At 45.7% G+C, this 288,358-nt stretch overlaps 1 protein-coding gene across 2 annotated transcripts; it reads left to right on the top strand.

Moving 5' to 3' along the window:
- Window positions 1-57,270: 57,270 nt before the first annotated feature.
- Window positions 57,271-228,463, top strand: ELOVL5 (ELOVL fatty acid elongase 5). 2 transcript variants are annotated; one of them, XM_082251328.1, is made up of 8 exons: window positions 57,271-57,391; window positions 91,256-91,322; window positions 104,311-104,498; window positions 156,644-156,721; window positions 169,792-169,963; window positions 203,073-203,197; window positions 209,612-209,755; window positions 227,964-228,463. In XM_082251328.1, the coding sequence occupies exons 2-8, from the start codon at window positions 91,265-91,267 to the stop codon at window positions 227,979-227,981; spliced, it is 783 nt and encodes a 260-aa protein (XP_082107454.1). In that variant the 5' UTR covers window positions 57,271-57,391; window positions 91,256-91,264; the 3' UTR covers window positions 227,982-228,463. The 2 variants fall into 2 exon arrangements, with proteins under 2 accessions (XP_082107454.1, XP_082107455.1); XM_082251329.1 differs by having other exon boundaries at window positions 57,329-57,391; window positions 209,612-209,746; window positions 227,956-228,463.
- Window positions 228,464-288,358: the final 59,895 nt, after the last annotated feature.

The following is a 288,358-nucleotide window of genomic DNA, read 5'->3' as shown; positions in this document are numbered from 1 at the left end:
AGGCTGTCCACAAAGTTTAGGAATGTGTCTATGCGAATGTTTGACCATTTTTCCAGAAAAGCATTTGTGAGGTCAGGCACTGATGTGGATGAGAAGGCCTGGCTCGCAGTCTTCGCTTTAATTTACCCAAAGGTGTTCTATCGGGTTGAGGTCAGGACTCTGTACAGGCAAGTCAAGTTCCTCCAACCCAGACTCACTAATATATGTCTTTATGGACCTTGCTTTGTGCACTGGTGCGCAGTCATGTTGTAACAAGAAGGGGCCATCTCCAAACTGTTCCCACAAAGTTGGGAACATGAAATTGTCCAAAGTGTCTTGGTATGCTAATGCGTTAAATGTTGCCTACACTGCAACTAAGTGGCCAAGCCCAACCCCTGAAAAATAACTCCACACCATAATCCCCCCCTCCACCAAATGATTTGGACCCCTTTACAAAGCAAGGTCCATAAAGACATGGATGAACGAGTTTGGGGTGGAGGAACTTGACTGGCTTGCACAGAGTCCTGACCTCAACCTGATAGAACACCTTTGGAATGCATTAGAGTGGAGACTGTGAGCCGGGCCTTCTCGACCAACACCAGTGCCTGGCCTCACAAATGTGCTTCTGGAGGAATGGTCAAACATTCCCATAGACACTCCTAATCCTTGTGGACAGCCTTCCTAGAAGAGTTGAAGCTGTCATAGCTGCAAAGGGTGGGCCAACTCAATATTAAACCCTTACAGACTAAAAACGGGATGCCATTAATGTTCATGTGCCTGTAAAGGCGGGCATCCCAATATTTTTAGTATTGTGATGTATGTGTAGCCAGCATTTTTGTACAGAATAGGGAAGGGTAAAACCCCTTCCAATGTTTTTTTTTTTGTTGTTGTCTGTGTACTATCGAGGAAGTTTCCCTTCACTTACTGTCACAGAGACATAACTGGAGGATAGAAGACATCTTTAAAAGCAAGGCGCATTCCCCTTTTAGACAGTTGTCTCTGAAACAGATGAAGATCTTTCCTTATCTCCTGTTCTGGGGGGCAGCTCTTAAACTTTGGATTTCACCTCATTTTCTTTCTCTGTTACAATATGCTAGATCTGATTCCTCCTGTATTGAATTGTACTGTAACTGTATTGTCTTCCCCCACACTGTAAAGCGCTGTGCAAACTGTTGGCGCTATATAAATCCTGTATAATAATAATATACGCCGGTACAAATAAGAGAGGTGACTCTCCCCAGACAGCAATAAATATTTGACAGAGAGCCTAAAGTTACACTTTAAAATATTAATGGTAATGTTTACATTTAATGGAATATATCTTGATATCAAACTCTTGCGATCATCTGCACTGCAGAACTCACACTGAGAGAGGGCGCTCCCACTGGCTATAGCACTGAGTAATATTTTCAGCGAACAGGCTTACAGGAAGAATGAGCAGGAACAATTGCTGCTTCTTCTCATTTTCCAATTAGCTCAGCAGGCTGGAGTTAGCTACTGACCGCAAACTATTCTATAAATGCAACGGAAGGTAATAGATGTGTCTGAATCACAAGACTAGCTGAACAGATCTACAAGCGGCAAGCGACACAGTCCCTATATATGTATATACAGAGATGTATAGTAGCTAAGTAGAACTACTTCACTACTGTACTTAAGTAGCGAAAGGCGGTATCTGTACTTTCCTAGAGTAGAATTTTTTTCTCCTACTTCCACTTTTACTTCACTACATTTTTTCAATGATTTCAATACTTCTACTCCGATATGTTTTTTTTGTGCTGCATAGTTACTCGTTACAATTATAAAAATTACCACTGCCAGAATAGTAGATGGCAGGTTTCATGAAGCTCACAACATGTGTATTATCAGCGCATAGGAAAATAAAAGCTACTGTATGCATAAATAAAAGCTGCATTTGAAATAATAAAAAACAATATGATGTTCAAACGTTTGACTTCATTCTTTAATAACTACATAACACAGTACTTGTACTTTTACTTTCAGTACTTGAGTAGCAAAATTTTTAAAAAAAACTACTTGCAATACTTAAGTACAAAAAATGTTGAATACTTTAGTACTTCTACTCAAGTCACTTTTTGATCGAGCACTTCCACTTCTACTCAAGTCACTTTTTGATCGAGCACTTGTACTTTTACTCAAGTATGGGTTTCGAGTACTTTATACAACTCTGTGTATATATATATATATATATATATATATATATATATATATATATACACATATATATATATTTTTAGTATGCTGTCTAAAGCTTAGCTTTAGAGGAAACCTGTTATAAAATAAATGTGTATTCTGCCATTACTAATACTGACCTCTCCTTATAAAATTGCTGGTTGCGTGGCTGTAATACCAATGCTTTACTGTCAATACGTAAGAAGTTTAGGGAAAGTGTTTTAGCTTTCCTCTGACTTTTATTGTTGTGTTCATGTTCTATCTCTGTGAGTTGAATGACAGCAAAACACACAAACTGAAGCCTAACTCCAGCTAATACTTTATTATCAGTTACAGCAAACATTTTTTTTCCCTTTTGGGATAAAAGTTTTAAATAAATTAAAACTGAACAATGTAAGCACCCCTGCCAGTGTTAAATGGTTTGTCTCATCCTGTAACCGAAAGAACCACATCTAGGAACTGGTAAGCTGTAATGAAATAAAAATGTTTGCTTTTGGGTTTAATACCGCTTTAATAAGGGAAATAGAACTGTAACCCATAGTAAATAATCCAACTCCATCATCGGTGGTTATGAACTGTCAAAACTATAAATGGTGGCTGACTTGCTCTTTTGTTGCTATGAGATACTTCAATTGGCTCTGTGCATTTTCTAAAACATTGGGGTTTATTTATTCACTTTGCAAAAGAAATTTGCCAATGATCTTAGTGAATGAGCTGAAGTTTCCCTTTCACTCAGTCAAAAGCAAAAAATAAGAGCAGCATTGTTGCTTGCACATGATTGGATGATATTATTCAGCAAAGCTTCACCTTAAAGCGGTAGTGTACTCAAAAAAAAAAAAAAAACCCCTGCAAGACAAAGGCATAATGAGCTAGTATGCATATCGCATGCGCGTGGGGGATTAACTTTCCGGCAACTTCCCGGAAAGGAACTCTGAAGGTCCGCTGGGCCTTCAGAGCGCATGCGTCGCTAGCGTCAGCGGCTGCATGCAGTGCAAATATCTCCTAAACCCGTGCAGATATTAATTGTACCTACAGGTAAGCCTTATTATAGTGTATATGGTGAATAAGATCAGCGCTAATTCAAAGTGGAATAAATATACAAGTAAATCCGTGCTACAGTAAACACAAAATAAAATAAATAAGTCCAAATAATGATGCTATGAATAAATCCTAATGTGCAACAATAGCAACAAATATGCTCAATATCCGAAAGAACGTGAGCCAGTGAAAGTCCCAAATCAATACATGTAATATGCAAAAAAATATATTAAATGTCCAAAATGACTGTGCTGAAACATAAATCCTGTGTATGTGAGAAAGTCTTCAAAGAAATGCATATCAAAATCGATAATTAGTGAAGTGAAGGTACAATAACCAAATATCGGTCCAATCTCGGTACTAACAGTGTGCAGTGGCCGCTTACCTCAAACACACAATGAAAGCGCATATGTGTGATCCAGAATGCAGGCTCTGTGTTCCAAAACAGGCTCAGCAGACGATCCTCTCAGATGGATAAAAAGTGGGATCTCTGTAGTCAGCAAAGGGTAAACCTCCTGATGCAATGTGGGTCCTCCGCTGTGCAACTAAATATTCAAGGCGCCAATTCAGCCTCATGGGGATGTAAAAAATAAAACGCTCATGGTGCAGTACTTCAATAACAATTTAATGGAAAAAAAGAGATGCACTTACACTTAAAAGATAGATAGCAAGCAAAACTCAGCTGAAAGCGATATACAGTGGAACTTCCGGTTACGGCCGTAAACGCGGAAGTGACGTCACCTGGCTCCTCCCGATGCGTTGCGTCACTACGCACGTGACTTTATCAAGGGATCCACTTTGAATTAGCGCCGATTTTATTCACCATACATCGGGACACCGATTCAGATTGGCAGCTTTTTCTTTATTTTTTTTTTTTTATTATTATTTGCCTGCTTCCATCAAACCCCTCAGGTAGCGCATTGATCCTAGTTCTTATAAGCTTTATTGTAGGCTTACCTGTAGGTAAAAGTCACAAAAATCGGTATACTACCGCTTTAATCACCAAGCTCTGGGGCAAATTCCCATGCAAAGTGCAACCTTTCTTGCAAAGTGAAAAGCCTTTTGTAGATCAATCCCACTGTCTTCTATCTTGATTATGGCAGCAGCAGAGCTTCATCAATTTTTCTCTAGTCCACCATCTCCTAAATCATTATAAAAAACCTTGCAAGCAACCTAAACTACTGAATATTCTATTGTATTTTAGTGGCAGACACTTATATACCCATACTTTGTGCAAAAGCTAAACAATGCAATGATTGTGTTGCGCTCCTAATAATCTAAGTTGACCCTCTACAGGGGTTCTATTCAAAAAAGATAAAAAAAATAATAATAATACAAAAATATGAAAACTGTGTATCTCTCAAAAGACAACTCAAAGTGCACAATCAACAGTGGTAAATCATATTAATAGGTCCATGCAATAAGCTTCTAAAAAGATCAGAAAATAGGTATACTGTAAACAGGGCCGTCTTTAACACAGGGCCAAAGGGGCAGCTACGCTGGGCCCAGTCATTGTTGTAGGGCCCAAGGCAGCTTCCCCTTTGAGCCTGCACTGGCCAAATACAGTTGATAATTGGATTTGGGAGGGCCCAAGAAAATGTTTGCCCTGGGTCTAATTCATATTCAAGACGGCCCTGGGTATAAATCTACCACTGCTATAATTGACAATATAACCCTGCTTAGGGTCGATTTAGATTTGGCATAACACATTTAATTGCATTGACTTCTAAATCATACCTTCCTTACTTTTTATTACATTTCTTCCAGCCATATAGTGCTCAGAATTGGCCAATATATCTTTTTACATCTAAATGTGCTTTCTGAATTTTCTTTAGCATGCAAACTTCAATCATCTGCTGGATTAAGCTGCTGGAAATCACCCCAGTGTACTTTGTATTGTTGGAAAACAACAAGTTCTTGCTTATCTGAATTATTCATGTCCTGACAGCTCTCAGTCAGGGTCAAATATGGTATGACATTAGGGTGATAATTGCTTATGGGTTAATCAACAAAATGAACCATGGTCTACATTTATCTGTCTTGTTCCTGTCCTATACATTGGCTGGCTTACAGTAACACATACTGTATATACATTACATGATTGTCTTGTTAAACTAACTTGCATCCTTAACATATAGCTTTAAGAGGAACTTCAATCTGCCTCTCAATGGACTCCGCCCACCCCCACCCCCAGACGCCACAATTATTTTATTTATTTTATTTTTTTTTTAATTCTTTATTTAAACAGTTTTCGCACAGATAAGCATAGGAAAAACAATGTTCAGGCAATGGCCAAACAGATTCAACTCAAATGGTGCATCACTGCAGAAGAAAATGCTCAGTATCAAAAGACATATTACAATGTATTGACCACCAATAATGGATGACAATAAAGTGGTTGTGTATGCTGACTTTTTTTTAAATTCATGCATTCTATGCATGAAGGTAAAAAACCTTCTGTGTGCAGTGACACCCCCCCCCCCCCCAATCCTTACCCGCGCTTCCTCTGATCCAGGGATGTTCATGATAACCTTGCATTTGCCAGGACTCTCCCTCCTCATTGGCAATCCCACCCAGTGGGTCAATAAAGAGAGAGGAGAGGGGCAGGGATGAGCCGTGGCTCTATGTGTCGTACACATAGAGCAGAGGCTCGGAAACGAGCATGCAATTGTGCCCCCAGGGCAAGCGGCTTTCTCTGGGGGCACTGCTTGAGGGGGAGGAACCAAGAGCGCCACCAGGGAACCCAAAAAGAAGAGGATTGGAGCTACTCTGTGCAAAACCACTGCACAGAGCAGGTAAGTATAAAATGTTTGTTATTTATGTATTTATTTATTTTTTTATAAACAAAGCTTTAATACCACCATAATGTTCCCATACTTCAATTTTTAAACCCTTATTAACAATACCCACATATATGTGAACCATACAATACAACAAAAAATAAAAGGGGGGGGAGGGTTGTGTCCTTCATCCATCCTCTGATAGAGCAAATCTGTAATCTCTGGAACAAGTATATTGGTTAAAATTCTCCTCCTTACCATGTAAGACAGCAGTAATACTTTCCATGGCATAGATATCAGCAATCTTGGTAAGCCACAATGAAAATGTAGAGGGGGAGTCCACCAGTTATGGCGCATGTGTAGATGTGGCCATGGACTTCGTCTGCACATTTTTGCACAAGCCGCTGATTTCCAATGCATGTTCAAAAACAGACAGATTTTTGACTTTCCTGGTGGTAGTCTTTACATGTGCATGGGAAACTCCACGTGTGTGCAGATGGTCGTGGAACCTGGTGCACACGCAGATGTGCAGCAGGGCTCTCTCCGGACCCCAGCCCTGCAGCACATCTGTGCACACCAAAGGCAGAAGTCTCTGCAAGTCGCGCCGAAGTCACGGTGCACAGCGGTCGTGTCGCGCTAGTCTGAATGGGCTCTTAGAGAGGAAAGGGGGAGGGTGCAGGGCAGTACAACATGGGCTTTTATTGGTTCTCTTGAAGCAATATTTACGTCAAAACTGATTTTGGGTCACTTTTTTGATTTTTGAAATCAGTGAAATGCTTACCTCTCTTCTGGTGCAGGGTCCAGCAGGGTTCACATAGCCAAATCCTCACTTATACTTCCATCTGACAGCTGCAGCTGAAGGTGTGTTTTGCGTAAGGCCGTGGCTCTAATTGGCTGCTCAAAAAATTTTTTGTAATTTGTATATTAGCAACAACACTGGTTGGTCTGCATTGACTGCACATTTTGGAGAAAAGAGTAGGTTTGAAACCATTGATGGAGTAGATTGTGAAGGTACCGTTATGTTTGGGAAATTACAAAGTTTACTTTAGATTCACTGGACCTCCTTACAGCTGCCCTTGATGGGAATTGTTTACTTCAGTAAACCCTACTCCAGTAGAAAGATAAGTTGGGGAAGATGGTAGTGTAGCCCTCGTTTGGGGGTTATGAGAAATGGCCCTCCCCAAATAGGATATTGCGCTAAACCTGTTTTTAACAATTAACAGTACATACATTCAATATACAAACAGATATTATCAGCAAAGGGCCCCATAGGAGTCCCGGTGGAATTGTGCACATATACCCATGTATATATTAGGGATGCACCGAAATGAAAATTTTGGGCCGAAACTGAAACCGAAAATGCAGGATGCCTTTGGCCAAAAACCGAAACCGAAAATTACTGTTTCCCCCAAATAATTTTAAATAGATAGAACAGGGGCATACACCAAAAACAGGCAGCGACGTAAACCTGTCGCTGCCACCCTGTCACAGTATATGTACTGTGACGGGTTGGCAAGTGGTTAATTTAATTACCAATGGTATTTGTATTATGCAGCATGAGGGGGTTAATGTATTGTCATTGCTGGTCACTGATGCATTAGTGACCAACCAGTGGCAGTTAATGAACCCCTTTGTGCTGCATTAGTGCAACCAGTATCAGTGTTAATTAACACTGGTTGCACTGATACTGGTTACACTAATGCAGCACAAAGGGGTTAATTAACTGCCACTGGTTGGTCACTAATGCAGCAGTGACAATACATTAACCCCCTCCCTCATGCTGCATATTACTAATACCAATGGTAAACTCGCCTCAGCTAACCACCCCACACCCCCCCACCCCCCGCGCCTCAGCGTCCCTCTCCTACTCTCTCAGCTCCTCCGGTGTCCATTATTCCGGTGTCCTCTGGCCGGCCGCCCGCCTCCCGGGGATGTCACTACTACTACGATCTGTGCATGAATGAACTGACACACCGGGCAGGAGGGCGGGCGAGTGGCCGCTAATAGCTGTAACTATGTGAGCCTTCACTTTCCTGTCAGAGGAGATACCCGCGTGACAGGGAAGTGAAGCGCTCACATAGTTATAGTTATTAGCGGCCGCTCCCCCCGCCCTCCCGCCCGGTGTGTCAGTTCATTCATGTACATCGTGCCGCTGACAGGGAAGTGAAGTGAAGGCTCACATAGTTACAGCTATTAGCGGCCGCTCGCCCGCCCTCCCGTCCGGTCTGTTAGTTCATTAATGCACAGATCGCAGTAGTAGGGACATCATTGAGAGGCGGGCTGCCGGCCAGAGGTGGGACTTTTCAAACCTGCGCTGTGCCCTCCTCCTTCCTCACGGCGGCTATTAATTTCGGCATGTTAACCCATTTTTGGCCGAAATGGGATAGGCCCATTTTCGGCCGAAAATTTCGGTGCACCCCTAGTATATATCATTATTAATAGAGAAACTTCCAGATGAATATTGTGGCAAAGTGTCATTGAAGGTGCTCCGAGGATGAGGCAGCATCTGTCTTTGTGTCAGAGACCTGAAGACAAGATCTGCAGTGATGAGGAGACCCCCGCAATCCCCCCTGGCAGTAACCTAACCAGTTATTTGGCAATAGTCATCTCTTCTGATCTGGTATTAGTAGCATGGACAGGACATGTGGTTGAGTCCTTCTCTTTCTCCACTTCCTCTTTTTAGGATCTTTTCCCAACAACCCCATATCAGGAAGTGACATACAGTACATAATTTTACATTACAGTGTGAGACTAGCAGCTAACAGTAGTACTTTTTGACATAGTTTAGAAAAATACTCTTTCATTAGGGTTGTTAGGTATAGCCTCTGTGCCAAACAATTTTAGAGCACTGGTATCACCTCTATGAATGCCTAGTCTAGATTTCCTTCCTCAATTAGGTTCTATGTTCACAAATCTCATGGCTTTGACTGTCCTACTGTAGCAACATGCACTATATTACCAAAAGTATTGGGACACCTGCCTTTACACACACATATACTTCAAAGGCATCCCAGTCTTAGTCCGTAGGATTCAGTATTGAGTTGGCCCCACCTTTGCAACTATAACAGCTTCAACTCTTCTAGGAAGCCTGTCCACAAGATTTATGAGTGTGTACATGGGAATTTTGACCATTCTTCCCGAAGCACATTTGTGAGGTCAGGCACTGATGTTGGAGAGAAGGCCTGGCTCGCAGTCTCTGCTCTAATTCATCCGAAAGCTGTTCTACTAGGTGGAGGTCAGGACTCTGTACAGACCAGTCAGGTTCCTCCACCCCAAACTCGCTCATCCATGTCTTTGTGGACCTTGTTTTGTACACTGGTGTGCAGTCATGTTGGAGCAGAAAGGGGCCATCCCCAAACTGTTCCCACAAAGCTGGACCATGAAATTGTCTAAAATGTTTTAGTATGCTGAAACCTTAAGAGTTCCCATCACTGGAACTAAGAGGCCAAGCCCAACCCCTGAAAAATAACCCCACGCCATAATCCCTTCTCCACCAAATGATTTAAAAAAAGTGAGAACAGGAGAGCACCTCTAAGTGCATTATTTATTGGATATAAAGCAGAAAGCCAAATAAAAACTCACATAAGATATTAAATATAAAGCTCATCTGTGGTGAGGCTGCTCGAGCAGTGTTGAGATCCACACATTCAACCTGGGGGGATTGGGAGCAACAACCTAGCGTGTAGTCTCTAGCGAAGATAAGGTGGTCCTGGGTCCTCGCTGTGCGGGCCGCGGAGTGGAACGCAGCACCTGCTGGCATGTGACGTCACTGTAGAGCAGGGAAAACACAACGTTTTTCAGAGTGGAGCATGCGCTCCAACAGAAAATACACTGTTTCAAGTGTAACAGAAACAGGAAGGGGCGAAGTTTAAATAGATGGACAGATATGACGTAAAGCTTCCCATAGATGATAATAGAGAATGCATCATATATAATTTACAAACAAACCTAGTATTAGATAACGGCTAAAAACATAAAGCCAGTGTAGATACAATATTATATAAAATACAGGCCATCTTTATGTAGAGCAACAATTCTTTTTTCAGATCCTCAGAGAGTTCTTTGCCATGAGGTGCCATGTTGAACTTCCAGTGACCAGTATGAGAGAGTTAGAGCGATAACACCAAATCTAACACACCTTCTCCCCATTCACACCTGAGACCCTGTAACACTAATGAGTCACATCACTCTGGGAAGGGAAAATGGCTAATTGGGCCCAATTTGGACATTTTCACTTAGGGGTGTACTCACTTTTGTTGCCAGCGGCTTAGACAATAATGGCTGTGTGTGGAATTATTTTGAGGGGACAGTAAATTGACACTGTTATACAAGCTGTACACTCACTACTTTTCATTGTAGCAAAGTTCAGTGTTTTCACATGAAAAGATATAATAAAATATTAACCAAAAATGTAACGGGTGTACTCACTTTTGTGAGATACTGTAAAAGGATTGTATGAACAGATTATATAAATGAAAGACTTTATACCAGACTATTAAAGGAACTGTTCTGGAATTATTGTTATGATATTATTATGGAGAGCGAGATCTTAATGATTAATATAGTGTATGTAGCATGATTGCTTTATATTTAGTGGGGGCCCAATTATTTAATGCAGGGGTCTTCAAACTATGGCCCTCCAGTTGTTCAGGAACTACAATATCCATCATACCTAGTCATGTCTGTGAATGTCAGAGTTTTACAATACCTCATGGGATGTGTAGTTCCGCAACAGCTGGGGGCCGTAGTTTGAGGATCCCTGATTGAATGGATCCAGAAATAGATGTAGAAGAGGGGAAGGGGGAAGAAAGGGGGGGACTATAGAACTATATATTCTCAATGTTAACTGAATAGCTAGTACATACAGAAGGTTGTCTGGGAGCTATTGGAAATATATGATCTATAGTTATTGCAGATTAGGCAAAAGCTTCAAACTGGAACCTAAGGAAATATATAAAAATGTATGTTAGTGATGATACATAAATGCTTATAGAATGATTCATAAAAATGTATATTAGTTTATATGTATCTCTAAAGGATAATACTGATTTCCAATTCTTCATTTAGGCCATTAGGCTTGAGGGTATCTAAGGTAAAAATCCAGAACGTTTCACACTGACATAGTCTGGAGAAACGTTCTGCTTCAGAAAGATTCTTTGGGATGGCTTCAATAATCCAAGCTTGTAGGCCTGCTGTGGACTTGTTGTGTACCTCCAAAAAATGTCGAGGGACACTAGGTTTGTTGCAACTCTCTTTGATAAAGCGACAGTGTTTACCAAATTGCTGTCGCAGGGGGCAGATAGTACGTCCCACATATAAAAGCTTACATGGACAAGTAAGGCAATAAACCACATGATCAGTAGAACGGTTATAAAAATTCTCTAGGTGGAAAGTCTTGTCTTTGTGTACAAAACTTGTCTTTGTGTATGTGTGTGTGTGTGTGTGTGTGTGTGTGTGTGTGTGTGTATGTACACATGACCAGAAAAGTTTTGTACACAAAGACAAGACTTACCACCTAGAGAATTTTTGTAACTGTTCTACTGATCATGTGGTTTATTGCCTTACTTGTCCATGTAAGCTTTTATATATGGGACGTACTATCTGCCCCCTGTGACAGCGTTTTGTTAAACACTGTCGCTTTATCAAAGAGGGTCCCATAGTGTCCCTCGACATTTTTTGGAGGTACACACAAATCCACAGCAGGCCTACAAGTTTGGATTATTGAAGGCATCCCAAAGAATCTTTCTGAAGTAGAACGTTTCTCCAGACTATGTCAGCGTGAAACGTTTTGGATTTTTACCTTAGAGCCTCAAGCCTAATGGCCTAATTGAAGAATTGGAAATTGGTATTATCCTTTAGCGATACAAATAAACTAATATAAATTTTCAGGTATCATCCTGTAAGCATTAATGTATCATCACTAACATACATTTTTATATATTTTCTCAGGTTCCAGTTTGAAGCTTTTGCCTAATCTGCAATAACTATAGCTCATATATTTCCAATAGCTCCCAGACAACCTTCTGTAAGTACTAGCTATTCAGCTAACATTGAGAATATATAGCCCCTCCTCCTTTTCTTCCCCTCCCCCCTCTTCTACACCTATTTCCGGATCTATCAAATAATTAAGCCCCCACTAAATATATAGCAATCATGCTATATACAATACATTGATCAATAACAATAATTAAATATATTAAATTAAATTTAAATTAAATTAAATAAATTCCAAAACAGTTCCTTTTATAGTCCTATATAAAGTCTTTTGTTTATATAATCTGTTCATACAATCCTTTTACATATTTGCCTCTATTTTATATAATATTGTATCTACACTGGCATTACATTTTTAGCCATTATCTAATTCTAGGTTTGCTTGCAATTTAGATATAGTGCATTCTCTATTGTTTGTTAATATCATTTATGGGACGCTTTACGTCATATCTGTCCATCTATTTAAACTTCGCACCTTCCTGTTCCTGTTACATTTGACAAAGGAGCGTGCATGCTCTGCTCTCAAGCGCGTTGTGTTTTTCCTGCTCTATGGTGACTTCACACACCCCTTTGCGGACCCGGAACCACCTTATCTTCGCTAGAGACTACACGCTAGGTTGCGGCTTCGTATCCCCCGGATTGGATATGTGGATCTCCCTGCTGCTGGAGCAGCCTTACCATGGATGAGTTTTATAATTTATATCTTATGTGAGTTTTTATTTGGCTTTCTGCTTTATATCCAATAAATATTGCACTTAGAGGCGCTCTCCTGTTCTAATTTTTTTTCATTTATCTCAGAGTTTGCTTCACTCCAGAAGAGAAGCTCTGCCCTAGTGCTTAGCATTCATTGATATCCTACAGCCCACTTACCTCATCTAATATGGACTCTTAATAGACTTTCTTAGCCATTAAACTCAATATTTTCCTCATGCCTGAGCGTCAGCATTTATGTTAATGTTTATTTTCCACCAAATGATTTAGACCAGTGCACAAAGCAAGGTCCATTAAGACATGGATGAGCGAGTTTGGGGTGGAGGAAGTTGACTGGCCTGCACAGAGTCATGACCTCAACCCAATAGAACACTTTTGGGATGAATTAGAGCGGACACTGCGAACCCAGCCTTCTCGTCCACATCATTGCCTGACCTCACGAATGCGCTTCTGTAAGAATTGTCAAACATTCCCATAGACACACTCCTAAATCTTGTGGACAGCCTTCCCAGAAGAGTTAAAGCTGCTATAGCTGCAAAGGGTGGGCCAAATCAATATTGAACCCTACAGACTAAGACTGGATGCCATTAACCACTTTAGCCCCGGAGGATTTGGCTGCTCAATGACCAGGCCCTATTTTGCGATTCGGCACTGTGTTAATTTAATGGACAATTGCGCGTCGTGTGCTGCTGTACCCAAACAAAATTGACGTCCTTTTTTTCCCACAAACAGAGCTTTCTTTTGGTGGTATTTGATCACCTGTACGATTTTTATTTTTTGCGCTATAAACAAAAAAAGAGCGACAATTTTGAAACAATTACAATAATCTAAATTTTGTAATATTTTAGGTCAATTTGTTTTCTGCTACATATTTTTAGTAAAAAAAAAAATCGCAATAAGCATATTTTGATTGGTTTGCGCGAAAGTTATTGTGTTTACTAATTCGGGAAAGATTTATGTCATTTTTATTGTTTTTTTTTTTACTAGTAATGGCGGCGATCTGCGATTTTTTTTGCAGGACTGCGACATTGTGGCGGACAGATCAGACCCCTAAGGGCTCTTTCACACGGCCACTCCCTGTGAAAGCTCCGCTGCGGGACTTTTTTTTTTTTCTTTTCACGGAGCGGATGACATTTGTGTCATCCGCTCCGTATGCCCGCATATCATCCCATCCGTTTGCGGATGATATGCGGACATAATGTAAGTCTATGGGGATTGCGGATGTCAGCGGATGACACCGCTGACATCCGATTTTCCTTCCTTTCCGTTTTTTGAACGGAGGAAAAATAGGGTTCTGTTCCGTTCCGAAAAACGGAACAGAACTGAAAGGAGGAAAATCGGATATCAGCGGATGGTATTCCGCTGACATCCGCAATGCCATAGACTTACATTATGTCCGCAAATCATCCGCAAAAAAATAGGATGATTTGCGGACACACGGAGCGGCCATGTGAAAGAGCCCTAACTGACATTTTTGACACTTTTGGGAGTACCAGTGACATTACTACAGTAATCAGTGCTAAAAATATGCACTGTTACTGTAAAAATGACACTGGCAGGGAAGGGGTTAACAGTATTGGTGATCAAGGGGTTAAATGTGTCCTTAGGGACGTGATTATAACTGTCAGGGGGCGTGGCTTTTGAAGTAATCACAGAGACATGCGATCCTATATAGCAGGATCACATAGCCTCTGTGATCACTTCAGGGAGAATGACAGATGGCTGTGTTTACATCAGCCGTCTGTCCTTCTCTCTCAGCTGCGGGAGATCGCGAGTGGCCGGTGGCCATCAGAGTGGCTGGTCACACACACTGGCTCCCCGGCTAACTAATGGGGGCGGGAGCGCGCTGTCGGCGGAGCAGCCCCCCCCCCCCCTGGAAGCGCACGCTCCCCGCCAGCGGCGCACGCTCGCCCCCTAGAGTCTCCTGAGCGAGCGACGTAGTATAACGTTGCTTTGCCCAGGAGTGGCTGCCTGCCGCAGTAAAACTGCGGTGGGCGGTCGTTATGTGGTTAAAGTTCATGTGTGTGTAAAGGCAGGCATCCCAATACTTTTGGTAATATAGTGTATATTAAGCCACATGGGCAGCTTAGCCCATAGACTAAAAATTGTGTAGAACAGCTCATAAACTGTTTTCTATCATATGTTTTTCCACTGGCACCTTGGAATATCTTTTACTATGTGAGATAAATTGCGCACCCTACACTTTGCCTGCTTACACCAGTAGGTACCCTGGATATTAGGGAATGATTGCATATATCTAATCCTGTGTTTGGATTTTCTTAATTTGCTAGGGGTAATAATACTTTTGACATTTTTGGCCCTCCAAAAAAAGGTGATTCAAATAAGGATGAATAAGTATGGCAATCTGCACACTGGTTTTATAGTAATAATGCACATTGTACAAACAACAGGAAGATAAAAAGGGGAGGAAGGGCCAGAATCGAATATACTTTCAACTGACCCATCCCAAATTAATATATAATATAATATTGTCAATGAAACGACCCTAATAAATAAGATGTTCTGCAAATGGGTTGTTTGACCAAATGTACTAAGCTTCCTAAAAACCTATAGATAAGTTTGTATACCTGGGTGTAAAACTTACACCCATAGCTGTGCCAACTCGCTGGACAGAATAGTTTTCAAAGAACTGAAAATAATTATGTTTCAGTGCAAATGGAAATTAATTTAGACTGTAATGGGATTTTAAATAATGTCCTTTGGTGAAGGTGGTATGGTGCAATAGATATTGTGTAGGTGTGAAGTCATGAGCATAGCTGGACACTGGTAATTCAGTGTACATAGCCCTTACCTTTGCAAGCTTGGACCATAAATATATAAATGTGCCATCCTTGTTGTCATATCTCCAGCAGGGAGATATAGTGGATATCTTGTGAAGTCATATGTTCAACTTAGATACAAATTAGGACTTAAAGCGTAGTTCTGCCCCCCTTAAAAAAAATTAAAATCAGCAGCTACAAGTACTGTAGCTACTGACTTTTAAATAGTAGAACTTACCTGTCCAGGGAGCCCGCAATGTCGGCACCCAAAGTCGATTTTTATATATCGGCTCTCAGGTGCCGTCGTCGCCATCCAGGGTAAGGGATGGCGACGACGGCACCTCCCAAGAAGTGGGGAAGGGTACCTGTCAAAAACAGGTACCTGTTCCCCCCTCCCCCCTGAAAGGTGCCAAATGTGGTACTGGAGGGGGGGGGGGGGAAGCAGATCAGTGGAGTTCCGCTTTTGAGTGGAACTCCGCTTTAATGGAGTGGTTCCTGTCTCATTTAGAAAATGTATAAAAGTAACAACAAGAGAAAAGAACAGGCACCAAAAGGTTCCTCCATGTTCTGTTCAGTGCACCCGCAGAACCCTCTGATCCAAGACACTGGCAAAAGAGACCATTTTTTCTTCAAGCTAAGTCCCAAATAGGCAGCAATCCAGCACCAGAATTATGGTTGAATAGAGGCTTTGAAAATTGTCGGATAAGAAGTAGAAGAACATTTAAAAGAGCAAGATGGAAATTTTCTCAAACTAACACATTTTTAACAGTGAATGTGGTTTTTGTTCAGGAATTGACATTCATCCCAAAATTGACTGTTAAAAGCAAATGAAATTCTGAAGTATTTTCAAATGACATTAATTAAAGTGATTGTGAGCCGCAGACATGAAAAATAAACAAAGCATATTCCTCTATAGCAGGGGTCTTCAAACTATGGCCCTCCAGTTGTTCAGGAACTACATTTCCCATCATGCCTAGTCATGTCTGTGAATGTTTTACAATGCCTCATGGGACGTGTAGTTCCGCAAAAGCTGAAGGGCCACAGTTTGAGGATCCCTGCTCTATAGTGTGTGTCATTTCTGTCTGCCGCTTCATTCCTCTACTATACGCATGAGTCACTTCTGACAAGTTTTCCTGACACCAATAGAAAAAAGGTGACAGCGGAGTGACCTTCAGCTGATTGACAGCCTCATCTCTGTTCCTGCATGCTGTGTGAAGCGGAGTGTGTCAGTTCCCTCCAATAAGATCTCAAAGCTCTCCTTACTGATGTAACTTCAGCTCCTGCCCCCTGCTTTTCGGAGCTGAGAGATCCTGTGTAAATTTGAATGGGTGTAGGGGGAAAGATGGCTGTAGATAAACAGGTACAACTTATGTAGAAGCATTTGTTTCATCTCTGTGTATCATCTGAGGCCAGTCATTTCACTGAGTATATGTGAGGGTTTACAGCCACTTTAAGTTGTGGAATGTACTCAAAAGATTTGTGCATGAATGGTAATTTGAAAATCTACTAGCATATGACCAGCTTTACACTACAGATATAGGAGTACTTTTATACCCTTAGGCCCTTTTCACACTTGTGTGACCTTTCTTGTGACTGCAAAGTCACATGGCAAGTTGTACCCCATGATTTCCAATGAGTACCATTGATATCTGTGCAACTTTAAGTTGCAGCCACATTAAAGTCACTTTCTTACGACTTGTGGTCCGTAGATCTCAAGATTACACAGGCATTGCTTCAAGTCGCGACAAAGTCGCGCGACTTTCAGGTCGTACAAGTGTGAAAGGGGCCTTAGAGTGCACTGCTACTTTTCAGAAAGAATAACTAAGAAAAGTGACTTTTTCATGGTATTGCCTAGGCACAATAAACATTTTAGAAGTTCTCGACTAACACAGGAAATCTTCACTTTTTGAGATGAGGTCCACTTTAACAAGTATGAGAGGTTTACATTAAATGGATAAATGAACACCCAGGGCAAGAGTAGTAACCAAGCTCTTTTATTTTTAGCATATTAGAGAAAAATTGTATCCAGTAGTTTGGGGTTATTGAGAGTAAAAATGGATCTATCTTCTATCATATACACCCAACTTCATAAATGTTCCGGGGGGCATTGAAAGGAGTAACGTTCTACTGTTTGTCACCCAGTTAAACATCAAAACCAACCACGTAAGTTAAGCTACTTTTCTTATAGATCTCATGCACACGATTATTCATCCTGCCATAAGCAGATAGTTACGTATTTACATAGGTATTTGCTGCAGACAACAGGTTACAACATAACTCAAGGCAAATTAAAAAAAGGAAAAAACCCTCTTAGGTGTATGTGTTACCCAACTCACTAAAGAATACTAGAGCTCTATGCCTTATTTATTTTATGATTTTTGTTTCAGCATTTGTTGCATCTCACTGTTGCTGATCTCCTGCTGCCTCTTTGCAGCTATGTCTTGTCTACATGCATGCAGTAGCACATTTGGGAATCAAGAGCTGAGCTTTATCGCCCTATAACAGAAGTCCCTGTTCAAGTCCCTAAACAAGGACTTTCATAGCAGGATCACAAGGTATTTTCTTTATTGAAAACTGCAATTTATAAGTACCGTAATAATAATTTAAATTACAGTAACATATATGAGATTTTAGTGATTGCATTTACACATAATTCTATTTTTAAATGCCAAAATTTTCCCTGCCCACACAAATTCCCGCATTTGACAGATAAATCCAACAAGGTAGAGTATACCATCTACAAGAGGTAAGACTTAACCCCTTCCCACTGAAATCCCCTGGTTTTCTAAAAGAATCTAAATGCCAGGAGGCGGAGGAGGGCATTCTGGCCATGTGACTTCTGTGATTGGCTGTTACAGTGGTCACATGATTGGGATCTCTTGATCGCAAGAATGCATTGGGAGCTTTCTTTGACATTTTAGTTACTATGATGGGAGGACACAATGAGAGTGTTTTCAGCACAGAAAATATTTTATTTGGATTCATACATATGACCGCTCAGTGTCCACCCACAGACTACATACAGTATATGCATACAGCCGGTAGGGACAGGTTAAAGCAGTATCAATCCAAAACAGAAATGGATTATATTGCAGCTTACCAATACTGAGGTGCTTTGACTGTGTTCATTATTTTAGGCGTTTTTTTCCATGATTTTCCCCTGTTGATCCTGCTAGTAAGTCTTTTATTTTTCACCTTTAACAGAATTGTCCAGTAAAAGTGGCCGTTAAAGGTCTGAGACAAACCATTTAATACTGACAGGGGTGCTCACAATGATTAAATTTTTTTTTTCAATTATCTCAAAAAGGGAAAAAACTGTTTGGAACTGCTTAAATAGTATAATCTTTTGTTTGGCTTTAGAGCCGGTTTACACTATGGCGATCCGACTTAGGGGGCGACCTGTGAAGTCGCGTGCAGCGCGACTTGCACGGACTTCATAAAATGAATGTCTATGCAAGTCGCCTCCAGGTCCCCCGAAGTAGTACAGGAACCTTTTTCTAAGTCGGAGCGACTTGTGTCACTCCTATTAGAACCATTCCTGTATTACACAATGGACCGCAACGGTCCGCGACTTGTCGCCTGACAAGTCGTATTGGTGTGAACGGGCTCTTAAAGCGATTGTAAAGTCTTGCTTGTTTTCCTATAAAAATAACAAACAAGTTATTCTTACCTGCTCTGTGTAATGATTTTGCACAGAGTGGCCCGGATCCTCCTCTTCTCGGGTCCTTCCTCTGTGATCCTGGCCCCTCCCTCCTGTTCAGTGCCCCCACAGCAAGCAGCTTGCTATGGGGGCATCCGAGCCAAATCACAACTCCTTGTGTCCATTCAGACATGCAGCCCCGACCCCTCTATCTCCTGATTGGCTAGCCGAATTTGATTGCCAGCAGCGGCAGCCTGCTATGTCTCCGCCAATCAGGAAGGAGGATCTCGGTCAGCTGAGACACTCGTGGACATCGCTGGACAGAGAGGGATCTCAGGTAGGTGTTAGGAGGGCCGAGGGGGGCTGCTCCACACAGAAGGCTTTTCATCTTAATGAATAGAATACATTAAAAGGTAAAAAAAAAAAAACTTCTGACTTTACAACTCCTTTAAATTGTTACTTAAAGTGGTTAAGAACCTCAGACATTAAATATGAATAAAGCATATCCTTCTATAGTGTGTGCTTGTCTCAGTTAAGACCACTAAGTGTAATTTCTGTCTGCTGCTTCTTTCCTTTGCTATCAGCATGGGTCATTTATGACTAGTTTTCCTGACACCAAGAGAAAAAAGGTAACAGGGGAGGGATCTCCAGCAGATTGACAGCCTTAGCGCTCTTCCTGTGTGCTGTGTAAAAGGGGGTGTATCCCTTCCCTCCAATCAGCTCTCAGAGCTCTCCAAGATATATTTTCAGCTCTCTTTCCCTTTTTGCTGACAGCTCAGACAAGTTTTATAAATTCTGGACTTTGAACAGATGTAGAGAAAAGAAGACTGCAGATAAATGGGTACAGCTTATGTAGGAGGATTTGTTTCATATCTGGGTATCACCTGAGGCCAGTCACTTCACTGGGTATATGTATGGGTTTACAACCACTTTAAATCCATCTAGACCTGCTAGTGCATCCAACACTATGCTCTTCCTAGACTGTCCAAGGATGGATCTAGATAATCTTCTGTCCAGAGAGGAGACATTCTAAGACAGGAGGTGTGTTGCTGGTCAGATTTCCAGTTGAGAATAGAAACAATACTAAAAAAATAAAATAAAAATAAAAGAAAACTAACGCAGCCATCAAATTTAGGGGCTAGTAAATTGCAATATATTACATTTTTTGTTTTTCCATTTAATACTGCTTTAATCTTAGCTTTGACAATAGATATAAAGTCCCATGTACAGTCTGGACCTAGGAATCCCGAGTGTGAAGCTGAACGCAATTATGTGGTGCCTGGACTTTGGCACCCGTGTTAGCTTCAAAAGGTTTTAGGCCAGCTCAAGTTCTTTTATTTTTCTTAAAAGTTCCACTGTGCCAAGCTGAAATATTGTCACAAAGAAAAGTGAATAAAATGTTAGAAATAATAACAGTTCTGCCTACAAATTGCTTTGTTTGCTGAGAGGAAAGGTACATTTCAGACAAAGTGAAGTTGCTGAACAAGAGATTATATTTTAGGTTAACAGGTGCAAGGTCTGGAAAATGCTAATACATGAAATAGAATCATAGCACAGGTGGCTGGCACTAAAAACAATAAGTGGATTTAATAAACAGTACATAATGTAGCCTAAATATAAAAGGTCCTTCACCCAAAAATAACACTCAGCTTCAATCTCTTCATCCCCTGCCCCCCCAGCCTGTTACAAAATCAACCAGTAATAATCTCTGCACAATACAATATGTACTAAAACCACTTAAGGAATAAAACCTTAAATAACCCAATGTGTTAAAAGTTGCTGCTCACACTATTGTGTTCCCACATCAACCTTAAAAGTGATTCAAATAGAGTCTCCACTGTTGAGCAACTACATTATATTGTAAAAAGTATTGGGACAGCTGCCTTTACACACACATGACAGGCGTGGCTTAAATTGCGCTAAATATTGGGTTTGGCTTAAAGGGGGTGTGGTTTAACAGAGTCTGAGATGACCTACATAGTGTAGAATGCAGTAATGTTAAATAGAGATTGTACAGTGCGAAGTGCAGGGAGAGGAGTGCAGAGTATATGGCGGTGGGTAGCATGTGCAGGGAGAGGGGTGCAGAGTATATGGCAGTGGGTAGTATGTGCAGGGAGAAGGGTGCGGAGTGTATGGTGATGGGTAGTATGTGCAGGAGAGGGGTGTAGAGTGTATGGTGGTGGGTAGTATGTGCAGGGAGAGGAGTGCAGAGTATATTGCGGTGGGTAGTATGTGCAGGGAGAGGGGTGGGAGTATATGGCAGTGGGTAGTATGTGCAGGGAGAAGGGTGCGGAGTGTATGGTGGTGGGTAGTATGTGCAGGAGAGGGGTGTAGAGTGTATGGTGGTGGGTAGTATGTGCAGGAGAGGGGTGCAGAGTGTATGGTGGTAGGTAGTATGTGCAGGAGAGGCGTCAGGAGTGTATGGTGGTGGGTAGTATATGCAGGAGTTTGGGTGTGGAGTGTCTGGTGGTGGGTAGTATGTGCAGGAGAGGGGTGTGGAGTGTATGGTGGTGGGTAGTATGTGCAGAAGAGGAGTAGCGAGTGTATGGTGGTGGGTAGTATGGGCAGGAGAGGAGTATGGTGTGTATGGTGGTGAATAGTATGCGCAGAAGAGGAGTATGGAGTGTATGGTGGTGGGTATAATGTGCAGAAGAGAAGTTTGGAGTGTATAGTGGTGGGTAGCATGTGCAGGAGAGGGGTGTGGAGTGTATGGGGGTGGGTAGTATGTGCAGAAGAGGAGTATGGAGTGTATGGTGGTGGGTAGTATGTGCAGAAAAGGAGTATGGAGTGTATGGTGGTGGGTATTATCTGCAGGGAGAGGGGTGCGGAGTGTATGGCTGTGGGTAGTATGCGCAGGAGAGGAGTATGGCAGTGTGTAGTATGTGCAGGAGAGGAGTGTGTAGTGTATGGCAGTGGGTAGTATGTGCAGGAGAGGAGTGTGGAGCATATTGAGGAGGATAGTATGTGCAGGAGAGGAGTGCGGAGTGTATGTGGGTGGGTATAATGTCCAGGTGAGGAGTGCGGAGTGAACAGTGGTGGGTAGCATGTGCAGGGAGAGGGGTGTGGAGTTTATGGCAGTGGGTAGTATGTGCCGGCGTCAGTACAGCAGTGGACAGTGTCAGTAGTTCTTTATTTTTATTTAATTTTTTTAATATTTTTTTACAATTTAATTTTTTTGTATTTTTATTTTTCATGTTTTCAAAATGCTTTTTGGGGCCAGAGGAGGAGGACAGGGAAGCCAGAGGAGCACACGGGGGGCAGAGGAGGAGGACACTGAGGGGGGCTGGATAGGGAGGACAGGGGGCCGGAGAAGCACATGGGGGTGGAGGAGGAGGACACGGAGTGGGGGGGGGGGGGCGGAGGAGAAGGACACAGGGAACAGCTGGGGATGATCGATTGGACAGCACCCATCTCCCAGCTGACAGCCGCAGGAGGGAGAGGAGGAGAAGCACCTGTCAGCTGAAAAGCCATGCAAGGAGATTGGTGCTCACAGCTGTCCCTCCTGCCGCACTGATCATCCCTGGCTGTGAACCAGGGGACAATCCATGTGTGCAGTGTGGGTCACAGTGGACCCCCCCTTCCTCGGGGGCCGTATGCAGTGAACACCCTGCACACATGGATGATACACCACTGGTGCAGACTTCTGGGGAAATTAGTGAGCCAATCAAACAAGCAGGAAATTATGTTCCTGGGGGACGTACTGTACGCATTCTGTGTACAGAACACCTCCAGGAAGCCATATTGCATTGCATTTTACAGAAAATTACAGAGCTCCAGATTAAAAAGGAAAGGTCATTTTTTAATAACATTCAATTACAATATGACTTGTGTCGCAATTGTATACGCTATTTTATTTTTTCTTTATTTGCTATTTTTTCCCCAGGAAAGTGGAGCTACCCTTTAACCAATTCTGGTTAATTGAGGTCCTTTTTTTCCCACAAATAGAGCTTTCTTTTCATAAGATACATACACAGATTAGCACTGCAGCCATTGGCTGCAAGCTCTAATTTTCCAGCAGGACTGTTCGACAGAAGCTGGTCTGAGACCAATTTTTGCTTTGGAATTACAAAAACCCATCTCAGTTATTATTTTTTTTTTTTAATCTGTGCCCCATTAGGGAGATTTTTCTTCCTCTCCAAAATGAGGGACATGCACTTTTAGACAGTTGTCACCAGAACAAGTGTCCTCATTGGGAGATTTAAGCTCCATACACACAGGCCAAATATCAGCTGAAATCAGCTGATTCAGTAGATAGATACTGGCCGACATTCCGTCCATTTGACAGAAGCTGATCTCATGGCTGGCTGCTGTCGAACGAGCTTTCTAGAATCGGCATTCGATCAGCGCCCTAAGCCAATGGCTTTGAGAGCTGACCGGTGTAATTTGGCGGCGGGTACACAATAGTTCAGTGGAGAGATCGCTGTGCTAACATTGCATCATTAGTGCAGGACCTTCTTGTGAGATCCTCAGTTTGTTTTCTTACTGTGAACAAAAAAAAAATGACCATGTGTACCAGACTTTACTCTCACCTCTTGTTCTGGTGGCAAAACAAAATTTGGTTTCTCCCCCATTTTCAGTCCCAGTGACAGTGTTCACCAGGACAAGTCAAGAGTGTATCTCTGTAATTTTCAGTCCCAGTGACAATGTTCACCACTGTAATTAGGACATAGACAGTACTAAAAACCTGCCATGGTTTCTAACAACTGAATATTCTATCCAAAAATAAAATGATGGTGGAATTTTATCCATAACAACGTAATAAAAAAATATTTTCCTTAGCAAGGAACATATATTCCACATTAATAATTATGCTACCAAAGTTAGTGTATGCTGTAAATTGCCTCTAGCCTTGTTCTTGTTTCTTCTTACTGGAGGCTGCCATTTTGCTGGAGCCCAGAGTCCCTGAGCAGCAGGAAATCTTTAGGTTGTCAGCAGATCGGCTTCTACAGAGCAACTGAACATATGCAGAGCAGGGTGATACAGTGTATTACTGGATTTAAAACAGAATAAGCACTTGTCTTGTTTTGAATGTTTTACTTGTAATAGCTATGCCTGCACAAGGGTCCAGGCTGAAGCGATCTCACAGGACTTCCAAACTTTCACTTTAAGTTTTGGCTTTAGATCTACCTTAGGTAGATCAGGTATTCTCAACCAGAGTTCCATAGAACCCCTCAATTCCTCCAGAGGTGGCACTGGCTAGGGGTTCCTTTTGCTGTGGCAACCTGACCTTCCATCTGGTGGTGCCTGCAGAGTTTTATAGTTCAATAACACTTAGAGCCAGTGGCATGACTGTAAGAGGGGCAAGCTGACCACCACTGTAAGGGGGATGCATTCTTCCCTCTGACCACCACCAGTGTAAAGGCACATTTTCACAATGCCCCCCTGATGGACTAATCTTGGCAGGGGTTCTTGAGACCTGAAAATTATTTCAAAGGTTCCTCTGTGTTAAAAGGGTTGAGAAAGGCCAAAGTATATGGTGCAACAAATGTACATATTGAAAGGATATCTGAGATGAACAGATAGAAATCAGGGAGTGTTTGGATAAAAATGTTCTATGCAACAGGCTACTTACTACCGTGTGCTGTTGGTTTTAATTAATGTTAATTCATAGTAACAGGTTCATTTTACTGTCACATTAAATATCCTTTACAGAAAAGAGATATTATTTACCTATTGCAGAAATGTCACAGGTGCTTTATGCATGTTCTTGTTCTCAGTAAATATATGTAAAAACCAGACAGCTCAAACTTATTAAACCAGACAGAGTAGAAATGTCAGTGGATGTGTTTTGTCTGTAGATTTCTCATTTGACCTTGCTTTATTTATGACAGTGACCTGCTGTAACATTACTTTAGAATTATCATTTCTAGCTATGATTTGTCTCCTATACCGCTCCCTCAGATCTCATGTTCCAGACTTTTTTTTCTTTCCGAACAGTGACATAAGTACTTCTTCAAAGAGGAAATATGGTTGGCACCAATTATAATGTATGGCAAGCTGTGCCCCCCCCCCCCCAAAAAAAAAAATAAGACAAAAACAAAATAAACTTCCTTACTTACTCACAGGAAATATGCGGTAGTATGTAACCCAAAACCGCCAAGGCTCAGATAGAAGGCATTAAACCTCCACATTTGCTCCTTCTATTCAACTCCACCATGATAAATCATACTCGACTTTAGAGACATTGCATAAAATAACAGGAGGTAGGTAACCCAGGCCAGGGAAGCCAATATAGAAGAATCCAGTACCCAAACACAAGTTTACTAAGATTAACAAGTAGCGGTAGTGGCAAGAGACTTACATCGATCCACTGTGGTGGCATCTGATTCGAGCCAGAAGTCCCAAACTTTGTTGAATTTATTGGGGCAACTGCAAGAGTGATACGTCTCCTTGTATGACACAATTTACATGGTAAGAACAAACAAGAAAGCAGCTCCTACTGAGTGTAGCATACAAAGTTTAATAGGGGTTAAAATAAATGATGCCCTCACAAAGGTAAATGGTATGCCAGCATGGTGAATGTAATGGGTCATCTGCAGAGTCTCTGGTAATGGATGGATGCTGCTTGGACGAATAGGCTGATGGCTGTCAGCGTCTATCACTCGCCATAGCTGTTTCATTGCGCCCGGGTCTGTGTAGAGGCGCGGGATGACGTCACATCTGGCAGCTGAGAAGGCAGGAGAAGCGTGCGTTCGGAGCATACGTGCTCCTTCATCAGGCTCTGAAGGGGCCATGGTGGAGGAAGTATAAATAGCCAGCTGGATGTATCGTGGGTGGGATGGGACAAATGTAAAAGACAAATTGTAAAACACAAGGCAAGAGCCTACACAGAGGCCAGAGGTGGAATATAATGACAGCAAAAAACAAAAACAAATGGAGAGTTAAAACATACAAATGAGGATATCAATGACTAATAAAAATTAACATATGATAACGGAGAAGATGGTTAAAGGATAATGCTAAAGTGAGAAGTATTAGGAACAATGGATAAAAAACGGACTCAAAGTGAATGGAGGATCAAGATGCAATGTATAGAGCTACGTGCGAGCAAAAAGAAATATATTAAAAATTATTAAATATTATGAATTATATTGGAAATAAAAATACAAAGATATATACATAAAATATATTTTTTTTTTCCAAAAAAATATATTTTTTTCTTAGCTATAAATATAAACGAATAAAAAAAAAAAAACGAATATAAAAATGTAATAAAAAGTATATATGTGTATACAAGGCTCTATGGTATATGAGGTATGGTGAATTCACGGATATATATGTATCTGGTAGATGTATGTGTGTATGCAGTGCAACAATTGCCAGGGGGATACGTTTGAGCAGTAAATCGGTGAAAATATATATAAAAGGGGCCGTACATATTATCTTGAGTATACATTATATAATACATGTCATAAGTACATATATATACACCAAATGAATGGGCTGAAAGAGGAAGTGGAACAGCCGACATAGATATATATACCGACACATGCACACACACGCATATATATTATATATATATATATACACACACACACACACACACATACAAATTTGTATATAATAGAGATCGACCGATTATCGGCAAAGCCGATATATCGAGGGCCGATATGGACTTTCCCCGATATATCGGAATCGGCTTTTTATTTACCGATATTGCCGATATTTCAGGGAAAGTGCTTGTACTGGGGTGATGCCTGCAGCTAGAGGCATCACCCCGGTACTGTTGTCCATAGCCGACGGTCGGCTGTCTTGTAATGACAACTGATGCCGCTTGGCTGTCATTCCAAGGAGTGGGAGGGGATGTCCCCCCCCCTCCCGCCACCTTCCGCGGGTCGCTCGGGTCTCCCATGTCACCGGGAGACCCGGGAATCCTACCATCACTGCCGCCGTCTTTGAATTTGGCGCCGCCGTGTACCCGGAAGTGATGTCATGAAAAAACTTACAGCATTCAAAACAGCCAAACTTGGCGTTTTGAATGCTTAAGTGCAGAGGAGGGGTTTGGGGTCTTTTAGACCCCCAGATCCCTCCACCACAGTACCTGTAGACATTTAAAAAAAAAAATGTAATGTCCGAAAATATCGGCAGATATCGGCCGATACCGATACCCTTTGACCAAAATATCGGTATCGGCGGTAAAAAAACTAGTGTGTGTGTATATATATATATATATATATATATATATATATATATATATATATATACACACACATCGATACCAGGCCTGGTAGGATAAGCTATAGCGTGACAGGCTTGGAATGAGACATTGGGCTCAGGGTGGATGTATATGCTAGATTCTATTTGGACATCTGTGAAAGGAAGGGGGATAGAAATATCCAGATGAAGAATGGTGATAATTAGATTGAGACCGACCCAGTGGGTACTGGGATATTAATAGGGGGGAGCAGCAAGCGGCCATATTATAGAAAAGTATTAATTTCTAGATATTCATTTAAACCTCCTGGGGATAATATATTGAGAGTGAAAATCCAGTAATTTTCCCTGGTGCACAGTCGCTTGAAGCGTTTGACTATGGGGAGTTGCCTGGAGATGGCTTCTATAACCCAGCCAGGGAGGCCTTCAAAGCTTTGAAAGTGATATTCCAGGAAGTGTCTGGGTACACTATGTTTATCAGAACCTTTCTCCACTAGGCCCCCAATGTTCACCAAAGCGCTTACGCAAACTCCGTATGGTGCGACCCACATAGAGGAGGCCACACGGACAGTTAAGGCAATATACTACATACTCCAAAGAGCATGTATAGAAATCTGGTATAGTGTATACCTTGGCTTTAGAAGAGAATTATTTTTGGCCAGGTTTGACATGCTTGCAGGTGACACAAAGCTTTATGACACTGGTACATCCCTTTAATATTAAAAAAAAGTCAGGGAGGCATTCTAAGTGGGTTTGATAGAACATACTTTGCTAGGTGCTATGCGGAATTTTAGGTTCCTAGCATGCCTGTAGGTGAAAACAGGGCGGTCGGTGAGGAAAGTATGTAAATGAGGGTCTTGTTGCAAAATGGCTCAATGTTTGGAGAAAATATGTTCCATTTGTTTGAATTGTGTATGAAATTGGGTGATGAATCGAGTCGGGGGTGAAGAATTAGAGTTGTCATCAGTGTGCCCCAATCTGTTCTAGCTAACATCTTTATGTAGATAGAACTGAAAAGCGTCTTCAATGATGGTGTCTGGGTACCCTTTGTCGAGAAATTTCTGCTTGAGAAGTTGGCCATGGTGCTGGTAATCTTGGATCTGAGTGCAATTGTGTTTCAGGTAGAAAAACTGACTTTTGGGTATATTGTTGATCCACCGTGGGTGGTGGCAACTTTTGAAATGCAGGTATGAGTAGCCAGCTGTAGGTTTAGTGAAGTTTTGTGCACAGATGGTATTGTCGTGATGATAGAGTTCAAGATCAAGGAAGGCAAGTTTATGGGCATTGGACACAGACGTGAATGATAACCCCATACTATTGTTATTACAATGCTGCAGAAAATCAGGAATGGAGGAAGCAGGGCCGTCCAAGATGATGATCACATCATCAATGTAACGACCTTAAAAGACAAGATGGGAGGCAAAAGGGGTTGTTTTGCTGAGTACAGCCTTGTTCACTTGGACCACTCCCATCGTTGAGATTTGGAAACTTTCCAGGATTCCTCCACTATCCCCTTTATCCTCAACAGTTGTCTAATTATACATCACATATATATTGCAGTTCTATCCCCACTAGCAGAGCGCCATATTATTGTTGTTGTTTTGGATGACAGAATTCACCAATGATTTCCAGAAACCCAAAGTAGGGGCAGTAGCTGATTACCATTTCAGTATAATAGATTTCCTGGCATAAAAAAGTAGTACACCCAGCAAGGTCCTGACGGCTCTAGTAGGGGCCACAGCCTTAACCAACCTAAGGACATAGATGTCCGTCTGTTGTGGGATATGGATGGTGATCAAACAGGTGATAAACTGAAGGACCAGTCTCCAAAATGTTTGGGTGGGGGCAGGGTGGGAAGAAAAACTCAAGTAAACTGGAACTTTCTAAGTGTGCTCTTTTCTATTCAACTTACTGTAGATCTTGCTTTGGCATGTTATTGGATTTCTTCTTTAAAACCTAAAATATTCATTTTTCCTAGTATATGCTCCACAAAAGATTTATGCGGTTGTATTTTACTGCAACAATTTAATAAAAATCATAATGTGACCTTGATGAGTATGTCTTCCCAAACATTTCACTGGCAGTTAATATTTCTGTTTAATCTTCCAACACAATGCTGGCCTTGTCCTACATTTGCAGTCACCAGCAATAATGATTGCATTGTGTAAACACAATTTAAATCCATATTACTCACATAATGATGATTATTACATGAAATAATGTACTCCCTTCTGAAAGCTGTAAGGATTTTATGGTTTACTGAGGAGTTTACTGTCCACAGAAACGCCTAAAAAGGTATAAAGGTCACTAAAACCATAGCTTCCAACTGTCCCTGATTTAAAGGGACTGTCCCTCATTCAGAACCAAGTTCCTCTGCCCCTCTTTCTTCCTCATGTGTCTCTCATTTTGGTCTGATCTATATCGTTGTATATAAAATGCACTACTTATCTATCAAAAAGTGTTTCCCATCACAAAACCTTTCATCCAATTTCTAAATTGCTGCATTCGTAAATTTCAAAAGACAATTTTTTTTGTACAATTCTCCTTAAAGCGGAGTTCCGGCCACAAAAAAAAAAATTTCAATGAAAATACCCCCGGGACAGTCAGGGCTAGTACATTCCACAATGGATAGCCTCTGATCTGTCCCGGTTCAAACTTACCTGCAAGAAGAAATACTCACTTTTAAAATTTCTTCTCCAGCGTTGCCATCTCAGGTGTGGGCAGCTGAAGCAGGCGCGATCCTCTTCTGGGTCCTCTTCCGTCCTCTTCGGTCCCACGATGCACTGCGCCGGCCCCGCCATCACTTCCGGGTCTGCAGCGTCATCCCTGCACAGCTTTTGGGCATGCCCAGAAGCTGTTTAGCAAGGTATTGACGTCTGGGCCGGTGCAGGCGCATTGATTCCTGGGAGCGATGACGTTCAGCTCCCAGGAATCATTGCAAAGCGGAAGTGACGGCGCGGGCCGCGGCCGCCGAGGGAGGAAGTGGAAGAAGGGTGAGTATATTTTTCTGCAATTAAAAGTAAAAAAAAAAAGAAAATCGTAATTATCCATTTCTGTTTCAGGTGACCTATAGCAAGCGGATGGCCCAAAATCGACTATGTCGATTTTGGGGCCGGAGCTCCGCTTTAAAGGAGGCATGTCAGAAGGTGTGTCCTATGCCTACATACTTTATGTATCTATTAAGATAAAAAAAACCTGTGTGCAGCAGCCCACCTCAGCCCCCCTAATACTTACCTGAGCCCATCTCTATCCAGTGATGTTGCAGGAGATACTCGGCTGCCTGGGACTCTCCCTCCTCATTGGCTGAGACAGCTGTCTATCAAAGTCTGTGAGCCAATGAGGAAAGAGAGGGGGCAGAGCCTATCCGCAGCTCCATCTCTGAATGGATACACAGAGCTGCAGCTTGGCTCAGGTGCCCCCATAGAAAGCTGCTTGCTGTGGGAGAACTCGTCAGGAGGGAGGGGCCAGGAGCAGCGAAGAGGGACCCGAGAAGAGGAGGATCCCCGCTGCTCTGTGCAAAATCACAGCACTGAGGAGGTAAGTATAACAAGTATGTTATTTTTAAGCAAAAAAAAAACGAGACTTTAGGATCACTTTAGGTGATATGACACAAGAAGGTGCCTTACACAGGGTGGGTTCTATGAATGGAGGAGCTGGGTGGAAAGGGAGGATATAGTCTTGATGAGAGTCTGTAACAGCCCCTTAGTTCTATTAACCCCAGTCATACCGGAAGATTACTGTGGCGGGGTGGGTCGGGGGCGGGTATAGATGGGGGAGGAGGATTTCACCTAATAGAAGAGGCATCAGTACAAGAGACACAAGAAAGGAGAACAGGAAGCGCCACCTGAGTGTAGTATTAAAAAACAGTTATATTCACAAAGGTAAAATACATTTACAAGATTGAGAAGTAAAATGCACCATGAAAGGTGATGCACCTGATGGGCGCATTTTACTTCTCGAACTTGTGAGTGTATTTTACCTTTGTGAATATAACTGTCTTTTAATACTACACTCAGGTGGTGCTTCCTGTTCTCCTTCCTTGTGTTTATCCCACAGAGTTGGCTTTACTCTGAAGATAGCTGCCGCCATCCACCCATACTATGGACTTCTGAACTCTTTAAGGACTGAGTTATTTCATTTTGTTTATGTGTCCCTTTAAAGGGACTGCGATTCTCACGACTACTTTGTATTGCGCCAGCTACTGTTATTATTTTTTTTGTATTTGTGATCAGTACAAGAGACACATCCTACGGACTGTAAGTTAAGTCCCTAGTGCTGATTTTTGTGTCTTTTTTTATGTCTTCACTTAGGCTATAACATGGCATGTCAGGGCCATTCAAACCAATGGGGTCACGCCCCCAACCGTGAACCAAACGCTAGGCTCACAATTGCAAACCGCCATTCACCAAAAGGAACCGCTCATTCAGGTGGCAGCAAGATCACCTGCTGAATGCCTGACAGTGGCTGCTTAGCCACACTCTGAAAAGCTACCCACCACAGATCACATTTGTATGAACTAGTGTGAAAATAGCATAACTCTAGGATAAATCCCCTTTTGTGTAATGATTTAAGGGGGTACACTATTGTTATAAACTAGAAATCACACTTACACATGCTAACAGGCATAAGTGCAATTTTATTTTCACAGCAAGATTGTGCTGTTTATACAGGGAAAAAAATCCATAAAGTGTCAAGGGCAATGTGTACAAAGGAGTGTATAATACATTTATTATTATTAATAACACTAGCAATAATAACTATAATAAATAATGAATATACACAACTACAGTGATTTTAAAGGGGTAAATATTGTATTTAAAATACATATTCATTGGGCATTGCAATAGTATAAAAATAGAAGAGCTCTCTTTGGTTGGGTACCTTCAAAAAAATCACAAATTCTTAAGCTCCCGTTTACATTGACTGTAGCTTTGAAATCGTGCAACTTCACCTGAAATTGCACCATTGCAAAGCCGCATTTCAGTGCAAATTCAGGAGCGACTTTGAAGACATCTGTGCGGCTTCATGCACAGATGTCTATTCAAGTCGCACCTGAAATCACCCAAAGTAGTGCATGTACTACTTTTTCAAACCTGTGCAGCACTGCAAATGCGTCGTTGCACCATTTTGAACAGTGCTATTGCCGGCAATAGGATGTGACCTGTCATGCGATTTGACATGTCAAACCACATACAAAGTCACTCCAATCTGAACAGGGGTTTAAAAATGATTAATTTAGCTTTGTTTTTAAAAGGAAGTTAAAGTAGAACTATGGGCAAAACATTTTTTTATTTTGGATAGAGTAAGGAAGTGTTATAACCCTTGTAAGGTTTACTTTCACCATCTGTGTCCCACCTCTGAGATTTTCCTTCACTTCCTGTCCCATAGCCAAACAGGAAGTGAGAGGAAATCACTACAAATAAGGGGAATTTATAGGTCACCAGAACTAGTGTCCTCGTAAGATTTTCCCTCTCTTACTTTTCTGCGGACACCCCAAAATTTAGGATTCTAATTTACTATCACTTTCAAGGATTATGCTAAACAGGACCAATAAAGAGGGTGAATCTCTTTAACGAGGGCACAGACAGCAATAAAAACTGACAGGTGTCCTAATCTTGCTCAACTCTATTCAAAACAAAAAAAAAGTTTTGCCTTTAAATATACTTTAAGTCCCAATTCACACTGGGGCAACTTGTCAGGCGACTTAGCCGCCTGCAAGTCGTGCTCCATTCAGTGCAATAGAACCGTTCTAATCGGAGCAACTCAAGTCGCTCCGACTTAGAAAAAGGTTCTTGCACTACTTTGGGGGCGACTTGCATTGACTTCTATTAGAGAAGTAGTTTGCAAGCTCCGCTGAAGTTGCGCTGCATGGGGCGCCCCAGTGTGAACCCAGCCTAAATGGTTAACACAGCTCCAGCATCTGCAGGCAGGTGCTCTTAAAGTGATTGTAAATGATCATCTTGTAAAACATTTTTGTATAGATATAAAAAAAAACATTATAAACACCTTTTTCCCCTTTTTGATCACATTCCTCTGTTCTCAGCTGCATTAGACCTTGGGGGGGGGGGGGGAAGCAGCAGCACACTGAGCTTCCCAGTGAATGGCTGTGCAGCAGGGGAGGTGTCAGGATAAGTCTGCTCATTGGAGGAGTTCCCAGCATAGCTAGAGAAATTACCACAATGTGCTCTCCTGCCTGGTGTGGTCAGTTTTTAATAGGAAACCAAGGGGACCAGCAGGAACACCAGGGATTTCACATAAAGGAAGCAATACAAAGAGAACAGGATACTTTCTCATACATGGTACAGCAGCCACATATCAGGAATATGAAATGTTGGGGAAACAAACACTGTAATTCTTTTACGCAAACATCTACCTGTGTCTTGTGTCTCTACATTAATGTCTTAGTCTTGCTGCTACAACTGTCCTGCTGCTGACCATCATCACTCTCCTAATGCCTTGTACACACGCAACGATTATCGGCCGACCGATCGTCCGTCTTTTGTCCAGAGTTGTGTTTTGTTGGTTGGAATGTGCCTAGACTGCACACGAATTTTCTCGGCCAACAAAAATCTACTTCAGAAGTGATGTCATGTGCTGGTTTACTTTCCGTGTGTTTTTTCTTCTCTGAGCATGCCCAGTCTTGCTCATCAGATTTTTGTCTGCCGAAATCTGTACTGACTGACGGAAAATCAGCCGTTGTGTTGACGGCCAACCTGCACACCAGATTTTTTTCGGCCGAAAAGTCGGAGTTGGTTGTCCAAAGCATCATACTAACAAGCCGAAAATCGGCCGATCGGACCTTGGCCGAAAATTCACGGCCAACTATCGACGCGTGTGTATGAGGCATTAGTCTTTTAGAAAAACTTGTGCCTAGTGTTAAGGCTCATACACACTAAGAAAATCGGGCGAGTATTTTCATCCAAGGAACTTTCCTACGGTTTTCGTATAGTGTGTACACAACTTTCTACATCCGATTCCGACTTTTCGTATGAAAATTCGCAAAGGGACAGATTCTAAAATGTTTCTTGTATGGGAACAGAACGAACAACTTTTGTTTAATGTTTACCATTTTCATATGATTTTCATACAAGAAAAATCAGAAAAGAAAGACTGCGCACGATCAGAAACAAATAAATAAAAAAAAGCCTTTGTCGTACGAGAATTTTCGTTCATCAGTTCCGATTTGCTGTGAAACAATGAGGAAAATAAAATGATCATTCGCCCGATTTCCTTATGGTGTCTGTACCCCACTTTACTCAGTAAAAGACTCCTCACAGGCCGATATTCACTCTACTTTATCACTTGCAGTCTCTTGTAGGAATTCATCTCCCTGTGCTCTGTCTCAAACCTTGGGCAGGTTTCCTCATCACGATGTGAGAACAGCAGAAGACAGCAGGTAGGAGGAAAAGGGGGAAAAAAAGTGAAAAGTACAAAACAAAAACTTTGGTGGTGTTATCACAAAACACACTAGCTCTCCAACAGTATTATAAACAAAACAAAGTTTGAGTGGCGGTTCACACTATAGCGATGTCAGACATCGCATGTGATTGGCACCGTACTGCTATGCAAATGACATGCGATGTCTGTGCCATGCAAATTCAGCCATAATCACATCTCATTCGGACCAAAGTCGTGCAGGACCCTTTTTTTTTATCTGCACCAGAACCGTATTGTATTGACAGTTCTCACTGTGATATGCGGACCGATCTGGGGGTGTCATTTTGTATTGACACTCCCAGCAGTTTGCATATGGCAGTGGGAATTGCCTGTGAGTCGGGTGCGATGAGGGGACCTGCAGTGGATTTGCAGGGTTCCCGCATCGCACCAATGTGAACCGGCACTGAACCGAGACTTGGCAAGCATATTTTGCTGTGACTAAGGACATGCAAATCATGTGTGATAAGTTATATGAATGTACTTGAACAAATATATATTTAATAAAAATAATGCAGATTAGTTCCTGTTCAAAGCTGCTCAAAGCTGCAGACAAGCAAAAAGTTTATATAAGCACACAATGTAATCTTAGGGAGGTAGAAAGTTTACAGATAAAATATCCTCAAAATTTAAACTAAAGTTTCGTTTTTTTTTTTTGTTTTTTTTTGCATAGTTACCATGGCTCAGCTTGGAACAATGTAAGTATGCAAAACTCATACCTGATTGATCCATGTGAAAGCTGCAAATAAATCACTGTACTGTAGTAATCACTGCTAGCGGCTGATAGCAGCAGTCTTTCAGGGCCAATGCCCTGAACGTCTCTAATTGGACAACGTGAAGAGGCGGAACGGTAGTTTTACGATCTCATCCAATCAGAGAATACATTACTTTTTTATTTTTGTGTTTAATACTGCTTTAAGGATTGGTAATGCTGCAATATATGAAAGGATTCTTTTGATGCTTTTGGGTTTAGATACACTAAACCAGGGCTCAAAATTTAAAGTCCTGAGCTACTAGCCAGGCCTTAAGGGCTCTTTCACACAGGTGGACCGTTCAGATCCGCCTGTCCGTTTTTTTTGGCTGATCTGAACGGTCCCCCCATGCATTCCTATGGAGCATCGGATGTCAGCGGAGACATGTCCGCTGACATCCGAAACCGATCCGTCAAATCTGGACGGATGGAAACCCTATTTTCCATCTGTCCAGCGGATGAGATCAGCTGAGAACGGACCGACGGTCCATTCCCAATCAATTTCCCCCATAGAGATTCATGGGGAACTGACAGCTGTGTCTCCGCACACAGAGCGGAGACACAGCTGTCATCCTCCTGCTTAGCGGGGGATCGGCGGATCGATCCCCGCTGAGAAAAACGGACTCCGTCCGACAGACGGAATGTGTGAAAGGGGCCTAAGGGATACTCGCCACCAGTTGCCCCACCCGACTCCTACCCTGGCCTGCCCCTAATTCCACCCCTAAACACGCCCTCATAAATTATCTCATAAAATGTCACTGTTAAATGTTTTTGCATTAATGCAGAAGTTACAAAAATAAATATTAATAACAATGTTTTCAGTGCCCATCAGTGCAGCCTCATCAGTGCCCATCAATGCAACCTATCATTGACCATCAGTGCAGCATCATCAATAAAGCTTATCAGTGCGGCCTCAACAGTGCCTGTCAGTGAAACCTCAACAGTACCCATCAGTGCAGCCTTATCAGTGCCCATCAATGCAGCCTCCCCTGTGCCCATCAATGTAGCATCACCAGTGCCCATCAATGCAGTCTCACCCATGCCCATCAATGCAGCCTCGCCCGTGCACGTCAATGCAACCTCACCCGTGCACGTCAATACAACCTCACCTGTGCATGTCAATGCAACCTCACCCGTACCCCTCAGTGCAGTTTCACCCATGCCCGTTGATGCTGCTTCACCTGTGCCCGTCAATGCAGCTTTACCTGTGCCCATAAATGCAGCTTTATCTGTGCCCGACAATGCAGCTTCACCTGTGCCCATGAATGCAGCTTTATCTGTGCTCGACAATGCACTGACCAGTGCAGGGGAAGAGAGAGAGACGAAGAGGAAAGCTGGCCGGATAATGACAGAGCGCGGATCATCCCACTGTAATAGCTTTAATTGTAATTGCCGGGTGCTCGCCGACACACACAGTCCCGCCTCCTAGCCTGGCTTCTTTGATAGACGTCACATGTCCTGGTTGGCAAGGTGTTCTGTCTATCAAAGAAGCCATTACAGTGGGATGATCCGCGCTCTGTCATTATCCAGTTCGTCGGCAGGCCGGCTTTCTTCTTCCTCTCCTCTCTTCCCCTGAGCGGCTCCCGGAGCTCGCCCTAAATAATTTTCCACTCGCAAAATGTGAGCAGGTGAGTGGAAAATTTGAGGGCTGCACTAAACAACTAGGAGTGCCAGACCAAATTTATAAGAGTTCAAAACAGATTTAATGAATCACAAAACACCCAACACTCTTCAGGGGCAAACCATGCTCCCGCTTCATCAGGGCTACAAGACAAATAAAATCAAACATTTTTGTGACAAATATCCTCTAATACATAGTGCTTAATGCATAATATTCTTTAATGTTTTACACCCATATACAAGCATTTTAGAAGTGTATTTTAAACCTTTTACATGCGTATAAGCATTTTTGTTTCAGCCAACGAAAAGCACCAGGGATAGGAGACCAATTCTTACATGCTAAAAATGCCTAAAAACACAACTGAAAACTGTGCAAAAACATTTAACTGGCATGATAATGGTATGATAATGGCACACTCTATGGAATCAAAAAATGCCCAATTCTGTCTCAAAAACAGCTCATGGGTTTTGGAGCATCAGGACTCGAACTATATGAGCACTCATATGTGAACAGTCGCTACTTAAAAACATAGGATTTTGGATGCTACCCTCTTCAAGCCGGGCCTTGACTCTGAGCGGCTGCATATTTGCCTACCAAAATGTAGACAAACCTGTGCCAAGAGCACACGCTCTGCGTGCTTCAGCATAGTTACAGGCAACTAAACGAAAGCTCCCGATCGCTATATGTTTTCTGATCATGTGACTGCTGTAATCCTTTCACGGCAGTCACATGACCATAACCCCCCATTTCACTTCCTGACATCATAAACCCCTTAAAGGGCCAGAAGACGCCGTCGTTAAGGGGTTAAGGCTGGATTTTGGATGTTAAAGCTCCATTCACAGTAGCCTGTCTCCAAAGTCACATGATTTCCAATGCGACTTTTGATGTGACATTGATCTGACGTTACATTAACTGGACCAAAGTTGCATCAAAACCCAACCAAAGTAATGCAGGCACCTTTAAAAAAAATTGCTGCGACTTTAAGTCACACTGATCTGAACGGGTGCCATTGCAAACAATGGGCTGTGACTTGTCATGTCACATGTCATGCCACTTTGGACATAAGTCGTAAAAGTGTGAATGGGCCCTTTTAGAGCTATGAGCTAGAAAATGCTCAGGTGTGAATGGGGCCTAAGGGCTCCAGGTGTGCTCAATGAGAAGGGTAAATAGAGGTGTAGTCACTTGGAGGTGTTTGTTATTGCATAGAGATGTATCTACTTGAATCTGATTTCAGTATTGTAGTTCTATCATTATATACTGCAACCACTTCACACTAAACCTTCAGTTTTAATGTCTTCCTCATTCTCTGTAGGTCTGCAAATAGATAGAAACAAATAACACCTACGTGGGTGAGCAGTTCTCATTTTCCGGCTCACTAATTGGACAAGTGCCTGTTTTGTTTTTTTTAAGATAAACCTCATTTGTGTGCTCAAGCAAAATATGTTACTTTTTGTTTATGATACACAACATTAGTGCTGGCATATTGTCATATATATATATATATATATATAGTGAATATATATATAGTGAATAAAGCCATAAAGAATAAAGTTCTTGAGTTTTGGAGAAGAGCTATACCAATAGCTTTTTTATTTTTACTATTTACAAAGTGAACAGGCTATTTCTTCTTCCTCATTCCTTAGTGTTTGAGCCAAACACATTTCCCAGCAAGTAGTATTTACTGAAACATAAACATACAACTATCAAATGAAAGCGAGTTCCCAATCAGTGATATAACAGAAAAACAAAGTTAAGCTCGAAGACACTACACCAGTCGTGATTCCCAATCAAGGTATCGTGAAGTCTACATATACCCCCGTGTGCAGCTGACCACCAGAGACACCACCACCTTAAATGGAAAAGTGCCTGCTTACTAGCAGTTTTGGACCTCTTTTAACAAAAGGACAGTAAAGGTTTCTGGCTGATTACCCAGCCAGGGCCTTTAAATGGTGTTCCTGCAGCCCTGCTTGTTAATATGAAAAGATTCCCACTCTCTCTGCAGATCTCCAGCTCTGCCGATGGGATGACATTGTTGGTGGGGCAGGAGAGCCGGGAGAGGTGACACAGGCATGAGCTCATAGGTCTGTGTTAGCCCTGCCCAGACTGCGGTCGCCACTTACCTCCCAATGTGCGACCCCATCATAAACATGCCACAGAACAGTACCGGTCCACTACCAGGAGGTTGGGGATCCCTGCTTTAGCAAGCTCTTGTTAGGAGATGATGTGGCCTACCGGGCACATGCCTGGTGTGCCCTATGGCCAGTTCAGGCCTGTAACCCCTACATTAACATCCTATCTGGGAGGCCTAAAGAGAGAGACAGAGGTTCCCGTGCAGCAATTCGGGGGGGGGGGGGGTGAGCAGCTTATATATCAACAGGCCAAAGCGGTGGTTGGGGTGCAACATCAAGAGCCAGGGCACATGTGCCTTCCAGTGTGCGTGCAAGTGAATGTGCACCAATTCATTTCAACTGTGATTGAAGAGGAGAGCAGTGGAAGGATATGGGGAGGGGATAACAAACAGAGAGAATGAATTGGCACTAATGTTTCTGCAGCTGCGGCTTACTGCTAATTTTGCTCTAAAGATGAGGAGTAGGGGAAGATGATGAGGTTTTCAACTGTACCTGGGTAGAGGAGAAATGTGAGGGAGAGGCACAACATGAGCGAGGCAGGGTGTCAACCAGCAGCAGCTCACAGAGGGGTGGAGGAAGCATCCATCTTTTCCCACTGGATGGCAGACTTCCACATGCTCAGGTCACTTATTTTCCCCAGTCCACTCCCCAGAGCTGTATTAACCTTTTTTCGTTTTAATTATTTTATTGGTTTAAAGAAGTGTATACATACACCCACACAGGAGCAATAACATTAGAAACAGCATATGCAAAATTGCAGGGGTGAAAATAGCAAGCTTACAAGCAAGGAACCCTAATTTCGGCAAATCAAGGGTGAGGAAGGGAAAACAAAAAAGAGGAGAGGAGGAAGAATAAACAAGAGGGGGATAGGGGATAAACATGGGGTATGATTCCCACAGGCTCACGTCACAGATCAGATAGAAGATCTAAAGATTGGTCAGGCTTGAGCGATTCAAGGTTGGTAGGTAAAAATTAAGCCATGATGTTTCCCATGTTTGAAGAAATTTGGGTTGGGCATCCTGATCATCTTTTCATTCACCAGCATCATGTTCATACAATCCTTGACTATCTGGAAAGAAACAGAAGATTTCTTACAGGAACTAGCTATTATGTGGGACTATTTAACTCATGCTGCAGACAGCGTCATAGTCATTGGCAGTCTCTGTCACCAGCGTCTCAAGCGTAGCAATAAAATCAGTCTTTTGGGTACCACATGTATAAGGGGGACAACGGGTGCTCACAATGCAGCCTACAGCACCTGAAGGATAGTGATAGGCAACAAAATTCCTCCTCCATCCAGCACCATCCTTTCCACTCCCCCCCCCCCACTTAATTCCCTATCAGCAGCCCCCATGCAATAGGTATGAAAGTATTTTAACCACTTCCATACAGAGCAGTTAGACACCCTTCCTGCCCAGACCAATTTTCAGCTTTCAGCACTCTCACACTTTGAAAGACAATTGCTCAGTCATGCTACACTGTAACCAAACAAAATTATCATTTTTTTCACATAAATAGAGCTTTCTTTTAGTGGTATTTGATCACAACTGGGGTTTTTTTTTTTCGTGATATATGCAAAAAAAGAGCAAAAATTTTGAAAAAAAAACCACTTTTTTTTAGTTTCAATTATAAAATTTTGCAAAAAATTAATTTTTCTTCATACATTTGGGCCAAAATGTATACTGCTACATGTCTCTGGTAAAATTAACCCAAATTAGTGTATATTATTTAGTCTGTGTGAAAGTTATTGAGTCTAGAAGCTATGGTACCAATTACTGAAAATTGATCACACCAGAAGTACTGACTGCCTATCTCCTTTCTTGAGGCCCTGAAATGTCAGGACAGTACAAATACCGCCCAAACGACCCCTTTTTGTAAAGTAGACAGTCCAAGGTATTTAGTAAGAGGCATGGTGGGTTTTTTGAAGTTGTAATTTTTTCCCACAATTCTTGGGAAAATGAAGAAAAAATTTTTTTTTTCTTTTTTTCCCACAAAGTTGTCAATTTATAAGCCATTTCTAACACATAGCATGTACACAGCAAAAATTACACCCAAAAATACATTCTGCTACTCCTTCCGAGTATGGCGATACCACATGCATGAGACTTTTACACAGCCTGGCCACAAAAAGAGACTCCACGTCCAAGAAGCACCTTCAGGCGTTCTAGGAGCATAAATACACATAAAACTTTCTTACTACGTATCACACTTTTCAAGGCCCTAGAGCACCAATACAATGGAAAAGTCCACAAAATGACCCCATTTTGGAAAGCAAACACTCCAACGTATATTCTATGAGGCATTATGGGTTGTTTTAACATATCATTTTTTTCCACAGGTTTTTGGAAAATGTGGGAAAAAAATGAAAACTTTTTTTTTTTACACAAAGTTGTCAATTTATAGGATATTCCTAACACATAGCATGTACACAGCAAAAATGACACCCCAAAATACATTCTGCCACTCCTCCTGAGTATGGCAATACCACATGTGTGAGACTTTTTCACAGCCTAGCCATATAGAGGGGCCCAACATCCAAGGAGCATCATCATGCATCCTAGCCACTTGCCTAGGCCAATTTTTGACATTTGGTGTTTACAAGCTAAAATCAGTTGTTTTGCTAGAAAACTGCTTAGAACCCCCAAACATTATATATTTTTTTTTTAGCAGAGACCCTAGAGATTAAAATGGAGATTATTGCAATATTTTTTATCACACCGTATTTGCGCAGCGGTCTTCCAAACGCAATTTTTTTGGAAAAAATTCACTTTTTTTAATTAAAAAATAAGAAACCAGTAAAGTTAGCCCAATTTTTTCCATAATGTGAAAGATAATGTTACGCCGAGTAAATAGATACCCAACATGTCATGTTTCAAAATTGCACACGCTCACGGAATGGCGACAAACTTTGGTACTTAAAAATCCCCATAGGCGACAATTTAAAAATTTCTACAGGTTGCCATCTTTGAGTTACAGAGGAGGTCTAGGGCTCAAATTATTCCCCTTGCTGTAACGATCGCGGCGATACCTCACATGTGTGGTTTGAACACCGTTTACATATGTGGGCGGGGTTTCCGTATGCGTCGCTTCTGCGCGCGAGCTAACGGGGACAGGGTGCTTTAATTTTTTTTTTTTTTTTTTTTTTTACTATTTATTTTATTTATTATTTTTTATTTTTACACCGTTTAACAAAAAAAAAAAAAAAATGGATCATTTTTATTTTTATTACAAGAAATGTAAACATTACTTGTAATAGAAAAAGGCACGACAGGACCTCTTTTTTGTGAGATCTGGGGTCAAAAAAAAAAAATTATTATATAAAATGAAAAAAAAAAAAGGACCTTTAAACCGGTTGCTAGGCAACAACATTTTCCGTAGCTCCGGTCCTCCAAGACCATAGAGTCAAGTGAGGGCAAGCTTGCCCTCACTCGACATCCTGTCTGTGAGGATCCGGGACCGGATCGTTTTCCCTGCTGTCGGCGGGTCCGGTAAGCGGGGAAAAGGACCGGACGCGGCGGGAGGGGGGCACCTCTTCCGCCATACCGGAAGGGTGATCCCACGGCGAATCCGCCGCTGGGACCACCCTTATCGGAAAGCCAACCGTCCACCGTTTAAAAAAATACCAGGGTTATGGCAGCTATCTGCTGCCATAACACCGGTATTTAGGTTTAAACGGAGGACGTATATAAACCTTTTTGGACTTAGACATGGTGGCTGTATGAAGGGCGACAGGTACTCGGGTACTTTGTTGGGCAGGTGACAGGCAGGTGACAGGTACTCTGGTACTGATGAGCAGGTGGCAGGTACTCGGGTACTCCGATAGGCAGGTGACAGGTACTCGGGTACTCTGATGGGCAGGTGACAGGCAGGTGATAGGTGATACTGTACTGATGGGTACTGATGATCAGTACTGATAGGTGATAGGTACCTGTCATCAGAGTACCCGAGTACCTGTCATCAGAGTACCTGAGTATCCGTCATCAGAGTACCCGAGTATCCGTCATCAGAGTACCCGAGTACCTGTCATCAGAGTACCCGAGTACCTGTCATCAGAGTACCCGAGTACCTGTCATCAGAGTACCCGAGTAACCGTCATCAGAGTACCTGTCATCAGAGTACCCGAGTACCCGTCATCAGAGTACCTGCGTACCCGTCATCAGAGTACCCGAGTACCTGTCATCAGAGTACCTGCGTACCTGTCATCAGAGTACCCGAGTACCTGTCATCAGAGTACCTGAGTACCTGTCATCAGAGTACCCGAGTACCTGTCATCAGAGTACCTGAATACCTGTCACCAGCCCATCAGAGTACCCGAGTACCTGTCATCAGAGTACCTGATGGGCTGGTGACAGGTACTCGGGTACTTTGATGGGCTAGTGACAGGTGCTCTTTATTGGGGGGGGGGGGGGCAATCAGTGTGTTTGGGGTGCACTGTAATTGGTAACTAGCTGTTACCACACTCTCTTCCTCACACAGGATCAGTGTGTGAGGAGGAGAACGCGGTGACAGCTAGTTACCGTGTTCTCTGTTGACATTTGTGACCGGCTGTGATTGGACACAGCCGGTCACGTGGTAAAGAGCCAATTTCATTGGCTCTTTACCTAGATCGGGGATCGACTCTGTCCGAGGGACGAGCCTCGTCCCCGAGCTGGAGCCGCTCATGTGATCGGCTGTGATTGACACAGCCGATCACATGGTAAACAGCCAATTTCTATTGGCTGTTTACCTTGATCAGGGATGGGCTATGTCCAAGGGATGAGCCTCATCCTTGATCGCTGCACTGCGCGCCGCCGGGGGCGCGCAGTAGCAGCTAGAGCGGGCGGACGTCATATGACGCCCGCCCGTCTCCGTACAACCACCATGCCGACGTCATATTACTATGATTTGGTATGGAAGTGGTTAAGGAAAGGGCTGTCACAGGTTTACTTTATGGCACTTCTAGCGGGGAAGAAATCATCATTGCAACACACAAAGTAGGGGCAAGGGTAACCATGTGATGATTCTGTCAATCCTATCCTGCCACCTCTAGCTTTGAAAAGGCAGGTTTCTATGTTCCTGCTGCTGGAACAAAAAAAAAAAATATTCAAAAGTGGTGCCACGCTCTCAAATGCTAATGTGCTAGTATCCCTTTAAATCTGTTTGTATAGAAATTTTCAGAACCAGCATATCATATCAAACCATATATACCATAAACAAAACAATAAAACAAACAATGTATCAGTCCATAAAGTGTTCTTTGGTATAAATATGTTTGCATATGCTCAATCTTTCATAAAAAAAACAGGCTTGTGTTCACATATCTGCTTCCTTAATTAGTATTCACCACTATGTGCTCCAATCATCCACATACATTAGTAATAATCCCCTCATCCGATGTGCACTTACCTGGGGGATAAGTCCAATCAATGGTCTATATGCAAATATAAAACAGGAAAAAATCTGCGCTAGGTCAAGCAAAAAGAACGAAAAGGTAAGCAGCCACTTAACCAACTATGTTACCAGCTGTAAATGATTAATATAAGAAGCAGCGCTAAAGCCTAATAGTGAAATCATGAATAATCATATGGTAAATAATGTGACATGAAAACAACTAAACATGCAGTGAATAAATTATGAGCAAAATATATCATTGAAAAAAAAAACAGTCATATTAAAGTGATATAATGAAATAGGTGAAAATCTAGTGTTAGGTGAACATAAAAAGTCCTTTCAATAAAAAAGTCCTTTTCAATACTAAACAAGAGTGTCCTTAAAATTAAAAAAAGTGTATAAGTAACGCTGATTGATGAAATCCACCACCAAGCACAAATACTTAGCATACATCTAAATTATGCATCTAAATTATAATGGTCATAAAAGCACAAAGTAACCCAGCACCTGAGATAGGCGGTGGCTGCTCAGCATCAGCTCCAAATGGATTGGGAATAAAAAAAAATGAACAATCATAGTGAAAACTGCTAATATTTAAGTTCTTTTATTTAAAATATATAAGAAGCACCTTAGATGAGTTGTAAACAGGCACAAACAAGTCAGAAACCAGCAGACTGTCAGCTCATGAGAAAGGAATGCCATGGGTAACGGCTAAGCAATTGTGATGTCTTCAGTAACAGCCAATACAGATGCGTTTCGTCATCGATGACATCTTCCCAGGGCAGGCCGAATGTTCGAATGGTCTATATGCGCTTTTGTCCCTCTCTGGGGATTTCTCTGGGGATCTGTTTTATGCTGCTTCACTCCTTTGGTGGCAATCTAGAGTTTAGAATCCTCCTTCTCTTACACTTATCTCCATACACCCAAATCATAAAGGGAGAAAGCTGGCCATAGTGCTTTATCTTTTAAAACAACCAGTTTATTAAACACTAAATATAAAAACACTTACAGTTTCCTGGTGCTTACAGTGCACCAAATTGTAAAATGCATTTAGTCCTCACAGTATGGGTATATGACAATCAGATAGTATTACCACAGTATGCTTACAATGCGTGCCTCCGATTGGCCCCTCCACTATGCGTTACGCCACAGGGTCACGTGGCTTCCCGAGGGGGATATCATATGCTTTTTACAGTTTTGTGCACTCTAAGCACCAGGAAAATGTGATTGTTTTTATATTTACTGTTAAATAAACCGGTTGTTTTAAAAGATAAAGTATCTTGTCCAGCTTTCTCTATTTATGATTTGGGTGTATGGAGATAAGTGTAAGAGAAGGAGGATTCTAAACTCAAGATTGCCACCAAGGGAGTAAAACAGCATAAAACAGATCCCCAGAGAGAAACAAAAGCACATATAGACCATTGGTGGATCTTATCCCCCAGGTGAGGGCAAATCAGATGAGGGGATTATCACTAATGTATGTGGATGATTGGAGCACATAGTGGTGAACACTAATTAAAGCCCCGTGCACACGATCAGATTATCGAATGATCTGTCGTCCGTTTTTTGTGGCATGCTAGTCTGATGTGGAAAGTGAAGAGGTTATTTTCATACGAATTTTCCCGTACGACAGAATTCTACTTCAGAAGTGATGTCATGTGTTGGATTGCTTTCTATGTGTTCTTTCATCTCTGAGCATGCCTAGTATTGCTCTTAAGATTTTTTTCCGTCGGAATCTGTACTAATGAGACGAAAATCGGACGTTGTATTACAGAGGACAAAAATTTTATAGCCTGCACACATTTTTTCGGCCGAAAAGTCGGAGTCGGCTGTCGAAAGCACCATACTAACAATCCGAAAATCGGCAGGTCGGTCGTCGGACGAAAGTTCCCTTCCGAATTTCTTATCGTGTGTACGGGGCTTTAAGAAGCAGCCGTTTGGATATATGAACACAAGCTTGTTTTTTTATGAAGGATTGAGCATATGCAAGTGAATCCATAACAAAGGACACTTTATGGACTGATGCATTGCTTGATTTGTTTTGTTTTGTTAATGTTATATATGGTTTGATATGATATGCTGATTCTAAAAATTGCTATACAAACAGATTTAAAGGGATACTAGCACATTAGCATTTGGGAGCGTGGCACCACTTTTGAATACAATTTTGCACGTTGATGCACGTTTAGAGAGTGTGTATAGTCTTAATGCACTCAATAGCACAACATAGCAGCATGGAAGTACACCCATTTGTAGGGGGTCAGCCCCTTGAATGACTAACTCCATTACACTGTACTTCTATTGAGAAATTCCCACAGACTGTCATGCATCTTTCAGCCACAAGATGTCACTGTTGTTGTCAATGAGAATAAGCCACAGTTGTTGTTGCTTTAGGTAAGGGATGTTTCTGGAAAGGAGGAGGAAGCAGGAAGTTCCTGGAAGGGTGTGGTGTTCATCTCTCTATGGCTGTGCTGAGCTGAGAAAAGGGACTGCATGCTGTGGCCTTGAGGGGGCATATAGACTGTATAATCCTAGGACAGAGCAACAGGATCTTTCCAGAGGAGACAGAGCTGAACTGTGATACTACGGACAGCAGCTGAGAACCAGAGGAAGAGAGGAGAGAACATCCCAGAGCACCTTAAGCAAGTTACAGAGCAAGGGGCCAGACTGCAGTGACCTCCAAGTGACAGAACAAGATAAACTACTTGCAAAGAAACCCAGACAAGTGCATAAGAGACTGCAGCTACAGACAGCAAGGGACAGATCCAGAGACCTGACTACATCCACCATCACAGAGACTGAGATAAAGCAGCTGTACCTACAGAACTGTGAGTGTGCACCGGTGATAACCTGTGGCAGGGCATAGAGCAGGTTTCTGTAGACAGAGCGTTGCAGCAACATGTCCCGGTTAGTGGGAATCAGATAGGATCATATAGCAGAGTAGCCTGTATTTCTGTGTGTGCGTTGGCCGGAGCGCCATTTTATGTATCACATTGCAGTTAACTTTGCTGTAAACCTATGTAATCTGTTATTACTGTTAACATCATTCTCCGGCCATTATACTCTGTTGGTTAATAAAGCCGGTATCTGCTTCAGCCTCATTGTGTGCTGTACAGTACTTGAATTCTGCATTGCGGTCCCCTACTCCTCTGACCGCTACACATTTGTAAAAGAAAAAGTATGCCCTCAGCTACCCACATATCCAAGTCTCAATGCCGTCTTAGTAAACTTGCTGGCTTTACAGTGGCTTCTATTCCAGTGTACTTGTCTTTTTCTGTTTGAAATATGTCTACTTTCTGCTTCTGAAATTGCCTCCTAATAAAAAAAAAAAAAAAAAAGATTCTGCGCAGCAAAGCAGTACCAAAAAAGATGGGATTCTAAAAGGGGGGGGGGAGGGGAGTAGTACAAAAGTGATGACTGTGGGGCATGAGCTGATGGAGAAGGACACTTTTCAGGTGGAGGTGGGATAGTGTCACGTACCTGATCCGAGGCCAAGGTGCTGCGAGGGCTCCCCAGTGCCATACACCCCTGAAGATGGTACAGGAGGTATAGCGCCCAAAGAAGCACATGTTGCCAACTGGGTACTGAAGAGCTGGGCCAGTGATCACCTGGTGAATGCAGGAGATTGCAGGATACATGGCAAGACAGATTTCTCTCGGGGGAACTCCAGATGTACTTGGCAAACAGTGCACACAGGAAACAGGAGTAGAAGCCAGGCTGAGGGTCAAACACAGATGATCAATCAGGAGGAAAAGGCAGATAGTAGAAACAGGAACTTGGCTGAGGTCACAACAGGAAGGCAGGCAGGTAGTAGTAGCAGAGTCCTTAATGTAAGCTGGGGTCATACACAGAAAGGCAAGCAGGTAAGTAATAGCAAAAGTCCATAAAGCAAGCCATACACAGGTGATCAAACAGGAGCAAGGTTGGTAGAGCAGGCCAGGGGGTCAACGCCAGGAGAAGAGATCTGTCAGGTGTCAGGCTGAAGGCTGAGGTGACTAGAGGGCTCCCCTTGCGGCTGAGTGCAGAGTACCCCTGGAGAAAAGGTGCACAGGTTGCCTGCAAGTGAAGCTGCTTGAAGAATCAGATCTGCGGTGGAGAAGGTAGTCAGAACCAATGGATCTCTGAAAATGCAGGCGGGTTAAAGCAAAGCAAGGTCAGTAGCCAGGCCGAGGATCAAACACTGGAGGTCAATCAGGAACAGAGGCAGGTAGAGAAGTCGGGATCAAGCCAGGGTCAAACACAGGAAGGCAATCAGAAATAGGCAGGAGCAAGTCCGTAAATCAAGCCGGGTTCAGAGCCAGAACAGGTCAGGGGTAAGCCGGGTCGTTACTCCAAAAGAAAATTGCGATGCTTGGCACCTTGCTCCTGCGCTCAGAGCCTGGTTCTCAGACTACCTCTGTCACGGGACTCGCACTTGGCATCCCCAAATGGCTAGACCTTGCTGCCCTCTACGACTGTGGTGGTCGACATAACACTGTAAACATAAACACAAAAGAAGGGCGCACCAGCCTAGCACATTATCCTCAGTAGGCTTTTATTAATAAAATATTAAAAAGTGTCTAATCACAAACAAGTGATGTAAACCAGCATATTAGATCCGACTAACAAACATCCATAGTATTGGAGTCCACTGTCTTAGTCAAGAATATCGGCTGACGTGTTTCGAGGCTGAGCCTCTTCCTCAGAGCCTAAAGGACCATACCTGGACCCTTGGTATATATACCGAAAGTGATTCCAAGTAACCCCAAAAGGTGGGGGAGGAAGTTCTTCCCCTGTGGGTGTGGTCACACAGATGTCATTAGCTATAGTTTAATACACACTTATTTGTCAGTATACAAATACCAATACAATAATTCACTACATATATCAATATTGCACATAAAACCTTAGTAGCTGGTTACAAATTCATGACATACATAAATTTTACACAAGATATTACCAACTATGTTGCAAAACTGATTTGGGTTGCATGCATTCACATATCTGAACATAAAACGACTTGAACATAAAATGCATTTCAAAAGCAAGGAGGTAGGAGTTTTCTTAGAACCAAAAAGGTTGTCTATGACCTACCATTAATGCTCCAAGGACTTATGTCATGAGCTGTCATTAGTCTGAGAATGCATGTCAACAATGTGGTAATAGGACTCGATACAAATTCATCTAATATTAGGCATTGTCATTTATTAGAAACAAGGGAGTAACTGTTGTTCTTTCCTTGTTTTTTTTTTTGTTTTTTCTTTTTGTTTTGCCTGGCGCACACCGCTGCATATTACTTCCTTAAACACTAAGTTAGGTATGCCAGTCCCCGGAAGATAAGTTATGCAGCCGTGCGTATACAAATCTACTAGTCTAAGGATATACAATTTCTACCCGGCAACAGTGTGCGACATGTATTTTTCTATTGGATGTTCGTTACCTCCTTTTTGATTGGAGCACGCATTAAGTCCCGTTTACCATATTGTTATAAAGAGGCGGAGATGGCGTGATGACGCTACTCCTGAAGACGTCAACCCGACGAAACGTACGTAGAGCGTCATCGCGCCACATCCGCCTAAGTGGAACACACATCCGGACCGTGGAACGCACGGCGTCCCGGAAGTGCGCAACCATTACTGTTTTTATCTGCCGATTAATTTCCTTACGTTTGTAAGTACCCATTTCTTGATTTGAATAAATCATTTTAAAACGGTACTACTCTATGTGAGCCTTCTTCCCCCATATATACCCGTGGACCCCAATCCCAAGGACCCTGGCACGTAGGACTCGGGCAGGATACTGGACCACACTGGTACCATAGCAACCAGAAAAGGGGACCCAAAGATTACATATCCAAGGCCTGATACCCCTGCAGGGGTGATCAACTCTGGTGAGTGCGGTCCAGGGGGTGCGGGGAGCACTGAATGGTCACCGGCATCCGAACACCTCCAAAATCTCAGTTAGAGCACCTGCACCAAAGTCACTTTTTGCACCCCTAATTTAGGGAGTGTTTTACCATTGTGGGACTACCCTCCTTTCTAGGCCTTTTAGCCACTACGGACTAACCAGTACCTGGATTATTGCTGTTATATTTTAAAGTGGTTTTACAACTTTTTTATATACACCTGCGTTTTTTACAGTTTTATGTCAACATATGATGCTACTTATTGCATAGTTTACACTTTTTTAAGGATTTTCACGGTTCACCCATGTGTCATTATATGTTTTTAGGTGGATCCAACTGATTTTTATTAATTTTTATCTATTTGATATTATTCACCTTTATATACGTTTTTACTCACACAGTATCCTAATTTATATCTATTTATATTTGCAGTTTGGTTTCAGCACCATTGTGCACTCCTCACAGGGTTGGATCACCTATTATTGTTGCACTTATCATATACTTTTCACAGGATTATTTATATGATGCACTTGACACTTTATTAATTTCATATTCACATAGGAGACACACACCGATTTAATATACATCTAGCATCATTGAAAGATATACGGAATATCAGGTATATTCTGGCAGCGCCACACACCTTGTTTCTTATTCTCTACTCTTTCTATATTTCCAGGAATATAGTGTATAGGTGGGCTGCAGCCAGTATTAACAACCATATAAGAGGTTAAAAATTATCCTAAGCGCGGATTCTTTATATTTCATTTATGTCATCCTATGTCACAAAGGAATTATGTGATTCATCACTAGTCTTGTTAGATTGTGGGTAGGCATAGATGGAGGCACCGTTGGTGGTAGGAAGGCAATCAGAAATAGGCAGGAGCAAGTCCATAAATCAAGTTGGGTTCAGAGCCAGGAGAGAAGCCAGAACAGGTCAGGGGTAAGCCAGTCATTAACAGGTAATCAAGCTGAAGTTTAAGGCACAGGGAACACAGGATACTAGCTGAAGATAATTCAGCAATGAGTTATAGCCAGTGCTGACTTTATATAGGCCAGTGGATGCTGGTAATTGGGATGTACCGTGGCGCACGCCAATGTGCCATTTTGGGCATTAGCGTATCTGCCAGTTCTCTTGGAACCTCTTCCCTGACAAGATCAGACAGGTCTGGAACAAGCCGGGTCACAACAGGAAATCCAAGGAATATACACAGAGGCTCAGGAACACAGGAAGGCTGACGATAATCCAGCAATTTGGTGGAATCAGCAGCAGTGTTATAAAGGCCAGCAAGTGGCCACATCTGTCACGTTATGCGCGCAACATTGCGCATTCGCTGATTCGCGCACCTGTGTATGCCAATTCGCCATTCTTCTGCCAATGCGCATGCACACGGGAGTTTGCAGGATGCGCCCATCTCTAGTATTGGCAGTATTGCCAGTTCTTCCATGGCCATTTCCCTGAGAGATAGGCTTCCCTGAAGAATTTACATACCTCCAAACCGTCCCGGATATTGCAGGACTGTCCTGGGATTTTTCAAGTAAATCTCGGTGTCCCGCAGGTCAGGTTTGGAGTCCTGGAGCCAGTGTCAGAACAAGTTCCGGCACTGGGCTCCACTCAGTAGTGTATACTCGATGGGTGCAATGTGTGCTCTCACACACGGCACCTAGTGAGGATTATTGTTGGCCGGCCCTGCCTCAAGCTTCTCATGCCCCCCAGTCATCTCCCTGCTGCAGTCATTGGTTGCTAGGACCACCGACACCACAGCCACTAATGATGGAATTTGAAGCTCTGCACAATAGGAGAAAAATGATGTCTGCAGTGCTGCTCCGCCCCCAGCTCCACCCCCCCCCCCCAACTCAGGCTCCTGCTTCCTGGCTCCTAGGTGCTCCCGCCAGGTAAAGTGATCTTATGGCAGGAGGGGGGGGGGGGGGGGTTTGGGTTTTACTGTATTTGCTTGTCTGCTGCTGTCAGTGGATAGAATACCAGCAGGGTTTTGTGCACCAGCTGCCTCTATCTGCTGTATTCTGTAGACAGGATCTCACACAATTTTTCAGTTTGCATTTTCAAATAATTGTTGCAGTAATATATGCATTCCGTTTCCTCTGTTCCAGATGAATCATCTGCCCTTACTCAAGATGGCCACAACCAGAAATGTTAGGGGGTGTTTTCCAAAGGGATTTCTCAACAAAATAAAGCATGGAAACGTGGATGGATGGGGGAGTTTGCTTTGAATATTGAAAACAAATTAAATAGCGTTGCTGGTTTGTGGTGCTCAGATGCAGTGTCCAAGTACTTTCTCCTGTGCCCCCTGCGGCGCGATCTGCGATCCCTAGGACATAGCTGATCACAGATCGGGGTAAAGGGCCAATCACGATGTAAACACAAGCTTGTTATCGGCATTCCTTTTCTCAAGCTGGCAGCATGAGGAGAGCCGATAACCGGCTTGTGGAAAAGGACATCTACACTGATAGTCAGGGCCCTGTTTATCAGTGCAGTCCCATCAGTGCTGCCAATCAGTGCGCACCAGTGCCACCTATCATTTCTGCCTATCAGTGCCCTTTAGTGCCGCCTATTAGTACCGATCAGTGCCACCTATCAGGGTGGTAAAAGTGGCCAGTAGGTAAGTAGTGGGTGTGTCTGGATGACTTTTGGAGGGTTGTAGTGTGACTTCCTGTATCAGACTTTTGATGCTAGCCCTGGGGAAGAGGCTAAAAGTGGCAGTAGGTAAGTAGTGGGTGTGTCTGGATGACTTTTGGAGGGTTGTAGTGTGACTTCCTGTATGAGACTTTTGATGCTAGCCCTGGGGAAGAGGGTAAAAATGACCAGTATGTAAGTAGTGGGTGTGTCTGGATGAATTTTGGAGGGTTGTAGTGTGACTTCCTGTATCAGACTTTTGATACTAGCCCTGGGGAAGAGGGTAAAAGTGCCAGTAGGTAAGTAGTGGGTGTGTCTGGATGACTTTTGGAGGGTTGTAGTGCGACTTCCTGTATGAGACTTTTGATGCTAGCCCCGGGGAAGAGGGTAAAAATGACCAGTAGGTAAGTAGTGGGTGTGTCTGGATGACTTTTGGAGGGTTGTAGTGTGACTTCCTGTATCAGACTTTTGATACTAGCCCTGGGGAAGAGGGTAAAAGTGCCAGTAGGTAAGTAGTGGGTGTGTCTGGATGACTTTTGGAGGGTTGTAGTGCGACTTCCTGTATGAGACTTTTGATGCTAGCCCCGGGGAAGAGGGTAAAAATGACCAGTAGGTAAGTAGTGGGTGTGTCTGGATGACTTTTGGAGGGTTGTAGTGTGACTTCCTGTATCAGACTTTTGATACTAGCCCTGGGGAAGAGGGTAAAAGTGCCAGTAGGTAAGTAGTGGGTGTGTCTGGATGACTTTTGGAGGGCTGTACAGTAGTGTAACTTTCTGTATCAGACATTTGATGCTAGCCCTGGGGAAGAGGATAAAAGTGGCCAGTAGGTAAGTAGTGGGTGTGTCTGGATGACTTTTGGAGGGTTGTAGTGTGACTTCCTGTATGAGACTTTTGATGCTAGCCCTGGGGAAGAGGATAAAAGTGGCAGTAGGTAAGTAGTGGGTGTGTCTGGATGACTTTTGGAGGGTTGTAGTGTGACTTTCTGTATCAGACTTTTGATGCTAGCCCTGGGGAAGAGGGTAAAAGTGGCAGTAGGTAAGTAGTGGGTGTGTCTGGATGACTTTTGGAGGGCTGTACAGTAGTGTAACTTTCTGTATCAGACTTTTGATACTAGCCCTGGGGAAGAAGGTAAAAGTGGCAGTAGGTAAGTAGTGGGTGTGTCTGGATGAATTTTGGAGGGCTGTACAGTAGTGTAACTTTCTGTATCAGACTTTTGATACTAGCCCTGGGGAAGAGGGTAAAAGTGGCAGTAGGTAAGCAGTGGGTGTGTCTGGATGACTTTTGGAGGTTTGTAGTGTGACTTCCTGTATGAGACTTTTGATGCTAGCCCTGGGGAAGAGGATAAAAGTGGCAGTAGGTAAGTAGTGGGTGTGTCTGGATGACTTTTGGAGGGTTGTAGTGTGACTTTCTGTATCAGACTTTTGATGCTAGCCCTTGGAAGAGGATAAAAGTGCCAGTAGGTAAGTAGTGGGTGTGTCTGGATGACTTTTGGAGGGCTGTACAGTAGTGTAACTTTCTGTATCAGACTTTTGATGCTAGCCCTGGGGAAGAGGGTAAAAGTGGCAGTAGGTAAGTAGTGGGTGTGTCTGGATGACTTTTGGAGGGTTGTAGTGTGACTTTCTGTATCAGACTTTTGATGCTAGCCCTGGGGAAGAGGATAAAAGTGGCAGTAGGTAAGTAGTGGGTGTGTCTGGATGACTTTTGGAGGGTTGTAGTGTGACTTTCTGTATCAGACTTTTGATGCTAGCCCTGGGGAAGAGGGAAAAAGTGGCAGTAGGTAAGTAGTGGGTGTGTCTGGATGACTTTTGGAGGGTTGTAGTGTGACTTCCTGTATCAGACTTTTGATGCTAGCCCTGGGGAAGAGGATAAAAGTGGCAGTAGGTAAGTAGTGGGTGTGTCTGGATGACTTTTGGAGGGTTGTAGTGTGACTTTCTGTATCAGACTTTTGATGCTAGCCCTGGGGAAGAGGGTAAAAGTGGCAGTAGGTAAGTAGTGGGTGTGTCTGGATGACTTTTGGAGGGCTGTACAGTAGTGTAACTTCTGTATCAGACTTTTGATACTAGCCCTGGGGAAGAGGGTAAAAGTGGCAGTAGGTAAGTAGTGGGTGTGTCTGGATGAATTTTGGAGGGCTGTACAGTAGTGTAACTTTCTGTATCAGACTTTTGATACTAGCCCTGGGGAAGAGGGTAAAAGTGGCAGCAGGTAAGTAGTGGGTGTGTCTGGATGACTTTTGGAGGGTTGTAGTGTGACTTTCTGTATCAGACTTTTGATGCTAGCCCTGAGGAAGAGGATAAAAGTGGCAGTAGGTAAGTAGTGGGTGTGTCTGGATGACTTTTGGAGGGTTGTAGTGTGACTTTCTGTATCAGACTTTTGATGCTAGCCCTGGGGAAGAGGGTAAAAGTGGCAGTAGGTAAGTAGTGGGTGTGTCTGGATGACTTTTGGAGGGTTGTAGTGTGACTTCCTGTATCAGACTTTTGATGCTAGCCCTGGGGAAGAGGATAAAAGTGGCAGTAGGTAAGTAGTGGGTGTGTCTGGATGACTTTTGGAGGGTTGTAGTGTGACTTTCTGTATCAGACTTTTGATGCTAGCCCTGGGGAAGAGGGTAAAAGTGGCAGTAGGTAAGTAGTGGGTGTGTCTGGATGACTTTTGGAGGGTTGTAGTGTGACTTCCTGTATCAGACTTTTGATGCTAGCCCTGGGGAAGAGGATAAAAGTGGCAGTAGGTAAGTAGTGGGTGTGTCTGGATGACTTTTGGAGGGTTGTAGTGTGACTTTCTGTATCAGACTTTTGATGCTAGCCCTGGGGAAGAGGGTAAAAGTGGCAGTAGGTAAGTAGTGGGTGTGTCTGGATGACTTTTGGAGGGCTGTACAGTAGTGTAACTTTCTGTATCAGACTTTTGATACTAGCCCTGGGGAAGAGGGTAAAAGTGGCAGTAGGTAAGTAGTGGGTGTGTCTGGATGACTTTTGGAGGGCTGTACAGTAGTGTAACTTTCTGTATCAGACTTTTGATACTAGCCCTGGGGAAGAGGGTAAAAGTGCCAGTAGGTAAGTAGTGGGTGTGTCTGGATGACTTTTGGATGGCTGTAGTGTGACTTTCTGTATCAGACTTTTGATGCTAGCCCTGGGGAAGAGGGTAAAAGTGGCAGTAGGTAAGTAGTGGGTGTGTCTGGATGACTTTTGGAGGGCTGTACAGTAGTGTAACTTTCTGTATCAGACTTTTGATACTAGCCCTGGGGAAGAGGGTAAAAGTGGCAGTAGGTAAGTAGTGGGTGTGTCTGGATGACTTTTGGAGGGCTGTACAGTAGTGTAACTTTCTGTATCAGACTTTTGATGCTAGCCCTGGGGAAGAGGGTAAAAGTGGCAGTAGGTAAGTAGTGGGTGTGTCTGGATGACTTTTGGATGGCTGTAGTGTGACTTTCTGTATCAGACTTTTGATGCTAGCCCTGGGGAAGAGGGTAAAAGTGCCAGTAGGTAAGTAGTGGGTGTGTCTGGATGACTTTTGGATGGCTGTAGTGTGACTTTCTGTATCAGACTTTTGATACTAGCCCTGGGGAAGAGGGTAAAAGTGCCAGTAGGTAAGTAGTGGGTGTGTCTGGATGACTTTTGGATGGCTGTAGTGTGACTTTCTGTATCAGACTTTTGATGCTAGCCCTGGGGAAGAGGGTAAAAGTGGCAGTAGGTAAGTAGTGGGTGTGTCTGGATGACAGACTTTTGATGCTAGCCCTGGGGAAGAGGGTAAAAGTGGCAGTAGGTAAGTAGTGGGTGTGTCTGGATGACTTTTGGAGGGCTGTACAGTAGTGTAACTTTCTGTATCAGACTTTTGATACTAGCCCTTGGGAAGAGGGTAAACGGAGCAGGTGATTGGCCAGACTAGTTACCCCCCAGCAATCAGTATGGCTGCCCTAGAAATAGTCGGTGTGTGAGCAGCACTCCCCTCTCTCCATGGTAACAGGCAGTACACTGTGTGTCGGAGGAATCTCTAGCAGTAAAGGAAGCTGTATTAGAGATGCACGGTGTGACAAGTGACAGGAGAAATCCCAAGGTCGGTGTGTAAGTCCCGGGCGGTGCACTGATGATGATGGTCCCCCACCATCCTTGCATCCTCCTCCTCATCAGGCGAGCCTCCTCACGCGTCCCCTGTCCCCGGCTGTGTGTGGCTGGGAGAGGCCGGGCTCCACCCAGGGGCGGGGTTGGTGGGGGGGAACACACTGCCAGACTGGGCCGGGTAGGAGAAGAGGACGGAGCGGATCTGACACACAGACATCGTACAGGGGAGCCGACACCGGGCCACACATAACGGTACCCGTACTACTCTATGGGCCGGGGAAAGGGGACTGGAGGGCGGGGGGAGGAAGTTCTACAAAGTCACAGAGTAGGGGGGATGCCGGCAGTCACGTGGCGGAGGATGAAGACTATATATGGCCGGGGTGCTGAGCCTTTTCGGGGTCCTCCCTCCACCCACTCACCATTTCCTTCTTCCTCTTCTCCTCCGACTGGCTTCTAGAACATTCTACATGTGTCTGAGTGTAGACCCCCATTATTATTAATCATCACACCTAAAGGGGAACCCTGCTCTGCTTCTAGGGTGGGACTACAACCCCCATCAGATGACAATACTTATCACCCCAGCACTGACACATACTACTTCCCTAAATACTTCCATTCAAGGGATGCTCCCAATGACAACTGTCACAGTTGCTTCTGCTTTCAACCAAACCGTCATGTGGCTGGTGTCACAACTGAGCACATGTGCAGCACCATGGCAACTGCAGAACAAAACCATGACTATAAAGGGTAGGAGGGTTTGATCAGTGGTATATTTAGGTTTTCTGCTTCCCTAGACAAGACTAAAATTGGGCACCCCCCCCCCCCATCTGAATTTGCCCCACCCTTTCCTGTTTAAGATCCACCTCATCATCTGTAAACTATGCTATGCGGGGTTCTCTGGTGGCTATGCAGGGGTCTCTGGTGGCTATGCAGGGGTCTCTGGTGGCTATGCGGGGTTCTCTGGTGGCTATGCAGGGGTCTCTGGTGGCTATGCGGGGTTCTCTGGTGGCTATGCGGGGTTCTCTGGTGGCTATGCGGGGTCTCTGCTGGCTATGCGGGGTTCTCTGGTGGCTATGTGGGGTTCTCTGGTGGCTATGCGGGGTTCTCTGGTGGCTATGCAGGGTTTTCTGGTGGCTATGCGGGGTTTTCTGGTGGCTATGCGGGGTTTTCTGGTGGCTATGCGGGGTTTTCTGGTGGCTATGGGGGTTCTCTGGTGGCTATGCGGGGTTCTCTGGTGGCTATGCGGGGTTCTCTGGTGGCTATGCGGGGTTCTCTGGTGGCTATGCGGGGTTCTCTGGTGGCTATGGGGGTTCTCTGGTGGCTATGCGGGGTCTCTGGTGGCTATGCGGGTTCTTTGTTAGCTATGCGAGGTCTCTGGTGTCTATGGGGGTTCATTGTTAGCTATGCGGGGTCTCTGGTGTCTATGGGGGTTCTCTGTTAGCTATGCAGGGTCTCTGGTGTCTATGGGGGGGGGTCTCTGGTGTCTATGGGGGGTCCTCTGCTGGCCATGCGGGGTCCTCTGCTGGCTATGGGGGTTTTCTGGTGGCTATGGGGGTTCTCTGGTGACTATTCAGGTTCTCTGGTGGCTATGCGGGGTATCCCGATGGCTATGCAGTCCAAGCATGAATGAACCCCTGAGGTTTAAGAGGTCACATCCTTTAGATCTCGAGAGTTCATTTTTGGACTTTTAGTCCTTCACTAGTTGGGTCACATCCTCAGCCCTGAGGGGATCATGCTGGGACTTGCACTTTTGGGAGGGTCCCAGCATGTTCCTGAGTTCTAAGGATGTGACTCCCCCCCCCCCCCCAAAAGTGAAGTACTACAAGTCTCAGCATGAACCCCTGAGATGTAAGGATGTGACCCCCCCCCCCAAAAAAAGTGAAGGACTACAAGTCCCAGCACGAACCCCTTAGATCTAAGGATGTAACTCCCCCAAAAATTGAAGCTACAAGTCCCAGCATGAACCCCTGAGACTTAAGGATGTGACCCCCCATCCCCAAAAGTGAAGGAGTACAAGTCCCAGCATGAACCCCTGAGACTTAAGATGTGACCCCTCCCCCCCCAAAAAAAAAAAAAGGACTACAAGTCCAATCATGAACTCCTTAGATCTAATGATGTGACTTCATGCATAATTGAAGAACTACAAATCCCAGCATGAACCCCTGAGACCTAAGGATGTGACCCCCCCCCCCCAAATGTGAAGGACTACAGGTCCCAGCATGACCCCCTGAGATCTAAGGATGTGACACCCCTTAGATGTCACTGGTGCATGCTGGGACATGTAGTCCTTCACTAATTGGGGGGGGGGGGGCGTGAGCGTTACATCCTCAGCTCTGGGGAGCTCATGCTGGGACCTGTAGTCCTTTACTTTGGGGGATTCACATCCCCCCCCCCAAAGTGAAGGACTAGAAGTCCCAGCATGAACCCCTTCTCTTTGTATGGGTCTCTGCAGTGCCTGTGTATCCTCCTCCATCCCTGGCAGAACACAGTAATTATTGCTAGCAGCTATAGCCACAGGTAATGATCACATGAAAAATTGGACATGCTGGTTGTACCCAAGTCAATCGATGAATTAACTTAGGTCAGCCTGCCCATACATGGTTCAAATTTTGGCCTGTCCCTGCTGAACCAGCTGAGATTTCAACCCTTTATAGCCAGCTTTAGTTCTACTTTTTTAGTTTCTCAAAACAGTTATAGTAAAGGTATGCTTTGAATGATAACTGTCACAGCTGCTTGTGCTCTTTACGTGCCTTGCAAGCCATCAAGTGGCTGGTGTCATAACGGATCGCAAGTGCAGGTCAAACCGAGGCTAAGATGGCAACTTCCTTGGCTGTAATGAAAAGCAGAATTTAGTTTCACTTTAACCTCTTCAGTACTATCCTGTATACACCCTTTCATTACCAGACTACATTTTACTGCTGTGATAGTTTGATTGACAATTACTCTGTCATACAACACTGTGCCCAAATATTTATTTCTTTAAATAATTTTTTATTTTTTTATGTTATATGGGTTCATACAGGATCTGGTTGGTAGCAAGAACCTGCATAAAAAGTGCTCTTTACACTCTGCAATGTTTACATGTGTACAGCGTGAGTGGCCTTCTGTTGCTAGGACGCAGGCGACCCCAATAAAGTGCATGTACACCATACACCTGTACATGCTTGTGTGCAGCCTAAAATATCCACTTGACCTCTGGAAGATTTCATGACCAGGCCATTTTTTGTGATGTGGCACTGCGTTACTTAAACTGACAATTATGTGGTCATGCGACGCTGTACTCAAATAAAATTGATGTCCTTTTTTTTCCCACAAATATAGCTTTCTTTTGGTGGTATTTGATCACCTCTGCGTGTTTTTTTTTTTTTTTTTTGCACTATATATAAAAAAAACTGACAATTTTGGGGAAAAAAAAAAACAATATTTTTTACTTTCTGCTATAAAACGCATCCAATAAAAAAAAAAAATGGAAAAAAAATCAAATTTCTTCATAAATTTAGACCAATTTGTATTCTGCTACGTATTTTTGGTAAAAAAATCCCAATAAGCGTATATTGATTGGTTTACACAAATGTTATAGCGTCTACAAACTATAGAATATGTACTGGAATTTTTTTTCTTTCTTTTTTTTAATACCAGTAATGGTGGCAATCAGTGAGTTATAGTGGGATAAACATGATTAAGGCTTCGTTTCCACTATTGTGACTTGTTGTGCGACTTGACACATGTCAAGTCGCACAGCAAGTCAAAAGCCATTCATTTCAATTTGGCCCGTTTTCACTGCCGCGACTTGAGTTGCGGCGACTTCAAAAGTAGTTTGTGCACTACTTTTGGGTCAACTTCCTTCTATAATGAGGGACAAGTCGCACTGAAAGCCGCAAACAACTTTCACTACGAAGTCGCGCTAGAAGTAGCACGACTTCGTAGCCGCGATAGTGGAAACGGAGCCTAAAATATGCACTGGCAGATAAAGGGTTAGACATCTAGGGTGATCAAAGGATTTAGGCCCCTTTTACACTTGTGCGACCTAAAAGTTGCGCGATTTTGAGTGGCCTTGAAGCAATGCCTATGTCTATGGATCTCAGAACGCATTAAAATCAGCCCAAAGTAGTGCGGGGACTACTTTGGAGTCATTGCAACAGATATGAACGATACTCATTGGAAATCATGGAGTACGACTTGTCATGCTGTCACTTTGCAGTCCCAAATCGCAGGACAAGTTGCACAAGTGTGAAAGGGGCCTAAATGTGTACCTAACGAGTGTTTGTGTACTATGTGTGTTGCTTTTTTTGCTTTGCAGGGAAAGAAAATCATCACATCCCCGTAAAAGGACAGAGCTCTGCTTCGTTTACATATGCAGAGCTCTGTCCTGTGTCTCTCCTCAACGATCCGAAGGTGCCGGTGGGCATCCATTGGTTGGCACTCACTGATCGGCATCTGCTGTAAATAATCACAACAAAAGAGGCGTGGCAGGCGTGCGCGCCCCCTAGGCAGAAGTGCTAGAATTACGTATGTGTGTGTGTGTGTGTGTGTGTGTATAATATGTATATATATATATACATACACAGTGGGTACGGAAAGTATTCAGACCCCCTTAAATTTTTCACTCTTTGTTATATTGCAGCCATTTGCTAAAATCATTTAAAGTGGAGTTCCACCCAAAAGTGGAACTTCCGCTTTCGGTGTTCCTACCCCCCTGACATGCCACATTTGGCATGTCATTTTTTTGGGGGGGGAGCGGGTACCTAGTTTTGACAGGTACCCGCTCCCACTTCCGCTCGGAGCACCGCGGCGCCCTGAGCGGAAGTTCTCCTCTCCCCCTCCCTCCCTGCAATCTTCTGGGACACGTCAGAGGTCCCAGAAGATTGCCGGCCAATCACGGCGCACAGCGTGACTCGCGCATGCGCAGTGGGTACCCGGCTGTGAAGCCGCAAACTGGAACAGCCGGGTGCCCACAGCAGTGATGCCGGCGCCGAGGGAGAGGATCGAGGCTTCGGGCGGCCGCATCGCTGGACCGTTGGACAGGTGAGTCAAATGGCTGGAACTCCGCTTTAAGTTCATTCTTCTTCCTCATGAATGTATAGCACCCCATACTGACAGAAAAAAACAGAATTGTTGACATTGTTGCAGATTTATTAAAAAAGAAAAACTGAAATATCACATGGTCCTAAGTATTCAGATCCTTTTCTCAGTATTTAGTAGAAGCCCCCTTTTGATCTAATACAGCCAAGAGTCTTTTTGGGAAAGATGCAACAAGTCTTTCACACCTGGATTTGGGGATCCTCTGCCATTCCTCCTTGCAGATCCTCTCCAGTTCTGTCAGGTTGGATGGTAAACGTTGGTGGACAGCCATTTTTAGGTCTCTCCAGAGATGCTCAATTGGGTTTAAGTCAGGGCTCTGGCTGGGCCATTCAAGAACAGTCACGGAGTTGTTGTGAAGCCACTCCTTCGTTATTTTAGCTGTGTGCTTAGGGTCATTGTCTTGTTGGAAGGTAAACCTTCGGCCCAGTCTGAGGTCCAGAGCACTCTGGAGAAGGTTTTTGTCCAGGATATCCCTGTACTTGGCCGCATTCATCTTTGCCTCAATTGCAACCAGTCGTCCTGTCCCTGCAGCTGAAAAACACCCCCACAGCATGATGCTGCCACCACCATGCTTCACTGTTGGGACTGTATTGGACAGGTGATGAGCAGTGCCTGGTTTTCTCCACACATACCGCTTAGAATTAAGGCCAAAAAGTTTTATTGTGGTCTCATCAGACCAGAGAATCTTATTTCTCACCATCTTGGAGTCCTTCAGGTGTTTTTTTAGCAAACTCCATGCGGGCTTTCATGTGTCTTACACTGAGGAGAGGCTTCCGTCGGGCCACTCTGCCATAAAGCCCCAACTGGTGGAGGGCTGCAGTGATGGTTGACTTTCTACAACTTTCTCCCATCTCCTGACTGCATCTCTGGAGCTCAGCCACAGTGATCTTTGGGTTCTTCTTTACCTCTCTCACCAAGGCTCTTCTCCCCCTATAGCTCAGTTTGGCCGGACGGCCAGCTCTAGGAAGGGTTCTGGTCGTCCCAAACGTCTTCCATTTGAGGATTATGGAGGCCACTGTGCTCTTAGGAACCTTAAGTGCAGCAGAAATCTTTTTGTAACCTTGGCCAGATCTGTGCCTTGCCACAATTCTGTCTCTGAGCTCTTCAGGCAGTTCCTTTGACCTCATGATTCTCATTTGCTCTGACATGCATTGTGATCTGGAAGGTCTTATATAGACAGGTGTGTGGCTTTCCTAATCAAGTCCAATCAGTATAATCAAACACAGCTGGACTCAAATGAAGGTGTAGAACCATCTCAAGGATGATCAGAAGAAATGGAAAGCACCTGAGTTAAATATATGAGTGTAACAGCAAAGGGTCTGAATACTTAGGACCATGTGATATTTCAGTTTTTCTTTCTTAATAAATCTGCAACAATGTCAACAATTCTGTGTTTTTCTGTCACTATGGGGTGCTATGTGTACATTCATGAGGAAGAAGAATGAACCTAAATGATTTTAGCAAATGGCTGCAATATAACAAAGAGTGAAAAATTTAAGGGGGTCTGAATACTTTCCGTACCCACTGTATATGTATGTGTATATATATATATATATATATATATATATATATATAATATACTGTATATATGTGATTCTGCACAGAACGTCCACCTTGTAGCAGTAAATCTGCTATGGGGTGGTCAGGAAGTGGTTGTGGTCCTTATGCAGGACCAAAGACAATGAACTTTCAGGTTTTTTTTTTTTTTTTTTACATATACAGCTATTATTTATATACAGCTGTGTATTTGAGCACATAGAATACTAGACGGCTCCAACTATTTTGTGGCATGTATCTTCAAACTGGATCTAGAAGTCAATGGTGTGGTGTGATGTAGCTACTCAAATGACAGCACCTCACCTCCTATGGCTCAGGGCATTGAGTTGAATGAATATACATTCCTCCTCATGACATTTCATTTGCCTTTACAAGCTTACAGTATACAGTATACAGTAAATGTATTCTGGTTTAATGCAGTGTGACTCCATCCAGAGCTCCCAAGGTTTATGCTGTATGCCTTTGTCTAGTTTTCAATCAAATCTTATGGCGATGAAAACTATATAGCTGCCTTCAGATTCATAAAGAAAAAAGCCTAAACAAATAAATAAAAATGCAGCGTTTTTCATAGCCATATACAGTACATGGGAACTAAAAAGGAAAAAAGATTGAATGTTTTGAAAAAACAACCTGTTTTGCTTGCATTCTATGATAAATCATATCAAATAGAAATGGCAGGATAATGAAAACATTTTCTGTTTCCTTTTTTGGGCTCCACCACCTGAGCATATCAATGTTTGGGCGTTTTTTTTTTTTTTAAGCTTTTTTGCTGCCTTTTTATAAGCTTTTTTTTAAAGCATTTTAGAAGTGTATAACAAGCATTTTACAGCTTCAGGTGTTGTTTAGCCAATAGAAAGCACTAGGGGGAGGAGTGTGAGAGAAAATTAGGCTCCATTCACACCTGAGCGTATCGTTTTTCAGGCGTTTTTTTCTGGCGTTTCTTGCAGGTGTTTTAAAGGCAGGCATTGACCTCTGACCAAGAAATGCTTGTAATCTGCCATAAAAGAAGCTCATGTACTTTTCTGAGCTTCAGGCGTTTTGCTTCGGGTGACAAAATGCTCATATGTGAACAGGGGCCATTGAGATGAATGGGATTTTGCTTGTTGGGGGTTTGGAACTTCAGAGATGAGCGTTTTACGAGCTGAAGAACGCTCAGGTGTGAACAGGGCCTAAGGGGTAGAGAGCTGCTGTTTGAGCAAATAACTAGTGGCAAAACGCTTGTAAAACGATTCAGTCAGGTGTTTCTATTGAAGTCTATGGGGGCCAAACAAGCTTGTAATCTGTCAAAAAGAAGCTTATGTACTTTTTTTGAGCTTCAGGCGACAGAATGCTCCTATGTGAACAGGGGTCATTGAAGTGAATGGAACTTTGCTTGTTGGGTGTTTTGGAGCTTCAGAGCTGAACATTTTACAAGCTGAAAATCACTCCGGTATGAACAAGGTCTTTAGAAAGTAGATACCTAAAAGTGATCTCATCTTTTGCCAAACTTTTTTTGGAAATTAAGACACGTGTTGGTACTGAGGGGGTTAAAATATGAAGCGTAATTGTGCACTAAATACAGAACCTCATTAAAGCAGTGGTAAACTCCGCTTTTGAACTTGTACCTACATGTAAGCCAATAATAAGGCTTACCTTTAGGCATAGTGAATGTGCACTGGTTAGGAGATATTCAGATGTGTAGCAGCTGTCACCAGCACATGCACACTGTATTCTGAATGGACGGCATTCTTGAGTGTGCTGCCCATTGAGGGTGCTGTGCCATGACCGTGACTCCAGCGTGCATGTGTAGGAGTGACATCATCATGGTTCTGCCATTCAAATGGCCAAAGCCTGCAAACCTGGATGGAGGACTGGGTAATGATGGTATTCCTGTCAGCGGTGACAGCACGCCTCTGGAGAGATCTGTTTTATAAGCAAGTCTGCCGAAATGTCTTAGTATGCGGTGCATACTGTGTATGACCAGGTCATACACAGGGTGGGAGGAGGTGAAGGGGTTAAATGTCAGAATTAAGGCCGTGAGGGCATTTAAATACAGATCACACAGAGTGACATTAAAAGAGATTAAATGTACAGGAGGGGAGGGGGTGAGTGAAAAGGTTAAAAAAGAAACCCCAAAAACAATCTTAAACAGTAATTGAAGCCCTTCATGCATTACCTCTTCATTCATAAATACTCTTTCATTGTGAGAGGAATGTAAACAGATTACAATGGAATAATTGGAGAAGGAGGGGAATCTCAGCTATATATGTGTTGTGCCTGGGAGCACTATATGCCTACTTGATATATACCTCTGATGAGTGGGGATTTCAGGAGGGGAGCATGGAGTGGCACTCTGAAAGCACCAGATTTTACCAGCACAGACACTTTTGCACCTAGGGACTTAATATAGTATGCACTTTTATTTAACATCGTCCATTGATTGTTATATTGCGATTTTACACTGTGATTTTTGCGTATAATTTAATTTCATTGGTTTAGTATATAGAGGTTCAGCCCCTTACACTGTAGTAGCAGCTGCAATTTTTCACGTACCGTATTTGCCGGCGTATAAGACAACTTTTTAACCTTTAAAAACTTCCCCCAAAAATATGGGGGTCGTCTTATATGCAGAGTATAAAAACTTCCAAGGTAAATACAGGGTGTAATCTCTCAAAGCGCTGTCTGGATGTACGGGAATACTGTACCGGTAGGGATGCACCGAAATTATCGGCCGAAAATGAGCCTATATCATTTCAGCCGATAATGGGTTAACATTGCCGAAAATAAATATGGCCGCCGTGGGGAAGGAGGAGGGCGCAGCGCAGGGCAGGTTTTAAAAGTCCCGCCTCTGGCTGGACGTCCGCCTCTTAATGACGTCCCTACTACGATCTGTGCATTAATGAATGGACATACCGGGCGGGGGGGCGGGGCGAGCGGCCGCTATAGATAGAACTATGTGAATTATCCCTGTCAGCTCAGCACGACTATGTGTGAATGAGAACAGAACTGACCTGACACCGGGCGGGGGGTGGGCGGAGCGGCCGCTATTAGCTGTAACTATGTGAGAGCTTCACTTCACTGACAGGCATGCATCCCTGCTGACAGGGAAGTGAAGCTCTCACATAGTTACAGCTAATAGCGGCCGCTCCCCCCGCCCCCCCGCCCGGTGTCAGGTCAGTTCTGTTCTCATTCACACATAGTCGTGCTAAGCTGACAGGGAAGGATCACATTAGTTCTATCTATAGCGGCCGCTCGCCCCGCCCCCCCCCCCCCCCCCCCCCGCCTGGTATGTCCATTCATAATGCACAGATCGTAGTAGGGACGTCATTGAGAGGCGGTGCCACCGGCCAGAGGCGGGACTTTTGAATGAAGGACACTCGAGGAGGGGGACGCTGAGGCAGTGGGGGGGGGGGGGGGGAGCTGCAGGCAGCTTACCAATGGTATTTGTATTATGAAGCATGAGGGGTTAATGTATTGTCACTGATCTATTAGTGACCGACCAGTGGCAGGTAATTAACCCCTTTGTGCTGCATTAGTGCAACCAGTATCAGTGTTAATTAACACTGGTTGCACTGATACTGGTTGCACTAATACAGCACAAAGGGGTTAATTACCTGCCACTGGTCGATCACTAATAGATCAGTGACCAGCAATGACAATACATTAACCCCTCATGCTGCATAATGCAAATACCATTGGTAATTAAATTAACCTCTTGCCAACCCATCACAGTACATATACTGTGACAGGGTGGCAGCGACAGATGTACGTCACTACCCGTTTTTGGTGTATGCCCCTCTTCTATCCATTTTAAATTTTTTTGGGGGAAAAAGTCATTTTCGGTTTTCGGCCAAGGGCATCCTGCATTTTCGATTTCGGCCCAAAATTTTCATTTCGGTGCATCCCTATGTACCGGTATGTACCGTAGCTTCAGCTACATACAGTATACCGCTCTGAGCCAATCACAGTGAGCGATGTATTCTATTATTGAATACAAAGCCTATTCGGATTGGCAGAGTCCGAGAGAGTAACATCATCAGCCCGCCTCTCTGACTCTGCCAATTTGAGCAGGCTTTGTATTTAATAATAGAATACATCGCTCACTGTGATTGGCTCAGCGCGGTATACTGTATGTAGCTGAAGCTACGGTACATACCGGTACAGTGTTCCCGTACATCCAGCCAGCGATTTCAGAGATTACACCCTGTGTACTTACCTTGGAGATTAATAGGGATGTTTGTGTACTTACCCTGTTTGGAGATTAATAGGGACGTTTGTGTACTTACCCTGCTTGGAGATTAATAGGGACGTTTGTGTACTTACCCTGCTTGGAGATTAATAGGGACATTTGTGTACTTACCCTGCTTGGAGATTAATAGGGACGTTTGTGTATTTACCCAGCTTGGAGATTATTAGGGACGTTTGTGTACTTACCCCGCTTGGAGATTAATAGGGACGTTTGTGTATTTACCCCGCTTGGAGATTAATAGGGACGTTTGTGTACTTACCCCGCTTGGAGATTAATAGGGACGTTTGTGTATTTACCCAGCTTGGAGATTATTAGGGACGTTTGTGTACTTATCCCGCTTGGAGATTAATAGGGACGTTTGTGTACTTACCCCGCTTGGAGATTAATAGGGACGTTTGTGTACTTACCCCGCTTGGAGATTAATAGGGACGTTTGTGTACTTATCCCGCTTGGAGATTAATAGGGACGTTTGTGTACTTACCCCGCTTGGAGATTAATAGGGACGTTTGTGTACTTACCCCGCTTGGAGATTAATAGGGACGTTTGTGTACTTACCCCGCTTGGAGATTAATAGGGACGTTTGTGTACTTACCCCGCTTGGAGATTAATGGGGACGTTTGTGTACTTACCCCGCTTGGAGATTAATAGGGACGTTCGTGTACTTATCCCGCTTGGAGATTAATAGGGACGTTTGTGTACTTACCCTGCTTGGAGATTAATAGGGACGTTTGTGTACTTACCCTGCTTGGAGATTAATAGGGACGTTTGTGTACTTACCCCGCTTGGAGATTAATAGGGACGTTTGTGTACTTACCCTGCTTGGAGATTAATAGGGACGTTTGTTCTGAGCCATGTAAAGTAGTCACATTTTATACTCCACTATGGTACAGAAAGGGGATAGTCTTATACAGCGAGTATAGCCCAAAACCTATGTTTTAACTTGAAAATTAGGGGGTCGTCTTATACGAGGGCAAATAGGGTAGTTGATTCACAATATTTATTGAGCACTTCTAATTGAAACCATAGCGTGGGTATTTTCATAATAACTTTTAGATTACAATGGTGACATGTCAGCTGACATCTGCCGCCATCCGATCCAATATTGTCCGCCAAATCCAGACAGATGGTGGTCCTAGTTTCCTTCCGTCTATCGGATGGGATGAAAATGAACAGGTGGTCTGTTTACACCTGAGAGCGGAGACGGACCTGTCATCCACTTGCTCAGTAGGGATCAGTGGAGTCTGTCCAACGGAGGCGGCCGTGTCAAAGGGGCCTAATACTTATCCGCTAAAGTATGTATTTCTGTTGGAGAAGTCAAGCTTCCCAAGCAGGGACAGATGCTGTTCCCTTTCCCAGCTACAGCCAAATTAGAAAGTGAAAAGTTTGGAGTTGCACTTTAAGATTGATCTTTAAACAATGTATCCAGCAGGATCTGTAATTTTCTGTATGGCTATCTGTTTCTCAATGGCGCAGATTCACACAGCCTTGGGATGGCTGCAGAGCGAATTGCACAGGAGTCCTGTGTGTCTTCTGGTTTGTTTCAGGTCTGAATTCAGCCAAACATTTGGACTGAAATTGGACCTAAAATGGTGAATCGGAACGCACCAGACCCCTGCTGTGAGCCGCTCCACATGGAAGTGTGAACCCAGCCGCATGCCGATTGGTTTTTATGCAGAGCTGCACTAGATTTTGCACTCTCTAGTTTTAGTAAATCAACCCCATAGTGTCATATCAAATCTCCATCAGAAAGCATAGCAAGCAGCCATTCTCTAGAAGATGGGTCATGTGTCATCCCTGCAGGATGTGGACAAACAGGAGTGTAAAGCCTACATTTCCATTGCTCCATAGCTATGGGGGGGAATGACTGCTCTCCATACAAGTAGTGCTGGCGTGGAGCCCTCCTTCCATTTGCACACAAGCCTTGCATGGTGTGCATAGACATGGCAATTTTCAGGCAGCCCCCCAACAACCCAACACTTTTCACTAGAACATTAAGCCCTCATTCACATTGGAGTGACTTGGCACAGTCTCATCCAATTGCTGGCAATCGCATTGTTCAAATCGGTGCAATTCCGACTTTGTGGTGCTGTATCCATTTAAAAAAAGTCGCTCCTGCACTACCTTTGGCGATTTTGGGTGCGGCTTGCATAGACATCTGTGCATGAAACTGCACAGATGTCTTCCAAGTCACACCCAAAGTTGCACTGCTTTAAAATTGTGCGATTTCAGATGAAGTTGCATGATTTCAAAGCTGCAGTCAATGTGAATGAGGGCTAAAGCTGTTTGTGACAGGTTGAATCATTTTTGTGGCTGAAATTTCCTAACCATCAGTATGTGTATTGTTAGCATAGCCATAATTTACTGCCTGCTTGCTGAGGAGGGTTAGGTGTACTTCCTCTATTTAGTTCAGTGAAAGCAGTCTATTCTTTTCTTTTTTTCTTCAGTGTTTTTAGGATTACCTAAGAGGCCCATTCAGCCCTTGCTCACACTCAGGGCAGGTTCAGCTAAACTCACATGATTTCAAACTCCTCATTTCAGTGCGAGTTTAGGGGCGATTTCACAGACATCTATGTGTGTTCATGCACATATGTCTATTGAAATCGCCAAGTCACCAAAGTAGTGCAGGAACTACTTTTGGGATTCGGTGCTGCACCGCAAAGTCTGTGTCGCACCAGTTCGGTTGGTGCTGTGACTGACGATAGGCTCCTTTTCAGCATGTGATTTGACATGTCAAATTGGTGCAATGTGAACGGGGGCTCACACCAGAAGCACAAATTACCACTGGCTGTTGGCGTGCTCTTTGAAGGTGCCATGCGTTGGTTAGAGCGCATTGTACTGCTTATATTTTTTTAATGTAAGTTTTTTTGAACTGTCACCAAAATGGCATTTCCTTCATCTGTATGCTCTGCAGCATGTTGAGTGGAATTGCCTTGTGTATGTATACAGACTGTGTTGGGCAAGGCTGCCCAGTGCAGCCCAATCCATATGATGTGAATGGGCCCGGAGTTACCAGGATACCCATAACAGGAAACTTTGGCAGGTATTCAGTTGCATTCACACCTACACATTTCCTAAACACGTGACAGTACACAGAATGATGTGTGGAAATGCACTGCAATCAAGGTTTGTGCTTGCAGTGCCATTCATTTGTAACAACACCCCAAGCGTGGGTAGCAGACACACATTTTATGCACTGAAAAAACGCCCGGCGCTCCATTCCTGAAAAGGTTCTGGAACTAATTTAGGGAATGTGACACTCCTAGGACCGCACATTTTCTGCCCTAGGCATGACATGCAATAACGCATGAATGCACAAAAAAAAGCATACATGGAAACTCGTTTTCCTGTTACACTGGTGTGAATGGAGCCTTAAAGCTGAATTCCAGCCTTACCTTTATTCCCATAATTGTAACAAGCCCTCTCCATGCAAACTTGCATCTCCACAGTACACTTCTTTGAAGCTGCAGCAGCTATCATGAGCCTTCCTTCATTTCCCGTCCAAACTGCTAATTACTGTCACACCCTCTCCTCCTGATCCTCACCGTCATTGCCTATCTATCACAAATGTTCGCTTTCTCTGCCATCCCCTCACTATATGAAAGAACACATGCCAGACATCCCTTAAAGCAGTATTAAACCCAAAAGCAAACATTAATTATATTGCATCTTACCAATTCTTAGATGTGAGGGCTGCATTCATTTTCATCTGGTGATCCAGCCAATAAGTCTGTTTTTCAAAAGCTCTCCTACAAATGTAGCAGTTAGTGTAGAGACAAACCGTTTACCACTGACAGGAGTGCTTACAAAGACCAGCTTAGATAAATCAAAAACGAAAAAAAAACACGGTTTGCTGTAACCTTGCTAGTACATTTAACACTCCCCTCCCCTTAGACTAACATTGCTGCTGTCCAAATGTGCCCCCTGTGCTCCTTCATCCAGAGTGGGGGGGGGGAACTCTAATACAGGAGGTTTGTTCCTGGCCTGATTACTGTTTGAGAACCAAGGGAATAAGCCTAAGAAAATAAAAGTAGTGCAGCCACCACATCTAATGATTGGTAAACTGCAATATATTACATTTTTGGGTGTAATACCTCTTTAAGATCCGTTCACACTGCCGCACCCTAAACTGCAGAGGTTTAGTGTACCAAAGCTACCTGTTCCCTGTTTCGGCTGCAGTGAGTCGGTGATAGGGGGCGGTGTAATGTGCGTTTCAGCACATCACACTTTCCTTTTTTTTTTTTTTTACTACACTTTATTTGAAGTGTACAAAGTGACACTTTATTTACTATACAGTAGATTTATATACACTAGCAAACTGAAGCTTGTTTGAATGAGCTTCGGTTAATGCAGGAAAAGGTGCACCCCTTCACATTTTGGAAATCGCATGGTGCTCTTGTACTATGCAATTTCTCACACCTGAAAACGCACTGTGTTTATCAGTTGTGTGGGAGTGCCATTAAGAATGCACATCTGCTAAATAGCAGCGCAATTAGCCTTCAGGTGCAGGACTGCTAGTGATTTACACCCATTCCCAATAGCCTAACAATTTAGGCCCCTTTCACACAGCTTTCCGATCAGGTCCATCCTATGGGGCAGCGGTTGTCAGCTGATACCCGCTGCTATGTGATCGGATCCTGTCTGTGAAATCCAGGCGGATGGTAACCCTATTTTCCATCTGTCTGGAGGATAGGATCAGATAAAAACAGGCAGGCGGTCCATTTTCAGCTGATCTCCCATAGCTGGGCTCTGATAGGTCCCTCTCAGCACAGTGAGTGGAGACGGACCTGTCATCCGCCTGCTCAGCGGGGTTTGCAGATCAATCCCCCCACTGAACAAAATGGAGTCTGCCGGGCGGACCCTTATAGGCAGTTGCAGCAAACAGTTTTTATTTCATTTGGGATAAAGGTTTTACATGAATACCTTAAAGCTGATCATTGTAAGCAGTGGTAAATTGTTTGTCTCAGCCCTCTAACTACTATATCTGCCGGAGAGCTTGTTCTGTTAAACATCAAACCTATTGGCTGGATCCCCAGGGCAAAACAAGGGAAAGAAAGCCAAAGCAGCCATCACATCTAAGAATTGGTAAGCTGCAATATAATAAATGTTTGCTTTTGAGTTTAGGCTCCTTATCATACTTGCGCAGCTTGGGATCTAATGTGTGAGCCCCCAAGTCACATGACGTGAAATTCAATGTATTGCCATAAGCCGTTTCTACTGTCACTACAGAAATTGTTACTTCAGGAAAGGTTCCTGCACTACTTTGCTCCTACTTTTGATGCAACTTTGATCCAGAGAATGGAAAGTCTTATCAATCTTTATTGGCTCACAAGTGTGAAAGAAGCCTAATGCTGCTTTAATGATACTTTTGCACTTTGTGCATTCTTTGCCTGTGTCTTCCCTATACTTTGTTATAGAACTATATTTGAAGCTGAACTCTCAGCAAACAGGTAGAGTTTTAAATGCAGAAGAAAGGGTTAGGGTTTATCTTGTATTACTTTCTGTGAGACTTCCTGTTTGCATGACAGGGTGTCACCAAGACAGGATGTTATGGAACAACCTTCCATTGGAGACCAGTGTGTATTGAGGGACAAATGTGCACCTATGGCACTCACAGGGCGTTTGAAAAAACGAGCTGCAAAGCCAGTTCTGACGCCAGGAAAAAGCAGCTGTAAAAACGGGCTTTTAGAAGAGTTTTGTATTGGTGTTAATGCACATTTTAGCCACATTTAGCAGCGTTGGTATTTAGCAGCCTTTCTCTGCCCTCTTCTCTCTTCCAACCTCAAATCCAACTACTACTGCTTAAAAACGTCTGACGTGGCCTAACGCTGTATGCAGCCTTTAGCAGCGTCAGGCGTTTTTACAATTTAACTCTGCTGCTCCAAAATGCGCTGGCCCTGGGTTTTTTCTACAACTCGGCTCCTAAAAGCCTGTGTGTGCATGAGGCCATAGAATAACATGTGGGGCGTTTTTAAGCTGCAAAACAAAAACGCCTGACACTCCTAAAAGCAGCTTTAAAAAAGCCCTGTGTGCATGAGGCCTAAAACTTTAGCTGTTTGCCTTGCTAGGCAGTGAGATAGTGACAGTGGCGTGTGAATCTAAAGACTGGCTGAATAGAACTGCAAATCCTTTGGAAGGCAAGCAGCTCACATATACTGTATGTATTCAGCAGTGTATTTAGCACAAGAGTAACTAGAAGAATTTGGCAAATACAGTCATACATACCCCGCTTTACGTACACTTACTTTGCATACACTCGCCATTGCGGACACAGCTTGGTCAGCTTGGTATGGCACTACTCCCGGTTTTTAACATTGGCATCTATGGGAAATCTTGGTTTACTTGGCATGGCACTAATCCCGTTTTTTAAAGCGGGAGTATACCTAAAAAAAAAAAAAAAAAAAAAAAAAAACCCTGCAAGACAAAGGCATAATGAGCTAGTATGCATCACATACTAGCTCATTATGAAAAACTTACCTTAGAACGAAGCCCCGACACGGACCCCCGGACACAGCTGTGGGAGCTGACATGATCCCTCGGCGTCTCTTCCGGGTACGGCGGCTCCGGCACTATGATTGGCCAAAGCCGCAATGACGTCACTCCCGCGCATGCACGCGGGAGTCCTTTTTCGGCAGGTTCCCGGCAAGGAACACTGAAGGTCCGCCGGACCTTCAGAGCGCATGCGCCGCTCGCATGAGCGGCTGCATGCAGTGCAAATATCTCCTAAACCGTGCAGGTTTAGGAGATATTAATTGTACCTACAGGTAAGCCTTATTATAGTCGCAAAAAGCGGTATACTACCGCTTTAACATTGACGTGTATGGGAAATCTTGGTCAGCTTGGTAAGGCACTGCTCCCTGTCTAACATTGACATTTATGGGAAATCTTGGTTAGCTTGACTTGGCACTAGGGCAGTGCATCTTCACTTACCTCACGATTCAATGCGATTACGAATATTAGGGTCGCGATTCGATACGATTCGATTCCGCGATGCATCACGATTACTGCCCAATGCCCATGCCCAGCCCACTGCCCAATGGTTTTCAAAACTTTATCAAAAAAAAACAAACAATCAAGCAGTCACAAATAAAAGAATCCTTTTTATTTTCATTTGCTTCAAAGGACACTTTCCTGCACCCTGTCATGGCCTGCAAGCCCTGCATACTTTAGTGCACTTTCACTGCAAACATATAGGAAGGTCTGAAAATGCAAACAGCATAGCAGAGACAGACAACAACACTAGTATTTTACTAGAAGTAACAGTAAAATTAGTAAAAAACTGTAGTAGTGCAGTTTACTGCTTCATAAAAGAAAATATTAATATAAGCCAGGCCTACCACCATTTAAAGTACAACTAAAGGCCAAACTTTTTGGATTTTGGATAAAGTTTGGCCTATAGTTGTACTTAAAGGCAAGCCAAGATAGAAGAAGCCAGCCAGCCAGCCAAGCTAATATTCTTGTGAAAATGGTCATCATAAATTCCCACAAAACATTATATATAAATCCTTTTATGTGAATATGCATTGCAATAAATTCCAGGTGTGCCATAACCTGTCCTCTACAAAACAGAGCACTTCCTGACTAGTAGCAAACATCAAGGGTGAACCTGGCAATAGTGCACTGCTGCATAACTTCCATGTTCACCGTGATGTTTGTTTCCCTCTGCAACTGCCAGTCAACTCTAGTGAGTTGATGGATTGGCTGCTAGAGGGGAGTTACAAATATAAGCTTTAAGCTTATCAATTCACTTATGTCACTTTTATGTCACTTACTTTACAGAAAACGTTACCTGTCCTGCAGACAGTCTCTGTCTCTACCACGATTAAACCCAACTGAAGCCAAGCCAAAGCCACCATTAGAGGAAGGAAAACCCTTGACAGAGTAAAGGCCCGTACACACGTACCGATCGTCGGCATACAAACGTCGGTGGACGAAGGATCTGCCGATTGTACGCGTGTTAGTATGGTGCCTCCGACAGATGTCTGCGCACAATCCGCGGACAAAAGTCTTTCGTGCAAACATGAAAATATTTGTATGCCGACACCAGAACGGACGATTGTTCGCCTGTCAGTACACAATTCGGCCGACAGACCGCAGATTTGCAAGACTGGGCATGCTCAGAAAATAGAAAACACAGGGAAAGTTAACCATTACATGACATCACTTCTGCAGTCGGCGGACAAAATTCTTGTGCTGTCCTTGTGCTGTCTTTGCACTTTTCAGCAGACACCGACATCCCGGGGAGAAAAGAGGAACATTTGTAAGCCGACCATCGGTACGTGTGTACGGGGCTTAAATCATCAACTAAAGCTTAAACCTTGAGTAAATCTTCATGGGATCACAAAAAAACACACAACACGATTGTAAACTAAGCCGCAACAAATCAACCAAGCAACATCTTTCATAAAATATGACTGTCTGTCTGTCTGTCAGACTCCCTTCCTTGCATGCACTGAGCCAAAACCCCCGGGGGCCCCCCCCTTACCCCACAGCTGCCTGTGACAGTGACACTGACAGAGACCCCCCTCCCCCCACAGCTGAGCTGACTGCAGCCTGACACACTGACAGAGACCTGGGTGGATGTCCCACACCTTCCCCAATCCCCCACAGCACTGACAAACACTGAGAGTGAGTGAGTCCCCCCTCTTGCCCAGCCCAGACCCCCACACTGACAGAGACCTGGAAGTCCCACACCTTCACCAATCCCCCACAGCACTGACAAACACTTGAGTGAGAGTGAGTTCCCCCCCCCCCCCTTGCCCATACCCCCACACTGACAGAGACCTGGATGTCCCCCACACCTTCCCCAATCTCCCACAGCACTGACAAACACTGAGTGAGTCCCCCCCTTGCCCAGACCCCCATAGCTGACTGACACTGACAGAGACCCCCAGGCCCCCACTGACACTGACTGACCCCCCTGGCTGCCAGACTGCCACAGCAGAACAGTACCCCCGTGCCCCGACCGACCGTCCCCTGTCCCAGGCCCCCCCCCATCACAGACATCCCCCAGAGATACAGACGAGAGACCCCCATGAATGATTACACAATTATTTGTTCGGACATACCTGCTGTGTGACTGTGTGGGTTGTTGTGCACTGCATTGCAGAGGAGGACAGGTGCTGTGCTGCTCTCTGGGCTCTGTGGCGGGCGGCTGGCGTCACTGGCAGTGGCGTTGCGGCTGGGCGGTGAGGTGAGGCTGGCGGCGCTGGCTGGCTGCGATGGGGACGCACTTGGGGCTCCTCGCTCCTGTGTGTGGACTCACTGGACTGGCGGCTTCTGGCTTGGATGGCTGGCTGGCTGGCTTCTAGGCCGCAGGTGGGACGCCGATACACGCGGGGGATGTCTTGCTGCGCCTCGGCCCGGGTCAAAGAGGCGGAAGGGGAGGGGCGGAGCCTTTTTATTAAGCTCCCGCCACTAACCCACCAATCAGCTGCCGATCCTGCGATCTTGTGATTTTTTTTTTTTTTTTCCCTTGCGCGATAGGGCGTGGCCGCGGCTGATGACGTCATTTCGTATAATCGATTATGCCGGCAGCCCGCATCGATGCAGAATCGCGAAGGGTCGAATCGCGATGCATCGATCTTTCGATTATATTCCCCAGCCCTACTTGGCACTGCTCCCGAACCATAAATGACAGGAACACCAAACTTAGGAAGCACTGAGAGGGGACCCAGGACTACAACCTTTCAAATTTTGTGGCCGGCCAGATTGCCTAGGTAATCTACCATGTCATTGTCCTGGGTCCCCTTAATGTGGTTCCCAAGTTTAGTCTCCTTGTCACTTATGGTTTGGGAGCAGCAGTGCCATGTCAAGCTGACCAAGATTTCCCATAGAGCTAGTGTATTTACATGCATTGAGAAGTGAAAAATGGTATTGCTTCACTTTAGGTACATTTTTCCTTTTACATACATGCTCTGGTCCCATTGTGTACTTAAAAGTAGGGTATGCCTGTATGTCTATTTGTATATGTTGTTGTTAGTAATCAGCAGCCAACTAATATTGACTTAAGCTTTGGATAACAGATTATCTGTCTTTTGACTAGATCCAGAGAAAATATTGAATATTTTTAACATTCTTTGTGACCTAACATAACCTCAACATAGCTTTCTTTTGGGCTGGTATATAAAGCTATCAGTGAGGTCTTCTGAATCATTGTAATGAAGTGGGTAAGTGCTCTCCCTTTTGATTCCAGTTCTGAAAGCACTCTTTGAACTGCCCCCTTTCCAGCTCAAGTCACAGGAGAGTGATTTACACAGAAGGCTATGCTGGAGCTGGTATTTGCTTAATCAGCTTGACAAAGAAAATCTGTTCTGCAGGATTTCAATTAAAGTCCAACATCGGGCTAAGGGAAAAAGTTTTCCCTTGCAGTGCCGCTGTGCCTGCACTGTAAGTGTTAAGTGCTCCTTTTGTCTAGAACAGTGGTGTCCAAACTGTGGCCCGAGGGACGGATGCGGCCTCCCATCTGATTTTATCTTTCCCTTGGGGCATCGTTTCTAACAGCAACAATGGGGCACTTTTCCTCCCACTGAGGGGGCGCTATTCCTCCCACTTACACCAATGATGGGGCACTTTTCCTCCCACTTACACCAATGATGGGGCACTTTTCCTCCCACTTACACCAATGATGGGGCACTTTTCCTCCCATTGATACCAATGATGGGGCACTATTCCTCCCACTGATTCCTCCCACTGATGGGGCGCTATTCCTCCCACTGACACCAATGATGGGGCACTTTTCCTCCCACTGATGGGGCGCTATTCCTCCCACTGACACCAATGATGGGACACTTTTCCTCCCATTGATACCAATGATGGGGCACTATTCCTCCCACTGATTCCTCCCACTGATGGGGCGCTATTCCTCCCACTGACACCAATGATGGGGCACTTTTCCTCCCACTGACGCCGATGATGGGGCGCTATTCCGTCCACTGACGCCGATGATGGGGCGCTATTCCTTCCACTGACGCCGATGATGGGGCGCTATTCCTTCCACTGACGCCGATGATGGGGCACTGTATACTCCTGCTGGCTACAGTCTGGCCCCCCTAAAGTTTAAAGAACAGTAAACTGGCCCTTTGTTTGGAAAGCTTGAAGACCTCTGGTCTAGAGGGTAGAAAGTAGGAGTAAGCCTTATACTCACCTGATCCTCCATTCCACTGGTAAACGGCGCTCCCCACAATCCAGTGGTGGACTGTTCCAGTGACCTCTTATCCATAGCAGAACCTACTTTGGGCTTGATGATGTCAGGAGAGGTAAGTAAATGTCCCTTCTTCTCTCCCCTAGACAAAAACGAGCCCTTCACTGCAATGAAAAACTTTTGTTTGCCCAGGGTTCAGCTTTAAGAAAATCAGTGTACAGGAAATGCTTGTGCAACCCTTAGGACTTGTTCACATTTGCAGCAGCCCTTGCTGCCTCTCTGGAAAGGAATCTGTAGTGGATTATTTTCAGATGGCAGTTGACAGGCAGCTGGAAGAGGATATGTTTCCTTCTCAGCACCTGTTTTAACCATGAAAGGCCCGCACCACCACCCTGTGTGTGCAGTTTCAGGGTGGTAGCTCCATAGCCCGTTCACTCAAATGGGTCCTGTTCGGCAGCAGTACTGCCCTTTGTGTAAAGTTCTTTCATTGCTTTCACTGCCTGTGACGTGATGTGTGAATGGTGGACAGTCTTAATAGTCACAGAATTCTCTCCCACATTTACAGATTGTGTTAAAGCAATGAAAACTTCTGTCAGTGGGTGAGAAGGGAGGAGGTACTTCCTTTATCCACTAAATTCTTACCAGAGACTTGAAGCTATTAACCCCCTACACACCAGACATTCTGAGCCAAGAAGAGGACCAGAAGCACCTGCAGTGAAGATTTCTCCAGGAGACTGATATAAAGGCTCACTGAGGTACTATTCCAAAATACAGAAATCATTTTATTTTATTTTTTTTAACCTCTTGCCAACCAGCCACAGCACATACAGTATACTGTGGCGGGGCAGCGTGTGCAGGCAAAATCACGTACTTGTACGTGATCTTGTCTATACAAAAAATAATTTGATAATTTTTTTTGACCACCTGCTCACCAGCCACAGTACATGTACATGATTTTGCCTGCTCCAGTATAGGGGCACATCGGGCACTCCACGACCGATGTGTCTACCGGGAACAGCAGATTGCATATATCGGTATTTGCTATATCACAATGTCAACAAAGCTGTTATGAATTAATTCATAGGTTGTATTTTCTATTGTGTGATTGGCCCACAGTGATCACATTGTACCTGAGCCACTCACAGCACCCTGTACCATGTGCTTTTGCTGTAGCCAATCACAGATCACTAGTGATCACAGCTGCCATGAATGGAACCCATTCAGTGTCCCTGATCACTGCCATATCAGTTATATGATGATGCTGTACTGCATTGGTTACAGTATGTAGGAAAAAAAAAAAAAAACATTTTATCCAATTTATTTTCAAAAAAATTGTGACAAAAAATTACAACTTTAAAAAAATCGCCATAATTCTTACTAAATACCTCAGACTGTCTACTTTCCAAAAATGGGTAGCCTTGGGGATATTTGTACTATCCTTCCATTTTAGGGCCTCGAGAAATGAGATTCGCTGTCAGTACATCAGTATTGATCAATTTTCAAATGTATATACCATAGTTTGTAGACGCTATAACTTTCACACAGACTAAAACATAAATGTATTGGGTTTTTTTTTTTACCAAAGACATGTAGCAGAAAACATTTTGGCCTAAACTTATTAAGGAATTTGATTTTATTGGATATGTTTTATAATAAAGTAGAAAATATAATTTGTCTTTCATTCATTGACAGACACAGCTCCTGATCTTCTTAACCATTAAGTTTTACTGCCCCTACAGGAGTAGTAGGACACTTGGCAGAAAAAAAGTCTGGCTACGCCTATGGGCAGTCCCAGGGGGTATATTCCCTCTCTCTGCTATAGGTACTCGGTTTTTTTTTCTGCCTAGTCAGGAGTAAGGACCTAGTTCCTTGCTGGGATCTCTGGTCCTGGCAATTTTCTTTTTAGATAGAATTTTTTTTTTCCTGTGAGATCTACAATCAACTGCCAGACTGGGCAACTGGCAGAATAATCTAGATCCAGTGGTCACCCCAGTCTGGGCAGCGAGCGCGCGCAGACCTCAGCTCCGTTCTAGGTCGGCCACGACATAGCCCCATCAGAGGTGAGCTGGCCTGTGAGTTAAACACCTCGCGAGGTCGCATACGACCGGGTCTCAACCTGAGTCGCAGCGTTCCTTCTGGCCGACAGCCCCCCATTGTCATGGAGAGGAGGTTCTGTCTGAAGCGGTGCCCGCCTGGTTCCTGGTATAGTAAGTAACTATCCCCCTTCTTCCCCTGGAGGGTTTTGGGGTGGACGGGGGCCCCTCCATGGGACGGTTTGAATCCCTGGGTTCCCCTTCTTCCTGTTAGGCACCTCCCTCATTGGTCTGTTGGTCCCTATGGGCCATCTCACCCCCATCAGCTCCCACCCCTCCTTCACTGTTGCTGGGGCTGTGGGGTGGCCTGGTCCACCGCCTAGGGTCTGTGCTGGCGATGTGGGTGTGCCGCTGGCGACTATGTGATCGGCTGTGGGGGGGGGGGGCTGTACCTTGTAGGGGCTTCTGCCAGGCTCTCCCCTTCCTGCCTGTGCCAGTTTCTGAAGCCTAAGGATCCCTCCTGAGTCCCTGGGAGCCTCGTGGTGCTGCGCGGGTCTGCTATTTTCTGTGTGTGCTTAATGTACGGTGGCCATGTTTGTGTAGTCTGGTGGCCGTCTTTTATTTATTTATTTTTTTAAATCTTTTTTGAGTTTTAAACAAGAAAAAACAACAACAAACAAAGGTGCAAAGGTTCACAACTGAACTGAACTTCCCAGTATTTCAGACAGTAAGGCATGTTACCCCGCGCAGGGGCCCAAATAAGAAGCATGAGACAACATAATCAACAGTAAGGGCAGTTGCATATACCCTATGGGACATACTGTCCGCTGGGGGGGGGGGGCAATTAGAGAAACTCTTGCATCCCAAGGTACAGGGAAAAACCCAGTTGCAGGTTGATACGAGCGCCACCAGACGCCCGAGGGCGGGGGGTGAGACCCGCATCAGCCACTCGCAGCTGTGGAGGGATCAGAGAGCCATTTGGCCCACACTCTATCATACTTTTTTGGACAGCCTCTGTGTGCATACGTATCTTTATATAGAGGAAGGACTGAGTTCACCAATAGCTTCCACTGCAGTACCGTGGGTGGGGTCCGACGTCGCCAATGAAGTACAATGGTTTTCCTGGCATAAAAGGGCAAGAGACCCAGCAACATCCGATCCGCCACCCGAGGCACTAAATCATCTAGCAGTCCCAGTATACATATCCGTGGAGAAGGATCAAGTTTAATTAAAGAGACCTTTTCAATCAACTGGAGTACCTCAGACCAGAAGGCGGATAGATGAGGGCAAGTCCAAAAAATATGTAGGAAGTCACCCGGGTCCTTGCCGCATCGCCAACACTCCGGGGAATGGGAGACATGTATCTTGTGTAACCGGTACGGGGTGAGGTAGGCTCTATGGGCTATTTTGAACTGAATGAGTCTGTCCCTGAGGGAGACCAACATTTTGAAGGGGAGTTCCCACATATCAATCCAGTCCTCCGGGTCCAAGTCCGGAACATCCCGGGCCCAGCGAGCATGGAGGCCAGAGAGCTCCGGAGAGTGGATCCGGAGGAGATGTGCGTAGAGAATCGACACCGCCCAATCCGAGCAGTCATGTCGCAGAACTCGCTCCAGATCCGGCTGCACTACTTGTGAGCCACCGGGCAGGAACTGGGATTTGAAGGCATGAGAGAACTGGAGATATCGAAATACCTGGGATGACAGGACATTGAAGGTGTCAATAAAGTGAGTCAAGGTAAGAAAAGAGAGATCAGAGTATATGTCCGAGATCTTCTTGATGTTATATTTGGTCCACACCACCGCATCAGGGAGAGAGTAAAGGTGCGGCAGGGTGGGGTTGTGCCACAATGGTGCGTTGGGGGAGACAGCCGTGCCTGGGTATCCTTCGAGCTGTAAGCCGAAATTCCAAGCTCTCACTACCGTGGTCATGAAGGTAGTGAGCCCATGTGGGGCTTTGGATCCCCTAAAGAGCAAGTGGGAGCGAGCCTCCACGGAGCCGAGCACCGCTGCCTCCACCGCAACCGCCGAGTTGACAAGATCGGGTTCAGCCACCAAACAGCAGAAACCAATTGGGACGCAAGGAAGTATTTGTGGCAATCTGGGAAGGCTAGACCCCCTCGCAGAGGGGGCGCATTAGGGTAGAAAATTTATACCTAGGGGGGCGCAGCCCCCACAAAAAAGGAGTGAAACAATCTATTGAGGGTTATGAAGAATGATTTCAGTATCCATTGGGGGGAATGCCGGAAGAGATACATAAAGTTTATGCAACACCTTCATCTTAACAAGGCTAATGCGACCCAAGAGGGAAAGGGGCAGGTTCTCCCATGCCTTCAAGCGGGCCCTAACCGCCGCGACCACCAGATCTAAGTTTTAGAGCCGGTTCACACTGGGGCGACTTGTCAGGCGACCTGGTCGCCTGACAAGTCGCCGTGGGTCGCCTGCCATAGATTAGCACAGGACCCGTTCTAATAGGAGCGACACAAGTCGCTCCGACTTAGAAAAAGGGTCCTGTACTACTTTGGGGCGACCTGCATTGACTTCAATGATATGAAGTCTGTGCATGCCGCTCTGAGGTCGCGGTGCGCGCTGTGCACCGCGACTTCACAGGTCGCCCCGGCAAGTCGGGTCGCTCCTATGTGAACCGGCTCTAAGTGTTATAAAGTCTGTGGCATCCCTGGAGACGCGCACCCCCAGATAGACCATATCATCCACCCATTGTAACAAAACATCCGGCGGCACCAAGCATCTGGCCCTCGGGTCAATCGCCAGCAGCTGCGACTTGGACCAGTTGACCTTCAACCCAGTCATCTGCGAAAATGCTTCCACGATTTTCAGTGCACCCCTGAGTGAGGAGTCATTCAGAAACAACAGGAGGTCATCTGCATCAGGGCTACCCTCTCTTCCAGTCCGGCAATCCGCAGGCCCCTAATAAGCGGGGAGACGTGGAGGGCCTCCGCCACTGGCTCCAATGGCAAACAAGGCCGGGGAGAGAGGGCAGCCCTGTCTCGTTCCCCTGGTCAAGGTAAACCGAGACGACCTTCCACCCAAACGAATAGCAGCCACTGGCGAATGATATATGATTTGCAGCCACCTGATGAAAAGGAGGGGGAACTCCATTCTCCGGAGAGTCTCCCACAGGAAGGGCCACTCCACCGAGTCGAACTCCTTTTCGACCGGTGGCCGTCTTTTGGTGGTTTCCATTAAAATTTGCGGTGGCCGTGACAGTGGAGTCCTCTGGGCGGCAATTTCGGCGGTGGGAGCCCCTCCTCATCCCCTGGTGCTGACTCCTGGATCTTTTAATTTCCTGATCGCCATTCGTGCAGTGCAGATTCTCCTGGTAGCTGCAGTGCCTAGTTTCTGCAGGGTGGTGAGTCTGGTGGGGTCCTCTCCCTCTCTACCGAGGATCGATTGGTGCTCTGTGTCTGGCAACTGGGTGGGCTGCCAGAGCGATGGGGGTTGTCCCTTAGCAGTGTTTTACACTTTTTTGTGGGGTCCCCCTGGTGACTCATGGAGTTTTTGGAGCACATCTCCCCACCTGATCCCCTCTCTGAGGCTGCGGGCCCCTCTGGGTCCCATCCATCCACCCAACGATGCACGGATGGAGGTCCTGGAGTCCTTGGTGTCCTGGGTGGAGGTGGCTATTGGACGATGGGCTGGCAAAAAAGTGCCCAACGCCTTCCCCTGCCTCATCTGTCTTATCAGTACCTGAATCTGATTTGGCCACCGCAGACATGGGTCACCCTGCTGGGTCTGCGAACACGCGCCCTGAATCCTCAGATAGTGAGGAGGATTCCTCCACTTCTGCAACCGCGTACGAAAAGGTGGACACACTGATTGTAGCTGTTCGTGAGACCTTAAAGATGGAGGACGCAGCTGAAGCTGCAGCGGAGGCGCAGGTTTCCTTTGGCATTCACAAGCCCATCCAGAGTGGAAAAGGTGTTTTGACAGGAAGGCGGAGGCTGTGGTCCACAATATGTACACCCTGGCTGGTTCGGCACTGAGGCCGATAATTACCATTGCACTGGTGCCGCAGACTCTGACCGAATGGGCTAGGCTTTTGGGCCGTGACCTGGAGGGGGAGTAGCTCCCCCTGCCTTTGCTGAGCTGGTGGACCAGCTGGTCCAGGGGCTGAAGTTTCTGTGATGTCTCTTTGGATGCAGCTCCCCTAGTGGTTCGGCAGTGGTCCTTGGCGTGTTTTTAGGCTCAAATGCTGGTCTGGGGACCAGACTGATCTTCCCTTTCAAGGAGATCGCCTGTTTGCGCTACCCAGGATGACATCATTAAAGGTTGCTACCCAGGATGACATCATTAAAGGTCTCTCAGGGGGGAAGAGTACCTTTTCTTCCACAGGCTACTAAGGGCAAGGACCCTCTTCGTGAGCCCTCCTTCTCGGCTCATAAGAAGTTTTTTCGTCCCTCAGGGTTGACTGACAAGGGATCGGAGCCTTTTGGGGCCTCCTCTGGAGGATCCAAGCGAACTTGGTCTGGTAAGTCAAGAGCGGGCTTCTCCAGAACTGCGGACAAGGGCCCTTCAGCCATATATCTGTGGTGGGGGGACATCTTCGCTGGTTCCCAGACCAGTGGACTCTCCTAGTACAAGTCAGGTGGGTGCACGAGGTCACTCGGTCCGGCTACAAGATCGAGTTTCGTTCTTACCCTCCGGTAAGCTGCTTCTTTTCGACGTGCGGCGGTCCCCTTACAGGTTCTTTTTGGGGTGGTGCAAGACCTTTTACTTTAGAGGGTGATGGTCCCAGTTCTGACTTTTTTACGTTTTCAGGGGTTTTACTCAAACCTGTTTACAGTCCCCAGGTAGGAAGGCAAGGTGCGTCCAATTCTAGACCTCAAGGCGCTTAACTGCTGTGTGTGGGTGCAGAAGTTCAGAATGGAGTCCGTTCGTACGGTGGTGGCTTCCCTGCACTATGGGTATTTTTCTTGCCTCCATCGCCATCAAGGACGCTTACCTTCACATTCCAATATGTGTCGGTCTCCAGAGCTTCCTCCGCTTTGCCGTGGGAGAGGAGCATTATCAGTTTGTGGCATTACCCTTTGGTCTTGCTTCTGCTCCTCGGGTCTTCACGAAAGTGTTGGCCCCGGTACTAGCATTGTTACGCCAATGAGGGATCGGAGTACTGGGCTACTTGGACGCCCTACTTCTGAGAGCGGAGTCTCCTACTGCTCTAGTGGAAAACCTGGAAATCACCATACAATCTTGAGGGTGTTTGGCTGGATTCTGAATTTTCAGACGTCTGCTCTAGTTCCGTCCACAAAGCTGGACTATCTGGGTCGGACTCTGGACTCCGCCTTAGCCAGAGTGCTCCTTCCTCTGGACAAACTCCAGAAACTGCAGGCTGTAATTCGTCTCCTGCTGTACAGCAGATGGTAATGCCTCCAGACTTGCATGCGGGTGCTGGGCCTAATGGTGTCTACCTTTTTTCAGGTATTTCCATACGAGGTCCCTGCAAGGGAGATTCTGGCCAAATGGGACAAGAATCCCCAGTCTCTGAACAATCAGAGCCGAGGAACGAAAGAGTCCCTGATATGGTGACTTTGTGCTTCGGCTGGGCAAATCCTTCCTCCCCTTTTTATTGGACATTGGTCACCATGGATGCCAATTTCTGCTCAGTGGGTCTGGATGCTGGAAGAGTCCAGACTACCGATCAATGTCTTGGTACTCCGAGCGATCAGACTGTGCCCGGAACATTGGACGGATCGTCTTCAAGGATGTCCAGTGTGCATTTAATCAGACAATGCCCCGCCCATGGCTTATGTCAATCACCAGGGATGCACAAGAAGTGTCCTGGCGCCTCTGGAGGTAGCCGGCATTCTAAGGTGGGCAGAACAGTTTGTTCTAGCTCTCTCCGCCCTACACATTCCCAGGGTGGAAAACTGGCAGGCGGATTACCTCAGTCGGCAGGCGTGGTACCTAATGGGAGTGGTTTCTTCATCCGGAAGTGTTTCACCAGTTGGGTCTCCAGTGGTGCACCCCCGAGGTGGATCTGATGGTCTCTCGGCTCAACAGAAAGGTGCAGAGGTTTGTGGCTCGGTCACGGGATCCTATGGCGAATGCCACAGATGCGCTGGTGGCCCCGTGGAGTCAGTATCGTCTAATTTACGCCTTTCCTCCTCTCAAACTTCTGCCAACACTTCTACACAGGATTGAGGCAGAAGAGTCTGCGGTCATCTTAGTTGCCCCGGACTGGCCTTGCCGGGCTTGGTACGCCGATCTGGTGCGGCTGGTCCCTTACATTTCTTTGAAGCTTCCTCTCAGGGAGGATCTGCTGTTCCAAGGACCAATCTTCCATCCTGCTTTAGTCGCTGGCTTTAACTGCTTGGCTGTAGAATGCCAGGTGCTGATGGATAGAGGTTTGTCTGAGTTGGTGATTCCAACGCTGTTAAAAGCTAGGAAAACTGTTTCTAGGAAGATCTACCATCTTACGTGGAAAACATACATCGCTCTTTTTTCGGTGGCTCGGATCTTGATCTTCCTTCAATGGGGGGGTTGAGCAGAAACTGGCCTTGAGTACTATCAAGGGTCAGGTGTCAGCCTTTGCTGTCTTCGTTCAATGGCCCTTGGCCACATACTCCTTGGTGCGTACTTTTCTTCAGGGAGTTAGGCACTTGAACCCTCCAGAGTGGTCTCTGTTTCCGCCTTGGGACCTCAATTTGGTGTCCGCAGTCCTCCAGAAGCCTCCTTTTGAGAATCTTCAGGAGATTCCCCTGCTTGCGCTGTCCCAGAAGGTGTTCTTGTTTGGTGGCTTTCACCTCTGTGCGCAGTGTGTCGGAGTTGGTGGCATTACCCTGTTTACCTTACTTGGTGGTTCACAGTGATAAGGTGGTTCTTCGCCCCTGTCCGTCGTTCCTTCCTCTGTTTCTCTGATTTTCATTTGAATGAAGACATTGTGTTGCCTTCCCTGTGTCCCAGGCCAAAACATCCGAAGTAAATTGCTTTGCATGCCTTTGATGTGGCCCAGGCGATTAGGGTGTACCTGGCAGCTACAGAGTCTCTTAGGAAATCAGACTCCCTATTTATGCCTACAGATGGGCCTTGGAAAGGGTTGTCCACTTCCTCTGCAACCATTTAGAGATGGATTAGACAGACGGTGATTCAGGTTTATTCCATCAAGTGTCATGTTCCTCTTTTCCCTGTAAAGGCGCACTCTACTCGGGCACTCGGTGCCTCCTGGGCCTTCCGTTATTAAGGCATCAGTGACGCAGGTTTGCAAGGCAGCCATCTGGTTGTCGGTGCACACTTTCACAAAGTTCAATAAAGTGGATGTGTTGGCATCTGCGGATGCTTCATTTGGCCGCAAGGTTTTGCAGGCTGCTGTTTAGAAGACCTGGTCCTCTTTAAAGGTCCTCTTTTAGGGTGTATTGTTTTTTTTTTCAGGTGAGCTACAGTTGTTTTGGTTGAGCTCCTGTTTATCTGGTTGGCTATAGTTAGCCTTGGGAATTTCTTTTACCGCCCCTCATGTTAACCATTGGGACATCCCAAAGCAGTGTTACAGATAAGGACCTGTGGTTTTTTATCAATGAACGAAAGAGAAAATTGGATTTTTGACTTACCGTAAAACAGGGCTAGACAAACCCCAGGCCCCAGGTCGCATTGGCTACTAGAATTAGTGGCCTGGTGCCTGGGTTACATTGCGGCAGGTGTCATCTCACCATGCCAGACATCCCAAGTCTCCCTGAGAGGTGTGGGAGTCTCCCGTATGCGGGCTGCGGCTCCCTGACACCTGCAAGTGCCGTGCAATATCCCGGCTCCAAGCTGTCAGAGTGGAGCCGATGCTTCCTGTATAGTTACGGTTCGGTCCTGTCACAGGCGGAGTGATCTCAAATGCACTCCGGCTGTGAGAGGAGAGATGCAGAGAGCATCAGCTCTGCAGGCTTCCTCCAGCGCTGCTCCTCACACTCTGTTGATGTCTCTAAGAGGAGCTAGAATTTCCCACCAGCAGTACCCGCCAGCAGTAAGTCACATGTGCTAGGGGTGCAATTAGCCCCCAGCACAGAATTGTGAATATCCCAGCATGTGCAGTGTTTCTGACTCCTACCAACATGACCACTTCAAATCACTAAAGTGGTCATGGTGGTTAGTGTTCCTCTAACATCCCTCAGAACAAGAGATCCTCTGTATACTGATTGCATTTCATTTGATCATCCTCTAGTTGTGCTAAGTTGGTGGGGGGGGGGGGGGGGGGGGCGTATGGAATGCCACCTCCCTGAAATGAGTTTTGGCAGGTTGGGATGTCTGCCATGCGGCCCTAGATGCCAGACCGGTCGGTAATTGAGGCCGTGGCCTTGCGGCCAGCTGGAGCAAGCCGCTTACATTGGGGAACTGGCGCCCTCTTGTGGTGGCCAGGGATGCAACAAGTAGTCACTGGCGGCGCTGAGGGTTTCCCCTGCCTGCTATCACTGCCCACCCATCTCTTTCCAAAGAGAAGAGGTTAAAGGTGTTGCGGGCTTGATCTGGCACCCTGTCCTTAGGGAGTGTGGGGCAGCTGGTTGGAACGGCCTCAGTTCCATTTACAACGTCCCAAAGATGGAAACAGTTTATTTATTTTTTTAATGAAAAATTTATTTTTTATTATTTTTCATCCTCTCCCTGTCATGTCACACATGACATAGGCTGTCGGATCAGGTCCGCCTGTCAGTTTTTCAGGCGTATCTGATCGAACCCTTCAGTCTCCTTCTGGAGCGGCGGATGTCCGCTGACAACTGCCGCCATCTGATCCTGTCTGCCAAAAGCAGACGGAGGGTGGTCCTATTTTCCATCCATCCGGCGGATCGAATCAGATGGCATTGGATGGAAATGGACAGGCAGTCTATTTCCATCCAATTGCCCCATAAAGGAGAGCGGGACTGTGTTAGTGTTCGCTCTGCATAGTGGAGCAGACAGGACCTGTCATCTGCCTGCTCAGTTTGGATTAGCAGAGAAATCCCCGCTGAGCAAGCGGATTCCCCTTAGTGGAGGTGCCTGTATGAAAGGGGCCTAAGGTGACATGAGTTATTGGATCACTGGATATCCTATCGCCCCCACCTTGCGGCACTGTCCTTCCCAAGTGAGCCACTGCCCATCACACCATCAAGCCAAGTACACCTAGGCCGAATGCTAGGCAACATCAGCTGGTTCAATTAAAACTGGCCGCCATTCGGCCCACGTGTATGGCAGGTGGTCCAACAGATGCCGGCCATTTGGCATGCGTGAAAAAAAAACTGGCTCCTAACTTTTTTAGCTGGCTCCTAGATTCCAAGAAAATTTGTTAAGCACTGCCGTAAAATCCTTTTCTCTGAGTTCATTGACGGACACAGCACCTTCCCCTCTGTGGCGTTAAAATTCTGATGACACTGCTTGTAACAAAACTGAGTACCTATAGCAGAGAGATGGAGTATGCCCCCTGGGACTGCCCATAGGCATAGCCAGATTTTTTTTTCAGCCTAGTGTCTTTCTCCTGTAGGGGCAGTATAACACAATGGTTAAGAAGATCAGGAGCTGTGTCCACCAATGACCATCAGAGGAATGGATTTTACGGTAAGTCAGAAGTCCCTTTTTTTTTTTTTTTTTTTTTTTTATATATTCAATACCACCAAAAGAAAGCTCTATTTGTGTGAAAAAAGGCCGAGCAATTGCTAGTTAGATTAGCACAGTGTTGAATAGCAGAAATTGGCCTGGTCATCAAGAGGGTAAAACCTTCTGGATCTGCGGTGGTTAATGACTACATAACTAGGTGTAATGGGAGTATTTTAGATCTGTCTACACTTCTGCTTACAATAGACTCCTAGTCTTGTAAAGTTGTGCCATCGATTTCACAAGCTACTAAAGTGTACACTGGTATTAGCAAAGGTTTCAACTGACTTCATGTGTGGGCTGTCTTCCTCCAGCTATGCTATGTGAACAGAATTACTCAAAACAGCAACTTTCAGATTCTGTGTTTTCAGTACATCATTTATTGATAAATACCCCAAATTTAGTAAATAGAGTGATGAAATCAGCTAGTCAAGTATATCTTTATCTTTGGAATGGAGTCTGCAGGTATATTCATTTAATTGCACTGATTTAAACATTTCTTTTTTTTTTTAGATTGCAATCATGGAGACCTTGGACAAAGCCGTAAATGGATATATAGATAATTTACTGGGACCAAGAGGTGAGAAGTGTACAGTATTTAAATATTTAATGTGTAATTCCATTATATGCATGTTTTTCATCAAAAAAGAATGCAATTACCAGTCCTTGGGTGTGGTGCATAGGTGCTGCAGTAATTCAGATAGAGCCCATCTCATCTCCTAGCTGGAGGATGTCTAGCGCTTTCCTCTCCAGCCTTACTGTTCCTGACCCACCCCCTTAATGGTTTGACTGCCCACAGTAAATATATGTGATTACTTTGATGTTAAATGCCAGTGTTATGGCAGCAGCTAGCTGCCATAACCCCAGTACCATTGTTTGCTGTGGGCAATTCTGCATTTGATAAAAGTGGTCCAGTGGGCGCATGCGCCACAGGATAACTTCAATAGGCAGCGGGAGAGTTGCCAATCCCCCCTCCCGCTGCTTCCCGGTTGTTTCCGAGCTTTCCAGAGCCGTCGGTAAACCCGGAATCGATTGCTGGGCAGGAAGTCAAGTGAGGACAAGATGGTCCCCCACTCGGCTCTATGCCCTTGGAGGACCAGAGCGACCTCTGACGTCATTTCCAGTTCTCGGGCATCAACAAAGGATTTTTTATTTTTTGCTTTTAAAGGTAAAAGAGATCTGGGGTCTTTTTGACCCCAGATCTCTCAATAAAGAGTACCTGTCATGCTTTTTTCTTTTATAAGGGATGTTTTACATTCCCTGTAATAGGAATAAAAGTGATAAATAAAATGGACAGTCTAAAAAAAAAAAAAAAAAATTTTTAAAGCGCCCCATCCAAACATAAGAGTGTCACCTATGGAGATTTTTAAGTACCATAGTTTGTTGCCATTCCACGAACGTGCACAATTTTATAGCATGACATGTTGGGTATATATTTAGGCTGGGTTCACACTATTGTGATGTTTGTGTGATGCAAATTCAGCCATACAAATTGCATGGCTGAATTTGCATCGCATTCGGACAAAAATGTTGCAGGACCCTTGTTTTGGTCCACACTGAAATCGAATCACATTGGTGTTCACAGCCATGCGATCCTATTCCTGCACCATTTGACAGTTCCCACTGTGAACCGATCTGGGGGTGTCATTACCTTCGCATTGACACCTGCAGCGGTTTTCATAGAGCAGTGTAAACTGCCTGCCAGAGACATGCGATGTGGGAACCTGCCACAGGAATCGTGCTGGTTCCCGCATCGCAATAGTTTGAACCCACCCTTACTCGGCGTAATATAATTTTTGACATTACTAAAAAAATCAAAATAAATTATTTGTTATGTCATATTGAGACATGGTCTCTCTAATATTTTACATTGTATGTATAAATAAAATAGTTTTTTTTACAACCAAATATTTGGAAATCATTTAGATGTTTGGTCGCTCACACAATCCCACTCCCTAGGGGGTATTCCGGTATCTATTGATTCTGGGATGATGGCCACCCACATCTTGCATGATGTGGTAGTATTTTTCTAAAAAAAAAAAAATTGGGGTAACTATTGTGTTTTGTTTTTTAAAATTCATTAAAGTGTATTATTTCCAAACAAGACCGCTTCGCAAATACAGAAAATATAGTGTTACATAAAATATTTTAATGATCACCATTTTATTCTCTAGGGTCTCTGCAAGAAAAAAAAAAAAAAAAAAAAAAAAAAAAATATATATATATATATATATATATATATATATATATATATATATATATATATATATATATATATATATATATATATATATATATATATATATATATATATATTGTTTGGGGGTTCTAAGTAATTTTTTCTTTTTTTAAGTTCCATAAAAGGCCTGGTCAGCAAGTGGTTAAAGTTCTGTCAATCATGGAGGTTCAGCACCACATGTGGGTGTTAAATGGAGGGAGGGGTGGTCTACATGCAAATACCGCTTACCTAGGAACTTCATTCCTCCAGATTGACATCCACCCAACAAGGTATTTTATTAACTCCTCTTGAGAGCCAGCCCACTTCTTGCATTGGAGCTGAAGGCTCTTGAGAGGATTACTGAGGTAGGGCGCTGTTTTCAGATGCCCTGCTGACCCTTCTAGCCAGCCATGTTCTGCCTGCCTTGCATAGAGAATCACAAATAACCAGTGGTGTAAGCAAAGGTATTTATTGAAAATGTTTTTTTTTTTTTTTTAAATGTTGACTTATTGAAGGTGGGGGCAGGGAAGGCAAAACATGAGCAAATTAAACTTCAGCTGTAAGTCTGTGTGAATTTGGAGTTATCTTGACAGCTTCCATATACATATGCTGCTTTTTGCCATATTCTCTCACTGCTTGCACTACTGCTGCCTGTCAACATTGTGTCAGTCCCAGTGAAGGCAGTGGGGTTAAAGTAAAGGAGTTGTAAAGTCAGAAGGTTTTTTATCTTAATGCATTCTCTGCATTAAGATTAAAAAAAAAACCTTCTGTGTATAGCAGCCCCCCTAATACTTCCCTGAGCCCCATTTCTATACAGCTATTGACACTGCCACGGCTCCATTGGCTCACTTGGCTGTCGATCAAAGTCAGTTAGTCAGTCAGGAGAGAGAGGGGCAGGGCCGAACCACAGCACCATTTCTGAATGGACACACGAAAATGCAGCTCGGCTCGAGTGGCCCCAAAGCCAGCTGCTTGCTGTGGGGGCACCCGACAGTAGGGAGGGGCCAGGAGCAGCAAAGAGGGTTCCGAGAAGAGAAGCATCCAGGCTGCCCTGTGCAGAACCACTGCACAGAGGAGGTAGGTATGACATGTTTGGTATTTATTTTATTTTTTTTTCTAAAAACTAGACTTTACAATCACTTTAATGATGACAAATAGGCTGCTCACTTTGCAGGGGAAAGTTACCCTAGGGGGATTTGCCCCAGAACTTTGTGAATGAGGTAAAGCACCGCTAACTTCCATCAGCCAGTCATGTGCAAGTACAAATGCTGTTTTTACCTTGCACATGATTGGCTATTCTTTTTCAGTTCCCTTGCAAAGTGCAACTTCCCTAGGAAAGTGAACAACCTACAGTATGTGCCTTTTAGTAACTCAACCCCAGTGAGTAGTCTGATAATACCAAGGCTAGGCTAGAGCTTCATGTTGCTGGTGCAAAGGTAAGTATTACAGGACTCTTTTGACGTATTTCTTAGTATTTGTATGTTTTAGTACTGTTCTGCTGATTGCTGGGAAAATAAAGATCCATGTGAAAAAACAAGTATGAGTGGCTTAGCACCAGCAGTGCATAGTATGTAGGATGCTGTCCAACATTTGATCATTTTCTTTACTTTATAGGACAATCCTTTTTAATAAGTATTAGCGTTGAAAGCTTAGAGCGGCGTTTCTGAACCTTTTTCAGTCAAGGCACCCTATAGAATTGCGCACAATCCTGGGACACACAAGTCTGAAGGCTTGTTCACACCAGGAGGTGCATCTGAGCGCACGCGCTTTTTTGCGCATTCCAACAGGTTGCATTTTTTAATCAGCTGCTCCATGTATGTGAAACGCGCAAAAGGGTGCCACCATGATTTTTAATAATGCGCAGCACCAAAACACATGGTACTACAGTACCATACGTTTTAGCAGGTGCAGACGTATATATGTGCATTTGCTAGATGCGTGGGGTGTCATTAAATTTAAAGGCACCCATACATGTCTGCAAAAGGCAGGGCGGTACGGGACATGATTTCACACATGTTCCTGCACTGCACCTGGTGTAAACAAGCCCTAAAATGTACTCTGTGAGTTGAAAGGTCTGTAGGTTGTAAACCCTCCCAGAAAATCCCCCTCTTAGCACAAACTCCCCACCCAAATACCCCCTTTTTTCTAGCAAAAATCGCTCTCCATATCTCCCCCGCTCCTCTCCTTACTGTACATTCAGATCAGAGCAATCCTTTGTTAACCCCTGCAACAGGTGGGAGAGAGCACTCTTAACTCCTGCTTACAGAGGATGCAGAGCGCTCAGCTCGTACCTCCCCCGCTCTCTGCTCCTCTCTGTATTTTTGCCGGCAAGTCCGTAACAACCAATGATGTAATCGGTAGGTAGGACGCAGTCGGGCGGCCAGCTCAGCTTTCTGTTTTTCCAGCAAGAGTACAGAGGAGAGGTGCGGGCACAGCTCTTTGCCTCCTGTATACAGGAGTTAACAGTTTCCCTCCTGTAGCACTGGAGCTAAAAGAGGATCGCTCAGATCGGGCTATTGTTGTGGCTCCCCGGAGGACTCCTTACGGCAGCCCAGTTGAGAAACACTGGCTTAAAGTGTTTGGTTATGTTAGATACATCCAAATAAAACTCCTTCGGCTCCATTCACATTTGAGAGTTTTTCTAGCTTGAAGCTTAAAGCTCCAAAAGATTCAACAAACCAAATCCCTTGTAATTAAATAGTGGCTAATCACATATGAGCGTCCAGGCTCCTGTAACTTGATGCCTGACAATCGATAAGCTACAAGAACTACTTTTGCGGCAGATTTTAGCTTTTTTGGCCCCATAGACTTCATTGAGTCAACTTAAATCAAGCATTTTCTTCAGTCGTATTTCAGGCTGTTTTCAGACCTGTATAAAGTGGTCTTCTCCTAGTGCTTGAAATTTTAAATTGGCTAAAACAAAAATATCTTAAGCTTGGGTGAGGTTATAAGACAGCATTTGCCACATGCTCTTAGGGGGGTTTGTTGGAGTTGCTGCTGCCTGGGTTTTTCCTGGTGCACAACGGAGGGTTGAGCAGGGTTCCTCGCCACCCTGGGGGTCGGTGACTAGGGCAGGAATGTCCTCTGGGCTCCCTGCTGCAGTTTTTGGGCTGGGGGAGTGGATAGTTTACCGTCCGTGCCACACGCGGCCGGATCCAGCTAAAAATTTAGACAGCGGCTTACTGGTCGGGAGCTCCAGTGGGGTGGCCCCAGTGAGGGTGGCTGAAGCCACTACTCTCCGTTTGGGCATCCCCCCTCCCCTCCGCTACCCCTGGATGGTCGGCTTCGCTAGGGCAAGCGTCCAAGCAGCTGGGCATCCGCATAAATTGAGGCCGCGTCTTGTGGCCTACTCGGGCATGCGGCCTGAGTTGGGTGCCTCCGTGGGGGGGGGGGCGGCCCCAGTGCGGTTTGCTGAAGCCCCCTACCTGGCTGGGATCCATGCGCTTGTGGCTGGGCCGTAACAAAAATTTGGGCCACGGCTTACTAGGCCATGCGGCCAGCTTGGCGCTTCCCTTGGAAGGGTAGCACTGTTTATTTATTTTTTATTGTGTAGGGCACCTGCCCCTTTTTAGTGCTTAGTACTGCGGGCCCATCAACTGCGATACCCTGTCTGCGTGTCCGCATCACGGTGGACGACCCCCTTTAAAGGAGCTATTTCTTTAATGCGGGCCTCCTTGGAGGGGCTCGGAGGGAGGGGTCTAGTAGGTGGTCCATTCGTGGGCCCTTGGTCAGCGTCCCCTTTGCAGGAGCGCAGTTGGCGGCCCTCCCCTGATTGTTGTTTTCTAGCTGAGCTTAGTATATAGCGCCCCCTGCCTCACCTGTCTCATCAGGACCTGAATCTGTCTCGGTCGCTGTGGACGGGAGTCGCCTTACTGCTTCTGTGTCCACACACCCTGAGTGCTCAGATAGGGAGGATGATTCCTCTACTCTAGCCGCGCAAGACGCTGGTGGATGCACTGATTGTGTCAGTGCATGAAACTTTAATAATGGAGGATGCGCCTGATGCTGCGTCTGAGGCGCCGGTCCCTTTTTGCCTTTTTGGTGTTCCCCCTTTTCCGCCTACTTGGACAGCATTGTCACAAAACAGTGGGGTTGTCCAAAATGCACTCTTGTGGACCCTAAGCGTTTTGCGATGCGGTATCCTTGTGAGGATTCCCTGCTTAAAAAAAAAGTGGACGGTCCCATCTGTAGTGGACTTGCCGGTTTCCAGGTTATATAAAGCTACCTTTAATTCTGGATGAGGAGTCCCCGGCTTTTAGAGATCTGACTGATAGGAGGTCAGAGGCTCTGGCCCGCCATATGTCCACTGTGGCTGGTTTGGCACTGAGGCTGGTGTTTACTATTGCCCTGGTGTGGCAAACTCTGATCGAGTGGGCTAAACTTTTACGCCGGGACCTGCAGGGGAAACCACTTCCCCCTGCCTTTGCGGGGCTGGCAAATAAGTTGGTCCAGGGGCTACAGTTTATCTGTGATGCCTCCTTGGATGTGGCTCCTTTTAAATTCTAGGCTATCTGTATCAGGTCCTTCAGCGTATTATCTGGCTGAAATGCTGGTCTGCGGACCAGACTTCTATAAAGGCCTTATCTGATCTCACCCTTGTAGGGGATCATTTGTTTGGAATTTTCCTTGGATGACATCATTAGGGGTCGTTGACGTAGGCCATTCTTCTTGGCTCATAAGAGGCCTTTTCGTCCTTCAGGGTCTCAAAACAAGGGTTTAAAACCCTTCAGGGCCTCCACCGGAGGTTCCAAGAGGACCTGGTCTGGCAAGCCACTAGCAAGCTCTTCCAGACCTGCAGACAAGGCTTCCTCTGCATGGAGTGGCGCCCTTACACGTATCTGGGTGGGGGGATGTTTTCACTGGTTTCTGGATCTGTGGACCTCCTTGGTACAGGACAAGTGGGTCCACTAAGTTAATTCTGTACTGCTACAAGATCGAGTTTCGGTCTTATCCTCCAGGAAAGGTTTTTCCCATCCAACCTGCATTGGTCCCCAGATCGCTTACGGGGTCTCTTTGAGGCTGTGCAAGACTTGTTACTTCAAGGGGTGATTGTTCCCGTTCTTAATTTGGACGTTTTCAGGGGTTTTACTCAAACCTCTTTACAATTCCCAGGAAGGAAGGCAAGGTACATCCAATTCTGGAGCTCAAGGCGCTAAACTGTTTTGTGTGGGTACAGAAGTTCTTAATTGAGTCCATTCGCACAGTAGTGGCATCCCTACATCAGGGGGATTTCCTCCGCTTTGCCTTGGGTGAGGAGCATTATCAGTTTGTGGCGTTACTCCTTGGTCTCGCCTCCGCTCCTCGGGTCTTCACAAAAGTGTTGGCCCTGGTGCTAGCATTGTTGCATCAGCAGGGGATCGCCGTACAGGGGTACCTGGACGAACCTCTTGCGAGCGGTGACTCCGACTGCTCTGATGGACAACTTGGAGATTACTCTGCAAACTCTGAGGGAGTTCAGTTGGTTCCTGAACCTTCAGAATTCTGCTCTGGTTCTGTCCACGAAACTGGATTATCTGGGTCTGACTTTGGACTCGGTCTCAGCCAGTGTTTCTTCCTTTGGAAAAACTCCAGACTTTGCCGGGGGGGGGGAATTCAGCTTCTGTTGTCCAGCAGATGGTCATCCCTCTGGGCTTACATGCAGGTGCTGGGCCTGATGGTGTCTACCTTCGAGGTGGTTCCATTTGCACAGTACCACACAAGATTTCTGCAAAAAGATTCTGGTGAAATGGGGCAAGAATCCACGGTCTCCAGAGGTGGCTTCGTTTTCCGGCACTTCGACAAGGAAAATCCTTTCTCCCCCTGTACTGGATGGTTTTTACCATGGATGCCAGCCTGTCCGGGTGGGGAGGCGTCCTTAGCACAGATATGCCCATGGGGAGTCCAGACTGCCGATTTAATGTACTGGAACTCTAAGCGATCAGACTTTGTCTGGATCATTGGACAATTAGTCTTCAGGGGTTTCCGGTACAAATTCAATCAGACAATGCCACGGCCGTGGTCTATGTCAATCACTGAGGGGGCAAAAAAGGTGTCCTGGTGGCTCGGGAAGTAGCTGCCATTCTAAGGTGGGCAGACTGATTTGTTCCAGCCCTCTCTGCTGTACACATTTCAAGGAAGGTTCAGAGGTTTTTGGCACGGTGTCAGGATCCTCTGACCGATGCCACAGACGCATTCTGGTGGTTCCAGACTGGACTTGCCGGTCTTGGTATAATGATCTGGTATGGCTGGTCGCTGATTCTCCTTGGAGACTTCCTCTCAGGGAAGGTGTGCTTTCCCAAGAGCCAATCTTCCGTCCTGCTTTACAGTTGCTGTCTTTAAAGGCTTGGCTGTTGAACGCCAGGTGCTGAAGGATAGAGGTTCGTCTGAATCGATGATTCCTGCGCTGTTTAAGGCTAGAAAATCTACCTCTAGGAAGATCTACCATCGTACTTGGAAGGCTTTCATTGGTGTGAGTCTCTTGGGGTTCCCCCTTTTTCCTCCAACAAGGGGTTGAGCAGCGCCTGGCCTTGGGTACCATCAAGGGCCAGGTTTTGGTCTTGGTGGTTTTCTTTCAACATCCATTGGCCACACTTTCCTTGGTGCGTACCTTATCCAGGGAGTTGGACACTTGGCTCCTCCCAGTGCGGTCTCATTGCTGCTGTGGGACCTCAACTTGGTTGTCAGTTCTCCAGAAACCTCCCTTCGAAAATATTCGGGAGGTTCCCCTGCTTACGTTGTCCCAGAAGGTGGCCTTTTTGGTTTCTATTAGTGCTGCGCGCAGGGTGTCGAAGCTGCCAGGGTTGTCTTGTCCATCTTACCTGGTGGTTCACAGAGATAAGTTGGTTGTTCGTCCCTTCCAAAGGTCGTCTCTGATTTCCATTTGAATGAAAACATTGTGTTGCCTTTCCTCTGTCCCAGGCCTAAACATCCTAAGGAAATTGCCTTGCATTCTCTTGATGTAGTTCGGGCAATCAGGGTTTTCCTGTCAGCTACGGAGTCTTTTAGGAAGTCAGACTCACTATTTGTACTCACGGATGGACCTCGGAAAGGGGTGGGCTTCTGCTGCGACCATTTCCAGATGGATCAGACAGATGGTAATTCAGGCCTATTCCATTAGGGGTCAATTTCCTCCTTTCCCTGTTTAGGCGCACTCTACTCGGGCGCTTAGTGCCTCCTGGGTCTTCCGTCATCAGGTGTCAGTGCTACAGGTTTGCAAAGCGGCCACCTGGTCGTCTGTGCACAATTTCACAAAGTTTTATAAGGTGGATGTGTTGGCATCTGCGGATGCTTCTTTTGGCCACAAGGTTTTGTAGGCTGCTGTTTAGAGGACTTGCTCTTCTTTGAGGGTGTATTGTTTTTTCAGGTGAGCTCCAGTTTATGGTTGAGTTCCATGTTAATTGGTTGGCTATGTTTTAGCCTTGAACTTTTTCTTGCTGTTCCCACCCCTCATGTTTGACACTGTTTTGGGACATCCCAAAGATCAAGAAGCTAAGGAGCTGTGTTCATCAATGAACGAAAGAGAAAATGGTATTTTTGACTTACCGTAAAATTCATTCCTCTAATGTTCATTGACGGACACAGCACCCACCCCTCTGTGGAGTTGTAGTTCTTTTGACACTGCTTGTAACAAAACTGAGTACCCATAGCAGAGAGAGGGAGTATACCCCCCTGGGCCTGCCCATAGGCATAGCCAGACTTTTTTTATCTACCTAGTGTCCTACTCCTGTAGGGGGCAGTATAACCCAATAGTTAAAAAGATCAGGAGCTGTGTCCGTCAATGAACATCAGAGAAATGGATTTTAGAGTAAGTTAAAAATCCATTTTTTTTTTCTCCACTGATGTAAGCGGATGGGGAGGCACTGGTGGGCACTGTTAGAACTGCACTGATCATTAGGACACTGATGATCAGTGCCCTGATTGTCAGTGCAGACGTCCCCTGTGTGGATTTGCCAGGTTTTGGCTCTCCTCTCCTCACGCCCTGTCAGCGTGAGGGGAGGATTGACGATAATCGAAAATCCTGGTTACATTCGTGATTAACTGTGATTGGACATAGCTGATCACATGGTAAAGAGCTGTGGTAAATAGCCCTTTACCCTGATCTGTGATCAGCTACGTCCAAAGGACACAGCACTAACAGATTGCTGCCAATGCGGGCCGCAGGGGGCGTGCAGTCAGCGTGAGCATGGGAGGATGCAAAGTGCAGCTGCGTGTATCCGTCCATCAGTTGCAAAGGGGTTAAAGGAGAAATGGGATCAAAGCTCTTTTGGCCCCTGTACTCCTGTGGATTACAGTTGTGTGCTTCATTCTACACTCCTGTGAATCCTTTTCAGCTGACAGAGGGCTAAAGTCCACTGTCAGCTGACATGTTGGGATCCACCCACAGGCCTGGACTGTCAGCTGGCTCAGCCTCTCGGAAAGCCACTGGGAGACTGAGCCATCTGCTCCTGCCCCCTTCACAGCACTGTGCTCAAGTGAGCACTGGAGGGCAGAGCAGAGAGTCGGTGACTGACAGTCATGGCTCTCTGCTCACTGAAGACCAAGAACTGAGCGATCAGCGGTGTTTGATCACTCCGTTCTCTGTTTTAGAGATGATGGGGACAGATACAGCATTAGAATGAAGCTGCATCTACCTAGGTTGGTATGATTGTTTTTTGTTTTGTTTTTTCTCATTCCCGAACTTCTTTCAATTCAGTTTTGGCCTCCATTCATTGAACCAAAAGGTAACCCTGGCTTGAAAGCAAGTTTAGCATATTATGCTGCTATACCTATATGGGGCAGCTTCGTGTGCTTTTGGGAAAGATGAACTTACAATTTAAAGGAAACTTGTCTTGAAAGAAATACAGAGGCTGTCATTGATGACCTCCTTCCTGAAAATGCTAATTTCCTAGCGTACATGCTGATTTTTTACTCTTTCCAAGCATGGAGCAAGAACATGTTTGTTCTAGGTCAGTGACTTGGAAGTCATTGGATCAACATGATAGTCAGCAACTAGCCTTTTTGGAGCAATAGCCAGTATTGGTTTCCTGCCTATTTCTCTGTCCAGGTTTCTTTTCTAGGGTTATTGTGTTTGAATGTGTTCACAGAAAAGTGGGCTGGGATTGATAAATGGCAGAATCTTGTAAATGGGTTATAATAAATAGACAAACACATGGTGCATAGTCCAAATAGGTGTGTTTTATTATTTTATATTTTTTTTTTGTTTAACACCGACAACCCAAACAAAGATTTGCATGTATGCACTGCCAAGAGCTGAGCTAATGTCTGGACCGGGTGACATTAGGATGTTTTTTGAACTTTCTTCAAGTCATAAATTCATTAAGTTTATAAAAGATTAATAACCAAGGATGTGGGTAAAAGGTGCATCTCTTTTGTCACATATTTCCAGTTTGTGAATACATATATTTTGTCTAACAGACTTTTATACCTATTCCTAAGTGGACTATTTTGTTAAAATGTTTTTGTGCTGCTGTAGCACCTTTTAGCTTTGGGATTCTTGTATCGTGGACAGTCGGTCAGCAACCTGTATGTTTGGTTTTCACTGCCCAGGAAATGGGCTTGGAATCTGCTGTGAGATTTAATGTATACTACCATTGCTGGTCTTCTACAGCTAGTTGCCTGGCTATTGTGCTGATCCTCTGGACATCAGTTTGCCATGCAACTAGCATATTCAGGAGTGAGTCAGTAATGCCAGCCTATGTACTCCCAAGGCAATCTTCATCTCCATTTTGAGAATATTCTATAGAGATCTTAATTGGAGAGCTGGCTGTCCCTTTACCCAAGCTGTTAGCAAGCTTTGGTAGTTTTCATCGCTTCCCACAGCCAGTACCAGTTCAATCCAGTACAGTGCCAACAATAATAAAATCCACCCCCGCTACCATTCACCCCATTCCTCCATTTGTCAACCCCATCCTGTCTCAGATCTGACTTGTATATTAAAATGATTCTAAAGGTATTCATTAAAAAAACAAACATGTCATACTTACCTGCTCTATGCAATGGTTTTGCACAGAGCAGCCCGAACCTTCTTTTTTTTTTTTTTTCCTTTTCTGTGGGTCCCCCGCCAGCAGGCCTGGTTCCTCCCCATTGCTAGCCTCTTACTAATGAGGGCACTCAGGCAGGTTTGCTCCAGAGCAACGTTCCTGTGAATGGACATTGTCCATTCTCCTCCTCTTATTGTCTCACTGGCTTTGACAGCATCAGGAGCCAGTGGCTTCCTCAACTGTGTGAGCGCATGGGGAGAGAGAAACCCATGAGAGCCGCTGCTCTCATGTACATCGCTGGACTGAGATTGGGTTCAAGTAAGTATAAGGTGGGCTGGGGGAAAGCTGCGCCCAGAAGGTTTTTTTACCTTAATGCATAAAATGCAATCTCTCACAGGCAGATATTTCAAGAACTCGGGTGTTTTCTGATGTGCTGTCCAAGAACTCCTGCAGAAGCAAGAGAAACGGGCAACTTTGAGGCTAAAAAAAAGCAAAACAAAGAATACGGAGTCCTGAAAGGGAAAGTATAGACCCACAGAGCCCTGATCTCAGTACCACTGACTGGGATTGCCTAAAAAGATGGAAGTATCTGAGAGTGCCTAAGTTGACAGAAGAACTTTGGTTAGTCAACCTACTGCAGAGTTGGCTAAAAAATGGTATGCGTAGATACCTAGGAGAATTGATGCAGTTTTAAAGGCAAAAGGAAGCCACACCGAATATTGATTTTATTTAGGATTTTTTCTGTTTATGCATTTTTAGGGTTGTTAACTAACAAATATAAACTATTGCCCACTTTACAGCATCTTTCACATAGTACCATGAAAAAACACTGTTTGTAGCCATGTTGTTTTTTAGGTTTATTTTGTACAGATCAAACCACAAGTGCTTTATTTTCTTTGGGGCAATACACAGTGGTCAGTAATGCAGTGTCCAGAGCTTGTAAAAAAAAAAATAAAGAACATTTTATGCTTGAGTGCAGTAATTTTTTACACGTGTGTGTGTATACACAAGTATATACGAGCATATACACATAAATACATACACATAAATCGCAACACTAGCAGCTAGAGGAAAATGCTGAAGAATTTTACTTGTGTAAATGCATAAGCACTATTATGCGCCTGTACACACTTGGATCTTTCTGCCAGTAAGGTCCGGTGTATAAACATCAGTAAATTATTATATCTAAGGCCTATAGTCTATCAACTGACAAGTTCAGTTGTTGGGAATCAAAACGTTAACATTATTTTGTTTGTTGGCTAACTGGAACCTGGATAATTTTTCCATACTTGGTTTGTTTGATTTGGCATACTCATAGATCCTATGTTATCATGTTTGAAAATCCTATTTTATGGTGCTTTTCTAATTTGGTTTTTCTGATTATGTTTCAGACCCGCGAGTGAAAGGATGGTTCATGTTGAATAATTATGTTCCCACCTTTCTATGCACTGTCCTGTATTTATTTATTGTATGGATAGGACCAAAGTACATGCAAAACAGGCAGCCCATTTCATGTAGAGGAATTTTAGTGGTTTATAACCTTGGACTGACTCTGCTCTCCCTGTATATGTTTTATGAGGTAAGATTTTTAAACATTTATAACAACTGGACAGCCATTACTGTGAATTGTATGCTAAATAATGTTATTGAAGTGGACCTTTACGCAAATTTTAATCTTACAAAGATGGTATAAAGAGTAATTAAAGGACTGAAAAGGGGATCTTTTGTGCAAATATGCATTATCAAAACCAAAGCAAGTAGGCCCCTTTCACACGGCTGGACCGATCAGATTCTCCTGTCAGTTTTTTTTAGGTGGGATCCAATCGGATCATCTATTGCCCTCTATGGAGTGGTGGGAGTCAACGGACATGTGTCCGTTGACACCCGCCGACATCCAATCCTATCCATTAAAAACAAACAGATGGGGGATCTGTTCCCCATCCATCTGGCGGATAGGATGACCGTCAAATGGAAATGGACAGGCGGTCTGTTTCCATCCAATCACACATAGAGGACAGCGGCTGTATGTGTCTACTCTGCATAATCGGAATAGACCTGGACCTGTCATCCCCCTGCTCAGCGAGGATCAGCAGACAGATGCCCCGCTGAGCAGGTGAATACAATGGTAAATACAACTGGTTTAAAATCCAATTAGAGAGAGGCTATGATTTACTAACACTGGTGTAGCTCTGCATAGAAACCAATCTGCTTCCAGTTTTTTTTTTTTTTGTCATAGCTTAGTGTTACTAAACCTAGGACCCAACATTTACTATATCTGGTCTCCCACAGTACACAGAAAATAGTCATGCAATCGTTTTAGTAAATCTAAACTGCTAAATACCTTTTCTCATCAGCAGTATATAGTAGTCTTGTGACTTCTATCAGTTCCTGGTTAAGCTTGTAGGAGGAGTTTTCATACTGCACTGAGCTGTCCTATCAGGGTCCAGGACCCCTGACCCTCTGTCTGGAAAGTGCTTATTGGCCCTGTGCTGATCACATGCACTGTCCCTAGAAAAAAAAAACTCACTAGCAATACACACCAAACTAAGCATATGCAGCCTGACTCCAAAGGCCCTGTCTTATCCAGATATGTTCTGGAGTCAGTGGAAGAAAAGAAGGATCTGTGCATACAAAATCAAACAGCCTTTTTACACAATGCAGAGGATTAACCCATTTGGTTCCACAGTGAGTATAACAAACATGCTTTACTGCATAGACACAGATTTTACTGTTATGGGTTTAGTAACATTTAATTGAACAAGCTGATTGGCTACCATGCACAGCTGCACCAGATTTTGCACTCTTCAGTGTTAGTTAATCAACCCCAATGTGTAGTCTTTTTAGAAAATCTTTGATTAGATCACTCATAGAGATTTCTTCGGCAGTCAATTAAAGCTAACACAGTTTATAGACAGGAAGTTACAGGATATTCTTTCCAATGATTGCAACATTAACATGGACGTTGGTTTAGGTTAGATTTCTGCACAGATGGTCCTAGCTCAGGGGATCAGTACGATTGAGAAAAATGCATTTTGGACAGTCCATTTCATTAAGATGGAATGACCTGTGAGTTCTGCCAGGATTGCTTACTGCCCATCAACATACTACTGTTTCCAAATGCAACAGTAGGTATCCAGATTAGGCATCAGTCGGTTATCATGTTAATAGACCTTTATGTCCTCAGAGCCCTGTGGCTGTTCTTCCTCTATGGACAGTAGTTCTTTAATGTGTCCCACACCTCTGCTTAAAGGTATCCATTCTGTGGCTCGTGTTTAAAGTTGCATTCCATACTTTGGACCCCCCCCTTCCCTGGCATTCATTTATCCCTCATCATGTCGTCATTTAAAAGGGGGTGTAGCCTTAATATTGCCAGCTATTATATATATATAATATTATATATCTATATCACAATTGTCCTGTATGCTTAGCACACTATAACTACTGCAGTGTGGTCAATGGGACAGTGTTTTATATGTATATAAAAGGACAGTTGTGTGTGGATTTATTGATTGGGGTGGCTAAACCGTATGCGTGTGTGTTTTGTTGCAAGTGGGTTGACCAGTGAGTGAGTGAGCATAGGTTGAATTTTATTGCCCTAGCAAGTAGTTATCATACATTTTTTTTCCCCCTTTAGTAAAGCTTTTCATGTTATTTTACTTTATCATAATGGCACTTGTTGGAATGAAACCATTGTCCCCAAGTGCCTGTGGAATGTATGCACTCCAGACAAAGAAATATATGTGGAATTTGGGATTTAGAAACACAGTGTTCTTTGTTGCCAGAATACTGAGGACCACATTACTTAATCTCCTTAGCTGTACAGGCTGTGCTCTCTAATCTACGTCAAAAATATATCACACTGTTTTACATTTAGCTGGAGAAACAGCTCTGTGCTTGCAGAGTGCAACAGATCTGAAACATGCTTGTATGTCCTAGGCTGTCATTACATTTGTGTAGGAGTCCTTGTATTGTGATGAGCTAGTCTGGATTATGTCATTTTCTAGTGCCAGATAACTGACATAACACTAGTAGACTTGTTTACATTGAATCAATCAGGACCGAAATATATGGAAAGTGCTCTTGTGGTCTTTTAAACTGTGCATGAGCCATGGGTGTCATGTTTGTTCATTCTTTGCTGCTTAGTCACCTACCTGGGACAAGTGTTTGTATGTCTGATGTTTTAACACTTGACTTGCATGTGCTTGTTTCAATCAAGTAAGCTATCAAGTAGTTAAGGAATAAAAAGGATAACAGCCATGTAGCTTGAACCTTCAAAGATCTTTCTGCATTGGCAGCTCCTGACATACTACATTTGCTATCCTGACATACTGCTTTTACTAAAGCAGTACAAAAGAAAGGTGCTCATAAATTTTACTTTTACTATTGGTATGTTGTGAGATGATTTCTAGTGGCATACCAAAATTACAATTTTGGTGCCAAAACCAAAAAAATTAGGATGCACTTAGCCGAAACCGAAATTGGCGGTTTAAAAAAAAAAATAAAAAATTATAAATGTACCGTATTATATTCGACTCTTTTTAATATAATTGTAAATTAATATGAATTTATTGTAGGCCATTATTGGCACCTTTTTGAAGCGGTGTTAAAAATCCTGCTTGCTGCATTTTTGGTGCAAAACTGCACTAAAAATGCACTTCCCCATTGAAATACATTGAAAATGCAGCAAAAACACATAAAAAATGCACCCATGTTGTGTTTTCGATGCATTCTTTGACTCACGTGACCTATGAAAAACATTGCAGTAAAATCGTGACAAAATTGCGGGCGTTTTCAGCAGCCATTGTCTGCACTTTATTTTTCTTTTAACACAACGCTGAAAACCCTATTTTGAGGCGATAGTTTTTGGAGGACAAAATTTCTGTGCATCACTAATGATTTCTGGTTGGTAGTTGTAATTGCCCTGGGGATTGCACTGCTAGTTTCCAAACCTAGTATAACAATCAGATTTCACTAGTTGAATCCAATTTATATTGTCATATCTTCATATCCGATTTTATACAAGCATCGTTTTATTGGAATTCCTGAGGTTTTAACCTTAAAATGCAAGGACCACCTAACAACAACATCCCCCCATACAAAATATATCTAAAAAGGTTTTTTTAAAAAAAAAAAAAAAAAAAATTAAAATTAGTACTTTGGAGCTCACTTCCTAGTGGCACTGATGATAGTGTGGTGCCTCAGTACTCATAGGTGCTCAAGATCCCATGAGAATGCACTCCTGCAGATTGCTGTGATAAGTCACTGCTCTGACTAAATTTAATGTGTGAATGAATCTCCACTTTAGATATTGAGTCTTCTAAGTAAAAGATTTTACATCAAAGAAAAAATAAATAAAGAAAGAAGCATCCTGAAGGGCCACCTATTGGCTTACAAGAAGAATGCAAAATCTTAATTTTCTCGTATTTTCATGACCAAAAATAAATACAAATATTAGCTTAATAAATACATAATAGGGCCAGTTCACACCACATGCAGTCCAGTGCGTTTTTTTTTCCTGCATCGAAAACGCATGGAGAGTAGGTTATATGGTTTCCAGTGGCATAGTTCACACCAAATGCTTGCAGTTCCAGTGTTTCAGTTACAGAAAAAAAAGTAGAGCATGCTGCATTTTTCCTGCACTGGACTGTACTGGAACACTGTAAATTACATCAAAAACACACTGGAACACACATGTCCTTATTTAGGGTTAAGCAAAAAGAGGGGGATGCACTGGACTGCATCAAAAAGGCACAAAAAAAGGCACTGGAACGCATCAAAAATGCACATGCATAAAAGCACCTGGAATGCATCCGGACTGCATTTCTATGGTGTGAACTGACCCATATACAAGAGCACTACAACAGTCCTTTTACCTGACATTAACCTGTTTCATAATGTGTGTTCTCATTTACCAAATGAATACAACTGCAACCGAAATACCCTAGTGTTGGTTATTGTCAGGACCTAGTGAAAGCAATTATGCCACCCTCTCCATCATGTGACAGTGCTTGATCCTATTGTAACAAAAGAAAATGTGTGACCACACTGGGATACAAGCTGTGTTTATTATACAATATAATAAAATGAAACAAGCTGAAGTGGTGGAACACAGACGGCTCACATGTGTTGTGTTTACTAGGGCTGTAGAGCGTAGATGGATACCCCTGGAGCAGTGCGTCCTCTTCATCTGCTTGGTCCTAGTGATTGGTCAATACACCCACTGTTAGATGCTACCCTACGTACTTTGGGTATATTTTACAGTTAAAGAGGTTGTAAACCCTTTTTTTTTTCTTTTTGACCCTGCAAGAGAAACACATAATGAGCTAGTATGCATCGCATACTAGCTCATTATGAAATACTTACCTTAGAACGAGCCCCCGCCGTGCAGCCCGCTCACCTGTATGACGGGCGACATGTCCAGTCGCCCGTCTTCCGCACACGCGCGCGGGAGCCGACAGTCACGGCACGGGGCTCTGAAGAAACGGCACCAGCGGCCGTTCCTTCAGAGCGCATGCGCCAGTGACGTCACTTGATGCATCTAAGGTAAATATCTCCTAAACGGTACATGTTTAGTAGATATTTACAGTACCTATAGGTAAGCCTTATTATAGGCTTACCTATAGGTACAAGTGTCAGAGGAGGGTTTACTTCCTCTTTAAACTAGAGGCAAGAGCAGTGGGGATCACTGGAGAGGTGAATATGGGCTTCATGAGTGGAGATTATTTTCAATGACACCTTGCCCTGAATAGATGTGACAGTGTCTCTAACATGCATGCAGTGATGCACCACAATGCACTATACATATGTAAAGGGGCCTTACTGCTTCTTCTATTTAGCATTATAATAATGTTTAGACCCTTTACACTCCTGCCTTGCAGTATTGTGCAGTAAAACATGTGTGTTACCGCAGTGCACATACATCCCAATGCACTAATACAGTAGTTAGAAAAATATCTATACTTTAGTGCACCACAATGCACATAACATGTGGTTTATGGTGGAAAAACAAAACAGGGTAATTTCTCTATCGTTTGACAGACGCAGCTCCATATAATTCTTGACCATTGGGTTATGCTGCTCCCTACAGGAGTAGAACACTAGGCAGAAAAAAGCTTTACCACGCCTATGGGGACATCCCTGCAGGCATACACCCAAACACTCGGCAATAGGATTCCAGTCATTCTGGTGGCTCCAGACTGGCCTCGCCGGTCTTGGTACACAGATCTGGTGAGATTGGTCGCTGATACTCCTTGGAGACTTCCTCTCAGGGAAGATCTGCTGTCTCAAGGGTCGATCTTCCATCCTGCTTTAGTCACTGGCTTTAACGGCGGGGCTGTTGAAAGCCAGGTGTTGAAGGATAGGAGTCTTTCTAACTCTTCCAACACTGTTTGAAGGCCAGGAAGTCCACTTCCAGGAAGATCTATCATCGTACGTGGAAATTGTACATTTCATGGTGTGAATCCACGAATGTGCATCCTCGCCTTTTTTTTTTTTTTTTTTTGGTGGCTAGGATCTTGGCCTTCCTTCAAAGAGGTGTCAAACAGAAGTTGGCCTTGGCTACTATTAAAGGCCAAGTGTCAGACTTGGCTGTGTTTTTCCAATGCCCTTTGGCCTCGCATGCGTTGATTTGCACCTTTATCCAAGGGGTCCGTCATCTGGCTCCTCCGAGGCGATCCCCGTTATCTCAGTGGAATCGGAATTTGGTTTTGTCTGTTCTTCAAAAACCTCCCTTTGAGAACATTAGGGAAATTCCTCTGCTTACCTTGTCTCAGAAGGTTGCCTTTTTGGTGGCTATTACTTCTGCTTGCAGAGTATTGGAATTGGCGGCACTTTCCTGCCGTTCGTCTTGTTTGGTGGTCCACAGAGATAAAGTGGTACTTCGACCTAGTCAGTCGTTTCTTCCTAAGGTGGTTTCTGATCTCCATCTGAATGAAGACATTGTGCTGCCTTCCTTATGTCCTAAGCCTAAGCATCCTGAGGAAATTGCACTACATTCTTTGGATGTGGTTCGGGCAATTGGGGTTTACCTGGCGGCTACTTAATCTTTCAGAAAATAAGATTCTCTTTTTGTCCCTTTTTGTCCTTACGGAAGGACCCAGGAAGGGATTGGCTGCGTCTGCTGTGACCATCATTTCTAGGTGGATCAAGGCAGATGGTGGTTCATGCTTATTCACTGAAGAGTCAGGTTCCTCCTTTCCCTGTGAAGGCGCATTCTACTAGGGCGCTGAGTGCCTCTTGGGCTTTTCACCATCAGGTGTCAGTGATACAAGTTTGCAAGGCAGCAACTTGGTCGTCTGTGCACACGTGGTTCACAACATTTTAGGCATCCTCGGATGCTGCTTTTGGCTGCAAGGTTTTGCAGGCTGCTGTTTGAAAGAGACTTTAGTCTCTTTGAGGGTGTATGTTCCAGGTGAGCTCCAGTAGTTCCTGGTTGAGATCCATATTCACTGGTTGGCTAAAGTTTTAGGCTTGTTGTGAATTGTTATTTTTCTGCGTTGTTTTCCCACCCATCATGCAAATACTGCTTTGGGACATCCCAGTGGTCAAGAATTATATGGAGCTGTGTCTTGTCAATGAACGATAGAGAAAACTGGATTTCTCTATTCATTGACAGACGCAGTCCTCTGATGCATATTAGTAGGATTATACTGCCCCCCTACAAGAGTAGGACACTAGGCAGAAAAAAATTTCTGGCTACGCCTATGGGCAGTCCTGGAGGGTACACCCTCTCGGGTTCTGCAAAGGATGTCAGTTTTATTCTGCCTAGTCAGGAGTAAGGACCTAGTTCCTTGCTGGGATCTTTGGTCCTGGCATAAAAGTGTTGTTTTTTTATTAGCTAGCCTTTTTCTCCAGATTTTTTTCCTGTGAGATCTACAAGCAACTATGCCGGATCTGGGTGACGGGCGGGATAATCTAGATCCAGTGGTCACCCCAGTTGGCCAGCGAGCGCGCGCAGACCTTAGCTCCGTGCTGGGTCAGCCGCGACATAGTCCCACTGGACAGGGACTGGCCCCCTGAGTTAAACGTCTCGCACGGTCACACGCGACAGGGTCTAGGCCTATGTTGCAGCATTCCTATTTGGCCGACAGCCCCCCACTTCGGTGAACAGGGGTCCTGTCAGGAGATGGCGCCCGCCTGTGTTCCCAGTACGGGAACCCTCCTGGGTTTCCCCTCTGTCCTGTCCTGTTGTGCAACCCCCCCTCCTTCCCCCCCCTCCCACGTGGGGGACTGTTTGGGCCTACCTAAGGTTGGGACCTTGTTGCAGGCTGCATGGGGGCCGGGAGTGCGCCGTCCGCGATGCTCGGCCGATCGTGCGGTGGGGCCTCAGTCGGTTCCAGGGCCTTCCTGCTGCATGATTGTGTTAGGAGGGCTGGCGGGGGCCCCCTATGGGTCCTTGTTACCGCGCTCGCCGCCATTTTCTTGTCGCCTCGTCTGCTACTATGGCGTCGGCCATCTTGGTACACCCATTTTTGGCCATTTTACGGTGGATTCTTGCCGGGAATCTAGGTGGGAGTGTCTGGAGGCGTTCTCCGGGGGTGAAGCCCCTCCCCTCACCCTGGGCAGTTTTTCAATGCTCACTCCCTTTTGGGAGAGCTTTCTGCTACACGTGCAGACGACCTGGGAATGCAGACTGGGACAGTGGGTTCTGGGCGTCTCTCTCTCTGTTGGGGGTCTTCAGGGCGTGCCTGACCTTCGGGGGGGCACTGTGGCGCAGTGGGCCGTGTTGTGTTTTTTTTTTTTTGCAAAAAAAAAAGTAATTTTTGTAATTTGTTTTGCAAATTTTGCTGGCGTGTTCTTCTGGTTCAGTATGGACCCTGCAGACCATGTGTCCCCACCTGAACCCCTCAAGGAGGCCACAGGGCCTTCCGGATCTCCACTGTCCGCCAATGCATTTTTGGCGGTTCTGGAAGCATTTGGCTCTTGGGTGGAGGTGGCCTTGAGAGGACGAGGTGCGCAGAAACGTTCTCCACCTACTCCTGCCTCATCTAATGTCTCAGATTCTGAGTCTGACTCAGCCACCGCAGACATGGGTATCCCTGCTGGGTCTGTTGCCTCGCGCCCTGCCTCCTTGGATACTGAGCATGACATTTCTAACCCCCCTTCCCCCGCCGCCGCGCAAGATACAGTCGCTGGTGGATGCACTGGCTGTTTTGGTGTGTCACACCCGGCAATTTGGAGGACGCAGTGGCCACATGCCATCCGGAGCAGCTTAATTTGCTAGCATTCTCCTAAAGAATGGGACCGTCCGAGACGTTCCCCTGGGGTGTCTAAGCGGCTACTAGACGTTACCCTTTTGAGGAGTCTCTGGTAACGAAGTGGAGTGTGCCACCTAAGGTGGACCCACCGATCCCCAGGCTAAATACGACTACCGTTATTACAGTGAAGGAATCCCTGTCCTTTTAAAGACCTGGGGGATAGGATGGCGGAGGCTGTTGCCCACGATCTATACTCCCTGGCGGGGTCTGCACTGAGAACAGTGTTAGGATTGCCCTTGCCACGCAGACTCTGCCAGATGGGCGGAGTTCCAATGCCATGACTTGGTGAGGAGCAAGTCTCTCCGGCCTTGGGGGAGCTGTTGGACCAGCTGGTGCAGGGCTGCACTTTTTTTGCGATGCCGCGCGGGACACGGCTCCTTTATTGGGTCATCTGTCGGTTTCGGCAGTGGTTATCCGGCGTATAGTTGGCTGAAGTGTTGGTCTGTGGATCATACTTCTAGGAGGGCCTTAACGGATCTCCCTTTTCAGGGGGGTCGCCTGTCTAGCTCTGCCCCTGGATGACATTATAAAAGGGTCTCACGGGGGGAAGTGTACTTTTCTTCCACAGGCTAACAAGGGTAAGGACCCTCGTTGCAGACAGGCTCCCTCCTTTTTGCCTCACAAACAGTTTTCTTCGTCCCTCGACAGTCGATGAGGCTAAGTCCTTCAAAACTTCCGCGGGTGGCTCCAAGCGACCCTTCTCTGGCAAACAAAGATGTTTTTTTTCCAGACCTGCGGACAAGGCCTACTCGGCCTGAAGGTGCATCCTCACCTGTATATGGGGTGGGGGGACGTCTTTGCCGGTTCTCGGACCTGCGGCTGGCCCAGATCCCAGGCAGCTGGGTTCAGGAGGTCATGCGGTCCATTTGCAAGATCGAGTTTTGATCGATTGAGTTTCTCCAGTAAGGTTTTCCTCCACCGTATGGTCCCTGGATCGCTTGCTGCCGCTCTATGGGGCAGTTCTATCAAAAAGGCTGGACCTAATGGCCCTGGAATCGGTTCGCACGAGGGTGGTTTCCCTACATCAGGGTGATTCCTGGCCTCCATAGACATCAGAGATGCCTACCTTCACATCCTGTTATGTGCAGAACACCAACGGGTTCTCCGTTATTGCCGTGGGGGAGGATCACTATCGGTTTGTGATGTTACCCTTTGGTCTCGTCTCTGCTCCTCGGGTCTTACAACAGCGGGTGTATCGGTCCTGGGTTCCTGGCTTATCTGCTTCTCTGAGCGGAGTCCCCTATGGTGCTGACAATGAATTTGGAAGTCACCATGAGAACTCTGGAGGAGTTTGGGTGGGTTCTGAACCTTCAGAAGTCGTCCCTTGTCCCCTCCATGAGACTGGACTATCTGGGCCTGACTTTTGACTTGTCCTCAGCCAGGGTGTTTCTCCCTCCGGGAAAACTCTTGAAACTTCAGGCTGCGGTTCAGCTGTTGCTGTCCATCACATGGTCGTCCCTTCGAACCTGCATGCAAGTTCTGGGACGGATGGTGTCCTCTTTCGAGGGGGTCCCTTTCGCTCAATCCCTCTCGAGGATGCCCCAGGAGGCAACCCTTCTCAAATGGAACCAAACTCTCTGGACATTTGGATCCAGCTAAGCCAGGTGACCAGGGAGTCTTTGATCTAGTGGCTTCGGTCCCCGATGCCCAAGCAGGAAATCTTTCCTTCCCGTAACTGGACAATTGTACCACGGATACAAGCCTGTCTGGGTGGGGAGGAGTCCTCGGCAGGTTCTCTGCTCAGGGAGTATGGTCCCTGGAGGATCCAGGTTACCGATCAATGTCCTGGAGCTGAGAGCGCTCCGGCTTTGCCTAGTTCACTGGATCGGGCACCTGCTGCTGTCCAGTGCGCATTAAATCGGACTATGCCACAACCGTGGCCTAGGTCATTCACCAAGGGGGCACCAAGGGTGTCCTTGCGGCCTTGGAAGTGACAGGCATTCTTCTTTGGGCAGAGCGCCTTGTTTCAGCTCTCTCCGCTGCTCACATTCCAGGTGTGTAAAAATTGGCAGGCAGATTACCTCAGTTGACAGGCCTTTGATGCAGGGGAGTGGTCCCTATGTCCAGAGGTGTTCCAGCAGTTGTGCCTTTGTTGGGGCACTCCAGACATGGATCTGTTGGCATCGCATCTACAGGATAGTGCAGAGGATTGTGGCCCGATGCACTGGTAGCACCATGGGTTCTGTCGTAGGCAACAGGAACGACACTAAGAAGTTTAGTATGGTCACCTGCGCAAGGATGACGCACGCATAATTGTGAGGGTGCGATTACGGATGGCCCAAGGTCAGTATCTGCTGCTGTCTGCCCTTATTCCTCTCAAGTTGCTGCCAAGGCTTCTTCGTAGGTTCGAGGCGGAAGGGATTCCGGTCATTCTCGTGGCTCCGGACTGGCCTCACCGATACGCCGACCAGGTCAGGCTAGTCGCAGACGCTTCTTTGAGACTTCCTCTCAGGGAGGATCTATTGTCTCCAGGGCCAATCTTCCATCCTGCTTTACGGTCACTGGCTTTGTCGGCTTGGCTGTTGAAAGCCAGGTGCTGAAGGACAAGGGATGGTCTGCTTCAGTGATTCCCACTCTGCTTAAATTGAGGAAAGCGACTTCTAGGTTGATTTATCTTTGTACGAGAAAGTCGTATGTTGCGTGGTGTGAGTCTCTTTGGGCTCCCCCTTGCTCTTACTCGGTGGCCCGGATCTTGGCTTTCCTTCAACGGGGAGTTGATCAAAAGCTGGCCTTGAGTACAATCGGGGGTCAGGTTTTGGCTTTGGCAATTTTCTTCCCAAGGCCGTTGGCCACCTGTTCCCTGGCGCATAACTTCTTCCCTTGCCCACCTTTATCACTGAAGGTGGCTTTTTTTGTTGGGTATCATTTCTGCGCGCAGGGTGTCGGCACTGGCGACATTGTCCTGTCCTTCTCCTTATATGTTGGTTAATGGAGACAAGTGGTACTTCGTCCGGATCCATCCTTCCTTCCGAAGGTGGTTTTCTAGTTTTCACTTGAACAAGGACATTGTTTTACCATGTTTGTGTCCTAAGCCCAAACCTCTTAAGGAATGTGCACTGCATACTCTGGATATAGTTTGGGCAATCAAGGTGTACTTGGCGACTACTGAGTCCTTTTTGTAGGTCAGATTCGCTCTGTCCTCACGGATGGCCCAAGAAAAGGGCTGCCTGCGTCTGCTGCGACTATTTCCAGTTGGATTAGACAGATGGTGGAGCAGGCTTATTCAATTAAGGGTCAGGTTCTACCTCTCCCGGTTTCAGTGCGTTCTACTAGGGCGCTTAGTGCTTCCTGGGCTTTTCGCCATCAGGCATCTGTGCTGCAGGTTTGCAGGCGGCGACCTGGTCGTCTGTTAACATCTTTACCAAATTTTATAAGGTGGATGTGCTGACATCTGCTGATGCTTCCTTTTTGCTGCAATGTTTTGCAGGCTGCTGTTTAGGGGGCCCCTCTGTCTTCCTTGAGGGTGTTCCTGTTTGGTTTTCAGGTGAACCTCATCTTGTTGTTTGGATGAGTCCTGAGTTGCCTGGTTGGCTATGTTTGGCCTTGGGGACTGTTTTTGTTCTACTGTTCCCACCCCTCATTTGGGTACTGCTTTGGGACCTCCCTACTGATATGCATCAGAGGACTGCGTCCGCCAATGAACGAAAGAGAAAACTGAATTTTTGTAAAATCTTACCTGTAAAATTCCTTTCTCTGAGTGCTCAGACAGTCGCCGCCTCCTCTAAGTCATCACTTTTGGGTATTGACTTCCGCTCCGCAGGAGTAGCTAGGCATAAAGACTTAGTCAAAATAATATACACACCCATGGGGGCTGTCCCATCTGGTCAATACCCCCCTGCAGTGACCACTCTCAACTCAGTTTGGTAGCATAGCAGTAGGTAATAAGAACCCCAAAAGAGGGGCGGGGGCGGCGACTGTCGGAGCACTCAGAGAAAGGAATTTTACATGTAAGATTTTACAAAAATTCAGTTTTCTCTTACGTCCTCCGACAGTCGCCGCCTCCTCTAAGTCATCACTGTTGGGATGTCCCAAAGAAGTATAGACATGAAGGGTGGGAGACACAACCGTAGAAAAGGCAACGCAGTACCCACATCAGAGAAAGGAACCTTACGTGCACCGTAAGAAAACCTCTGGGCAACAGAAAAACAATGCTCAACAGGTGCAACAGCCCAGGAAAGCAAATAGCAACAGCCAGGGACCCATAAAAAAACAAGGGTCCTTCATGGCACTGCCGCACTGAGAACCTTGCGGCCAAAGGAGGCATCAGCTGACGCCAGAACATCTACCTTGTAGAATTTGGAAAAAGTGTGCACCGACGACCAAGTCGCAGCCTTGCACACCTGGGCCACCGAGGACCGATGCCAATAGGCCCAGGACGCACTCACAGATCTGGTAGAGTGCGCCTTAACAGGGAAGGGTGGAACCCGTTCCTTCAAAGCATAAGCCTGTTCAATGGTCTGTCTGATCCATTTGGCAATAGTCGCTACGGATGCAGCCATGCCCTTCCGAGGTCCCTCAGGAAGGACAAAGAGGGAATCCGTCTTCCGAAAAGATTCCGTAGACAACAGGTAAACCCTGATCGCCCTGACAACATCCAAGGAATGCAGAGCAACCTCCTTAGGATGCTTAGGCTTCGTACAAAGCGAAGGTAGGACAATGTCCTCATTAATGTGGAACTCAGAGACCACCTTAGGAAGAAAGGAGGGATGCTGACGCAAAACCACCTTATCCCGGTGAATCACCAAGTATGGAGAGCGGCAAGATAACGCTGCCAGTTCCGACACCCTGCGAGCCGAAGTGATCGCCACCAAAAAGGCAACCTTCTTAGACAGCAGAGGCAACGATATATCCCGAATGTTTTCAAAGGGAGCACGCTGTAAGACGGACAGAACCAAGTTCAAGTCCCATGGAGGTAAAGGCTCCCTCCGGGGAGGGGCCAAATGTCGCACACCTTGAATGAAGGTGCGAACCAGAGAATGGGACGCCACAGGGCGTTGTAAAAGAATAGCCAGTGCGGACACCTGGCCCTTGATCGTGACCAGCGCCAGGCGCTGGTCCACACCAGACTGGAGGAAAGCCAAAACTCTCGACACCGAGTACGAGCGAGGGGAGAACCCCCTGGACTCGCACCAGGCGAAATAAGCCTTCCAGGTACGGTAATATATTTTACCAGAGGAGGTTTTTATAGCCCTGACAAGGGTAGGAATGACCTCAGAGGAGAGACCCCTGTCCCTCAGGACCTGGGTCTCAAGAGCCAGGCCGTTAAAGCCAGGGACTAAAGCAGGATGGAAGATCGGCCCTTGAGACAGGAGATCTTCCCGCATTGGCAGCCGCCACGGAGGCGCCACTGCCAGGTGAACAACGTCGGCGTACCAGGACCGGCGTGGCCAGTCCGGCGCCACCAGAATCACCAGGTGCGGTTCCGAGGCTAACCTGCGGAGGAACCTGGATAGCAACTGAATCGGAGAAAAGGCATACATCAGACAATACTGATGCCAAGGGGCCACTAACGCATCCGAGGCGTCCGCCAGCGGATCGCGCGTTCTTGCCACGAACCTTTCCACCTTTCGGTTTAGCCGAGATGCGAACAGATCCATGTCCGGGGATCCCCAGTTCGCACACAGCATTTGGAAGACCTCCGGGTGTAGGGACCATTCCCCCTGGTCCAGGGTCTGGTGGCTCAGATAGTCGGCCTGCCAATTCTCCACACCCGGAATGTGGACTGCCGAAATTGCCGGGACATGAGTCTCGGCCCAAGATAGAATGTCGGTCACCTCCCGAGCCGCTCAAGCAATCCTGGTGCCCCCCTGGTGGTTGATGTAAGCCACCGCGGTAGCATTGTCCGTCTGTACTCGGACAGGACGGCCCCGAAGATGTTCCGACCACTGGAAGAGACAGAGTTTTATCGCTCGCAATTCCAGCACATTTATCGGGAGGGAGGACTCCTCCTCCGACCAAGTGCCCTGGGCAGACAGGTTGCCCAGGACTCCACCCCAGCCCGACAGGCTGGCATCCGTGGTAATCACCGTCCACACCAACGGACGGAAGGACTTGCCTTCCGCCACCGACGGGGACTGGAGCCACCACAGAAGAGCCAATCTGGTCTGACGACTCAAGGAGACACTCAGATCCAGGGACTGAGGTAGTCTGTCCCACCTGTCCAGGATCTCCGCTTGGAGAGCCCGCGTGTGAAACTGAGCAAAGGGTATCGCCTCGAAGGCCGAAACCATCAACCCCAGGCCCCGCATACAGGCCCTGAGCGACGAGGACGGGCTGTCCCTGAGGGACCTGATCTCGTCCCGCAAAGTCCGCTTGTCCTCCGGCAAGAACACCTTTGCCTGAGCAGCAGAGTCCAGAATCATTCCCAGGTAGGGAAGACGTAGCGATGGAGACAACGTCGATTTCTGAACGTTGATGGTCCACCCGAACTCCTGGAGCGTCTGTACCGTGGTGGACAGATCGCGCACTAGGTCCTGCCTGGCATGTGATCTCAGAAGTAGATCGTCCAGGTAACCCAAGACCACAATGCCCTGAGCCCTCAGCAGACCCAGAACCGGCGCCAACACTTTGGTAAAAACCCTTGGTGCCGAAGCGAGACCGAAAGGTAACGCCACAAACTGGTAGTGGTCCTCTGCGATAGCAAATTGAAGGTACCGCTGATGACCCTCGAAAATGGGGATGTGCAGGTACGCATCTTTCACATCTATCGAGGCCAGGAATTCTCCTGGACTCAAGAAGGCCACCACCGAACAGAGAGACTCCATACGGAACTTCTGAACACGCATGAAGCGGTTCAGCGCTTTCAGGTCCAGAATAGGACGCACTTTGCCCTCCTTTCTGGGCACAGTGAACAGATTTGAATAAAACCCCCAAAACCTGTCCTGAAGAGACACTGGGACAATCACCCCCTGAGCAAGAAGGTCCTGTACCGCTTGGTGCAGGTCCTGCAGACGCCCCGGAGGCAAATGAAGATTTGAGGGAAAGAATCTGTCCGCCGGCCGGGAAAGGAATTCGATCTTGTATCCCGATCGAACGATTCCCAGAACCCACCTGTCTGATATCCGGAGCAGCCAAGGTTGGAGGAAACTGCGCAAACGTCCCCCCCACCCCTGAAACGGGCGAGGGCGCCCCTTCAGGCAGAGGCGGACTGACCCGCCGAGCCGGCATTGCCTGACTTCTGCTTACCCACCCAGGGCTTCTTCTGACTGCCCTGGGCCTTGAAGGGCTTGCCCTTGGATTGGTTCCAAAAGGCACGAAAGGACCCCTGAGTGGATCTATGCGCAGAACCCCGCTTGCCTCGAAAGGACTTGTTCTTCGGGTTCTGGGGCAGCAAAGTGCTCTTGAGCCCCGTGACGCCTTTTACCAGGGTATCCAACGCCTTGCCAAAAAGGCGAGAGCCAGCATAGCGAAAATCAGCAACTGTTTTCCGCGAGGACTGGTCAGCGGACCAGCTCTTCAGCCATATCAGTCGCCGGTTAAGTACCAAGACACTAGAGAGGCGTGCTACTAAAGGGGCCTCATTCAAGGCCGCATCACACAGATACATGATTCCCTGGTGGATTTGATCCACCATTTCCAGCCGCGCAGGCGGAGCATCATCAGACACGAGGTTGCTCCTAAGCACCTTAGTCCAATCAGCCACCGCCTGAGCCACCAAAACGGATGCGAAAACGGGTCTGAGCAACGAGCCCGCCACCGTATAGGAATGGTGGGCTAGAGACTCCAACCGCCGGTCCGTGGGATCCCGGAAAACCGGGGTATCCTCCGAAGGAACCAAGGTAGCCTTGTTTAACACGGCCACAGTGTGATCCACCTGTGGAGGCACACACCATCGTGATTCGGTAGCCGGTGCAAAAGGATAAAGCAATTTGAACTGACTAGGCACCAGGAATGGACGTTTTAACGTGCGCCACATTTCATTAACAGTGTAATGAAACTCAGCGGGGCAGGGAAAAACCTTGCAGGTCCTGTGCGTCCCAAATGAGGACACAATGCCCGGAGGACTGGGCTCATCCTCCAAATGTAGTGTTTCCTTAATGGAAACAATTAATTCATCCATTGTCGCCCGCTCTTCAGGCGACCCCGGGGAAGAGGTATCAACCCCTTCCATCTCTGCCTCCCCCCTCAGACCCCAGCAGGCCCAAGGATGAGCGAGACCCTGAAAAGGGCACGCTCGCAGCAGCAGCAGCCATATTAACATCTGAATCAGAGGAGAGAGACAATCTGGGCCTCTTTTTAGCAGCACGTTCAGCCATCAGCATTTCCATATTTGACACCAAGGTCGCCACTACAGCGGCCAAATCAGGTCTCAGAGGGGCCACAGGAGAACTGGGGACCCCCACCAGAGCTGGGGGGAGTTTGCTGTCCTGAGAATCCATCGCTCAAGGTGACAAAAAACAGTGCAATAAAGTTAGTACTGTCCCTTTTAAGATCGCTGCCGAGTGCGCAGCCCACTGCCTCAGCTACAGTGACAAAGACCCCCAAACAGGAGAAGAACAAACTGAGCCAGAAATGACAATACAGAAAGATATGGAGAGCAATAACCTGCAGAGCCCCGCAGAGTGTTGCCACCAATGTTCTGCTGCAGAGGAAAAGGAAGTGCTGCTAGAGGAGGCTGAACTTATAGGCTGCATGACTCAGGGAAAATGGCTGCCCCATAGGATTGCATGGAAGGCTCCGCCAAAATGGCTGCCAGACATACGGTCGGAACGATCGTTCGGCTACAGCAAAATGGCGGCGGATGGCGCCAAAAACAGCATGTAGTTTGCCCATAGAGAAGCCAAACATGCCTGCCCATACCTAAAATGGAGGACCGCGCGGATCTTCCCCACTGCGGCCGCCACACACACAGTCCGCACCCCCAACAAGCACCGAAGTGACACAGGGAAGGGGACCCCCCAAAAACATACAGCACCGCAGCGCATGCACAAGCGATCCCCGCAGGGACCGCATCAGGGAGTCACACAGGTACAGACATGGGGGACACACAGCAACACAGGACTGCCACCCCAGACAGAGGCCCCACACAGAAGTACTTACCTGTACCAGATGGCGTGGGGTGCCTCTATGAACGGAAAGCCGCTGTCCTCATATGACAGGGAGTGCCGTTTGCCAGGGACATGACACTGCAGCATCGCAGATGTGTCCTGTGAGGTAGCCACCTCACGGCTGCATCCCTGCTGCGAACAGGGATGGGTCGTTCATAGTGCCAGGACGAACCACGGCTGAACGCTCGATGGCGGGCTGGGGGTCCATCTGACCCTCTGCCCTGGAGAACCAGGGCGGTCAGTCCGAAACCCAGCACCGCAGGAATCCATCTTCTTCCGAAGAATCGACTAAAACTAAAGCTGACAAAATAAACAGCTAGTAAAGTAAGAGAAAACTGACATTTTCAAAAGAAAATCAAATGAAAAAGATTAGATAGGCTGAGACTGTAGCCCCAGCACAGGGAAGCCTAACTACTCCTGACGCTAGGCAGAATGAAACTGAGTTGGGAGTGGTCACTGCAGGGGGGTATTGACCAGATGGGACAGCCCCCATGGGTGTGTATATGCAAATGCCTTTGTTCTTTTGACTAAGTCTTTATGCCTAGCTACTCCTGCGGAGCGGAAGTCAATACCCAACTGTGATGACTTGGAGGAGGCGGCAACTGTCGGAGGACGTAAGAGAAACTAGATTTTTGACTTACCGTAAAATCCTTTTCTCTTAAGTTCATTGACTGACGCAGTACCCACCCCTCTATTTTGAGTTGGGTTGGTGTTACTTCTCTGACAATGCTTTGATACAAAACTGACATCCTATGCAGGAAGAGAGAGTGTGTACCCTCCGGGACTGCCCATAGGCGTAGCCTGAACTTTTTTCTGCCTAGTATCCTACTCCTGTAGGGGGCAGTATAACCCTACTGATATGCATCAGTGGACTGCTTCGGTAAATGAGCTTAAGAGGATTTTACGGTAAGTCAAAAATCCCATTTTTTTGTCTTACTGTAAAATCCCTTTCTCTGAAGTTCATTGACAAATGTAGCACCCGCCCCTCTATCTTGAGTGGGTTGGGGTTTTTCCTCTAAACACTGCTTGCAACAAAACTGAATCCTATAGCAGAATGTGGGTGTATGGCTGAAGGGACAGCCCCATAGGCGTGGTATAAAGCTTTTTCCTGCCTAGTGTTCTACTCCTGTAGGGGGCAGTATAACCCAAGGGTCAACAATTATATGGAGGCGCATCTGTCAATTAACTTCAGAGAAAAGGATTTTACGGTAAGACAAAAATCCAGTTTTATGTCTTTTCCTGCATTGGGGTCCATTGACTGCATAATCAAATTAAACGCGTGTGCAGTAACAAATGACAACCCAGTGCAAAAGTGTTAATATAGCCTAAAATATTTAATGAACAGCTAACATGAGTAGTATGTAATGTATGAAAGAGACCAACGGTAAGCACATTTTTAATGTGTCACATTAATGTGTAGAGAAAGCCTGTGTGTTTTTTTATCTTAACGTTATTCCTTTTAAAGCGAACAAGAAATATGGAACGTGCCTTAAAGTGGAACTTTATCCATAACACCTTTGATAAAAATAATGTTCTTTAGCAAGGAGCATATAATAATTATGCTAGCAAATGATGCTGCAAATTGCCTCCAGCATTGTTACTGTTTCTTCTTGTTGGAGGCTGCCATTTTGTTGAAGCCCAGAGCTCCTGAACAGCAGTAAATCTTTAGGCTGTCAGCAGATCGGCCTCTACAAATTTGGCACAATGCTTAAAAATAGAGAGCAACTGAGCATGTGTAGTGCAGGGTGAGGCGGTGTATTACTGGGTTTTAAACAGTATAGACACTTATTTTTATTTATTTTTTTACATACCTATACCTGCAAAAGGGGCCAACATGAAGTGATCTAGCAGGACTTAGTTTTCTGACTAAAGTTCCTCTTTAAGAAGGGCAGAGGTTTGGGCTTTCTTCCTGATCCTGTCTGTCTCTCTGTCCTGGAACAAGACAAGAACAAAAAAAAAAAACAAGAACTGAGACCAGTGAAGCCTGACAATTTTTAACTGCCAGTTTTCACACTTATTTCAGGTCAGTGACTTGCTAGGTATTGATGACAGCATGCACCTGCACAGTTTAGCAATGATAGCTTTGTATTTCTTTCAGTACTGATTCCCTTTGTTAAACAGAGAGTGTGCTTTTAATAGTAGGGATGCTCCAATATATCATCCGCCGGAAAATATCGGCCAAAAATAGGGTTATTGGTTTTGTGCTGATATTGGCATGCTGCATTCCATTGACTTCAATGCAAAATCTCATCCAAATGACCTTCGTGCAAAATTGATTCCCATTGACTTCAATGCAAAAACAGTAGCAAAATTAATTTAAATTAAAATATATTTTTTTAAAAACTGTCAGTTTTGGTTTTTCGGCCAAGTGCATGCTGAATTTATGGTTTTGGTCCAGAATTTTCATTACGGTGAACCACTAGTTGCCACATTCATTGGCAAAGATAATCAAACAATACAATTGAATTAAGAGTTTTGTAATAATATCGCACTTTATGAAGCATTAATGATTGTATTGTCACACAGGAATGTCTTGGTCACACTTATTTAGGTTTGTTGGATTTTTTTTTTTTTTTTTTTGCCCAATCATCTGTCCTGCTTAAGCAGATGTGACCAGAGACAACCCAGGAAAGTAAGTAATGGCAAGAACACAGCTGGAAAGAAGACCCTTTAAGGGTCTGATCATTTATTTCCAAGTTGATTTTACCTGATTGTATGCAGCTTCGATTTTTGCATGTCCATACAGTAGATTATTTCACAATACCTGCACAATTCTGTGCAGCTTTAGTGATCAGTGCTGACATTTTGTATGATGCATGTTGGTGCCTAAATCCAAATGATTTTAAGCTTTGCAAAAGACCAAAGAAGCAGTTATATGATGGCCGCACAGCTATAGAGGTGGACAACCCTATGGCTTCTCCACCTCCTACATTAGTTCTAATATTTCACAATAACCAGTTGATTAGATACAGCTCCAAATTGGAGATAAATTATTACAAAACAGACAGATTGTCTTTGACCCATACAGGTATCCTTGGAGAATGCACTGTTGAAGTTGCCCTTTGCTGCTGTAATTCTGGAAGTGGGTCTCTGGATGAGGACAAAAGTGCACTTGGCTGAGCTATTATCATGGTGTGACTACTGGCTAAAGTACACTTGATCAGTCTGAGCAAATATGAAACAGGAGCAGTCTAAAAAATCCAGCTTTGTCAACAAATACACAAGGATATATCAAAAAGGATGTATTCTAACTGAGCTCAGTGTTTGCCAATTGCCACCTCTCTCTGCCAATTCCTCCACTGGCTTCTGCACACACAGTGAAATAGAATTCACAATTCTAAAAACATCATACAAAGCCATCCACCACTGCCCTAAGCTACATTACCAAGCTCATCTCGTGCCATTTTTTTCACTCCTTCCAGGCCTATTCCTTCCTCTGTTACTTCCTGTCCCAATCTCTCTGGCTGTCTCCCGCAGTTGTCTGCCTTTAGGCAATCCCTAAAAATGTATCTCTTCAGGGAGGCCTATCCCATCTCTGTCCAACAACTGAACTTTTACTTTTTCCATCAACTCATTCCCACACAGTTATTTCCTTCTTGCCCCTCCTTTTTCGAGCAGGGCCCTCCTAATCCTCTTGTCTTGAATTATAGTGTAATTGTACTGTCTCCCTTTTTTATATTGTAAGGAATTGCACAAACTGGCTCTGTATAAATCCTGTATAATAATCTAATAATAGTACGCTAAAATATTGCTCAAAATAGGAAATAGCAAAAGGATATTTTGATCACCACATTTCCAAACAGCCATGCAGGCATTACCGAAAGGAGACCTTGTGTTGTTTACAAAAGTACATGTCATGAGACTATATAACCTACATATATATGTATGTTTGTATAAAATATATATACATATATATCACATAACTTTTTCCTTTATTTAGTATGAAACCTATAGTAAATCAGTAATCCTTTTTATGAATAACCTGGGAGTCCTGCACTGGTAGTTTTCATCACCAGCTGTGATATAGCGGATGTTTAGCTCATGTAGTAGTTAGGTATGCCAATCCAAACTCTGGTTTAAGGGCATGCCCAATTTTATTGGACAAAGGTAAAGTAAAGTCCTTTAGGTTTTATCAGGCAGGGGTTTTAGTGTTACACTGGAAAACAGATTTTGCCAAACTACCTGGCTACCTCTTCAGCAGCACTGCTGCTCTTGCACTGGTCTCTCCAGCCATCTCACAAACTTGCTGAACTAATTTCTGGCTCACCCAGCCTTTAGTTACAGCTCACTGTTGTACATGCCCACCCCTGGCCTCTCAACAGGGTTTGAGAGAGTCCTCTGGACTCTCCTAGTTGCCTCAGCTTTCCCAATCTCTTAAGCCGGCCATAGACAGAGCAATTGTCATTCCTGCAACCATGGGTTGCAGGAAAAAAAAATTGCACGATTCTTCCATCAACACAGTCTGTGGTGATGGGGGAATTCCTCCCACCTAGCCATTGTATTCCTCCTCCCCCCCCCCCCCGGCAGCGGAAGCTGTCCCCACTGGGAGAACACAGTAATTATTGCTAGTGGCTATAACAGCCAGTAGCAGTAATCGCATCGTGCAAAATCAAACAGGTTGGTTGTACCCAAGTTGTCTTTAAATGGGCAGATACCTCCCCCTTGGCTGGAGCCCTAAACTATGCCCAAGCCTTCATTATAAAGGCTATGTGCACCTGGACAAACTCCATGCTGGTCTTCAAGAGACCTGGACACTAGGTTAGAGATTTTTTTCCTTCCAAAGCACTTTGAACTCTATATAAATATCTGAACCCAATTTAGGAATACCAACATTCAGAGAAAGCTGTAAAAACCCTTTTCGCCAATAATCAATGCTCTGGAGTCCCGCACGCTGCATCTGTGCAAACCTTGTGTCCTTTTTACAACCGTTTACACAGTGACAGGGCCCTGCACTGTCACACAGCCTACACCACGGAGAACTAGTGTGCCTATTGTAGCTTCCAAGTATGTAACTAGCTAGGAACTCTAAAGATATATCTCCCTCTCCGCGCTAAATCACAGACAAAACATAGGATAGGAAAAAAAATATAGAAATATATTTTGAAGCTACCTAAAAAGAAATAAATGACTATGAACGTAAACCACCCAGCAGCTGTAAAGTGAATTAAAGTGTTACTAAACCCACAACCATAAAATCAGTCTATATATGCAGTAAAGCACGCTTGTTCCACTCACTGTGGAACCTAAGGGGTTAATCCTCATTGTGTAAAAAGAATGTTTGATCCTGTCTTCTCTGATGCTCCCCTTCTTTCACATTCCCTAATCCATCTCCTAATAAGACTGAGCTTTTTGAGTCTCTCTGCACATTCTCAGTTTGGTGTGTATTGCTAGATAGTTTTTTTTTTTTTTTCTTTGGAGGGTGCATGTGATCAACACAGGGCCAATCGCCACTGTCCACACAGAGGGTCAGGGGTCCTGCAGCCTCTTAGGACAGTCAGAATAGAATGAAAACTCCTAAAATTTTTAACCAAACACTGATAGAAGTCACAAGACTGCTACAGTATATACTGCTGATGAGAAAAGGTATTTAGCCATTTATATGTACTAAAATAATTGCATTTCCATGTTTTGTGTAATGTGGGAAACCAAATATAGTGATTGCAGGGTCCTGGGTTTAGTAATACTTTTAAACCGTGTTGTGCTGCTGCTTTTCTCATAACTTATCCAGAATTTACTCTATTTAAAATGATCACGGTGTACTAGCCTACTAGCCTATGTCCTATATTGGTGTGAGTTCAAATTTTTTCCTGCAGTGAGTTCTCAAATGCCCTTAATGTGACTACAATAAAATCATGATCACAACTCCAGTGCTGCAAATTACAATTCTGTTAACACAAAATTAAAAATCAAAACCTATAGGCTTGAATATTCAATGTAACAATTTACTGGAGACCAGAATAGGTGATATGCAAAATCAAATTGTGAACGAATATCTGGTTCCACAACCCCAATGCTGCAAGTCCAATATAATGAGTTTTTAAACACAACTACGTGAATATGCTGTTGTTCTTTGCACATGTTGATCCACCTTGCCACTACACCTCCAACTGCTTAATTCCCAGTGCTCCACCACTGTGTGATTATTGCGCTCCCCTCAGGGTTTGGACGCATATACTATATCATATATAGGTCACGTGCGATTTCCTCTGCCAGGGATGACCAATGGATCTGGTAGCTCTTCCACAAGGCTCCAACCATTTAACCCAGGACAATATGTATAGGTCCATTTAGGGGCTCTAAGGCACACCATCATGGATCGAGCCTCAAAGGGAGAGAATAACCGCCAATAGTGTGATATAATTAAAAGCAATATTCTTTATTAAAATATATTGCACTTTCACAAACGCAGGTTTATGTCTGCATAAAACCACACTCGTAACTGCGAATCTTTTTTCGAGTCTTCCCACATCTGGTTTTGTGCCTGCACCAGAAGTGATGTCACCTGGCTCTAACCATATTTCCCTGGGCAAATTGCAAAAAAATTCTACCTTTTTAGTATCACTTTAACTACTTCCCGCATGCACTATAGCGGAATGATGGCTACAGGGCAGGCTTCCTTTGCCAGGAAGGGCATCTATTGACATCCTTGTGTTAAAGGGTCATTGGCACTGATTATCAGGGCACTGATTATCAGTGCAGTGCCCACCAGTGCTGCCAATCAGTGCCCACCGGTGCTGGCAATCAGTGCCCACCAGTGCCACCTATCAGTGCTTCCTCATCAGAGCCTATCAGTGCAGCCTCATCAGTGCACATCAGTGAAGGAGAAAAATGACCTGTTTGCAAAATTTTATAACAAACTATAAAAAAAAAAATGTTTGTTTGTTTTTTCAAAATTTACGGTCTTTTATCGCTTATTTAGCAAAAAATAAAACAGTGAGGATTAAATACCACCAAAAGAAAGCTCTATTTTTGTGAAAAGAAATGATTAAAACCTCATATGGGTATAGTGTTGCATGACTGCACAATTGTCATTCAAAATGCGACAGCACTGAAAGCTGAAAAGAGGCCTGGGCAGTAAGGGGATAAAAGTGCCCAGAAGGCTAATGGTTAATAATAAAGTTTGCTTAACTCCTTATGGCATATTGTGCAAAATGTGTGGTGGAGTCAGAAAAATTTGCATCTTGTACTCTATTCTTGCTTCAAATTGCAAGTATTGTGAAATGACTATGATTTGCTTTGTATGAGTAGACTGTAATTATGACATAAACACACTGTAATTAAAGGTGCAGCATGTAGTGCCTTATGTTCAGAAAAATACAGCTTTGCAAATTAGCAGAATGGTTGGGGAGTTAAAAAAAAAAATATGAATTTATATCTCGTAAGCATGCCTCCAACATGCTAATGAAGAAAAGGTATATTTAGGTAAGTATCGTATAAACATGAAAGATAATTTATTATGGTTTTAGAAAATATAAATGTGGAACCGTTTCTCTAGTTAGTCCTTAGCTGTGAAACCATTACTTGAAGGAACAGTTCACACCAGTGCGCAGTTAAAGGCACTGCCCTTATGATCTGCATGCAGGTGCCAGTGTATTGTTATTAATACCCCAAATGCAGATGGCAAACGCCTGTGTAACGTGAGAATTACTTACCCCGTGAGAATTACCTACCCCTCGTCACTTCCGGCCAGGAACAGCTGAGCAGCGCAGCAGTGCGCATGCTCACAGGGCCGGATACCTAAAGGGACAACAGAGGAGCAGACTAGTGCGCATGCGCACTAGTATGGAAATAGCACGGTGTACCGTGGAAAAAAGCTACCCACGCGGCGGTTAAATAAAACAGCGGGGCTGCAATACGAATCATCTCCGCTCCTGTGCCTGTCACTTCCCTGCTAACGGCAAGTAAATATAAAAGCGGCTCTCGGCTCCGTGATTTATGTTTACATACACCCGCCGCCGCTTTTATATTTACTTGCCGAGAGCAGGGAAGTGACAGGCACAGGAGCGGAGATGATTCGTATTGCAGCCCCGCTGTTTTAATGTAACCGCTGCATTACATACAGTGCCGTGAACCGGAAGTGACAAGGGGTAGGTTTTTCTCACGGGTAGGTAATTCTCACGGAACACCTGCGCTACTGTCCAGTGTGTTTTGCAGTCCATTCAAATTAATGAGCTGTCAAGATGCATCTCACAGGAATGCATGCGATCCTGGGATCAACTGGCCCTTAGTAATTTATTACCAGTCATCCCTGACTCCTAAACAATCTTGATTTTTGATTTTTTTTTTTTACAGCTTCAGGCCGAGAAGCTACGTGTTTTTACTCTTGCACACTACAGGAGTGGCTCAGTTGCAGCTGATATAATCTTTAGGCCAGGGCTGCATAGGTGACTTTTAGAAGCTGATTTGCCCCACTAAATTCTTTGCTAACATTACGGTATTGAGGGCTCATTCACAATGTTGCAGTGTGATAATGTGGGCATTACCCCAATGCACAGTAATACACGTTGAAGCAGTGCCATGCCGTTTGTTCTAAATTTACCCAAGTATACTTGCTCTACCTCCTTAATCCACTTCCGCCACATGGAAATGCCATCACTCGGTTAAAGTTCTTGTCAAACCATACGCAGTGCAATTAGTAACGAAAGTCCTGAACATGGCTCCGAGTCCTCAACCTTTTACCAATCCAAAGAGATACAGCACAATAGAAACAATACACTACTATGTTTCAGCCATGAACTGTCCTTATCACAGCTAACTTTCATACTAAATTGAACTCGTCATACCCTTCTGTGCTATGGTTACAACAAACGCTAAATAAAAATCCCAAAGTGCTTCTTTCAACTGCTACTGTAAATAACTGTAATAACCCTGCAAAAATATTAGACAATACTCAATCCAATATCGAGCAATGTGAAAACGTGACAAAGTTCAGTGGTGTGTAGTCCAACATTTTCCTCCACCAGACCATACCCAGTCCAATACAGATCAAGGTAAAGACGTTCAATGGTGTATAGTCTAAAATGTTCCTCCACCAATCCAATATAAACCATATGATCCAACATTTTCCCCCACCAAAAGCCTCTTCAAAAAGCACTCCTAGAATTACACACCCAAGTGCTCCCTCCATCATATTTAGGGATTGCACTCACTAGACATACAGTATTAGCCTATCCTGCAACAGATTAGGCAAACAAAGGCTCATGTCAATAGTTCAGCTGGTGTCCACTGCTCACTCCACCTTCATTCCACCTTTGCTTCAATGATCACCTCCCTCTCCAAGGGATTGAAGGTATTGAGTGGCTTACTGCCAGCGGATTGCTGCATCCCTCTGCCCCATAAACTAACCACTGGGAGTCTTGAGTTTGTTAGATGTGTGTGCTAATCCATTTTGTGAGTAGATTTATGTGTCCTAAAAAAATTGTTTAGATGATATTGCACTATTTATTTATTTATTTTTTTTTTTTTTGGCTTGCATGTCTTCCTGGTAATCTTTGGAGCAAAGGGGAAATGGGGAAATAAAGGTGGAATTAGCAGTTGGGGGCTTGTCAGCACAAGTCTGATCATTGGAGGAGAGCTGGCTGAGTTCCCAGCATAGCTCCAGAACTGACCCTGGTGTGTTTTTCTGCTTAGTGTGGTCAGTTTTTAATAGGAAAGCAGAGGGACTGCCAGGGATTTCACACAAGCAATACAAAGAGAATAGGATACTTTTTCATATATTTACATGGTACAGCAGGCACATATGAATACCGTATATGTTGGGTTTATATATCCTTTAACCACTTCCCGCCCGCCCTATAGGCGATTGACGGCGAGAAAGTGGTTGCATTATCCTGACCGGACGTCGCATGACGGCGGCAGGATAATGCGTGCCCCTGGGGGGCGCACAGAGCGGTGATCAGTGATGCGGCGTGTCATCTGAGAGCCATTGATCGGCTTTCCTTAGTTCGTGCCTGACCAGCACAAGTAGAGGAGAGCCAATCTGCAGCTCTCCTGACGAGGGGGGGTCTGCACTGGTAATCAGATCATTGATTACCAGTGCAGACCCTCGGGGGGGGGGGTGCCTCTAGAACCACCAGGGATGCCCACCAATGACCCCAGGGATGGCCACCAGGGATGGCAATCAGGGCTCAGGGAGCCCGCCAGTGCCCTCCCCATCATTGTTGCCCACCAGTGCCCTCCCCATCAGTGCTGCCCACCAGTGCCCATTATTGCCCACTATTATTGCCCACCAGTGCCACCTATCAGTGCCCATCGGTGCCGCCCATCAGTGCCACCTATCAGTGCTGCCTATCAGTGCCCATCAATGCTGCCTATCAGTGCCCAGCAGTGCCACCTATCAGTGCCCACCAATGCTGCATATCAGTGCCTCCTCATCAGTGCCTGTCAATGCAGCCTCATCAGTGCAGGAAAAAACGTATCTATTTACAAAATTGTATAACAAACAAAAAAACGTTATTTATTTTTTCAAACTTCGGTCTTTTTTTTTTTATTTGTTTAGCAAAAAAGAAAAAACCTTGCGCTGATCAAATACCACCAAAGAAAGCTCAATTTTGTGGGGGAAAAAAATGACATAAATTTGGTTCAGGTACAGTGTTGCATGCAATTCCCATTCAAAATGCAACCGTGCTAAAAGCAGAAAATTAGCCTGGGCAGGAAGGGGGTGAAAGTGCCCTGTATTGAAGTGGTTAAGATATAAATTCACTTCCCAAAAGGAGAATCCTTGAACCTTTCTATCTTGATTGCCAGCTTTCTTTTACATACAGTGTTTGCAGTTTATCCAAGTATAAGACCTGGTCAACAGATTATACAGTATACAGCCAACAAATGATTTGGCTTCTTTCAGCTTGTCATTATGCAGGTGCATAAGCTTTTAGAAAAGGTTTAGTTCCCTGTGGACAGGTGTTTTCATATTGCAGCTGACATCTTACTTGCCTGACGTTCTTGTGTCATTAATATTGCAACCATCAATAAAATATTGTATAAAGAGATATATAGTCAAACAACTATTAGCAGCGCAATTCCTCAATAAATAGAAATAATTAAGGTGATTAACAATTCATACCATGATTAAAGTGCTCAGGTGTAATAAATACTTAATATTCATAATAAATAAAGAAAAAAATGGTCCAATATCATTTTAAGCATGTGTAATGTCCAAAGTGTAATAAAGGTGCTCCTACAATAAATTTTATTTCCTTTGCACTTTTGAGAAGAAGGACGTTGGACGGAGTCCGTTTTTCTCAGCGGGGGATCGAGCCGCCAATCCCCCGTTGAGCAGCAGGAGGACAGCTGTTCTCTGCACTGTGTGCGGAGACACAGCTGTCACAGCCCCATAGAACTCTATGGGGGAATCGGATGGGAACGGACCGTCGGACTTAAAGCGGAACTATACTCCCTTCGCTTCCAGAGATGCGGCTTTCCTGAACTCCCCACCTGGCTGCTGACATCTTTGGGCAGCTGGCTTCCAGGTCTCAATTGCCGGCTGCTGTCATTGGCCAGGCGGGGATGACGTCAGTCCCACGCATTCAAGGTAGTTCAGTCAGATGCGGCATTGCCAAATTTGTACAGTGAGCTGAGCATGACATCACCAGCGGCTACATGTTGTGTAAATCTGTCCTAAACAGTGCAAGTTTAGGAGATATTCAGTGTACCTACAGGTAAGCCTTGTTGAAGACTTACCTGCAGGTACACGTTCAAAAGTGGAGATGCACTTGAAGATGCCGCAAAGAAAGAAAAAAGGGTATAACCATATTCTATTAAAACAAATGCCCATTGTGCAAGAATATCAGTACTTTGGTAAATGAAATGTCATTCAGTTTAGGTTTATATCTACTTTTAGACATAATATAATCTTGCAGGCAAGCTGGTTCAGGCTTTCAGCCGCACACTGATAGGCTGGGACAGCTGCCGGTCAGGAATCTGGGCGATCGTAACATAGTTGTCGGGATCACTGCAGAGCATGGACCCGGCTCTGTGACATCAGCTAACAGCGGACTTTAGCTTGCTGCCAGCTGAATCTGGGTCACAGGAGTGCTGAACTAAGTTCTCTCCTGTAATCCCCAGCAGAAGTACAGCCATAAGAGCTTTGGCCATACTTCTTGAACCACTTGACCTGAAAGGTTTTCCCCAGTTCATAATCAGGGCATTTTTTGCTTTTCAGTCCTCTGCTGCTTTTACCTAGCAATTGCTTGGTCATGCAAAACGGTACCCAAATTTAAGTTTATATCATTTTTTTTCACACAAATAGAGCTTTCTTTTAGTTGTATTTAATTACCACTGGGTTTTTTATTTTTTAATTATATAAATCAAAAAAATGTTGAAATAAACAATATTTTCTACTTTCTTTTATAAAACCTATCCAATAAAATCACTTTTTCTTCATAAATTTAGGCCAACATGCATTCTACTACATACCTTTTGGTTAAAAAAAATGGGTATATTATTGGTTTGTGCGAAAGTTATAGCGTCTACAAACGATGCTGTGTATATATACTGGAATTTACCCAGCTTTAAACGCAGCTCTGACTTTTTGACTGCCATTACATTTTTTGTGTGACTGATAGTGTTGCTGGCAATCTGATATTGGCTCTAACTGACATTGGCTGGGAGGTACACTAGTTGACACTATCTGACATCGCTAGTAACACTAATACAGTGATCAATGATAATACTGTACACTGTCACTGTACTGACACTGGCTGGGTGACGGGTGATCAGGAGGGCAATCAAAGGGTTAACTGTGTGCCCAACAACTGTATGTGTGCTGACAATACTTACAGACTGGCTGGTTCTGCCTCCTTATATGAGCTGTGAATGGTAAGTGAGATTAAGAAGCAGAAGCAGCCAGATCTGGGCTGTGTGTTTACTAACACACACAGATTTCTGTGCTGTGATTGGCCACAGCTATCAGTAGGTTCACAGCCAAAATTATTGGCTGAGAGCCTGCTGACAAACCCATGTGTCCAGCCACAGCACGAGGGGGGGGGGCTATAAACCAGGAAGTTCCCATGCGTTGCGGGGGGGGGGGGACACAACAAAGCTGTTCCGCAGTATATGTTAAGATGCTTGCCAGCAAGTGGTAAGAATGCACCATGTACAGCTTTGACACTTGTTGATGCGCACAATGACATGCATTATTTGACATTCAACACAAAGCACATTAAGTTGGCATTAGGCCTCGTTCACCCCCGCCTACTACAGCATATGCCTGTGTGAGAGCCATGTTTTCCCACATGGGGATGCACAGGTGTTCCATGCAGTCCCTTTCATGTCAATTGGAAGGCAGCAGCTGCATGGACACAGCTGGTGCTCTCCATTGGTCATCCGTTCGGGTGCGGGTGCATGGTTCTGAATGCAGGCATTGTACGATCAGGGCCATGCACCCACATGGCTGTCAGATTGGGAGCAGCTGTGTACGTGCAGCCGCTATGTCTCAATTGACATGAATGTGAGTGTGCAATAAAACACCTGTGCATCGACGTGTGGGCAAGCACAGGCATATGCTATAGTAGCGTACCTCCGTGTGAATGAGCCCCTAAATGCTCTGCATACTAGTAAGTATTTTATCATTTGGCTGGTAGAGAAGGGAGATCTATTTTAAATGGATGGAAAGCTGGAAAATCCACTGTAGAAGGATTCTTCACAAGTGCACTGTGGTATATAGCTTTTTCTCTATCGCTCATTGACAGACGTAGTCTTCTTGATTCTCAAGAGCTGGGTTATGTTGTCTCCGCAGGAGTAGGACTAGGCAGAATGACAAAACGTTCTGGCTCCACCCTAGGGGGCAGTCCCTGAGGGTATATCCTCCCTCTCTCTGCTACAGGGAATCAGTTTTTTTCTGTCTAGTCAGGAGTAAGGACCTAAGTTCCTTGCTGGGATCTTTTGGTCCTGGCAAGACTTTTTTTCTTTAAGAAAAAGACATTTTTTAGGTAGTTTTCTCCAGTGTTTTTTTCCTGTGAGATCTTCAAGCAAAAATGCCGGACTGGGCGACACTTGTGGTCACCCCAGCCGGCCTACGAGCGCGTGCAGACCAGGCATTGCGCTTGGTCGGCCGCGACATATTCAAGTAAGTATGCGGGGCCGGGCGACGGGCTGGATGTGAGATCCAGTGGTCACCCCGGTTTCTGCCTAAAAACGCGTGCAGACCAGTGCGCTGAGTCGGCCGCGACGGAGTCCCAGTAAAGGGACTGACTTTGCGAGTTAAAAGCTCGCTTGGACGCCAGGACCAGAGAGTCGAGGCGTCCACAAACCCCCACCTCGGTGGAGAGGGTATTATGAAGAGAGGGTGCCTGTCGGTTCGGTATGGTGAGTAAAACGTTCCCTTTTTTTCCTCATTTATGAGGCAGTATATATTATGGGCCCCTCCATATATGATCAGTATATATCTGACACTTACAAGTCCCCCTTGTAATACAGCATGTGTTTGTGGGAAGTGGACTTGGTTCAAGAGCTAACACTCTACCCAGCAGACTGTAACATTACAGCAAACATAGGAGGTATAATCCTACCTTATGTGCAGTGTATCTCTGTAGATCCATATGTCACCTCTTAGAGAGTGCAGGTGGATGTGCTGGGAAGACGATATCGGCGGTCCGCCGCCATTTTGCCGTAGACCGAATGTATGTATGTCCTCAGGTCACGCCGGCCGCCATGTTTTTGGAGTCTTATGTCTCTTCTATGGGGGCGGCCATGTTTTGTGAGCCCAGCTTCCTCGTGGAGGGCTGGGAACGCCCGAAGGCGTACACGGGGGGCGGAGCCACGCCTTCTGCCCGGGAAAAAGCAAACAGCTCCTTCCAGTCTGTGTAAGACAGACGCTGGCTGCAGTTTGTTGGAAACTGCACTGCATCGGTTGGTGAGCCTTGGGGGTCCCTCTCTCTCTCTCTGGGATCGAGAAGCAGGTACTCTGAGGGGCGCTATTGCGCTAGGGGGAGACACACAAAAAAAAAAAAAAAAGAGTTTTTTTGTTTATTGCTGGCAAAAAGTGTCCTGTATTAACATGGACCCTGCCACTCATGTATCTCCTCCGGATCCCCTCGAGGGGTCTGCGGGATCCTCCAGCACCCCATTGACAATTGAATCTTTGTCAGCCATTATGGAAACTTTTGTGTCCCGGGTGGAAGTGGCTTGTCAGGGACAGGGCGCAAGAAAGCGACCCCCGCCTAACCCCTTATTATCTGAAACCTCGGATTCAGACTCTGAGCCTATTTCTGCAGTTGCAGGTACTTCATCTGGTATTGGTGTCTCGGGTCCTGTCTCTTCAGACAGTGAGGAGGATGTTTCGGCATCTGCCATAGCCCGAGAGGAAGCGTTGGTAAACGCACTCATTGTATCTGTTCAAGAGACTTTAAGGTTACAGGGTATTCCATCAGAAATAGCTGAAACTGAGATCCCTTTTGGGACTAAAAAGCGCATCAAAGTGGCAAAGGTTTTTCCATTGCCCAAATGTTTTGGCAATCCAATCGATGAAGAATGGCGTCTGCCAAAACGCACTTTTAATATTTCCAAACGCATTGACAGGCGTTATCCGTTTGAGGAAACCCTTATTAAGAAATGGACAGAACCACCTGTGGTGGATTCACCAATTGCTAGATTGAACAAAGCCACGGTTATTCCTTTAGAAGACGCTCCGTCTTTTAAAGATCCAGTGGATCGCAAGATAGAAGCTATGTCTCGCACCATGTTTTCCTTGATTGGATCAGCTTTCAGGCCTATAATTGCTATTGGTCTGGTTTCGCAGGCTGTAACTGAATGGACCAAGTGGTTACGCCGGGACTTAGAAGAAGTCCCTCAGGCGGTATCAGATTTGTTGGAACAAATGATACAGGGGTTACAGTTTGTATGTGATGCGGCGTTAGACGCCACTCCATTAATGGCGCGAGCATCAGTCTCAGCAGTGGTTCTCAGGCGTACACTGTGGCTAAAAGGTTGGTTAGCCGACCAAGGTTCCAAAAAAGCATTGGCTAATATCCCCTTTTCAGGAGAACGTCTATTTGGAGCCAACTTAGATGAGATCATTAAGGATCTCACCGGTGGAAAAAGCACCTTTTTACCGCAAAATTTTAAAGGTAGAGGAACTCGTCAAAGACGAGGGCCTTCTTTTTCTGCTCACAAGAGGTTTTTTCGTCCAGCGGGTGAAAAAACGAAGTCCTCCAAGGTTCCTACAGGAGGCGTCAGGGGTCGTTGGTCGGGCAAGCAAAAGCCCGCCCCCTCCAGACCTGAAGATAAACCATCCAAAGCCTGAAGGTGCGCCCCCACCCATAACTGGGGTGGGGGGACGTCTTCGCCGGTTCCCGGATCCATGGCTTTCCAGAATCCCGGACAAATGGGTTTGCGAAGTCATAAAGTCAGGGTACAAGATCGAGTTTCGATCTCTCCCACCGGCGCGATTCTTCCCTTCCCATATCCGACTATCTCCGGATCGTCTAGAAGATCTGCGGAGAGCAGTCACAGATCTACTACAACAAGGAGTGGTAGTCCACGTTCCTTGGACAGAACGGTTTCAAGGGTTTTATTCAAACCTGTTTACAATACCCAGGAAAGAGGGCAAAGTGCGTCCAATTCTGGACTTAAGAGCACTCAATTCTTTCGTCAACATAAGAAGATTCAGAATGGAGTCCATTCGCACGGTAGCAGCCTTCCTGCATCCAGGGGATGTCCTAGCGTCCATAGACATCAAGGACGCCTATCTTCACATTCCCATTTTCGCAGGACATCAGCGTTTTCTACGCTTTTCCGTAGAGGAGAACCACTATCAGTTTGTGGCGTTACCTTTCGGTCTCGCCACGGCTCCGCGGGTCTTCACAAAAGTGTTGGCCCCAATGTTGGCACTTCTGCGCCAAAGAGGTATATCGATTCTAGGTTACCTAGACGATCTTCTGCTTCATGCAGAGTCTCCTCAGACCTTGCTACAAAACATAGAAATTACTATGATTTCTTTACAGGAATTCGGGTGGCTGGTGAACCAGCAAAAGTCTTTTCTGGTTCCCACCCAGAGGCTCGAATATCTGGGTCTAATTCTAGACACAGTCAGGACAAGAGTGTTTCTTCCGGTAGGGAAACTTCGAAAGATTCAATCAGCAGTCCAGTTGTTACTGTCCAACAACTGGTCTTCCCTTCGGACTTGCATGAGGGTTCTGGGGTTGATGGTGGCTTCCTTCGAAGCAGTCCCATTTGCCCAGTCCCATACCCGAATTCTTCAGCAAGAGATTCTCCTCAGATGGAATCGGAATCCGGAATCCCTGGACAATCAGATACGATTGAGCAAACAGACCAGAGAGTCTCTGGTTTGGTGGCTTCGGTCTCCAATGCTCAGCCAGGGAAAGTCATTTCTGCCAATATATTGGACGATAGTGACCACGGATGCCAGTCTATCCGGATGGGGAGGAATTCTCGGTCAATTATCTGCCCAGGGACTTTGGTCCCCGGAAGAATCCAGATTACCGATAAATGTATTGGAACTGAGAGCGATCAGACTTTGTCTGATTCACTGGACCGAGCAGCTCCAGGGCAGCCCGGTTCGGATCCAGTCGGACAATGCCACGGCCGTGGCTTATGTCAATCACCAGGGGGGCACCAAGAGTGTCCGAGCGGCCAAGGAAGTGGCTTGCATTCTTCGCTGGGCGGAACGATTTGTTCCAGCAATCTCTGCGGTGTTCATTCCGGGGGTGGAGAATTGGCAGGCAGATTATCTCAGCCGTCAGACCCTGGATCAGGGGGAATGGTCCCTCCATCCAGACGTTTTCCACCAATTGTGCCTACGGTGGGGCACCCCGGATGTGGATCTGTTGGCATCACGATTCAACAGGAAAGTTCAGAGATTCGTGGCTCGCTCCCGCGATCCTCTAGCAGAAACCGCAGACGCACTGATCGCCCCGTGGGGGCAATACCAGCTAATATATGCCTTCCCTCCTCTCGCGTTACTGCCAAGACTTCTTCGCAGGGTAGAGGAGGAAGGAATCCCAGTAATCCTGGTAGCTCCGGACTGGCCTCGTCGAGCTTGGTACGCCGACATGGTCAGACTGGTGGCGGACGTCCCGTGGAGACTTCCTCTCAGAGAGGATCTACTGTCTCAGGGACCGATCTTCCATCCTGCTTTACGATCGCTGGCTTTAACGGCCTGGCTATTGAGACCCAGGTGCTGAAGGACAAAGGTTTGTCAGCTTCAGTTATTCCTACTCTAGTTGAAGCAAGGAAAGCGACTTCCAGAAAGATTTATCATCGCACATGGAAGTCCTACATTGCATGGTGTGAACCTTTGGGGTTCCGTCCTCGGTCTTATTCGATTAGTCGAATATTGGCTTTTCTGCAACAAGGGGTTGAGCAGAAACTGGCCTTGAGTACTATCAAGGGTCAGGTCTCAGCATTAGCCATCTTCTTTCAGAAGCCTTTGGCTACTCATTCCTTGGTGCGGAATTTCATCCAGGGGGTGCGACATCTGGCTCCGCCAGTGCACGCGCCGTTACCCCCCTGGGATCTTAATTTAGTGTTGTCGGTTCTTCAGAAACCTCCCTTTGAAGATATTAGGGAGATTCCTCTACCCACGTTGTCCCAGAAGGTGGCCTTCTTGGTGGCTATTACTTCTGCACGCAGGGTGTCAGAACTGGCCGCATTATCTTGTCGTTCACCATATCTGGTGGTTCATAGAGATAAGGTGGTTCTTCGTCCGAATCCATCCTTCCTACCAAAAGTAGTTTCAGAATTTCATCTGAATGAAGAAATTGTATTACCTTCCCTGTGTCCTAAGCCCAGTCATCCTCGGGAATTTGCTTTGCACTCCTTGGATGTGGTCCGGGCGATCAGGGTATACTTGAAAACGACAGACTCGTTTCGCAAGACGGATTCACTTTTTGTGATCCCAGATGGACCCAAAAAGGGGTTGCCTGCATCTGCCGCGACCATTTCCAGATGGATCAGACAGACGGTAGTGCAGGCTTATTCTATTAAGGGTCGGGAGCCCCCGTTCCCTGTTAAGGCGCACTCCACTCGGGCACTTAGTGCGTCATGGGCCTTTCGCCATCAGGCGTCAGTGGTCCAGGTGTGCAAGGCGGCTACCTGGTCGTCGGTGCATACCTTCTCAAAACATTATAAGGTTGATGTAATGGCATCGTCTGATGCCTCATTTGGCCGCAAGGTTTTGCAGGCCGCAATTTGAGGAGACCAGTGGTCTACCTCGAGGGTTTTTTTCCGTTGAAAATTTTTTCTTTAGTCTCATTCTTTGTTTATAATGAGCCTTTAAAACTTCTAGTTTGGCACCGGTTGGGCCTACTAGATTGGATTTGATTTGTCAATCCCACCCCTCATTTGTGGCACTGCTTCTGGATGTCCCAGCTCTTGAGAATCAAGAAGACTACGTCTGTCAATGAGCGATAGAGAAAAATGGATTTTTGTAAGAACTTACCGTAAAATCCTTTTCTCTTAAGCTCATTGACAGACGTAGTACCCGCCCCTCTATCATTGAGTTGGGTTGGGTTAATTTCTCTGTACTGCTTTAAACAGAACTGATTCCCTGTAGCAGAGAGAGGGAGGATATACCCTCAGGGACTGCCCCCTAGGGTGGAGCCAGAACGTTTTGTCATTCTGCCTAGTCCTACTCCTGCGGAGACAACATAACCCAGCTCTTGAGAATCAAGAAGACTACGTCTGTCAATGAGCTTAAGAGAAAAGGATTTTACGGTAAGTTCTTACAAAAATCCATTTATTCATAGAGTAAACTAGGCACAGTACAGTGTACATCCAGAGTGGAAAAGGGTTTGGAACCCTTGTGGGGTTTTACTGCTATATGGGACTCCATTAGAGAGATTTCCCTCGTTTCCTATTTGCTGGCAGTGGTTCCCCCACACACCACAACAACACAAGCATAAATAAAAAAATATGTATTTTTTTTCTGTTTAATGGGGATTAATCTATATCGGCCTTTTTTTTGCTGTCGCTGTTAGATTTTCCTTTGCATCCTGTCTGGTTAAATCCTTTACAGTGGAACAAGAAATGAGGGAAGAACTCTCTAATGGAATCATAAACTAAAAAACAAAAATTCTTTGGATATACACTGTCATTGTGTTCCTGTCTTCACCACCCAGTGAGTCACTGAACTCAACCAGGAAATACTGAACGTCTGATCCCAGTCCTGCATACGTGTTTTGGCCAGTGACTTGCTAGATACTGAAAACAAGCTCAGGAACAGCCCTGGGGCTTTCATAATTAAAGGCCGGTCCGCAGTGGAGACTGCCATGTTTTTATCTTTGCTGGTTCCCTTTTACTGTCTGTCAGATTATAATAAAGAGGCCTTGTTGTGCCTTGAAAGCCATGCCTGGTTTTCTGTTGCAATCAGCAATTAAAACTTGTTACCATAACATTACTTTTATTTGACTTGCTTAAGAAGACATCCATCGGCCCCTATTTCAGCTAACATAGTGTTTTATATCGGTAAAAAGGTTGTAAAGCAGTAATTCTGTTTAAGTTGTCTGCAGTCATTTATGTTCCTAAATCGGCAAACTCACAAATGTTTGTGTACATGTACTACATGCTTAGCACGTTCATATCTAACACACCTAGGCCTCATGCATTTGGAGCTGTTTTCTAAATGCATCTGGAAGGAGGTAATGCTTTCCTATGGGTCAATGCACACCTAGAGTCTAGGTGTGCATTCAGTCTAGCTGTGCTTTAATGCAGACCCTCAGTGATTCAAAAGCACTTATTCTGTTATCAGAGTAGTACTTCATAGGAGCAGTTTATACATCATAGGACCAATTTGTGTTCCCTACTTACTTCCAGAAGCCACGGCAAGTGGTGTCTGCTGGTGCCCCCACAGATTTTACATCATCAACTTTTTATACACTTGGATGTAACCGGCAAATCTTCTGTAAAACTCTTTAAGCCAGGCCTCGTTCAAACACTTGAGTACTGGGCCAACTACAATTTTACTGCAGGGCACTCAGCTGTGTTTTCTGCAAACCGCTATGGGCAAGAAGCCCTTCTCAAAACTAAAGAAGGCTGACAATGGTCACAGCCTTTGCAACTGTTCCTATTTAACCACTTGCCGACCTGTACGTCGTTTCGCGGGACAGCTAGTGGGGGACGTGCTTGCACATGCCGATTGGCCACAGGGCGAGCCAATCGGCGGTTCCGGCTGATGCAATGTCCGTCGGGCACCCGCGATCGCTCCCTGTGGAGATGGAACGGCAGTCTGTCTATGTAAACATGGCAGACTGCTGCTCTGTCAGTGATGAACACAGGGCTCCTGTGTTCCTCCTATTTAAGAACACAGGTCTCTGTGTCCATTCAGCAAGTCCACCCCACACAGTTAGAAAGCACCCCCTAGGGACACATTTAACCCTTTGATCGTCCCTGGTGTTAACCTCTTCCCTGCCAGTGTCATTAGGACAGTAACAGTGCCTATTTTTAGCACTGATCACTGTAGTAATGTCACTGGTCCCCCGAAAAGTGTCAAAAATGTCAGATGTCTGATCTGTCCGCCGCAATGTCGCAGTCCCACTAAAATTGCTGATGGCCGCTATTACTAGTAAAAAATCTTTGAAATCTTTCCACTATTTTGTAGACACGATACTTTTTGCGCAAACCAATCAATATACACTTATTGGGATTTTTTTTACCAAAAATGTGTAGCAGAATACATATTGGTCTAAAATGATGAAAAAAATAGATTTTTAATTTTTTTTTATTAGGAATGTTTTATAGCAGAAAGTAAATGTATTTATTTATTTATTCTTTTTTCAAAATTGTCGCTCTTTTTTTTGTTTATAGCCCAAAAAACAAAAATCGCACAGGTGATCAAATATCACCAAAAGAAAGCTCTATTTGGGGAAAAAAAAAGGACATCAGTTTTATTTAGGTACAGCATTGCACGACTGTGCAATTGTCAGGTAAATGAACGCAGTGCCGTATCGAAAAAAAGTAGCCTGGTCAGTAAGTGGGTAAAACCTGCCGGTCCAGAAGTGGTTAATTGAGCATGCAGTGATTACCTGTGGATGTTAGGCCCTGGACGCAGACGTATATACCTTTTTAGTACGATTTCATCTATATTTTTATTGGTGCTATTTTTATTGTATTCTAGCTGCTGTCTAACCAGCCCCTGCATCTAGCACATTGCACAGTAGAATATCTTAACATATTTTTTCTGGCTCTGGCACTTACATTTCTAGAACTGGAAGAGTGCTACAAGTTCAAGTAGTTGAACACTTAACACTTAAGCCAGGAAATGCTCTAATTATTCTCCCATTGATTCAAATCATAAGATAGCATTTTTAAACAGGCTGAAAATAGACTTTAAAGCTTAAAGTGATTGTAAAGTCTCGTTGTGTTTTTTTTTTTTTTATAAAAATAAGTTATACTTACCTCCTCTATGCAGTTGGTTTTGCCCAGAGCAGCCCAGATCCCCCTCGTCTTGGTTCCTTCTGTACTCCTTGCCCCTCCCTCCTGTCGAGTGCCCCCACAGCAAGCAGCTTGCTATGGGGGCATCCGAGCCAAATCATTCAAACACGGAGCTACGGCCTGGCCCCACCGCTCTCACTCCTGTTTGGCTGGCTGACTGTGATAGACAGCAGAGGGAGCCAATGACGCTGCTGCTGTGTCACAGCCAATCAGGAGAGAGAGTCTCGGATGGCCGAGACACTCGTGGGATAGTACTAGGATAGTACTTACAATGAATCAAAAGGGTTCATGGTGCGGATGGCTGCTATGTTGAATAAATAAATATTTATATATTTTTATCATGCACCAGTGTGGCTTTGAAATCACGCTACTTCAGCGCAATGTCAAAGCCACCCGATCAGTGCAATTTGGATCTCTTGATTTCATTGCGGCCTGCGACTTCATTTAACAGAAGTCATTCCAAGTCACAATGAAATCGCAAAAAAGTAATGTAGGAACCCTTTTCAAAGTCCGTTACAGAAGAGACATGCCTGCTTGCAGTCTCTGTGGCATGTAAACTGAGCTGCCCAGTTTACATTGCCAGCGTGGTTGATCAGACTATGCATATGCATATGACTTACATCATCCAGAGCCAGCCAATCAAAACCACCCACACCTGTTGCCACTACTTGGAGGGGGGGGGGTGCGGGTACCTGGTTTTAACAGGTAACTTCTCCCACTTCTGGACGGATAGCCAGAGCAATCCACCGGGAAGTCCCCCCCAACCTTCTGGGACACGTCACAGGTCTCAGAAGGATGCGGGACCATTAACAAAGCACGGCAGCCAGCTGTAAAGCTGTAAGGAATCACAGCCGGCTGCCCACAGTAAACATGCCAATGTTCTGTCGAATAGTGCTGATCATCGCATATTGCCTCGGACGATCTGTGCATGCGCAGTACGTAACTACACTTTAGCGGATCTCCGGTTCCACTGGTATGATGTCAACACTGCGCATGCGCAGAACATCTGAGGCATTATCCGACGATCTGGAGTATCAGAACACCGGCCAGGCTGCAGCACTAATGTGCAATGGAAAAATACCCCCCGCCCGCCCGGTGAGGAGAAGGTGCTCGCCGCTTCTCCTGGACTTGCTGGAGTTGTGTGCCAGGCTTCCTCTCTCCCCTACCTTTTTCTTGTGAACCTTCCACTGCTCTCGCCACCACCTCCTCCTCAGTCTCCCTCGCAGCGAGACGTGACCACCACCACACACACTATACAGTACAATTCGTGGAGCCTGAAGAGCGAGGCAGAACTGGACAATCAGATTATGCCTCCACTCTTTGCTAATCGTTGGAAAATGCCTCAGAATATCTGAGCATGCGCAGTGTTGATGTCACGCCAGCTGATTGGGAAATCAGCTGGAGTGACCTTATGTACTGCGCATGCGCAGATCGTCGGAGGCATTATCCGACGATCTGCACTATTCGGCAGAACACTGGTGTCGGGACCCGAAGGCCAACAAAGAAACCATTCAGGTGAACACAACACTGGACCCCTGGACAGGTAAGTGTCCTTTTATTAAACATCAGCAGCGAAAGTATTTATAGCTGCTGCCATTTAATTTGTTTAAAAAAGTCTGAAGAACCGCTTTAAAGAACACACTTGAAGCCTGTTTATTGGGCAATGCAAGAGCAGCAGCACACTGATGAGTCACCACTCTGCTCACTTTGGTTCATTAGTCTTCTAGTTGCTTGTAAATGATGGGGTTGTGTTGTATGGAACATAAGATTTTTTGCAATGATTTCTATATACAGTGGGGATCAAAAGTTTGGGCACCCCAGGTGAAAATTTGTATTACAGTAATGTGCATAAAGAAGCCAAGGAAAGATGGCAAAATCTCCAAAAGGCATCAAATTACAGATTAGACATTCTTATAATATGTCAACAAAAGTTAGATTTTATTTCCATCATTGACACTTTCAAAATTACAGAAAACAAAAAAATGGCGTCTGCAAAAGTTTGGGCACCCTGCAGAATTTATAGCATGCACTGCCCCCTTTGCAAGGCTGAGACCTGCCAGTGTCATGGATTGTTCTCAATCATGGTCTGGGAAGACCAGGTGATGTCAATCTCCAAGGTTTTAAATGCCCAGACTCATTTGACCTTGCCCCAACAATCAGCACCATGGGATCTTCTAAGCAGTTGTCTAGAAAACTGAAACTGAAAATACTTGATGCTCACAAAGCTGGAGAAGGCTATAAGAAGATAGCAAAGCGTTTTCAGATGTCAATATCCTCTGTTCGGAATGTAATTAAGAAATGGCAGTCATCAGGAACAGTGGAAGTTAAAGCAAGATCTGGAAGACCAAGAAAAATATCAGACAGAACAGCTCGCAGGATTGTGAGAAAAACAATTCAAAACCCACGTTTGGCTGCACAATCCCTCTAGAAAGATCTGGCAGACACTGGAGTTGTGGTACACTGTTCCACTATAAAGAGATACTTGTACAAATAGGGTCTTCATGGAAGAGTCATCAGAAGAAAACCTCTTCTACGTCCTCACCAGTGGCGGCCGGTCTATTGAGGGCGCAGGGGCGCCGCCCCCCCATCCATGCATCTGGCCCCCTAATCTGCATGCCCCCCGCCGGACGCATGGAGCTTAATGGGGTTTTTTTTTTAAAATCACCTGATTAGAGCCAGAAGCTCTAATAGGGTGATGCAATGGGTGAAGCCGGGGCACAGAGCAGTGCGCCCCGAGCCCACCCATTGTGTGACAATAGCGAATGAAAATTTGCTATTGCCACACCAATCCTCCTCCTGGCCAATCAGGAAGCGCGTCCGATAGGACTGGAGGAGACGCGCCACCGGGACTTATGAGAAGCCGACGCCGGGACACTGATGAGAAGCCGCCCGTAGCCGCTGCTGCTCCAGGTAAGTAAGGGAGCACGCACGCTGATCTCTGCATTGGGGGAATGTATGCTGGTCACTGCATTGAAGGGAGCACACACGCTGATCTCTGCATTGGGGGCATGTATGCTGGTCATTGCATTGGGGGCACGCACGCTGATCTCTGCATTGGGGGCATGTATGCTGGTCACTGCATTGAAAGGGGGCATGTACGCTGGTCACTGCATTGAAAGGGGGCACACTGGTCTCTCTGCATTGAAAGGGGGCACGCTGGTCTCTCTGCATTGAAAGGGGGCACGCTGGTCTCTCTGCATTGAAAGGGGGCACGCTGGTCTCTCTGCATTGAAAGGGGGCACACTATTCCTTATTTACTGAAGGCCCCTTTCACACTTTTGCGACCTCAAAGTCACGCAATTTTTTTACAGCGTTTTTTGCCGCAAAGCAATGCCTATTTTTCTGTTTGCGCCCCCCCAAAAATTTTGAGCACCAGCTGCCACTGGTCCTCATCACAAATATCAGCGTTTGAACTTTGCAAATGAACATATAGACAAGCCTGATGCATTTTGGAAACAAGTTCTGTGGACCGATGAGGTTAAAATTGAACTTTTTGGCCGGAATGAGCAAAGGTACGTTTGGAGAAGAAGGGGCACAGAATTTAATGAAAAGAACCTCTGTCCAACTGTTAAGCATGGGGGTGGATCAATCATGCTTTGGGGTTGTATTGCAGCCAGTGGCACAGGGAACATCTCACGAGTAGAAGGAAAAATGGATTCAATAAAATTTCAGCAATGTTTGGATGGTAACTTGATGCCATCTGTGAAAAAGCTGAAGTTAAAGAGAGGATGGCTTCTACAAATGGATAATGATCCTAAATACACCTCGAAATCCACGGGGGATTACATCAAGAGGCGTAAACTGAAGGTTTTGCCATGGCCTTCACAATCTCCTGACCTCAACATAATTGAAAATCTATGGATAGACCTTAAAAGAGCAGTGCGTGACAGACAGCCCAGAAATCTCAAAGAACTGGAAGACTTTTGTAAGGAACAATGGGCAAAGATACCTCAAACAAGAATTGAAAGACTCTTGGCTCGCTACAAAAAGCGTTTACAAGCTGTGATACTTGCCAAAGGGGGCAGTACAAGATATTAACTCTGCAGGGTGACCAAACTTTTGCACACACCATTTTTTGGTTTTCTGTTATTTTGAAAGTGTCAATGATGGAAATAAAATCTAACTTTTGTTGACATATTATAAGAATGTCTAATCTGTAATTGATGCCTCTTGGAGATTTTTCCATCTTTCCTTGGCTTCTTTATGCACATTAATACAAATTTATACCTGGGGTGCCCAAACTTTCGATCCCCACTGTAGTTATTGACAAACTTTTATACAATTACTAAAAAAGAAACTTCTACTAGAAGGATAAACAATTACTTTAAAACATCAGTTTTGAAAATTCTAAACACCTTAGTTACAACCCCGGGTTACAAACGACTCCTGCTTACAAACTCCTACTCACTCCTATAAGAGTTATCATAGGGAAAATGTGTCTCCACTGAAGCTTTATTACTAATCCTTGTTTCCACAACAACCCAAATTTTTCAAAACCCAGTTGTCATAGGGACAGGAAGTGAAGTGAAATCTTCTGAACAGGGGTAGAGACAGCAAAACAAATGGTACAGGAGTGTTAACCCTTCCCTATGCTATCCAAAAAACTTAAAAATAATTTTTTTGGCTTGAGCTACACTTAAAAAAATGTATCTGTCCCGACTTACAAACAAATTCAACTTAAGAACAAACCTACAAGTCCCTGTCTTGTTTGTAAACCCGGGGACCTCCTGTATTTCACGTGTAAAAATGATTTGGACAAGAATGATGGAAGCTGTGATATCTGGTCCTGCAGGTTTCCAAATACTGCCTTGGAGCTAATGTGAAATGTTAATATGCTTGAGCTATATACAGTGTAGTATGCCTATAGCCAAAGGCATTACGGTATTAATTCATGCTGCCAACGCCTACAGCAAATACAATATTTACATTCCAAGACTAATGTACAATGTGATGTTTCTTGTACCCATCCTCCTGCAGTACAGGATAAAATAATATTATTTCATCTGCTCTTTTCATACACTTTATTTCCTCGAGTGAATTCTGTATGCTGTGCTGTTTTTCCCTTAGGAGTCAAGTCATTTTTATCTTTAAGGGACACTGACAGAACAGATCTCCCTGTAGAAATAGAACTGTTACAAATTGGACTTGTTAATCTAAATCAGTTGTACAGGGTTGCAATGAACTCAATGCTGGCCTTTCAGAGTAGATTTGACGTTGGATTAAGCTCATAACGCTTTCATCTCTTTCGTTGCTTTGTCCAGAAAAGAACTCTGCTAAATATAATGACCTTTACAACTCATTCCATACCTAATACCATATATCTTCTTTTATCCTTTACACCGGTAAGTTGCCAAATATTAATTTACAAAACTACACACAATTAAATTAAAGGGAATCTTTTATCAAGTAAACTGCCAGTGTGAGAAGCCTCAAGCAGAAGCTGAAATTCAGTGATTAGGTTGCATACAGTACTTGTTCTGGGTCAGTAGCATTGTAGTAAGAACTGTATAGGTTTAGCGTTACTGCCCTCAGGTCTAGTGAGTTGGAGAATAAAAGCTTTACTTTTTTTTTTTCTTTTGGCTCCTTCTCGATTTGATTTAATTTAGAAATCTAGATTTTCTGTTCTGCGCTAAGGTTCCTACATGCAACTACAGTTCCATGACTAGTGATATTTTTTATGCATTTTCTATAGCACCCAATCTGACTCAGTAAACGGCTTGGCCACCACTTGCAACATCCAATCAACAAAGGTGTAGTATATGGCACTTCCTTCATTAAATAACCCAGTACACAGGTACAGGCTGCATTTGGTTAATGTGGGAGAGGGTAGTGTGTATTATGCAGGTCGCAGATAGGGGGTACAAGCATATAAGCCGCTCTCTGCTTTTTGACTCCATTCAGGGCATAGTGACAGTATTATTAGCCCATTCACCAACCCACTTACAGTATACTTTAATTCCTCAATAACTTTTTTTAAAAAAAAAAAGAGACCTGTTTTTACAAAGAATTATTTACAGGAGCTGACAATCCATTGTTAAGCAAGAGCTTAAAGTGATTGTAAAGGCGGAAGGTTTTTTTATCCTTATCTCTATATTAAGGAAAAAAACCTTCTTTAATTAGTGCCCCCCCTATCCCCCCAAATACTTAGAGAAAGAAAGGAAGCACAATCCCGGTTGAAAAAGTCTACACCACAGCACAGGTGAAAACAATTGCAAACCCCCAAATACTTTCCTGAGCCCGATCTCCATCCAGCTCTATGCCTAAGAGCAGCAATGCGGCACTTTCGCTCTCTGTGTCTCCTCACTGGACATGGAGGTAGCAGCGGGATCCATTGGCTCCTGCCGCTGTCAATCAAATCCTGCAAGGAAGAAGTGGGGGCGGGGTTAATGGACACACACACTGCCCAGCTCATGAGTGAGACCACACAAGTGCCCCCCTAGCAAGCTGCTTGTTATGGTGGCATTTAGAAGGGAGAAGGAGCCAGGAGTGCTGGCGGAAGACTCTAGAAGAGGGGATTCAGGGCTGGTCTGTGCAAAACCATAACAGGCTATTATTATTTCTAAGTAATTGTTGAAGTTGATCCAGGGAGTATGGGATTGCCTAAAGTTTATAAACAAAGGGCCAGTTTACTGTCCTTCAGACTTTATCGGGCTGGAGTGGCCAACGGAGGTAGAAAATGCCCCTGGGTCAGTGGGAGTAAAAAATTACATAGTGCCTTTGGTCAGTAGGAGGAATAGTGCCTCATCAATAGTATTAGGGGGAGGAATAGTGCCTAATTGTTTATATCAGTGGGAGGAATTATGCCCCATTGCTGGTGTCAGTGGGAGGAATAGTGTCCTTTTTTATTGGAGTCAGTGGTATGAAAAATGCCCCATTGTTGGTGTCCGTAAGAGAAATAATGTCTCATCGTTGGTGCACGTGGAAGGAAAAATACAAGCAAGAGAAATAGTTCCCCACTTTTGGTGTAAGTGGAAGGAATAGTGCCCCCCTTGTTGGTGTCAGTGGGAAGAATAGTGTTCTGAGGGCAGGATAAAGTCATGCAAAGGGCCACAGTTTGGAGACCACTGATTTAGGGGCTAAGGAACAATTTGTTTTCCTTGTTGGAGCAATCTGGACCATCATTTGGGGGTTTTCTACCTTTCTTTGGAATAGAGTTCTGTCGATTTGAAGTTTTTAATTTATTTAGATTTGTCTTTTGGTTATACTTGATGGGCAAGTGTCTTTTCTTCTAGCTTTAACATTTTCAGTAGAATCACAGATAAAATAAGAGTGTAGCTTATACAAACTTTACATTTGGTTCCAAGAATAGTTGGACAGTGTATTTAGTTGCAGTCATATGAAATGGAACAGACTAGAGCAGAAGTATTTAGCTTGTGATGTGTCAGTTATCTGTAATGGCAGTTTTTCTATTGGATATTTTGTGAGGTCATGCTGACATTTATGCCCTTTTTTTTTAAATGAACATCTCCTATTTAAAGCATTGCTAGACTGACTGCAAAGCAGAATCTCCTAATAAGAGCATTGTTAGATGCGGGGCCATGTCCCCAGATTGTCTGTTGTCCACATAAACTGTCCAAAGTTACTCCTGTAGATAGCGGAGGAATGACAGAGCAGATAGAAATCCTACTAGGTACTTTGGATTGAGGAAAGTACACGCTATAAGTGGATGTGCATTGTTCGTTTTTCATTTCAGAGGTTTACAACCATTTTAAATGGGTATGGACCCTTTGATGCTTTGTACCACATGTAATTGCAGTGACCCTGATTTACTAAAGGATTTGCACATAGTAATACTGCAAAGGGAAATTCCTCTTCCCAGGAGAATTTTGACTTACCTTGGTCAATGCGGTGAAAATTTTGTTAGCAAATAATACCAAGGTATGTGCGTAAAAAAATGAAAAACCTAATTTTTGCTTGCACGCGATTAGATGATTGATGTAAGCAGAACTTTATTTTGTTAAGTCAAAATTCACTTTGTAAAATGAAAATTCTCTACTCCTTTAGTGAATCTGGGTCAATATAAGGGAAACTGCCTGCACTGACATTTGTACCATACTGTAAAGTGGGTATAAAGCCTCAGTTCTTATTCTCACTAGCTTTATTGATGCTCTCACTGCTGTCAATCTCAACTCATGAGGGAGCAGGGGGCAGGGCCGAGTCCCTCTATGTCAATAGATGCAGACAGGGAGGCTCATGAGGGAGCCACCATCAGTGCCCCTATAGAAAGAGGCTTTCTATGGGGGCACTTGGCAGGGTGTAACAGAATTCCATACCTCGTTAGATTTCCATACCCTTGTCACTTCCTGTCCGAAACAGCTGAGCAGCGTAACAGTGCGCATGCTCAGAGCCCCCCGAAAACACCATTGAACAGCTGTGAAGTTGAGGAGTGCGCATGCTCGGAGGGAATGAAATAATCACGGTATTGTGTGTAATGTTATACTTGCGGCGGTTACATAAAAACAGTTCGGCTGCAACATCAATCATCTCCTCTGCTATCCCTGTCACCTCCCTGATGTCGGCTAGTAAATATAAAAGTGGCGGCGGGTGTATGAATTTGAAATGACGGAGATCTCGGCTCCGTGATGCGCTTTTATATTTATTAGCCGAGAGCAGGGAAGTGAGAGGGGAAGGAGCGGAGATGATTTATGTTGCAGAGGAGCTGTTTTAATGTAATCGCGGCAAGTGTAAGTACCGTGAGAAATCCATACCCTCCGTAGGTTCACCGGAAGTGATGAGGGTATGGTTTTCTCACGGGTATGGTTTTTTCACGGAACAAGGGGATCCGAGAAGAGGAGGTTTGGGGTCGCCCTGTGCAATTCCATTGCACAGAGCAGGGAAGTATATAACTGTTTGTTATTAAACAAAAAAAAAACTAATCTTTTTTACAAACTTTAATAATGTAATTTTAATTTTATCTGTACTGCACAGTATACTCATGATTAGGTGTCTTTACTGGTAGCAAGTGCCATGCCTTGGGGAATTGTTATTACATCTTAGAACTCTGTAGACTTTTTTTTGTAATTTGAGATCAGCACACTCTAAATTTGTAATTTAAAAAAAAAAACAATGCATCCAAAAGATGTTATATGAATAGCTTCCAGCATTACCATTAAAGTGGTACTTGAGATCAAAATGCAAGCTGACCGGGCCAGTACACTTAGTTTTTATTACTTTTTTACTTTTATTTTACTTTTATGATGACTAAGTCATCTCTTGCAGTGATGTGGTAAGGTTTAAGATTTGGATGTAAATCGTATTCTCCTCTTTATCAAGAGAACATGCACACTTTGCAGGTCAGATAAGGATTTTATTAGAAAAACTGACCCTAAAAGTGTGTAAAAACGGTGAAGTTGACCTTAGACTAATGTAGTACTTTACCCTACTTGGCACAACAGCTAGCTTACATCTGAATACCATTGTGCTGAGTTAGCAGAAGCACCCAGCCATCAAGTGTGGTATAGCAGTTTGTCCTTGGAGATAAATTTGTGTGCAGAAGAAAGGTTGGCAGTAAAATCTTTCAATATACTGAAAGAAAAGTACATGTTGCATGGCTTAGTACAGGGGTCATGTGCGGGACCTAATATTTAAAAACTAAGGTCTGCTATTTAGCACTTATGTATAGTAAGGATGTCAGGGCATGGCTTAGCTTATTTATCCAAGCTTTTCGGTGTTGCACAAATCCACCTTACTCGCCTTTTTTTAGGTTTTTCCCAGGACATGCCTGCAAGTGGTGCTGGAACAAACGCTCGAGGTTCCTTGTCTGATGTAAAAAAATGTCAGTACTAAGATGTTTCTAACAACCACCAATCAAATCCAAACCAGCCTTGTAAGTTTGAATGTTATTGGTGATGCAGAAAGAGACATTTATTCAGCACAGTCTGCAGAAAGTTCTGCCATGTACTTAACTCTAGGAGTGGCTTTACAATGGCCTGGATACAGAAGATTGCACAAAATTGAGTGAATGCTTGGACTTGAGCACAGCTGCAGTATTGCTGAATATTGTTAGTAACTGAATTGTTCTTGTAGTCTGATTTTTTTTTTTTTACATATACTTGCCACCATAATGTAGATATTGCATACTTCCAGGGGATATGCCATTACATACATTATGAGCACTTCCCTCACATTTTTGTAAATATTTCATTATATCCTTTCATGTGATAACACTGAAGAAATGACACTTTTCTACAATGTAAGGTAGTGAGTGTACAGATTGTATAACAGTGTAAATTTGCTGTCCCCTCAAAATAACTCAACACACAGCTAATTATATCTAAACCGCTGGCAACAAAAGTGAGTACACCCCTAGGTAAAAATGTCCAAATTGGGCCCAATTAGCAATTTTCCCTCCCCGGTGTCATGTGACTCGTTAGTGTTACAAGGTCTCAGGTGTGAATGGGGAGCAGGTGTGTTACATTTGGTGTTATCGCTCTCACTCTCTCATACTGGTCACTGGAAGTTCAACATGGCACCTCATGGCAAAGCACTCCCTGAGGATCTGAAAAAAAAAAAGATTTGTTGGTCTACATAAAGATGGCCTAGGCTATAAGAAGATTGCCAAGACCCTGAAACTGACCTGCAGCACGGTGACCAAGACCATACAGCGGTTTAACAGGACAGGTTCCACTCAAAACAGGCCTCGCTATGGTGGACCAAAGGAGTTCAGTGCACGTGCTCAGCGTTAAACCCAGAGGTTGTCTTTGGGAAATAGACGTATGAATGCTGCCAGCATTGCTGCAGAGGTTGAAGGGGTGAGGGGGGTCAGCTGGTAAGTGCTCAGACCATACACCGCACACTGCATCAAATTGGTCTGCATGGCTGTCGTCCCAGAAAGAAACCTCTTCTAAAGATGATGTGACAAAGATAAAGTTATTAGGTTCAGATGGTGTCAAGCATGTGTGGCAACAACCAGGTGAGGAGTATGACAAGTGTCTTGCCTACAGTCAAGCATGGTGGTGGGAGTGTCATTGTCTGGGGCTGCATGAGTGCTTTCAGCATTGGGGAGCTACAGTTCATTGAGGGAACCATGAATGCCTACATGTACTGTGACATACTGAACCAGAGCATGATCCCCCCACCCTTCGGAGACTGGGCTGCAGGGCAGTATTCCAACATAACGACCCCAAACACACCTCCAAGACGACCACTGCCTTGCTAAAGAAGCTGAGGGTAAAGGTGATGGACAGGCCAAGCATGTCTCCAGACCTAAACCCTATTGAGCATCTGTGGGACATCCTCAAATGGAAGGTGGAGGAGTGCAAAGTCTCTTACATCCACCAGATCCGTGATGTCGTCATGGAGGAGTGGAAGAGGACTCCAGTGGCAACCTGTGAAGCTCTGGTGAACGCCATGCTCAAGTGGGTTAAGGCAGTGCTGGAAAATAGTGGTGGTCACACAAAATATTGACACTTTTGGGCTCAATTTAGACATTTTCACTTAGGGGTATACTCACGTTTGTTGCCAGTGGTTTAGACATTAATGTGTGTTGAGTTATTTTGAGGGGACAGCCAATTTACACTGTTATACAAGTTGTACACTCGCTACTTTACATTGTAGCAAAGTGTCATTTCTTCAGTGTTGTCATATGAAAAGTTGTAATAAAATATTTACAAAAATGTAAGGGGTAAACTCACTTTTGTGACATACTGTACATCTCTGTTGCCAAACGTGTTGCACTTATATAGACATTATTGTATTAGACCACAAGTATGTTGTGAAATCGTGGCAGTTTTTGAAACTTCCTTGTAACAGTTAATTATACTGTATGTGTTGCCTATAAAGTTGCTTGCAATCACATACTCATTTCCATAATTCTGTATAGTGAAGGAGATAATAATTGGTTGCTGGGACTGACACAGCTCTCCTTTTTAAGATACGTTTCTTATATTAGATACATTATGGTATTTTCTACCGATTAAATAAATTGGACACTTTCTTCTGAGTCTTTATGTATATGATACACATTGTTTCCTAATATCATTATATACAGTTTATTTATGTCTGTATCCTAATTGAAATGTGCTTATCTTTTGTAGCTTGTAACAGGAGTATGGGAAGGAGGCTACAACTTCTTCTGCCAAGACACTCGGAGTGGAGGGGAAGCGGACATGAAGGTAGGATCATGCTTATTTTCAGAAGACTAAAAGGAGGCAGGCTGATTAAGAGCAGTTAAAATCACTATAAACAACCCGTTAAAGCCCAACTCCAGAAAAAAGAGATGAAATATAAATAATGCAGTGTTCATTAATTATCTTGCTCCTCAGTCTTGATTCCAAAACACCTTTTCCTAAAGTAGAATTCCAGGCTAAACCTAACTAGTCTTAAAATGTTCCTGTCCCCCTCCTATCACCTATGCTGAGACTAATGCCCCATACACACGTGCAGATTATCTGCAGACTTTTGTCTGCAGACTTACCTTTTCTATGTAGTGCAAGGGCCTGCCGGATTGCATACAAATTGAAAGTGTTTAGGTTTGACCTCATATTATATGGTTTTGGTAAGTCTGCAGACAAAAGTCTGCAGATAATCTGCACGTGTGTATGGGGCATAACCTGTGTAAGAAAGATGTAGTTTCCTGTATGAGCAAGGCTAATTTAGTCTTACCCTGGGGACCAGACATTTTTCCCTGCTCTGTATTTTCTTGGGCACTGGTCCCTACACTGCCCCTGTGAGTTCCTCTGCCTTTGATGCTTATGAGACAGGGCATGGCCACAGAAGTGTCACCTCCACCAATAGGAGGTGTTTACATCATGCAGGCAGTGATGTGGATACCTAAAGAAGGACCCCAGGAAGTAAAGAGAGGGCAAGAGAAGGATCTTCATGGGTTATCATATGACCGTGGCTTCAGTTAACTAAAATGGGTATTTTCTTCTTTTTTTTTTTTTCTTTCATACCAGTGTTTAGTTAGAGTGGGCATGTAAAAAAAAAAATCAGTGCAGTAGGAATTTAGTTTGTTTTGATGAGAAACCCTAAAGGGTTAATTACTTCAAAAGGGATGCCAGCGTTATAGCATCCTACATCAGAGCACTGAGATTTCACCAGGTGGTTAATAAACAAGTCCCTGAACAAGAGAACAAATAACACATTAGGATTCTGCAATGTATATGGATCACCCAGAGGTGAATAGGATTACAGTATTATTTTTATTTATTTTTCATAAAATGAAGTAAGGACCTATTCACACCTTATGCAGTGCAGCACTTTTTTCTTCCTGCATCAAAAATGCATGGAAAGTAGGTTATATGGGTTCCAATGGTACAGTTCACACCAGTGCAGTGCTTTCCAGTGCTTTTCAGTTTTAGAAAAAAAGTACAACATGCTGCTTTTTTTCCTGCACAGAACTGTACTGGAACGTGGTAAAAAGCAAAAAAAAAAGAAAAAACATCAAAAACACATCAGACCCCCAGTACAGTGAAAAAAAAAAAAAAGAAAAAAACGCATAAAATATGCACCAAAAAGTGTTAAAAACATGCATGCAGAAATGATGATTGAACTGAGGCTCGATTCACACCTCTGCATGTTGTTGCTTTTGAGCGTTTCTGTAGTGCTTTTTGCTGTGCTTTCCACATTTTTTAAACTGCCATTTGTGTTTTTTATGGGTTTTTTTTTTTTTTTTATTTGGAAAATTTGTTGTTGAGTAAATTTAGAAAAGGAAATCGTAGTAAAAACGCAATAATTGCATTTTGGATGCAGGTCCATTGAAGTCTGATACATGCAAAACGCTGCATTCTGCAGAAAGAAAAGTCCCTGACCCTTTCAAAAAATGCAGAGGCACAAAAATGCATTGATTCGAACGTGTTCCAAAGGGAAGCCATGTTTTTTAAAAAAAAAAAAAAAAAAAATGAAATGCATTTCTGCAAAAAGCATAAAAAAAAAACGCATTAGTGTGAATGGAGCTTAAGGAAGCATTCCAGCTGCCATTAGACCCATAGAAGTATTAGCTAGGGAAAATTAGATTCCGAGCAATGCAATAGCTGGAAAAATAATAATAGGCCTCTGGGAATCTTTCCGCTGATAGCTGGGAGCAACCTGTTTCCACTTCATCAGTAAATCAAAGCATGTAAGGGAATCATCTCACAGAATACATCTGATAGGCTCATTAGGAGGACAAAATCAGCCTCAAAATGTATAGGAATGGGGTGCTATAGAGTAGGAGCTATACAAGGATCTACCCAAATGTATTCTGCCATGAAGTAATTTAGGAATATATATTTACAGACCGCATATTATGGTAAAAGGCAATTTGATCCAACTGAGTTCAATTAATCATCTGTCAGCATGCAGCTTCCTTCAGGACAGATGAAGCAGAAAGCCTGCCAAAAGCAAATTACCTTGTTGTTTAGCAACTGCCATTCCTTTGATTATCAGATAAGATTGCAAGAAAAATATATGCAGAGAACTAAGAAACGGCAAAAGTAGGAGATGAAATTGATGGATCTGTTAAAACATAAGTAAAACCAGCTTTGATGGTTTGCATCTACCTCGCTGTATTAACCTGTATTTTTGCAATGAAACATTTTATATCCTCACCTAACTGCTCAAGGCTCCTTCAGTCTGCATGTTTTAGCTCAGGTAGAGACATGCTATTTAGGCTTCTTATTCTGAGAATTATGAAATGAAATCTGTTAAAGCAGACCTAAATCCCATAACTCCTTCAAGCTGCAGGTTTTAGGACTATGGGATTCATGTACCTGCTGTCACAATTCCAGGCAGGAAGAGTCCTTGCTTTGGCTGGTTCGGCAAAGAGCCAGAATTTTCACTAAGAGGGAGCCTTGAGGGGTTGGTAGGTAAGTATAAGAAAAGATTTTCTGCCAGATTGCACGTTGGCACAATGTGCAATAAAAATCAGGGGGTGTAAGTTGGCTTTAAACGATAAACTACTTTACTGGCAAAATACTTCTGGTCTTGAGTTACAATTAAGTAGTCAAATCCTAACAAAACATGCCTCCCCTCCCCGATATCTTTCGAAAAATTGACCTGGGGAAAATAGGCTGCACCCCCACCAGCACCAATGCCCATACATGCAGCCTCGCCAGCGCAGTGCCCATACATGCAGCCTCGCCAACGCCAGTCCCATAATTGCAGCCTCACCAGCGCCAGTGCCCATAATTGCAGCCTCGCCAGTGCCCATAATTGCAGCCTCGCCAGTGCCCATAATTGCAGCCTCGCCAGTGCCCATACATGCAGCCTCGCCATCGCCAGTGCCCATACATGCAGCCTTTGCCAGTGCCCATACATGCAGCCTTTGCCAGTGCCCATACATGCAGCCTTTGCCAGCGCCCATAATTGCAGCCTCGCCAGCGCCCATAATTGCAGCCTCGCCAGCGCCCATAATTGCAGCCTCGCCAGCGCCACTATACACATCACTTTTAAAAATCTCCAGAAAGCAGCGCCGAGAGGTAGAAAGGGGCAGGGGGCCGAGGAGAAGGAAGGATGCGCTCTCATCGGAAGTCCCGGCGCCTATGATTGACTTCGGCAAAGGAGGCGGGACTTCCGATGACGGCGCGTCCTTCCTTCTCCTCGGCGCCGCCCGTCACCTTTTACCTCTCGGCACCGCCCGCCCCCTTCTACCTCTCGGTGCTGCTTTCTGGACATTTTTTTTTTTTATATCGGCGTATAACACGCACAGCTACTTTTCCTCCATTTTTAGGAGGAAAAAGTGCGTGTTATACGCCGATAAATACGGTATTTCTTTTGTTTATTGAGACCACTCCTGGTATTCATAACCATTGGGTTATACTGTCCCCTACAGGAATAGGACACTAGGCAGAAAATAATTCTGGCTACACCCATGGGCAGTCCCAGAGGATATACTCCCTCTCTCTGCTATAGCCACTCGTTTTTTTTTTCTGCCTAGTCAGGAGTAAGGATTGCTGGGATCTCTGGTCCAGGCAATTTTTTTTCTTTTTAGATAGAAATTTTTTCTCCTGGATTTTTTTCCTTTGAGATCTACAATCAACTGTCGGACTGGGCAACGGGTTGGATAATCTAGATCCAGTGGTCATCCCAGTCTGGCCAGCAAGCGCGCACAGGCCTCAGCTCCAGCAGCCGGCCTGCGAGTTCTACGCCTCGCGAGGTCGAATACGACCAGGTCTTGGCCTGGGTCGCAGCATTCCTCCTGGCCAACAGCCCCCCATTTCGATGGAGAGGGGTTCTGTCTGGAGAGGTGCCTGTCTGGTTCTTGGTATGGTGAGTAGTTGTCCTCCCTCTCCCCCTGGAGGGTTTTGGGGTAAACGTGGGCCCCTCCCTGGGAAGGTCGGACCCCTGGGTTCCCCTTCTTCCCACAGACAGCCCCCCTGCAGAGTCCCTCAGCCCCCTTCACCTCCACATATATTGGGGCTGTTTTTGGGTGGTCTGGCCACTGTTCCTGGGGTGGGGGTAGGATGCTTACTAGCAATGGGGACCAGAAGGGGGGTGCGCCAGGGACCAGACGATCGACTGTGTGTGGGGGGGGGGTTGTACCTGGTGGGGGTTGTTGCCAGGGCCCCTCCATCCTGCCTGGATCTGTCCCTTAGACCTGGTCTCCCTCCTGGGTCCCTGTATGCCTCATGGGGCCCCAATTTTGTTGTAGCCTGTGTATTTCTATACACGGCGGCCATTTTGCTGTGGTTTACTATTAAAAATAGCGGTGGCCATAACAGTGGAGCCTTGTGGGTGTCAATTTCAGCAGTGGGAGCCCCTCCTCATCCGCTGGTGCGGAGTCCTGGATCATTTTACTTCCTGATCGCCGCATGTGTAGTACATTATCCTGGTGGCTGCAGGCGCTTGTTTCTGCGGGTAGTGAGTCGGATGGGTTCCTCTCCCTCTCTGCTGAAAATCGCGTGGTGCCTTTTGCCTGGCGACTGGGTGGTGCTGCCAGCAGTGTTTTTACGCCTTTTGTGGGGTACCACTGGTGACTCAAGGAGTCTTTGGAGCACATTTCCCCACCTAATCCCCTCTCTGAGGCTGCGGGTCCCTTCGGGTTCCAACATTCCATCGATGCACTGATGGTGGTCCTAGAGTCCTTGGTGTCCCGGGTGGAAATGGCTTTTGGGCAACAGGCAGGCTGGCAAAAAGCACCTAATGCTCTTCCCGGCCTTATCTGTCTCATCAGATCCTGAATCTGATTCGGCCGCCGTGGACATGGGTCACCCTGCTGGATTTGCAACCTGAATCCTCAGATAGTGAGGAGGATTCCTCCACTTCTGCAACAGCATACAAAAAGGTGCTGGTGGACACACTGATTGTAGCTGTGCGTGAGACCTTGGGGATGGAGGATACAGCTGAGGCACAGGTTCCTTTTTGGCATTCACAAGCCATCCAGAGTGGAAAAGGTGTTCCCTTTCCCCTCCTCTTTTGACAGAATTGTCACGAAATAGTGAGTCGACCAAAACGGCGGTGTCTCTTTTGGTTCTAATGCTGGTCTGCGGACCAGACTTCTAAAAAGGCCTTGACTAATCTTCACTTTCAAGGAGATCGCCTGTTTGGTGCTACTCTTGATGACATCATTAAAGGTCTCATATGGGGGAAGAGTACCTTTCTTCCGCAGGCTACATTAGGGGCAAGGACCCCCGTGATAGACGTGGGCCCTAAATCTCAGCTCATAAGAATTATTTTCGCCCTTCAGGGTCGACTGACAAGGGATCGGAGCCTCCCCTGGAGGATCCAAGCGAACTTGGTCTGGCAAGTCAAGAGCGGGCTTCTCAAGACCTGCGGACAAGGCCCCTTCAGCATGAAGGTGCGCCCTCACCCGTACCTGGGGTGGGGGGGGGCATCTTCGCTGTTTCCCAGACCCGTGGACTCCCTTGGTACAAGTCAGGTGGGTCAATGAGGTAATTCGGTCCGGCTTTAAGATCGAGTTTTATTCTTACCCTCCGGTAAGGTTATTCCTTCCAGCGTGTGACTGTCCCCGGTTTGCTTACAAGTTCTTTTTGGGGCAGTGCAAGACCTTTTACTTTAAAGGGTGATGGTCCCGACTTTGAAACGTTTTCAGGGATTTTACTCAAACCTGTTCAAGTCCCCTGGAAGGAAGGCAAGGTGCGTCCAATTCTGGACCTCAAGACGCCGAACTGCTTTGTTTGGGTGCAGAAGTTCAAAATGGAGTCTGTTCGCACGGTGTTAACTTCCCTGCATCAGGGGGATTTCTTGCCTCCATCGACATTAAGGACGATTACCTTCAGATTCCAATATGTGTTGGCCTCCAGCGCTTTCTCTGCTTTGCCGTGGGGGAGGAGCATTATCCGTTTGTGGAGTTACCCTTTGGTCTCGCTTCTGCTCCTCCGGTCTTCTGCTCCTCCGCAAAAGTGTTGGTCCCAGTCCTAGCATTGTTACGCCAATAGGGGATCACGGTACTTGGAAGACCCCATCCTGCGAGCGGAGTCTCCTCCTGCTCTGGTGGAAAACCTGGAAATCGCCATACGAGCTTGAGGGTGTTCGGCTGGATTCTGAATTTTCAGATGTCTGCTCTGGTTCCATCCACAAAACTGGACTATCTGGGTCTTACTCTGGACTTGGCCTTAGCCAGAGTGCTCCTTCCTCTGGACAAGTTCCAGGAACAGCGGGATGTAATTCATCTCCTGTTTTCCAGCAGATTGCAATCCCTCAAGGCTTGCATGCGGGTGCTGGGCCTGATGGTGTCCACCTTCGAGGTGGTTCAGTTTACACAGTTCCATACGAGGTCCCTGCAAGGGAGATTCTGGCCAAATAGGACAAGAATCCGCAGTCTCTTGACAATCCAATCCGGCTGAGCCAGAGAAAGAGTCCCTGATATGGTGGCTTGGTTCTTCGGCACATCGGCTGGGTAAATTCCTCCTCCCCTTGTATTGGACAGTGGTCACAACGGATGCCAGCCGGTCCGGCTGGAGAGGTGTCCTCGGCAAAATTTCTTTTTAGGGGGTCTGGGCACTGGAAGAATCCAGACTACCGATCAATGTCTTGGTACTCCGAGCAATCAGACTGTGCCTGGATCGTCTTCAGAGATGTCCAGTGCGTATGAAATCGGACAATGCCATTGCCGTGGCTTATGTCAATCACCAGGGGCACAAGGAGTGTCCTGGTGGCTCTGGAGGTTGTGGGCATTCTAAGATGGGCAGAACGGTTCGTTTCAGCCCTCTCTACTGTACATATTCCCAGGTGTTAAACTGGCAGGCGGAATTACCTCAGTCGGCAGGCGTTGGACCGAGGGGAGTGGTCACTTCATCCGGAAGTGTTTCACCAGTTATGTCTCCGATGGGGCATCTCTGAGGTGGATCTGTTGGCATCCCAGCTCAACAAAAAGGTGCAGAGGTTTGTGGCTCGTTTGCGGGATCCTCTGGCGGATGCTCCGGATGCACTGGTGACCCCGATGGGTCAGTATCGTCTGATTTACGCCTTCCCTTCTCTCAAGCTTCTGCCAAGACTTCTATGCAGGATCGAGGCAGAAGGGATTCCGGTAATCTTAGTGGCCCCGGACTGGCCTCGCCGGGCTTGGTACGCCATGCTGGTGCGGCTGGTCGCCGACGTTCCTTGGAAGCTTCCCCCCAGGGAGGATCTGCTGTCCCAAGGACCAATCTTCCATCCTGCTTTACAGTCGCTGGCTTTGATGGAAATCTATTTCTAGGAAGAACTACCATCGTACATGGAAGACTTACATTGCGTGGTGTGAGTCTCTTGGGGTTCATCCTCGCTCTTTTTTTGGTGGCTCAGGTCTTGACCTTCCTTCAACAGGGGGGTTGAGCAGAAACTGGCCTTGAGTACTATCAAGAGTAGGTGTCAGCCTTAGCGGTCTTCTTTCAACTGCCCTTGGCCACATACTCCTTGGTGCGTACCTTTCTTCAGGGAGATAGGCACTTGACCCCTCCAGCGTGGTCTCAGTTGCTGCCTTGGGACCTCAATTTGGTGCTGTCAGTCCTCCAGAAGCCTCCTTTTGAGAATCCTCTGGAGATTCCCCTGCTCACGCTGTCCCAGAAGGTAGTCTTTTTGGTGGCTTTCACCTCTGCGCGCAGGGTGTCAGAATTGGAAGCGTTACCCTATCGTTCACTTTACTTGGTGGTTAACAGTGATAAGGTGGTTCTTCGCCCCTGACCGGCGTTCCTTCCTCAGGTTGTCTCTTGATTTTCATTTGAATGAAGACTTTGTGTTGCCTTCCCTGTGTCCCAGGCCAAAACATCTAAAGGAAATTGCTTTGCATACCTTGGATGTGGTCCAGGCGATTAGGATGTACCTGGCTGCTACAGAGTCTTTTAGGAGATTGGACTCCCTATTTGTGCTTACGGATGAGCCTCAGAAAGGGTTGTCTGCGACCATTTCCAGATGGATCAGACAGACGGTGATTCCATCAAGGGTCAGGTTCCTCCTTTTCCCTGTCAAGGCACACTCTACTCAAGCGCTCAGTGCCACCTGGGCCTTCAGTCATCAGGCGTCAGTGATGCAGGTTTGCAAGGCGGCCACCTGGTCGTCGGTGCACACTTTCACAAAGTTTTAAAAAGTCGATGTGTTGGTATCTGCGGATGCTGCAATTTGGCTGCAAGGTTTTGCAGGCTGCTGTTTAGAGGACCTGGTCCTCTTTAAGAGTCGGTTCACACTGGGGCGGCACGACTCTGTACTACGTCGGGGGGCGACTTGTGCATTTCCATGCACCACGACTTCTGAGCGACTTGCATGGAAATCAAAAAATGGAAGTCTATGTAAGTCGCTCTGAGGTCGCCCCGAAGTAGTACAGGACCCTTTTTCTAAGTCGGAGCGACTTGTGTCGCTCCTATTAGAACGGGTCCTGTAGCAGTCAATGGACCGCGAGAGAGCGCGACTTGTCAGGCTGACAAGTCACGCTAGTGTGAATCGAGTCTAAGGGTGTATTGTTTGTTTTTTTTATTTAGTTTTTTTTTCAGGTGATCTCCACTTTTGGTTGAGCTCCCGTTTACCTGGTTGGCTATAGTTAGCCTTGGGAATTTCTTTTTTCATTGTTCCCACCCCTCGTGTTTAACACTGGTCCCAATGGTTAAGAAGATCAGGAGCCGTGTCCGTCAATGAACGAAAGATAAAATGGGATTTTTGACTTAACGTAAAATCCATTTAGAAGTACCTATAGCAGAGAGAGGGAGTATACCCCCTGGGACTGCCCATAGACTTAGCCAGACTTTTTTTCTGCCTAGTGTCATACTCCTGTAGGGGGCAGTATAACCCAATGGTTACTTTAACTGCCAATTGCTGTGTCGTGCCGACGTTGTATCCAAATAAAATTTATGTCCTTTTTTACCAGAAGAAGAGCTTTCTTTTGGTGGTATCTGATCACCTCTGCGGTTTTTATTTTTTGCACTATAAGCAAAAAAAGATTTTTGAAAATTTTGAAAAAAATTTTTTTTTTTACTTTCTGCGATGAAACGTACCCACTAAAAAAAAAAAATTAAAAAATCGAATTTCTTAATGAATTTAGGCCAATATGTATTCTGCTACTTATTTTTGGTACAAAAAAAAATCCCAATAAGTGTATATTGGTTTGCGCAAAAGTTATAGCATCTACAAACAATGAGATATATTTATGGAATTTTTAAAATGTATTTATTTTATTAGTATTGGCGGCGATCAGCGACTTACAGCAGGACTGTGATATTGCGGACAGATCGGACACTAAAGCCCCGTACACACGTACCGATTGTCGGCCGTAAATATTCGGCCGACGACCGATCGGCCGATTGTAGGCTTGTTAGTATGATGCTTCCGACAGCGCATTTTCGGCCGAACAGAATCTGTTGTGCAGACTTTAAAATTTTTGTTGGCCGTCACCAGAACGGCCGATTGTTCGCCAGTCAGTACAGAATTCGGCCAACAGACAGCAGATTAGCAAGACTGGGCATGCTCAGAAAAGAAAAAAGACAAGGAAAGTTAACCATCACATGACATCACTTCTGCAGTCGGCTGTTGTTGGCCGACAAAATTCGTGTGCAGTCTTTTGCAGTTTTCAACAGACACGACAGCCCTGGACAAAAGACGGCCGATCGTTCGACCGACGATCAGTACGTGTGTACGGGGCTTTAGTGACACTTTTTTGGGGACCAGTGACACTAATACAGTGATCGGTGCTAAAAATATGCGCTGTCACTTTTCTTATAACACTGGCGGGGAAGGGGTTAACATCATGGGCAATCAAAGGGTTAAATGTGTGCCTAGGGAGTGTTTACTAACTGTGGGGGAGGTGCTTGTACTGTGGAAATGCAGAGATCCGTGTTCCTGCTTAGCAGAAACCCAAGATCACTACCTTCCCTACTGACAGAACATTGATCTGCCTTGTTTACATAGGCAGACCGCTGTTCTGCTTCTCTCCCGAAAGATCGTCAGGAGTCGGTGGACATCGAGTTCGCTGGACCTGCTGATTGGCTCCCGCTGTGTCAAATCACAGCGGGAGTGGGTCACCAGCGGCAGGCGTGCGTGCCCCAGACCCGGAGGTGCAGAATCACGTACAGGTACTGGATTCGGCGCAGAGGAGCCACCATACCACAGTAAATGAATGTAGGGCAGTCTGCAACAGACTAAATTCTAAGGAAAGGACCTTTTTTTAGTTTTGGTTAGAGTGGAGAGGGATTAGAACCCCTGTCAAGTTTTTTTGCTGTCTGTGTCCCCGGAGCAGTAATAAAAAGGGAAATTTTCCAATAGGGACACTAGTTCTTGTGACCTGGGGGCCTCAAGGTATTGCCTTATTTACAGGAATTACTTCTCATTTCCTGTTTTGGCTATGGGACAGGAAGTGAAGGAAACCCCCCCCCCCCAATGGGATACTGATGGCAAAAAAAAAAAACTCCCTCACTCTATCCAAAAAAAAAAAAAAAAGGTTGGCATTGAGTTTTACTTTGGTTAATGCTTACTAGTTCTGTTCTGAAGTCCCTTTATCATTTACAAGCTAAGGTTAAAGTACCCTTGTTTTAGGGCCTAGATGAGCAACATTTTGTAAACCATCACAAACCTGGATAATTTAAACTGAGCATATTCTAAAAAATGCATGCATGAAAAACCGTATGTCAAAATGACAGGTTTTACCTGGATCCATCCTCTACTGTGTACAGATATGTACAGGCTCATGCGATTGTATGTAGCAAATTTGGTATCATATATCTGAGAATTTTGATTCTACCAAAGTAACAGATTGTAAGGCTTGGTTTACACTTGCAGTTGAGGGGCCTTAAAAATAGATGGTTAGCCCATAAAAGACCCCGCATAGCACGTAGAACTTTAACCCTACCGAAAAAGAATGGGGGTCTGGCTGTACCAGATGTCCGAGTCTATTATCTTGCAGCACATATGAGCAGGATATTGGATTGGTGGCATCATTCAGAAAATAAACTTTGGGTACAAATTGAACAGACTCAAACAGAAATAGACTTAAAGAGGGCGATATGGGTCTACCAGTGGTTACCTAAGGAGTTGAAAAATCACCCAATAATAGGAAATACACTGCGGATATGCTCGCATCCGAGCATATATAGTAAACTAACGAAGAAGGAATCACCTTTATTTCCAATATTAGGGAATCCGCAGTTTACTCCGGGCTTAGACTCCAGAAGCTTTATACAGCTGAGAGAAAAGAAACAGGAACAGGCTTCATCATTTCTTATACAAAATAACTGGGTTTCGATCAGTGAATTGCTGGAGAGAGATGGTGCATATAGCTTATCTTTCTGGCAAGCAGCGCAACTACATAATTTCCTGGACTCCATACAGGACTCAGAGAAGTATGGTAGAGCATTAACAAAATTTGAAAAGCTATGTGTAGAACCAGGGAAACTACTACGTACACTGTCAATCTCCTACGATTTACTGATGGAACCAGAAGAGCAAGTTAAACCTCAGTGGGTGGGAAAGTGGGAGAAGGATTTAGGGTTTGAGTTAACAGAAGGGCAGGTGCAGAGAATAGTGAGACTAACTTTTAAACCAGCAAGATGTACCAAGACTCAAGAGATGAACTATAAGTTCATGATGAGATGGTATATTACTCCTGAGAAATTGCATAATTGGTATCCAAGAGAAACCAGTGAATGCTGGAGATGTAAAAAAGAAATAGGTACGCTGGTCCATATTCTCTGGACATGCACAGAAGTTAAACCCTTTTGGGGAAGAGTAAAGGAGGTAATCCAGAAATTTACTGAAAATAGAATAGAGGAAAAACCAGCCCTTTTCCTGCTGCACTTGTCGGATATACCGACAAAGAGTTACGAAAACTCGATCGTCCCATTTTTGATAAATGCAGCAAAGGCATGTATACCGAGTAATTGGAAAAAAGCACACCCCCCCTCGATAGGAGAATGGGTAAATAGAGTAGAGGAAATAAGGAGAATGGAGGAAATGATTGCATCCTCTCAGAATAGGCAGGGAAGATATAAGAAAATATGGGAGGAGTGGAGTCAATTCATAATCTCGGAAGAAGGGAAACAACTTACAATAGGATAATGTAATCTGGAAAAACTTATTGATTGCTTTGATCACTTGAACATTGGCTATGGATGGAGGGGTGAGGGGGGGAGAGAGAGGAGGAGAGAAAAACTTATGGGGGTTTTCCCTTTTTTTTTTTTTTTTTTTTTTTTTTTTTTTGGGTCTTGATAGGGAGGGAGGGAAGAAAGAAAAAATGTAGGAATATAAGAGGTAAAAAGTGGAAGAGGAAGATTAAATTACGTGTTAAAAAATGTTGTAAATTTCACTTTGAAGTAATGTTTGTATTTTGTTTTTTGTATGAATATTCCTGAATAAAAATTTCATATTTGAAAAAAAAAATAGATGGTTAGATAGAATGCGTTAAATAGATGCATTTTTACTAACCCGTTAAGCTGCACAGACAGCCAAATGGGGTTGTACACATGCCATGGTCACAATGCTTTGCTTTACGTGGCAGCAAAAACGATTCACCCATCACATTCAGCAAGCAGTACCTCCACCAAACGCAACCCATTCAAGTGAATACTGCTATGCCCTCCCATTTAAAAAACCCTTCAGCTGTCAAAAAACAGATGCCTGCCACGCCTGCATGGCTCTGTGAAAAGCAATCCACCTCAAACCAATCTTCAAACAGCAAAGTAGGTGTAAACAAGCCCTGAAGCTGTATTGTCAATGTTGGCATGAAAATTTAAGCACATGCTTTTTTTTACTCTTGCTTAGCTCTTTATGTTTAACGTATTTTTTGCTATGTTGCCACATTCTACTGGCATTTTTTATTAATCAACCAATACACTTGTTTTTTTCACAGATAATCCGAGTCCTGTGGTGGTACTACTTCTCCAAACTCATTGAATTTATGGATACATTTTTCTTTATCCTCCGCAAAAATAACCACCAAATTACCGTCCTGCATGTTTACCATCACGCCTCTATGCTGAGCATTTGGTGGTTTGTCATGAACTGGGTACCTTGCGGACACTGTAAGTACCTTGACATTAGTGTTGCAGTACTGAACACTACTTGGTTTCTAATACACTACACTACTACATAAGTTTCCTCATAATTGATATGTACTAAAAGCTTTGCCGTATCAACGTATCCACATCCAGTGTTGGCCCATGGTGATTGTAGCCACAAATTAATACATTCTCCACAAAAATCTAATGGTGCAGGATCAGTGCCTTCCTTTCAACCTAAATCTGCTTGTTTTCTAGTAAGAAACATTTTTTGTGTTATAACAAAGTTAAAAAAGGAAGCAAAATTGACAGGAGGTGGCAGTAAAGACTAAGTAGCCGCAGGTTTGTCGCAGTTTTCATTGCTTCAGTTTTCAGCTTCAGGCATTGCCATTGAGATGGGAAATCCTATCTTAATATTAGTGAGCACAAGCCCTTGGTGCATGTCTTTTTTACGAATAAAGAGTTTACCATTGACCTCTGGAAGGTTTACCCCCCTTCATGACTAGGCCATTTTTTGCAATATGGCACTGCGTTACTTTAACTGACAATTGCACGGTCGTGAGACACTGTACCCAAATAAAATTGTCATTTTTTCCCCCCAGAAATAGTTTTCTTTTGGTGGTATTTGATCACCAATGTTTTTTTGCCGCTATGAACAAAAAAAGACCGACCATTATAAAAAGAAACAATATTTTTTACTTTCTGCTATAAAACGCATGCAATAAAAAAATTGAAAAAAATCAAATTCCGTAATCAATTTAGGCCAACATGTATTCTGCCACATATTTTTGTTAAAAAAAATGCCGGTAAACATATATCGATTGGTTTGCGCAAAAAAGTTAGAGCGTCTACAAACTATGGGATAATTTTAGTTTAGTTTTTTTATACTAGTAATGACGGCGATCAGTGACTTATTGTGGGACTAGGATATTGCAGCTGACAAATCAGACATAAATTACACTTTTGGTACTTTTTTGGGGACCATTGACACTAATACAGTGTAATACAGCGATGAGTGCTAAAAATATGCACTGTCACTGTACTAATGACACTGGCTGGGAAGGGGTTAACATGGAGGGTGATCAAAGGGTTAACTGTGTGCCTAGCTAGTGTTTTACTAAAATGTGGGAGGTGCTTGTACTAGGGAAAGTCATTGATCCATGTTCTTGCTTTGAAGGAACACAGGATCCATGCCTTCTCTACTGACAGAATGGCAATCTGCCTTGCTTTCATAAGCAGACTGCTGTTCGGCCTGTGTAACGAACGATCACCAGATGCCAGCAAACAACAAGTCGGCAGTATCCGGCAGTCAGCTCCCGCTGTGTATAATCACCGCCCAGCGGTGCACCTGCCCGATCTCAACTTGGAAGTGCTGGATTACTTACTAGGCCATAGAGCTGCCTTGCCGCCATATAGCAAAGAAATACGGTCGGGAAGCGATTAAAGTGGTTGTAAACCCTTACATGTACTCAGTGAAGTGATTGGCCTCAGGTGATACACAGAGATTAAAACAAATCCTTCTACATACGATGTACCTGTTTATCTGCAGTTTTCTCTACATCTGTTCAAAGTGCTGAATTATAATGCTTGTCTGAGAGCTCAGAGGAAATAAAAAAGGACAGAGAGCTGAAATTACCACCTGCAGAGCACACTGAGGAGAGGTCTGACAGCTGATTGGAGGGAAGGAACACACCCCCTCCACACAAAAACAGCTGAGGCTGTTAATCTGCTGGAGATCCCTAAACTGTCACCTTTTCCTGTCTATCTCCCATGGTATCGGAGATGGATCTCCTGCCTCTGAAATATTGAAATTGCTTTTTTGGATGGCATTGGCTGATTTTAGTCACATTTTAAAATAATGATTAAACCATAAAGTCATTGCCCTCCTTTTTCCATTAACCTCTGCAAATCTGTTACTGGGTGATTCATAAAAGCTTCTTACCTGTAAAGTAAACTGCACAGACAATAGTTTTAATAAAGTCATATGTTGTCTGTGTCAGTAAGAGTTTGAGTGTTGGCAGAATACTACAAAATCAGTATATACAATAACACATCTTATAGGTAGGCCCGCTTATATGGCCTTAAGAAGACGTGATCACTTTTGAAAGAACTGCCCGTAAAATTAAAGTGTATGGATAGCCAATGCTACCCCTATTGGAAGACCTCACTTTTCTCCACTCCCCCACTCCGCTTGTTACATGGTAAGGAGACATCAGCACACTAATAAGGATATTAGTATGCCATGTTCCTCTGTAATCAAACAAACATGAATATGGACTAAATGGTATCATTACCTAGATTTTATCTTTTAAAAGTCCATGTTAGGATACACATTTCCTAATGACTGTGTCCCCTAAAAAAACATTCCTGATACACCGTATGCGAAAAGATTTGTACAGTCGAGGCCTAATCATCACACCTATATGAATGAATATTGCAACGTTGGCACAGGTTTGGAAAACTGTACATATCATTGCAACTATTTTTGTGGATTATTTGTTTGTTTCAGGAAAAATTAGGCATTCTTTTGTTTGTAAATAGTAATGGATATCTCCGTTGTTGTGGTTTTTTTTTTTATAATCAAAAGAAAACTGCCCTAAAATAGTAAAAAAAATATATAAATGAATTAATTTAGCTGTATATTTCTTGCTAATACCATAACTTACCACCAAGGAACAGCCCAAAATGAAGTCTTCAGATTTTGCAGATCACAGTGATGCCACATATATGTATGTTAGCTGTTGTTTGTACCCGTAGCAGGGCTCAGAAACGATAGTGCACATTTAGCTTTTTTTTTATCCTACCTTTAAACACACTGATACTAATTTAAAAAATGCTTTTTTAAAAATAAAATCCTACCCAAAATATACTGATTTTTGACCCTTAGCTCAACCCTAACACTAACCCTGGCACTAGATGAAACGTTGTCCTAGCTTTTTTTTTTTACTGTTTATTTTGTAATTTACTTTTAATTTCTTTATTTGTACACACTTTTGTTTGTTTACATTGGTACCCTTCACTGAAAACACCTGAATGTAGTAGTTTTGATGTCCAGATACTGTTGACCATATGGTGTACTTACCATACCACTGCTAGCAAATCTACCCTCTTTCAGATGTAGAAGTTCCACTATGTTCTTCAAAATCTAATGCATGTCAGAGGCTTGTGTTTCCCTCCATCCTGCCACTACATTAACCACTTAAGCCCCGGAAGATTTTACCCCCTTCCTGACCAGGGGGTATTTTGCGATTTGGCACTGCGTGACTTTAACGGACAATTGCGCGGTCGTGCGACGATGTATCTAAACGAATTTATCATCCTTTTTTTCCCACAAACAGAGCTTTCTTTTGGTGGTATTTGATCACCTGTGCGATTTTTTGATCATGTGCTATAAACAAAAAAAGAGCGTAAATTTTGCAAAAATAGCAATATTTTTCACATTTTTTTATATGAAATTCCCCCCCAAAAAAATGTAAAAATCAAAATTTTTTAACATTTTCAGCCAATTTGTTTTATGCTACGTATGTTTGGTAAAAAAAATCGCAAAAAGCATATTTTGATTGGTTTGCGCAAAAGTTATCGCGTTTACTAACAAAGGGAAAGATTTTTGTCATTTTTGTTGTTTTTTTTTTTTTTAACGCATAATGGCGGCGATCTGCGATTTTTTTTTTTTTTTTTTTTTTTTGCGGTACTGCGACATTGCGGCGGACAGATCGGACCCTTGACTGACATTTTTGACACTTTTGGGGTTACCAGTGACATTTCTACAGTAATCAGTGCTATACATATGCACTGTTACTGTAAAAATACACTGGCAGTGAAGGGGTTAACTTTTTTGAAAGGGAGGGGCTAGGTGTGTCCCTAGGGGCGTGCTTTCTACTGTGATTGGCTGTGGCTTCAGATGTATGAACAGTGATCAACGGTTCTACATAGTAGAACCGTATGATCATCCTTCATCCTTCATACACAGGGGAGAATGACAGGCAGCTTTTACACAAGCCGCCTGACTTTCTCCCTCTCCCCCGACGATCGCAGAGTGACCGGCGGACACGCGTGCGCTCCCTAGACCCTCAAGAGCTAGCGACGTAGACCTACGTCGCTTTGCCTGTGAGGGGCTGACTGCCGACTTAGATCTGCGTTAGGCAGTCGGCAAGTGGTTAACATTGCGTCCCTGCAGAGAGCTGCAGTTCCACTTTAGTCCCTAAAGACAACCTCACTCTAACCCAGCCTTTCTCAACCTTTTTACCCCCGAGGAACCTTTTTGAAATAATTTTCAGGTTCAGGAGGAATCCATGTCAAAAAAATAATTATACCTTCAGGTCATGATATATTAGCATGATAATGTGTCAAAGAAAGTTTAAAAGCGGTAGTAAAGTTGTTAAAAAAAAATTCCCCCTGCTGTCACGGCCAAGCCACAGAGCTCTGAAGGAACAGCACGAGTATGTAGTTCCTTCAGAGCACATGCGCTGGTGAGGTCACAGGCTGCTGCTTACTGGAATATCTCCTAAATGTTGCACGTTTTTAGAAGTTATTCATTTTACCTACAGGTAAGCTTTATTATAAGCTTACCTGTAGGTAAATACCAGAAACTTGTTTACTACCACTTTAAATATAAATGTAATTTGGTTTACTTCGTGTCAACTCTAACATTAGTAGTCAGTTTAGAAGTAACCACGTGACTTAAAGCAGAGTTCTGATCCCCCCTCCAAAAATTAAGTCAGCAGCTACACATACTGTAGCTGCTAACTTTTAATATAAGGACACTTACCTGTCCTGGAGTCCAGCGATGTCAGCACCGCAGCCGATGTTTCCTTGGGCTGTCGGGTGCTGCCGCTGCCATTGGCAGTAAGGGTGCCCGGCAGTGAAGCCTTGCGGCTTCACGGGCAGGTCCATACTGTGCATGCGTGAAGCGCGCTGCGCATTCCTATTGGCTCAGCGGCAGGGTAAGGAGGAGGGGCCAAACTTCTGAGGGACCGTAAGTGGGGATGGGTGGCACCGGAGGGGGGGAGGAAGCAAATGAGCAGAAGTTAAACTTTTGGGCAGAACTCCGCTTTAAGATATTAAATGGACTCAACCATTACAAATAGTCTTTACCTTAACCTTCTTAGCGGTATTCCCGAGCGTGGCTCGGGGTTAAATTTCAGAGCCAAAAGCGGTAACCCAGAGCCACACTCGGGGTACCGCCAGAAGCATTGCTGGATCCTGTAAAAGAGGTTACTTACCTTGTCACCGGGATCCAGCGATGTATGCGGCGGCGGCGGATCTTCCTCCCGATCCTCTCCGTGCCCCGGCTTCAGTCTCCTGTGACGTTCGCAGGGGGGTTGAACCGGAGGCAAATTCAAATGTCAATAACACTGATACCATTCAAAATAAAATAAATTCACATTACATTGCCCCCCAGTGCCCTTTCCTGCAGTTTTACTGTACTTTTTATATATATATACAGTGGGTACGGAAAGTATTCAGACCCCCTTAAATTTTTCACTCTTTGTTATATTGCAGCCATTTGCTAAAATCATTTAGGTTCATTCTTCTTCCTCATGAATGTACACATAGCACCCCATACTGACAGAAAAACACAGAATTGTTGACATTGTTGCAGATTTATTAAAAAAGAAAAACTGAAATATCACATGGTCCTAAGTATTCAGACCCTTTGCTCAGTATTTAGTAGAAGCCCCCTTTTGATCTAATACAGCCAGGAGTCTTTTTGGGAAAGATGCAACAAGTCTTTCACACCTGGATTTGGGGATCCTCTGCCATTCCTCCTTGCAGATCCTCTCCAGTTCTGTCAGGTTGGATGGTAAACGTTGGTGGACAGCCATTTTTAGGTCTCTCCAGAGATGCTCAATTGGGTTTAAGTCAGGGCTCTGGCTGTGCCATTCAAGAACAGTCACGGAGTTGTTGTGAAGCCACTCCTTCGTTATTTTAGCTGTGTGCTTAGGGTCATTGTCTTGTTGGAAGGTAAACCTTCGGCCCAGTCTGAGGTCCAGAGCACTCTGGAGAAGGTTTTTGTCCAGGATATCCCTGTACTTGGCCGCATTCATCTTTCCCTCGATTGCAACCAGTCGTCCTGTCCCTGCAGCTGAAAAACACCCCCACAGCATGATGCTGCCACCACCATGCTTCACTGTTGGGACTGTATTGGACAGGTGATGAGCAGTGCCTGGTTTTCTCCACACATACCGCTTAGAATTAAGGCCAAAAAGTTCTATTTTGGTCTCATCAGACCAGAGAATCTTATTTCTCACCATCTTGGAGTCCTTCAGGTGTTTTTTAGCAAACTCCATGCGGGCTTTCATGTGTCTTACACTGAGGAGAGGCTTCCGTCGGGCCACTCTGCCATAAAGCCCCGACTGGTGGAGGGCTGCAGTGTTGACTTTCTACAACTTTCTCCCATCTCCTGACTGCATCTCTGGAGCTCAGCCACAGTGATCTTTGGGTTCTTCTTTACCTCTCTCACCAAGGCTCTTCTCCCCCGATAGCTCAGTTTGGCCGGACGGCCAGCTCTAGGAAGGATTCTGGTCGTCCCAAACGTCTTCCATTTGAGGATTATGGAGACCACTGTGCTCTTAGGAACCTTAAGTGCAGCAGAAATCTTTTTGTAACCTTGGCCAGATCTGTGCCTTGCCACAATTCTGTCTCTGAGCTCTTCAGGCAGTTCCTTTTTGACCTCATGATTCTCATTTGCTCTGACATGCATTGTGATCTGGAAGGTCTTATATAGACAGGTGTGTGGCTTTCCTAATCAAGTACAATTATATTGGCAATAAGCATTTACTTGTAAAACCGAGCACAGAATGTTAATGTATTAACCACTCGCCGACCGCCGCAAGTACATATACTGCGGCGGTCAGCCCCTCACAGGCAAAGTGACGTACTGGTACGTCACTAGCCTGTGAGGCTCTGGGGAGCGACCGCGCGCCGCCGGAGGCGCGCTCCCGCTCGGTCACGGACCCCCCCGCGTGTGTGCCGAGCACTCGCGATTGTCCGTTAGAGCAGGAGAAAGGCAGGCGGCTAATGTAAACAAGCCGCCTGTCATTCTCCCCTGTGTAAGAATAGTGATCAATACGGTTCTACTATGTAGGACCGTTGATCACTGTTCCTACACATCAAGCCACAGCCAATCACAGTTAGAATCACGCCCCTAGGGACACACTTAACCCCTCCCTCTCAAAAAAAAAAGTTAACCCATTCACTGCCAGTATAATTTTACAGTAACAGTGCATATGTATAGCACTGGTTACTGTAGTAATGTAGTAATGTCACTAGTAACCCCAAAAGTGTCAACAATGTCAGTCAAGGGTCCGATCTGTCCGCCGCAATGTCGCAGTCCCGCAAAAAAAAATCGCAGATCGCTGCCGTTACGCGTTAAAAAAAAAATGACAAAAATCTTTCCCTTAGTTAGTAAACGCAATAACTTTTGCGCAAACCAATCAAAATACGCTTTTTGCGATTTTTTTTTTTTTTTTTTTTTTTTTTTTTTTTTTTTTTTTTTTTTTTTTTTTACCAAAAATATGTAGCATAAAACAAATTGGCCTAAAATGTTAAAAAATTTTGATTTTTACATTTTTTTTTTGGAATTTCATATAAGAAAATATGAAAAATATTGTTATTTTTGCAAAATTGACGCTCTTTTTTTGTTTATAGCGCATGATCAAAAAATCGCACAGGTGATCAAATACAACCAAAAGAAAGCTCTGTTTGTGGGAAAAAAAGGACGTCCAATTCGTTTAGGAACAGCGTTGCACGACTGCGCAATTGCCTGTTAAAATCACGCAGTGCCGAATCGCAAAATAGGCCCTGGTCAGGAAGGGGGTAAAATCTTCCGGGGCTTAAGTGGTTAAGGACCTAATGCATAGGGAGGTTTCTGGAAAAAAATAAGTAAAGGTGAACTAACTCTTTAATCACTTAAGGACCAAGCCTATTGCTGACACTTGTTGTTTGCAAGTTAAAATCATTTTTTTTTTGCTAGAAAATTACTTGGAACTCCCAAACACTATATATATATATATATATTTTTTAGCAAAGACTCTGGAGAATAAAATGGCGGTTGTTGCAATATTTTATGGTATTCGCGCAGCGGTCTTTCAAACGCAGTTTATTTATTTTTTTAAATACATTTTTACAACTAACCAGTAATGTTAGCCCCCTTTTTTTTTTTGTATATTGTGAAAGATGTCACTCCGAGTAGATGTTACATGATACCTAAAATGTTACGGTTTAACTGCGCTCACTTGTGGAATGACGACAAACTACAGTACTTAAAAATCTCCATAGGCAATGCTTTAAACATTTTTAATAGTTACCAGTTTAGAGTTAGAGGAGGTCTTTTGCTAGAGTTATTGCTCCCGCTCTGATGATTGCGGCGATACCTCACATGTGTGATTTGAACACCGTTTACATTTGCGGGCGTGACTTGAGTATGCGTTGTCTTTGGTGCACGGGGACAGAGGCGCTTTAAAAATTATTTATTTTTTCTATTTATTTATTTTTTCACTGTTCCTTTTAAAATTAAAATAAAAATCTGATCACTTTTATTGCTGTCACAAGAAATGTAAACATCCCTTGTGACAGTAATAGGCAGTGACAGGTACTTTTTATAGAGGGATCTGGGGTCTAAAAGACCCCAAATCCCTCCTTTGTACCTAAAAGTATTCAAAACGCCAAAATCAGCGTTTTTTAATACGGTAATTTTTTTTAAAATTGGGAGCAGAGTAACTTGGAAGTGACGTCGCTTCTGGCTACTTCATCTGGGACCCGTTTGAAGCCTAATTCGGCTCTGTTTGGGACTCTGACCAGCCAGGCGGACGTGCCGGCTGGTTGTTTGGGTCTCCTGGTGGGAGCAACAGGGGGGGGGGGGGACGTTCCCTCCTGCTCCTTTTGATTACGGCCGAGCGGCTGCTGGGCCACATCCATTGTTATCATCAGAACGCCGACCACCGGCTCTAAAAAACCGGTACCGGAGTGATGCCTCTAGCTGCAGGAATCACCCTGATATAACCACTGCTTCAAGTCGACGTACTGGTCCGTCGGTTTGTGGGAAGTGGTTAAAGCGATTTTGTAAAGCTTCTTTCTCTTACGTCCTCCGACAGTCGCCGCCGCCTCTTAAGTCATCACTGTTGGGTATTGACTTCCGCTCCGCAGGAGTAGCTAGGCATAAAGACTTAGTCAAAAGAACAAAGGCATTTGCATATACACACCCATGGGGGCTGTCCCATCTGGTCAATACCCCCCTGCAGTGACCACTCCCAACTCAGTTTCATTCTGCCTAGCGTCAGGAGTAGTTAGGCTTCCCTGTGCTGGGGCTACAGTCTCAGCCTATCTAATCTTTTTTATTTGATTTATTTTTATTTGAATGTCAGTTTTTTTTCTTACTTTACTAGCTGTTTATTTTGTCAGCTTTAGTTTTAGTCGGTTCTTCGGAAGAAGATGGATTCATGCGGTGCTGGGATTCGGACTGACCGCCCTGGTTCTCCAGGGCAGAGGGTCAGATGGACCCCCAGCCCGACATCGAGCTTTCAGCCGTGGTTCATCCTGGCACTATGAACGACCCATCCCTGCTGGCAGCAGGGATGCAGCCGTGAGGTGGCTACCTCACAGGATACATCTGCGATGCTGCAGTGTCATGTCCCTGGCTAACGGCACTCCCTGTCAGATGAGGACAGCAGCTTTCCGTTCATAGAGGCACCCCACGCCATCTGGTACAGGTAGGTACTTCTCTGTGGGGCCTCTGTCTGGGGTAGCAATCCTGGGTTGCTGTGTGTCCCCCATGTCTGTGCCTGTGTGACTCCCTGATGTGGTCCCTGCGGGGATCGCTTGTGCATGCGCTGCGGTGCTGTATGTTTGTGGGGGTCCCCTTCCCTGTGTCACTTCCGTGCTTGTTGGGGGTGCAGACTGTGTGTGTGGCGGCCGCAGCGGGGTAAATCCGCGCGGTCCGCCATTTTAGGTATGGGCAGGCATGTTTGGCTTCTCTATGGGCACTTTACATGCTGTTTTGGCGCCATCCGCCACCATTTTGTGGTCACGGAACGATCGTTCCGACCGCATGTCCGGCGGCGCCTTCCATGCAATCCTATGGGGCAGCACTTTTCCCTGAGTCATGCAGCTTATAGTTCAGCCTAGGACATCGGTAGTAAAACTCTGCAGGGCTCTGCAGATTATCTCTCTCAATTACTTATGTATTGTCATTGCTGGCTCAGTTGTTCTTCTCCTGTTTGGGGGTCTTTGTCACTGTAGCGGTGGGCTGCGCACTCCGCAGCGGTCTTAAAGGGGCAGTACCATATTTATTGCACTGTTGTTTTTTCATCTTGTGCAATGGATTCTCGGGACAGCATATTCCCCCAGCTCTGGTGGGGGACCCCTGTTCCCCTGTGGCCCCTCTGAGACCTGATTTGGCCGCTGTAGTGGCGACCTTGGTGTCCATTATGGATGGCTGAACGTGCTGCTAGTAAGAGGCCCAGATTGTCTCTCTCTTATGATTCAGATGGTGATATGGCTGCTGCGGCGAGCGTGCCCTTTTCAGGGTCTCGCTCATCCTTAGACCCGCTGGGGTCTGAGGGGGAGGCTGAGGTGGAGGGGGCTGATACCTCCTCCCTGGGGTCGCCTGAAGAGCTAGCGACCATGGATGAATTGATAGTTTCTGTTAAGGAAACACTAATTTTGGAGGATGAGCCCAGTCCTCCGGGCATTGTGTCCTCATTTGGGACACCCAGGACCCGCAAGTCGGCGCAGGTTTTTTCCCTGTCCCGCTGAGTTTCATTACACTGTTAATGAACTGTGGCGCACGTTGAAACACTAGGGCAGTGTTAAACAAGGCTACCTTGGTTCCTTCTGAGGTTACCCCGGTTTTTTTCGGGATCCCACGGACCGGCAGTTGGAGTCTCGGGCCCGCCATTCCTATACGGTGGCGGGCTCGTTGCCCAGACCCATTTCCGCGTCCGTTTTGGTGGCTCAGGCGGTGGCTGATTGGTCTGAAGGTGCTTAGGAGCAACCTCGTGTCTGATGCTGTTCCGCCTGCCCGGCTGGTTATGGTGGATCACTTCCACCAAGGAATCATGTATCTGTGTGATGCGGCCTTACATGAGGCTCCTTTAGTAGCACGCCTCTCTGCTGTCTCGGTACTTAACCGGTGACTGATATGGCTGAAGAGCTGGTCGGCTGACCAGTCCTCGCGGAAAACAGTTGCTGATTTTCCCTGTGCTGGTTCTCGCCTTTTTGGCGAGGCGTTGGATACCCTGGTGAGAGGCGTCACGGGGGCAAGAGCACCTTGCAACCCCAGAACCCGAAGAACAAGTCTTTTCGTGGCAAGCGGGGTTCTGCGTCTCGACCCACTCAGGGGTCCTTTCGTGCCTTTCGGAGCCGATCCAAGGGCAAGCCCTTCAGGGCCCAGGGCAGCCAGAAGTAGCCCGGGACGGGCAAGCAGAAGTCAGGCTTGCCAACTCGGCGGGTCAGTCCGCCTCTGCTTGAAAGGGCGCCCTCACCCGTTTTTAGGGGTGAGGGGGACATTTGCGCGGTTTGCAGCCGCTACAGGAGTTTGGATGGACTGTCAACGTTCAGAAATTGACGTTGTCTCCGTCCGTTCGTCTTCCCTATCTGGGAATGATTCTGGACTCTGCTCAAGCAAAGGTGTTCTTGTCTGAGGACAAGCTCCGGACCTTGCAGGACGAGCTCTGGTCCCTCAGGGACATACCATACTCATCACTCAGGCCCTGAATGCGGGGCCTGGGGTTGCTGGGTTCGGCCTTCAAGGCAATACCCTTTGCTAAGTTTCACACGCGGGCTCTCCAGGCGGAGATTCTGGCCAGGTGGGACAGACTGCCTCAGTCCCTGGATCTGAGTGTCTCCTTGAGTCGTCAGAAGAGATTGGCTCTTCTGTGGTGGCTACAGTCCCCGCCAGTGGTGGAGGGCAAGTCCTTCCGTCCGTTGTTGTGGACGGTGCTTACCATGGATGCCAGCCTGTCGTGGCGATGGTGGAGTCCTGGGCAAACTGTCTGCCCAGGGCACTTGGTCGGAGGCGGAGTCCTCCCTCCCGATAAATGTGCTGGAATTGCGAGCGACAAAACTCTGGCTCTTCCAGTGGTCGGACCGACTTCGGGGCCGTCCTGTTCGGGGACAGATGGACAATGCTACCGCGGTGGCTTACATCAACCACCAAGTGGGCGCCAGGAGTGCCCGGGCGGCCCGGGTGGTGACCGACATTCTGTCTTGGGCCGAGACTCATGTCCCGGCAATTTCGGCAGTTCACGTTCTGGGTGTGGAGAATTGGCAGGCCGACTATCTGAGCCGCCAGACCCTGGACCAGGGGGGAATGGTCCCTACACCCGGAGGTCTTCCAAATGCTGTTTGCGACGTGGGGATCCCCGGACGTGGATCTGTTGGCATCTCGGCTAAACCACAAGGTGGAAAGGATCGTGGCAAGAACGCGCAATCCTTTGCTGGCGGACACCTAGGATGCGTTGGTGGCCCTTGCCATCAGTATCGTCTGATGTATGACTTTCCTCCGATTCGGTTGCTATCCAGGTTCCTCCGCAGGTTAGCCTCGGAACCGCACCTGGTGATTCTGGTGGCGCCGAGTTCACACGCGCGGGGGGTCTGTGACCACGCGTGAGCGTGCCGCCGCCGGCGGTGCGCGCTCGCTCCCCAGAGCCTCACAGGCTAGTGACGTATATATACGTCACTTTGCCTGTGAGGGGCTGACCGCTGCAGTATATCTACTTGCGGCGGTCGGCAGGCGGTTAATAAGGGGCTATTTATTCAATATGCTGAAATCGCACTTACATTATATTGCACTTAAGCAGTGCCAGCTATTACAGCATTCGGACACTTCCTGGTACCTCCGGGACCGGTGTAATGATGTGCAGGCTCCTCCCCCGTACGCGTTGCATCATCAATTTCGTCAGCGGGGTCTGACGAAGGGCAGTACAAACCCCCCCCCAAATGACCCCTTTTTGGAAAGTAGACACCCCAAGGAATTTCATGGGGGTAATGTTGGGCCCATTGAATATTACATTTTCTGGTCACAGGTGTTTGAAAAATGACAAAATATAATTTTTTTTTTTTTTTTTTGCACAAAGTTGTCAGTTAAATGATATATTGCTCAAACACGCCGTGGCTGTATGTGAAATGACACCCCGAAATACAGTCTGCTGTTTTTCCGGAGTACGGAGATACCACACGTTTGAGACTTTATGGCAGTCTAGCCGCATACAGGACCTCAAAAACCAATCACCGCCTTCAGGCTTTTTAAGGGCGTAATTTGTTGATTTCACTCCTCACTACCTATCACAGTTTTGGAGACCATAAAAGGCCAAGATAGCACAAAGTAGACTAGACACCCTAAGCTATTTGCTGAGAGGCATGTTGAGTATTTTGCAGAACTTGCTTTTTTGTCACAAAGTTTTGGAAAAAAAAAAATTTTCCTTTTCTTCATTTTGCAAAACAAATGAGAGCTGCAAAATTCTCACCATGCCTCTTAGCAAATACCTTGGGGTGTCATACTCTAAAAAGGGTTCATTTGGGGGGGGGGGGGGGGTTGTGCTATCTTGGCATTTCATGGCCTCTGAAACTGATAGGTAGTGAGGAGTTAGATCAACAATTTATGCCCTGAAGGCGGTGATTGGTTTTAAGGTCCTGTACGCGGCTAGATGGCCAAAAAGTCTCACATGTGGTATCTCCGTACTCGGGAGAAGCAGTAGAATGTATTTTGGGGTGTCATTTCACATATAGTCATGGCATGTTTGAGCAATATATCATTTAATTGACAACTTTATGTACAAAAAAAAAATTTCCGAAACTTGTGGCAAAGTATAAAATATTCCATGGACTCAACATGCCTCTCAGCAAATAGCTTGGGGTGTCTACTTTCCAAAAAGGGGTAATTTGGGGGATGTTTGCTCTGTCCTGGCATTTTATGCCCAATATTAAAAGCTTATGCCACACATCACCCACTCACATCACCCATTTTGTTTACATGAAACAATTTATTATTTTTTTGCTAGAAAATTACTTTGAACCCCCAAACATTATATATTTTTTTTAAGCAGAGGCCCTACAGAACAATATAATGGGTGTTGCAATTTTTTGTGTCTCACAGTATTTGCGCAGAGATTTTCCAAATGCAATTTTTGGGGAAAAAAAACACTTTCATAAATTTTAATGCACAAATACACTATATATTGCCCAACTGTTTGGTAAAATATAAAAGATGATCTTATGCCGAGTACATAGATGCCAAACATTACATGCTTGAAAATTGCAGTGGCGACAAACTATGTACATTTTTAAAAGCCTTTACAGATTACCACTTTAGATTAACCGAGGGGGTCTACTGCAAGAATTACTGCCCTCTATCTGACTTTTGCGGCGATACCTCGCAGGCATGGTTCAATTGCTGTTTACATATGACACCAGACCGATGCTTGTGCTCGCCTTTGCGTGCAAACACGGGGGGCCAGGGGTGCTTGATTTTTTTTTTTTTTTTTATTTTGCTTTTAGATTTGATTTTGACACCTTTCCTTTCATTTTTTTTTCAATCATTTTTTTTGTTCTCACAGGGAATTTAACCGCTTCCATACAGAGCAGTTAGACCCCCTTCCTGCCCAGACCAATTTTCAGCTTTCAGCACTCTCACACTTTGAATGACAATTGCTCAGTCATGCTACACTGTAACCAAACAAAATTTTTATCATTTTTTTCACACAAATAGAGCTTTCTTTTGGTGGTATTTGATCACAACTGGGGTTTTTTTTTTTCGTGATATAAGCAAAAAAAGAGCAAAAATTTTGCAAAAAAACCACTTTTTTTTAGTTTCTATTATAAAATTTTGCAAAAAATTAATTTTTCTTCATACATTTGGGCCAAAATTTATACTGCTACATATCTCTGGTAAAATTAACCCAAATTAGTGTATATTATTTAGTCTGTGTGAAAGTTATTGAGTCTAGAAGCTATGGTACCAATTACTGAAAATTGATCACACCAGATGTACTGATGGCCTATCTCCTTTCTTGAGGCCCTGAAATGTCAGGACAGTACAAATACCCCCCAAATGACCCCTTTTTGTAAAGTAAACTGTCCAAGGTATTTAGTAAGAGGCATGGTGAGTTTTTTGAAGTTATAATTTTTTCCCACAATTCTTGGGAAAATGAAGAAAACATTTTTTTTTCTTTTTTTTTCCCAAAACGTTGTCAATTTATAAGCTATTTCTAACACATAGCATGTACACAGCAAAAATGACACCCCAAAATTCATTCTGCTACTCCTTCTGAGTATGGTGATACCACATGTGTGAGACTTTTACACAGCCTGGCCACAAAAAGAGACTCCACGTCCAAGTAGCACCATAAGGCGTTTTAGGAGCATAAATACACATAAAACTTTCTTACTACCTATCACACTTTTCAAGGCCCTAGAGCAACAATACAATGGAAAAGTCCACAAAATTACCCCATTTTGGAAAGCAAACACTCCAACGTATATTCTATGAGGCATTATGGGTCCTTTGAACATGTCATTTTTTTCCACAAGTTTTTGGAAAATGTGGGAAAAAAATAAAAACTTTTTTTTTTACACAAAGTTGTCAATTTATAGGATATTCCTAACACATAGCATGTACACAGCAAAAATGACACCCCAAAATACATTCTGCCACTCCTCCTGAGTATGGCAATACCACATGTGTGAGACTTTTTCACAGCCTAGCCATATAGAGGGGCCTAAACATCCAAGGAGCATCATCATGCATCCTAGCCACTTGCCTAGGCCTATTTTTGACATTTGGTGTTTACAAGCTAAAATCAGTTGTTTTTGCTAGAAAACTACTTAGAACCCCAAAACATTATATATTTTTTTTAGCAGAGACCCTAGAGAATAAAATGGAGATTATTGCAATATTTTTTATCACACCGTATTTGCGCAGCGGTCTTCCAAACGCAATTTTTTGGGAAAAAAATCACTTTTTTTAATTAAAAAATAAGAAACCAGTAAAGTTAGCCCAATTGTTTTCCATAATGTGAAAGATAATGTTACGCCGAGTAAATACATACCCAACATGTCATGCTTCAAAATTGCGCACGCTCACAGAATGGTGACAAATTTTGGTACTTAAAAATCCCCATAGGCGACATTTTAAAAATGTCTACAGGTTGCTATCTTAGAGTTACAGAGGAGGTCTATGGCTCAAATTATTGCTCTTGCTCTAACGATCGCGACGATACCTCACATGTGTAGTTTGAACACTGTTTACATATGTGGGCGGGGTTTCCGTATGCGTTCGCTTCTGCGCGCGAGCTCGCGGGGACACGGCGCTTTAATTTTTTTTTTTTTTTTTTTTAACTATTTATTTTATTTATTATTTTTTATTTTTACACTGTTTTTTTTAAAAAAAAAATTGATCATTTTTATTTCTATTGCAAGAAATGTAAACATTACTTGTAATAGAAAAAGGCACGACAGGACCTCTTTTTTGTGAGATCTGGGGTCAAAAAGTCCTCAGATCTCACAAGTACACTAAAAGATAGAAAAAATAAAAAAAAAAATTTAAAAAAAATTAAATAAAATGAAAAAAAAAAAAGGGACCTTTAAACTGGTTGCTAGGCAACGACGTTTGCCGTAGCTCCGGTCCTCCAAGACCATAGAGTCGAGTGAGGGCAAGCTTGCCCTCACTCGACATCCTGTCTGTGAGGATCTGGGACCGGATCGTTTTCCCCGCTGCCGGCGGGTCCGGTAAGCGGGGAAAAGGACCAGAATGCAGCGGGAGGGGGGGGGCACCTCTTCCGCCACCCCGGAAGGGTGATCCCGCGGCGAATCTGCCGCTGGGACCACCCTTATCGCAAAGCCAACCGTCCACCGTTTAAAAAAATACCAGGGTTATGGCAGCTATCTGCTGCCATAACACCGGTATTTAGGTTTAAACGGACGACGTATGTTAACCTTTTTGGACTTAGACATGGTGGCTGTATGAAGGGTGACAGGTACTCGGGTACTTTGCTGGGCAGGTGACAGGTACTCTGGTACTGATGAGCAAGTGGCAGGTACTCGAGTACTCCGATAGGCAGGTGACAGGTACTCGGGTACTCTTATGGGCAGGTGACAGGCAGGTGATAGGTACTGATGAGTAGTACTGATACTGATAGGTGATACTGATACTGTACTGATGGGTACGGATGATCAGTACTGATACTAATAGGTGATAGGTACTGATGGGTAATGATGAGCAGGTGGCAAGTACTCGGGTAATTCAGGTGTCAGGTACTCTGATGAGCAGGTGGAAGGTACTCGGGTACTCTGTTGGGTAGGTGACAGGTACTCGGGTACTCCGATGACGGGTACTCAAAGTACCAGAGTACCTGTCATCAGAGTACCCGAGTACCTGTCATCAGAGTACCCGAGTACCTGTCATCAGAGTACCCGAGTACCCGTCATCAGAGTACCCGAGTACCCGTCATCAGAGTACCCGAGTACCTGTCATCAGAGTACCCGAGTACCTGTCATCAGAGTACCCGAGTACTTGTCATCAGAGTACCCGAGTACCTGTCACCAGCCCATCAGAGTACCTGTCACCAGAGTACCCGAGTACCTGTCATCAGAGTACCCGAGTACCTGTCACCAGCCCATCAGAGTACCTGTCATCAGAGTACCCGAGTACCTGTCATCAGAGTACCCGAGTACCCATCATCAGAGTACCCGAGTACCTGTCACCAGCCCATCAGAGTACCTGTCATCAGCCCATCAGAGTACCCGAGTACCTGTCATCTGAGTACCTGATGGGCTGGTGACAGGTACTCGGGTACTTTGATGGGCTAGTGACAGGTGCTCTTTATTGGGGGGGGGGCAATCAGTGTGGTTGGGGTGCACTATGATTGGTAACTAGCTGTTACCACAATCTCCTCCTCACACAGGATCAGTGTGTGAGGAGGAGAACACGGTGACAGCTAGTTACCGTGTTCTCTGATGACATTTGTGACCGGCTGTGATTGGACACAGCCGGTCACGTGGTAAAGAGCCAATTTCATTGGCTCTTTACCTAGATCGGGGATGGGCTCTGTCCGAGGGACGAGCCTCGTCCCCGATCGCCGCGCTGCGCGCCCCCGGGGGCGCGCATTAAAGAAGGAACGAGCGGCTCGCGCTGGAGCCGCTCATGTGATCGGCTGTGATTGACACAGCCGATCACGTGGTAAACAGCCAATTTCATTGGCTGTTTACCTTGATCGGGGTTGGGCTCAGTCCGAGGGACGAGCCTCACCCCCGATCGCCGTGCTGCGCGCCCCCGGGGGCGCGCAGTAGCGGGGAGATCCGGGCGCCGTCATATGACATCGGCCCGGATCGAGAAAGGATTTGTGCCGACGTCATTTTACATGACGCGGTACGGAAGGGGTTAAATATGCCCTATGATAGCAAAAAGTGGTGACCGGTACTCATTAAAAAAAAAAAAAAAATTGGGGTCTATTAGAATTTAGATCTCTCCTCTGCCCTTCAAGCATCTGACCACGCCAAGATTGGTGTGATGAGATGCTTTCCTAATGGCGCTGTTTATATCTGGCGAAACCGTAGTCATAAAATGTTTTTAGCTTCCAGTATATTAGGCCATATAGATGATTGGAGCCATTCTAGTCTCAAATCAGCTCTATGGTCAGCTGACCTAACCACCGGCTGCAGTCTCGGGTTACCTGATGGGACAGGAAAGCCCTAGAAAACCGTGGAAGGGATCGGGATGGAGAGTCCTCTCCCAATGCTTGTAAAAGCAGTCTAGCGGCTAATTAGCCGCTAGGATTGCTTTTACATGAAAGCAGGCCGCTGGCTGTAATAAGTATACATGGAAGAATAACAGATTCCTCCACTCTTATAGATTGATGTGAATGAAGAAATCTCTGCCAGAAAGTGTGTGGTATGCCCACCATTAGACCTCCCAGCATCCATCCACTTCTAATGATGGGCATACATGCAATGTTCTTTTTTTTTTCTTTCAGCCCACGGCTGAAAAAGAACACAACAGATTCCTTCATTCACATCGATAGTGAATGAAGAAATCACTGCCAAGAAAAGTGTTAAAAAATATATGGCAAAGCATAGGGGAGATCCACCCTCTGTATCCACCCCATCCCCTATGCTTTGCCAATATATACAATTTTTTTTTTTTTTTAACTGCGGTGTTGAAATCACCTCCTTAGCAGGGACCACCACTTAGTCATCAGAGCTATCTATCAGGGTGCCGCTGCTCTCTACAGGTTCGAATGCTGAGCCTGATTCTGCGGCTTCCCCTTCGGCTTCCCCTTCGCTCTCATCGGTCATTCTCCCCATCGTGTAGGCCTCTTCACTAGTGTACCTCTGTTTGGACATTTTGGCCAATACATTTATGGGTACCTAGTGTGACTCGCAGGTAAAAAAAAAGCACCTGGTTGTCAAGGAGTGTTTGAACCACTACCAAAAAATGGAACTGCTAGTGCTAGCAGAGATCAGGTCTGACTGCTAACGCTGCGCTTAGTGTGCTGTGTATTGGAAGTGACAATCTGCTGATACTGCACTTCTTGGGGACTGGGTGGTGGGGTTAAATACAGGTGCAGGCAGGTGTTGGGGCTGATCCTGCTAACGCTGCGTTTTGGGAACACTATACTTAACTATTGGACGCTAGTATAGTTCGGATCTGATCAAAGATATTGATCCGTTCAGACACTATACTAGTAATAGAGGTGTTTAGTCTGTGTGTGTGTCACTGGCAATCAAAGGGTTAAAATGCATTACTAAATATGCAGTGGGCAATCTGACTCTATCCTGGATTGACGCTAACTAACGTTAATTGATGTCATCTGCGACACTAATACAGTGATAAGAAAAAAAAGATCTGTACGCTATAATAGTACACTATAATAGTGACACTGTGACAAGGCAATGAAGGGGTTAACTGGGGCTGATCAGGGGGTTAAATCTTTATTAGGTTTAGGGCCCCTGCCATATATCTCCTATCTGGGACTACCACTAACTGCCTCTCAGTGATCAGTTAATTATCTGTATACTGTAGTGACATTGTGACAGGGAGTGAAAGGATTAACTGCTGGGTGATCAGGGGGTGACAAATGTGCCTATGTGTACTGGTGTCAGTGTAGTGCTTGTCTACTCACTGTCTGATGTTCTTTTCTCTCACGCTGGAACCAAAAGGGGCTCCAGGAGAGAAGATTGAATCATTTCCTGTGCTTGTGTTTACATTACACAGGCACAGGACATTCTGCAATTGGTCAGAACAGATCAGAAGGTCCAGGCCAAAAATCATTGGCCTGGACCTGATGACTGATTGGATCTGAACCAAATTAGTACATCGTGGGGATGGGATGGCGGGGGGCTGCGAGCATGCCCTTACCCCCGTGCCTGACCGAATTGATATGTCTTCTATTTTCTATTGTGATTAAATATGGGTTTATGAAATTTGCAGATCATTGCATTCACTTTTTATGTTGATTTTACACAGCGTCAACTTTTTTGGGGTTGTATTAGTGATACAATAATCACCAAAATAAAAAATACTCAGAGGATGCGTTATGACCGATTGGATAAAAAGCAGCTGTAGTCCATACTTTTTAGTAATATTTTGTAGCTTGCTTATAGTATCTGGGAAATAAGGGCAGCTGTGCTAGTCAAAGTCCTGTCAATTTACCTTGAAGAGATGAAAGAGAGGAATTGGATAGGGTAAAAATTAAAGGCTTCTCCTCAGTGGCTAGCAAGTATCAAGAGCTGAGTTGGTATAAGGTCCGTCTCTTTTAAAGAAAAATTTACCCCCATGCAATAATCACCTGTTTGCGATGTGAGGAGGCAGAGGGTACCATGTTGCATATCTTCTGATCCTGCCAAAAACTGGAGGGGTTTTGGTCCAAGGCGCAAGGCACCATAAAGGAGCTCACTGACTACGACTTGGGCTCTGACATGGCCAGATATCTTCTTCACTATTCAGATCTCTCAAAAAGTAAATATAAAAACTCAATGTTGTTCCACCTTCTAAATGCGGCAAAGGCCTGCATTCCAGCCCTGTGGAAGCAGGAATCACCCCCTTCGATCTCACTATGGCTTACCAAAATAGCTGATATTTATTTCATGGAGAGTATTAGTGCAACCTTGGAAGGTAAAGAGGAGAAATTTAACAAAAAGAGGTTCTATGGGTCCCTTTATGCCTGCTCTAGGGAATATGGCACCCTACTAGTAGAGGGGGAATAGGGACCCCAAATCCAACCCGTTCTTTTTCTCTTTATCTTCCCCTTCCCTCAACACTTTTTTTTTTTCTTCCTTTTCTCCCCTTTTTATATAGGTTTTGTTGTTTAAGAAAACAATGTACGGTCAGGATGGTAGAGGCTCAAGTGTCTGTTATCAATGGTGTTATTTGACATGGATTATGACCTCTGTGCCTTGTGTACTTACTCTTGATTTGATTTATGCTACCGGTATGAGCTATGGGGTTTATTTACTAAAGGCAAATCCACTGTGCACTGCAAGTGCACTTGGAAGTGCAGTCACTGTAGATCTGAGGGGGATATGCAAGGAAAATAAAAAAAAAACGCATTTTCTCTTACGTCCTTCGACAGCCGCCGCCTTTAAGTCATCACTGTTGGGTATTGACTTCCGCTCCGCAGGAGTAGCTAGGCATAAAGACTTAGTCAAAAAAACAAAGGCATTTGCATATACACACCCATGGGGGCTGTCCCATCTGGTCAATTCCCCCCTGCAGTGACCACTCCCAACTCAGTTTCTTTCTGCCTAGCGTCAGGAGTAGTTAGGATTCCCTGTGCTGGGGCTACAGTCTCAGCCTAACTAATCTTTTATTTGATTTTCTTTGAAAATGTCAGTTTTTTCTTACTTTACTAGCTGTTTATTTTGTCAGCTTTTAGTTTTTAGTCGACTCTTCGGAAGAAGATGGATCATGCGGTGCTGGGATTCGGACTGACCGCCCTGGTCTCCAGGGCAGAGGGTCAGATGGACCCCCAGCCCGCCATCGAGCGTTCAGCCGTGGTTCCTCCTGGCACTATGAACGACCCATCCCTGCTCGCAGCAGGGATGCAGCCGTGAGGTGGCTACCTCACAGGACACGTCTGCGATGCTGCAGTGTCATGTCCCTGGCTAACGGCACTCCCTGTCAGATGAGGACAGCGGCTTTCCGTTCTGAGAGGCTTCCCACGCCATCTGGTACAGGTAAGTACTTCTGTGTGGGGCCTCTGTCTGGGGTGGCAGTCCTGTGTTGCTGTGTGTCCCCCATGTCTGTGCCTGTGTGACTCCCTGATGCGGTCCCTGCGGGGGTCGCTTGTGCATGCGCTGCGGTGCTGTATGTTTGTGGGGGTCCCCTTCCCTGTGTCACTTCGGTGCTTGTTGGGGGTGCAGACTGTGTGTGTGACGGCCGCAGCGGGGAAAATCCACGCGGTCCGCCATTTTAGGTATGGGCAGGCATGTTTGGCTTCACTATGGGCAATACTACATGCAGTTTTGACGCCATCCGCCGCCATTTTGCGATAGCAGAACGATCGTTCCGACCGCATGTTCGGCGGCCATTTTACCGGAGCCTTCCATTCAGTCCTATGGGGCAGCCATTTTCCCTGAGTCATGCAGCTTATAGTTCAGCCTACTCTGACAGCACTTTTTTTCCCTCTGAAGCAGGACATCGGTGGTAACACTCTGCGGGGCTCTGCAGATTATCTCTCTCAATTACCTTCTGTATTGTCATTTCTGGCTCAGTTTTTTCTTCTCCTGTTTGGGGGTCTTTGTCACTGTAGCTGTAGCGGTGGGCTGCGCACTCCGCAGCGGTCTTAAAGGGGCAGTACCAAATTTATTGCACTGTTGTTTTTTCACCTTGAGCAATGGATTCTCAGGACAGCAATTTCCCCCCAGCTCTGGTGGGGGACCCCAGTTCTCCTGGGGCCCCTCTGAGACCTGATTTGGCCACTGTAGTGGCGACCTTGGTGTCCAATATGGAAATGCTGATGGCTGAATGTGCTGCTAGTAAGAGGCCCAGATTGTCTCTCTCTTCTGATTCAGATGGTGAAATGGCTGCTGCAGCGAGCGTGCCCTTTTCAGGATCTCGCTCATCCTTGGACCCGCTGGGGTCTGAGGGGGAGGCTGAGGTGGAGGGGGTAGATACCTCCTTCCCGGGGTCGCCTGAAGAGCGAGCGACCATGGATGAATTGATAGTTTCTGTAAAGGAAACACTACATTTGGAGGATGAGCCCAGTCCTCCGGGCATTGTGTCCTCATTTGGGACACACAGGACCAGCAAGTCGGCGCAGGTTTTTCCCTGCCCCGCTGAGTTTCATTACACAGTTAATGAAATGTGGCGCACGTTAAAACGTCCATTCCTGGTGCCTAGTCGGTTCAAATTGCTTTTATCCCTTTGCACTGGATACGGAATCACGATGGTATGTGCCTCCACAGGTAGATCACACTGTGGCCATGTTGAACAAGGCTACCTTGGTTCCTTCTGAGGATACCCTGGTTTTTCGGGATCCCACGGACCGGCGGTTGGAGTCTCTAGCCCGCCATTCCTATACGGTGGCGGGCTCGTTGCTCAGACCCGTTTTCGCGTCCGTTCTGGTGGCTCAGGCGGTGGCTGATTGGACTAAGGTGCTTGGGTGCAACCTTGTGTCTGATGCTGTTCTGCCTGCCCGGCTTGATATGGTGGATCAAATCCACCAAGGAATCATGTATCTGTGTGATGCGGCCTTAAATGAGGCTCCTTTAGTAGCACGCCTCTCTAGTGTCTCGGTACTTAACCGGCGACTGATATGGCTGAAGAGCTGGTCGGCTGACCAGTCCTCGCGGAAAACAGTTGCTGATTTTCCCTGTGCTGGTTCTCGCCTTTTTGGCGAGGCGTTGGATACCCTGGTGAAAGGCGTCACAGGGGGCAAGAGCACTTTGCTGCCCCAGAACCCGAAGAACAAGTCTTTTTGTGGAAAGCGGGGTTCTGCGTATCGATCCACTCAGGGGTCCCTTCGTGCCTTTCGGAACCAATCCAAGGGCAAGCCCTTCAAAGCCCAGGGCAGCCAGGAGGAGCCCTGGGCGGGCAAGCAGGAGTCAGGCAATGCCAGCTCGGCGGGTCAGTCCGACTCTGCCTGAAGGGGGCCTCACCCGTTTCAAGGGTGGGGGGACGTTTGCACGGTTTCCTCCAACCTTAGCTGCTCCGGATTTCGTGCAGGTGGGTTCAGGAAATCATTCGATCAGGGTACAAGATCGAATTCCTTTCCCGGCCGGCGGACAGATTATTTCCCTCAAATCTTAATTTGCCTCCTGGGCGTCTGCAGGACCTGCATCAAGCGTTGCAGGACCTTCTTGTTCAGGGGGTGATTGTCCTGGTGCCTCATCGGGACAGGTTTTGGGGATTTTATTCAAATCTGTTCACTGTGCCCAGGAAGGAGGGCAAAGTACGTCCTATTCTGGACTTGAAAGCGCTGAACCGCTTTGTGCGCGTTCGGAAGTTCCGTATGGAGTCTCTCCGCTCGGTGGTGGCCTCCCTGAGTCCGGGGGAATCCCTGGCCTCGATAGGTCTGAAGGATGCGTACCTGCACATCCCCATTTTCGAGGGTCATCAGCGGTGCCTTCGGTTTGCTATCACAGAGGACCACGAGCAGTTTGTGGCGTTACCTTTCGGTCTCGCTTCGGCTCCAAGGGTTTTTACCAAGGTGCTGGTGCCGACTCTGGGTCTACTAAGGGCACAGGGCATTGCAGTCTTGGGTTACCTGGACGATCTCCTTCTGAGATTGAGTGTCAGCCAGGACCTATTGCGCGATCTGTCCACCACGGTGCAGACGCTGCAGGAGTTTGGATAGACCATCAATGTTCAGAAATCAACGTTGTCTCCATCGGTTCGGCTTCCATATCTGGGAATGATTCTGGACTCTGCTCAGGCAAAGGTGTTCTTGCCGGAGGACAAGCTCTGGACCTTGCAGGAGGGGATCAGGTCCCTCAGGGACAATCCGTCCTCGTCACTCAGGACCTGTATGCGGGGCCTGGGGTTGATGGTTTCGGCCTTAGAGGCGATACCTTTTGCTCAGTTTCACACGCGGGCTCTCCAGGCGGAGATCCTGGCCAGGTGGGACAGACTGCCTCAGTCCCTGGATCTGAGTGTCTCATTGAGTTGTCAGACCAGATTGGTTCTTCTGTGGTGGCTCCAGTCCCCGACAGTGTCGGAAGGCAAGTTCTTCCGTCCGTTGTTGTGGACGGTGATTACCACGGATGCCAGCCTGTTGGACTGGGGTGGAGTCCTGGGCAACCTGTCTGCCCAGGGCACTTGGTCGGGGGACAAGTCCTCCCTCCCGATAAATGTGCTGGAATTGCGAGCGATAAAACTTTGTCTCTTCCAGTGGTCGGACCGACTTCGGGGCCGTCCGGTTCGGGTACATGGCGCTGGCCTGGCCACGCCGGTCCTGGTACACCGACGTTGTTCACCTGGCAGTGGTGCCTCCGTGGCAGCTGCCAATGCGGGAAGATCTATCTCAGGGTCCGATCCTCCATCCTGCTTTTCAGTCGCTAGCTTTAATAGCCTGGCTGTTGAGACCCAGGTCCTGCAGGACAGGGGTCTCTCCCCTAAGGTCATCCCTACCCTTGTCGAGGCTAGGAAGACCTCCTCTGGTAAAATCTATTACCATACCTGGAAGGCCTATTTCGCCTGGGGTGAGTCCAGGGGGTTCTCCCCTCGCTCGTACTCGGTGTCGAGAGTGTTGGCCTTCCTCCAGTCTGGGGTAGACCATCGCCTGGCGCTGGCCACGATAACAGGCCAGGTGTCCGCACTGGCTATTCCTTTCCAACGCCCTGTGGCGTCTCATTCCCTGGTTCGCACCTTTATTCAAGGTGTGCGACATTTGGCTCCTCCCAGGAAGGAGCCCTTACATCCGTGGGACTTGAACTTGGTTCTGTCCGTGTTACAGCGTGCTCCCTTTGAAAACATAAGGGAGATATCGTTGTCTCTGCTGTCTAAGAAGGTTGCCTTTTTGGTGGCGATCACTTCGGCTCGCAGGGTGTCGGAACTGGCAGCGTTATCTTGCCGTTCTCCATACTTGGTGATTCACAAGGATAAGGTGGTTTTGCGTCCGCATCCCTCCTTCCTTCCTAAGGTGATCTCTGAGTTCCACATTAATGAGGACATTGTCCTGCCTTCGCTTTGTACGAAGCCTAAGCATCCTAAGGAGGTGGCGATCAGGATTTACCTGTCTACGGAATCTTTTCGGAAGACGGATTCCTTTTTTGTCCTTCCTGAGGGACCTCGGAAGGGCATGGCTGCATCCGCAGCGACTATTGCCAAATGGATCAGACAGACCATTGAACAGGCTTATGCTTTGAAGGAACAGGTTCCGGCCTTCCCTGTTAAGGCGCGCTCTACCAGATCTGTGTTTGCGTCCTGGGCCTATTGGCATCGGGCCTCGGTGGCCCAGGTGTGCAAGGCTGCGACTTGGTCGTCGGTGCACACTTTTTCCAAATTCTACAAAGTAGATGTTCTGGCATCAGCTGATGCCTCCTTTGGCCGCAAGGTTCTCAGTGCGGCAGTGCCATGAAGGACCCTTGTTTTTTTATGGGTCCCTGGCTGTTGGTATTTGCTTTCCTGGGCTGTTGCTCCTGTTGAGCATTGTTTTCTGTTGCCCAGCAGGTTCTCTTACTGTGCATGTAAGGTTCCTTTCTCTGATGTGGGTACTGCGTTGCCTTTTCTACGGTTGCGTCTCCCACCCCTCATGTCTATACTGCTTTGGGACATCCCAACAGTGATGACTTAGAGGTGGCGGCGACTGTCGGAGGACGTAAGAGAAAACGGAATTTTTGTAAAATCTTACCTGTAAAATTCCTTTCTCTGAGTCCTCCGACAGTTGCCGCCACCGCCCCTCTTTTGGGGTTCTTATTACCTACTGCTATGCTACCAAACTGAGTTGGGAGTGGTCACTGCAGGGGGGTATTGACCAGATGGGACAGCCCCCATGGGTGTGTATATGCAAATGCCTTTGTTTTTTTTACTAAGTCTTTATGCCTAGCTACTCCTGCGGAGCGGAAGTCAATACCCAACAGTGATGACTTAGAGGCGGCGGCGACTGTCGGAGGACGTTTTTTCTATCGTTCGACCGATGCAGCTCCATCTAGTCAGAGACTATAGGGTTATGCTCCTCCTATCAGGAATAGGCACTAGGCAGGAAAAAAGCTTTACCACACCTATGGGGGCTGTCCCTGCAGGCATAACCTCCACACACCCTGCTATCATCAAGCAGTTTTGTTTCTGCTTAGTTTAAGGAATAGGACCTAGCTTCCTGCTGGGACTTCAGTCTTCGCTATTATGGGAAAGTTTGTAAGTTTATGTTTTTTTTTTTTATTTTCACTAGTTAGTTCCTGAGGACCAAGATCCAGAGGAACTACAAGCAACGGCCGGCTGAGGTTTCGCAGTGGACAATCTAGATCCTTAAGGTCTCCCAGCCTGGCCAGCGAGCATGAGCAGGTTATAGTCCAGAACTAGGCCTCGCCACGACAGTGCCCCGACGGATGGGGACAAGCCAGCGAGGGGACCATCTCGCTGGGGTGCACACGACCTGGAACTCCCTGAGTCGCAGCTTCCCCTTGGCTGACAGAACCCCTATCCCGGGTTGGAGGTGATCTGTTTCAGAATGGCGTCCACCTGGTACCGTGGTATGGTGAGTAAATTGTACCCCCAAAAAACCATGGTGGTCTCGGACTTTAGGTTTTTACCTTTGGGGGGTGGTAATAATGCAGCCGTTATGGCGCTTATTTGAGGGGTGTGACTTGTCCTGTGTGGGTCCCTGGTCAGGGACATTCCGATGCCTATTGTTCTGGGCCCCCTTTTGGGGGTCCTGGAGACCGCATGGTGCGCCGTGGGGGCCGCCATTTTGCTGTGGATCATGATTTTTATATTCCCATTAGATTATACAATCAGCCATTTTCAATAATTCCCCATTGAGAATGCATGAGTGGCCATTTTCCTGAGGTCCAAAGGCTGGACAGGCATGCGGCATGGCTTTTTAAAATAGAGACTGAGTCTTCTCTTCCTATACAGTCGTGTCAGTTTCGTTTTTGTACAGATTGCGCTGGAAGTCTCCTCTGTGGTCTGGTAAAGTTTTCCTGGGGTTCCCTGTGGGTTTTTCTTCATTCACTCTGCGGTGGGACCGCATTTTTGGCGGTCTTAAAGAGACACTGCCCAAATATTTTAAAAAGTGTAACATGGAGTCCCAGGATAATATTTCACCTGCAGACCCCTTGGAAGCGATTGTGGGACCTTCTGGTTCACAGTCTCGGCCAGAAATTGTAGCTTTTTTGCAAAATTTGATGTCTAAGGTAGATTTTGTCATTGCTAGTGCTGCCAGCCGCAAACACCCTCTGCCCTTACCTCCATCAGTAGGGTCTTCGGACTCTGAGATAGACATGGCCGCCACAGACGCAGACCACCCTGAGGGGTCAATGTCACATTCTGACGGTGAAGATGACCTGTCCTCCTCAGCCGCCTCGCGGAAACTCACTTTAGTGGAAGCTGATAGTTTCAGTGTGGGAAATTTTAAAATTGGCTGATGAACCCACAGCCCTGGGTACACAGGTGTATTTTGGCTCCCGCAAATCCCGTAAATCTGGCAAGGTGTTCCCTTGTCCAGAATGGTTTCATACTATTGTGGATGAACAATGGCGGCGCATTAAGCACATGTTAGTGGTGACTAAGCGTTTTGCACGCCGTTACCCCTTTGCGGAGGCAGTGTCCACTAGGTGGACTGTACCACCAAAAGTGGATCCCCCGATGTCCAGGTTGAATAAAGCGGCTCTGGTACCGGTGGAAGAGTCTCCAACTTTTGCAGACCCTGTGGATAGACGGGTGGAATCCTTGTCCCGCCATATACATGTGGTAGCAGGTCACATATTAAAGACTAACTTTGGGAATGTTTTAGTAGCGCAGACTGCTACGGAATGGGTGAAGTTACTTAAAAGTAACTTGGAAGCTGAACGGTTCCCCCCTGCAGTGTTGGAACTACTGGACCAGTTGGCTCAAGCCCCTGGTGTTCATGTGTGATACTTCCCTGGATTCAACCCCGTTGGTGGCCAGGGTGTCAGCAGTGGGGATTGCTATTAGGCGCATGGTGTGGTTAAAAAGATCAGGCTTCTAAAAAGGCCATGCAAAAAGAGTTTTTTGGTGCAAAACACCAGTTCCCTGCGCTCAGAGAGGTGTAATTAATAGTCCACCTTATTAGGGTCTTTCTACTGGTTCTGGAGCTATGGACTCGGCAATCCAGGATAATGCTGCGACCTTGCTGCCCTTTAACGACCAGGGAAGTCCAGAAATACTGCAAACAACAAACACAGGGGCGCACAGGCCTAGTGCATTATCCTTTGGTTGGTTTATTTAAAAGAGAAAAGATTAAAAATACTCACAAACGAGTTCTTGGTTAAAAGCATATCACATGAGGAACGCAATCCTCAGTCATGTAATCCGAGGGTAAGTTGTCCCTTGAGTTCGTAATGGCTAAAGCGTTTCGAGGCTTAGCCTCTTCCTCAAAACCTTGGTCAGGGAAAGAGAAGACCGGCCAGTATGGGCTTGCAGACAAGTCCTCATCTGCATGAAGGGGCACCCTCACCCGATTCTGGGGTGGTGGGACGTCTTTGTTTCTTTCTGGAACTCTGGACCTCCTTGATTCAGGACAAATGTGTGCACGAACTGATCCGAACTGGGTACAAGATCGAATTCCGGTCTCGCCTATCCGACAGGTTCTTCCCATCCAATCTTCGACTATCCCCAGTCCGGTTAAGGGACTTGCGAGGGGCGGTACACGATTTGCTGTCGCAAGGAGTGATTGTACCGGTTCCTTTTCAGGAACGTTTTCAAGGGTTTTATTCAAGCCTCTTCACTGTGCCCAGGAAGGAAGGCAAGGTGCGTTGCATCCTGGATCTCAACGCCCTGAACCACTTCATGTGCGTACAGAAGTTTCGGATGGAATCCATCTGCACGGTAGTGGGGTCACTACACCAGGGAGATTATCAAGGACGCATATCTACACATCCCTATTTACGTTGGACACCAGCAGTTTCTTTGCTTTGCGGTCGCAGAGGAGCATTATGGAGCATTATCAATTTGTTGCATTACCCTTTGGTCTCGCCCTAGCTCCCAGAGTGTTTACCAAGGTCTTAGCACCGGTATTGGCCTTGCTGCGCCAGTGCAGGATTGCCGTACTGGGGAACAGACTCTCCTGTTGAGAGCAGACTCTCCTTCTTCAGTCTTGTTGGGGATCTGACGGTACCTGTCAGAACTTCGCAGGATTGCAGTTGGAACATTAATTTCAGGAAATCCGCACTGACACCTGCCTTTTAGACTGGAGTATCTGGGCTTGACTGGGTTTCAGCCTTGGCCAAGGTGTTTCTTCCCCCGGACAAGCTGCAAAAGTCAGTTGTTATTGGCGAACAATCTGTCCTGTCTTTGAGTTTGCATGCGGGCCTTGGGTCTGATGATATCAACCTTCGAGGTGGTTCCGTTTGCTCAGTTCCATACCAAACCTTTGCAAAGGGAGATTCTTGTCAAATGGAACAAGGATCCAAAGTCCTTGGACTCTTTGATTTGGTTAAGCCACAACACAAAGTCTGCTCTGTTGTGGGGGATTCAGTCTCCAGCACTATGCCAGGGCAAGTCCTTCCTCCCGTTGTTTTGGAGGGTGGTGACCATGGATGCCAGCCTATCGGGCTGGGGCGGGGTGTTGAAGCTCTGTGCCCAGGGTACCTGGATGATGGAAGAGTCAAAACAACCGATAAATATTTTGGAGCTCAGAGCAATAAAGCTTTGTATGAGCCATTGGACTACTCATCTGCAAGATTGTCTGTCTGGTTCGGATTCAATCAGACAACGCCACGGCTGTGGCTTACATCTATCACCAGGGGGGCACCAAGAGGGTCTTGGCAGCCAAGGAGGTGGCTGAGATTCTGGTCTGGGCGGAAACATTTATTCCAGCCCTCTCTGCTGTACACACTCCAGGTGTGGAGAACTGGCAAATGGATTACCTGAGTCGTCAGGTGTTGGATCAAGGGGAGTGGTCCCTGCACCCGGAGGTGTTTCATCTCCTGTGATTCGTAGTCAGGTCTCAAGATCCTCTGGCCGACGCCACAGACGCTCTGGTGGCTCCTTGGGGTCAGTATCGTCTAATTTATGCCTTTCCTCCCTTCTGCGCAGGATAGAGGTGGAAGGGATTTTGGTGGCTCCGGACTGGCCTCCCCGTTCTTGGTACGCAGGTCGCCGATGCTCCTTGGAGACTTCCTCTCAGGGAAGATCTGCCTTCTCCATGTCTGATCTTCCATCCTGCTTTACAGTCACTGGCTTTAACGGTATGGCTGTTGAAAGCCAGGTGTTGAAAGATAGAGGTCTTTCTGAGTCTGATTCCTACGCTATTGAAGGCTAGGAAGTCGATTTTCTAGGAAGATATATCATCGTACGTGGAAATCGTATATTTCATGGCGTGAATCACTGAAGGTGCACCCTCGCTTTTTTTCGATAGCTAAGGTCTTGGCCTTTCTGCAGAAAGGAGTTGAACAGCGGTTGGCTTTGGGCACTATCAAAGGCCAAGTGTCGGCTTTGGCTATATATTTTCAACGCCCGTTGGTTACGCATGGTTTGATTCGTACCTTTTATACAGGGAGTGCACCATATGGCTCCTCCAAGAAGGTCCCCGCTACCGCCGTGGGATCTCAATTTCGTATTATCTGTTCTTTTAAAAGCCTCCTTTTGAGAACATTCGGGAGTTTTCTCTGCTTTAGTTGTCCCAGAAGGTTGCCTTCTTGGTGGCTATCACTTACGTTCGCAGAGTATCTGAACTGGCGGCGTTGTCCTGCCGCTCAACTTATCTGGTGATACACAGAGATAAAGTGGTACTTCGACCTAATCAGTCATTTCTTCCTAAGGTTGTTTCTGATTCTCATCTGAATGAAGACATTGTGTTGCCTTCACTCTGCCCCAAGCCCAAACATTCTAAGGAAATTGCGTTGCACTCTTTGGATGTGGTCAGGCGATCAGGGTCCATCTGGAGTCTTTTAGAAAATATGACGCTCTTTTTATCCTTACCGAAGGATCTCGTAAGGGATTGGCTGCGTCTGCGGCAACCATATCCAGATGAATAAAGGCAAACAGTAGTTCAGGCTTATTCACTGAAGGGTCAGGTTCCCCTTTTCCCGGTGAAGGCGCATTCTACTAGAGCGCTGAATGCCTCAAGTTTTTTGCCATCAGGCGTCGGTGCTGCAAGTTTGCAAGGCGGCAACTTGGTTGTCTGTAGAATTTCGTAAACGTATGCTCAAAGTAGATGTGTTGGCATCTTTGGTTGCTTCCTTTGGCAACAGGGTTTTGCAGGCTGCTGTTTAAAAAGAACTGGGGTTTTTTTTCTCTTTGAGGGTGTATGGTGTTATCAGGGTGAGCTCCAGTTGTTACCTGGTTGGCTAAGTTTAGCCTTTGGGGAGTTATGTTTCCGTTCTTCTCACCCCTCATGAATATGCTGCTTTGGGACATCCCTATAGTCTCTGACTAGATGGAGCTGCATCTGTCTATGAATGATGAATGAAAGAGAACTGGATTTTTGAAAGAACTTACCATAAAATCCTTTTGTCAAGTTCATCGACAGGCGCGGCACCCGCCCCTCTACTTCTGAGCGAATGGGGTTTTTCTATTCTAAACACTGCTTGCAACTAAACTACTTGATGATAGCAGGGTGTGTGGGGTTATGTCTACAGGGACAGCCCCCATAGGTGTGTTTAAGCTTTTTTCCTGCCTAGTGCCTATTCCTGATAGGAGGAGCATAACCCTATAGTCTCTGACTGGATGGAGCTGCATCTGTCGAACTTCAGAGAAAAGGATTTTACAGTAAGTTCTTACAAAAATCCAGTTTTTTGCTTGCACATGATTGGATAATGGAAATCAGCAGAGCCTTCCCTCATTTTAGAGCTTCCCCTCAGATCTACAGCGACTGTACTTGAAGTGCACAGTGAATTTGCATTTAGTAAATTAACCCTTATATCTCTTTGTATGCATGGGCTAATTTTCTCCCATGTCTGTCTGTACGAAAAGTTGTTTAAAATAAAGAATTATAAAAAAAATGAAAAATTAAAGGCTTATACCGTGGATAGGCTGTCATCCATGTATATCACCCACAGCTATATTTCTCTTTTCCAGCTTACTTTGGTGCTACGCTCAACAGCTTTATTCATGTTCTTATGTATTCCTACTATGGACTATCCGCTATTCCAGCTATCCGCCCATATCTCTGGTGGAAGAAGTACATCACTCAGTGCCAGTTGGTAAGCTGTCTTCTGTGTTTTTCTTCCTGTGTCTGGGCTGTCTGGGAAAACACCACCTACCTGTATCTCTCCACCGCCAAATTACACCTTCAAAGTCATATATCTTCTTATTAACACCACAAGTTCTACCCCTACATAGTTATCATTAGTTGACATTTTGGAAAATGTAATTAGTAATTTTCACAACATTTAGTTTTTCTGTGTTGGATGGAGAGGGATTAGAACACCTGTCATTTTTTTATTGCTGTCTTTGCCCCCATTTGGGAGATTTACCCTCCCTTTTTTTTTTTGTCTTGCTTAGCATTATTCTTTAAAAGGAACGTAAAAGGAAATCATACATTTTGGGTTGATACCAGAACAGTATTAGAGGGAAATCTTCCAATGGGAACACACCGAGATTCCCTCATTTTGGAGGGATTTCTTCTGACTTCCTGTTTTGGCTATGGGACAGGAAATGAAGGCAAATCTCCTCTATGGGGCACAGGTGAAAAAAAAATCTGACCGGTGTTCTAACACTCCCTTACTCTTATCTGAATTATATGAAAAAAAAGTCGAGCCTTTAGTTACACTTTAAAGGCATTTCCCAGATGAGATACAAATCACTAATAAGTTTACTTAGTGGGGTTGATGTACTATGTTAGGCTTTCCAACTGGCAAAGTTGATTTTGGTAAATAAGATAAAGCGGTGATTCCATACCCAAACGTGCTAGCAAACACTTGTATTTCTCTTTCGTTCATTGATGGACACGGCTCCTGGTATTCATAACCATTGGGTTATACTGCCTTCTACAGGAGTAGAACACTAGGCAGAAAAAAATTCTGGGTTCACCCATGGGCAGTCCCAGGGGGTATACTCCCTCTCTGCTATAGCCACTCAGTTTTTTTTTCTGCCTAGTCAGGAGTAAGGACCTAGTTCCTTGCTCGGATCTTTGATCCAGGCAGCAGTTTTTAGATAGAACATTTTTTCCTCCTGGATTTTTCCTGTGAGATCTACAATTAACTTCCAGGCTGGGTGACAGGCTGGATAATCTAGATCCAGTGGTCACCCCAGTCTGGCCAACGAGCGCGCGCAGACCTCAGCTCCGCTCTAGGTCGGCAGCAACATAGCCCCTCTGGACGGGCGCTGGCCTGTGAGTTAAACGCCTCGCGAGGTCGCATACGACCAGGTCTCGGCCCGAGTCACAGCGTTCCTCCTTGCCAACAGTCCCCCATTTCCATGGAGAGGGGTTTTATCTGGAGTGGTGCCCGCCTGGTTCCTGGTATGGGGAATAGCTGTCCCCCCCTCTCCCCCTGGAGGGTTTTGGGGTGGACGTGGGCTCCTTCTTGGGAAGGTCGGACCCCCCGGGCTCTCCTCCTTCCCGCAGGCACCCCCCCTTGCTGAGTCCCTAATCCTGCTCCCCCCCCCATTCCACATATGCTGGGGTTGTTTGGGTGGTCTGGTTACTTTCCTGGGGTGGGGGCAGGGCGCTGACTGGCTATGAGGGCCGGAGGGGGGGGTTCCGTCGGATGAACGTTCGACTGTGCAGGGCGGGTGTGCATGGTGGGGCCTCCTGCCAGGGCCCCCTGCCCTTCCTGGATCTGTCCTTGAGGCCTGATCTCCCAATCTGGGTCCCTGTATGCCTCGTGGTGCTGCCATTTTGTTGTAGCCTGTGTGGTTCTATACACGGCGGCCGTGTTTGTGTAGTTCGGCAGCCATTTTACTGTGGTTTTCCATTAAAACTAGCGGCAGCAATGACCGTGGAGCCCTGTGGGCGGCGATTTCAGCGGGGGGAGCCCCTCCTCATTCCCCGGTGCAGACTCCTGGATCATTTTACTTCCTGATCACCGTACGTGTAGTGCAGATTGTCCTGATGGCTGCAAGTGCTTAACTCTGCAGGTGGTGAGTCTGGTGGAGTCCTCTGCCTCTCTGCTGAGGATCACTTGGTGCTTTGTGCCTGGCGACAGGATGGTCTTGCCAGCACGGTGGGGGTTGTCACTTAGCAGTATTTTACACTTTTTTGTGGTGTCTCCCTGGTTACTCCATGAAGTCTTTGGAGCACATTTTCCCACCTGATCCCCTCTCTGAGGCTGTGGGGCCCTCCGGGTCCCAACTGTCCATCGATGCACTGACAGCAGTCAGAGTCCCTTGTGTCCCAAGTGAAGGTGACTTGTGGGTGACGGGCTAACAAAAAGCGCTCCCCGCCTTCCCCTGCCTCATCTGTCATCAGATCCTGAATCCGATTCATCCGCCCCGCGGATGGTGGGTCACCCTGCTGGGTCTGCAACCACGCTCCTGGAATCCTCTGCCAGTGAGGATGATTCCTCCACATCTGCGACCGTGCATGAAAAGGCGCTGGTGGATGAACTGATTGTATCTGTGCGTGAGACCCTGAAGATGGAGGACGCAGCTAAAGCTGCGATGGAGGCGCAGGTACCCTTTGGCACTCACAAGCCATCCAAAGCGGCAAAGATGTTTCCTTTCCTTGCCTATTTTGACAGAATTGTCGCTAAAGAGTGGGGACGACCCAAGCGCTTTACTAGGCATTACCCCTATGAGGAGTCCCTCATAGTTTTAGAAAGTGGACTTTGCCACCTGTGGTGGACCCTCCGGTTTCCAGATTAAACAAGGCAACCATGATTCCGGTTGAAGAGTCCCCAGCCTTTAAGGATCTGGCTGACCGGCGGCTGTGGCCCACCATATGTACACTCTGGCTGGTTTGGCAATGAGGCCGGTATTCACCATTGTCCTAGTGTCACAAACTCTGACTGAGTGGGCTAAGTTCTTACGCTATGACCTGGAGGGGGAACAGCTCCCTCCTGCCTTTGCTGAGCTGGCGGACCAGCTGGTCCAGGGTCTGCAGTTTATCTGTGATGCCTCCTTGGATGTGGCTGTCCTGATGGCTCGCCTCTGTTTTGGCATGGTCCTCAGCTTATAAGACTTTTTTTTCGTCCCTCAGGGTCGACTGACAAGGGCTCGAAGCCTTTCAGGGCCTCTTCAGGAGGATTCAAAAAAACCTTGTCTGGCAAGCCAAGATCTGGCTTCTCTAGACCCGTGGACATGGCTCCTTTGGCATGAAGGTGCACCCTCACCCGTGTCAGGAGTGGAGGGATGCCTTCGCTGGTTTCCGGACCCGTGGACTTCCCTAGTGCAAGACAAGAGGGTCCACGAAGTCATTCGATCCGGCTAAAAGATCGAGTTTCGCTTTTGTCCCCGGCAAGGTTTTTTCCTTTCAACTTGCACCTGTCCCCAGACCGCTTACAGGGCTTGTTTGGGGTGGTATAAGACCTGTTTCTTCAAGGGTTGATTGTCCTGGTTGGATGGCAAAGTGCGTCCAATCCTTGACCTCAAAGCGCTGAACGCTTTGTGCAGATACAGAAGTTTAAAATGGAGTCCATTCAAACGATGGTGACATCCCTGCATCAGGGGGATTTCCTCACCTCTATCAATATCAAGGATGCCTACCTTCACATTCCAATATGTGCTAGTCAGCAGCGTTTTCTTCGCTTTGCTGTGGGAGAGGAGCATTATCAGTTTGTGACGTTACCCTTTGATCTCGCCTCTGCTCCCCAGGTCTTCACAAAAGTGTTAGCCCCGGTGCTAGCCTTGCTACACCAATGGGGGATCGCGGTACTCGGCTACTTGGATGATCTCCTTCTACAAGCTGAGTCTCCCTCTGCACTGGTGGACAACCTTGAGATCACAATCTGGACTCTGTGGGAGTTTGGCTGGATTCTAAACTTTCAGAAGTCTGCTCTGGTTCCGTCCACGAAGCTGGATTCTGGAGTCGGCCTTAGCCAGAGTGCCCCTTCCTCAGGACAAACTCCAGAAATTGCAGGCTGCATTTCTTCTCCTGCTGTCCAACAGATGGTCTTCCCCTGGACTTGCATGCGGGTGCTGGGTCTGATGGTGTCTACCTTTTGAGACGGTTCTGTTTGCACAGTTCCATACAAAGGTCCCTGCAACGGGAGATTCTTACCGAATGGGACAAGACTCCCCCGTCTCTGGAATATCAGATCCAGCTGAGTCAGGGAACGAGGGAGTCCTTGATATGGTGGCTTTGTTCTCCGGCTGGGAAAATCTTTCCTCCCCTTGTATTGGACAGTGGTCACCACGGATGCCAGCCTGTCCAGCTGGGGAGGCATCCTCGGCAAGCATTCTGCTCAAGGGATCTGGGCCCTGGAAGAGTCCAGACTACCAATCAATGTCTAGGAACTCTGAGCGATCAGACTGTGTCTGGATTATTGGATGGCTCCTCTTCAGGGGTATCCAGTGCGCATTCAATCGGACAATGTAACGGCCGTGGCTTAAGTCAATCCTCTAGGAGGCACAAGAAGTGTCCTGGTGGCTCTGGAGGTAGCAGGCATTCTAAGGTGGGCAGAACAATTCGTTCCAGCCCTCTCTGCCGTACACATTCCCAGGGTGGAATATTGGGAGGCGGATTATCTCACTTGGCAGGCGTTGAACCAAGGGGGGGTGGTCTCTTCATCCAGGGGTGTTTCATCAGCTGTGTCTCCGGTGGGGCACTCCCTAGGTGGATCTGTTGGCATCTCGGCTCAACAGAAAGGTGCCGTGGTTTGTGGCTCAGTCAAGTGATCCTCTTGCGGACGCTACTGACGCACTGGTGGCCCCGTGGGGTCAGTATCGGCTGATTTAGGCCTTCCCTCCTCTCAAGCTTCTGCCCAGACTTCTACGCAGGATTGAGGCAGAAGGGATACCGGTCATCTTGGAGGCTCTGGACTGGCCTCGCTGGGCTTGGTAAGCTGATCTGGTGCGGCTGGTCGCCAATGTCCCAAGGACCAATCTTCCATCCTGCTTTACAGTAGCTGGCTTTGACGGCCTGGCTGTTGATCGCCAGGTGCTGAAGGATAGTGGTTTATCTGAGTTGGTGATTCCTAGCCTGTTAGAAGCTAGGAAATCTACTTCTAGGAAGTTCTACCATTGTTACATGGAAGACGTAAATTGCGTGGTGTGAGTCTCTTAAGGATCCTCCTCGCTCTATCTGGGTGGCTCGGATCTTAACCTTCCTTCAACAGGGGGGGTTGAACAGAAATTGGCCTTGAGTACCATCAAGTGCCAGGTGTCAGCTTTGGCGATCTTCTTCCAACGACCTTTGGCCACACACTCCCTGGTGCGTACCTTTCTTCAGGGTGTCCGACATTTGATTCCTCCAGTGCAGGCACCGTTGCCGCCTTGGGATCTTAATTTGGTGCTTTCAGCTCTGCAGAAGCCTCCTTTTGAAAATATTCGGGAGATTCCCCTGCTTGCGTTGTCTCAGAAGGTGGCCTTTTTAGTGGCCATCACTTCTGCGTGCAGGGTGTCGGAACTGGTGGCATTATCCTGTCGTTCACATGCCTTGGATGTGGTCCGAGCAATAGGGTGTACCTGGCAGCTACAGAGTCTTTCAGGAAGTCTGACTATTTGTGCTCACAGATGGACCACGAAAAGGGTGGTTTGCTTCCTCTGCATCCATTTCCAGATGAATCAGACAGACAGTGGCTCAAGCCCATTTCATCAGGGGTCAGGTTCCTCCTTTCCCTGTCAAGGCACACTCTGCTAGGGTGCTTAGTGCCTCCTGGGCCTTCTGTCATCAGGCTTCAGTTTGCAAGGTGGCCACCTGGTCGTCGGTGCACACTTTTACAAAGTTTTATAAAGTGAATGTGTTGGCATCTGCGGATGCTTCTTTTGTCAGTAAGGTTTTGCAGGCTGCTGTTTAAGAGGACTTGATCCTCCTTAAGGGCGTATTATTCTTTATCAGGTGGGCTCCGGTTGTTTGGTTGAGTGCCTGTTGTCTGGTTGGCTAATGTTTAGCCTTGGGAATTTTTTGGTTGTTCCCATCCCTCATGTTTAACACTGCTTTGGGACGTCACAATGATTATGAATACCAGGAGCTATGTCCGTCAATGAACGAAAGAGAAAATGGGATTTTTTTACTTACCATAAAATCCATTTCTCTGATGTTCCTTGACGGACACAGCATCCACCCCTCTGCGGAGTTATTATTCTCCTGACACTGCTTGTTACAAAACTGAGTGGCTATAGCAGAGAGAGGGAGTATACCCCTTGAGACTGCCCATGGGTGTAGCCAGAATTTTTTTTCTGCCTAGTGTCCTACTCCTGTTGGGAGCAGTATAACCCAATGGTTTTGAATACCAGGAGCTGTGTCCGTCAATGAACATCAAAGAAATAGATTTTACGGTAAGTCATAAATACCATTTTTGTTAATCCCTTGCTCATGATTGGGTATTCATTGTGAACACCTTTCACCTCATACACCAGCATTCACTTTGCGATAAGGTACAGAGTTCCGGTCTGGAAACATAGATTGCATACACCTTTTAATATTTATTATGTTTAGTTCTTCTCTGTCCACAGTCCAGTGGAAAACCAGTGTTTTTTTGTATGTGACCCCCTGCAATTTTGTTATTTTTCTGCAGACTCAATTTGTCCTGACCATGACTCAGACCAGCTGTGCGATGATTTGGCGCTGTGCTTTCCCAATGGGTTGGCTGTATTTCCAGAACTGCTATATGATCTCTCTGATCATCCTCTTCGGAAATTTTTACATTCAGGTAAATCCAGTGCTGAAATAATGTACAGAGCTATTGTATGACAGTAAGGTCAATTCACTGTCATTTTTTCACTGTGTTTTGTATTTTACCTTTGGATAATTTTATCTTTAAAATGGTCAGTTTGCAAACAAAAATATATTAAGGTGTCCAGTTTATACATTTTTGCATTAAAAACATATTTAAACTCTGAAAGCCTTTTTTTAATCCTGCGCATTAATTAACACAGGAAGTATTTGACCTTTTGGGTTATACTGCCAACTACAGGATGATTGGACTCTGGTAAACAACAAAATTGTTGGTTAGCCCAGGATATCCCCTCCTGGTACCAGCACGCCTCAGATTTTTGCTAGTGTCCTAGGAGGATGGACTCCTTTTCTTCAGCTTTGCTGCTGTAAAGACTAACCAATTATGTTGCTAGCATTTTTTTTTCTTCAATCAGTACTCCTGTTAACACATCCAGACCATGTTGGACTGGCCATTGCAGGGATAGCCTGGAAGTAACCCTCAGGCACAGTGTTTGGTGTAGGACACTATCCAGATGCTGTAGAAATTATCGCTAATGTCATATGCTGGGTTTCCCATGTGCTCTGCTCTCTCTTTTTCACCATACAGCATTCAAGAAGCATCTGCCTGCTGCTGTTCATGCTACAAAGAACCACATGGAACTTCAATCTTTTTGATTCATTCTCAAATGTCCATCTACAGTGACTTTTGTCACCTCTGGTCACCCAGTTATTTTCTGACTTTGATTCCACAGGTCTCATGTGTGCACCTGCCTTCTCTTCAGCAGGTTCTGTATCAGGGGGTTACCTTCACCCTTTCGGTTTCTTGTCGTGGGTTGTTTGAAACTCCTTTACCTGCTTTTCTAATTTATCTCTATGACGAATAAATGCACCCTGATAAATTGTTTTCTCCCCCAAGCACTTGTAATCATTGTATCCTTTTTAGGAGAACTACGTGTAGAAATGATCTATTCCCACTCTGAGGGCTGGTTCACACCAGATGCAATCCAGTGTGTTTTTATTCTGCATCAACAACTCAGACTGTGTTTAACATGGTTTATAATGGCCCTAGTTCACACCAATGCAGTGCATTCCAGTGCAGTCATCAACGGTAGAACATGTTGCATTTCTTTCTGCATGGAATACATCTGGAACATGACAAACTGCATCAAAAATACACCAGAATTTACATGTCCTCCAATTGTGCTCAATTGAGATGAAGAAAAAAAGAAATTGCACTAGAAAGCATCTAAAATGCGCATGCAGAAATGCATCCAGAACACTAAAATTGTGATGTGAACCAGCCTTTCATATAGACATGACTTGCCTTAACAGGGTGCTGCTTGTACCAATGGAGGATGCACCTGTTTTTTAGGATCCAACCAATAAGCATTTCAAAACCCCTTCCATAGCTTTGTTTTTCACTGGCAGGTCCAGATGAACTGTATACCCAATATATTGCAAAGCGCTATGCAAACTGTTGGCGCCATATACAGTAAATCCTGTTTATTAATAATCAAAGATGCATACTTGTGTGTGCCCAGGTTTCCGGTGCAATAATGATTTCTTAACTTTTGAGGGGTCCCTTCACCACCAGTTTGTGGTCCTGCCCTTTGCCTTTTCATTGTACCTCAAGTTACATAGTTAGTGAGGTTGAAAAAAGACATCAGTCCATCCAGTTCAACCTATGATGTGTGTGTGTGTTTGCTTTTAACCGTGCATTGTATACCCCTGTATGTTGTGGTCTCTAAGGTGCCCATCTAATAGTTTTTTGAAACTATCAATGCTCCCTGCTGATACGACTGCTTGTGGAAGAGAATTCCACATCCTTACCCCTCTCACAGTGAAGAACCCCTTACGCACTTTAAGGTTAAACCGCCTTTCCTCTAGTTTTAGTGAGTGGCCACGTGTCTTATTGTATCTCCTTTCTCTGAATAGTTTGTTCCTTATGCTAGGGTCGACAGTACAGAATTTGTACATTGATATCCTATCCCCTCTCAAGCATCTCTTCTCCAGAGAGAATAGGTTCAGTGCTTGTAGTCTTTCCTCATAGCTGATGTCCTCCATTCCCCTAATTATTTTTGTTGCCCTTCTCTGGACTCTTTCCAATTCCAGCACAGCCTTCCTGAGGACCGGTGCCCAGAACTGGACAGCATACTCCAGATGTGGCCGGACCAGAGTCTTGTAGAGAGGGAGAATAATCTCTTTATTTCTGGAGTGAATCCCCTTTTTTATACATCCCAGTATTCTGTTGGCTTTGCTTGCAGCGGCTTGGCATTGCATGCCACTGCCAAGCCTGTTGTCTTCCAGTACCCCCAAGTCTTTTTCCATCCTAGACTCACCCAGAGGTTCCCCCCCCCTAGTGAGTAGCTTGCTTTCTGGTTTCTGGCCACCAAGGTGCTGGTTTCAGTGTTAAACCTGGTGTGTTTTCTTGGCATTCACATTGTGGGATATTTGGACAACCTCTTTTTGAGGAAACAGTTAGTGGACTGCATATCTCAAACTTTCCAAATGTTACAGAGGTTCATGTGGATCTTTCAGAAGTTGTTGCTGGAATCAACTCATCATTTGATATATCTGGATCTGGACCTTGGTACACCCTCAGGTCAATCTACCTTCCCCAGGAGAACTTCAGACTCTCTAGTCTCATCTCTTCAGTCCAGAAGCTGTCCATCTCTCCCCTTCTACATGAGAGTCTTGGGGCCAATGGTAGCCTCTTTTGAGACAGTCCCTCTCACCCAATTTCATTTTAGACATCTGTAACACAGCATTCTGTTATGGGATAAGTCAGTCCTGTATCCAGACCGGCTGATTTGATTGATGCTAATAACCAGGGTATCCTTGGCTTGGTAACTCAAAAATACAGATCTAGAATCAGGGAAATGCCTTCTGCCCATGTTTTAAAAATATTCTCAGGAAGGTAGTTGACCTGGTAAGGAATCCTTGGCACCTTGTCGGTGCAGGGTACTTGGTCTTTAGAGTAATAATTTCTCCTGATAAACTTTCTGAAGCATTGGGCGATATGACTGTCCTTCAAATGTAGACAGCTCAGTTAGGCTATCTGATCCAGATCACCACTATATATGGTGTCTTTCCCTCTTCTCCTAAGTAGGCAGCCCATTTAAACTCAGATTTCTCTTACGTCCTCCGACAGTCGCCGCCCACTCATACAGTCTTCACCAATGGGGTATTGACTTCCTCTCCACAGGAATAGCTAGGCATAAGACTTGTTAAAAGCAAAGCATTTACATAGACACACTCATGGAGGCTGTCCCACTGGTCCAATACCCCCCTGCAATTAGCCATCCCAACTCAGTTTGTCTTCTGCCTAGTTGAGGAGTAGATAGGCTTCCCTGTGCTGGGGCTACAGTCTCAGCCTTCTTCTATTTTATGATTTTATTTTCTGCAAATGTCTTTTTTTCTTTGCATTACTAGCTGTTTTATTTTGTCGGCGTTAGTTAGTCGGATCTTCGGATGAAGATGGCGTTTGCGGAGCTGGGAGTCGGAATGATCGTCCTGGTTCTCCAGGACAGAGGGTCAGATGGAATCCCAGCCCGCCATCGAGCGTTTAGTAGGCTATGTGTTCGCCCTGGCCTCACAAACGACCCATCCCTGTCCTCGGGGATGCCGCCTGTGAGGTTGCAACCTCACGGGACACATCCACGGTTCGCCCGTGCACTACTGGTGTCCTGTGTTTTTTTTTGGTTGACGGCACCCCCTGCTATCTGAGGGTGGGCAGTTTCCCGCTTGATATGAGGCACCCCACGCCATCGAGTACAGGTAAGTACACTCTGTGTGGGGCCTCTGTCTGGGGCTGGCAGTCCTGTGTGTCTGTGGTGTCCCCTATGTCTGTGCGTTTTGGGATCCCGGTCCCTGCGGGGGGTTTTTTCTCTCACAGCCAGCGCTGTGTGGGGTTTTTGGGGGTCCCTCTCCTGTGTCACTTTAGGGTGCTTGGAGGTACAGACATTATACAGCATAATATGTCCTGTATTTTGGCGCCTTGCGGCTCCATCTTGTGGCAAACGATCATTCCGAGCACATGTCGGCGGCCATTTTATCGAAGCCTCCCATTACTCTCTATAGGCAACCATTTTTCCTTAGCCTGCAGCCTCAGTTCAGTTTCTGGCGGTGACATCACTTCCTTCTTTCACTCAGGAGCGACCGACTGCGGTGGTAACACACTTGTGGGGCTCTGTTCTGCTGTCCTTCTTTTCCTCCCTTGTACAATCTTCCTGGCTTTCAGTTTGTCCCTGCGGGGGGTCTGTGTTCCACAGTCATTGTAGAGGTGTGCTGCGGGGGTCCGCGGCGGGCTTAAAGGGCCAGTACCAAAAAAAAAAATTTTTTTGCAATGGAATCCCATGACAGCAAATTCCCTCCAGCATTGGTGGGGGATTCAGGTTCCTCTGAATCCTCTGCCCTGACTAATTTGTCTGCTGTAGTGGCGACTTGTAGTGGTGTCCAGAATGGATGTGCTGATGACTGAACGTGCTGCTAGAAAAAGGCCTAGGATTTTTTTCTTCTGATTCTGAATGTGACATGGTTGCTATAGGTAGCGTGCCCCTTGAAGGGTCTCGCTCTTCTCAGTCTGAGGGGGAGGCGGAGGTTGCAAGGGTGGATGATTCCCCCCCTGGGACGCCCGAAGAACGCGCAGCTATGGATGCGCTGATTCTTGTCGTTAAAGAGACACTACATTTAGAGGATGAGCCCAATCCTCCGGGCATTGTGTCCTCTTTTGGTACACACAGGACCCGCAAGACGGCGCAGGTTTTTCCTTGCCCCGCTAAGTTTCATCACACAGTGAATGAGCAATGACGCAGTTTAAAACACACCTTCACGGTGCCAAAAAGGTTTCAACTTCTTTACCCTTTTGCGTCTCCTACGGTTTTGCGCTGGTGTGTGGCTCCTCAAGTGAATCACACTTTGGCCAGATTGAACAAGGCTACTCTGGTTCCCACCGAAGATTCTCCGGTATTTAGGGATCCTACGGATAGGAGGCTGGAATCACTTGCCCGTCATGCTTACATGGTGGCAGGTTCCATGCTAAAACCTATTTTTGCCTCTGTCATGGTGGCTCAGGCTGTGGCGGATTGGACCAAGGTGATAAGACGCACCCTTGTGTCTGATTCTGCCCCCCTACTACCTTGGAGATGGTGGACCAGGTTTATCAAGGGGTCATGTATTTGTGCGATGCGGCCTTAAATGAGGCCCTGTTAGCTGCGCGCCTGTCCAGTGTCGCGGTGCTTAACCGTCGGCTGATCTGGTTGAAAAGCTGGTCGGCTGACCAGAAGTCCAGAAAGACGGTGGCTGACATTCCTTATGCGGGGTCTCGCCTTTTTGGAGACTCCCTGGATGAATTGGTTAAGGGAGTCACTGGGGGCAAGAGCACTCTGCTGCCCCAGAGTCCTAAGGGCAAGTTTTTCCGCGGCAAGCGGGGTCCCGCCTTTAAACCAAATCAGGGGTCCTTTCGTGCCTTCAAGGCACAGAACAAGGGAAAACCCTTCAAGGGCCAGGGTAGCCAGAGAAAGCCCTGGGCCGGCAAACCAAAATCCGGTCACGCTGGTGCGGCGGCCCAGTCCGCCTCTGCCTGAAGGGGTGCCCTCACCCATTTCAGGGGTGGGGGGACGTTTGCACGGTTTCCTCCAACCTTGGCTGCTCTGAATTCCGGGTGGGTTCAGGAAATCATTCGATCAGGGTACAAGATCGAATTTCTTTCATGGCCAGCGGACAGATTCTTTCCCTCAAATCTTCATTTGACCCCAGGGCGGTTACAAGACCTGCATCAAGCGGTACAGGACCTCCTCGCCCAGGGGGTAATCGTCCCGGTGCCTCATTGAGACAGATTTCGGGGGTTTTACTCGAATCTGTTCACTGTTCCCAGAAAGGAGGGCAAGGTGCGTCCAATTCTGGACTTAAAAGCTCTGAACCGCTTTGTGCGAGTTCGGAAGTTCCGCATGGAATCGCTCTGCTCGGTGGTGGCCTCCCTGAGTCCAGGAGAATTCCTGGCCTCTATCGACCTGAAGGATGCGTATCTACACATCCCCATTTTTGAGGGTCATCAGAGGTACCTCCGCTTTGCTATCGCGGAGAATCAGTATCAGTTTGTGGCGTTACCTTTCGGTCTCTCTTCGGCTCCAAGGGTCTTAACCAAAGTGTTGGCGCCTGTTCTGGGCCTGTTGCAGGCACAGGGCATTGTGGTCTTGGGATATATGGACGATCTCCTGTTAAGATCGAGTGCCAGTCAGAGCCTGTTGCACGATCTGGCCACCAAGGTCCAGACACTCCAGGAGTTCGGATGGACCATCAACGTTCAGAAGTCGACCTTATCTCCATCGGTTCGTCTCCCATATTTGGGAATGGTTCTGGACTCTGCTCATGCAAAGGTGTTCTTACTGGAGGACAAGCTCCGGACCCTGCAGTCCGAGGTCAGGACCTGCATGCGGTCCCTGAGGTTGATGGTGTCGGCCTTCAAGGCGATACCATTTGCACAGTTTCACACGCAATCTCTCCAAGCGGAGATCCTGGCCAGGTGGGACATACTACCTCAGTCCTTGGACCTGAGAGTGTCTCTGAGTCGCCAAACCAGAAGGGATCTCCTGTGGTGGCTTCAGTCCCCGGCTGTGTCGAAAGGAAAATCCTTCCGGCCGTTACTGTGGACGGTGATTACCACAGATGCCAGCCTGTCGGGCTGGGGTGGCGTCCTGGGCAACCTGTCTGCCCAGGGCACTTGGTCGGAGGAGGAATCCTCCCTTCTGATAAACATATTGGAATTGAGAGCGATCAGGCTGTGCCTGCTTCACTGGTCAGATCGTCTTTAGGGCCGTCCTGTACGGGTGCAGACGGACAATGCCACTGCGGTGGCTTGCATCAACCACCAAGGGGGCACCAGGAGTGCCCGGGCGGCCCAGGAAGTGACCAGTATTCTGTCTTGGGCCGAGACTCATGTCCCGGCGATATCGGCAGTTCACATTCCGGGTGTAGAGAATTGGCAGGCCCATTATCTGAGCCGCCAGACCCTGGACCAGGGGGAATGGTCCCTGCACCCGAAGGTATTTCAAATGCTGTGTGCGAAATGGGGATCCCCGGATGTGGATCTGTTTGCATCTGGGCTAAACCACAAGGTGGAAAGGTTCGTGGCAAGAACGCGCGATCCTCTGGCAGACGCCTCGGATGCGCTGGTGGTGCCTTGGCATCAGTATCAGCTGATATATGCCTTTCCTCCGATTCAGTTGTTATCCAGGTTCCTGCGCAGGTTGGCCTCGGAACAAACACTGGTGATTCTGGTTGCGCCGGACTGGCCACGCCGGTCCTGGTACGCGGACACCGTTCACCTGGCCGTCGAGCCTCCATGGTGGCTGCCGATGCGAGAAGATCTACTGTCTCAGGGACCGATCTTCCATCCTGCTTTACAGTCGCTGGCTTTAACGGCATGGCTGTTAAAAGCCAGGTCCTGAGAGACAGGGGTCTCTCCTCAGAGGTCATTCCTACTTTAATCAAGGCTAGAAAAGCCTCGTCTGGTAAGATTTATTACCGTACATGGAAAGCTTATTTTGCCTGGTGTGAGTCCAGGGGCTTCTCTCCTCGTTCGTACTCGGTGGCGAGAGTGTTGGCTTTACTCTAGTCTGGTGTGGACCAGCACCTTGCGTTGTCCACGATTAAGGGCCAGGTATCTGCACTGGCTGTTCTTTTCCAGCGCCCTAATTCCTTGATTCGCACCTTCATCCAAGGTGTGCGTCACTTGGCCCCTCCTAGAAGGGAGCCCTTACCTCCATGGGACTTGAACTTGGTTCTGTCCGTGTTACAACGTTGCCCGTTTGAAAACACTTTAGGGAAATTTCGTTACCTCTGTCTAAAAAGGTTGCCTTTCTGGTAGCGATCACTTCTGCTCGCAGAGTGTCGGAGTTGGCGGCGTTGTCTTGCCGCTCCCCTTACCTGGTGGTTCATAGGGATAAGGTGGTCCTGTGACCTAACCCGTTCTTTCTTCCAAAGGTGGTTTCGGATTTTCACCTCAATAAGGACATTGTTTTACCTTTGCTCTGTACAAATCCTAAGCATCCTAAGGAGGTTGCCTTGCATTCTTTGGATGTTGTCAGGGCGATTAGGGTTTACCTGTCGTCGACTGAATCCTTTCGAAAATCGGATTCCCTCTTTGTCCTTCCAGAGGGACCTCGGAAGGGTATGGCTGCGTCTGCGGCGACCATTTCAAAATGGATCAGACAGACAATTGTACAGGCCTATTCGTTGAAGGAACGGGCTCCGCCCTTCCCTGTCAAGGCGCACTCTACCAGGTCGGTGAGTGCGTCCTGGTCCTTCCGGCATCAGGCCTCGGTGGCCCAGGTGTGCAAGGCCGCGACTTGGTCGTCAGTGCACACCTTTTCCAAATTCTACAAAATTGATGTTCTGGCGTCAGCTGATGCCTCCTTTTGCCGCAAAGTTCTCTGTGCGGCAGTACCGTAGGGGACCCTGGTTGTGTTGCGGGTCCCTGGCTGTTGGGGTTGTTTACCCCTTTGGTTTTTGCTTTCCTGGGTTGTTGCTCCTGTTGAGCTTTTTTGTTGCCCAGAAGGTTACCTTGCTGTTCTTGTAAGGTTCCTTTCTCTGATGTGGGTACTGCGTTGCCTTTTCTGACGGTTGCGTTTCCCACCGCTCATGTCTACACTGCTTTGGGACATCCCCATTGGTGAAGACTGTATGAGTGGGCAGCGACTGTCGGAGGACGTAAGAGAAAACTGAATTTCTCTTACGTCCTCCGACAGTCGCCGCCTCTTCATATTCGTCACATATGGGGGTATTAGACTTTGCTCCGAAGGAGTAGCTAGGCAACAGAATATGTTAACAATAAAGCTTTAACATATCCCACCCTCAAGGGGTGGTCCCCTCAGTCAATACCCTCCTACTTCCTGCAACCATATCTCAGTTTTAATGTCTAGCTTGTCAGGAGTGGCTGGCTCTCTCTGTGCTGGGACTTTTTGTCCCAGACTCTTTCTTCTTTTTGATATTTTGTTTGAGTTTTCTCTCTACCTTTACTTAGCTGTTATTTTTGTCAGCATTAGTTAGTTCTTCGGACGAAGAGGATCATGCGGACTGGGTCTCGGGCTGATCCCCCTGGTCGCAGGTCGTGGGTCAGTGGCTTCCCAGTCTGCCATCGAGCGTTCAGCCAGGTAACGCTCCTGGCACAGTGAACGACCCATCCCTGTTCGGTGCAGGGATGATTGGTGAGGTGGCTACCTCACCGGACGCTGTGCGGTTTCTGAACCGCCATTGTGTGCGTCTTGAATTGCGACTCTCCCTGCCTCATGTGCAGCGGCTTGTTCGCCTGTGCGGGTTCCCCACGCCATGTGAGGTAAGTGTATCTATGTGGGGACCTGTCTGTCTGGGGGGGGTCTCAGTCTGGGACTGTGTAACCTGCCTTTAATCACACTGCTTGTCTCCCTATCTCTCGGCTGCATGCTGTGGGCTGCAAGGGGGGGGGGGGGAGCTGTATGACACTGAGTATGTCAGGCTGGGCAGTGTGAGGAGCTGTGTGCTGTGGGGCATGTTTTTAATGGCATGTTGGGGCATATACAGCGATCGCTGCGGCGATCTAACATGTATCCATATAATGGGATAATATTGTGTGTGATTTTATGCACTGTGGAGCGGCGATTTCAGCGCCAAACGACGCCATTTTACCGGCGCCCGCTCCGGCCGCATGGTTTACATGCACGGCGGCCATTTTCTTGTAGCCTCCATAGGCTTACATAGAGCGTCCTGGCAGCATCACTTCCTCTCTCCTGGAAGCACCGATCGAGGCAGCAGCAGCAGCGGAGTCTCCTCAGGTTTTATCCTTCTATTCCTGTGTTCCATTGCCTGTATTCAGTCTGTATATTCCCTGTGGGGGTCTCATTGTGCCTGAGTGTGGTGCGGTGGGCTGCGCTTGCCGCGCTTGCTGTAAGGGGGCAGTTAACCCTTGGTTGTCTGGCATACAGGGGCAATGGATTCTCAGGAGGGCAAGTTTCCCACAGTATTGGTGGAAAGCCAGGGGACCGCTGTTTCCCCCCCAGGGGGGGATTTAGCCACTATTGTGGCTGGCCTTGCTGCACAGGTGCAAATGCTGGTGGCTGCTCAATCTACTAAACGGCCCAGAGTTGCTCTGTCCTCTGATTCTGAGGGTGAAGGTGATGGGGCTGTTCTGGCGGGGACCCCCCTATCGGGGTCCCGCTCCTCTCTTGATCTAGTGGGGTCTGAGGTAGAGGCTGAAGTTGAGGGGGTTGATAATTCTCCCCCTGGCTCGCCTGAAGAGCTTGCAATCATGGATGAGTTGATTGCTTCCATTAAGCAGACGCTACGTTTGCAGGACGAGGTGTGTCCCCCAGCTGCCTTGGCGGCTTATGGGACGCAGAGAAAACGCAGGACGCCGCAGGTTTTTCCCTGCAATGCTGATTTTCAGCGCGCTGTTAAGGACCAATGGCGCGATTTGCGCAAGCCTTTTGCGGTACCAAGTAAATTTAAGCTGCGTTATCCTTTCTCGCCTGCCACTGATGAACGGTGGTGTGTGCCTCCGCCAGTGGATCATGCTATTGCGGTTTTGAACAAAGCCACTGCGATCCCTGCAGAGGGATCCCCTGTTTTCCGTGATGCCACGGATAGGAGACTGGAGTCTCTTGCCCGTCATACTTATTCTGTTACGGGTTCTATGCTTAAGGCTCTGTTTGCTTCTCTCATGGCGGCCCAGGCGATCGCAAGTTGGACGCAGATGCTTAGGCGCGTCCTAGTGGCCGATTCGGCCTCGGCGGCGACCCTGGATATGGTGGATCAGATCCACCAGGGTGTCATGTATCTGTGTGATGCGGACCTGGACCTGATTCCGTTGGCCGCGCGTGTGCACAGCGTGGCGGTGTTGTCTCGCCGCCTGGTTTGGTTGAAATGTTGGTCGGTGGACCAATCTTCACGTAAAACCTTAGCCAATCTGCCTTATGATGGGTCTCGCCTTTTTGGGGAGTCCCTGGATGTGTTGATTAAGGGGATTACCGGGGGTAAGAGCACTCTCTTGCCCCATTTCCCCAAGGCTAAGGGGGCTTCTGGGAAGAAGCATGCTCATTTTCGGCCCCCTCAGGGGTCCTTTCGTGCCTTTCGGCCGCACTACAAGGGCAAACCGTTCAAGGGCCAAGGCTCTCAGAAGAAGCCCTGGTCTGGGAAACAGAAGTCCGGTCAATCCGGACCTGCGGCCCATAACAGTTCGGCCTGAAGGGGCGCCCTCACCCAGTTTTGGGGTGGGGGGACGCTTGCTCGGTTTTCTTCAGCCCTGGTTGGCCCGTGTGAGGGACAGATGGGTTCTGGAAATCGTTCGATCTGGTTACAAGATCGAGTTTCTCTCTCGGCCGGAGAGCAGATTTTTTCCCTCAAATCTTCAACTGTCTCCAGAGCGCCTGCGGGATCTGCACCTGGCGGTGCGGGACCTGAGGGCTCAGGGAGTGGTGGTTCCGGTGCCTCATCGGGACAGATTTCGGGGGTTTTATTCCAATCTGTTCACCGTGCCCAGGAAGGAGGGCAAGGTTCGTCCGATTCTGGACTTGAAAGCTCTGAACCGCTCTGTGCGAGTTCGCAAGTTCCGCATGGAATCCCTGCGCTCGGTGGTGGCTGCCCTGGTTCCGGGGGAATTCATGGCCTCCATCGATTTGAAGGATGCGTACCTTCACATCCCCATATTCGAGGGTCATCAGAAGTACCTTCGATTTGCCATTGCGGAGGATCACTACCAGTTTGTGGCGTTGCCCTTTGGGCTCGCCTCGGCTCCGCGGGTCTTCACCAAGGTGCTTGCACCGGTTCTGGCATTATTGAGGGCCCAGGGCATTTCTGTCCTGGGGTATCTGGACGACATTCTGGTTCGGTCTGCGACCAGACAGGGTCTGGAGAAGGACCTGTCTGTCACAATGCAAACTCTGCAGGAGTTCGGTTGGACGATAAATGTTCCAAAGTCGACACTGAGTCCGTCGGTTCGTCTCCCCTATCTGGGAATGATACTGGACTCGGTGCAGGCGAAGGTCTTCCTGGCGGAAGACAAACTCAGGACTCTTCAGGAGGAAGTCAGGTCCCTCAGGGACGTTCCACACTCGTCTCTGCGGACGGGTATGAGATGTCTGGGATTGATGGTCTCGGCCTTCGAGGCGATTCCTTTCGCGCAGTTTCACACGCGGGGTCTCCAAGCGGAGATCCTGTCCAGGTGGGACGGGCGACCTCAATCTCTGGATCTTCAGATCTCGTTGAGTCATCGCACCAGGGAAAACCTTCTGTGGTGGCTCCAGTCCCCGTTGGTGTCCGGGGGCAAGTCGTTTCGTCCGATCTCGTGGACGATAATCACCACGGATGCCAGCCTGTCGGGCTGGGGTGGTGTTCTGGGCGTTCTGTCCGCCCAGGGGACCTGGTCGGAGGAGGAGTCTTCCCTTCCGATCAACATTCTGGAATTGCGTGCGATAAGGCTCTGTCTTCATCGCTGGACGGACCGGTTGCAGGGCTGCCCGGTTCGGGTGCAGACGGACAATGCCACGGCGGTGGCCTACATCAACCACCAAGGGGGCACCAGGAGTGCCCGAGCGGCTCGAGAAGTGGCCGACATTCTGTCTTGGGCCGAGGCTCATGTCCCGGCGATAACGGCGGTTCACATTCCGGGAGTGGAGAACTGGCAGGCGGACTATCTGAGTCGCCAGACCCTGGATCAGGGGGAATGGTCTCTCCACCCGGCTGTCTTCCAGATGTTGTGCGCGAAGTGGGGCCTTCCAGATGTGGACCTGTTCGCGTCTCGCCTCAACTACAAGGTGAAGAGGTTCGTGGCAAGGACGCGCGACCCTCGGGCAGACGCGTCGGACGCGTTAGTGGCCCCGTGGCATCAGTACAGGCTGATGTACGCGTTTCCACCGATTCAGTTGCTGTCCAGGTTCCTTCGCAGGTTGCACTCGGAACGCAGCACGGTGATTCTTGTGGCACCGGACTGGCCTCGCCGGTCCTGGTACGCAGACCTCGTGAATCTGGCGGTCGACGCTCCTTGGCGTCTGCCTCTTCGAGACGATCTACTGTCTCAAGGACCGATTTACCATCCTGCTTTACAGTCGCTGGCTTTGACGGCCTGGCTGTTGAGACCGAGGTCCTGAAGGAGAAGGGTCTCTCTCCAGAGGTCGTTCATACTTTGATCAACGCGAGGAAGTCTTCCTCGGGGAAGGTTTATTACCGTACTTGGAAGGCCTATTTTGCCTGGTGTGAGTCCAGGGGGTTTTCACCCCGCACGTACTCGGTTTCCCGTGTGCTGTCTTTCCTTCAGACGGGTGTCGATCAGCGTTTGGCGCTGGCTACGATTAAGGGTCAGGTGTCGGCGCTGGCCGTTCTGTTTCAACGTCCCGTGGCTTCCAACTCCTTGGTTGGCACTTTTATTCAGGGTGTGCGGCATCTGGTTCCTCCTAGGAGGGATCCTTTGCCCCCTTGGGACTTGAATCTAGTTCTATCTGTGTTACAACGTGCTCCTTTTGAACAGATCAGGGAGATCTCGTTGTCTATGTTGTCCAAAAAGGTCGCCTTTTTGGTGGCGATCACTTCGGCTCGCAGAGTGTCGGAACTGGCGGCTTTGTCCTGCAAGTCTCCGTACCTGGTTGTTCATTTGGATAAGGTGGTCTTGCGACCTGATCCTTCTTTTCTACCGAAACGAGTTTCGGAATTCCATCTTAACGAGGATATTGTTTTGCCTTCGTTGTGCACGAAGCCTAAACATCCGAAGGAGGTGAGATTGCACTCTCTGGATGTTGTTCGGGCGATAAGGGTTTACCTTAAATCGACTGAGTCTTTTCGTAAGACTGACTCCTTGTTTGTTCTTCCAGAGGGTCCTCGGAAGGGCATGGCGGCTTCCGCCTCTACCATTGCCAAATGGATCAGGCAGACCATTGAACAGGCCTATGCCTTGCAGGGGAAGGTTCCCCCTGTGCCTGTGAAGGCGCACTCTACTAGATCACTGAGTACGTCTTGGGCCTGCCGTCATGGGGCTTCTGTAGCCCAGGTGTGTAAGGCGGCGACTTGGTCGACCGTACACACTTTCACAAAATTCTACAAAGTAGATGTTCAGGCATCGGCGGATGCTTCCTTTGGCCGCAAGGTTCTTAGTGCGGCTGTTCCATAGGGTCCCTTGTTGGGGACTCCTGGCTGTTGGGATAGTTTTTTATATCCCCTGGTTTTTTTGTCTTTTCCTGGGTTGTTGCTCCTGTTGAGCACTTATTTTTGCTGTTGCCCAGCTGGTTTCCTTCCTTTGGTAAGGTTCCTTTCTTTGATGTGGAGACTGCGTTGCCTTTCGGCGCGGATGCGTTTCCCACCCCTCATGTTTGCACTGCTTTGGGACGTCCCCATATGTGACGAATATGAAGAGGCGGCGACTGTCGGAGGACGTAAGAGAAAACGGAATTTTTGTAAAATCTTACCTGTAAAATTCCTTTCTCTGAGTCCTCCGACAGTCGCCGCCCCCGCCCCTCTTTTGGGGTTTGAATGTATACTCTACTGCTATTCCACTAAAACTGAGATATGGTTGCAGGAAGTAGGAGGGTATTGACTGAGGGGACCACCCCTTGAGGGTGGGATATGTTAAAGCTTTATTGTTAACATATTCTGTTGCCTAGCTACTCCTTCGGAGCAAAGTCTAATACCCCCATATGTGACGAATATGAAGAGGCGGCGACTGTCGGAGGACTCAGAGAAAGGAATTTTACAGGTAAGATTTTACAAAAATTCCGTTTTTTGTAAAATCTTACCGTAAAATTCCTTTCTCTGAGTACTCCGACAGTAGCCGCCCCAGCCCCTCTTTTGTGGTTCTTATACACTTAACTGCTTGCTACCAAACTGAGTTGGGATGGCTAATTTCAGGGGGATATTGGACCAGTGGGACAGCCCCCATGGGTGTGTCTATGTAAATGCTTTGCTTTTAACAAGTCTTATGCCTAGCTACTCCTGTGGAGAGGAAGTCAATACCCCAATGGTGAAGACTGTATGAGTGGGCGGCGACTGTCGGACTCAGAGAAAGGAATTTTACGGTAAGATTTTGCAAAAATTCAGTTTTATTGCTATCGTGAATCATCAGTGTGATTATTTCAGTTAGTTGACTGTTACATTAAAATTCTGCAAATAATTGGTTTATAAAATACGTGAGTACAGTAAATTTAGCAGATCCTTGCATTAAAGGACTTAGATTGAGAAAAAGTTGAATATTTAAAACTGGCAAATAGTGTAAGGTAGCAAATACTGCAAGAGTTATGCTGAAGTGAAATGACCCTATTATGCCATTTTATATATAGCTTCACCTTATTATTGTTGAGAGGAGACAACAGTCATTGCAGATTCAAAGTGAATGTATATTCTTTTCATGCTTGTGTAGGTCAGGGACTTTCCATTTAGTGAAATCAGGATCAAAATAAGTGAGCTCCTGAGCCTGAACCTTTGGAGAAAAAAAAAAACAGTAGCAATGGCAGCAATCCTATTTCGGCTCTCAGAAGTTCTCTGAAAGGATGCCTTTACTGTAGATAGGTTTAATATGTAAGCAGTATCATTAGTAGCAGGTGCGCACACTTGCCTTGTCACTACACTGCACTACATTTCTGCCAGAGTGCCCTTGAATTCCTGTGCCAGTTTCAACTTTGTAAAAGTCAAAAATTGCATAATTCCTCTCTTCCATGTGACAATGCTTGGGCCTGGAGATTGGCCACACATGCAATGGAATTGTTGGAAGGTGGAGAATTGTCAGATGTATCCCCAATCCCAGGATGTATTATGTACTTCTAGAGGCTCCTGTAACAGAACAGGGAGGTGGGGGTAGCACAGTAAATCAAACAGTGGCTGGAAAAGCTTCTTAAATATGTTAACCTGTACAGAGATGTTTCTGGAAAGAACATTTCAGACATATACTCCTTGGTCACTCACAAACTTCCATTCCAGCGGCTTGACGTCACTAACCACATGACTTCATCAGGTGATGGCTATTCAGTCGCCATTGTTTTTAGGCATAACTTACACCCGGAACGAGTTACAAAGGGCCATATTGTCTGAGATTTTTGCAGAACTTGGCCGGCACATCTTGCGAGTGACCCGCATTTACATACAGCAATATTTAACCCTTCAACCCCAACATAACAACCATAAACAATACTATAAAAATATTCTATAAATATTCCATATCTATCCAACGTGATTCCGATATTCAAAAAGGACCAGAGGCATATCCCGGGAAATTATAGGCCTGTCAGCTTGACATCAATAATATGTAAACTTTTGGAGGGGATGATAAGGGACTATATCGTAGAATATGCTAAAGACAACAACATCATCAGTAGTAACCAGCACGGGTTTACAAATGGGCGTTCTTGTCAAACCAATCTCTTAGCATTCTACGAGGAGGTGAGCTGTGAGCTAGATGGGGGCAGACCAGTGGATGTGGTGTACTTGGATTTCGCTAAGGCGTTTGATACAGTTCCCCACAAGCGCTTAATTTATAAAATAAGGTCTGCAGGTATCGATCAGCAGGGTTTGCTCTTGGATACGGAACTGGCTAAAAGGCCGTGTCCAAAGGGTGGTAATAAACAGCGCATACTAAGACTGGTCTGAGGTAGTAAGCGGGGTCCCCCAGGGCTCAGTCCTGGGACCAACCTTGTTCAATTTATTCATAAACAGCATTGAGGACGGGATCAGTAGTTCGTTATCAGTTTTTGCAGATGACACAAAATTGGCCAGGGCAATAACTGCACAGCATGAAGCAGATATCCTACAGAATGACCTGGACAAAATTACGGAGTGGGCAACGACATGGCAAATGAGGTTTAACGTGGAGAAGTGTAAGGTTTTGCACTTGGGGACTAAAAACATAAAAACACAATACACGTTAGGAGGGGAACCCTTGGGGGAATCAAAAATGGAGAAAGATCTGGGAGTCTTGGTTGATGATAGATTAGGCAACAGCATGCAATGTCAAGCGGCAGCTTCCAAAGCCAACAGAATATTAGCATGCATAAAGAAAGGGATGTATTCCAGAGATAAGTCTATAATCCTTCCACTTTATAAAACTCTGGTCCGACCGCATCTGGAGTATTCTGTCCAGTTCTGGTCGCCAGTCCTCAGGAGGGATGTGTTGGAGCTGGAGAAAGTCCAGAGAAGGGCAACTAAACTGATTAGGGGGTTGGAGGACCTTAACTATGAAGAGCGGCTGCAATCGTTCGATTTATTTTCCCTGGAGAAGAGACGTCTGAGAGGGGACATGGTGGCAATTTATAAATATCTTAATGGGGATCTCAGCTTAGAAAAAAAGCTGTTCATTCGAAGGAATTGCATGAGGACTCGAGGACATAAAATGCGATTAGAGGAGAAGCGTTTTAACCTCAGGCAACGAGGAGGGTTCTTTACTGTTAGGGCTACAAGATTGTGGAATTGTCTACCACAAGAGGTGGTTTCTGCGGGTAGTATGGTGACTTTCAAAAGACTCTTAGACTTACATCTCAAGGATCAGGACATTAAGGGCTATGCTAGATGATTACAGTCACACACACCTACACAGGTTTAACTGGATGGACTATTGTCTTTATTCAACCTCACCTACTATGTAACTATATAATACTAATCTCTATTTTTTATGGATAAAATATTACTCTGAATTAAAAAAGCAATAAATAAAATGCAAATGAAATATCAATACATATATAAATAATGCATGTGCTGTATATAGGTTAAAAATTCAAACTTGTAAGCACTTAAATATATTGAATCAGAAAACTTAAATAAAACAGTCTATGTCAAAATCAATGTTTAACCCTTTCGGTACCCGTGTTTGTAAATTATATATCCATGTAGATTCCTTCTGACTGAGGGTCCTGACTTTATTATTCCCTCTCCAGGGTTTTTTTAATTTTTTCAATTCCCCAGTGCTTGGAGAAATTGTTTCCTTAAACCTATAGAAATATTGTATACATGTTTCCTGTGTCCTTTTGGCTAGGGATTTTTTTTCATTCTTACCACGTTTCAAATATTCAAAGAATAAAGCTTTATTGCAATTCAAAGTATACTTTTGAAAAATGTAATCAATACAATAGGGTCTCACCTATTAAATGTACATCCTTTAAAGTGTTTTGGTAAATTTGTATTTCCAGATAACATTGTCTATTTATTAACAAACCCAAAAACCACCAAGAGAAGTGAAATAAAGTTTTGTTGTTTTCTTTCCAGACTTACAGCAAGAAAGCCTCTTCTAAGAGGAAAGATTACCAGAACGGCTCTTTGACTGCAGTAAACGGTCACACAAATGGCTTTTCATCGCTGGAGGACAATGTCAAGCAGCGTAAACAAAGGAGGGATTGAGAAGTAAACCCAATGGCCATTTTGCTACGCCAGAAGATACATCAGATTAAAAGCACAGCAGAGTCTGTGCAGTGACACCCTTACAGCTACTGTAACGATTCCTATTCAATATAATGTGATTAACGTAGGTCTTAACAAATTTCAGCCATCTTAACTATGCTGTAGAAGACATGGAAATTGCTCACAAAACTAGCAGCAGTTAATGTTTAGTCCTGCCCTCTTAGCTTTCTGCAACCTGATTTTCCTGCCATTACCCTCCTGCAGTTTTTAATCACCCGACCAGCTGTTTATGTTGTAGATGTCCCTCTGAGAGCCTTGGCTTCCCAGCTGTTTGTTCAAACCTCTGGTAAGTAATACTGGGCATTCCTATCTGAAATGTCTGAAAGAAGACTTCTTGTTGCCTATAGCAACCAGATTCTTTCCCCAAATGGAGCATTTTTGGACATTGGACATAGTCCTTGATTGACAGCTTTAGGTAATGAGAAAATGTTTTACCTTCAGACAACTTTGATAGTAGAATGGGGTGCTGGAGAACTGTAGGCACATTATATTCACTCTAGACTATATGGCTTTTACATGAACAATGTTCTTCCAGTTCCGATAGGTAGTTTTACCAATAGCAATAGAGCCTGACCCTAATTAGAAATCTGGCAGCTATATTTTTCCCAGAACAGCTAGTGGGCCTAACAGTGTGCTGGAACAGGCTCCCTGGTAAATATACCACGCGCATTCAAAGGCCTAGCTTTATCTTAATCACAGACCTGTAAGCTACAGCCACTGCTCAGTCTCCATTTGATTACCCAAAAGGTTTTTTTCCTCTCATGCTTTGGTGCACTAACAAATATTGGCTACTTTGCCTTATATATCAGAGCTGTATATTTGTCCCAAAGCACCCTTGTAGTTATTCCTCAATTTGAGTACATTCTTCAGTCCATAGATGATATTGTGATTCCCATTCGATATGTAGAATATTACAGATTCATGGATATGTATGAAATGCCTCTCATGTAATAGAACAAGGCAGCAGTAAGGGCTCCCACTCATAACTCTCATGATGCATCCTCCTTCTGAGTGTGGCTGAATTTCCAGGCTCCTGGGTATACATGTTTACCATGGAGATAATTGCCGTCTATGATGAACAAAAGTGTGTGTACCCACTGACACCCTGTTCAGAGTGAAATACATTGAAAATCCTCCAGATCATTTACCTCTTAAGTGTGTTTTTTGCAGAGAGAGAGCCCTGAACAGTAACTGCTGCTTAGTGCCTCTTCAGTGCTGTGAAAGCAAAAGGAGGGCAGAGATTCAGTTATTGTGTGCTCATGTGACCTTGTTATAGACCATGGATACACAAAGTATTACAATAGTATATACCACTGCTGTTGCCTTACTAGTTTCATATAATAGGTGCTGACTAGCAATATTCAGTTACCAAGAATTCTAATTCATTTTCTATTACAGGATACCCTTGTATTTGTAGGTGTCATTTGTATTGTGTAGTTTGAATAAATATGCCTTAACAAAACAGCATTTAGTTAATGGGGCCTATCACTTCCTACAGTTTAGGTATACATTTGCATCATTTTAGCAGTTTTTTTTTTTTTTTTTTAGACCGTGTATTTTACAGGTCTTTAAAATGTAACCATTGCCTCACGCACATTGGAAGCAGCCATTTTGTAATGTGAACAAATGTTAACTATTCGACAGCTAGTTCATTTAAAATTGGTTTGACTATCAAAATGGCTTCCTCCACTTTAGTTAGTGACAAGTACAGTTTTTAATGAAAGATGACTGCAAAGTAAAGTAAATTTTAGTTTTCTGTTATTTAAATCCATATGAGTGTGTTGATGTCCCTGAGGAAAAGCTTTCTGTTTTTTTTTTATTCTATCACACGGTTGTGTGGTATCTAATTTGTTTATAGGTTACTTGTTTGTAACTCTTGTAACGATATTGCACTTAAGGGAAGCTTATGCCTAAAGCATCGAGGTATAACTGAGGTGCTCCAATAATTTGGGCCACAGTGGAAAAGGTACCTAAACTAGAGTTGTTAAAATTGACATACATGGACCGACTCATTTTAAAATAAAATACAGAAGATTGCTGCCTGACTTTGGCCTAATGTAAAGCAATTGAATTAATAGCACTGCTGCCTCCTGTAGGCTTTTGAAGGCACTGTATAATATCCTATGTTCTGCTCAGTTTGCTTGTAGAGTACTTGTGTCCTGCACATACAAGTGGTAGACATTTTGTGGAACTCTATCACGAGAGAACTACAATAAACAGACATGGCAAACACCAGCACATAACATCCTTTTGCAGTGCTGGAAATGCTTAGTTTATGTCCTTCAAAATTTTGGTTCTACTCACAAAATAGCTGCACCCCCCTGTGTACGTGACAGGTGCACTTGTAATTCCAATGTGGTCTGCTGCTAAATTACCATTGACAATTTGTCTTTTTTATAGTGGCAGTGTCTTTTAAATTTTGTTTCATTGTTTCTCTTTTAATTCAATGCAATAAGGGATGACAACACATTTGTTGTGATCTTCCCTGCAGTGAGCAAGTTAGTAAAAATGATGCCAAGGAAGTTGTATGAACATGTTTGTATGTTTTATTTCCTTTAGTTACCTAACGTCCACCACTGGCGAAGTCATTTATACAGTAATGTCTGTTAATATATTAAAAATATAAAATGCTAATGTCATGGTATTGGTCCTTTTATTCTTTCTTATTTGAACGAAATCAGGTGGTATTCAGACTGGAATGGTTAAAAAGCACATCCAAATGCTGGCAGTATAACTAGGCATTCTAGCTATGTGCCCTAATTATGAATATAACAGGGAAAAGTAGGGACCGGCAGTTCTTTATGCTCCAAAACTGTACAATATCTTGCAAAAAAAAAAAAAAAAACAAATAGTGATGGGTACCATAAATAAAGCACATCCTTGAACTTTAAAGAAGCCCTCTACTCAAGAGTAGGAAACGGATGTGCTACTCTACCAATTTACTCCTGCTGCCTTTGCCCAGCTGAATTTTCCTTATCCAACCCTTCTACTGTATTGTATATATTTTTTTTTTTAATCAAACAAAAGTCTTTATTGAGAAAAATAAACGCATATACAAGGAACATAAGTGCTTTTTTGTTGAAAACAAGATGAAGTAACAACACATCTTAGGAATACAGCGGGTCATACATAACAAGTAAACAAGACATAGTATAACATTGCAGCAGTGGTGGAGAAGGCATTGAGGGTCGACTTTAGCACATGCAGTTCATGGGCAGCGTACCACTCGTGCCCATAAATAGTCTCAGGTACCAAGACGTAAGGGCAGCAACGGTGTGGATACTGTGTAAAAGAAAAAAGAAAAATGTACAACATTGCAAGTCTAGACACACGTCTCCGGGGCCTGCACCCATCTATCCCATATCTTGTTATACTTGGATGGGCAGCCACAGTGAGTATAAATCAGTTTTTCTCTTACAGTCGCCGCCCACTCATTCAGTCTTCACCAATGGGTATTGACCTCTTATCCATAGGAGCAAGCTAGGCATAAGACTTGTTAAAAACAAAGTCATTTACATAGACACACCTATGGGGGCTGTCCCACTGGTCCAATACCCCCCTGCTATCAGCCATCCCAACTCAGTTTGTCTTCTGCCTAGTTAGGAGTAAGATAGGCTCTCCCTGTGCTGGGGCTACAGTCTCAGCCGCCTTCTATTTTAATGATTTTATTTCTGCAAATGCGTTTTTTTTTTCACACTACTAGCTGTTTATTTATCAGCATTTAGTTAATCACTTCTTCAAGATGATGACTGCATCGCGGAGCTGGGAGTCGCACTGGTCGTCCTGGTATCCCAGGACAGAGGGCCTTATGGAATCCCAGCCCGCCATTGAGCGTTTAACAGGCTATGTGTACGCCCTGGCCTCGCAAACAACCCATCCCTGTCCTCAGCCTGTCCTCAGCCTCAGCCACCTCGCCTGGACGACCCATGGTTCCGTGCGTTGCTAGCGTCCTGAGTTTTTGGCTGACGGCACCCCCACCATCTGGGGTGGGAGGTTTCCCGCCGATGTGAGGCACCCACGCCATCGGGTACGGTAAGTACATTCTGTGTGAGGCCTCTGTCTGGGGCTGGCAGTCCTGTGTGTCTGTGGTATCCCCTAATGTCTGTGCGTTTTTTGGGGCTCCCTGTCTCCCGGTCCCTGCGGGGGCTCTAACACAGCTAGTTCGCTATGTGGGGTTGTTTGTGGGGTTCCCTCTCTTATGTGACACTTTATGGTGTGTGTGGAGGTGCAGACACGTGCGGCGACCGCTGCGGGGTTAAAAACCGCCGGTCCGCCATTTTAGGTGTGGGCAGCATGCTGGCTTCACTGTGGGCGCTTCTACAACGATGTATGTAGTGTGTTTTGGCGCCTTACGGCGCCATCTTGTGTGTGGCAATGTGTTCTTTGAGCACATGTCGGCGGCCATTTTCCCAGAGCCTCCCATTACTTTCTATGGGCAACCATTTTTCCTTAGTCTGAAGTCCTAGTACAGCCTCATGCGGTGACATCACTTCCTTTTTCTGTGCAGAGGAGACCGGCAAGCGGTGGTAACACTTGTGGGGTCTGTCTTTGCTGTTTTTTTGTGGGAATACCTCTGGCTGTCAGCTTATTCCTGCTTGGGGGTCTGTTTGCAGTATCCTTCATAGCGGTGTACTGCGGGGGATCGCAGTACGCTTAAAGGGCCAGTATCTTGAAAAAAAAAAAAAAGTTTTTTCTTATGGAGTCCCAGGACAGCAAATTTTCCCCAGCTTTGGTGGATGATTCAGGTTCCTCTGAATCTTCTGCTCTGACTGCCGCACTTGCGACTTTAGCGTCCAAAGTGGATCTTTTGATGACTGAACGGGATACTAGAAAAAGGCCTAGGCTCTCTCTTTCTTCTGATTCTGAATCTGACATGGTTGCCGTAGATAGTGTGCCCCTTGAAGGGTCTCGCTCTTCCCAGTCTGACGGGGAGGCGGAGGATGCGGGGGTGGATGATTCCCCCCTCTGGGACGGCCGAGGACCGCGCAGCTATGCATTCGCTGATCATTGCCGTTAAGGAAACACTACATTTAGAGGATGAGCCCAATCCTCCGGGAAAACGGTCCTCTTTTGGTACCCACAGATCCCGTAAGGTGGCGCAGGTATTTCCTTGCCCTGCTGAGTTCCACGAAACTGTGAATGAAAAATGGCACAACTTGAAGCGCACTTTTGTGGTGTCAAAGAAGTTTCAACTCCTCTACCCCTTTGCGTCTCCTACGGATTCGCGCTGGTCTGTGGCCCTAAAAGTGGATCACACTGTGGCCAGATTGAACAGGGCCACTCTGGTATCCACCGAGGATTCTCCGGTGTTTAGGGATCCTACGGATAGGAGGCTGGAATCTCTTGCCCGACATTCCTACATGGTAGCGGGTTCCATGCTGAAACCTATTTTCGCCTGTCATGTCATGGTGGCTCAAGCCGTGGCGGATTGGACCAAGGTGCTCCGACGCACCCTCGTGGCTGATTGTGCCGCCCCCCCCCCACCCCTACTAGCTTGGAGATGGTGGACCAGATTTACCAAGGGGTCATGTATTTGTGTGATGCGGCCTTGAATGAGGCCCCATTAGCTGCACTCTTATCTAGTGTCGCAGTACTTAATTGCCGCTTGATTTAGTTGAAAAGCTGGTCGGCTGACCAGACTTCCAGGAAGACGGTGTCTGACATCCCTTATACGGGGTCTCGTCTTTTTGAAGAATCCCTGGATGAATTGGTTAAAGGTGTCACTGGGGGCAAAAGTACTCAGAAAGCACTGTTGCCCCAGAATCCTAGGGGTAAGTTCTTCTGCGGTAAGCGGGGCCCCTCCTTAAACCAAATCAGGGGTCCTTTCATGCCTTCAAGGCACAGGACAAGGGGAAACCTTTCAAGGGCCAGGGTGGCCAGAGAAAGCCCTGTGCGGGCAAGCCAAAAGCCGCCCAGGCTGGTGCGGCGGCCCAGTCCGCCACTGCCTGAAGGGGCGCCCTCGCCCGTTTCAGGGGTGGGGGGACGTCTGCGCGGTTTCCTCCAACCTTGGCTGCTCCGGATTCCGGACAGGTGGGTTCAGGAAATCATTTGATCAGGTTACAAGATCGAATTCCTTTCGCGACCAGGGGACAGATTCTTTCCCTCAGATCTTCATTTGACCCCCAGATCGGTTGCAAGATCTTCATCGGGCGGTTTAGGATCTACTCACCCAGGGGGTAATCGTCCCGGTGCCACATCGGGACAGATTTCGGGGGTTTTACTCGAATCTGTTCACTGTGCCCAGAAAGGAGGGCAAGGTGCGTCCGATTCTGGACTTAAAAGCTCTGAACCGCTTCATGCGCGTTCAAAAATTCTGCATTGAATCGCTCAGCTCGGTGGTGGCCTCCCTGAGTCCGGGAGATTTCCTGGCTTCTATCGACCTAAAGGATGCGTATTTACACATCCCCATATTCAAGGGTCATCAGAGGTACCTCCGATTCGCTATTGCGGAGGAACACTATCAGTTTGTGGCGTTACCTTTCGGTCTCGCTTCGGCTCCAAGGGTGTTTACCAAAGTACTGGCTCCTGTTCTGGGCCTGTTACGGGCACAGGGCATTGCGGTCTTGGGTTATCTGGACGATCTCCTGTTAAGATTGAGTGCCAGTCAGAGCCTGCTGAGCGATCTATCCACTACGGTTCAGACGCTCCAGGAGTTCGGATGGACCATCAATGTTCAGAAGTCGACTTTGTCTCCTTTGGTTCATCTCCCATATTTGGGAATGGTCTTGGACTCCGCCCAAGCAAAGGTGTTTCTGCCGGAGGACAAGCTCCGGACCCTGCAGAGCGAGGTCAGGTCCCTCAGGGACAAAGAGTCCTTGTAACTCAGGACCTGTAGGCGGTCCCTGGGATTGATGGTGTTAGCCTTCGAGGCGATACCGTTTGCACAGTTTCACACGCGGTCTCTCCAAGCGGAGATAATGGCCAGATGGGACAGGCTTCCTCAGTCCTTGGACCTGAGGGTGTCTCTGAGTCTTCAAACCAGAGTGGATCTTCTGTGGTGGCTCCAGTCCCCCCGGCCGTAGCGGAGGGAAAATCCTTCCGGCCGTTGCTGTGGACAGTGATTACCATGGATGCCAGCCTGTCGGGCTGGGGTGACGTCCTGGGCAACCTGTCTGCCCAGGGCACTTGCTCGGTGGAGGAATCATCCCTACCGATAAACATCTTGGAATTGAGAGCGATCAGGCTGTGCTTGCTCCATTGGTCGGATCGTCTTCAGGGCCGCCCTGTATGGGTGCAGACGGACAATGCCACCGCGGTGGCTTATATCAATCACCAAGGAGGCACCAGGAGTGCCCGGGCGGCCCAGGAGGTGACCAGCATTCTGCCTTGGGCCGAGACTCACGTCCCGGCGATTTCGGCAGTTCACATTCCGGGAGTGGAGAACTGGCAGGCCGATTATCTGAGCCACCAGACCCTGGACCAGGTGGAATGGTCCCTGCACCCGGAGGTGTTTCAAATGCTGTGTGCGAAATGGGGATCCCTGGATGTGGATCTATTTGCGTCCCGGCTAAACAACAAGGTGGGAAGGTTCGTGGCAAGAACGCGTGATTCTCTGGCAGACGCCTCGGATGCGCTGGTGGTGCCTTGGCACCGGTATCGTCTGATATATGCATTTCCCCCGATTCAAGTTGTTCAGGTTCCTGCGCAGGTTGGTCTCAGAACCGAAGTTGGTGATTCTGGTTGCCCCGGACTGGCCACGCCAGTCCTGGTACGCGGACATCATTCAACTGGCCGTCGAGCCTCCATGGCGGCTACCGTTACGAGACGATCTACTGTCTCAGGGACCGATCTTCCATCCTGCTTTACAGTCGTTGGCTTTAACGGCATGGCTGTTGAAAGCCAGGTCCTGAGAGACAGGGGTCTCTCATCTGAGGTCATTCCTACTTTGCTCAAGGCTAGGAAAGCCTCGTCCGGTAAGATCTATTACCGTACCTGGAAGGCTTATTTCGCCTGGTGTGAATCCAGAGGCTTCCCTCCTCGTTCCTACTCGGTGGCGAGGGTTTTATCCTTCCTACAAACTTGTGTGGACCAGCGCCTGGCGTTGACCACGATTAAGGGCCAGTTGTCTGCACATGCCGTCCTTTTCCAGCGCCCATTGGCGTCTAACTCTTTGATTCGCACCTTTATTCAAGGTGTGCGTCACTTGGCCCCTCCTTGGAGGGCGCCTCTACCTCCTTGGGACTTGAACTTGGTTCTGTCCGTTTTGCAATGTCCTTCCTTTGAAAACATCAGGGAAATTTCTTTGCCTCTGCTGTCGAAAAAGGTTGCTTTTCTGGTGGTGATCACTTCTGCACGCAGAGTGTCGGGGTTAGCGGCCTTGTCTTGCCGCTCCCCTTACCTGGTAGTTCATAGGGATAAGGTGGTCTTGCGACCCAACCAGTCCTTCCTTCCAAAGGTGGTTTCTGATTTTCACCTTAATGAGGACATTGTTTTGCCTTCGCTTTGTGCGAATCCTAAACATCCTAAGGCGTTTGCCTTACATTCCTTGGATGTTGTCAGGGCGATCAGGGTTTACCTGTCCACTGAATCCTTTCGGAAGTCGGATTCTCTTTTTATCCTTCCTGAGGGACCTCGGAAGGGTATGGCTGCGTCTGTGGTAACCATTTCAAAATGGATCAGACAGACGATTGTACAGGCCTATTCGATTAAGGAACGGGTACCGCCCTTCCCTGTCAAGGCGCACTCTACCAGAGCGGTGAGTCAAAATTCTACAAACTTGATGTTCTGGCATCAGCAGATGCCTCCTTTGGCAGCAAAGTTCTGTGTGCGGCAATGCTTTAAGGGGACCCTAGTTTTGCAGGGCCCTGGCTGTTGGGGTTGTTTTCTCCCTTGTTTGTTTGCTTTCCTGGGTTGTTGCTCCAGTTGAGCTTTTCTGTTGCCCAGAGGATACCTTTCTGTTCACGTAAGGTTCTTTTCTCTGACGTGGGTGCTGCGTTGCCTTTATGATGGTTACGTTTCCCACCCCTCATGTCTACACTGCTTTGAGACATCCCATTGGTGAAGACTGAATGAGTGGGCGGCGACTGTAAGAGGACGTAAGAGAAAACTGAATTTTTGTAAAATCTTACCGTAAAATTCCTTTCTCTGAGTCCTCTGACAGTCGCCGCCCCCGCCCCTCTATTTGGGGTTCTTTGGACTTTAACTGCTTGCTACTAAACTGAGTTGGGATGGCTGATAGCAGGGGGGTATTGGACCAGTGGGACAGCCCCCATAGGTGTGTCTATGTAAATTACTTTGTTTTTAACAAGTCTTATGCCTAGCTTGCTCCTATGGATAAGAGGTCAATACCCATTGGTGAAGACTGAATGAGTGGGTGGCGACTGTCAGAGGACTCAGAGAAAGGAATTTTACGGTAAGATTTTACAAAAATTCAGTTTTGTTTTATAGGGCAAGGTAGTATTGACTTCCCTGAGCCAGTCATGAAAGGAGGGAGGTTAGCATCCATTGCCGTGCGATACACTTCCTAGCAAGAAACAAGGTCTCATGCAGGAACTGGGTGGTGAATTTATCCACACTCACATCCGGAAATATTCCAAGCAAGCATGGCTTCGGGGCCAGCGCTAGATGGGAGCCCATGGTGTCATGGAGAAACTTGACCACTTGTGTCCAAAATCCTTGTAACATGGGGCAACTCCAAAGGAGGTGGTAGAATGTACCTGGTTCCCTCCCACATAAGGGGCATAACTCAGAGGTATCGCTTCTATATCTGGCCATCATGATAGGCGTCAAGTAGGCTCTGTGGAGTATATACAGTTGAGTTAGTCGGTCTGACAGTTTTGGGGAAACCAATTTACAGTTGTCAAGCGCATCTTCCCATTCCTCATCATCTATAGTCCCAACATCTCCCTCCCACTTAGTTTTGATGGCATAGGCTAGGACCATAGAAGCCGGCAGGAGGAGTGTAAAGGTGTGAGATGAGCTGCTTGGGCTCAGATCCCCTAACCACCTCAATTATGGAAATCGGGGCTATATCCTGTAGTGGTTGGGGGAATTGGGAGGAGAAAGCATGTCAGACTTGTAGGTATCTAAAGAACATGTGGTTAGGGAGGTCATATTGCTGTTTCAGGGCATTGAACATCTTAAGGGTGCCGTTTGTTAGTAATTGGGCGACAAAGTGTACTCCCTATTGGATCCAGGCATGTGCATCAGGAATGGAGGCAAACTCGGGGAGACGAGTATTATGCCACAGTGGTGTGTGTTCATGGAGCGAGGGAAGGTCCAGTTTGATGGGACACCACGTCCCATATTGGTCTGTACTGAAACAGCATAGACGCTCTGTCTCCTCGGGACTAGGTCCCCCGCACGCCTGTTAGGATCAGTGACAGAGGGTCAGCAGTTGCGTGGGCCCAGGATGGAGCAAGAAGGGCTAGAAATCTCTCCCTATCCGAATTGTGAAGGTGGAAAAAGTGGGATAGTTGTGATGCTAGGTAGTATAAATTAAAGTCTGGAAGTGCCAGGCCAACAAGATCCGTGGGTTTTTTGAGTTTCCGCCAGGCAAGTTTATGCCTATTGGAACCCCATATAAAGGGTTTGAGAATGGATTCAAACTGCAGGAAGTATTTAAGGGGGAGATAGATCGGGGAGAGTATGTATAGCAGTTTGGGCAATAGCACCATTTTGACCAGGTTGACTCGGCCTCGGACTCCTAATGGAAGACGCGCCCAGGTCTGAGTTTTAGACTTGAGCAAGGCGAAAAGAGGTTGTAAATTGTCTGGTAGGTAATCTTTCGGGGAGTTGGTGACCTGAATCCCTAGATATTTAACACGTTCCACCTTCTGTAGAGGGAAGTGTGGATCTACAGGGTAGTGGGATACATCATCTATAGGCAAAATTTGGGATTTGTCCCAGTTTATTGTTAAATCCGAATAACGGCCAAATTGTTCTATTAGGGTCAGGGCGGTGTAAAGGGAGTTACCGGGATAGGCCAGGTACAGCAGGGTATCATCCGCGTACATGCCGATCTTTTCTTTCAAGGAGCCAGCTCGATGGCCATGTATGCCAGGATGTGCTCTTATTGCTATTGCTAGAGGCTCAGCAACCAGGGCATATAGGAGGGGGCAGCCTTGCCGGGTCCCCCTGGTAAGGGGGAACCCGGCCGACGTCCTGCCATTAGCCAAGACTTTGGCGACCGGGGCCTGGTAAAGAATGCAAACCCACCGAATAAAATTGGGGCCAAAACCATATCCCTCGAGGCAGCGCCACAAGAACCCCCATTCAACCGAATCGAATGCCTTTGCTGTGTCCAAGGACACTACAACTCTCTAGTACCAGAATTGTCATGGCATGCTTGCAAGTTCATAAACAGGCGTCTCAAATTAAAGGAGGCGTTCCTACCTGGCATGAAACCCGACTGGTCCAGATGAACCAGTGACAGGATGACTTTGTTGAGTTGGATCGAGAGCACTTTGGCCAGGATTTTAACGTCCACTTGTAGGAGGGAGATGGGACGGTAGGAGGCCGGAAGTTGAGGCTCTTTAACAGGCTTAGGAATAAGCACAATGGGGGCTTCTCGCATGGAGGGAGGTAACTAGGAAATTTCAAATACATTTTCGAACATGGTCAGGAGAGGAGGCAATAATACGTCTGAGTATGTAGAGTAGAATTCTATGGGTAGTCCATCTAACCCCGGCGACTTAGACCTGGGAAATTTGGCTATAGCTACTGTGTTGTATTTTAAATCCTTAATACATATTTTGAAAGCATGTAATGCAGTATTACATCCTCTTAGTCTGGTCAGTATTACATCCTCTGTCTGGTGTCTGAGCCCATTATAGGAATAAAGTAAGAGTTATTACAGAGAAAGATCCAAAAAGTACAGATTTAAGCCAAGCCTTTGCTGCCATAGGCAGGGCTGAATACTAAGGGGATATCTACCTGCCAGGCCTTAAACATCTTGTGGAGAACCAAAACCTTCTACACTTTGTCTAAAAAGGTACATAAACAATGGATTGAGTTTTTTTTTTTTTTTTTATGCTACCATTATGGTGTTCATTTTTACTATTAATGTTAAAAATAATAGGGTGAAGAATGGATTTAACCCGCTGCCGGGCCTTGCGCTCTACTTTTAAACCTAGGTGGCCAGACCATTTTTGCAATTTTTCCATTGTTTTTTTTTTATTTTTCCATTTCAGAGTTTGTAAAAGCCCCCCCCCCCCCCCCAACCATATATTATCTGAAAGCACATGACTAGGAGAATAAGGTGCTACTGATTTTTAAGGGACCCATGATATTTGCGCAAATGTTTATCAAAACAATAATTTTGCTAAAAATACACTAAAATCATTTTCGGCTTATACAAACCCATCCAACTTTACAAAATGCCTACTAAATATAAACATTTAACCTGTATTGTTAACAAATGTGTAAAATTTTAAATTGTGTCTTTTTGACAAATGGTGAAAATTTGAATTTACGCAAAACTGTAAATAACCAAATATCTCTAAAAATCTGAAAGTTTTCATTTTTCACTTACAGCTATCAGAGATTGTAAAAGACATCCGAAACCATATGTTTTCTGAAAGCACATAACCAGTAGAATAAAAATAAGGTGCTACTGAATTTTAAGACCCTGTGATATTTGCACAAATTTTTATTAAAGCACTATTTTTTCTAAAAATACACTAAAATAATTTTCTTTCGTTCATTGACGGACACGGCTCCACATCTTCTTGACCGATGAGTTTATGTTGCTCTCCATAGGATAAGGACAATAGGCGGAAAAAAATTAGACCATGCCTATAGGGCAGTCCCAGGGGGTATACTCCCACTTCCTGCTATAGGACTTCAAGTTTTTTTGGGGGTTTTTTTTCTGCCTAGTCAGAAGTAAGAGCCTAGTTCCTTGCTGGGATCTCTGGTCCTAGCATTTTTTCCTTTTTTAAACAAAATTTTGTTTCTTTATTATTTTCTGTTCCTGTGAGAAATCTGTTCCTGTGAGAACTACAATTAACTGCCGGACTGCGCGACAGACTAGGTATCCTAGATCCTTATGGTCTTCCCAGTCTGGCCAGCGAGTGTGACCCAACCTTAGCTCCGCGCTGGTTTGGCCACGACAGTCGCGCATAAAAAGGCGCTGGTGGATGCATGGATTGTATCAGTATGGGTAACTTTAAAATTGGAGTACGCAGCTACTACTGCGTCAGCTGGGACGGTGCAGTTTGGTACCCGCAGAACCTTCAAGGTGGCAAAGGTATTCCCCTTTCCCGCCTATTTTGACAACATTGTCGCAAGTCAGTGGGGTTCCCCCAAACACACGGCCGGGATCCCGCGATTTGCTAGAAGGTATCCATTTGAAGAGTTCCTGCTAAAGAAACTGACAGTACCACCCGTGGTGGACTCAACTTTCCAGGTTGAATAAAGCCACCCTTCTTCCGGTGGAGGACTCTCCGTCCTTTAAGGACCCCTTTTACAAGAGAGCTGAATATCTGATACAATACCTTTTTTTACCATGGCTGGCTCCATTCTGCAGCCAGTGTTTGCCATAACCTTGGTGCCATAACCTTGGTTTCACAGACATTAACGGAATGGGCTAAGCTCCTGCGCCAGGATTTGGAAGGTGGACAACCTCCTGACCTGGCGAAGCTGGTGGATCAGTTGGTCCTCGGGTTGCAGTATATCTGTGATGCCTCTCTGGATGTGGCCCCCTTAGCTTGCAAGGTGTTTGTGACGGCGGTGACCCTGTGCTGCATGATATGGCTGAAATACTGGTCTGAGGACCAGGCTTCCAAGAAGGTATTGACTGATCTCCCTTTTGTAGGAGACTGCTTGTTCGGTGCTTCCATGGAGGGAGATGATCATTAAGGGCCTTCCAGGAGGTAAGAGTACTCTGCTTCTGCAGTCTGCCAGGAGTAAAGAGACTTATGGCAAGCGTGAACCTTTCTTCTCAGCCCTGGCCAGGTAAGTCAAGAGCGGGACCTTCCGGGACCGCAGACAAGCTTGCTTCTGCCTGCAGGGGCAACCTCACCCATACCTGGGGTGGGGGGGACATCTTTCACTTCTTTCCGGATCCAAGGACCTCTTGGATTTAAGACAAATGGGTCCATGAGTAGATTCGGTACAAGATCGAGTTTCAGTCCTTGCCTCCGGCAAAGTTTTTTTCTTCCAATCTACGTTTCTCCCAAGATCGTCTACAAGGTCTTCTTGGCGCAGTACATGGTACTGGTTCCGGAATCGGAACGCTTTCAGGGGTTTTATTCAAACCGTTTACTGTTCCCAGGAAGGAAGGCAAGGTCCGTCCCATTCTGGATCTCAAGGCTTTGACTTGCTTTGTGTGGGTTCAGAAATTTTGAATGGAATCCATTCCCACAGTGGTGGCATCCTTTCATCAAGGGGATTTCCTGGCCTCTATCGATATCAAGGACGCTTACCTTCATATCCCAATATGTCGGGCATCAGCACTATCAATTCGTGGCATTACCCTTTAGTCTCGCCTCGGGTGTTTACAAAAGTGTTGGCTTTACTGGGGCAGAAGGGGATTGCGGTGCTGGGGTTCCTGGACAATCTCCTGCGAGCAGAGTCTCCGAATGTCCTGAAAGACCATCTGGACATTTCGGTGCAAAGTTTGCAAGAGTTCGGATGGAAACTGAATTTCCAAAAATCTGTTCTGGTTTTTTGTCCACAAAACTGGACTATCTGGGCCTGACCCTGGACACGACCTTAGCCCGGGTGTTTCTTCTGGAGGTGAAACTCAAGAAGGTGCAGGATGGGACACGGCTCCTCTTGTCCAACCGATGATGATCCCTCAGGACTTGCATGCAAGTGCTGGGCCTGATGGTCTCCACCTTCGAGGCGGTTCTATTTGCTCAGTTCCATACCAGGTCTCTACAGAAGTAGATCCTTGTCAAATGGAACAAGAATCCACAGGCTCTAGACAATCTGATCCTGTTGAGCCGGAGTACGAGGGGACCCCTGATCTGGTGGCTCCGCTCTCCGGCACTTCGACAGGGAAATTATTTTATCCCCCTGTACTGGATGGTGGTCACAACGGATGCCAGCCTCTCCGTATGGTGAGGTGTCTCGGGTACAGGTCCGTCTCAGGAGGTTTGGACTCGGGAGGAGTCCAGTCTGCCGATCAACATCCTGGAAATTTGGGTGATCAGGCTTTGCCTAATTCATTGGACAGATCGTCTGTAAGGGTGCCCGGTGAGGATTTACTCAGACAATACCACAGCTGTGGCATATGTTAATCATCAAGGGAGCACCAAAACTGCCTTAGCGGCCCAGGAAGTAGCCTACATTCTAAGATGGGCAGAACGCTTTGTTCCAGCCATCGCTGCCTTACATATTCCAGGGGTGGAAAAGTGGCAGGCGGATTACCTCAGTTGGCAGAAGTTGGATCAGGGAGAATGGTCTCTCCACCAGGAGGGGTTTCATCAACTGTGCCCCAGGTGGGGGACTCTTGATGTGGACCTGTTGGGCTCTTGTCTCAACAGGAAGGTGCAGGGGTGTGTAGCAAGGTCTCGGATTCAATGGCCGACACCACAATACACTCTTGTAGCTCCTTGGAGCCAATGTCGTCTAATGTACGCATTTCCTCCGCTGACTCTTCTGCCGAGACTTCTGCGAAGGATCGAGGCAGAAGGAATGGTCATCCTAGTGGCACCGGACTGGCCTTGCAGGTCCTGGTATGCAGGCCTAGAAGGGCTGGTCGCCAACATCCCTTGAAAACTCCCTCTCAGAGAAGATCTGTTAACTCAAGGACTGATCTTCCATCCTGCTTTACAGTCGCTCTCTTTGGCGGACTGGCTATTGAAAGCCAGATGTTGAAGGATAGAGGGGTGTCTGAATCCGGGATTCCTACATTGTTAAAAGCTAGAAAATCTACTTCTAGGAAGATTTATCATAGAGTCTAAAGGATGTACATGATTTGGTGTGAATCTCGGGGGGGGGGGGGGGGGGTTTCCCCCGTTCCTTCTCGGTGTCTCGTGTCTTGGAGTTTCTCCAAAGAGGTGTAGATCAGTGTTTGGCCATGGGTACTATCAAAGGCCAGACATCAGCCCTGGCAGTTGTCTTTCAATGCCCGTTGGCCACAAATTCCTTGATTCAAACCTTTGTTCAGGGGGTCCGCCACCTGGCTCCCTGTGAGGTCTCTCTTGCCTCCGTGGGACCTCAATTTGGTGCTGTCGGCTTTTCAGAAACCACCCTTTGAAAATATTTGTGCGATTTCTCTGCTCACTTTGACATAAAAGGTAGCTTTCTTGGTGGCTATTACTTCTGCACACAGGTTGTCGAAGCTGGCTGTTTTGTCCTGTCTTTCCCCTTACCTGGTGGTTCACAAAGACAAGGTGGTGCTTCGTACCTGTCAGTCGTTCCTTCCAAAAGTCGTCTCTGGTTTCCATTTAAATGAAGACATTGTGTTGCCATCTTGGTTTCCTAAGCATTCTAAAGAGATTGCCTTACATTCTTTGGATGTGGTTCGGGCAATTGGTGTACCTGGCAGCGACTGAGTCATTCCGGAAATCAGATTCTCTGTTTGTCCTTACTTAAGGGGATGGCCACGTCTGCTGCGACCATTTCCTGATGGATCAGACAGACGGTGGTGCAGGCCTATGCCATTAAGGATCAGGATCCTCCTTTCCTTGTTAAGGCGCATCCTAGCATTCTAGAAGGGCGCTTAGTGCCTCTTAAGTCTTCTGTTAGCAGCCGTCAGTGATGCAGGTATGCAAGGCGGCCACATGGTTGTCTGTGCACACGTTCACAAAATGTTATAAGGTGGATGTGTTGGCATCTGCGGATGCTTTTTTTGGATGCAAGGTTTTGCAGGCTGCTGTTGGAGAGGTTTAGTCCTCTTTGAGGGTGTATTTGTTTATTTTTTGTCAGGTGAGCTCCAGTTGTTCCAGGTTGAGCTCTTGTTTTGCATGGTTGGCTATGTTTAGACTTTGGGAAGTGTGTGTGTGTTTTTTTTTTTTTTTTTCTTGCTGTGTTATTCCCTCCCTTCATGTTGACACTGCTTTGGGACGTCCCATCAGTCAAGAAGATATGGAGCGGTGTCTGTCAATGAACATCAGAGAAAAGGATTTTACGGTAAGACAAAAATCCAGTTATTCGCTGATAGACACACACATAACATTTAAAAAAAATTCTGCTAAATTCAAAAGTTTAATCTGTATTGAGTTAATGATTAAATATTTGTAAATTTTAACTTGCACCTTTTTTTTTTTTTTTTTTTGCGAAATGGTGAAAATCGAGCTTACGCAAAAATTTCTCAAAATCCGTATGTTTTTATTTTTCAATTACAGCTTTCAGAGCTTGTAAAAGACCCCCCCAAACCATATATTTTCTAAAAAGCATATGACCAGTAAAATAAAAAAGAAGGTGCTACTGATTATTTAGGCCCTGCGATATTTTCGCAAATGTTTATCAAAGCGATATTTTCGCTAAAAATACACTATAATCATTAGTAGCAGATACCAACACAGAACATTTTACAAAATTCCTGCTAAATTCCTACTAAAAATAAAAGCTAAACTTGTATTAAGTTAACAAATATTTCATTTTTGCAATATGGTAACAATCGAACATATGCAAACATTTCTCGAAAAATCTGGAGGTTTTAATTTTTCACAGACCGCTTTCAGAGTTTGTAAATGACCCCCCAAACCATATATTTTCCGAAAGCACATAACCAGTAGAATAAAAAGAAGGTGGTATTGATTTTATTTAGGCCTCACAATAGTTGCGCAAATGTTTATTAAATCGCTATTTTCACAAAAAAAAAAAAAACACAAATCCTTATTTGAACACAAAACCACAACATAACTTACAAATTCCTGATAAATTCCTATTCATGTCAACTAGGACGCAGCAGCTGCAAGGAAAAATCTGATATCCGTGCGGGTGTAGATGCATGGCCCCAAACGCAGACAATGTAAGTTCAGGGACATACACCCACATGAATGTTAAGTTGGGAGGAGTGGCTGTTTTGATGCAGCCGCTGTGTCCCAATTGATATAGATGGGACTGCCTGCACAGGAATGCACGGAACACCTGTGCATTCCCGTGAAGCCGCTGCTGTGTCCCAAATTACATCAATGGGACTGCCTGCATGGGGATGCACGGAATACCTGTGCAGCTAAATATGGCCTTCCTCTATTATGCCAGGCGTGAATAAGACCTTAGGCCTAGTTTGGACTTGCGGTTGGGGGCAGCAAAAAATGCGCAGTAGAGCTGCGTTTTTGCTGCCTGCCAAATGCTCCCCTTAAGCTGCAATAGGCAGTGAACAGGGTGCTGAAGCCGTGATACTTTGCACCCCTGGCAAAGTTGACCCAATTTGTAGTGATGCTTTCCGCCAAACACTGCACATTCATGTCACCAAAGAAGTGCTGCAAATGCCCCTCAACGTCATGCAATGCATGCGGTTGCGGCACATTTGTTAGTAAAATGGAGTTAAAACCAATTGTGAGGAATACAAATGAGATAGAACCGCGCCTGGAATTTAATATAAAGATGTTACACTGTTGCTGCACTATCGAGGTATTTTAAAGGTAAGAGAAAAAAACTTTTAAAAAAAAAAAGCTAAAAATGTATTTTAAAAATCGTTGCACTCACATATAAGGGTGTCTATCCTGACACCGGTATACAAGCATAAAACTCAGAGCCAGGTTTCTTCCAACATTACCAATGCCACAAACTAACACAAGTCCAGCATAGCGTGATAGCAGCACATCAAATACCCGCCGCTCTATGCTCGTTTCGTCATTTGACATCTTCCCAGGGCAGTACTTCTCTCTTGCCTTTAAATATTGGGCTCCCGAGGAGCTAACATATCTACAATATCGGCTAGTGATCGTATGTCTATGGTCACTGCAAAGGACTACTACATAAAGGAAATGTGCTGCTTGCATTGCAGTTTGGGGAGTCATTTTTGGGCAAAAGTGGTGTTGGACTGGTTTTTGCACTACATTAGCACTTTATATGGTTTATAGCATTTGATGTCATAAGTGGATTTTGTTGCACAGCACTGTAGCACTTTATTCATGTAATAGATTTATATAGGCTTATTTATGAATTTTCACACCATATTAATTTGTAATAGATTTAATAGCACATTCACATACAGATAGGACACATTGTTTAGGTTTATGCACTAGACTTCTGATAAAAGTATTAATTGTTCACAGCGCTGTCACTTTGCAAGCATAGATTTAGGCTGTGAGGAGGCGTTGCATCGAACGCGGATTGGGTTTCAGAGGCAAGGGAGATTTGGACGCATTTGTCTAAAACCACCCTTTCTATTTTTTATATTTTTATTTTTAACAAGTTTTTTTATCTTTTGTTCATTAACGGACACAGCTCTATATCTAATTGGCTGATGGGTTTATGCTGCTCTCCATAGGAGTAGGACACTAGGCGGAAAGAAATTTGACCACACCTATAGGGAAGTCCCAGGGGGTATACTCCCACTTCCTGCTATAGGACTTCAGTTTTCTTTTTCTGCCTAGTCAGAAGTAAGAGCCTAGTTCCTTGCTTGGATCTCTGGTCCTAGCATTTTTTCCTTTTTTTTCAACAAATTTTTCTTTTTATTATTTTCTGTTTTTGTGAGACTTTGGGAAGTGTGTTTTTCTCTATCGTTCATTGATGGACGCAGTTCTCTCTGATTCATATCAGTAGGGTAATACTGCCCCCTACAGGTGTAGGACACTAGGCAGAAAAAAGTTCTGGCTACGCCTTTGGGCAGTCACGGAGGGTACACCCTCTCTTCCTGCATAGGATAGTCAGGAGTAAGGACCAAGGACCTAGTTCTTTGCTGGGATCTCTGGTCCTGGCATATAAAGTCTTTTTTTAACGTAGATTTTTTTTAGCTTGCCTTTTTTTCTCTCCGGAACTTTTTTTCTTGTGAGATATTCAAGCATTTATGCCAGGCAGGGCTACAGACTGGACCCCCATATCCAGCGGTCACCCCAGTCTCGCCAGCGAGCGAATGCAGACCATAGCTCCGTGCTGGGTCGGCCGCGGCATAGTCCCACTGGACGGGGACTGGCCCCGCGAGTTAAACGTCTTGCCAGGATGCACACGACAGGGTCTAGGCTTATGTCGCAGCGTTCCCATTTGGCCGACAGCCTCCCTACTCAGGTGGTTTGGGGTTCTGTCAAGAGATGGGCCCCGCCCCCTCCCTGGCGGATTTTAGGGTGGACGCGGGCCCTCTCCCTGGGATGGTCGGACCCGCACACTCCTGGGTTTCCCTCTGTCCTGTTGTGACCCCCCCCCCCCTCCTCTCCGCCACCCCCCCTACCCCCCTCCCACGTGGGGGGCTGTTTGGGCCTACCTAAGGCTGGGGCCTAGTGTGCAGGCTGCATGGGGGAGCCGGGGGAGTGCGCCGTCCGCATCGCTCGATCGATCATGCGGGGGGATCTTGGTGGAGTTTTCTGCTGTGGATGGGAGTTTGGGGGGGTCCCCCTGTGGGTCCCGATTACCGCGATTCCCACATGGGCCGCCATTTTGTTGTAGCTTCTGTCTGCTTCTATGGTGGTGGCCATCTTGGTACACCCGTTTTCACCCATTTTGCAGTGGATTTTTGCTGTGGAGGCCGGTGGGAGTGTCTGGAGGACAGTGTGTCATGAGGGTGGTCTCTCCCTCTCTGTGGGGGGGCTGTAGCGCTGTGTGGCCTCTTTAAAAAAAAAATAATAATTTTTGTCTTTTTTTTAAAGTTGCTGGCGGGTTCCTCAGGTTCACTATGGACCCTGCAGGCCATTTGTTCCCACCTGACCCCCTCACAGAGGCCGCAGGGCCTTTCGGATCTTCACTGTCCGTCTATGCCTTTTCGGCAGTTTAGGAAGCATTTGGGCCCGGGTGAAGGTGATAGGTGCGCTGAGACGTTTCTCCGCCTACCCCTGCCTCATCTGATGTCTCGAAGTCTGAGTCTATCTCAGCCGCCGCAGACGTGGGGCCCCCCTGCCGGGTCTGTTACCTCGCACCCTGTCTGCTCAGGATGATGAGGATGACATTTCTACCTCCCCTGCCGTGACAGGCGCTGGTGGATGCACTGGCTGTTTTCATGCACGACACCCTGCAATATGGGGGTCGCAGCGGTGGCTTGCGCCTGGGGCGCAGGTGGCATCTGCCATTCACATGCCATCTGGAGCTGCTCTTTTTGCTGACTGCTCATGTAGGAGGGGACCGTCTGAGACGTTCCCCTGGGGTGTCTAAGCAGCCGTTAAACGTTGCCCTTTAGGGGAGTCTCTGGTACAGAGGACTGTGCCGCCTTTGGTGGACGTACGGTCTCTAGCTGAATGGGACTACCGTTGTTCCAGTGGAGGAATCCCCATCCTTTAAGGACTTGGGAGATAGGATGGCGCGGGCTGTAGCCTGCGATCTGTACTCCCTGGCGTAGTCTGCACTGGGAACAGTGTTTGTTTGCCCTTGCCACGCAAACTCTGCCTGATGGGCGGAGTTCCACCGCCGTGACTTGGTGTGGGGCATGTCCCTCTTGCCCTGGAGGAGCTGTTGGACCAGCTGGCGCAGGGGCTGCAATTTGTTTGCGATGCCGCGCTGGTCAAGGCTCCCTTGTATGAGTACAAAAAAATCAATAATGCTGCGCCAAAGAATAAGTGACCCAATCAATAAGTGCAAATCAATACATTATTGCACGAGTGGCAAATTAATGATGTGAACCATGCAAGCAAAAGTGCGTAGGAAATCACATATAAATAAATATGTAAAGTTCAAACTAGAAAAGAAACCCATATGGTTCTAACAGATTGTAAATAAATATATAAATATAGTGCTCAAATGCCCCAATATAAAATAGAGAAAGTCCTGGATCTCAATCAATAATCCAGTGCCTGGACAGTATATACTATGTAGATCAGTGAATGAGTGCTCCACACCACTTCAATTTATCCCAGTGCTCTCAGTGATTAGTGCTCTTATAGCAGCTCACCTCAATAATAGAAGAGTGTTTTTTCGTCCAGAGGCTAACAAGGGTAAAGGCCTTCATTGCAGTCGGGGTTCTTCCCTTTCAGCTCGCAAACAGTTTCTTCGTCCCTCAGGAACGGTCGACGTGGCAAAGTCCTTCCAGACTTCCACGTGTGGTTCTAAACGACCCTGGTCTGGAGAACATGAGATCGTTTTTTTCCAGACCTATGGACTAGGCCTACTCAGCCTGAACGAGCTTCCTCACCCATCTAGAGGGTGGGGGGGGGAGGTCCTTGCTGGTCGAGGACCTGCGGCTGGCCTGAATCTCAGGCTGCTGGGTTCAGGAGGACATGCGGTCCAGTTGCAAGATCTAGTCCCAATCTGTTTATATCCGGTAAGGTTTTTTCCCTTCCAATGTATGGCTGTCCCCGGATCGCTTACAGGCACTCTGTGGGGCATTCAGGCTCTGGTTCAACAAGCTGGACCAACTCGTCCTTTGATGGTTCCGTGCAGATCAAAAATTCAAGTTGGTATCAGTTCGCACGGTGGTGACTTCCCTGCATCAGGAGGATTCCTGGCTTCCATAGACATCAAGCTGCCTACCTTCTTATCCTGTTATGTTCAGGACACCTTCGGGTTTTCTGTTTTTGCCATGGGGAAGGATCTCTATCGGTTTGTGGCATTGCCCTTCGGTCTCGCTTATGCTACTAGGGTCTTCACAAAGGTGTTGCTCCGGTCCTGGCGCTGTTGCGGAAGCAGGGCAGATCGGTCTGGGGTTCCTGGCCGATCTGCTTCTCTGTGTGGAGTCTCCTACAATGCCTGCAAACGAATTTGGAAGTCACCACGAGAGCTCTGGAGGAGTTCAGAACCTTCAGCAGTCATCCCTGGTCCCTTCCATGAGACTGGACTATCTGGGCCTGACTTTGGACTCGCCCTCAGTCAGGGTGTTTTCTCCTTCCGGGCAAAAACTTTTGGAACTTCAGGCTGCGGTTCATGTCCCGCACATGGTCGTCCCTTCGGACCTGTATGCGAGTTCTGGAACTGACGGTGCCGTCTTTCGAGACGGTCCCTTTCGTTCAATCTCTCTCGGGGATCCCCCAGAAGGCGATTCTTCTTGAAAGGGACTAGAATCCAAATTCTCTGGTCTTTCAGATCCGGCTGAGCTGGCTGACCAGGGAGTCTTGAGCTGGAATCCTTCCTCTCCTTTTTCCTGAACACTTATCACCGCAAATGCAAGCCTGTCTGGGTGGGAAGGAGTCCTCAGCAGGTTCTCTGCTTCGGGAGTATGGTCCCTGGAGGATCCAGGTTACAGATCAATGTCCTGGGGCTGAGAGCGATCTGGCTTTGCCTGGTTCACTGGATCCGGCACCTGCAGCTGCCCGGTGCACGTTCAATTGACTACGAGATGACCGTGGCTTATGTCATTCACCAAGGGGGCACCAAGGGTGTCCTTGCGGCCTTGAAAGTGTCAATTCTTCGTTGGGCAGTGCGCATTGGTCCAGCTCTTCCGCTGTTCCCTTTTCAGGTGTGGAAACCTTGGCAGCGGATTGCCTCAGTCGACAGGCCTTGGATGCAGGGGAATGGTCCCTTCATCTGGAGGTGTTTCAGCAGTTGTGCCTTCGTTGGGGGCAGTCCAGGCGTGGACCTGGATGTGTTGCATCTACAGGATAGTGCTGCGGTTCACCTTGACCGATACCGTAGAGTTTAGCATGGTCACCTGCGAACGGCTGCCGCCTGCATGGTCATGTGTGCGTACTCACGGATGGGCCAAGGTCAGTATCAGCGGCAGTCTGCCTTTCCTCCCCCAAAGTTGCTGGCAAGAATTTTTTGCAGGATCGAGGCGGAAGGGATTCCAGTCTCTCGTGGCTCCGGACGGGCCTCGCCGTGCTTGGTACGCTGGCCTGGTCAGGCTGGCCACAGACGCTCCTTGGAGAATTTCTCTCAGGGAGGAGTTATGGTCTCCAGGGCCCATCTCCCGTCCAACTTTGTGGTCGCTGACTTGCCGACTTGGCTGGTGAATGCCAGGTGCTGAAGGACAGAGGTTTGGTTGCTTCAGTGATTCCCACCTTGCTTGAAGCGTGGGAAGTGACTTCTAGGGTGATTTTTGTCCATCATACGAGACAGTCGTATATTGCGTGGGCTCCTCTTCAAAAACAGGAGACAAAAAGCTGCGCTAGCCCCAAAATGAACAAAAGCAATATATATTCTAAGTATAAATATGCTCAGCAAAACAAAAAAAAAAAGGCAGCCAGCACAACAGAAAATCATATCTGTAAAAGCAAATAAAATAATAAGTGCAGCGCCTAATATGAAAATGAACCTAAATGAAGATAATATGGGTGCATTACGTATGAGCATGAATGAACATGGCTAATACATATGAAACAGTCCTGGTATAAAACAGTCTCTGTGGTAAATGGAAAAGTAAGTGATGATAGGAAGCCGCTCCCCCTGCAAGATGATAATCCACCACCGTGTTGTAAATGACCAAGGTACTCTTACCAACTGTGGTGGACCCTCAACTTAATGAAAGGTCAATCAGGCATATATAAACAGGGGTCGGTTCAACAAATCATCAGTATCCATCGACTCTTCATACTGGACTGAATGCGAATTTATCGTATATAAAACTTCCCCAACTCCTCCATAAGTTCCTCATGCAAAAATAAAGGGGAGTCCGATAGTGTAATACGTCCAACAAAGTAATTTATTAATAAAGGAAGACAGGTACTCACATATTGTCAGATGAAAAACAGCATGGAATAACAAAAATGGCCGCGGCGGAAGCACGCTCAGTATGAAGAGTCGATGGATACTTATGATTTGTTGAACCGACCCCTGTTATATATGCCTGATTGACCTTTCATTAAGTTAAGGGGAACACCACAGTTGGTAAGAGTACCTTGTTCATTCACAACATGGTGGTGGATTATCATCTTGCAGTGGGAGCGGCTTCCTATCATCACTTACGTTTCCATTTACCACAGAGACTGTTTTATACCAGGACTGTTTCATATGTATTAGCCATGTTCATTCATGCTCATATGTAATGCACCATATTATCTTCATTTAGGTTCATTTTCATATTAGGTGCTGCACTTATTTTATTTCCCCCCTCGCTCTTACTCGGTGGCCATGATTTTGGCTTCCTTCAATGGGGAGTTGATCACAAGTTGACCTTGAGTGCTGTCAGGGGTCAGGTTTCGGTTTTGCCAAATTTCTTCCAAAGACCGTTGGCCACCTGTGCCCTGGTGCGTGACTTCTTTCAGGGGGTGCGACACTTGGTACTTCCGGTGCGACCTCCATCACCCACTGGAACCTTGATTTGGTGCAGTCCGTTCTTTTAGACCCTCTGTTTGCGAGTATTCTAGGGCAGTGGTCCTCAACTCCAGTCCTCGGGGCCCACTAACAGGCCAGGTTTGCAAGATAACTAAATTACAACACAGGTGATCTCATTTGCTGCTCAGTGATTGCAGTATTCTAGTCTGCATCTCCCCAAGGTAATACTTAAAATCTGGCCTGTAAGTGGGCCCGAGGACTGGAGTTGAGGACCACTGTTCTAGGGTATCCCCTGCCTACCTTATTACAGAAGGTGGCCTTCTTGGTTGCTGTCTCTCTGCCGCAGGTGTCGGCACTGGAAACATTTTCCCGTCGTTCTCCCTATATGTTGAACATGGGGCCAGGTGGTACTTCGTCCAGATCCGTCCTTCGCTCCGAAGGTAGTTTCTGGTGTTCACTTGCACGGGGACATTGTATTCCCATCTTGTGTCCTGAGCCCTCACATCCTAAGGAATGTGCATTGCTTACTCTGTTTAGAGTGTGGGCAATCAAGGTTGCAGACTTCCGAGTCTTTTCGTGAGTCAGGCTCGCTCTTTGTACTTACGGATGGCCCGTGAACGGGACTGCCTGCGTCTGCTGCGTCTATTCCCGGATGGATCGGACAGACGGTGGTGCAGGTTTATTCAATTAAGGGTCAGGTCCTAGCTTTCCCTGTTTCGGCGCGTTCTACTTGGGCGCCTAGTGCTTCCTGGGCTTTTCGCCTTGTAGGCACCTGTGCTCCACGTTTTATAAGGTGGATGTGCTGGCATCTGCAGATGCCTCTTTTCGGCTGCAAGGTTTTTTTGCTGGCTACTGTTTGGAGGGCTTTTGACCTTCCTTGAGGGTGTTTACTGTTTGTTTCAGGTGGGCCTCAACTTTTGTTCTGATAAGTCCTATGTTGCCTGGTCGGCTATGTTTGTCCTTGGGGACTTGTTCTTTTCTGCTGTTCCCACCCCTCATTTAATGGAACTGCTTTGGGACATCCCTACTGATATGAATCAGAGAGAACTGCGTCTGTCAATGAACGATAGAGAAAACCTCTATTTTTGACTTACCGTAAAATCCTTTTCTCTTAAGTTCATTGACATGCCCACCCCTCTATTTTGAGTTGGGTTGGTGTTACTTTTCTGACACTGCTTTGATACAAAACTGACATCCTATGCAGGAAGAGAGAGGGTGTACCCTCTGGAACTGCCCATAGGCGTAGCCAGAACTTTTTTCTGCCTAGTGTCCTACTCCTGTAGGGGGCAGTATTACCCTACTGATTTGAGTCAGAGAGAACTGCGTCCGTCAATGAACTTAAGAGAAAAGGATTTTATGGTAAGTCAAAAATCCAGTTTTTCTTTCTGTGTTATTCCCACCCCTCATATTGACAGTGCTTTGGGACGTCCCATCGGTCAAGAAGATATGGAGCTGTGTCCGTCAATGAACATCAGAGAAATGGATTTTACGGTAAGGCAAAAATCAAATTTTTTCCTTTTGCACAGGTACATTTTTATTTTTAATATTTTTTTTTACATTCTTTGGGAGTAGGGGGGGGGGGGCTTTATAGAGGCATCAATGGGCTAAACAGACCTCAAATGTCACAGAGAAAGGCACTGAAGACTTTAGATGAATGGATACGTGTTTGTATAGACTCCTATTCATTCATAGAATTAAACGTAGTTTTATTCACAAACTGACACATAGTTGACACGGTTTACTATATGTCTGTGATGAGAGAATACAGGAGCGATCTGTACTGATCCCCACACCTATCCTGACAGATCTGTCAGTGGCTGCATCTGATGGGAGGAGGAGGGGGGAAGAGCCAGCCAGCAGCTTCAGGGAGGGGGGCACCCAGATATCAGAGAGGTGGGAGCATTGAAGAGGGGTTTGGAGGAGCTGGATGGATCTATTTTTGACAATCATGTCCCTCTGGCTGCTCTGCAGCATCCATAGTCGGTGGGATGGCAGAGGAGGGAAGATGACAGCCATATGGAGACCGGGTTTGCGAGGAGTGGGAGATTGGTACTGGGGTGGGGGGGGGGGGGGGAGTGGATAATATAGATCGCAGCAAAGGCAGGTGGAGTGCGGGTGACGAAGCACAGTGAAGCAGTGAGAGGGAAGGGGGAGTTGACATATCAGGTAAATAGCTCTGATCACTGATTAGAGCTATCAGTTTGTTCAGCAGCATCTGCTTAACAATTCTGCTATAAGTTTATGCTATAGTTTATGCCAGTGTTTCTCAACCTTTTTTCAGTCAAGCCACCCTTTAACCACTTAAGCCCCGGAGGATTTGGCTGCTCAAAGACCAGGCCCTATTTTGCGATTCGGCACTGCGTGACTTTAACGGACAATTGCGAGGTCGTGCGAAGCTGTACCCAAATGAAATTGACGTCCTTTTTTTCCCACAAACAGAGCTTTCTTTTGGTGGTATTTGATCACCTGTGCAATTTTTATTTTTTGCGCTATAAACAAAAAAAAAACGACAATTTTGAAAAAATAACAATATTTTTCAAATTTTTTTATATGAAATACTCAAAAAAATGTAAAAATCTAAATTTTTTAACATTTTAGGCCAATTTGTTTTCTGCTACATATTTTTGGTAAAAAAAAAAAAAATTGCAATAAGCGTATTTTGATTGGTTTGCGCAAAAGTTATTGCATTTACTAACTATGGGAAAAATTTGTCATTTTTATTGTTTGTTTTTTAGTAATGGCGGCGATCTGTGATTTTTTTTTTTTTTTTGCGGGACTGCGCTTTTGCGGCAGACAGATCGGACCCCTGACTGACATTTTTTACGCTTTTGGGGATACCAGTGACATTACTACAGTAATCAGTGCTATAAATATGCACTGTTACTGTAAAAATGACACTGGCAGGGAAGGGGTTAACTTTACTGGTGATCAAGGGGCTAAGTATGTCCCTAGGGGCGTGGCTTGTGATGTAATCACAGAGACATATGATCCTACATAGCAGGATCGCATAGCCTCTGTGATTACTTTAGTGAGAATGACAGACGGCGGTGTTTACATCAGCCGCCTGTCTTTCTCCCTCTCCTGCGGGAGATTGCGAGTGGCCATCGGAGCCGCCAGTCACACGCGCTGGCTCCCCAGGAAATGAGCGGGGTAGGGAGCGCGGTGGCGGGCGCGCGCCCCCTACAGGCTCGTGGGCGAGCGATGTAGGGCTACGTCACTTTGCCTGTAAGCGGCTGAGTGCCGCAATAAATAGTCGTTAGGCGGTCGGCAAGTGGTTAAAATATTGGACAATCGCGAGGCATCCTCCAAAACTATATACAGTCTTGAGACGCCCCATTATAAAAATGTAAAAATTATTCTGATAATTTTACATACGTACAACATCAATACATGTAGGACACCTAACATTAAAGGTGATGTATTCTGTCAAAGCAAATACACTTTTGCAGACTGGTGCTGACTAGTATACCAAATGTTTCTCTTCTCAATCATTTAGCAAATGAGATCCCAAGGCTGATGGAGAGAGGCAAGGGAGGGTCAAACAAGGATGATATGTAGACAACCGACATCCTCCTTATCAACTAACTGTCATTGGTCGTTAGGAGGTTGGCAGCTAAAAGGTTGTAATGGTGTACAATGAAAACCTGTGGCTTTTTGTAACTAAAAGGCAAGTTTCATCCATCCACCGGCTTGTATACAATGTTGGGGCAATTTTTAGACAATTTGCCAAGGCACCCCTGAAGAAACCTCAAGGCACCACAGGGTGCCTGGGCACCCTGGTTGAAAAAGGCTGGTTTATGATATACGCTATAAGTTTATGGTCACTGAAGTGACCATGAGCTTATAGCAGAGTAGGAATGCAGGTACATACAGCATACGTACCTGGCCAGCTGGACCTACCGGACCTAGCAGCGAAAGGGTTAAAGCCATTGTGTAAAAGAAGACCAAATCAACTTTAACCAAAGCCACTTTAAGTACATTTAAGCCTCGTACACCCGTACCGATTGTTGGCCGTGAATTTTCGGTCGCCGCCCGATCGGCCGATTATCGGCTTGTTAGTATGATGCTTCCGACAACCGACTGCGACTTTTCGGCCGAACAAAATCTGGTGTGCATGCTATAAAATTTTTGTTGGCCGTCAGCAGAACGGCCGATTGTTCCTCAGTCAGTACAGATTTCGGCCGACAAAATGGTGATGATCAAGACTGGGCATGCTCAGAGAAGAAAAAACACACGAAAAGTAGACCAGAACATGACATCACTTCTGCAGTTGGTTGTTGGCCGACAAAATTCATGTGCAGTCTAGAGCACATTTCAACCAACACAACAACACTGGACAACAATCGGTGCGTGTGTACGAGGCTTTAGGCATCATTCACACAGGCCTACAACAGCGTACGCTCGTGCAGGAGACATGTTTGGCCACATAGAGATTCACAGGTGTTCTGTGTAGGCAGACCTAATCATCTCAATTGGGATGCAGTGGGTGCACAAACAGCCTCTGCTTCCTGTTTGACAGCTGTGAAGGTACACGGTCCCAAACGCATCCAGTGTGCATGCAGGGCCATGTACCCACACTGCTGTCAAATTAGAAGCAGCCGTTGAATCCCATTTGACATGAATGTAACGGTGCTTGCACAGTGATGCATGGAACACCTGTGCATCCCCATGCAAGCAAACACAGCCTTTGCATCGTGCACACTGTAGTACCTCCATGTGATTGAGGCCTTATAATTGCTACAACATGTAAATGTTTGAGCTTTTAAGAAGTTTTAGGTCATGAATTGTCTTAGGCTGCACTAGAAGTCTTTCTGTTATACTAGCACTGTTCCAACGTTTGTTAATTAGAGAAAATTATCCTTTTTTTGTGCAGATCCAGCTATACCAGAATTCCAGCCTACAAATAAATATGCTAGTAAGGTCACCGGGTCCACTGTAATTAGAAAACAAACAGAAGGCGCCTTTAAGTGCAGAAAACAAAATACTTTTTTTGCCAAAGGATAAAAATGCACTTACTAGCATTAAAATGTGGTCCAATGTGCAGCTTGTTGATGGAGATCCCAACCGACCAGCAGAGGGGCGGCCACAGGAGAAAGAACCAGGAAGGACAGCCGTGCTGCTCGGACCAGCGTGGAACACAAATGCCAGGAAGTGATGTCAAAAGGGGCGGTACGCATTTCAGAGCATCGATTGGCTCCTTCTTCATGCTAATAATTCAGACACATGGCTGTGTCTTTATATACCCACCGGGGGCAAGGTCATAGGTGGGACTATGAGAGGGAACTGGGATAGCAGCAGCCCGGAATGTAGATTTATACATAAAAGGCATAGGTAAAAGGTGATACATAAATATAGATACTAAACAATACTAAATAAAATTATATGTGAAAAAATACATACTGAGGGACAGTGAAATTGAATTATTGAAAATTTGAAAGAATGTCAGGTAAGTGGCACAAAAGAACACAAAAGAATGAAGGAGGACCAGTGGAACTACAGATGCAAGGCACATACAGAACAATGGGGGGGGGGGGGAGAAAAATAATAGTGAGCAAGAGGGCAGACAATGAATGTATAAAGGATATATAGGATAAAGGATACATATGTATACTTGTAGTGTGTGTATAAAACTGACCAGCAGAGGGTGCACATTAAAACAAGGGAAATGTGATATTGTATAGGTGACAAATATAACTGGATTTTTTTACAACCAGTAATGAATAAATGGATAAACAGCACTATATGCGTGTGGGATATATGCATATTAGGGATAGACCAATATGGTTTTTTCAAGGCCGATACTGATATTTTGGTCACAACGTATCGGTATCGGCTGATATTTTGTATATTTAAAGTTTTGAAAAATAAAGAACTTTTGACACAAATCTGGTACTGAACATGTTCATTTTTGTTTAATGCTTAATGGCTGGCTTGCTGGCACCCTGTGGGGTATATGCATATAAAGCTATATGGACTTGCAGTTACAGCTTCCGAAAACGCTCGGCTGGGGGGTGATCTCTAGACATGGCCTCAATAACCCTGACCCTCAAGCTTTCAGTGGACTTGGCCATAACACCGGTATTTAGGTTTAAACGGAGGATATATATAAACCTTTTTGGACTTGGACATGGTGGCTGTATGAAGGGTGTCAGGTACTCGGGTACTTTGCTGGGCAGGTGACCGGTACTCTGGTACTGATGAGCAGATGGCAGGTACTCGGGTATTACGATAGGCAGGTGACAGGTACTCGGGTACTCTGATGGGCAGGTGATAGGTACTGATGAGTAGTACTGATACTGATAGGTGATACTGTACTGATGGGTACTGATGATCAGTACTGATAGGTGATAGGTACTGATGGGTACTGATGAGCAGGCGGCAAGTACTCGGATACTTTAGGCGTCAGGTACTCTGATGAACAGGTGGAAGGTACTCGGGTACTCTGATGGGTAGGTGACAGGTACTCTGGTACTCTAATGGGTAGGTGACAGGTACTCAGGTACTCTAATGGGTAGGTGACAGGTACTTGGGTACTCTGATGGGTAGGTGACAGGTACTCGGGTACTCCGTGACGGGTACTCCGGTGACAGGTACTCAAAGTACCCGAGTACCTGTCATCAAAGTACCCGAGTACCTGTCATCAGAGTACTCGTCATCAGAGTACCCAAGTACCTGTCATCAGAGTACCCGAATACCTGTCACCAGCCCATCAGAGTACCCGAGTACCTGTCATCAGAGTACCTGATGGGCTAGTGACAGGTACTCGGGTACTCTGATGGGCTGGTGACAGGTACTCTGGTACTCTGATGGGCTGGTGACAGGTACTCGGGTACTCTGATGGGCTGCTGACAGGTACTCGGGTACTTTGATGGGCTAGTGACAGGTACTTTGAAGAGCTAGTGACAGGTACTTTGATGGGCTAGTGACAGGTGCTCTTTATTGGGGGGGCAATCAGTGTGTTTTAGGGTGCACTGTAATTGGTAACTAGCTGTTACCACAATCTCCTCTCTTCCTCACACAGGATCAGTATGTGAGGAGGAGAACACGGTGACAGCTAGTTTCCGTGTTCTCTATTGACATTCTGTGACCGGCTGTGATTGACAGCCGGTCACGTGGTAAAAAGCCAATTTCATTGGCTCTTTACCTAGATCGGGGAGGGGCTCTGTCCGAGGGACGAACCTCGTCCCCGATCGCCACGCTGCGCGCCCCGGGGGGTGCGCATTGAAGGGAGAACGAGCGGCTCACGCTGGAGCCGCTCATGTGATCGGCTGTGATTGACACAGCCGATCACGTGGTAAACAGCCAATTTCATTGGCTGTTTACCTTGATCGGGATTGGGCTCAGTCTGAGGGACGAGCCTCACCCCCGATTGCCACGCTGCGTGCCCCCGGGGGTGCGCAGTAACGGCGAGAGCGGGCGGACGTCATATGACGCCCGCCCTGATCTAGAAAGCCACCCTGCCGGCGTCATTTGTCTATACGCCGGTAGGAGAGTGGTTAAATATGACAATTAATTCACTGTACAGGCAGTCTACGACTTACAAACATCTGATTTACATATGACTCACACCTACAAACAGAGGGAGACAACAGGAAGTGCGGAGAAATCTACCCCTAGGAAAGGAAATTAACTCCTGTAAGAGTCCTCGTAACGGAATATGGACACCCTGACTGGGTAATCTCCGCCAAGAACCTGCTTCCTAAGCTATCTGGAACACGGGATCCGTGAATCTGGCTATAGTTACCCCAAGAACTCGACAGTACAAGTTTTGGAGTCAACCAGAACCAAACTGTTTATTCAAAAACACACGCACACAGAGATATACAATCTGACAACCCCTCCCCCTTAGCCACACAAAACATACACATCCAATAATAAGCTTACCCAAGGCAGACAGGAACAATAGAACAATGGAATGCAGGTATAACAACAACAAACCCCCACCCCACTAGCAAGAGTCTGATTAGTGCAGAGCAGACCTGACTGGGGTTCTTGGTCACCCTGTGCCCCTAATAGACACAGGGTGACTTACACATAGGAAGGACTGGGGAAACTGGACGAGGAGTCTACCAACCTCCCTAAAGCAATCTGGGTTTCCACAAGCCCCCCCAACCATAGTGACTCACGTCACAGTTCTCATGGGAAAAAAGGTGTCTCCACTGAAGCTTTATCACCAATCCTTGTTTCTACGACAACCCCAATTGTCACAGGGTACAGAAAGTGAGGTCAAATCTTCTGAATGGGGACACAGACAGCAAAAGAAACCTTAAAGGGAGTTAACCCTTCCTTATGCTATCCAAAAAACTTAAAAATATTTTTTTGGCTGAAGTTACACTTAAAAAATGTACCTATTTCAACTTACGTACAAATTCAACTTAAGGAGGAACCCTACAGAGCATATCTTGTTTGTAACCTGGGGTGTTTCAATGGCCTCCACAGTCACCAGATCTCAATCCAATAGAGCACCATAAGGATGTGGTGGAATGAGAGATTCGCATCATGCATGTGCAGCCGAGAAATCTGCAGCAACTGCGTGATGCTATCAATATGAACCAAAATCTCTGTGGAATGTTTCCAACGCCTTGTTGAAACTACGCCATGAAGAATTAAGGCAGTTCTGAAGGCAAAAGGGGGTCCAACCCGGTACTAGCAAGGTGTGCTTAATAAAGTGGCCGGGGAGTGTATACAGACAACAGAAATGCAAAATTCAACCCACGCCAAGTGAAATTTATGCCATACAGCATTCCTGTCACAGACCATCCATCTGTCCAGTGGCGGCCGGCCGATAGGGGGCGCAGGGGTGCCGCCCCCCCCCCCCCCCAAAAAAGATAAAAGAAAAAAAAGATTTAAAAAAAAAAATTTTGCCCACTAGGGTCGCAGGACTCAATGGTGGCTATGGGGGGGTAGGGTTTTCCACCCAGCAGAGGCGCCGATTGGCGGCCTTCTGGGGCGTAACTGTGGCGCAGAGCACTGCGCTACAACACACCCCTTTTGTGATGTCCTGGATTATGATTGGTCCAGACTCCAGCCTGGACCAATCATGATTCAGGACATCCCTGCTGACCTCGTTGGGGGAGGTGCCGGTGCGTGCATCAGTCACTCACCGTCACCGCCTGGTCATCTTCCCGCCGTCGCAGAGCAGAAGAGGAGTCTCCAGAGAAGAAGTCGGCGCTGCTCACCTTCCTGCCCGCCGCAGCCAGCGAGTCGACTCACCGCAGCAGGCCCAAACTCAGGACTCAAGCCGGAACGCACCCGCAGCCGCACCGCAGCCATTGGACTCTGAACGAAGCCGACAGCCCGACACACACTGCCACTCAAGATGGTGCCGACGACCACAAGCTCACTCATCCCTCCACACCGCAGCTCCGCACAGGACTCCCCCACTAACACCACGCACAGAGAGAGGTAAGAGGGCTGCAGCTTCCCCAGACACTTCTCTGCATTGGGGGCATATATACTGGTCACTGCATTGGGGGCAAGTATACTGGTCAGTGTCACTGCATTGGGGGCATATATACTGGTCACTGCATTGGGGGCATGTATACTGGTCACTGCATTGGGGGCATGTATACTGGTCAGTGTCACTGCATTGGGGGCATGTATACTGGTCAGTGTCACTGCATTGGGGGCATATATACTGGTCACTGCATTGGGGGCATATATACTGGTCACTGCATTGGGGGCATGTATACTGGTCACTGCATTGGGGGCATATATACTGGTCACTGCATTGGGGGCATGTATACTGGTCACTGCATTGGGGGCAGGTATACTGGTCAGTGTCACTGCATTGGGGGCATATATATTGGTCACTGCATTGGGGGCATGTATACTGGTCAGTGTCACTGCATTGGGGGCATGTATACTGGTCACTGCATTGGGGGCATGTATACTGGTCACTGCATTGGGGGCATATATACTGGTCACTGCATTGGGGGCATGTATACTGGTCAGTGTCACTGCATTGGGGGCATGTATACTGGTCAGTGTCACTGCATTGGGGGCATATATGCTGGTCACTGCATTGGGGGCATGTATACTGGTCAGTTTCACTGCATTGGGGGGGCATATATACTGGTCATTGCATTGGGGGCATATATACTGGTCATTGCATTGGGGGCATATATACTGGTCACTGCATTGGGGGCATAAATACTGGTCACTGCATTGGGGGCATGTATACTGGTCAGTGTCACTGCATTGGGGGGCATATATACTGGTCATTGCATTGGGGGCATATATACTGGTCACTGCATTGGGGGCATGTATACTGGTCAGTGTCACTGCATTGGGGGCATATATACTGGTCACTGCATTGGGGGCATGTATACTGGTCACTGCATTGGGGGCAGGTATACTGGTCAGTGTCACTGCATTGGGGGCATGTATACTGGTCACTGCATTGGGGGCATGTATACTGGTCACTGCATTGGGGGCATATATACTGGTCACTGCATTGGGGGCATGTATACTGGTCACTGCATTGGGGGCATATATACTGGTCACTGCATTGGGGGCATGTATACTGGTAAGTGTCACTGCATTGGGGGCATGTATACTGGTCAGTGTCACTGCATTGGGGGCATATATGCTGGTCACTGCATTGGGGGCATGTATACTGGTCAGTTTCACTGCATTGGGGGGGGCATATATACTGGTCATTGCATTGGGGGCATATATACTGGTCATTGCATTGGGGGCATATATACTGGTCACTGCATTGGGGGCATAAATACTGGTCACTGCATTGGGGGCATGTATACTGGTCAGTGTCACTGCATTGGGGGGCATATATACTGGTCATTGCATTGGGGGCATGTATACTGGTCAGTGTCACTGCATTGGGGGGCATATATACTGGTCATTGCATTGGGGGCATATATACTGGTCACTGCATTGGGGGCATGTATACTGGTCAGTGTCACTGCATTGGGGGCATATATACTGGTCACTGCATTGGGGGCATGTATACTGGTCAGTGTCACTGCATTGGGGGCATACATACTGGTCACTGCATTGGGAGCATATATACTGGTCACTGCATTGGGGGCATATATACTGGTCAGTGTCACTGCATTGGGGGCATATATACTGGTCACTGCATTGGGGGCATGTATACTGGTCAGTGTCACTGCATTGGGGCATGTATACTGGTCAGTGTCACTGCATTGGGGGCATGTATACTGGTTAGTGTCACTGCATTGGGGGCATATATACTGGTCACTGCATTGAAAGGGGGCATTTATACTGGTCACTGCATTGAAAGGGGGTCTGTACTGTGGGGTTTATGCTAGGGGGTCTGTACTGTGGGATTAGTGCTAGGGGGCCTGTACTGTAGGGTTTATGCTAGGGGGTCTGTACTGTGGGGTTTGTGCTAGGGGGTCTGTACTGTGGGGTTTGTGCTAGGGGGTCTGTACTGTGGGGTTTGTGCTAGGGGGCCTGTACTGTGGGGTTTGTGCTAGGGGGCCTGTACTGTGGGGTTTGTGCTAGGGGGCCTGTACTGTGGGGTTTGTGCTAGGGGGTCTGTACTGTGGGGTTTGTGCTAGGGGTCTGTACTGTGGGATTAGTGCTAGGGGGCCTGTACTGTAGGGTTTATGCTAGGGGGTCTGTACTGTGGGGTTTGTGCTAGGGGGTCTGTACTGTGGGGTTTGTGCTAGGGGGTCTGTACTGTGGGGTTTGTGCTAGGGGGCCTGTACTGTGGGGTTTGTGCTAGGGGGCCTGTACTGTGGGGTTTGTGCTAGGGGGCCTGTACTGTGGGGTTTGTGCTGGGGGGGTCTGTACTGTGGGGTTTGTGCCACTCTCAGTCAGTGTATCCCATAATAGGGTGTCTCTCACAGTTTATCCCATAATAGGGCCCCTGCTCCCTATTATGGGATATACTAGTACTGATGGACCCCTTAATATGTGATATATTGGGAGAATTTGTTCACGCAAGCAAAATACAGGGGAGAAAATGGGTGGAGTCTATAAAGGGTGGGGCTCCTGAGAAATGGGAGGGGTCAAAATGGAAGGGCGGGGTCTTGCGCCCCCCCCCCCATCTTAAAACTTCACCAGCCGCCACTGCATCTGCCCTTACTATTAGGGAACAATCCAGTAAAATCAGTGAAGCCCAGATTCAGAATGTTTACTCTATATCATTATTGCTTGGCGTTCCCTGTCTTCAGCTTCAAGGTTCTTATCTCTGTCTGTGACTTCATTGGGGAGACTTCCCCTCACCTATCCTTTGACACAGAGAGGAAGGCACAGAAGGCACAATAGTTTTAAATTTTCTCCAGTTTACGGGCCAAAAGTGTTTTTTGGCTTCTTATGGTTCCTTTAAGACGCTCTACACAGTCAATTGAATACAAATGTGTAGGCACTTCCACCTTCTCACATCCCAGCTCCACCCAGTGCTCAGACTTACAGGCTCCCGAAGCCACAGGTAACGCAAATTACAAGAGAAGTTGGCACTCGGCATGGCATCCAACAATGGTTATCCTTTATTGCAAAAACATGTATAACAGCTGTGAAACAACCAATGCATTTCAGCCGCCAGGCAGCTGTTATACATGTTTTTGCAATAAAGGACGACTAATGTAAAAGTTACCTTTAAAAAAAAAAAGGATAACCATTAGTGGATGGCATTCCGAGTACCGATTTCTCCTCTTGTGAGTCACTCTACACAGTCACTGTTCGCCACAGGATCAGATAGTATAAAATGTTTTTTCTTGGAAAAACTTCTGCAATACTAACAAGCGGACATGCGTGAAGTGTTCTGTATCTGCACTGTTCCATTACAGCAACCGCGGTTCCTTTATGTTGTAAATAGGCTTTCTCTTTTGTTCATCATTCCGTGCCTGAATTCGGACCTGAAACAGAGCCAAAGACGCACAGGACCCCTATGCAATCCGCTCCGCAGCCGCCCTGGAGATGTGTGAACTGGCTCCATGGAGAGCCCGTCACACTCTCCTGTCATGCAAATTGGATGCGGGGAAATCGACATCCAAAAGGCACTAGTGTGAACCCAGCCTCAAGGACACAGCAATCTTCATGACAGATGGGTTTTATGTCACCACCTGCAGGAGCATTCGTTATAAAGATGGCCATGTCCTTCAATGAATTCAGACAAAAGGATTATAGGTGAGTACAAAAATCCCATTATTTTAGGTAAAGCAGTTAAACTGAGCTTGGAGGCTGGAGCTCCACCTTCAGGTTGGAAATGGATAATATGAAAATATTCATATTTAATATTACGTTTTTTGCTTGACAAAAAAAATTCTAAACAGTGGTGAGGTGATTCCCTTCAACTTTGCCCCAGGGATGTCACAGTGCTTGGAGATCCTTCACAACTGCACACAGTTCTTTCAAATGCTGTGGGGTGGCAAGGCTCCAGGAAAACCCACCCTCTTACATTGTGTTCATGTCCTGTGATTGACCTGCTAGGATTACACAGAAAAGAAGCTGGAATCTTCCGAACAGCAACACAGACTCAATAAAAAAATCATGGAGGATCTGATCTCTCCCCACTCTAACAAAATAAAAAGTATTACGCCATAAAAATGTGATTTGAACCAGCTACTTACTACAGCTTGCACAGAGACTCATCACAGGCTCAATTTGTTGTTGGAAGACCATCAAAAGCATACCTAATGTTTCTGGGTCTAGCTTCCAGTGCAAAAGCCATATTGTAATGCTGCAACAGAGGTACTTCTGCTTTAACATTATGGTGTGATTGCCTTGTTAAAGTAGACCGTTATTCCAAAAAAGGCTTTCTCTGTTCTGTTTCCCAATTCATTTTTTCTTAGTAATGGCTCCTTTACATACATGTTGACCCTCTAAAGAGCAATATGCGGGGGATTGCTCTTTAGAGGGAATTTGATAGGCGGTGGGGAGGCAATATTTTACTCTAGTTGAATGGGTCACATTCAGTTGGCAAGACCTGGGGATACATTTTGCCTTGCCGTGGCATATGTGCATCCCCATCCACTGGCTTTGTAGCTTAAAGTGGCTGGTCATTAACCCTCATATATACCCAATGAAGTGACTGGCCTCATGTAATACACAAAAATGGAACCAATCCTTCTACATAAGTTGTATCTGTTTATCTGCAGTCTTCTCTTCGCTACATCTACTCAAAGTCCAGAATGTATAATGCTTGTTTGAGCTGTCAGAAAACAGGGCGCAGAGAGCTGAAATTTTACTCAGTGAGAAGAGCTCTGAGAGCTGATTGGAAGGAAAGGGACACACACCCCCTCACGCAGCACACAGGAACAGAGCCGATGATGTCAGTTAGGAATCGACCGATTATCGGCAATGCCGATATATCGGGGGCCGATATGCACTTTCCCTGATATATCGGTATCGGCCCCTGAGGTTACCGATATTGCCGATATTTCGGGAAAGCGCTGTACCGGAGCGATGCCTGCAGCTAGAGGCATCACCCCAGTACCGGCGTCCATAGCTGATGGTCGGCTGTCTTGTAATGACAACCGATGCAACTGAGAAGCCGCTCGGCTGTCATTACAAGGAGCGGGAGGGGTCCCCCCCCCTCCCTCCGCCTTCCGCCGCTCACCCGGGTCTCCTGTCCCACCGGGAGACCCAGGCATCCTACCTCCACCGCTGCCACCGCCGAAGAGAAGACCCGATCAAAGCTGCATTCGGCTCTCATCGGGTCTCCATGTAAAAAACCTGGAAGTGATGTCATGACATCACTTCCGGGTACTCGGCACTAAATTAAAAAAAATGTAAGCATTCAAAACAGCCAAACTTGGCGTTTTGAATGCTTTTACGTGCAGAGGAGGGGTTGATCCCTCCACCAGAGTACCTATGAAAAAAAAAAAAAGTTTTTTTAAACGTCCGAAAATAACGGCCGATATCCGATGACCCAAATATTGGTATCGGTATTGGCACTGAAAAAACTATATCGGTCAATCACTAATGTCAATTACCTGGAGTTTCCTCCCCTATCACCTTTTTTCTCTTGGTGTCAGGAAAACTTGTCAGAAGTGACTCATGTTGATAGCAGAGGAATGAAGTAGCAAAGAGAAATAACACTTAGTGCTCTTAATCAAGACAAATACACACTATACAGGGATATGTTTTGTTCATATTTCATGTCAGAGGTTTGCAACCACTGTAAAAGGGAGTGGTTAGGATGCTGTAAAAATGTGGCATAGCCACATGTTTTTACCCCCCCCCCCCCCATTTCAATCGCATATGTAAACAAGGCCTATGGGTAATAACTTTCCCTGACTTTGTTGCTAAGAGGTAGTTTCACCGGACATTGGAATGCCAGTTGGCAGGATTTATCTATGAAGTCACCAAAAAAGTGAGTAAACAACACAGGTTTTTGACAAGATGGTTATTAAGAAATATTTTTTTTTAAAAAAATGTCCCCCCGGTGCAGATCCATCATCAATCACAATGCCCGTTGCCACTGCCAACCCAAAAAGGCTTCCACTGACAGTTCTTTAAAGTGTTTGTAAACAATCACCTTGTCAAACAACCCATTCATTTTAAAATAGAAATCAAAGGCAAAACATTGGTGTATAGATATAAAAAAAAAATGTGAAATACCCTTTTTTCCCTTTTTTATAAATTATCACATTGCCTCTGTTCTCAGCTGGGTTGGTGGAATTTTGGGGCCCCCTTGTTAAAGGGGCTTCCAGATTGTGACTAAGCCTTCTGCCCACAGACTCCCACAATCACTAGCCAGGGTTGCGGGAAAGAGGCCCTTGCCCCCATCAACATGCACCCCCCCCCATGATGACGGCATATGTCAGGTATGGTTCAAGAGGGGGGGCTCTCGCTCTTCCCCTGCCTTTCCTGATCTGCTGGGCTGCATGCTCGTTTAAGGGTCTGAAATGGAAATTGGGGGGACCCAATGCCATTTTTTTTAAATTTTGGAATGGGGTTTCCCTCAAAATCCATACCAGACCCGAAGGGTCTGTTATGGAATAGGGGGACCCAATGCCATTTTTTTATTGCTGGCAATTCTTGTTTTTACATTCAGCTGACAGCTGATGACCTATCGGTTGTTAAGGACGTGGCGGCCGGCTTCCCGGCCCGCTCCTGAACAATCCTCTATACACAGTTTGTGAAAGAGAAAAAAAAAAAAAAAACGTATTAAAAAATGCATTCATGTTCAAAAATGCAAAACACTCTGTACATGCATACACAATCAGACAGGACAGCAGTAAAAAGTTTACTTTGCCTTTCTTGTGAAAGGCCATTTGTGCACAGACATTAGAACATCAGAACATTAGGGTTGAGCGAACACGGACTGTATTATTCGTGTTCGTACCAAATAATTGGATTTTTGTTACCCGAACACGGACCCGAAACCTTTACTGTATATTCGGGTAAAAATCAGTGTTCGGTCATTTTATTTCCGGGTTTTGTATGCATTGGCGCGCTTTTCATGGCGGGCTTTCAACAGCCAATCAACAAGCGTTTAACTGGTGTGCCTTAAGCCATCCCAGCCATGCCTACAAATGTATTAGTAGCTGTGATTGGCCATCTGAAGCATGTGACCAAGTCTTTATAAGTTCGAGACGGAGCGCCGCTGCGTCATTCTGCTGTGTTAGTTCAGGGACAGAGCACACATCATACGTGCTGGCTGCTGATTAGGGACAGACAGGCAAAAACCATTTGTGTCTGGATAGAATTGAGGGACAGGTCGGAGTGTGTTAGGCAGGGCGAGTTGTAGGGCATTTTAGGGCGAGGCTGCTGATTTTTAGGGTCAGTGTTCTACAACCGATATTGCTGTGTGGGGGGGGCTTGCAGTGACCGATCTTATCAATCCTGTTAGGGAGAGGCTGGAGATAGGCAGGTGTCAGTGGTCCACATCGATTTTGCTGTGTGTGGGGTGCAGTGAACACAATCTTTTTTGCCCACTGAGGAGGAGGGAGAAAAGTCTTTTTCTATCAGTCACTGTGTGCAGCGTTTTCCCTTCAGTGCTGTGCTGTGCTGACTGTGATCATACACTGCTGTGTTCAGTGTTCACATGTGCTATTATTGAGAGATTTCAAAAGTTATACACTTTTTTCTATTACACTATTCAATATACACCCTTGGGTTAAAAAAATTAAATTGTCGCATAGTCTGTACTAATCTAGTTAAAAATTTAAAAAGGGGAATTTTTTTTTTCCCTTCATAGCCTGCAGCAGAGCTGGTCCACATCGATTTTGCGGTGTGTGGGGTGCAGTGAAAACAATCTTTTTTGCCCACTGAGGAGGAGGGAGAAAAGTCGTTTTCTATCAGTCACTGTGTGCAGCGTTTTTCCTTCAGTGCTGCTGTGCTGACTGTGATAATACACTGCTGTGTGTGTTCACATGTGCTATCATTGAGTGGTTTCAAAAATTATACACTTTTTTCTATTCCACTATTCAATATGCAGCCTTGGGTTAAAAAAATTAAATTGTGGCATAGTCTGTACTAATCTAGTTAAAAATTACACTTAAAAGGGGAATTTTTTTTTTTTTCCCTCCATAGCCTGCAGCAGAGCTGAATGATATAAGACACTGCTGTTCACATGTGCTATTGATAAATCACACCAATTTTATATCATATTTTCTATTCCGCTATTCAATAAAAACCTTTGGGTATAAACAATTAAATTGCGGGATAGTCTGTGTTGGTATGTGTGAGATACACCTTTCCAATTTTTGGGGTGCATCTCATACTTCTGAAGATTTGAGGGTGCTGCCTGTTCCGAACTCCTCCTACTCCTCATCCTGCCTTTGGGGGTACAAAAAATAGTAATTGGGGCCTAGTCTGGTTCTGTATGTGTGAGATACATACACTTTTTTTGATAATATTTTCTATTCCGCTATTCAATAAAAACCTTTGGGTATAAACAATTAAATTGCGGGATAGTCTGTGTTGGTACGTGTGAGATACACCTTTCCAATTTTTTGAGGTTCATCTCATACTTCAGAAGATTTGAGGGTGCTGCCTGTTCCGTACTCCTCCTACTCCTCATCCTGCCTTTAGGGGTACAATAAATAGTAATTGGGGCCTAGGGTGGTTCTGTACGTGTGAGATACATACATTTTTTTTGATAATATTTTCTATTCCGCTATTCAATAAAAACCTTTGGGTATAAACAATTAAATTGCGGGATAGTCTGTGTTGGTACGTGTGAGATACACCTTTCCAATTTTTGGGGTTCATCTCATACTTCTGAAGATTTGAGGGTGCTGCCTGTTCCGTTCTCCTCCTACTCCTCATCCTGCATTTAGGGGTACAAAAAATAGTAATTGGGGCCTAGTCTGGTTCTGTACGTGTGAGATACATACACTTTTTTTGATAATATTTTCTATTCCGCTATTCAATAAAAACCTTTGGGTATAAACAATTAAATTGCGGGATAGTCTGTGTTGGTACGTGTGAGATACACCTTTCCAATTTTTGGGGTTCATCTCATACTTCTGAAGATTTGAGGGTGCTGCCTGTTCCGTACTCCTCCTACTCCTCATCCTGCCTTTAGGGGTACAAAAAATAGTAATTGGGGCCTAGTGTGGTTCTGTACGTGTGAGATACATACACTTTTTTTGATAATATTTTCTATTCCGCTATTCAATAAAAACCTTTGGGTATAAACAATTAAATTGCGGGATAGTCTATGTTGGTACGTGTGAGATACACCTTTCCAATTTTTGGGGTTCATCTCATACTTCTGAAGATTTGAGGGTGCTGCCTGTTCCGTACTCCTCCTACTCCTCATCCTGCCTTTAGGGGTACAAAAAATAGTAATTGGGGCCTAGTCTGGTTCTGTACGTGTGAGATACATACACTTTTTTTGATAATATTTTCTATTGCGCTATTCAATAAAAACCTTTGGGTATAAACAATTAAATTGCGGGATAGTCTGTGTTGGTACGTGTGAGATACACCTTTCCAATTTTTGGGGTTCATCTCATACTTCTGAAGATTTGAGGGTGCTGCCTGTTCCGTACTCCTCCTACTCCTCATCCTGCCTTTAGGGTACAAAAAATAGTAATTGGGGCCTAGTGTGGTTCTGTACGTGTGAGATACATACACTTTTTTTGATAATATTTTCTATTCCGCTATTCAATAAAAACCTTTGGGTATAAACAATTAAATTGCGGGATAGTCTGTGTTGGTACGTGTGAGATACACCTTTCCAATTTTTGGGGTTCATCTCATACTTCTGAAGATTTGAGGGTGCTGCCTGTTCCGTACTCCTCCTACTCCTCATCCTGCCTTTAGGGGTACAAAAAATAGTAATTGGGGCCTAGTGTGGTTCTGTACGTGTGAGATACATACACTTTTTTTGATAATATTTTCTATTCCGCTATTCAATAAAAACCTTTGGGTATAAACAATTAAATTGCGGGATAGTCTGTGTTGGTACGTGTGAGATACACCTTTCCAATTTTTGGGGTTCATCTCATACTTCTGAAGATTTGAGGGTGCTGCCTGTTCCGTACTCCTCCTACTCATCCTGCCTTTAGGGGTACAAAAAATAGTAATTGGGGCCTAGTGTGGTTCTGTACGTGTGAGATACATACACTTTTTTTGATAATATTTTCTATTCTGCTATTCAATAAAAACCTTTGGGTATAAACAATTAAATTGCAGGATAGTCTGTGTTGGTACGTGTGAGATACACCTTTCCAATTTTTGGGGTTCATCTCATACTTCTGAAGATTTGAGGGTGCTGCCTGTTCCGTACTCCTCCTACTCCTCATCCTGCCTTTAGGGGTACAAAAAATAGTAATTGGGGCCTAGTCTGGTTCTGTACGTGTTAGATACATACACTTTTTTTGATAATATTTTCTATTCCGCTATTCAATAAAAACCTTTGGGTATAAACAATTAAATTGCGGGATAGTCTGTGTTGGTGCGTGTGAGATACACCTTTCCAATTTTTGGGGTTCATCTCATACTTCTGAAGATTTGAGGGTGCTGCCTGTTCCGTACTCCTCCTACTCCTCATCCTGCCTTTAGGGGTACAAAAAATAGTAATTGGGGCCTAGTCTGGTTCTGTACGTGTTAGATACATACACTTTTTTTGATAATATTTTCTATTCCGCTATTCAATAAAAACCTTTGGGTATAAACAATTAAATTGCGGGATAGTCTGTGTTGGTACGTGTGAGATACACCTTTCCAATTTTTGGGGTTCATCTCATACTTCTGAAGATTTGAGGGTGCTGCCTGTTCCGTACTCCTCCTACTCCTCATCCTGCCTTTAGGGGTACAAAAAATAGTAATTGGGGCCTAGTCTGGTTCTGTACGTGTGAGATACATACACTTTTTTTGATAATATTTTCTATTCCGCTATTCAATAAAAACGTTTGGGTATAAACAATTAAATTGCAGGATAGTCTGTGTTGGTACGTGTGAGATACACCTTTCCAATTTTTGGGGTTCATCTCATACTTCTGAAGATTTGAGGGTGCTGCCTGTTCCGTACTCCTCCTACTCCTCATCCTGCCTTTAGGGGTACAAAAAATAGTAATTGTGGCCTAGTCAGGTTCTGTACGTGTGAGATACATACACCTTTTTTTGATAATATTTTCTATTCCGCTATTTAATCTACACCTTTGGGTAAAAACAATTAAATTGCGGGATAGTCTGTGTCGGTACGTGTGAGATACATACACCTTTTGATATCATATTTTCTATTCCGCTATTTAATCAAAACCTTTGGGTATAAACAATTAAATTGCGGGATAGTCTGTGTCGGTACATGTGAGATACACCTTTCCAATTTTTGGGGCGCATCTCATACTGCCGAGGATTTGAGGGTGCTTCAGTCTGCCTCCTGCCTGTTCCGAACTCCTCCTACTCCTCATCCTGCCTTTAGGGTACAAAAAATTGTAATCGGGGCCTAGTTTGTGTTTGTACGTGTGAGATACACCGTTTTGTAAAATTTGTCCTATTCCGCTATTCAATATACACCCTGTTTGAGTGTAAAAAATTAAATTGCGGGATAGTCTGTATCGGTACATGTGAGATACACCTTTTTAAATTTGTTTGGCGCATCTCCTTCTACCGCCGAGGATTGCAGGGCACTTCAGTTTGCCTCCTGTTCCCAACTCCTCCTACTCCTCTTCCTCATCCTGCCTTTAGGGTACAAAAAATTGTAATCGGGGCCTAGTCTGTGTTTGTACGTGTGAGATACACCGTATTATAACATTTTTCCTATTCCGCTATTCAATATACACCCTTTTGGAGTGTAAAAAATTAAATTACGGCATAGTCTGTATCGGTACGTGTGAGATACACCTTTTAAATTTTTTTGGCGCATCTCCTTCCACCGCCAAGGATTGCAGGGCGCTTCAGTTTGCCTCCTGTTCCCAACTCCTCCTACTCCTCTTCCTCATCCTCCCTTTAGGGTACAAAAAATTTTAATCGGGATCTAGTCTGTGTTTGTACGTGTGAGATACACCGTTTTTTATCCTTTTTCCTAATCCGCTATTCAATATACACCCTTTTGGGGTAAAAAACATTAAATTGCAGCATAGTTTGCATACTTGACTGTGAGATACACCTGTGCGTTACTGTTGTTGTTTTGTTCCGCTATTCAATAAACACCTTTCTAGGGCAAGATCATAAATTACAGAAATATGAGGAGACCGTCAAATAGGGGCCGTGGCCTGGGTCGTGGTGCTGCTGGTAGAGCTCCTGTTGCAAGGAGAGGACGTGGTCGATCTGTGCCAGCTACACGCACAAGTGAAACACCTTCCTCAAGTGTTAGTAGGCGACAGAACCTGCATCAGTATTTGGTAGGGCATCATAGGCCTCTAGAAGTGATGATGCCAGAACACGTAGAGGCGATAGTAGATTGGTTTGCTGCTGACAGTGCCTCCAGTTCCTTCACATTGTCTCCCACCCAGTCTACTGCAGAAAGGTCAGAGTTGGCAACTGCAGCCGATGTCCAACCGTCTTTCACCTCACCTCCTTGCAAATCAGGCAAGCAGTCTGAGCCCCAAGCCATACAGCAGTCTCTTCTTCTTTTTGATGACTCTGTCAGCAGGGTTTCCCAGGGCCATCCACCTAGCCCTGCCCCAGAAGTGGAAGAGATTGAGTGCAGCGATGCCCAACCACTTATTTCTCAAGATGAGTACATGCAAGGACCATCGCAGCATGTCTCCGATGATGACGAAACGCAGGTGCCAACTGCTGCGGTGTTCAGAATTGTGGAGACCGACAAGGAGGGCAGGGGTGAAGACTGGGTGGAAGATGATATGGAGGACGATGAGGTCCTCGACCCCACATGGAATGAAGGTCATGCAGGTGACCTGAGTAGTTTGGAGGAAGAGGCGGTGGGCGCACAGAGCCACCAGCACAGCAGAAGAGGGAGCAGGGTGCAGAAGCGGAGCGGCCGTGCCCTAGACACTACGCCTGCTACTGCCTAACGCAGCAAGGGAACGAGTGCACCAAAGCCAGCTCAGAGGAGTTCTCTAGCGTGGAAGTTCTTCAGAAAATGTGCTGATGACAGGACACGAGTGGTTTGCACCCTGTGCAATCAGAGCCTGAAGCGAGGCATAAACCTTCTCAACCTGAGCACATCCTGCATGATCAGGCATCTAAGTGCAAAGCACGAGCTGCAGTGGAGCAGACACCTTCAAAACCAAGAAACGTCTCTGGCTCATCCTGCTTCCTCTTCTGCTTCAGTCTCGGCCGCTCCAGCCACATCTGTAGTGATACTGGCACCTGCCACCCCACAAACAGACGATCTGTCAGCAACACCACCACCTGGGTCACCAACCATCTCCACAATGTCCCGTGGAAGCGTTCAGCTTTCCATCTCCCAAACACTTGAGAGGAAGAGGAAGTACCCCCCTACCCACCCACGATCCCTGGTCCTGAATGCCAGCATTTCAAAATTCTTGGCCTTTGAAATGCTGTCATTCCGTCTGGTGGAGACGCACAGTTTTTAAAACCTTATGTTGGTGGCTGTCCCACAGTACGTCGTGCCCAGCCGCCACTACTTTTCCAGGCAAGCCATCCCTTCCCTGCACAACCAAGTGGGGGAAAAAATCAGGTGTGCACTGCGCAACGCCATCTGTGGCAAGGTCCACCTAACTACCGATACGTGGACCAGTAAGCACAGTCAGGGGCATTATATCTCCCTAACGGCACACTGGGTAAATGCAGTGGCGGATGGGCCTGAGGCGGATAGAAATTTGGCGCATGTCCTTCCACCACCGAGGATTGCAGGGCGCTTCAGTTTGCCTCCTGTTCCTAACTCCTCCTACTCCGCTTCCTCATCCTCTACCGCCTCCTAATCCGGACAGCGTAACACCTTCACCACCAACTTCAGCACGGCCAGGGGTAAACGACAGCAGGCAGTTTTAAAACTTGCCTGTTTGGGGGAAAAACTACACACCGCGCAGGAGTTGTGGAGGAGCATGGAACAGCAGACAAATGAGTGGTTGCTGCCAGCGAGCCTCAAGCCCGGCCTGGTGGTGTGCGATAACGGGCGAAATCTCATAGCAGCTCTGGGCCTAGCCGGTTTGACGCACATCCCTTGCCTGGCGCATGTGCTGAATTTGGTGGTGCAGAGGTTCCTTAAAAACTACCCCGATATGTCAGAGCTGCTGCAGAAAGTGCGGGCCGTCTGTGCGCACTTTCGGCGTTCTCACCCTGCTGCTGCTCGCCTGTGAGCGCTGCAGCATAACTTCTGCCTTCCCGCTCACCGCCTCATATGTGACGTGCCCACAAGGTGGAACTCCACCTTGCACATGCTGGAAAGACTGTGCGAGCAGCAGCAGGCCATAGTGGAGTTTCAGCTGCAGCACACACGCGTGAGTCGCTCTGCGGAACAGCACCACTTCACCACCAATAACTGGGCCTCCATGCGAGACCTGTGTGCCTTGCTGCGCTGTTTTGAGTACTCCACCAACATGGCCAGTGCCGATGACGCTGTTGTCAGCTTAACTATCCCACTTCTATGCCTCCTTGAAAAAACTATTCGGGCGATGATGGAAGAGGATGTGGCACAGGATGAGGAGGAGGAGGATGAAGAGGTAACATTTCCAAGGCTTTCAGGGCAGTCATTCACAAGGGGCTCCGAGGGTGGGTTCCTGCACGCACAAACGCCAGGGACACAATTGTCCAGCAGGGGCACAGTTCTGGAGGATGAGGAGGAGGAGCTGGAGGAGGAGATGGAACCATGTTCACAGCAGGGTGGCACCCAGGCCAGCTCATGGCCATCACTGGTGCGTGGCTGGGGGGGATACAAAGGACACAGACGATACACCTCCCACAGAGGACAGCCTTTCGTTGCCTCTGGGCAGCCTGGCACACATGAGCGATTACATGCTGCGGTGTCTCCACAACGACCGCCGAGTTGCCCACATTCTAACTTGTGCTGATTACTGGGTGGCCACGCTGCTGGATCCCCGTTACAAGGACAACGTACCGTCCTTAATTCACTCACTGGAGCGCAATCGCAAGATGCGCGAGTACAAGCGCACGCTGGTAGACGGGATGCTGCTGGCATTCCCACCTGACAGCAGGGCCACAGTGGAAGCACAAGGCAGAGGAGGAGGAGGAGGAGGAAGAGGTCTCCAACGCAACCAGGGCACCGCCAGCACCTCAGAAGGCAGGGTTAGCATGGCCGAAATGTGGAAAAGCTTTGTCAGCACGCCACAACAAACAGCAGCACCAGCAGCTCATATGGAACGTCTTAGCAGGAGGCAGCATTTCACCAACATGGTGGAGCAGTATGTGTGCACACGCCTACATGTAGTGAATGACGGGTCTGCCCCCTTCAACTTCTGGGTCTCCAAATTGGGCACATGGCCTGAGCTTGCCCTTTACGCCTTGGAGGTGCTGGCGTGCCCTGCAGCCAGTGTATTATCTGAACGGGTATTTAGCACGGCTGGGGGCGTTATCACAGACAAGCGCAGCCGCCTGTCCAGAGACAATGTGGACAAGCTCACGTTCATTAAAATGAGCCAGGCATGGATCCCACGGGACTTTTCCGTACCTTGTGCAGAATAGCGATGGATACCGACCTTACCCAGCCATTGTTCTATTTTTGCTCTTTCTCATTCTTTTGGGGTGTACCCTCATTTAAAATTTCTGAAAAAAAGCAGTGTTGGCTACCTTGTTCTCCTCAGGGCCAGATTAACATAGGGGCTAGTGGAGCTGCAGCTCCAGGCCCCTACCTTAATATAGGCCCCGGGTTGGCCATATTCACTGTTACCGCTCTTCTGTCACTTGTAAACACAGAAGTCTGGCTTCTATGCTCGCTTCCCCAGGCAGCTCCCTCAGAACCTCCCCACACAGCATGAAGGCCGGACAAGGAGGGACAGTTGCCGATGCATGGATGTGTTTATGGGCTTCAGAGACAGCATCCCATGTTGAATTAGGCATGCATGGCTGCACCCTTCCTCCTCTGGGTGCATGCCAAGGCACGGCCCTTAAGGCCCTTCAAAATCCTCAGCACCAAGCCCATGATGCTCTTAATCCGGCCCTGGTCCTCCTCCACCGCCGCTTCCACCTACACCGCCCATAGGTGTGCGCAGCCTATTGCATTAGGGTGTGCACCCCAAAGTTTAAATACACATGCATGTGTTTGCCTACATGTACATGGCCCCGATGCATTACTCTCCCTGCTGGCAAAGAGAAATAGAGCAGAGCAGATCCGAGGGAGATCTTTCCCATCTCCTCACTGGCAAACAGAGCGATAATGCTATGTGCCCTAGGTGATTAGGGTGTGCCCAGGTACACCCGGCACACTCTGTGCGCACGCCTATGACACCGCCACATCCACCACCACCTCAACCTCCCTCCTACTCCATATGGGCCTCGTCCTTCAGAGATGAAGAACATTGTTTTATTTTTCTGTTTTTTTTTTTTTTGTTGTTTTAAGTTATTTCCCTATCCACATTTGTTTGCAGAGCACTTGCCATGCTCTTAATTACGTTTTGCTGCCATTTGCAGCACTCTAGCCCTTTCCATTGGTGTTTTAGAGCCATTTTAGTGCCTGAAAGTTGACTTCAATGGGGTTCGGTGTCCGGCAAAAGTCCGGGACACGGACCCGGACTTTTTTTTGAAGTTCGGCCGAACCCGCCGAACACGGACATCCAGGTGTCCGCTCAACTCTACAGAACATCAGTTTAACCAAAACATATTTAACGCAGGGTTCATTCAGAAACCCCTGGGTATATACTGTACGTCCTACCTAGAAGGTTGGTCACAAATATGTAGAAGACTTGTCTCCTCCTTGTGGATGATGTTGTTCATATGATCCTTTCAGTGTGACAAACTGAAATCAAGATAAATAATACTTTGAATTTTAAAGTAGGTGAAAGTATTAAGGTTAGACGCTAGCACTACAGTAACAATAAAAATGTTGTTTTAAAGTTTAGTACATGTTAACATTTTCTCTTAAAGATTAAAGATAAGAACAGGTAGAGATCAGAAATAACAACATTATGTATGGTGAGACATTCTTTCATGCTATATGTGAATGCAAGAAGCAGAATTTTATGTCATATTGACTTTTTTTTTTTCTCTCTGCTGTGTGTCCACACATAAAATAAATGTATCTTCCTCATACTTTTCATATACTTTCTGACCTAAAGTCTGTCATAAAGCTTAAACTCAAGAACAAAAGTGTTATACAATGCAGCTTAGCAGTTCTGAGATCTGATGGCTATATTCGTTTTCTTTTTTTTTAACTTTATGTTTATTTGATGATCCTACCAACTACTCTATCTATCCTGCCAATCCTTACACACTTCCTGGCATCGAGTGACAACACTCATTCACTGGACAAAACAAACAAAAGGGAGTTATAGATCTACCCACTACCTGCACACTCTAACTGCAATCCAGTTAATAATTATCACACGCAGTGTGCAAGTACCTTGTGAAATCACAGTAAACAATTCTGACAAAAAAACAATTTGTATATGTGTGAAGCATCTCATAGTGCAGTATTATTAACATTTATTAATTGCGTATAGGTTAAAAAGAACTTACAGAAGTTGTAAATCAAACAGGCTTTTATTAAATGGCAGGGACGCCAATTTGCGTTCCACCTGCTGTTCCAAGAAGTGACATGTCACGCTGTTTCCACCATACGCGTCTCCTCAGTAACGTCTGACGTCATCAGGGGGTCACATGACAAGACACGTCCCTTCCTTCTATTTATACTACCACCATAGCGGGAGATCCAATCCTTTGCAACCCTTCTATGCTGTAATTAAAAACAATTCCCTGCATCCACTAATGATACGGTAGCACAAAAAAACTAAATTGCACTGCCAATAATATATGAAATTAAAAATCTTATATTGTATAAATGGGCGTCAGGAGTCTAGACTAAACTAAATACTCCTTATATAGATTGCGAAAATGTTCAATACACATCCCCTTACCTCCAGAGGGTGGAACACCCAGGTCTTTATGCATTGTTTTTCACCATATTCCCTCTTTATGTCTAAATAGGGACTCCCCACTTCTTCTATGTTCCCATAGTCAGTGTTAGTTATTCACAAAGATAGGGCTTAGAAAAGTAATTGTCTAAGGGACTATGTGTATCTTCCTGATCAAATCTCAGTCCTGTGTAGTCATTCAAGGAGGAGAGAGGGAGGTCCAGGTAGCAATGGGTAGCCAGACTGTTTTCACCAGCTGCAGCCAGCTCCCCATTACTACTTGAACCCCCCTCTCTCCATCTGGAATGACTACACAGAACTAAGAGGACACACAGGATCTGGTAACAGCACTCTAACAAAGGTTTTGTGGAATTGGGCTGTAGCAGGTGTCTCTGATTTTGTGGTATATTCACGTCAAGTTATTTACATCATCCTTTGGGCTGATTGCAGATGGACATTATGATATGAGAAGAGGTGGAGTGCCCTTGATTAGGGGACCATAGTTGTACCATATTTTTGGTATCTGTCGATACCAAAATGTATGTACGGTGAACAACATGCTTCCCTTTGTATCAGAGTTTTCCAGCATAATGCCTCTAACAGGCTTTCCTTTGGATCCATTGTATAAGGTGGCGACCAGCCCTTTTACAAAGTCCTGTGTGAGATCCTTTTATTTATGCTCAAATTGGTGGGACTGTTGTTATATTTTTTTTCAACTCCTATGGGGTTACTACTCTGGAGAACATAGCAATGTATATTTTTCTACATTCTACATTTTTTTACATTCTGAAATGAGCAATCCAATATGGGTCTGGACATTGCTGCTTAAGTTGTGCTAGTTATGAGTTTATATATAACATTGTATATCTATTTATTGAAGGATTGTATTTATTATTTATATCACTTTCCTGGTAGTGCTGTTTTTTACAAACAAGCTCATTCATAAATATAAAGTGCATTCAGTGGTTAAAAAAAAAATATATATATAAATAAATATATATAAAGTGCAATATATCCGAGATGCTTAAGTGCTGAAGTGAAATAGTGCAAAATAAAGTGCAGTCCAAAATTATAAGTTCACTGAAATGTCAGATAAAATGCTGGACAAAAAAGAGCTTTAAGTGCTCCACTTAGTGACAAGTGCTCCAAACGACCCTTTTGGGGATCCACTCACCAGATACTAGGAATAATCAAGCCTCATAAAAGCAATGATTCTCCAAAATAGCTCAGGGGATGTATGGATCAGCGCACTGCCAGACAAGCCTCCAACCTTTAGTAATAGCCCCCTCTCGGTTTGGCACTCGAAAAGGAAGGGAAGGAGCCAGACGTAGTGAAGCCTGCAAAAATGTATTTAAATTAATAGCATTAAAAAACTACTCACAAGTGTAAATATATAAGATAGCGTTTGTAGAAACCACATATGAACATATCGTGCGTCCACTTCCGGGATCGCTAGCCGGCATGCGTTCCACCAGCTGGAGGAAGTGACGTTGTGTGGTTTGCCGTCCGCAGGAAGTACGTCGACGCGTTTTGCCTGCCTATAATGGGCGTTATCATAGACATCCAAGAACATAGCAATGTATATTTTTTTACATTCGACATTTTTTTACATTCTGAAGTGAGCAATCCAATATGGGTCTGGACATTGCTGCTTAAGTTGTGCTAGTTATGAGTTTATATATACCTAACTGTTTGTTGGATGTCCCTTTTTTAAAGTAATGTTTGTAGTACAGTAGGGGAGTGGAGTCTTAGGCAGGTTTTTATTTTTTTTTGTTTCTAAAGTGAGTTATACCAGCAGCTCCTCCCTCTTTAAGGTTATATGGTGGTCACATACTGAGGTCCGGTGACTATGAGGTACACTTTTAGTATTTTTGATTTGTGTAAAAAAATTTATACTCAATGGTTAAAAAAAAAAATTAAGAAGAAAAAGGAAAAAAAATAAATAAATAAACGGGCAGACTTGATGGATCACTCAGTTTTGGTCTTGGTCTTGTACAACTTAGCTGATATGTTTCTCCCTGATTTGGTTAAAAATACATTTCAGATTCCAACTCCTTTTTTTGACTATTCAGAACAGGTGTCTGTTCTAATCTGTCATGACATCTGCATCTATTTGGGAGTTTATCAAATTATTTCTTCCAGCGTGCAGGAATGTCACATTGATTGCAGGTGATAGGAGTATCCTTGACTTCTTCTCAGCAGTTCTTTTCCTCTGCTATTGTAATACCACACTTCTTGCACCATTTGTATTGTCAAGTTTTTCAGTTACCTTCTCATATTGCAGATTAACCAGAAGCTTTTCTTATTAACAGACTCCCTTCTAAGCTCTTATGCTACGTTGAAGATTATTTTGTTTTACATTTCTCCCATTCTTCATGAATCAAGCCATTTTTGGAAATGTGAAGCAATTATTCTGCTGGCAGACTTCTTTGCCTTCTGTTCTCTCATCTTATTTATATTTGATGTGGGATCTTGCTATCACATTAGCTGTCATGTACATTGAAACATTCAAGATGTCTGGAAGGTGTCTGGAATAGGTTAGCAAATAATTAGTTGGGTTATATGTTCTATAGCCAAAATTTTTTTGTTAGCTTTGGGCAATAGGGATGGATTTACAACAAAAAAAATATTATAGGGATTTTTGTTTTTTTTTTAAATAAAAGATTTGTCAAATGTTTGAGTGTCTGTATTTCTAAGTTACATTTTTTTTTAAGAATGAGCAGATATACTATATACCCCTTAATCATTCACATAGGACATTGCAAGCCCCCTATTTTTAAAAGTGGCATTGAGATTCTGATAAGATACCCTTCCTTCAGACCTCCACAACCATCAAACTAGGGTTGTGGGGAAGAGGCCCTTGTCCTCATTAACATGGGGAGAAAGTGCTTTGCTAGGAAACCTCTCCTTAAATGGTTAAGGGCATGTGGCTTGGTATCGTTCAGGGCGGGGGTGCCAGGCAGACTGCACGATTAAATTAAGGGTCTGGTATGACTTTTAAGGGAAAAGGTATTTTTCACTTAACCTCTTTTGTTCAGCTTTGTCATTCATATAATGTCTTCCTGGAACGTGCCTTTTTCACTCCCTATGGGCCATGCTGTGACACAATCTGTCATTGGCACAGCCGGTAACTGATCAGTGTACCTGCCCGCTGCCGGCACCATGTGATTGCTGTAACCAATCACAGCAGATCACATGACAATTGTAAACAATGAATGGCTTTGATTAATGTCATTCATTGTGCGCAATTGTGTTGCTAGCTGTGATTGGTCACAGTGATCACATGGTACAGTCAGGGCCAATCACAGCCCATCTGTACCATGTGATTAGCTGTGGTCAATCACAGCTAATCACAACAATACACACTAAATGAATCGATTTTATCTAGTAAAAAATGGTTGTTATACCAGTGAAATTCACTGGTATAAGCAACCATAATGTCTAATAAAAAATAAAAAAACCCTGATCACTTCCCCCAGAGTAGTACAATGTTACTTTGGTAGCACTGTATTTTTTTGGCCACAGCGTTTAAAAAAAAAGAAGAAAAAAATGTAATTATTACTTTTTATGTTTTTCAAAAAAATTGGGGCAACAATTACTAGCCATGCATCTTAAATACCTTGGACTACCTACTTTCTAAAAAGGGGTAATTTGGGGGATATTTGTACTGTCCTGACATTTGCAGGCCTTAAGAAATGAGACAGGCTGTCAGTGCATCAGGATTGATCAATTTCCAAATATATAGTATATACCATAGTTTGTGCACTACAGGCTAAATAATATAAACAGATTTGGGTTATTTTCGCCAAAGAAACGTATCAAAATACAGTTTGGCCTAAATTTATGAGGAAAGGTTATTTATTTGCAAAATGATATAACAGAAACAAAAAAAAAATGTATTTCATTTTAAAATTTTGATTTTCTTTGTTTCTTTAGCCACAAAAAAAAAAAAAAAAAAAAAGAGTGGTGATTAGATACCACCAAAATAAATCTTTATTTGTGTGAACAAAATGATAGAAATTTCATATAGGTACAGAGTTGCATGACTGTGCAAATGTCAATCAAAGTGCGACAGTGCTGAAAGCTGAAAATTGGCCTGGGCAGGATGGGGGTAAGACGCGCCCGGTATTGAAGTAGTTAAAATATTATGAGTAGGAAAAAAAAAAAGCTTTTTAGAATATTACTGTACTGTACTGTGCTGCATCAATCCTGTGAATGCTGTCAGTGGCTTAGATGACTTTTACATTTCAGTAAATATTTTTATAATTAGAAGATATGAGTGCAGAAATCTACTATACTCTTTGTTGGTTATTTGATTTATTATATGGAATAGGTCCCCACTCTTTCTTTCTTATTCCTTCATTTCTGCCCTTCCTTACTACTTTTTTAAATTATTATGTTAATTGTGAACCCATTTTTTACTGGTATTGTAATTTTCAGGAACATGCTTCTCTGCATGTAACTAAATACAATTATAGTACGTATTAGTCTGTGTGCTTTGAATAGCTGATGATAAGGATACATTTTTTTATTCCTGTACCCAAAAAGAAAAGTTTCTTACTGTTTCCAAAATCTTTGTCTGCTTTAGTCAGTCTTTTCATCCTTTTTTTTTTTAGCATGTGTTGTAGCATGTTTTCTCACATTTTCATTATTCTACTTGGAATCGCAGAGCATGAAAATGTACAAAAAGACTGACATGCTTCATTTTTTTCAAACTGCACTGCAGAGAACTGAACAGCCTCATTGAATGAAGTTTCTCATGACACTTGCATTGCACAGGTTAAAACAGGAAGGTGTGAACGGGGTCTAGTCTAGCAAACCATGTGGGGGAATTATAAAAAATAAAAATAGGAATTTCTCTTGCAAATGATGGGGGAAGTGAAATAAACACAATGTTGCTAGGCTAATAGAACAATCTTTTTTAATAAGTTGATCCTGGTGAATAAACACTGAAGGAAGTAACACAAACCTTTTATCTTTGGTGAACTCATGGCACTCAGTATGTAAATTAAATAAATAGTGCTGCGCAAATGAATAAATAGTAAATAATAAAATTACTACCAAGCAGTGAAAAAATAATAATAATAAGTACCACAGAAATATATATGTAGATAGATACAGTGATAAATGGACATGCAATAAAATTACAAACAAATCCAAAAGTGCAAAGTGACTCAATGTGCAAATACAAAAAAGTCCAATATATTATAGTCCCTGTGAATCTTTGTGGTGAAACAACAATCCTATGCGAAGTGATCAGGCCACCTTAAAGTGGCTGGTGCTTCCCAATAGTGAGTGACCAGAGTGTCACAGCTAAATGGCAACCGTGCACCCCCTTGTGAGTGGGTGCTCACCTTAAAATATATACGTCTAAGCGTATATGCAGGGGATCTCAGTATGTGCCCACCTGGATCTGTATGGCTCCTCCCAATCGAAACCACTTTGGCTGGTAAACCGTATCCCTCAATTCAGCGCCATATGCAGATGTAAGAAAAACTCACAATAGTGCTGAAATCCTTATTACAATTTTATTTATAAAAGAAATCAATCTCACTCACATGTATAGGTGCATGTATGCACCTTCAAAAGGCCACATATGCAATTGCTCCAACTGGAAAATAATACCGTGGTGGGTGGTATAGTGAGAGACGCCGTTCCCGTCTGCCTCCTTCTATGACCCGGCAGCCGCCATTCTCACCAGAGAGTAGCCAAAGACCATATGTGGCCTTTTGAAGGTGCATACATGCACCTATAGATGTGAGTGAGATTGATTTATTTTATAAATAAAATTTTACTGATAGTATGCAGTCAGATTGGAGGCAACAGTAGACAACAAGAAAGTGTGATATCGACAGGTAGTGAGGATGTGATGATGTCACACATGGTGGTGGAGCTACGTGTTTTGGGCAGAGTCACCTTTATCAAGCATCTTAACATGGATGGATAAAAGGTCAGCATCTGCTGGATTTTATGAGTATTGCCGTTGCTTCAGCTCCCAAATGTGAGTGCATCACACCACTGTTTCACTAATACTACTCTGAGAGCTGGTTTTCCTCCTTTTTTTTGTTTTTATCGTTTTATATTCATATGAGAACCCAAAAAATTTGTCAACTGATACAGTCGCATACTGAAGTATGAGTTTCCACTTGACAAGATCTTAACAGTAAATCTTTTGTGATGCCATATACTCCTATAATTTTTATGCCGCTGCCAGCATACAGCATACATCATACATATTGACAAGCTGTGTTCATTTTTGTGTATGTGAGTGCAATACCTACCTTTCTGGCATTTTTGACCTATATCTTTAAATATACTACGCTTAGACAGTGGCGCTCTCTCTCCCCCCCCCTCCCCCTCTTTTTTTTTACTTACAGTACATGTACTGACGAGGTGGTAGAATTCCTGTCAAGTTTGTATTGCCATCTGTGTCCCCATTAGGTAGATTTACCCTTTCTGTTTGTTCTGGTGACCATTTTCACCTATACATAAACCAGAAATGTTATAGCTGTCACCAAAGAGGATGGACACACCTGTTTTGGTGACAGCTGTCCAAAAGGGGAATTTCATTTACATTATAGAGATATTTTTCTCACTTTGGACAGAAAGTGAACAGAAATCCCCCCAATGGAACACAGACTGGAAAAAAAATAGACCAGCAGGAATTTAACCCTTCCCTGCTCTGTAAAAAAATGTTTAGGCTAAACATATGCTTTAAGTTTAGGCATAAAAGATTGTATACTGACAGTAGTGACTGCACTTTTTAGGCTGGGTTCACACTAGCTACAACTGCGGCTCACAGCAGGGGTCTGGTGCATCTCTGTTCTCCATTTCAGGTGCAAATCGGGTCTGAATTTTTGCCTAAATTTGCACCTTAAATGGACTAGAACACGCACAGGATCCTTTTCCAGTGCGGACCGCAGCCACCCCGGAGGTGTGAACCAGCTACATTGAGAGCCGGTCACACTCTCTGTCATGTGAATTGAATGGGGGTAAACCCGCATCCAATCCGCTTAAGTGTGAACCCAGCCTTATACAGCAGCAAGCAATACAGTCAGCAGCAATGGAAGAACTTATTTTTGGTAGAATGGAGAAGACCTAAAACATCTGTCAGGCTTCATTGCTATATGTGTCTGTTCTAAAAACACCCCCCCCCCCTTACTCCCTTGTCTGGTCATAAGATAGGAAATTAGAGCAAATCTCTCCAACAAAGATAGTGACAGTTATATAAACCTGAGATTAGCACTTTCCTTATTACAGTACTAAAAAGCTACAAAATGACAAGCCAAGTTTACCTTCAAAAGCACAATTCCTAATGTTAGCCCTCAAACCTCACGTCATCAAAAGTTTCAAGCTTTTACTCAACTTGGTTCACACAAGTCCCTTGTAGACATATACACTTTCTACAGCATTGCAACGTCACTGCCTTTAAAGCTCGTTCCTATATATCTCACATACCACTAATACTAATCTATTTTATAATTTTTTTTTGTATCTATATTTTTATCAGTATGGTTGACACTCAAAATTGTGTTTTGAATTAAAGTACTGTTTCCTTTTTTTACGCATTTGCTTCAATACAAAATTGCTTTTGCCATTTTATGTGAGTATACATTGCTTGGCCCAATACACTGTGCAGATAGAAATGTGGAACGCTGTCATTGCTAACTTGTATTTAAAGGTACAAGCTATCAAGCATGTCTTGCCTTCACTATGTAGTATGTCACTGTCCTGGA

The sequence above is a fragment of the Pelophylax lessonae genome (genome assembly GCF_965119305.1).
Source record: "Pelophylax lessonae genome assembly, chromosome: 3".
NCBI classification, from domain to species: domain Eukaryota; kingdom Metazoa; phylum Chordata; class Amphibia; order Anura; family Ranidae; genus Pelophylax; species Pelophylax lessonae.
The sequence above is the reverse complement of the archived record's forward strand: the minus strand, read 5'-3'. Positions and strand labels throughout refer to the sequence as shown.

Excerpts from the sequence above, each read along its gene's own strand:
- ELOVL5 (XM_082251329.1), top strand. The coding sequence starts at position 91,265 with ATGGAGACCTTGGACAAAGCCGTAAATGGATATATAGATAATTTACTG. Across the intron at positions 104,499-156,643 it reads CCCTGTATATGTTTTATGAG|CTTGTAACAGGAGTATGGGA; the intron begins GTAAGATTTTTA and ends TATCTTTTGTAG. Across the intron at positions 156,722-169,791 it reads GAGGGGAAGCGGACATGAAG|ATAATCCGAGTCCTGTGGTG; the intron begins GTAGGATCATGC and ends TTTTTTTCACAG.